The sequence below is a fragment of the Tachyglossus aculeatus genome, chromosome X1, assembly GCF_015852505.1.
Source record: "Tachyglossus aculeatus isolate mTacAcu1 chromosome X1, mTacAcu1.pri, whole genome shotgun sequence".
In the NCBI taxonomy this organism is placed as follows: Eukaryota; Metazoa; Chordata; class Mammalia; order Monotremata; family Tachyglossidae; genus Tachyglossus; species Tachyglossus aculeatus.
The window spans coordinates 118,420,026-118,705,776 of NC_052101.1; the positions used below are offsets into that span (position 1 = coordinate 118,420,026).

General features: G+C 45.5%; 5 protein-coding genes and 1 non-coding gene across 18 annotated transcripts; 3 read left to right on the forward strand and 3 right to left on the reverse strand.

The window, feature by feature from the left end:
• The first annotated feature begins 16,152 nt into the window (after window positions 1–16,152).
• Window positions 16,153–18,554, forward strand: KLF2 (Kruppel like factor 2). Its single transcript, XM_038772785.1, has 3 exons — window positions 16,153–16,407; window positions 16,644–17,469; window positions 17,820–18,554. Exons 1-3 carry the CDS (start codon window positions 16,333–16,335, stop codon window positions 17,993–17,995), a joined length of 1,077 nt encoding a protein of 358 aa, XP_038628713.1. The 5' UTR covers window positions 16,153–16,332; the 3' UTR covers window positions 17,996–18,554.
• Window positions 18,555–20,191: 1,637 nt separating this feature from the next.
• On the reverse strand, window positions 20,192–173,840 carry EPS15L1 (epidermal growth factor receptor pathway substrate 15 like 1). Of its 11 annotated transcripts, XM_038740015.1 has the most exons (25): window positions 173,765–173,840; window positions 149,752–149,793; window positions 149,164–149,253; window positions 146,315–146,362; window positions 144,996–145,091; window positions 144,745–144,807; window positions 133,777–133,902; window positions 132,269–132,328; window positions 125,274–125,507; window positions 122,267–122,424; window positions 120,981–121,137; window positions 119,113–119,198; window positions 106,444–106,516; window positions 105,835–105,996; window positions 103,480–103,677; window positions 100,155–100,316; window positions 95,512–95,638; window positions 95,330–95,386; window positions 94,528–94,664; window positions 93,792–93,852; window positions 91,261–91,343; window positions 78,306–78,435; window positions 40,539–40,738; window positions 34,247–34,367; window positions 20,193–20,859 (listed from the first exon to the last, which is right to left on the reverse strand). In XM_038740015.1, the coding sequence occupies exons 1-25, from the start codon at window positions 173,795–173,797 to the stop codon at window positions 20,852–20,854; spliced, it is 2,712 nt and encodes a 903-aa protein (XP_038595943.1). In that variant the 5' UTR covers window positions 173,798–173,840; the 3' UTR covers window positions 20,193–20,851. The 11 variants fall into 11 exon arrangements, with proteins under 11 accessions (XP_038595951.1, XP_038595952.1, XP_038595943.1 ...); XM_038740018.1 differs by lacking the exon at window positions 34,247–34,367; XM_038740016.1 differs by lacking the exon at window positions 20,193–20,859 and having other exon boundaries at window positions 29,963–34,367; window positions 100,173–100,316.
• Window positions 155,556–155,693, forward strand: LOC119920356. The gene has a single exon (XR_005448109.1). It is a non-coding gene; the product is annotated as a small nucleolar RNA SNORA7 (small nucleolar RNA).
• An 18,388-nt stretch (window positions 173,841–192,228) lies between the features above and the next one.
• Window positions 192,229–216,187, reverse strand: CALR3 (calreticulin 3). The gene is made up of 9 exons (XM_038771801.1): window positions 216,091–216,187; window positions 214,513–214,614; window positions 211,466–211,669; window positions 209,800–209,894; window positions 208,588–208,785; window positions 204,442–204,540; window positions 204,211–204,354; window positions 193,765–193,857; window positions 192,229–192,506 (listed from the first exon to the last, which is right to left on the reverse strand). Exons 1-9 carry the CDS (start codon window positions 216,185–216,187, stop codon window positions 192,384–192,386), a joined length of 1,155 nt encoding a protein of 384 aa, XP_038627729.1. The 3' UTR covers window positions 192,229–192,383.
• A 176-nt stretch (window positions 216,188–216,363) lies between these two features.
• CX1H19orf44 (chromosome X1 C19orf44 homolog) lies at window positions 216,364–231,237 on the forward strand. 2 transcript variants are annotated; one of them, XM_038771936.1, is made up of 8 exons: window positions 216,364–216,407; window positions 220,550–221,201; window positions 221,769–222,105; window positions 224,273–224,349; window positions 227,652–228,156; window positions 228,979–229,071; window positions 230,064–230,230; window positions 230,973–231,237. In XM_038771936.1, exons 2-8 carry the CDS (start codon window positions 220,551–220,553, stop codon window positions 231,051–231,053), a joined length of 1,911 nt encoding a protein of 636 aa, XP_038627864.1. In that variant the 5' UTR covers window positions 216,364–216,407; window position 220,550; the 3' UTR covers window positions 231,054–231,237. The 2 variants fall into 2 exon arrangements, with proteins under 2 accessions (XP_038627864.1, XP_038627863.1); XM_038771935.1 differs by having other exon boundaries at window positions 216,373–216,450.
• A 791-nt stretch (window positions 231,238–232,028) lies between these two features.
• LOC119950033 (calcium homeostasis endoplasmic reticulum protein) lies at window positions 232,029–269,963 on the reverse strand. Of its 2 annotated transcripts, XM_038771934.1 has the most exons (18): window positions 269,873–269,963; window positions 269,237–269,410; window positions 267,532–267,716; window positions 263,739–263,876; window positions 261,028–261,179; window positions 260,622–260,733; window positions 260,377–260,466; window positions 259,441–259,588; window positions 259,222–259,326; window positions 257,018–257,196; window positions 251,580–252,009; window positions 250,195–250,433; window positions 249,465–249,598; window positions 242,818–242,904; window positions 240,592–240,735; window positions 240,305–240,421; window positions 235,872–235,966; window positions 232,029–233,780 (listed from the first exon to the last, which is right to left on the reverse strand). In XM_038771934.1, exons 1-18 carry the CDS (start codon window positions 269,895–269,897, stop codon window positions 233,587–233,589), a joined length of 2,748 nt encoding a protein of 915 aa, XP_038627862.1. In that variant the 5' UTR covers window positions 269,898–269,963; the 3' UTR covers window positions 232,029–233,586. The 2 variants fall into 2 exon arrangements, with proteins under 2 accessions (XP_038627862.1, XP_038627861.1); XM_038771933.1 differs by having other exon boundaries at window positions 257,000–257,196; window positions 259,222–259,588; window positions 267,532–267,719.
• Between the last annotated feature and the right edge of the window lie 15,788 nt (window positions 269,964–285,751).

The window sequence follows — 285,751 nt, forward strand, 5'->3', positions numbered from 1 at the left end:
ATATGTACAAGTAAAACAGAGTAATAAATCTGTACAAACATATATACAGGTGCTGTGGGGAGGGGAAGGAAGTAGGGTGGGGGAGGGGGAGAGGAATGGGGGGCTCGGTCTGGGAAGGCCTCTTGGAGGAGGTGAGCTATCAGTAGGGCTTTGAAGGGAGGAAGAGAGCTAGCTTGGTGAATGTGCGGAGGGAGGGCATTCCAGGCCAGGGGGAGGACGTGGGCTGGGGGTTGACGGCGGGACAGGCGAGAACGAGGCACAGTAAGGAGGTTAGCGGCAGAGGAGCAGAGGGTGCGGGCTGGGCTGTAGAAGGAAAGAAGGGAGGTGAGGTAGGAGGGGGCGAGGTGACAGAGAGCCTTGAAGCCGAGAGTGAGGAGTTTTTCCCTGATGTGTAGGTTGATTGGTAGACACTGGAGATTTTTGAGGAGGGGAGTAACATGCCCAGAGCGTTTCTGCACAGAGATGATCAGGGCAGCAGCATGAAGTATAGTAGATTGAAGTGGGGAGAGACAGGAGGATGGGAGATCCCTGCCCATAAGAAGTTTATAATCTAATGGGGGAGGTGGATATGAAATAATTTACAAATAGGAGGAAGGACTTGAATAGTAGAGTATGCAAGTCGACAGGTATGCAATGTAGCTGGGGTTTGGAGTGCTGATTTTTAAAAATGGTATTTGTTAAATGCTCACTATGTTCCAGGCGCAGCACTAAGTGCCGGGGTAGATTCAAGCTAATGAGGTTGCACAGTCCATGTCCCACATGGGGCTCACAGTCTTCATCCCTGTTTTACAGATGAGGTAGCTGAGGCCCAGAGAAGTGAAGTGACTTGCCCAAGGCCACACAGCAGCTGAGTGGTGGAGCCAAGATTAGAACCCAGATCCTTCTGACTCCCAGGCCTTTGCACTATCCACTAGGGCATGCTGCTCTTCTGCTGCGGTCTAAAAGTCTTTCATTCATTCATTCATTCATTCAGTTGTATTTATTGAGCACTTACTGTGTGCAGAGCACTGTGCTAAGCACTTAGGAAGTCCAATTCGCCAACAGATTCATTCATTCAATCGTATGTATTGAGCGCTTACTGTGTGCAGAGCACTGTACTAAGCGCTTGGGAAGTACAAGTTGGCAACATATAGAGACGGTCCCTACCCAACAGTGGGCTCACAATCTAGAAGTGGGGAGACAGATGACAAAACAGGTACCCTCCCCCGCATAGGGCTTCCACCCGAAGCCATGGCCTCCCTCCCAGGGCAGAACTCCGCTCCCGGCCCCAGAGGCACCAGCACCCCTAATTCGGAACCAAAAGGAGGTGCCCCAGCTCGGGGCATCACTGGGCAGCAGTCTCTGATAGTTTATTCTTCTGCTGTGGTCTAAAAGTGCTGAGATGCCAACTGGGAGGAGGTGACATTGGGAGAAGAAAAATTAACTGGGGAAAGCCTGGAGGATGTGGGATTTTAGAAGAGATTTGAAGATGGGGATTTGAAGGGGGAGGGACACGAGGAAGGATGTGAGCCACAGGTTGGAGGGGGAAAACTCAAAAATGAGGCACAGCGAGAAGGTGATCTGGGAAGGAATGGAGGGTGCCAGCTGGGGTGCAGTAGGAGAAGAGAGTGGAGAGGTAAGAGGGAGAAAGCAGATGGAGAGTTTCTGTTTTGGGCAGAGACGCATGGGTGACCACTGGAGATTTAAGAGGAGTGGAGAGTCACGTGACAAACGAAGTTCTATAAAACTGATCCGAACCGCAGAGTGAAATATAGACCGGAGAACAGAGAAGCTGGAGGCAGGGAGATGAGCGAGGAGATTAGGCGGGCATAGAAGTCAAGCCAGGATATGAGGAGCGCTGGAACCAGGATGGTGGCTGTTGCATCTTTGGATGGAGAGGAAAGGGTAGGTCTGAGAAATGTTGTGGAGGAAAAAGAGAAAGGATTTAGCAACAGGCTGAATAGGAGAGTTGAAAAATGGAGAGGAATCAAGGAATTTTTTAAAATGGTATTTGTTAACTGTGGATTATGCCACGGTTCTGGACTTCAGAAACAGGGAGGAGGGTGGTGGGGCTAACTGTCATGAGCAGCTAGAGTCTTTCAAAAATATATCAAAGGGGAATTTATCTATTTTTCCCTGATTGAAGAAACTTTTCAAATAATAACAATTGTAACGTTTGTTAAGCACTTACTATGTGCCAAACTCAGTACTAAACTCTGGGATAGATACAATACAATCAGATCAGACACAGTCCCTGCACCATATGGGGCTTACAGACTAAGGGGGAAGGAGAATGGATATTGAATCCTCATTTTACAGATGAGAAAACTGAGGCACAGAGAGGTGAAGTGACTTGACCAAGGTCACGTGGCAGGCAAGTGGCAGAGCTGGGATTAAAATTGAGGTCTGCTTCTCAATCCTGTGCTCTTTCCATTAAGCCAAGCTGCTTTTCCTAGAAAATGCCCATCGCCTTGAACAATTTATGATTGTTAAAAAAAAATCTTTCAGGAAGTTTAAAAGATGGTACTGAAATTGAGATAACAAACAATGAAAAGTTTGAGTGGGCAGAGAGAATGTCCCTCCCATCAGAGGTGAGGTGTGAGAGACCCCACTTTATTGTCCCTGGGAAGGGACCATTTCCTTCCCCAAGCCTAGCCTTGACAAGAGAATCTTCCCCTGAAGGTTTGACTGGCATCTTTTTATTGGTTCACGCTAGGATTTTAATGATCCAAAAACCCAACAAAACCACACGATATCTATATTGACCCCAGGAAGGACAAGTTAAACACTTTCTATGGTGACATAGCTGGCATGTGGAGCCATTGCGGAGAATGCGAGAACCATGAGTGTACTTGTATGAAGAAGAGGATCAACAGGTTCTGTAGGAAGGATAAGAGAAGGATTAGTCACAGCGACTCCTCCACCTGCTACCTTTCCCCCTCAGGGGATTTGAGGGAGGGTTGACAGTTCTGACATGCTGATGAAAGAGTGCCTTACCAGAAAACTATGCTGAATGTGTTCTGTCCATGCCTGTGCCACTGAAAAGGGAGGCCAAGGAAGCTGAAGAAAAGGAAAAGATGTTAGGAAGATCCAGCTTCTGACATGGAAAGAAAACTAGGCAATCATATATGAATACATACACACACACACACACACACACACACACACTTAGGAATATTTGGGTGGCAGTGCCCTTAATTATGCAATTTTTCTTTTCTGGGTTCCATAACAGAGTAATGAATGTGCTTATTAACCTTAAGAGCAACTCCCTAGCCAGGTACAACGGCCAACAGCTAACAGAGTTTTTTCAGGTAAAAGGTTTAAATTATTATTGTCATTACTATTAGTAGTAGTAGTAGTAGTAATAATAATAATTATATTTATTAAACCCTTGCTATGTACCAAGAAGTGGTAGAAACAGCACGGCCTAATGGATAGAGCCCGGGTCTGGGGGTCAGAAGTTCCTAGGTTCTCATCCCAACTCTGCCACTTATCTGCTGTGTGACCTTGGGCAAGTCATTTCACTTCTCTGTGACTCAGTTCCCTCTTCTGTAAAATGGGGATTAAGACTGGAAGCCCAATTGTGGGACAGATACTGTGTCCAACCTGATTAGCTTGTATCTATCCCAGCGCTTTGTAGAGTGCGTGGCACATAGTAAGCATTTACCAAACATCATTAAAAAAAAGGAAGCAGTGTACTAAGCACTGGGTTAGATACAAGATCATCAAGTTGTACACCGTCCCTGTCTCATATGGGACTCACAGTCAAAGTAGAAGGGAGAACAGATATCGTATAGCCATTTTATAGATGAGGAAACTGGGGTACAGAGACGTTAAGTGACTTGCCCAAGGTCACCCAGCAGCCTAGTGCCAGATCCAGGGTTAGAACCCAGGGCCTCTGACTCCCAGGCACATACTCTTTCCAAATTCTGGGTAAGGGCTCAGGTAGCCATCTTTTCCCCTGAATGCACCGATTTTTGAACTGGAATCACACTGACTACCTTCTTAATAGCTAAATTGCAGGTAATGTCAAAACCCCCAAACCTGGAAATTGGAGTTGCAAAGTAGGGGAACAACCTGATGGATGTACAATGTAATCAATCCATCAATGGTATTTATTAAGCACTTACTGCGTGCAGAGCATTGTACTAAGCACTTGGGAGAGTACAATACAACAGAGCCGGTAGATACATTCTCTTTCCACAAGGCAAAAAAAAGATGCAATTTTCCCAGTTGCATAATAATAACTAATAAAGAAAAGACCAAAGATGGTGAGGAAAAATGCAATCAAGTGACTTTCATAATCAGAGTTTGGCTCAGTAAATTATAAAATCCTACTCTCAAGGTGGTTACCAATGATAAGAGCCAAACAGTAGTCATCATCATCATCATCATCATCATCAATCGTATTTATTGAGCGCTTACTGTGTGCAGAGCACTGTACTAAGCGCTTGAGAAGTACAAGTTGGCAACATATAGAGACAGTCCCTACCCAATAGTGGGCTCACAGAGAAGCAGCGTGGCTCAGTGGAAAGAGCCCGGGCTTTGGAGTCAGAGGTCATGGGTTCGAATTCTGGCTCTGCCACATGTCTGCTGTGTGACCTTGGGCAAGTCACTTAACTGCTGTGAGCCTCAGTTACCTCATCTGTAAAATGAGGATTAAGACTGTGAGCCCCACGTGGGACAACTTGATCCCATTGTATCCCCCCAGAGCTTAGAACAGTGCTTTGCACATAGTAAGCGCTTAACAAATGCCAACATTATTATTATTATTATTATTATTATTAAAACTTCTCCTTGTCTTAATCTGAGCTTGTCCTCGAGAAACATTCAGCTGCCAAATTTCTTTGCAACATGGGAAATATAGTTTGGTAACAAGTTGTGTAAAACAATTGCGGAAATGTAAGCAGAAAAAAAAATCAGCCCAGTATGTACTAATCTCCAAGTTGTTCCTGTAATAGTGTTTAGTCCCTACTGGGATTGGATTATTGCTTTAACTAGAACTTCAACTAATATTTTATTTTTAGTCTGTCAGTCAATCGTATTTATTGAGTGCTTACTGTGTGCAGAGCACTGTATTAAGTGCTTGGGAGAGTATGATAATAATGATAATAATAATGGCATTTGTTAAGTGCTTATTATGTGCGAAGCACTGTTCTAAACTCTGGGGGGGATACAAGGTGATCAAGTTGTCCCACGTGGGGCTCACAGTTTTAATCCCCATTTTACAGATGAGGTAACTGAGGCCCAGAGAAGTTAAGTGACTTGCCCAAAGTCACACAGCTGACAAGTGGCAGAGCCGGGATGAGAACCCATGACTTCTGGCTCCCAAGCCCGTGCTCTTTCCACTGAGCCACACTGCTTCTGATATAACATACATGGTTATGATATAACAATAAAAAGACACATTTCCTGCCCACAACGAGCTTACTGTCTAGAGGGGAGTGTGGGGCTTCTCTTTAGGGTTCTATTGTGTTCATAGTCTATTTACTCTCTGGGCCACGTGTGCATGTCAGCTTTGGGGAACAAAATTCTATTAGAAGAGGTAAAGAAGGAGAACAGCAGGTAGGGAGGCAGAGGATGAGAAATGAATATAGAACTCCAAGCACTCATCCTTACCCTAGCCTGCCTTGATTACTGCATCAGCCTCCTTCCTGACTTCCCTGCCTCCTGTCTCTCCCCACTCCAGTCCACACTCTACTCTGCCGCCCTGATCGTTTTTCTGCAAAAACGTTCAGCCCATATCTCCCCACTCCTCAAGAGCCTCCACCACCTCCGCATCAAACAGAAATTCCTTACCATTGACTTTAAAGCCCTCAATCACCTTGCCCCCTCCTATCTTACCTTGCCGATTTCCTTCTACAACACGGCATGCTCACTTCACTTCTCTAATGCCAACCTACTCACTGAACCTCAATCTCGTCTATCTCACTGCCAACCCCTCACCCACATCCGGCCTCTGGCCTGGAATTCCCTCCCTCTTCATATCCGACATACCACGGCTCTTCCCCACCTTCAAAGCCTTATTAAAATCAAATCTCTCCAAGAGGAGGAGACTAAGCCCTCCACTTCCCCTATTTCCTCTCCCTTCTGAGTCACCCTTGCACTTGGATCTATACCCTTTAAGCACTTGCTATTCACCCCACCCCCAGTCCCACAGCAGTTATGTGCATATCTGTAATTTCTTTGAATGTCTTTCCCCTCTGTGCCGTAAATTCCTTGCAGGCAGGGAATGTGTCTACCAACTCTGCTGTACAGCTCTCTCCCAAGCATTTAGGACAGTGTTCTGCACACAGTAATTGTTCAATAACTACAATTGATTGAATGATTGATCGCAAGAGGAAGAAAGGGTGTTGGAATCCAGGGAAAGGTACAGAGAGCTAAGTCCTGTTGCTTTGCAGCAAAAGGGGTCCTGAATTTTGTAGAGTCTCCCTACAGTAGGCAAAAATCATTTAATTTGGACAACTTTTAGAGAGTTGGTGGCAGCAGGGCCAGATTTAGACAGGGACTATTTGGGTTATAGCTCAGAGATCAGCATTCTTCCCCCCTTCAACATGCCGCGCACGCACGCGCGCGCACACACACACACACACATATCTACTGGGCTTCAGATGGACTTAGGGAAGCAAGCCTGGGAGTCAGAGGATATGGGTGCTAATTCTGGATCTACCACATGTCTGCTGTGTGACCTTGGGCAAGTCACTTCACTTCTCTGTGCCTCAGTTATCTCATCTGTAAAATGGTAAAGGCTGTGAGCCCCATGTAGAAAAAGGACTGTGTCCAACCTGATTATCTTGTCTCTCCCCCAGTGCTTAGAACTGTGCTTGGCATACAGTAAGCCCTTAACAAATACCATTATTATTCAGGTGGACCAATCAAAATTGCCTCGACGATCAACTTTCAACCCTCAGTTTTACCTCCAGCGTGACAGCTGGTCTGGCCAGTGCCTGGAAGTTTGGTGTTGAGGTAAAAGGCTATTTTCACTCTGGGTAGGGCAAAAAGGAATGAACTTTCAATCATATTTCTTGAGCACTTACTGTGTGCAAAGCACTGTACTAAGCCCTTGGGAGAGTGCAGTATAATAACAGACACATTCCCTGCCCACGAAGAGCTCACTGTCTAGAGGGGGAGACAGACATTAATATAAATGAATAAATAGATAAATAAATAAATACATACATGTGTGAACTTTGGCCTGAGAAATGTCATTACAGCTCACTACTCCAAGATCCAAAACATTCTTGATCTAACTTTGGGTCTCTGTGCTCTGGGAAACTAGGGCAATGGATAGAAAAGTTCTTCTGAAGACAGGGAAAGGAAACAAGCATTACACAGCCCAGAGTGGCAGGCATCTTCACATACTCCCTCATTCATCCTCACTCACTCATGTTATTTGATAATAATAATAATAATAATGGTATTTGTTAAGCGCTTACTATGTGCTAAGCACTGTTCTAAGCGCTGGGGTAGATACAGGGTAAGCAGGTTGTCCCACGTGGGGCTGGGATTAGAACCCAAGTCCTCTGACTCCCAAGCCCGGGCTTTTTCCACTAAGCCATGCTAACAGAACTGCCCTTAACTCTCTGGTCAGGAGCAGGGTGGATAGCTCTTCTTAAGTACAGACCTTGAGTCAAGGAGGCAGAGCTAGTGGCAGCCACAGCTGTTAAGCCAAAAACCATATCCCATAGTGCGGAAGAGACTGTTGGTTGTTTACTGACTGGTTCAGTTACACCCACACATAAGACAATCGATTCACGGTATTGAGTAGAACGGAAAGAGCCCTGAACTGGGAGTTTGGAGACCTGGGTTCTAATCCCAGCTCTGCCACTTGCCTGCTGTGTGACCTTGGTCATGTCTGGCCCATAGTAAACGTTTAACAAAAACGTCACGACTTCTCTGTACCTCAGTTTCCTCATCTGTAAGATGGAGATTAAACACTTTTTCCTCTTTCCCCCTGAGACTGGGAACCCTCTGTGGGACAAAGACTGTATCTGACTGCATCATGTCTATCCCAGTGCTTCGCAGAATGTTTGGCACATAGTGAGTACTTAATAAATCCCGTTAGTATTATTAGGTACCTACTACGTGTAGACCCCTCAGTGTCACACCTGGAGAGCTCCTAGTACTCTACCAGTCTCTACTACAGGAAGGAGAGTCAGGCAGAGGCATATAATAATAATAATACTCAGTGGAAAGAGCATGGGCTTTGGAGTCAGTGGTCATGGGTTCAAATCTCGCTCCGCCAATTGTCAGCTGTGTGACTTTGGGCAAGTCACTTAACTTCTCTGTACCTCAGTTACCTCATCTGTAAAATGGGGATTGACTGTGAGCCCCCCATGGGACAACCTGATCACCTTGTAACCTCCCCAGCACTTAGAACAGTGCTTTGCACTTAGTGCTTAATAAATGCCATTATTATTATTATTATGATATTTGTTAAGCACTTACTATGGGCCAAGCACTGCTCTAAGCGCTGGGATAAATACAAGGTAATCAGGTTGCCCCACGTGGGGCTCAGTCTTAATCCCCATTTTACAGATGAGGGAACCGAGGCACAGAGAAGTTAAGCGACTTGCCCAAGGTCACAAAGCAGATAAGTGGCAGAGGCAGGATTAGAACCCACATCCTCTGACTCCCAAGCCCGGGCTCTTGCCACTAGGCCATGCCATTACATTCCTGGCTTGGACAGTGGCTAGTGAGTGGAAGGCAATCTGCTATAAGTCATCATCATCATCATCATCAATCGTATTTATTGAGCGCTTACTGTGTGCAGAGCACTGTACTAAGTGCTTGGGAAGTACAAATTGGCAACATATAGAGACAGTCCCTACCCAACACTGGGCTCACAGTCTAAAAGTCAAAACTCACCCGTGCTGGGCAGCAACGGGATGGGAGAGAATCGAGGGAGGAGACATAAGTTTACTGTGCAGAAGGAGGTGATGGTAAACCGCTTCCATATTTTTACCAAGAAAACTCTCTGAATCCACTACCAGAACGATGGCAGATGGAGGTGGGGCGTTCTGGGAGAGACACGCCCATGGCGCCACTTTGGGTCGGAGACGATGCGACGGCATGACGAGACTACATGTAGAGCACTGTAGTAAGTTCTTGGGAGAGTACAATAGAATTAATATAATAAATGCGGTATTTGTTAAGCTCTTAATAGGTTGCCAAGCACTGTAGATACAAGGTAATCAAGTCCTAAATGAGTATACGTAGGAGGGAGAACAGGTTTTGAATCCCATTTGGGCAGATGAGGAAATTGAGGTACTAAATGACTTGCCCAAGGTCACATAGCAGGTACGTGATAGAGCCGGGACACAGTAAGCTCGTTGAGGGCAGGGAATGTGTCTGTTTATTGTTGGATTGTACTCTCCCGAGCAGTTAATACAGTGCTCTGTGCACAGGAAGGGCTCAATAAATTCAACTGACTGACTGACAGGGCCTCTGACTCCCGGACTCATGCTCTTTCCACAAGGCCAAGCTGTTTCTCAATATACAGGAGACACACACATAGCATACTTCTACAGCCAGTAACAAACAGAAAGGTCTCGTAGGACATGTTTACAAATGCGCTGCTTCTTGTCGCGCTGCTTCGGGTGACGTTTTGTCCAGGTTTCATCAAACAGGCTCAGAATGACTCTCTGGGTGTGGGCCGGGAGATCGGGATGAAACTTGCATTCATTCAATCGTATTTATTGAGCACTTACTGTGTGCAGAGCACTGTACTACGCGCTTGGAAAGTACAATTCGGCAACAGAGACAATCCCTACCCAACAACGGGCTCACAGTCTAGAAGCGGGGAGACAGACAACAAAACAAAACAAGTAGACAGGCATCAATACCATCAAAATAAACAAAATTATAGATATATACACATCATTAATAAAATAAATAGAATAATAAATATGTGCGTATATACCAAGTTCTATGGGGTGGGGAGGGGGGTAGAGCAGAGGGAGGGAGTGGGGTGATGGGGAGGGGAGGGGGAGCAGAGGAAAAGGGGGGCTCAGTCTGGGAAGGCCTCCTGGAGGAGGTGAGCTTTCAGTAGGGCTTTGAAGGGGGGAAGTGAGCTAGTTTGGCGGATGTGAGGAGGGAGGGCATTCCAGGACGGGCCAGAGCCCAAACTTTGTGAATGCAGTTAAGCAAAGGGCAACCAAAACCTGGCACTCTACTTATATGTATACATGCACCCCTCTCCCTCTGCGGCAATGCAACCAAATATCCCCAAATGGGTGAGTTGACAATGAAATCTGGAGTGCCACTCGGCCAAAAAGCCAAGGAGCCTGAGTAGCGTCCTCCTCCTTTTCACTAGTGACATCATCTGCTGCTATTGCCACTGTGGTTGTTCTAACTTGCCCTAGGGCCATGCATCAACAGAAATTTCCCGTGTAACCAGAAATGTGTGCTTCTAGGCCTGCCGAAATTCCTATTACGTGGTCACAATGGCAACAGTGGGAGCCAGGACCACCCTCACTTTTGCCTGATTGTAAGCTCCTTGAGGACGGGGATCCATGTCTTAGACCTCTATTGTACTCCTCCAAACCCTTAGCACAGCTTTTTGCATAGAGTAGGCGCTCAGTAAATGGTATTGATTGATAGATTGACAGCTTCAGCCTAAGCCAGGCCACTGAAATCATTTCCACCTTATTTACATTAATGTCAATCAGTCAGTCAGTCGATCGTAGTTATTCAGCGCTTACTGTGTGCAGAGCACTAGTCTAAGCTAATAGGAGAGTACAATATAACAATAGAACAGATACATTCCCTCTCCACAACGAACTTACAGTCTAAAGGGGGAGACAGACATTAATATAAATAAAGTACAGATAGGTACATAAGTACTGTGGGGTGAGGAGGGGGGATAAGGAAAGGGAGCGAGTCAGGGCAACGCAGAAGGGAGTCGAGGAAAAGGAAAAGAGGGCTTAGTCAGGGAAGGCCTCTTGGAGGAGATGTGCCTACAGTAAGACTCTGAAGAAGGGGAGAGTAATTGTCTGTTGGATATGAGGAGGGAGAGCATTCCAGGCAGGGGGCAGGATGTGGGAGAGAGGTTGATGGTGAGATAGATGAGATCGAGGTACAGTGAGAAGGTTGGCATTTAGGGGATCGAAGTGTGCAGGCTGAGTTGCAGTAGGAGAGTAGCCAGGTGAGGTAGGAGGGGGCAAGGTGATCTAGTGCTTTAAAGCCAACGTTGAGGAGTTTCTGTTTGATGCGGAAGTGAATGGGCAACCACTGGAGGTTCTTGAGGAGAGGGGAAAGACGGCCCGAATGTTTTTGTAGAAAAATGATCCGGGCAGCAACTCCTCACTGTTGGCTTCAGAGCTGTCCATCCCCTTGCCCCCTCCTACCTCACCTCCCTTCTGTCCTTCTCCCTCCCAGCCCTCACACTCCACTCCTCTGGTGCTAACCTTCTCACTGTGCCTCGTTCTCGCCTCTCCCGCCGTTGACCCTCGGCCCACGTCCTACCTCTGGCCTGGAATGCCCTCCCTCCTCAAATTCGCCAATCACACTTCTCCCCTTCAAAGACTCACTGCTCTTCAGCGGAAAGAGCACGGGCTTTGGAGTCGGAGATCATGGGTTCAAATTCCCGTTCTGCCACTTGTCAGCTGTGTGACTTTGGGCAAGTCGCTTAACTCCTCTGTGCCTCAGTTCCCTCTTCTGTAGAATGGGGATTAAGAGTTTGAGCCCCCCGTGGGACAACCTGATCACCTTGTAACCTCCTCAGCGCTTAGAACAGGGCTTGGCACATAGTAAGTGCTTAATAAATGCCATCATTGTTATTATTATTATTACTGAAGGCTTACCTCCTCCAAGAGGCCTTCCCAGACAAAGCTCCCCTTTCCTCAGCTCCCCTTCCCCTCCCCGTCACCCCGACTCGCTCCCTTTGCTCTACCCACCCCCCCACAGCACTTGTGTATATATGTACGGATCTATAATTCTATTTATTTATATTAATGCCCGTTTACTTGTTTTGATGTGCATATATCTATAATTCTATGTATTTATATTGATGCCTGTTTACTTGTTTTGATGTCTGTCTCCCCCATTCTAGACTGTAAGCCCTGTGTGGGCAGGGATCGTCTCTATTGCTGAATTGTACTTTCCAAGCACTTAGTACAGTGCTCTGCACACACTAAGCGCTCAATAAATACAATTGAATGACTGAATGAATCAATGAAGTATGGACTGGAGTGGGGAGAGACAAGAGGCAGGGAGGTCGGCAAGGAGGCTGATACAGGAGCATGGCGTGGTGGATAGAGCACAGGCCTGGGAGCACTATTTTAAGGTCATAGGAGAGTACAGTATAACAATAGAACAGATAGATTCCCTGTCCACAATGAACTTACAGTAAAGAGGGGGAGACAGACATTAATATAAATAAATTACAGATAGATACATAAGTGCTGTGGGGCCGGGAGGGGGGATAAATAAAGGAAGTTGAAGGAAAAGAAAAGAGGGCTTAGTCAGGGAAGGCCTCTTGTGTTCTAATCCTGGCTCTGCCACTTGTCTCCTGTGTGACCTTGGGCAAGTCACTTCACTTCTCTGTGACTGAGTTACCTCATCTGTAAAATGGGAATTGAGATTGTGAGCCCCACGTGGGACAGGGACTGAGTCCATCCAACCTGATTTGCTTGTATCCACCCCAATGCTTAGTACAGTGCCTGGCACGTAGTAAATGCTTAACAAATACCATAATTATTATTATCATTATTATTATTATATAATAATCAAGGTGGGATAAGATAAGTGCTTGGATTAATGTGGCAGCAGCTTGGATGGAGAGGAAAAAGCAGATTTTAGTCATGCTGTGAAGGTTTGAATTGAATTGTGGATTGAATATGTGAGTTGAATGAGAGAGAGGAGTCCAATATAATGCTAAGGGTATGGGCTTGTGAGACAGGAAGGATGGTGGTGCCGTCTACAGTGATGGGAAAATCAGGGAGAGGACAGGGTTTGGGTGGGAAGATAAGGAGTTCTGTTTTAGACATGTTAAGTTTGAGGTGACAGGAGGGCATCCAAGTAGAGATGTCCTGTATTGTTGTACTGTACTTTCCCAAGGGCTTAGTAGAGCACTCTGTACACAGTAAGCACTTGATAATTGCGATTGAATGAATGAGGAAATGCGAGACTACAGAGAGGGAGCGAGATCAGGGCTGGAGATGTAGATTTGGGAATCAGCCATATAGAGGTGGTAGTTGAAACCATGGGAGTGAATGAGTTCTCCACGAGAGAATAGAAGGGGACCCAGAACTGAACCTTGAGGGACATCCACAGTTACAGGTTAGGAGGTAGAGGAGGAGCCCGTGAAAGAGACTGTGAATGAACAACCAGAGAGATAGGAGAAGCAGGAGAGGACAGTGTCAGTGAAGCTGAGATTGGATAATGTTTCTAGGAGAAGGGGGTGGTCGACAGTGTCGAAGGCAGCTGAAAGGTCGAGGAGGATTAGGATGGAGTAGGGGCCACTGGATTTGGCAAGAAGGAGATCGTTTGTTTGTCTCCCCCTCTAATAACAATAATGGTATTTGTTAAGCACCTACTATGTGCCAAGCACAGTTCTAAGCGCTGGTGTAGAGACAAGGTAATCAGATTGTCCCAGGTGGGGCTCACAATCTTAATCCCTATTTTACAGATGAGGGAACTGAGGCACAGAGAAGTGAAGTGACTTGCCCGAGGTCACACAGCAGACAAGTGGCAGAGCTGGGATTAGAACCCATGTCCTCTGACTCCCAAGCCCGGGCTCTTTCCACTAAGCCATGCTGCTTCTCTAAGCCAATCTGCTTCTCTAGACTGTAAGATCATTGTGGGCAGGAAACATGCCTGCTAACTCTGTTGTATTGGACTCGCCCAAGCTCTTAGTTCAGGGGTGTTCACATAGTAAGCATTCATTAAATATCATTGATTGATCGATTGATTGACAGAAGCTTCAGCTTAACCAGCCCATCCCCTGCAGAGCCTCTGGGGGCCCTGCTGCCATTGTCGCTAAGTGGCAATATTCATTCATTCGATTGTATTTATTGAGCACTTATTGTGTGTGCAGAGCACTGAACTAAGTGCTTGGGAGAGGACAATACAACAAGAAAATGGACACATTCCCTGCCACAACGAGCTTACAGTCTTGGGGTTGGGGGAGACGGGAAGACAGAAATAGCGGCAGCAGCAACAGCCCTGGCAGCCTGTCCACCAGTACGTACACAGCACTTAGCTGGGCTGCTGTAGCCATTTGGATGGGGGTTTTTTGTTTTGCTTTTTTATGGTATTCGTTCAGCGCTTACTATATTCCAGACACTGTACTAAGCGCTGGGGTGGATAATAATAATAATAATGATGATGGCATTTGTTAAGCGCTTACTATGTGCAAAGCACTGTTCTAAGTGCTGGGGAGGTTACAATAATAATAATAATGGCATTTATTAAGCGCTTACTATGTGCAAAGCACTGTTCTAAGCGCTGGGGTGGTTACAAGGCGATCAGGTTGTCCCACGGGGGGCTCACAGTTTTTATCTCCATTTGGCAGAGCCAGGATTTGAACCCATGACCTCTGACTCCAAAGCCCATGCTCTTTCCAGTGAGCCACTCTGTGGATACGAGCTAATCGGGTTGGACACAGTCCCTGTCCCATATGGGGCTTGGAGTCTTAATCCCCCTTTTACAGATGAGGCAAGTGAAGCACAGAGAAGTTAAGTGACTTGGCCAAAGTCTCACACAGCAGACAAGTGGCGGAGCCAGGATTACAACCGTGCTCCTGCTCTATCCATCGGGCCATCGCCCCGCTTCTCTATCCCTGGTTGAGATAGAAAGTGATGGTAAATCCCACAGTTTGATCGTAAGTTCCTTGAAGGCAGGGAGAGGGTGGGCATTTTGTACTCCTTTATAGCCGATGGACGGATTTTCAGCTAGCCTGTCCCTGTCAGGTAGATATACAGCCCCAGCCCGCCTCCACCTTCACCTAAAAAGAAAGTATTTGAGTCACCTCTATTCTGTGGTCCGAACTCAGTGGGGCTGCAGCGTTGTTTCTAATGGGAAGCATTGTGGCTTAGTGCAAAGAGCATGGGCTAGGGAGTCGGAGGCTGTGGGTTCTAATCCCGGCTCCGCCACTTGTCTGCTGCGTGACTTTGGGCAAGTCGCTTCACTTCTCTGGGCCTCAGCCCCTCATCATCTTGTGGTTCCCTGGTGGTCTAGTGGTTAGGACTGGGCGCTTTCACCGCCGCGGCCCGGGTTCGATTCTCGGTCAGGCAAAGTGGTACGTTACAACTTTCCTAAGCGCTTAGTACAGTGCTCTGCCCATAGTAAGGGCTCAATAAATACGATTGATGATCTTTCGAATGGGGATGGCGAATGTGAGCCCCAGGTGGGACAACCTGATGATCTCGTATCAACCCCAGCGCTTAGAACAGCGCTGGGCACGTAGTAAGCGCTTAGCAGATACCATGATCATTAGTAATAAAGGCACTTTTCCAAACGAGTCGACTGCCATTTATTAAGCATGAGGGAAAGACGCAAGCATGTCTACTCGGGCCCCCGGCGGGTTCGTATTCATTCATTTCACGTCGAATGAGGTGAGGGGACGATTAGGCCGACTGGTCCCTCGCCTTTTCCTCAGAGGGAAGACTGGAGAGCTCTGCTCTCTGACGGGGGAGAGGTAGGCCATTCCCCCCCACCGTCCCCCTTCGCCTGCCGTTGAGAGACGGAACGAGAGACGGAAGGAAGACGAGAGGGAAGCCTCGGTCGCGAGTCCCATTTGGGGGGGAGGGGGGGCTCCCTTCACGTGCGCGCGCGCCCGCCCGTCAAAGCCCTCGCCGCCCCTCAGGCGAAGGCGCGCGCCCAGAGGAAAGGGAAGCCCCCGGGGGCGGGGGCGCCCGCGCGCGCGCGCGCGCGCCCGAGCAGGGGATCCCGACGCGTCACGATGACGCCAGCATCCCGGTGTGTTGTGGTTCGCGTGTTGACTCGGTTGCCGCGGGAGACCCTGTGCGGTGGGGGGGGGGGGGGGGGGGGGGGGCGGGGAGAAGGGGGCGGAGCGGGCCCGGGGAGGGGCGGACCCAAGCCGCTTCAAGACCGCAAGCTTCGGTCTGTCGCCGCCGGTTTATATACTGCGGCTAAATTTAGGCTGCGCCCAGTGCGCGCCCCCATCCGGGACGCGTTTCCGTGGCGGCTGCGATTGGCCGGGCCGGCCGCGCGCCCTTCTATAAGGCTCCGCCGGGCCGGTCCCGCGCCTCATCGTCCTGTCAGTGCTGCCTGCCTCAGCCGCTCTGTTAATCGAGTCAATCCCCTCCCAAACACTGCCATCCTCTCCTCCTCCTCCTCCTCTTCTTCCTCCGTTCCCCCCCCCGCTCCGCTCGCCCGGCCAGCCCGGCCATGGCGCTGAGCGAGCCCATCCTGCCGTCCTTCGCCACCTTCGCCAGCCCGTGCCGGGAGCGCGGCTTCCAGGAGGTGAGTCCGGACCGGCTTCCGTCTCGACCCCTCAGTGGCTTCGGGACCCCCGGGCTGTACCCAGCCCCTCCCGGGCTCGTCCCCTCCCCAGCCCACCCAACGGTGAGCGGGGACTCTGACCCCCAAGCGGGTCCTTCCTCGGCCGGCCGCCCGCTCGCTCGGGCTCCTTCCCCGTCCCTGCGCTCACGACCGTTCTCCTCCTCCTCCTCCTCCTCCTCCTCCCCCTCCCCTCACAGCGGTGGCCCCGCGGAGAGCCGGAGCCTAGCGGCACTGACGAAGACCTGAACAGTGTCCTGGACTTCATCCTGTCCATGGGGCTGGACGGGCTGGGCTCGGACTGTGCCTCGGCCGCCCCCGCCGAGACCCCCGCCACCTTCTACCCGCCGCCGCCGCCGCCGCCGCCGCCGCCGGCGGGCTGCTACCCGGAGCCCGGCCCGCCCCCGCCCGCTTACGGGACGGGCCTGATGTCCGAGCTGCTGCGGCCGGAGCTGGAGCCGCCGCCGCCGCCGCCGCCGGCCCTGCACGGCCGCTTCGTCCTGGCCCCGTCGCCTTTCGGGCCCTTCGCCGACGGCATCAAGCCGGAGCCGGACTCGGACAGCGCTTTTGGGGCGGCGCTGGGCCGGGGCCCGCGGGCCGTGAAGCGGGAGGGCAGCGCTTCCTGCATGCTGGGCTACGAGGCCGGCCCGGGCCCCGACACCCCGCCGCTGAGCCCCGACGGCCGGACCCCGCTGCCCGACGGACACGCGCGCCTGACCGGCCCGCGGCCCTTCGCGGGCCCCGCCGCCTTCGGGCCCGCCGGCTTCGCCGCACCCCCGCCGCCGCCGCTGCACTACCCCGGCCCTTTCGGCCTCTTCGAGGACGGCCTGGCCCTGGCTCCCCCCGCCCCGCGCGGCCTGCTCACGCCTCCTGCCTCCCCCCTGGAGCTGCTGGAGGCCAAGCCCAAGCGCGGCCGCCGCTCCTGGCCCCGCAAGAGGACGGCCACCCACACGTGCAGCTACGCCGGTTGTGGCAAGACCTACACCAAGAGTTCGCATCTCAAGGCCCATCTGAGGACGCACACCGGTGAGGAGACGGAGACCCGGGAAAAGGCAGGGTTGGGGGGTGGGGGAGGCGGGAAAGGGAGAGGAGGGCCTTAGGCCCAGCTGCTTAGCAACCGCGAGAAGCCCAAGGGGTCACCGATCACCTGTCACCGCCACACCCCAAAACCCAGGCTTTCAAAATGGACTTGACGCTTAGCCGAACCAGGGTGGAAGCGTGTGCGCGCGCGCGTGTGTGTGTGTGTGTGTGTGTGTGTGTGTGTGTGTGTGAGTAATGGAGGGTAGCCAGTACACCACCACCACCACCGGCTAGACGTCTTGCCACCCTTCTAAACGCTCGTGTCCTCTCTGTGTGTCCCTCTCTCTCGGTTACAGGCGAGAAGCCCTACCACTGCAACTGGGACGGCTGTGGCTGGAAGTTTGCCCGCTCGGACGAGCTGACCCGGCACTACCGCAAACACACGGGCCACCGGCCCTTCCAGTGCCACATGTGCGACCGAGCCTTTTCCCGTTCCGATCACCTGGCGCTGCACATGAAGCGACATATGTAGTCGGGGTCTCGTCCCGGCGATGCCTGTAGCTGGTACTACCGGGCAAAGCCTCCGGCCGGGGACTGCCAACCTCCCTCCCAGAATGTGACTGGTATTTATTGGGTTGCCGTAAAGGGCTAGAGTCCAGCGGGACTGTACTTGTACATAGCGTATCTCCCCTCATCCGCCCCGGACCACCGATTAATTAAGACAAGGTTTGTACGTGGAAACCGCCTGACGCTGCCCCCGGATGGGACTGAGTGAATGTCGGACCGATCTCAGATGGAAGGCATGGTTTGAGAAGACTCCCTGTGCTTGACTAGTTTTGTTTTCAAAATGGTGCAATAATATTCTTGTCGTGTTCCCTCAACCATGGACTACACTAGTATGGGGCTTGATGCCTTGTAAGAAAATGCAGCCTTAATTCTACTGCCTAAAATGTTTTATATAGTGTAAATAATTTTGACAAATATTGTTAATGTAAATAGCAAAGACCAATGGGTATTTTGCCTGTTTCTGTTTTCTATGGAAAAAAAACCAAATGTTTTTTTAATAAACAAATGTTTTTTGCACTCTTTTAGTATGTGGTGGGATTGATTTCCTAAACCTCTGCAGACCTCGTCGCCACCCAAAGTTGGCATCAGAGCTAACGCATAGTACAAGGGCTAGTACAAGGTTCTGAGTCTCCGCGACTCGATGGGTACTGTTTAAGCTGGGGTGGAATGGGAAACGTGACGGATGGTGAGGGGCAAGGAGCAGAGTCTTCCACGTTCCCAACTCACTACTTGAAAAATGGTTCACGTGGGTCTGTCCTGGCTGGGCCAGGACTATTTTCATAGTCTCAATGTTTTCCAGCTGTGGTGAGTTTGCCAGCAGCATGTGGGTTTTTCCTATAAATTTAAACACTACATTTCTGTAACTAGGGAGGCTTATTTTAAGACAGCCTCATACATAAATGATCTCCTCTTCCCCAGGGCTTGGTGGGGGGAGAAAGTGGTGACCCAAGCGACGTGGAACCCTGGAGCCCAGCTGCTCTTACAGACTCCTCTAGCAAGCTGGTCCTATTTTGGCAGCTTTTGAAGTTCAAGTCTATTCACTGGAGTATTGCAAAGTGCCCTCTGGGGCTTGGATTTTTTGTCTCAAATCATAAGGCAAATTCTCAGTTTTATTTTGCCTGCTCTGCTCGAATTCCAAAAAGGACAGTTGGCGGGCTAGGCTTTTCTCCTGAACAGGGATATAAATTCAGGGTCCCTTAAGACGTCGGCTAGGTCAAATCAAGGTAAAGTGTGCTTTGAAGAACTACACCCTGAAAATTAGAGATGAATAAAGTGCCTCAGGATTTTGTTAACGGGGGCAAAAACACCTAAATGCTGCCCAGCTTCTCGTGCCAAAGTGGATCAGCACTCCACTACATCGAGCTTTTAGAAGCGTCTCCTAAGCAACCTAACTGCGGGATGTTGTAGCTCGGCGTGATAACGTTCTCTGGGTGGAAAAAGTAGGGTAGGGGTGTCAGTCAAGAATCCAAGCGACCGAGGCTATATTCGAGTAAGAGCTAATGTGATGCTTCTGTGAAAGCAAGCTACAACTATTTCTGTACCACAGATTTGTTTTGGGCCAATAACTGATGTGGGTGAATGAGTTCTGCATTTTACTCTTTAGGTTTGCATATTTCAAAGTTAAATTCAACATCATTTCATTGAAAAACAGCCCCTGCAGTAACCTTAGTTACTAACAATTGCACAATTTGTTTCCAGAAAGTGAAAGACTTCTAAGTATGTTTTAAAATAATCACACACCATGTTGCAATAGTCCTAGATATTTCCTCCTACCTTCCCCTAGATAAAACCTGTAACAAGCATTTGTATGTACAAGCAGCTGAGTGTTTGGTAATCCTCAGAAAGCAGAATTTAGAAATCAAAATTTGATTCATCTTTCTGGATCAACACTTTGCCAACTTCCTCTTGTACTTTTGAAGATCTAAAAAAAAATCCTCCCTGAACATTTTTGTCACATCTTCTGCAAAAAACATTTCCACAACACCAGAGCATGAAATTCCTTCCTCTGCACGTTAATATCATTATTATTATATTTGTTAGGCGCTTATGTGTCAAACACTGTTCTAAGCGCTGGGGTAGATACAAGTTAATCAGGTTGGACACAGTTCCTGTCTCCCACGGGGCTCAAGCAGGATGAAATTTGCTTTGCTTTATTTTCCTCAGTCCTGGCTCATTTGATGAAGCTGCTCTGTGTTATCACGGGGGTATTTAAGCAAAGCAAGCACCTAAAAACAGAGCCTTAATTTAAAAGTTATTTTCGAAGTATGTCTCTCTAAATGCAGTGTTTTGTTTTGGCTTTGTTTTTCCACAAGAGTAAGTTGAGGTCACATTCAATGAAAGGCAACTCGGCCTCTTTGGCCTAAGGACATTTTCCTTGCTTATGTCAAAGCACCTGCCAGGTTTTCTGGCTTTTTGTTGTCTTCCTACATCTGAGTTTGATTAAACTAAAATGTGAGATGGGAATGAAACTAATGTTGAGTTTCTGTTTTCTTGAGCGTCTCCAATTTAATAGGGTAGAAAGTGTTGCATAACATCTACTGCTCATGTATTTTTCATCAGGAGACAAAAGAACATAATCTAGGAGGATCAGGCATAACAAAGGCAGAGCAAGATCTTTAGATGCAATTATCCTCAGCTTACTCACAGCCCTGAAACGGAACACCTGTTGACATTAGAAGGATTTTTTTTTCTTTCTTCTTTTTCGCTTTTTGAAAGGAGGTTCTTTAACTTGAGAGAGACACCGTTTTCATGCTAGATCAGGCCACGACCTCTATCAAATTCGGTTCGTCGACGATCTCGTGCATCTTTTCACCGGCAAATGTCACCACCCTGTAAAATATTGGCATTTCTTTTTCAGCAGAAAATAAAAGTCCCCTTTGCCTGACATTCATTAAAAAAAAATATGTTATTACACCCTGCAAAGAGGAGCACCACGTGAACCTTTGGATAATCTGCATCATCTTCACCCCATTTCCAAGGCACCTTTTTTCTCCAAACATGTCAGAGCTAATCACTAAGCTAAAGTGTCCAGTACGGTGTTCTGCATACAAGAAGGGTCCAGTAAACACGACTGGTACGATTAACAGGCCAAACTGAAATGAGGGCAGCTCAGACCTAGCTAGGGATATTGCAACTACTAAAGGGCCCTTCAGACAAAGGATATTACAAGCGTGTAACAGCTCTGCAGCAGAGCTGCAGGATGATCAGTGAGAGTCTTGAGCGAGCTCCATGCACTAAGAAAAGCACGGTGTAGTGGATAGAGCCTGGGGCCGGGAGTCAGAAGGTCATGGGTTCTAATCCCTGCTCTGCCACTTGCCTGCTGCATGACCTTGGGCAAGTCACTTCACTTCTCTGGGCCTCAGTTCCCTCAACTGTATAATGGGGGGGTTGAGACTGTGAGCCCCCTGTGGGACAGAGACTGTGTCCAACCCAATTTGCTCGTATCCACTCCAGCGCTTAGTATGGTGCCTGGCACCCAGTAAGCACTTGACAAGTACCATAATTATGACTATCATAGAACCTGAAGAGGAGTTGTGTCCAGCTGAAGTTTCAGGTAGAGTTGCAGTCAATCGTATTTATTGAGCGCTTACTGTATGCAGAGTGCTGAACTAAGTGCTTGGGAGAGCATGCTGTAACAGTAGACATGTTCCCTGCCCACAGCGAGCTTACAGTCTAGAGGAGAGGGAGTCTAGAGTTAAGGCGGGACTACAACGATTAGACCAGACCCAGCTTAAAAGCACTCCTGCTTAGCACCTTTTGTCTGTGCGACATTTCATGCCTGCGGTTTACCCTTGATTGCTGTATATACACTTACCCACTGTATGATCTTGGGCAAGTCACTTCACTTCTCTGTGTCTCAGATCCCTCATCTGCAAAATGGGGATTTGATTCCCGTTCTCTCTTAAACCGTGAGCCCCATGTGGGACCTGATGATCTTGTATCTACCCCAGCGCTCAACACAGTGCATGGCACAGCGAAAGCACTGAACAAATACCACTATTAATGCAGCAGCACCTTTAGGGGCAACTGGCTCGCTAGCTACACTTCTTTTTGGAATGTGCTTGTCCAGGGGATTCACACCATTCATGGAGCTTTCTCATGTTTCCTTGCCTCCAGGTATCTCGGTCGAGAACCGACTAGGAAAATCACTGGGTGAGACCTATTGCCTGTTGAGATCATCAGCTTGGATGAGCTAGCCATCTTCTCGTTTTCTTGATATCACAGGCGAAGAACACCAAGATGAAATATTTTTATATCATCTAAGATAATACACAAGGCTTCGCTAATTCATAAAAACACTACACTACTCTGTTGGCAGTTTCATGGCTTTGGTCTCTTCCCAGGTTTTAACCTATTATGGATATGTAACAAATCAGGAGTGAACCTCTTTACATGAGGAGCCGGTGGTATGATACCACCATCAAATCATAGGCACATTTTTTTTAAACATTTTTCTCTAGTTCTCTAAACACCCAAATGCAGCTAAAGCCAAAAGGCCTCAAAATGGGCCTGAAACTGGGGGAAGGGTAATTCACTCTGAAGCTCTTTTAGACTACGAATTGTTTTCTCCTTCAACATACACATTTTGTCGGCTTTCTTTTTTATATTTTTAATGTTTTGAATGTTTTCTAATGTTTGAGGAGCCCAGTTTCCCGGTACCTTATTTTACTAGAGAGCTGGTTAGACCGTGCAGATACAGGGCAGTCTGGAACGAAAGGCTCAAGGGCTAGCAGTGATGTGCAGGAAGCCGCTCCCCCTTAGAGAAGGGACGAGAGCTTGGAATCGAACCGCGAAGATCATGTGCTTTGGGCTGTGCCAAGTGAGATACTTAGGATGTAGAACTGCCGCTGTCCTCTCGGAAGATTGCTGACAGGTCAACTCTCCAACTACCCTCTACTTCCCCACAGATAGATAAATTGCCTCTTCTGAATAGTTGCCGCCCCTCAAGTTGTCCAGGATGGTGGTTGGCGTGAAGAGTTTAGCCACTTGGTCTAGCTAAGACTGGGGAATTTTGGCTCTCCTCTAGGGGGCGCTCCAGTGGATCGTTTCTCCTGTCTCTCCAGTCCTTTTGACTGCCTCATTACTGACGTTGTTGGAGACAGAAAATACATCCTTAGGAGGGGCAATATCTCTTCACTTTACCTAACTTCCCTATCTTTCCATTCTCCCCAATTTGGTTCACATGGGCGGGCCTCCTCGAGCATTCTTCCCTCCCAAAAGGCGGGTGTGCTTGAGGGCCTTGAACCCTAATTTTTGTCCCCCCAAATAGGATGGGGATGATTACATGACAGGGACACTAGCCTGAAGAACCAGTCTTTTCTTAGTTGATTTTTAAAACTTTTTACCCAAGAAATAAGTACCGACCCATGAGCCAATACCACACGCGCAGAGTCGCCCGGAAATCTTGGTTTCTCAGCAGCTCGAATGTCCCATTTCTATTTGCAGATGCACCGCTTTCCTGAAAGCCTCTGCATCACACTCAGGCCCGGACGGTGCTTGCGGTCTACAGTTCATCTCACACCTATATCGCCTGCTCAGCCCCACTGCTGAGGGGCTTCTGTCCTCAATCAAGAGGCAGGATAATTTTCAATTTGGGTGGTGGGTTTTTTTTTTTCTCTCAAACCCTAGTATTCCTCTCTTACATCAAAACTAGTCAATCTTGCTTTGGAGTGGATGAGAAAAAGTCTGGTTGCACACATCCTTCCCAAGCGCTTAGTACAGTGCTCTGCACACAGTAAGCGCTCAATAAATACAATTGATTGATTGATTGATTGATCCTCAGAGGATGCTTCTTGGAAATCCTGCTGTACCATCCTCTCCCAAGCGCTTAGTACAGCGCTCTGCACACAGTACATGCTCAATAAATTCCACTGAATGATTGGACCCAGGCTGTGAACTGAAGTCAACTTTCAAATGCAAAGTGATATTCTCAAATGTAGTGACCTAGGACAATACACTCATCCCACTCACTTGAGTTCCCGGACCAGAGTTTTTAGACTGAGAGAAAGATGCCAACCCTCACCTCTGAGCCAGGTGTCCAGAGGCAATCCTAGCTGGAGAGACCATTTACACGGGGTTATTTTAAGGGTGCTTTAGTTCTAGCTAACAGGCTACTCCTTGGCAGGACAAAAGACTGATTAGTTTTTGTTTAGAACAAAAATCAACGGCGCAGTTTATCGACAGGACTTGGGTACGGCTTAACTGCCCTTTTGCTCATTTAGTAGGGTTCCAGGGATGCTATCCTCAAAGAGAAACAAATCCTACAAAAAGGTACTATAGCCAAATAGCAATGTCTGGAAACAATTTCTTACCTAAATGCTGAAGCCTTCACTTTCTATCGGGCAAAAACTACTAAAGAGCCTATTTCTCTTCTCACTGATTCAGGCTGCGGCGTATTCCTTGAAGTAGCAGTCTCTTCACTGTCTCCCAGGCATATCCTTTTAGACTGTGAGCCCACTGTTGGGTAGGGACTGTCTCTATATATTGCCAATTTGTACTTCCCAAGCGCTTAGTACAGTGCTCTGCACATAGTAAGCGCTCAATAAATACGATTGATGATGATGATTCTTATTCCCCTGTGAGTTCCTGAAGAGCTTGAATAATCACATCATCAGAAAACATCTGTACTCTTGACACTAAGATTGTCCCCAACCTCATTTATTTATCTTACAGGGGCATTGAGCTTGCTTTTCAAAGATCTGTTTCAGAAGAACCATGATTTCTCAACTTCAAGAACACAGTGTTTTTGGTTCAAAAATTCTGTGGTCTTTTCCGCTTCTGGGGCTCTCTCAATGGAGAGCTAAAAAAACATCCCCAACCACTTCAGTTCTGACATGGCCCGTGGAAATGCCTTTTGACCTATCAATCGACCGTATCTATTGAGCACTTATTCTGTGCAGGGCACTGTACTAAGCACTCAACTCCATCCTTTCAGAGAGTAGGATGAGTTGACTCCACATCAGAGTCTCTCTCAACTACCTTTTTATTGGAAAATTAACTGGAGGTAGGATGGGGGATGGCTGGAGATTTGAGGAGAGCAGCAGAGAACTCTTAAGGTTCATCGCCAAGAGCATAATAATAGTAGTAATAATAATAATGGTAGTAGTATTTATTAAGCACTTACTATGTGCCAAGCACTGTACTAACTGCTAGGGTAGATACAAGACAATCAGATTCACAGTCTAAGTAGGAGGGGGGAGAATTTAATCCCCATTTAACAGATGAGGAAACTGAAGCACAGAGAAGTTGTTAACTTGCCCAAGGCCACACAGCAGGCAAGTGGCAGAGCCGTGATGGGTTTGAAATCACACCCGCTGGATTAATTGTAGAGGTTTTCCTGCCTAATAAACTCGGGTATTTACGCACATTAAGCTGATGCTTCCTGTTTGAGTCCAGGATTCCTGGAATGACGCTAATGATAACCAGAGACAGCAAAATGTGCTGCTAGCCCCAGGTACGGACTGGGAAGCTAAGAGCTGCTGAGGATCAAGGACCCCGCAACAGGCATCAGCAATTGAAGAAGTCTGTAGAGTTATGTGTGGGTGTTGCGGGGAGGAAGGGGGGAAAATCAGAGTTCATGGACCCAGCACTTTCAGGGCTTCCAGAGGGAGCACTTCCAGGCTGCAGCTTAGGACACACTGCCATCACCGGGGTGACGGGATTACAGGCGAGTGAAGGGGTGGGGGAGGAAGAGGAGGAAGGACATTCAAGAAGGCAGCAAAGAGCAGCTACTTAAAAGCAGAAGTCATGGCCCGGTCCCAGCTGCAGGCAGAGGCCGATACTTCACTATCGAGCACACAGGGGCGTTGCCCTTATATTGGTGTTGATCACACAGGCAAAAAAGATTCTCTCAACTGTCTGAAAATGTTCACATTCCCCGTCACATTCTCTAGCTGTTGCTCCTTAGAGGCATCAGGTCTGCCTTTTCTTTTACTAAGCAACTCTGCTTTAAACTTGGCCCTTTAGTTGGCCAGGAACTAGGGAAAGCAGAAAGCAGCACATGAAGAGACCACTTGTACTCTCTCATTAGAGGGTAAGCGCCTCATGGGCAGGGAATGCATCCCTTGCTTGTTTTGTACTTTCCAAGTGCTTAGTTCTGCGCATCACATCCAACGGGTGCTCAATAACGACTACTATTACTACTATTATTATGATTACTACTATTACTATGATTACTCCTACTACTATGATTACTACTTCTATTACTATTACTTCTACTACTATTACTAATAACAATAATAATAATTCTGGTATTTGTTAATCAAGCACTAAGCACTGATATATATATATACACACACAAGTTAATCGGGTCAGACACAGTCCCTGTCCCACACGGGGCCCGCGATCTAAGTAAGAGGGAGTAGGATTTCATCCCCATTTTAGAGATGAGGGAACCGAAGCACAAAGAAGTGAAGTGACTTGCCCAAGGTCATGCAGCAGGCAAGGAGCAGAGCCGGGATTAGAACCCAGGCCCGTGCCCTTTCCACTAGGCACTGCTTCTTCCTACTTTCCTAATACTATTCTATCCATCAATCATATTTATTAGGCACTTCCTGGGTGCAGAACACCGTACTAATAATAATAATTATGGTATGGGAGCATACAATATAACAGAGTCAGTAGACACACTCCCTGCCCACAAGGAGCTTACAATCTAGAGGGGGAGGCAGACATTAAAATAAAATACGTACATAAGGGCCGTGGGGCTGAGGATGGCGTGACTCTCAAGGACTTGAAGGACACAAACCCAAGTGCAAGGGCATCACAGAAGGGAGGGGGAGTAAGGGAAATGAGGGCTTAGTCGGAGAAGGCTCCTTCAATCTAGCCCTCACAACAGCCCTGTGAGGTAGGGTCAGGTATAATTATTATTTCTACTACCACTATTATTATTATTACTACTACTACTATTATTACAACATGGGCTTCGGTGACATCAGCAAGCGAATGGACTCAGGTTCAAAAACACGGCCATTTTATTAAGCAGCCTATTGAACACATTAAACGAGGGAACAAAGACAGAGACCTTGTAAGACTCAAGAAAAGGCTCTAAGGGAGAATCCCAGGGAAAGAGACTGCTCCTTGGGGTGACATTCTACATATTCCAAGATAAGTTTCAGCTAAACTTGAAGCCTCATCATATATTGATGCCTCATTTGCTTGATAAGACACGTAATGAGTAGTCAGACTTAGTGTGCGTTTGTTGTAATAGATCTGAGTCAGAAACAGGGCTGACACATTTTTCATTTCAAGAGTTTACCACAGTTCTGCTAAGGGTGTGACCTGTTCCCATAGGGTAAATTGCACTGTTCTCTCATTCTCCTGCTCTGCTTAGCATTTCTTAAACTGGGGCACTCGTTCTTTGGATTGTGAGTGTGTGTATTGGGGGGGGGGGGGAGTAGGGGGAGGAGTTATTTTGTCCCCAAAATAACAGCAAGGGAGGGACAATGAGGGTGCCAAAGTGGTTCTGAGGAGAAAATAGGAAAATATAAAAATTAAGCTCTTGAGAAAGAACACCATGGTCATTTTCCTGGGTGACTAGCTTAGATTATTTTCTCCACCTGGTGTTTTAAAGGATCCTGCAGCCTTGTGATGGCCTGAAATATCAGACCAAAGGAACGATACTGGCCAACTGATATTTCCAAAAGCATCTGAGAATCTAAGTTTATTTTAAGAACCATAATGAGAGTGACAACACAAGAACAAACTATACAGAATCACATTGATCAAAAAAAAGTAACTTTTCATTTATTATAGTAAACAATAACATTTCTCTTATATTAAACAATAAGCACATAGAGTGGGTTAAAATTCAAATACTTCTTCCCATTTGAGTTAGACCATATTTAAAGGATAAATATAGCTACAATTATGTACATATTTGGATACATTAGTGAATTTCAGGAAAACAATGGCATTTCTGTTTAATGTCTTTACCTTCTCAACCTGTAACTTACATCAGGCTACACAGAATCACATCATCAGGAATACTAATGAACTTAGCATTCTCATTCAGTTAACAGCAGAATGAAATGAATTTCAAATGAGTTTTCCTTTTAATATGATTTCACTTGAGGGGAGACATCTCATTTTGATGGTTGAGGCATTTATAACAAGTCAGACTTATTTGGGAAATTCAAATCATGCAAAATGCGTAGATGGGGCCATTTGCTAACTCTTCCAAATGATTCAAATAATGAACATTGAAAACATCCCCCTTCCCCCCCGCAAAAAAAGAACCAGGTTCAAAGTTATACTGGTAACCACGTTTCCTGATTCCAAAAATACAACTGTATTTATGCCTCAAAAAAACAAAAAACCCATTGGTTTTAATGTAAGGAGGTGAAGACCTAAGGAGAGGTGAATGGAATACTTCCAGTACCAGATGCCACACTTGAATTCTGGACAACTAGAAATCACCTTGAAGATATGCCTTTATTGGGGTGTATGTTCAAGTATGGCACAACCACTTTACCCTTGGCCAAAATGAGGAGGCTGCATTTACAAGCAGCCATAAGCTGCTAGATGTGCAAAAAGCAAACTCACTTGAAAATCTGGTTCATCTGTTTTGACAAACAAAAGTTCCATCCTGACATCAATATAGTTCCCAGGGACTAAACAGAAGTGGAATGGAAAATGAAAAGGATTTTCTTCAATAGTGGGAGGTGATGGTCCTCAACTTGAGCCAAAAAAATAGAGCACCAGGTTCGGGGAAAGTCTGGGAAATAATGAGCCCTGATAGTAACACAAGAATCTCATCGAGATCATTTTGTTGAGAGACAGAAGAGATGACTCAGTGATCTCTAATATGTTTAAACCAGATTTCATATTCTGTCAGAACAATGTTCTCTACACCGTACAAAGCCCGGAATTTCCTGCGTTCAAGATCACACCGTATAAAACAATGCACAAGGGCTGATGACTTACTTCAATTAGAAGAGAAACCAAGCCAGACTTCTCTGGTGGGGGATTAAGGGGGGTGGAAGGGGAGGGAAGGCAAATTACGATGTTTTCTACACATACACACGTTTGAGTGCGCGCACGCGTGCACACACACACACACACACACACACGATACACACAGAGTAGGTCCTCATTTTAGACTACCTGGGAACAGCCTAAGAAGTGGATGAGCAAATGTTTTAATATGAGCGGATGTGTAAGGGAGAATCTCTAAGACTGGCCCACCCAGAATCAAAATGAATGCAGTTTCAATTGAATACAATGATCTGCAGGGTCCTATCCTACTGTTGCTACTAAAAGCTATTATACCCAGCATTTCTGTCGATGTGTAACAGACTGTACAGACGGTTTGGGAAGTGCTTTGGTATCATTCTGGGTGAAAGGCACAGAAGCTGTTTCAGCTCTTATTACCATTTTGTTGAAATAGTAACAGAAAACTCATATTTGCCAACAGTATGACCTACATAGCAAGGTGGATAACCAAAAGCATGCAAAAACTATGGGTTATGGCATGTAATCATCCATGTTTATCAGATATTGTTCTACACAGTGACTCCAAATAGTACCATATCTTCACCTTGAAGTGACTAATATGGACAGATCCATTTCTTGGGCATTTAGCGTCGGCACAGATTTAACAATGAACTCCAAAGGAATCATTAAGATCCAAGGCCATCATATCCAGCTTTTGAGCTAAGAGCTGGGTTCACTGGGTTTCCTGATTTATCCCCTTGGAAGAGAAGCAGCTTGGCCTAGCGGAACGAGCACGGACCTGGGGGTCAGGGGACCTGGGTTCTAATCCCTGCTCCGCCACTTGCCTGCTGTGAGATTTGGGCAAGTCACTTCACTTCTCTGTGCCTCAGTTTCCTCATCTGTAAAATGGGGATTCAATAACCTGCTCTCCCACTCAGACTGTGGACCCCATACGGGACAGGGACCGTATCTGGCTTGATTATCTTGTATCTATCCCAGTGCTTGGTACAGTGCTTGGCACTCAGTAAAGGTTTAATACATACCAGAATAATAATTTTTTATTATTAAACTGTGATTCCCAAATCCAGAGGCCAACAGGAAAAATGGGACCTATAGCCCCACTTTCTTCTTTTGAAATCTAGTGAATCCTTCATGAAAGGTGGATTCTCATTTCTTTTAAGAAATGTTTGCAGAAGAAGAATTGTAAAAAATCTTGATTATGGCCATCCCTTTCATATTCAGAATGGAGACTTTTGTAAGCTTGTTTGGAGCAAAAAGAAAAGCTAAAAACTACAAAAAATAATCACACAGAAGCTATATCCCTGGAAAGAATGAATCTAAAATATGTTTTGTGAGGTTGTGAGTCTGTTTATTAAACTCATGTCTTCCCGGAACTCTGCTCTATGCCAATCAGTTTATCCTTCAACTATTAATTGGCTATCGCACTTTGGCAAAGACGCAACCTTTTGAAGCAGGTTGTTGGGATCTACTTCTAATGCCCGCTTATATGAAACTCTTCCACTTTCCTGGCTTCCCTAAGTTTGAAAAAGTACTTAGCTCCTTGTTACGAATTTGCACCTTTTTGGCAGCCTTAAGTTTATGCGGTTTAAACTGATAACCCTAATCAGGATTAGACAAAGCGGCAGAAATATTTATTCCTTTATTTTAGAGCGAGGTTCTTTGTTCCCCCCTCTCCCCTCCACACACACACACACACACACACACACACACACACACACACACACACACTTCCTCTATAGTTTTAAAAATAGTTTTCCACAACTGTTCCAGGACTAGAATGCCCTTTCAAAACTGTCTTTGAAGATGCTATTTAATTATCAAAGGGGAGTTGCAGACAATTCGTCCTCTTTTTGGGTAATATACACGGATATGCAACCTTGTGACATTTGTTCCAGAAGCCAGATGCATTGCAGAAATACGCTCTCATCTGGAAAGACTGCAGAGATAAATCAGAGATAGTGTACCTCTAAATGATGGTCAACAGGGGAGCATTGTGGACCGGAGGAAGATCGGTTGATCTTGCAGCAACAAGGCTGAGTACAGATGAAATAACTTGTTAGAGGGTAGAGGAAAAAGATAGCGGGACTGCAAAAACCTTTCATTGTCAAAGGAGATGAAGACCTCATGAAGTCACAAAGCCACAAGCAATCGGCTGGTTATTTGACCATTTTATCCCAATCTGAAGACCATAACAGCTCACATGTTTCTCTGAAAAAAGCATGAGTTTTTTCTGCTATACAAGGCAGGTGGAAAGGTGATGAGTCAAAGTGACTGGAAAACAAAGGAGAGAAAACCTATAAGATTGCAAATATGCACTCTCTCCTTCACTACTTCTTCTTCGGGAAGTATGGCGTAAGCAAACTGGGGGACATAGGAAAAATGATTTGACAAGTAAAAGTCCGAAACCCTGAAATTGCAAAAACTAAAATTGCAATGCAAGGAGAAAGAGGCTATTTGAACACAAACAAAACCTTCTTTCTGACGAGATGGTGAACCATTAGACTGTAAGCTCCCTGTGGACAGTGACTGTGTTTTCTATCTCTACTGTGCTCTCCCAGGAGTTTAGTACAGTGCTCTGCACATTGGAAGAGGGCAAAAAATACTATCGCTTGACTGAAGACTGAGAAAACCTATGCCCAGTGTTCAAAGGAGCATTGGAAGAGGGCAAAAAATACTATCGCTTGACTGAAGACCGAGAAAACCTATGCCCAGTGTTCAAAGGAGTTTCTGACCTGCTCCATCAAATGCACACTGACCTGTACATGCCGCAGAGAAGTACCATTTTCATGGTGTGAACTCATGATTGAGATTAAGCGCTTAGTACAGTGCTCTGCACACAGTAAGCGCTCAATAAATACGATTGAATGAATGAATGAATGAATGAATGACTAACTATTCAGCCTGAACTTTCTGTTATGATGGAAGACGCTCAGGAGACTCCCCTGAAGCTTTAGGAAGGAATTGAATCTGACCACTCGGTTAGATAAATCTGATAAAAACCTTGTTACGGAAGCTTAGATCAGGATTCGGAGGGGGCCTCAAGAGTCTTCTTGTCCAACCTCCTGCATTCACTACGGGGTTACTACCTTCACTATCCTAGCAGCTTATTATCATCACCAGAGTCAAATGCTAGAACCACTGTATTTCTCTCAAGGAACCTCTTCTCCCTTTCCTGTCAACGCATATTACTTCTACTATTGCACGGTGGCTAGTACCTCTTGAAAAGGAGCATTTAGCGAATCCTGTTCAAAATTCGTGTGCACTTAAATCTACGGTAAATCTAAACTTATGGTACATTTCTAATAGTATGCTATTGTTCCTCAATAAGAATGTGTAACCGAAATCCTTGGTCTGAATTTTTTTTCAGAACAATAAATCTGGAATGCTTTTTCTTGGGAGAAAAAGCACCTTAAGGAGGCAGCCAAAATTAAGAGACCAGTTTGAATGGCTAAGTAGGCACCACTGATTGCTACAGGAAAAACAGAAATGACTCTGGGATACACAGAAAGTGAAAACAGGTTCGGGAAGATGACACAGATCCAGGTGGTGGAAAGACTGAATAATTCTCCTCAAACCTGATGTTTAGAGAAACAAGCAAATAATGTTTCAAGAGTCCTAAACTTTTCCAACAAAGGAAGATTCTAAAAAGGAATCATTCAAGCGCTTAATACAGAGCTTTGCACACGGTAAGCTTTCGAGAAACACGATCGAATGAATTGAATGAATAATGCTCGTGGGTCTAATTTTTGAAGCTGGGACCCATAGAACACATATACGACCATTCCATCACCCCCTTCCCTACTCAATTTGCCCATTACCTTGTTCTGTAGAAGATAAAAGACTCTACACCTTGTGGTTATCTCATCCTATCAGGACAATGTTGGATTTTTGAAGTACTAGGGGGCCAGAAATGTTTCAATTAACATTGAGAGCTTTATACAAACAATGGTGTAAGCAGATTAAAAAAGCCTAAATATATGCTAGTTACAAATACAGACTTGTCTGACCTACACAATAAATGGGGGAAACAGAGAGGGAATACTCTGAAAAGCATATGCATAGAAACTCATGAGGTAAGAGGCTAACAAGCCATGCCAACACCACCAAATTCTCTAGAGAATTTGGGGTGTGCACTAATTGCCCACTTAGGAGAATTGCCTTGCTTTCTGAAGAACGTGATATTGCAGGTGGCCCTGGTGAGGCTACAGGTTCCCTGGAGCAGCTTTCTCACAAGACCTCACTTGGCTTGAAGTCAATAGGCTCAGGATGACAGTGCCTATTAGCTGTAGAACACCGAACTAGACTGTATTTCTACTCATTGGAGTGACACCGCGATTACAGCTCCTGAACAAAGTTACAATCGAAGACTCCTTTCCAATTTTTGAAATTACAGGAGTGCACCCTGAAGGAATTGGCATCCTCCGAGGACTCAAGATCTTTCAAACATCATGATTTAAACGGGGATTCCAACTATATGTCTGTTCGGTCACTGCGTCAGGGTCACCCTTTTCTACTCGACCTGGCTCGAATATTAACTTTTTAAGCAAATAAAAGCAATGTTTAAATAAGAAAAACAATCTTATATTCTGTATTCAAAATATTTTATATTAACCATTCAAATTTTTTTATACAGCTAATGCATACTTAATCAGGGTTTTCTATATTGTAAGACAAATCCAATCTCGATGATAGAAAAGAAACATCAGAGAGAGAACTTGTCTTCACCGCAGGAGGCTTTACAACTCATTTGTATCCTCTGAGTAAAGAGATTGTAACATTATGAGAACAATTCCTTTTTAGTTTAATATCCTCATTCTATAAACTTTTTATGTTTTAAGAAGAAATCCTCTAGAATTGTACTGTTCAGAGCTCAGCCTCAAAAATGACAATGGAGTTCACACAAAAGGCTGGATTCACAAACAGCAGCATATGTTACATCGCCCACATTAGAAAGAAACTTTGCTCAGTACCTTAGGGTCATATGTTAAATTTCTTACAAGCAAGTAACCTTAATCTAGAAGGTATAATACAGTTTTTACAGTGCATTTCCTGTGCATCACGTACTCGATAAGCCCAGAGCCCAGTTGGTATCCCGGCCAATCTCAATGGTCTGTGACTTAAAAGTGGCTGGAATTACTTCACAACATAAAACAGGAATTTTGTATTCATATTTAATTTTTTTTCTTTTTTTTAAAATAGGGTTTAGCCTTGATCGTATGGACACCCAAGACCTATATTTAAGAGTTTGGCATATCAGCCTTACTGAGTGCAATAGCCAATTCAAGGTCTTCCTGTTCTTGTCTTCTCAATCGAGCTAGCCTCTCCTGCTCTGCTTTCTCACTTTCTCGTTTTGCCCACGCCAGCTGCTGCTCCTCATTTCCAAACTAAAAAAATAAAAATGGAATCTTGGTTAATAAACTCGAGAAATACGTCTAATGCTAGAAGAAAGCATATGCAATAAATAAAAACTTTAATGCTAGCAGAAAGCACGAATGACATGTAGAAACTCTAAAGAAAGCATGTGTGACTGAGTACATCTACTTCATTCTACTTCATCTTCATAGTCATACTGCTGGGAACTTACAGACTGAGCTTCCAGTTTTTGGTTCAAAACCAGAAACCCACCTGCTGGTTTCTTATTTCAGTGGTAATTCATTTAATTCCCCCATCAAACCAGAAACCTTTCAGGTTGATACCCTTTTGCACCTAAATGGCATGCCAACAATTGGTAGGGCAAGTTAAATTTGGATATAAAAGTACTCGCACAGATTTGACAACCGCCACCACCACCACCTATCCTTCTGAATTTGTTGATTTTTTTCTTGCCAAAAACTGGAAGCCCTGTTCCCTGCATAGCATTGAGATAGATAATATTGAAGGTATACAGAACATTGTAAGGAAATATCTGTAACAATTTCTGTGAAGTGAACCACGAGAGTAATGATTCTGTGGGCTGCAAGATCTAGGAACTGTTTCACTGTTATATTAAGAGTCAAGGCTAATTTGGCAACTGTGGGGAAAACAAATGCATTTCATACACGACAACAGCACCAGGCATCTACTACCTAAATCCAAATGAAATAAGATATTAAAATTAAAATGAACATTTTAGCATTCATATTTTAGATCTTTACACGTGTTTTTAGATACCCAGATGAAAGGTGCTAAAGAAATGTAAAAATACTGTAGTACTAAACACAACTGTGATTTTCCAGGAGGATTAACAAAATTGTAAAATATGATTTATGCTGTATACAAAAAAACATGAGCTCTAACTTGTAATTAAGTTCTGAACTATGTTTTTTAACTATCAATCGTATTTATTGAGCGCTTACTGTGCTGTGTGTAGAGCACTGTGCTAGGCACTTAGGAGATACGCTATAACAAGGGAGTTGGTATACACGTTCCCTGACCACAACGAGCTAAAAAAACAACGGCCTACTTTCATTATATTTCTCCAATCTTTCAATTAATGGTGTTAGAGATAAAGCCCTTAAAAAAAATTGCCACTTTTATGCTAATATTTGATCATCCTTATAATCAATTAGACCTGGGTCAATGGGGTCCACACCTCTAGCAACTGTTGTGGACAACTGCACACACCCAACACTGCACACCTAAGCAAAGTGTGTACCGTCAAATCTGTAAATCCCAGCAGTTTAAATTGACCATATGTGCCCAGAGTATCGCAAACGCACAATTCGCTTCTCTCATCTCCTTTTGTATTAGATAGGGGCCAGAGAAGATGGCTATTCTCCCCATGCCCAAATCACTCCCTTAATTTTTTCAGGCTGTTAGAGTACCACTTAGCTCCCTGTAGCAGTAATTCCCTAACTGCTAAACTGAAATGGCTGGTTCTTGGTTTCCACTCGGAAAATCTTTAATGCACTGCAAGAATGACACTGTATATATTAGTTCTGTCATGCCAGTAGAGGGCTAGATCTATCTATCTATCTATCTGGCATGGTAGAGCTAGGCCTGGCCACCTATCTTACAAAGGGGGTGATGAGTTTGGGGAAGAAGAGAATCAGGATTCATTAGGTGTCTACATATGCTCTTTCTGTAATAGAGCAGGTCTCTCGTTTAAAAGAATGGCTTGGTTCCAAGGACCTGGCTCAAGGAATCTGGAAAATTTCCAATCCTGCCTGATTCTCTTTAGTGTTCTGGAAGGAGAATCCAGCCGAGACCCAAGCAAAGCCTGAATGTGGGGCCTACCCTGCCCAAACTCATTTCAGAAAGGGAAAAGGAGAGAGGATTGGGTATAAGCGATGCTTTGCGCATATGCTATCGTGGTTGAGATCAGCAGACCCAATGCGTGCACATGGGCTCCACACAAGTGTGCAATACCATAGGTGCACAATGGCACCACAGCTGTTTCTGGGGGCTGCGGTTTTCCTGGGTGGGCTGTCAGACACGGAGAACAGGATAGGCCGTTGGCCATCCTGTCCCTGGCCCATCGGTCTTTCCTCAACCTGCCCTGAACCCTAGGCAATGGACTGAACACCAACCCAGACCCTAATCTGGAGATGATAATCTCTCCAGCTCAGTTTCCTACTCTTACCGGTTGCTATAAACCTACTTTGAAAGTGCAAAGTACAAGTCATACTGAATTCCATCCAATCACTAGGCCCTATTGCATATTTCTCATTATACTTGGAAAAATATCTAGGCCCTTATTATCGTTGAGGTAAATACCAGGGAAACCCAGGAGGGAGGTAAAGCCAACACTGGTAGTGATGATTTCACAATAGTCCACTGATCAATCCCTTTTTGAAGAATCAGGGGAGTTAAAGTTGGCATCTTAGATCTCGCATGCAAATTAGCAACACGATTTTTTAAAAATTAAATCATCTGGATATAACTGGGTCATTTCTTTGAACAATTAAGGACGAAAAGTCATGGTAATTGTTATATTGTACCCTCCCAAGCACTTAGTACAATGCTCTGCATACAGTCAGCGTTCAGTAAGTATGGCTGGCTGACTGATTTATAAATTGGGCCTGATAATAATAATTTTGGTATTTTTTAAGTGCTTACTATGTACAAAGCACTGTTCTAAGCGCTGGGGAGGATACAAGGTGATCAGGTTGTCCCATGTAGGGCTCACAATCTTAATCCCCATTTTACAGATGAGGTAACTGAGGCACAGAGAAGTTAAGTGACTTGCCCAAAGTCACACAGCTGACAAGCGGCAGGGCCAGGATTTGAACCCATGACCTCTGACTCCTAAGCCCGTGCTCTTTCCACTGAGCCACGCTGCTTCTCTGATGACTCTCAATTCTCAGTCTGTACCCATTCAAAAGAGCAATCTTCCATGGTATTTGGAAAAGGACTAAAGAAAAGGCTTTATCATTAAGAGACTTCAGAAAGGAGTCAATAGTCCTCTTTGTGTCAAGCAGAATTTTAAAAATGGCAAAAAAAAAGAGAAAACCACCGCTTCAGTGAAAATAACTTCCCACCCAAATTAGTTAACCCCTCACCTTCCATTTGTGAGATTTTACTTAGTGTCCTGATAGATCTTAACTAAAAAGTGATTCATAGCAGCTCGTTGTGGACAGGGACTGTTATATTGTTATAGTGTCCTCTTCCAAGTCCTTAGTACAGTGCTCTGCACACAGTAAGCTCTCAGTCAATACAATTGACTAAGAAAACATTTGTTTCAACCTAGCACCCCAAGTGCAGTATTTAGATCAAGTTTTTGAAAGCAAATTTTACTTAGAGTCTGTCATAATACAAAAACACCCATTCAGTTACACAAGAATCATCAGAACTGCCACATTTTGTCAGCTTTGTGCTCCTTTTCCCCCCATACTACAAAACGAAGTATGTTCTCTGATTAGGAACTGCCAAAATAAAACACACTTCCTCACTATTATCTTCTCTGGGAGATGGTGTATGAATAAGTTCCTTCATTTCCAAATAGGTCAGCTGCCTGAGGTTGAAATTTTATCCAAATGTTTCAATGGTGAAATGCACAACCCAGCCAATCTGACATTTGCTCTGATCCATACGCAGACTCTTGGAAGAGGGCCATCTTCTTTAGCTATAACGTCTTTACTTCAAGAAAATCTTGCTTTTAATAGGTTCCAAAGATGGAGTTTTACCCAAAGAGTGTGAGGAAAAAAAAACCCATTTGATATCACTGAACTGTGACATTTGTTAAGCACTTACTATGTGCTAAGTACTGTAACTAAGCACTGTATACGTAGAGCGTTTTGAAGTATAACTGGGGTGAAGACCAAGAAAAAAATATCACCAGGCCTTAGTGTACGCAAACGTTCCACTGCATTTGAGCATTTACTGTGCTCATGAGGGCCATAAAGTGAAATTCTTGAAACGTTTTGATCTTCATCTCCATAAGAGCCATTTTCCCCATTTATTGGGGAACTGACATTTCATCCTTTTTTCTTGAGGTTGAAATAACCAAACCAAAAAAAAAAATCATCAACGGGCAAGAGGAACTGTAACGGTTCTCTAGATGTTTTTTGTTACTTCACAAGTTGCACACAAATCTCAAGAGCCCAGTAGAGTCAAAACCCAGCAGCTATCATCTGTTCAAAAACCAACCACATGCTGGAATAGGATAGGAAAAAAAAAGTCCTCAGCTTTGCTTGGGTAGGAATTCGTCTCAAGGTAAACAGCAAACCATTTTACACAATTTAGGGAGAGCAGCACTTTACATCAAGTAAACATAAATGTTTTTGAACTTTTTACAGTTCTGGCACAATCAGTAAGACAAGACTAGCCTGTAGATAAAACCATCTTTTTCTGTTTAAGGGGCTGTGTTAGGTTAGCTGATGACTTATAAAAAGGCTAGGCATTAAGGATGGAAATTTGATCCTCCATTATAAACAACCAGTTTGGAAACACTATTGGACAACAGACAATGTTAAGTTTCCTTCTTCCTCTCTAAGGTTCCTTGGAAATGAATGTACTTAGTTCGCAATGTTTTTGATGAACCTAAATGACCAACTGTTCTGGGCAGACAAAAGAGTGCCTCCCAGAACAGTTAAGGAGACCAATGACCAGCTAAATGACGTCTGGATCCTGGAGTCTCTTTTTTTTCTAGTTCCTAAGGGTGAGCTGAACAATAAAACAGGATGTAAATTGAGGATTATTAAGTTAATCCTTGTATTTCCTCAATTTATCAGGCAATTCTGAATTTATTCCTACTCACTATCCAAAACATTACCTGAGCAATGAGGCACTCTATGTTTCGTCATTAACATTTAATATTCCCCTCCCCCACAATGTAGTGCTATTCAAGAAACTGTAGATAAAGCAAGTTTTATTTCTGAGCTTTATTAACAATGTCACCATTTTGTATACATTCACAGAATTTAAGTGGGTACCAACTGTCAACAGAATTTAATTAGCTAGTAATAAAATATTTACAGAATACTGGAAGTTCTTATAGTTTTAGTGTCTCATGTAAGTTAAATAAGCTAGAAAAAACTTTGCTCAGTGAACTTCGCCTCAACATATATCTGGTGAAAAGAATGACTGTTTACTGTGCACTGTTCTACTGTGAGAAGGTTGACTGATATTCCTTAAGGTTGAAACATCTATAAATAATCAATCTCACACCTACTGGTGGAAACAGTATGTTTTCCAATCTGAAAGAACATTTAAAACTAAAAGATTACTGAATGGCAATGCAACACACAGCGAAACCTATTTAAATAAACATATGAAAGAAATGAAGAAACCTGAAGCGGCTTAAGAGATTTTGTTTACCAAAGGTAGATATTGAAAACAACCACTCTACTACATTTATAAAGTTTTAAAATCCTGAATATTTTCTCTCTTCACATTTAGAAACAAAGTCAGACTTTTAAAATCCTAAGCAGTTGTTCCTGAAAAGGCACTTGTCTTAGCTGAAAGACCTTTTGAGTTTTCCTGAACGCAGTGTAATTCTACAAAACAGGCTTGGCAAAGTTCTTCTTAGGTGAACTTTTCCCCTGTGAACCAGTGATTTGAACTATAACCTAAAGCTAATTCTCTTCAACCTAGATCCTACATTTAGGTCTTCACAATTCATACTTGCAGCACACAACACATTTTGACAGGATTGTCAGAACTTTATCACAAATGGTTAAAAATACTTTTACAGAACCCTTCGCTTTTCAGGGAATGGCAAACCCCCTACATGATTTATTGAATAATAGTTCAGTACTTCTGAAGGGTTTTACAACTCAGCTCCCCAAAAATCAATTACAAAACAGCCTCCATGCAACAAAAACAGTACAAAGATTCTACTACAAAGAACTGGAGAAGGTCCATTTTACTACACTACTGGATAGTAAACATGCCCTTTAAAATAGAGAATTTAAACGCACAGGGTTTTTTTAATTAACAATGTATTTTTATACAGATATAGTAATACAGGATAACAATGGGGTCAGCATGAATTACTAAGAGTAAAACACACAAGCCAGTGGACAGTAAATCTGCCGTTAAAGAAACGAAACAAAACAAAACAAAAAACAAAACCCAAAAGATTGCTACAAGCAGAGCAGAAATTGGTTTGCTCAGAGACAATGAACTTAACTTACAGAGCTGAAGTCTGCAAACCCCAAGGAAGAGTCTTTAGTAGTTTGAGACGAAGAAGCAAAAGGATCTTTTCCACTAAATGGATCCCCAAACCCCTTTTTACTTTGAAAAGGGTCACTGCTGTCGGCCCCAAATGGCTGAAACGGATCATGGGCCTTGGTAAAATCTGCAGACCCAAGGTGGCTTACGGGTGTACTTTTACCTGGAAGGTTGAGGAGAAAAAAAAAAAAGAGAGAGAGGAAAAAAAGAGAGGTTACCATGGATAAAGCAAAAACCTTAGGTGGAAAGCCCTGGATTCACTTTCACTATAAAACTACTCTCCCCTTGTTTGGAAAAAAAAAATAGCTAAGAATTCCCCCAGCAGGCAATCGTGAAAGATTTCAATATTGCTTTTTCTTTCCAGGAACACAAGCCTCTAAATTCCTTTTTCTTAAGTGTTTCATAAACAAAATGAGTATAAATTTAAGATAACATGTTTATGCTTTGGACAAGATAACTACAAATTATAGGCAAGAGTTGAAAATAGTTTTCGACCAGAAATGTTTAAAAGTGATTCATTTTCAGTGTTGCGAAACTGAACAAGAAGAGAAGCCATTTGTCATTGCACTTTGAGTAGAAACATCTAGGGCTGAGCAGAAAAACACACTGCAATTTTTTAGCAAAATCAAATAAAAACAGGTGTAAACCTGCATTTTTACTGGTGCAGGAATAAAAAAAGAGTTTAGTTTCTTAACTAGTCAGTCGATGGTATTTATTGAACACTTAGTGTGCAGAGGACTGTACTAAGTGCTTGGAGTTGGTAGACGTGATCCCCGCCTGAAAGGAGCGTACAGATAATCAAGAATATATTCATTTCACTGAATGCGAGGCAGCGAACAGGAAAAAAAAAGATCACTCAGCAACACGATGTAGAATTATTTTTTTTCCTTCGGTGAACAACACTGGGTTATTTCGAGTACATTTTTTCTTAAGCAACCGGACTTTAGAATTTTCCATATTGAGCAAATTCTGATTTTTAATACACATGATTTTAACACCATTTCTTTCCAGGCACTTCCCTTAACAAAATTATGACGTCTGCTTAACAAAATTATGACGTCTGCTTTTCTGTAAGAGCTTCTTGAGGGCAAAGACCATACTTTTAACTTACACCATGTTCTCAGGTGTCTTAGTACAGTGCTCCATGCCCAGTAGGTGCTCCTTGCTGAATTCCCCATCTCCTGTCTCCCCCGATTCCAGTCCATACTTCACTCTGCTGTCCCGGATCATTTTTTAACAAAAATATTCAGGCCATGTTTCTTCACTCCTTAAGAAATACCATTGGCTTTAAAGCTCTCAATCGCCTTGCCCCCTCCTACCTCACCTGGCTACCCTCCTACTACAACCCAGCCCTCACACTTTGCTCCTCTAACGCCAGCCTACTCACTGTACCTCAATCTCATCTACCTCGCCAACGACCACTCGTCCACATCCTGCCTCTGGCCTGGAACGCCCTCCATCCTCACATCCGACAGACAATTACTCCGCCCCACTTCAAAGCCTTACTGAAGGCACATCTCCTCCAAGAGGCCTTCCCTAAGCCCCACTTTTTCTCATCTCCCACTCTCTTCTGCGTCACCTTGACCTGCTTCCTTTGCTCTTCCCCTGTCCCAGTCCCACAGCACTTCTGTACATATCTGTAATTTATTTATTTATATTAATGTCTGTCTCTCCCGCTAAACTGTAAAGTCATTGTGGGCAGGGAATGTATCTTTTTATTGTTATACTGTACTCTCCCAAGTGCTTTGTACAGTGTTCTGCATACAGTAAGCTCTCAAATATGACTGAATGAACTAATAAACAAACGACAATTGCACTTCGTAATTTTTCCCATCAGGAAGGCAGGAGAGACTGCAATAATAATGCCTAGAATTTTCACAAAGATCATCTCTTTGGGGGAAGCCAGATGGCATAGTGGATAGAGTACGGGCCTGGAAATCAGAAGGTCATGGGTTCTAATCCCGGCTCCACCACTTCTCTGCTGTGTGACCTTGGGCAAGTCACTTCACTTCTCTGGGCCTCAGTTACCTCATCGGTAAAATGGGGACTGAGACCGTGAGCCCAACCTGGGACAAGGACTGTGTCTAACCCAATTAGCTTGTATCCACCCCAGCGTACACAGTGGCTGGCACATAGTAAGCGCTTAACAAATACTATAATTATTATTATTTTATCTTCCCCCATCCCGAGGAACCAGTTAGGAGCAATCATTTTTCTCCCATTTCACAAAAGAGGTTAAATGATTTGCCCAAAGTACAAGATCAGTCAAGGAGTAAGGGCTAGAGCCTAGGTTTCCTTAATCCCAGGCCAGTACTCAATTCATCTGTATTCTTTGACTCTGGTATTTGATGGGGTTTAAACTACACAGGCAAGGAAGTTTCATTCCAAAAAAGCAAGCATTGGCCAACTGACACCTAGTAAAAACTGTTTCCCCAAGCAGCTTTGCTTTTCCTCCAAAGACACTCCATTATCTACAAGACTAGTGCATTTTCTGGATTCAGAATTCTTCGTGTTTTCACCCCCATTCAAAACCACTTCCCCAAAACTTTTCCAAACTCATCCAAATGTCATGAAGGAAACACAGAACATGTCCCATTTCCCCATCTGTGCAGTGGCTGACAGCTCTTAACTCCAATGATTAAGAAGATTAAGCTTTTGGTTATTCTTCACTTCCTAGTCATCTTCGTGGTTTAGAGATAGGTAATTAGATACTATTCCCATCTCTACAAAGGTGCTAAATTACTCAGTCTCAAGTGATAACAAGTGGGCATCTAAGCGACTGGTACTTAACCTCAACTATAAATCTTCAAATGGAAAAGTAAACATTTCCTTTTCCATTGGCAAAGAGAAGATGGAATATAAATTTGGTTTAATATTACATTATATCAATTGCCTGTCTCTTTTCCTTTCCTTTTTTATGGTATTTGTTACGTACTTACTACGTGTCAAGCACTCTTTTTTTTATGGCGTTTATTAAGCGCTATGTGCAAAGCACTGTTCTAAGCACTGGGGTAGATATAAGTTAATGAGGCTGGATATGGTCCTTGTCCCACATGGGGCTCACAGTCTAAGATGAAGAACAGGATGAACCCTCATTTTGCAGTTGAGGAAATTGGGGGCCCAGAGAAGTGAAGTGACTTGCCCATCGTCACACAGCAGGCAAGTGACGGAACCGGAATTCCTGTATATATGTTTGTACAGATTTATTACTCTATTTATTTAACTTGTACATGTTTACTATTCTATTTATTTTCTTAATGATGTGCATCTAGCTTTATTTCTATTTATTCTGATGACTTGACACCTGTCCACGTGTTTTGTTTTGTTGTCTGTCTCCCCCTTCTAGACTGTGAGCCCATTGTTGGGTAGGGACCGTCTCTTTATGTTGCCAACTTGTACTTCCCAAGTGCTTAGTACAGTGCTCTGCACACAGTAAGCACTCAATAAATACGATTGAATTAATGAATGAATTAGAACCCAGGTCCTCTGGCTCCCAGGCCTGGGCTTTATCCACTAGGCTATGTGGCTTTCCCTTATCATTTCCCTTCCCAAAATGAATGAGCACAGAATTCTCCCCTTGCAGTTTCAGGGGGTGGAATACCACACTTCCCAGAGCTGTGAAGAGGCAAATAACTTGCCTCTACCTCGTTCAATTTTCTCCACTCAAACCAAGGTTTTTGACTAGCTTGGTTGGAAAAAAAAATTGCTGTGCTCCTTGGGTTTAGGGAAGGTGTTACTTTGGTTTGGTACTTCCCAAGCACTCAGTATTGTGCACTACACCCAGTGACCTCTCAATATATGCTATTAATCACCCAACCAATGGCACTTATTGAGAGCTTACTGTGCGCAGAGCAGTGTACTAAGCACTTGGGAAAGTACAATACAATAGAGGTGACAGGTGCGATCCCTGCCCATAAGGATCTTACAGTGTTCCAGGGGAAGGCAGGCATTAAAATAAATTGCACAGAAGGGAAATAGGAAAGTAGAAGAATATAGACATAAGTGCCGTGGGGCTGGGGTATCTGAGTGCTTAAGGAGTATACAGCCAAGTGCACCGGTGACGCAGAAAGTGGGGTGGTGGGGAGGGGAAATGAGGGCTTAAATCACGGAAGGTCTCTCGGAGATGTGATTTTAGGAGGTCTTGAAGGTGGGGAGAGTGGCAGATGTGAAGGAGGAGGGAGATCAAGGCTCAAGGGATAATGTGGGCAAAGGGGTCGGCAGCAGGAGAGACAAGATTGAGGTACAGAGAGTGTGAGAGGAGCAAAGTGGGTGGGCTGGGTTGTAGGAGATCAGAGAGGTAAGGTAGGAGGGAGAGAACTGATTGAGTGCCTTAAAGCTGATGGTAAAGAGCTTCTGTTTGATTCATTCATTCAATCGTATTTATTGAGCGCTTACTGTGTGCAGAGCACTGTACTAAGCGCTTGGGAAGTACAAGTTGGCAACATATAGAGATGGTCCCTACCCAACAGTGGGCTCATGCAGAGGTGGATAAGCAACTACTGGAGGTCCTTCAGGAGTAGGGAGATAGGGACGGAACAGTTTTTCAGAAAAACGATCTGGGCAGCAGAGTGAAGTATGGACTGGGGAGGGGAGAGGCAGGAGACAGGAAGGTCAGCCGGGAGGCTGATGCAGTCATCAAGGTGAAAAATGATAAGTGCTTGGATCAGTGTGGATGGAGAGGAAAGGAAGAATTCTAGAGATGTCGTCAAGGTACCATTACTACTACTATTATTACTGTGGTATCTGGAACGCCCTCCTTCCTCATATCTGACACACAATTACTCTCCCCCGCTTCAAAGCCTTACTGAAGGCACATCTCCAAGAAGCCTTCCTAGATTAAGCCCCACTTTTTCTCATCTCCCGTTCCCTTCTGCATCACCCCGACTTGCTCCCTTTACCCTTCATAATAATAATAATAATAATGATGATAATAATAATAATAATGGCATTTATTAAGCACTTACTATGTGCAAAGCACTGTTCTAAGCACTGGGGAGGTTACAAGATGATCAGGTTGTCCCTCGGGGGGCTCACAGTCTTAATCCCCATTTTACAGATGAGGTCACTGAGGCACAGAGAAGTTAAGTGACTTGCCCAAAGTCACACAGCTGACAAGTGGCAGAGCCGGGGTTTGAACCCATGACCTCTGGCTCCAAAGCCCGGGCTCTTTCCACTGAACCACGCTGCTTCTCGTGCTCTTCCCCTCTGCCCCCCAGCTCCACAGCACTTATGTACATATCTGTCATTTTATTTATTTGTATTGATGTCTGTCTCCCCGCCAAGACTGTGAGCTCGTTATGGGCGGGGAATGTTACTGTTTGTTGTTGTATTGTACTTTCCCAAGTGCTTAGTACAGTGCTCTGCACACAGTAAGAGCTTAATAAAATACGACTGAATGAATGAATGAACGTCTCCAGATGCAGCTTCCCTCACGCAACTCAAAGAGATGTTGTGTAGGGCAATCAGTAAGTGGGAGTAAAGAAATTTATCACTGCACTCCAGAGGACTCACTGGGAGGGCCTCATCGAAGCTAAGTCCCCAGCCCCATTCTCAGTGTGTCAAACTGAGTTAGGATAGTGCACAGGGAGGAAACGGAGCATGTTTGTGGGCAGACATTTTCTGCTACCCCACCTAACTTTCTGTATACCCATGAGACTGTCTTCTAGGAGTTTTTGACAGTTCTCCGGTACGCAGTCCAGAGAATCAGGCTCATTATTTACCAGACTGTAATTCTGTTCAACCCATTCAGTTTCCCTATCAACTCAGAGAGCTCATAATTGACTACACATCAACAATAACTTTTCAAGTTACACTTTTTTCTCACACCAGCAGGCTTCAGATCCTTAAACACAAGAAGCAGCAAGGCCTGGCGGAAAGAGCATGGGCCTAGGAGTCAGAGGACCTGAGTTTGAATCCCGGCTCTACCGCTTACCTGCTGTGTGACCTTGAGCACATCACTTAACTTCTCTGTGCCTCAGTTCCCTTATCTGCAAAAGGGGGAGCCAATACCTGTTCTCCCTCCTGCTTAGACTGTGAGCCCCTTGTGGGACCTGGTATCAACCCCAGTGATTAGAACAGTGCTCGGCATATATTAAACCCCTAACAAATACCACAACTATTATCGTTATTATTATTGTTAATAATAATGACAATAGTAGTAGTTACACAACCCCTTGAGCAATTACTCTGCCCCCTTCAAAGTCTTACTGAAGGCACATCTGCTCCAAGAGGCCTTCCCTGACTAAGCCCTCATTTCCTCTTCCTTCTGCATCACCTAGACTTGTTCCCTTCATTCACCAGCCCCAGCTCCCCAGCACTTATGTACATATTCGAAATATATTTATTCATATAAATGTCTGTGTCCCCCTCTAGACTGTAAGCTTGTTGTGGTCAGGGAATGTGTCTGCTATATTGTTGCGCTGTACTCTCCCAAGTGCTTGTACAGTGCCCTGTACACAGTAAGCACTCAATAAATACAACTGATTGACTGATTATTAAGGGCCACAGCAGAGAAGCCAACTTCAGACAAGTGGAGAGGCCCAACGTCTCTAGGGTCTGCCCTTTCCTCTCCCCCAAAACTGTTACCACCGTGGTATAAGCTCTGGCCTTCCCTCAGCTAGACTTCCATCCAGCCTCTCCCTGTTCCAATCTAGCCAGATCATCTTCCTGAAGCATTGCTTGGCCCCCAACTCTCCTCTCCTGAAAACCCTCTGCCGTCTTCAAACAAAAATGAAAACTCCTCACAACCAGCTTCCAGACTCTTCTCCATCTGCTCCACCTTACTCATCTACTCTCTTCACATGCTCTTCCCCAATTCGCTGCCTTGGTTCCTCCCAAGCCAAGCTTCTAGCTAAACCTCGCTTTCGACTCTCCTGCCTCCATTCCCTTGCTGTTCCCCCAGCTTGGAACGCCCTTCCTCCCCACATCAAACCATCACTCTACCCACAAAGCCCTCCTCAAGTCCCACCTCCTGAAATGAGCCTTTCAGGATTAACCTCCAAGCACCCTGATCCACATCATCCCTTCAGCCACCTCTAGCACTTACGTGGGCCTCCCCAGGTAGAGTGGGAGTTCCTTGTGGGCAGGAATAGGGCACTTCTGTGTTCTGTACTTACCAACCTAGAATAATGCACTGAACCAAGTGGGCACTCAAGAAAAGCTACTAATGATGGCATTTGTTAAGCGCTTACTATGTGTCCAACGCTGTCCTAAGCGCTGAGGTAGATACAAGTTCATCAACTCGGATACAAGCCCCTGTCCGAAATGAGGCTCACAATCTCAGTGGGAGGGAGATCAGACATTACATCCCCATTTAACAGATGAGGAAACTGAAGCACGGAGAAGTAGCCTGGCCTAGTGGGTAGAGTACGGGCCTGGGTGTCAGGAGGACCTGGGTTCTAATCAATCAATGGTACTTATTGAGCACTTACTATGTGCAGAGCACTGTTTTAGGCCTTTGGGCAAGTACAACAGAATTAGCAGATATACTCCCTGCTCATAACAAGCTTACAATCTAGAGAGCTCCACTTGTCTGCTGTGTGACCTTGGGCAAGTCACTTCACTTCTCTGGGCCTCAGTTCCCTCATCTGTAAAATGGGGATTGGGACTGTGAGCCCCATGTGGGACATGAGCTGTGTCCAACCTGATTAGCTTCTATCTACCCAGTGCTTAGTACAGTGCCCGGCACATAGTTAAGTGCTTAACAAATGCCATATAAAAGTAAAATGAGGTCAGTGAGGTCTCCTTCAAGCACAGCGTATAACTAGCATGTGTGAGGGAAGGCTCCAAGTAAAGCAGAGGATTCTGGGGAAGCTGTTTACTGCTCAAGAGCCAGGGGCACTAAGACCCAGTTGGGAATAGATAATTATTTTACTTGTACATATCTATTCTATTTATTTTATTTTGTTAGTATGTTTGGTTTTGTCTCCCCCTTTTAGACTGTGAGCCCACTGTTGGGTAGGGACTGTCTCTATATGTTGCCAATTTGTACTTCCCAATCGCTTAGTACAGTGCTCTGCACACAGTAAGCACTCAATAAATATGATTGATGATTGATGATCACCAGACAAAAGGGGCCCCAGCATGGCCCCCCTCCAAAGAAGGAGGAAAGGCAGAGGGGAGAAGGAACAAATACAAACTAGATAACCAAAATAGAGACCGTGAGGCCCATGGTTAGGAGGGGTAAGCCCCTGCAACCCGCTCAGGCCCTGTCTTAAGAGGCAGAGGGCACCTTAATTGATAAATGAAACAAATAATTCTTAAATAATGTATATAAATAATTAACGAATTAAATAAAAAATATTAGATAATTCTTTGATTATGAGCCCCTTGAGGGCCAGGGACACTGTCTAATTTCCCACCGTGGATTCTTTCCCAGAACTTAAATACAGTGCTTTGCACACAGTAAACATGTAACACTATTACTACTAACACTTGAAATAACTAAAGAATTTTATATTAAGCAAAAATGCATACAATATTAGATATTCAAATTTATTTAAACAAAATAAGGATTTCAATTTCTGGGTGAGTCAGGTATTTTTAAGAATAATTCTAAAGAACCGTATAAATCTCAATAATTCCAGTCACATCCCGATCTCCCTGCCTCTGGCCTCTTCAGCCTATCTTATACTCAGCTGCCGGGACCGTCGTCCAAAAAATGACATTTGAAGACATTTGATATTCACCCCTCCCCCAACCCCACAGCACTTAGGCACATATCGTTAAGTTATATATTATAAATCATTTGTTCATTCATATTAATGTCTTTTCCCCCTCTGGACTGTAAGCTCGTTATGGGCAGGGAACGGGTTGGCTAATTCTGTTGTATTGTAGTAATAATAATAATAATGGCATTTATTAAGCACTTACTATGGGCAAAGCACTGTTCTAAGCGCTGGGGAGGTTACAAGGTGATCAGGTTGTCCCACGGGGGGCTCACAGTCTTAATCCCCATTTTACAGATGAGGTAACAGGCATAGAGAAGTTACATGACTTGCCCAAAGTCACACAGCTGACAATTGGCGGAGCCGGGATTTGAACCCATGACCTCTGACTCCACTGCATTAAGCGCTGGGGTGGATACAAGCAAATGGGGTTGGACCCAGTCCCTGTCCCACATAGGGCTCCCAGTCTTCATCCCCATTTTACAGATGAGAGAACTGAGGCACAGAGAAGTGAAGTGGTTTGCCCAAGGCAGCAGAGCAGACAAGTGGCAGAGCCAGCATTCGAACCCATGACTCTTTGACTCCAAGGCCCGAGCTGAATCCACTACACCTTGCTGCTCCTCTCCCAAGCACTAAATACAATGCTCACAGTCTGGGGATTGACTGTGAGCCCGCCGTGGGACAACCTGATCACCCTGTATCCCCCCAGCGCTTAGAACAGTGCTTTGCACATAGTAAGCGCTTAATAAATGCCATCATTATTATTATTAATGATCTGCAAATAGTAAGCGCTCAATAAATGCTACTGATTGATTGGAGGAAGCCCCCAATGACTACCCACTTCCCTTCTCTGCATTTGACAGAATCTCCTTACTGTTGGCTTCATGGCCCGTCACCAGTTTTCCTCAGCTCACACACTGTCTCTCTTCACCCACTACTCTCCTTCAAAGCTTGCCTAAATGAACCATACTCTTGACTTACACTGTTCCTCTGGCCTGGAACACTCCACTACCTTCAATCAATCAATCAGTGGCATTTACTGAGCGCTCGGGAAAGTACAATACAACTGAGTTGGCAGACATGTTCCCTGCTCACAAGGAGCTTACGGTCCAGAGACGAAAAGAAGTCTTTCCCGTAACTGCAGGCACAATTACTTTGCAAATGACCTCCCCAGCACCCTAATGCCTATCAAAGTGCTCCAGTATCAATTTTAGGAACAACTGACCCAAATTCTCCCCTGGCTTTGCGCACAGTTGTCAGCCCAGGCTGAGACTGCACAGGACAAATTGAATGGCAATTTGAAAACATTTCATGTGTGGTTTAGTGGACAGAACATGGGCCTAGGAGTCAGAAGGACCTGGGCTAATAATAATAATAATAATCATCATCATCATCAATCGTATTTATTGAGCACTTACTATGTGCAGAGCACTGTACTAAGCGCTTGGGAAGTACAAATTGGCAACATATAGAGACAGTCCCTACGCAACAGTGGGCTCACAGTCTAAAAGGGGGAGACAGAGAACAAAACCAAACGTACTAACAAAATAAAATAAATAGAATAGATATCAGAGGTGATCGGGTTAATAATAATAATAATAATAGTTATTATTATGGTATTTAAGTGCTTACTATGTGCCAGGCACTGTTCTAAGTGCTGGGGTAGATAGAAGGTAATCAGGTTGCCACAAGTGGGGCCCACAGTCTTAATCCTCATTTTACATATGAGGTAACTGAGGACTAGAGAAGTGAAGTGACTTGCCCAAGGTCACACAGCAGTCAGCAGCAGAGCCGGGATTAGAATCCACTTACTCTGACTCCCAAACCTGTGCTCTTTCCCCTAAACCACGCTGGGTTCTAATCCCGACTCAGCCACACGACTTCTCTGTGACCTTGGGTAAGTCACTTCACTTCTCTAGTCCTCAGTTACCTCATCTGTAAAATGGGGATTAAGAGTGTGAGCCCCATGTGGGACAAGGACTGTGTCTAACCTGATTGCCATGTATCTACCCCAGTGCTTAGAACAGTGCTTGGCACACAGTAAGTGCTTAACAAGCACGACAATTAATACTATTATTATTATTGTTGTTGTTCATGGTTTAGTGGAAAGAGCTCGGGCTTGGGAGTCAGAGGATGTGGGTTCTAATCCTGCCTCTGCCACTTGTCTGCTGTGTGACCTTGGGCAAGTCACTTCACTTCTCTGTGCCTCAGTTACCTCATCTGGAAAATGGGGATTAAAAGTGTGAGCCCCACGTGGGACAACCTGATTACTCTGTATATACCTCAGCACTTAGAACAGTGCTTGGCACATAGTAAGCGCTTAACAAATGCCATCACTATTATTAACAATATCCAACTTCTTAGCCAGTTAACAGCAGAGGGATTTGCTTCTAGTCCTTTCACAACTCATGATAGTAGAACAGAAAAATGTTAGGCTAAGTTTACGGAAACGGAGTCTTTTTCCTCTGGGACTATCTCCTGATTGTCCCACTAGCTCATTTGATTGACAGCTCCTGCTCAGGGAAGTCGGTGATCTTGTACTTTCTTCTAAGAACAGTGCTATTAGTATATCTGAACTGGTGACTTACCCTTCGACCAAAGTGTCAGTAAGGTGTGGGGGACAGAGCTCAGTGCGGACCGGGGAGGGGAAGTGGGGGGAATATTATGTTGCCAACTTGTACTTCCCAAGCGCTTAGTACAGTGCTCTGCATACAGTAAATGCTCAATAAATATGATTGAATGAATTACAGGCTACCAATCAAGCACGCTTACAAGATCAGCTCCTGGAATAGGCTAGGATGAACAAGGACTAGTATAACACATCATTCCCAAAATAAATCAATCAATCTGCACACCTGGCTAACAGTAAAGTGTTGCTTAACGTGGTGCTTGTCCTATACAGAGCTCAGGTCAGAAATGAATTAGTCTACCAAAGAATAAGTTTTTCCCTCACGGACACAGACACAGAGAAGCAGTGTGGAGTACTGGATAGCGCTCGGGACTGGGGTCTAATCCCAGCTCCACCACTTGTCTGCTGTGTGATCTTGGTCAAGTCACTTCACTTCTCTGGCCCTCAGTTACCTAATCTGGAAAATGAGGATGAAGACCGTGAGCCCCATGTGGGACAGGGACTGTGTCCAACCTGATTACCCTGTATCTACCCCAGTGCTTAAAACAGTGCTTGACACATAGTAAGTACTTAACAAATACCATCACCGTGTTCAATATAGGGGGGCAGATCCTATTCAGTTTTCAGCCAGGGCACTTCACTGTTCCCTTGTCTGAAAAATCCGACAGTAAATGCCGAGTGATTATGTGAGTGGGAAGCAGCATGGCCTAATGGATAGACTATGGGCCTGGGGAGTCAGGCCCTTGTCCCTTCCTACCTCGCCTCGCTACTCTCTTTCTACAACCCAGTCCGCACACTTGACTCCTCTAGTGCTGACCTTCTCACTGCGCCTACTGTGCCCCTGGCCCACATCCTGCCTCTGGTCTGGAACGCCCTCCCTCCTCAAATCCGCCAGACAATTACTCTTCCCGTTTCGGAGCCTTATTGAAGACTCATCTCCTCCAAGAAGCCTTCCCAAACTAAGCCCCCTCTTTCCTCATCTCCCACTCCTTCCTGTGTCACTCTGACTTGCTCCCTTTGTCCTTCCTCCCCCCGTCCCTGCCCAGCCCCCCAGCACTTATGTACATATCTGTAATTTATTTGTATTGATGTCTGTCTCTCCCCTTCTAGACTGTAAGCTCGTTGCGGGCAGGGAATGTGTCTGTTGTTGTAATGTATCTTCCCATGCGCTTAGTTCAGTGCTCAATAAACACAACTAAATGCACGAATGAAATGGCTTCTAATCCTGACCACCTCCTACTTGGTCTGTGACCTTAGGCAAGTAACTTAACTTCTCTGTGCCTCAGTTCCCTCATCTGCAAAATGGGGACTCAGTACCTGGTCTCCCTCCTTTCAGGACTGTGAGCCCCATATGGGACCTGCATATCTACTCCAGTGCTTAGCACACAGTAAGCACTTAAATACCACCATTATCATTATTATTAGTATTGTTGTTTCCAAATCAAATCTTTCCAAACCCATCGTGTCCTTCTTCAACACTGGCTGTATGTCATGTGCAAACACTTAAGAGCTGTTGCTATTTCACTTACAAAAGGAATGTTAGCCCTTAACCAACAATACCACCATCAACCACCTCCCCTCCTCAAGCAGATACCAAGCATAATTCCAAATTGGCTTGCTGGTCTTTCTAGAATTTTATTTTCAAAACTTCTCTCAGGTTGCAATGAAGTTCAAAGGGAATAAAGAAAAGTAATGTTTTTGCAAAATTAAAAAAAGTACTGAAATGAGAAGGCTCATGTAACCTTAAGTCTAAAACTGCACAAGTAGCTCTAGCATAAACCTGAATTGTGGGATTTGCAGGATTTCATGAGAGAGGCCAAGGACTGCTACAGAATTATGACCAAACTACCTCTGAGATTTCTGAATATTTTGGGCTGAAAAGGGTGTAGTGATGCCATCAAAATACCAAAACCTGCTTTTTTAGAGCCCAAGGTACTAGCATTTCAACCTGAGGTTTCTAACACCAGGCCAGATGATCAGAGAGATGAAAAGAGCCATTCACTTCAAAAATTGCCTTCTCTTCGATTTTGCTGCTGCTGAAACCACTGTTATTTGGAAATCATGACTTTGTTAATGTGAAACCAGGGCATACAAACGGCTTGATCTTGTTTTCGGAGTGCAAACTGTTTTTCTAGTTCATCTGTTTCAATGTTCTGCATGAAGACCTACGGTGGATTGTAAATACCCACAAAGGATATTAGCATTTCTCCTGTAGCCGTTTTAGAATACGCTAGTAAAAAAATGAATTTCTGCTAAAAGGAAGTGCAGCTCTATTAATGCAAAGGAAGAGCTGTTCATTTAAATCTTCTTCTTCACTTTGCACTTACGCTTATTTTTAGTAGCTACATTTTAAAACATTTTCAATCTAGTTCCTGCTTTTATGTAACCACTTCTGCTAACTTAATTGTATTCCTATTCTCTGATTTGTACCTTATCTTAAACTTCACCAAATCTTTTTCTTCACCCCAAATGCATTCCACTTAGTAAACTTTGATGTAATTTCGTTTTCAATACACCTTAATCATGCAGTATGTCCAACTGAAAACCTAGGAGTGGAAGATTTTCTATATATATAGAATTCGATCATTTATAAGCACTCAGTACAGCGCTCTGAGCCCAGTAAGCGCTCGGTAAGTACGATTGATTGATTTTTATGAAAACACACCAAAAAGATACACAGAATGGAGTTTGGTAACTTCTTTCTAAGGCATGAGAGACTATGAGGCATTTGATCCACTGTAAAGATTACTCAGGTTTGACCAGCTGGAGAACAGAGGAAAAGGTATCAGTGTACAGTGTTCCGAAGTAACAGAAAAGACCCCTTTAAATGTTGGGAGGTAAGATCAAGTGACAAACTGTCCACAACTAGTTCTTCGTATCTCCATTAGATTTTTTTTCATTAATAGTATGAAAGGAATAAAAGATTAAGAGAAGACAAAATAGCTCTTATTTTGAAACCACAGCAGTTTCAGCAGTTACCCAAGCGGTGCACCGAAACCACACTGAAGACTCACTTTAGCAAAAACAATATGAACAAGATGGTTTACCACAGTTAAATGCTGTTAACTGAGTAGTCGACTCCACCCCTGGTAGTTTATTTCATTTTATACTTCTAGGCTTTCCTTTAGAGGTAGCGATTGTCCACGGCACCAGGAATGAGGGGGCATCAGTGAAATTACGGGGGAGCAGGCATTACCAAAGACTTGTTTTGGAACAATGCCAACCTCCGGTTTTTCCAGAGTGCTTTTCAGCAAACTGTTGGATGTAGAGAGGAGATATGATCTGTCAAGATAGTACATATCTGTACATATGACTTATTACTGAGAAAATGATAGCATTCAGCAAACTTTCAGAAAGTGCCGATTTGTCCCCTTTTATTTCAAACCTGCAGGTAGCTGGAAGGTTTTTGAGGTACTCGGCTGAATCCCGAGCTTAGGTTAATGAGTATAAGGAACTAAAATACCGAAGAGTATCTACACTAAGATATGCATATTCCAACAGGAAACCCCACCCGTGGGATTTTTTTTTTTTTATTATTCGGCTATTCACAGCAACGATTCATATTGCAGTTCTGCAGATAGAAGATGGATACAAAACAAGAGAATGAAAAACAAATGACATTTATAGTTTGTGGCTGGGCCAGCTGTTTTACCTGAGTCATTTACCCTATACAATACAGGATGCCTGTTCTCTTACACAACTGTCAAGTTTTCAAAAAGCAATACCCCCTCTAGGTCCTTCTTCAAAAGAGATTTCCTGGTGGAAACTGAGCCCCAAATTAAAGAGGGTGGTGGGCAATTAATCCTCATTTTCCCTCTCCAACTAGCAAAATCATAAAAGCCGAGAGAAAAAGAGGCTACAAATTCTATCCTGAGTAGAAAAGACTGCAAAATATTAGACACGTCTACCCACAAGGGAGTGTGGCACTTCAAAAGAATCATTTTGCAGCAACACACTGGCTCCTTAAGAGCCCTGCTCCCATTTCATAGATTAATATACCTAATCACCGAATTTATACAACAAAGGGAAAATGAATCTTTTAACAAAGATTCCTAAACAAAGGTACCTCAAAAACATCTTAAATTTCTAGCTTGCAGAATGAATGCATTAGCTAATGGCATTTCATAACGTTGTAGAGGAGCAAATGCCTAACACAACCCACAGATGTGGTACCCTAAAATGGGCCTTAATCAGATTTAGTTTATGGTTCAAGTGGCCAGGGCACTTGGCTTTTCTTCTAAATTGGCTGTATTTGGGGTTTTTTTTGTGTTTTTTTTTAAATATAGAAAATTAGTTTCATGCATGAAAGAGAACATGAAGTTTGGTTCTAAATCCTTGAGAAATTGAACAAGTATTTACTATTCTACATCACCACCACTTTTTGCCACAAAAAAAGAAACACTGAAATATTCTGTAATAGGCACCGAGCACATTGATTCTGGGATCCAAATGCGAGAAAATGAAGGTGGAAAGACTTCTCATTCGAAAGAAATGAATAGTCTGAGGGGAAAAAAAATGCCAATGGAACACCTACCACATTTTTAGCATTCAAATTCACTGTTAATATCAATACATAATTATGTCAAAACAAGACTACTGAAATCTTTCATACAATGTACACAATATTTTAAGATTAATTAGGAAGTCAGTGCCAGTCGGTGCCAGAGTTTCTACATCAAGTCCCAGAGAAAATATAAAAAGAATCAGCCAGCAGGTCTTAATCATTCTCTTTATTCTTCAAAACCACTTGAAGTTCTGCAATTCATTTATTCTGGGTCACTCGAGCTTCTTCGAGTGACTTCAGATCGTCAAAGATCTTTTCATTAACTCATCTGTTGTCTCTCAAAGATGTGTCACGGACTCCAACAACAACAACAAAAATCCAACAGCAGCATTGTATCAAGAAAACCTCTTTCTTCTGTGCTTTGTGCTAATGTTACAAACTGAGGGCTGATCCAAACCTCTTACCCCACCCTAAGGGAGAAGCAGTAACTCCTGCACTTCTTCTTAAACAGAACTAAAAGAGGAGGCACACGAATCTATAAAAAATGACATTTGGCCTTAATTTGGAGATGGGATGTCTGAGAAAGATTAGATTTTGCTGCTTGAATCATGTAAGAAAATGGGAAAATACGCAGGATATGTTAAGGTTCAGGCATATTTATTCAGGGCGTTAGAACAACAAAAAGCTCTATTCCTTTCCTTCACTTCCCCACCTACTACCCTGAAAAGATGCAGTCTCGGTTGAAAGGAGGAGGGACAGGGAGTCTGTGGGGGCGGGAGAGAGAGAGAGAGGGAGAGAGGGAGGGAGGGAGAGAGAGAGAGAGAGAGGAGAGAGAGAGAGAGAGAGGAGAGAGAGAGAGAGAGAGAGAGAGAGAGAGAGAGAGAGAGAGAGAGAGAGAGAGAGAGAGAGAGAGAGAGAGAGATAATAAAGAGGATCTTCCCTGTCTAGCAGAGGAGCTTTAGGTAGAGGGAGTGAAGCGGCTCCTTTTTCACCCTCCCATAACCACTTTCCCTTTCCACTTTATTGCCAAGAGCCAGGTTGTCGGAAACCTCTTATTTGTACTACCTTCCCAGCTTGCCCCCATCATCCTTGCCTGGTGCCTAGAGGAGCCTCCTCTCCCAACTGGTATTTGAACTTTTCCTTACCATTCCTGACTTTGAGATGCCTTGCTGCCTGCCTGACTCTTCCCAATGAAAGTCCCTAATCCCTATCTCACCAGGATAAGGATTTAGCTCTTGGGCATCAGCTGGCAAGACAATAGTGATGACTTATATAACTCCTACTCAATTTGCTTTTTCTGGTTCATAACAGTGGGTGTGTAACCTAAGTAGGCAAATGCTGCTATTTTAATCTCCCATCATCTCTACACCACAGAAGTTGCCCCTAACGGAATCAATCAGCATTTTACTGTAGGAAAGTCAAACGGCAATCACCCTTTTCCCAAACAATTGGAGGACAGAAGCAGCAATTCAGGACTCATTCGTTTAGATACAGTTAACTAGATTAAGGCAACAATTAAACGTTCTCTTATTCTCATCCCAGGACACACATTTTGGTGGGTAGCAAGGTGCAAGAAATTAATCCATGCTACAGATTATCCATCAGAATATACCCGCCAACATTTAGGTACGTCACATTCAAACAAATGCATTTACATTTTGGCCACTGTTGCAAAGGTTACAGCTACTCAATTCTTTAACTCAACTGAAATAGTCCCCAAAATTTCCTTAAGCATCGCAGTGTTCTACTTTTAACGAGGGGGACCATGGCTGATTTGCTCTATTTTGACACCTCACAAATACCCATCAAATATTAAAAAGGATCGTGGGAACGGAATTGAAGTCCTTAACTTGAAGGAGAGGTGTTAACCACATTGTACTATCAAAGGTGCCAATTTATAAATGTAATTTTGGCAATAAACAAGAGTGTCAGAAATAACACAAAAATGGTTAAATCTTGTTGACTAATTTGTTTAAAGTTCTACTTTGAATTTTTGAATATGAAAAGGCCCCTATTACACAGCAGAATGGTACAGAGAGTCCAAATTATTTTGAAAAATGAAAGAATTTCAGCATTTATTAAATGTCCAGCAGGTCCCGCTAAATAATTATGCTGTTGGGTGGCTGTTTTCAGATTTCTTGCGGCATTAGGGCTCCAGAGGTACAATAATCTCTTGTGGTCAGGGAACATGTCACTTCTTTATTTTCTATTTCCCACATGCACAGTTCAGTGCCCTGCACCCAAAGGGTGTTCAATAAATGTTATTCCTACACTAAGACCATCTGAAACACACAAGTTAACGGGGAAATGCCAAATCACATGCACAAAAGACACCCAAGTACATTAGTCATCACGATGCTTTTCAAACTCAAAAAGAACCAAACTTGGCTCTTCAGAGGTAAACCTTTGGGGGCAAGGAATCATTTCAATTAAGTGGAAAACTCGGCCAACAAAATTACATGCTTTATCTACAAGGCACGGCAACAGTAATCAGGAGCATTTTTCTCCCTGACGACAGACGCACATAAAAAAATTTAATGGTTTTACTTTTGAAGGTTAAAAGGTCATAAGAAGTATATAAATGATAATAAAATTGCATCGAGGTTAAAGGTTATTCGATGGTTAGCGGTGGAGGCTCCTCCATTAATGTCACTGGTTTGCTGCACTGTTAAAACCGCAGTGTGGAGTGCATGGTGCTGCATTTAAAGGAAGTGGGTAAGGGTGGGGCCAATGTAACAAGGTCCCACTATCAGAGCACTAGAGGACTGAATTCGACTCCTAACCCAATCACTGACACCCACACAGCAATTTCCTGTACTTTAAAAAAAAAAATCTGTTTCTCTCTTTGCGATCAACAACTTTTACCTAGAAACTATTTAGCGGTGAACTCTGACTGATTTCAATCTGTAGTTCGTTGCAGAAAATATATCATTGTTTACCTGTGAGAATTGTACGTGTGCTAACTGACAGATTTCAGAGCATTAGAACTAGGTATTATTTTTTTTTAAATCACAAGATGCGCCTCAAAGAAACCAGTTAAAAGGTCCCAAAAACAAATGCTTGATCACTTGATGCCTTGAAGGTACCTTTCTTGAAGAGCACAAAGCCATTTTACAGCACAACAATGAACAAAATGCCCATCTGAACTGAAAGGCACTTGAAATAAATCAATCTCCTAAGCCTGGTCTTGAAACAATTTAGGAGGACTTAATTATTTTCTTGCTTGGTTCAGAATAAGAAGCAAGCTGGTGGCAAGAGCAGTCCCTTAATTCCCAATACAAAATTGCATGATTTTTGGATTGTACTTTAGGAAGAGAATTAGCATCTCTGATAGTACCAACTCTCAGTCACAAGGGAGTAAACTCCAAAATTCCTCCCGCAACATTGGGACCTAATGCCATTTTGCCCACTTGAAACACCCAGTTTTACCTAAAAGTAAACTCAAAATCACCAACTATACCAGTGCTTAGAACAGTGCTTTGCACATAGTAAGCGCTTAACAAATGCCATTATTATTATTATTATTATATACAATGCCAATTCACTGGCACCAACCTGAATTCGTGCCCCTACAAACTGATGAAAGGTAGCATGGCATAGTGGATAGAGCACGGGCCTAGGAGTCAGAGGTCGTGGGTTCTAATCCTGGCTCCGTCGCTTGTCAGCTGCGTGACTTTGGGCAAGTCACTTAACTTCTCTGTGCCTCAGTTACCTCATCTGGAAACTGGGGATTAAGATTGTGATCCCCACGTGCGACAATCTGATAACCTTGCATAATAATAATAATGATGGTATTTGTTAAGCACTTACTATGTGCCAGGCACTGTTCTAAGGACTGGGGTAGATACAAGGTAATCAGGTTGTCCCCCGTGGGGCTCACAGTCCTAATCTCCATTTTACAGATGAGGTAACTGAGGCACAGAGAAGTTAAGTGACTTGCACAAAGTCACACAGCTGACAAGCAGCAGAGCCGGAATTAGAACTCATGACCTCTGACTCCCAAGCCCGTGCTCTTTTCCACTAAGCCACGCTGCTTCTGTATCTATCCCAGCACTTGGAATAGTGGTTGGCACACAGTAAGCGCTTAACAAATTACCAACATTATTACTATTATTACCAATTTTTTTTTACTGACAATATTAGTAGTCTCTCTGATAGAACTGACAAGTCACCGAACACTCAGGATCCATCACTGCAAAAGAAGGTACACTGGTCAATCATACTGAGTAAATCTGAGCTCAATTATCCTCCAAAAATCTTACATTGTGCAGAAATCCTTCTCAGACTCCCCAGACTTCTGCACTGAGCGACAGTCTTTACCCATATCACAAAAGTCTATGAAATACCTGACTACAATCAAAAGCTAACTCAAACCAAACTGGCATTCGCAGAAGCAACGGGGGGATGTAGCGTGGGCTTCGTGGCACCTTTGAACATTAGCTTCACTCGTGGAAAGGGGTTGGTTATGTCCGGTTCAAGTCCTGGTTAGTCTCTGGTACCTTGGAGGGGGCTCAATAAATATCAAGAAAAGGAAGCCAAACTAGAATGAAATCAAAAAATGAGCCCCGAGGGCAGTGACTGAAGCCCCTTCACTGCCTTTATTTTTCCTGAGTCGTGGAGGCATGAGTGAGCTCTCGTGTGTCTTCTTCTGTTTTATTGTACTCTCCCAAGCGCTTAGAACAGTGCTCTGCACGTAGTTAAGTGCTCGATAAATACCACTGACTGGTTGATTAACTCAGAGCTTTTGCAGAGTCCATCCTCATGTGCTGGGGTCTCAGTCATATCACATTATCTCTGACTACTAAATAACAATTACGCTCCGTTGGTTTTCCTTAGCTTACGTTAATAGAAAAAGAAAGTGCAGCAGCAAATGTAGCCAAGTTGTCACTTTACTGGCTTTTATCCAAGGGTGGATTTAGTTCAGAGAACTCTGTAATACGGAATCCCTCTAGGTATGAATTTCTCGTAAAGGGAACCATCGCAAAGAGAGGAATGTTGAGTGAATGCTACATGCGTGCAGGATGCATGTAAATGACTATTGAGCCTGATGATGGTGGAACCTCGCCAGGAAAGGAGGAGGTGCTGGCTTCCTTCTTGCTCCCCAATGTTGCTTTTACACCATCCCACCTCTCCCCCACCCCACCCCCATTTTTTTCCTCCTTCCTTTGAAGCTCACATCATCCACCTCTACCACCCACTCTGACCGCTGGTCATGGGGTCATCTACTGCCCCCCAGGTCCAACCTCCAACTTTCTGAACCATTTTCATCCCTTTCTCAGAGTCCTTCTCTCTTTCTCTATCAATACTTTGATCCCTGGGGACTTCAATATCTACGCGGGTGCTCCCCAATGCCCTTCCATTGTCTGCTTCCTCTCACTCCTCAACTCCACTGACCGGCTGCTCTGCCCCATCTCACCCATTCACCCACTTGGACACACAACTCGATTTCATTACCTCTAGTCACTTCACAACCTCTACCTTCACCAACTCAGAAGTCCCTCGATCCAACCGCAAACGTCTCACCTGCCTTCTCTCCCACAAACCTCCTCCCTGCAAATCTGTCCTGTGCTCCCACAGAAACCTCCGATTTTTTTGCCCCTTCCAATTTTCTAAAGTCATCATGCCCCACTGGTCTCCAGACCCAAACTGCCTTCTCGACACCACCCGCTCCACTCAACTTAATTGACTCGCTCTCCTAACTTTTCACCGATCTCGTACCACTAACCCACAGCCCTGGATCACCTCCACAGTACACTTCCTCTACTCCTAGACACAAGCTGGGGAGCACAGCTGGCGGAAATCCAGATATCAGGCTGACCTTATCCACATCATATTCACCCTCACCTGCTTTAACTCTGCCCTCTCCTCTGTCCGTCACCATCATTATTTCACTCTGCTGCCTGGTTCATCGTCCTAAAAAAACATTCAGTCCATGTTTCTCCATTCCTCAAGAACCACCAGTGGTTGCCCATCTACCTCTGCAGACAGAAACTCCTTACCACTGATGGCTCTAAAGCCAATCACTTTGCCCCCTCTTACCTTTCCTCCCTGATTTCCTACTCACTTCGTTCCTCTAACGCCAACCTATTCATAGTACCTCAATCTCATCTATCTTGCCGCCGACCCCTCGCCCGTGTCCTCCCTCTGGCTTGGAACTCCCTCCCTTCATATCAAGTCCTGAAACTTCAGACCAGGAACCCGCCCAAAGGAAGTGGGAAGCAGCGTGGCTCAGCGGAAAGAGTCCGGGCTTTGGAGTCAGAGGTCATGGGTTCAAATCCCGGCTCCGCCACTTGTCAGCTGGGTGACCTTGGGCAAGTCACTTCACTTCTCTGTGCCTCAGTTACCTCATCTGTAAAGTGGGAATTAAGACTGTGAGCCCCCCATGGGACAATCTCATCACCTTGCAACCTCCCCAGTGCTTAGAACAGTGCTTTGCACCTAGAAAGCGCTAAATAAATGCCATAAAGAAGTGATTCTAGTTTTAATAGCTTAAGCAGTACCGCTCACACTTTCTGGCCCCTGCCAGTTACATTCCCATTGGGACACTGAGTGCAACAATCGAGTAGGTGGACAGAGATAGGGCTGACGCAGTACCACCGTGCCACGATCCAGCAGGCGGTCGCCTTGGTAGTTGTTGTGGGCTTTACTGTCCACAGTTGCCAGCTTTTTGTCAGGATTTCCATTCATTCATTCATTCAATCGTATTTATTGAGCGCTTACTGTGTGCAGAGCACTGTACTAAGCTCTTGGGAAGTACAAGTTGGCAACATATAGAGACGGCCCCTACCCAACAGCGGGTTCACAGTCTAGAAGGGGGACACAGACAACAAAACAAAACATATTAACAAAATAAAATAGAATAAATATATACAAGCAAAATAGAGTAATAAATATGTACAAACATATATACATATATGTATATAGGTGCTGTGGGGAGGGGAAGGAGGTAAGGCCGGGGGATGGGGAGGGGGAGGAGGGGGGAGAGGAAGGAGGGGGTTCAGTCTGGGGCTGACTACCTCACGGAATACAGTACCAATCAATCGACAGAATTTATTGAGTGTTCACTATGTGCAGAGCACTGACCTAAGCACCTGGGAGAGGACAACTGTTGCTGAATTGTACTCCCCAAGCGCTTAGTACAGTGCTCTGCACACAGTAAGCCCTCAATAAATACGATTGAATGAATGAATGACAGTACAGTAGAACTGGTAGACGTGAGCCCTGCCCGAAGTCATCTTACAGTATACAGGGGAGAAAGATATTAAAATATATTACAGGGCAAATACACTAGGTGGTTCTTCAGTCCCAAAACATTCCCCTCTGATGGCATTGCCCCAGCAGGCATTCCCTTACTTGTAGATCTTTGAACAGAATCAATCAATTGTATTTATTGAGCACTTACTGTGTGCACAGAGCACTGTACTGAGCGCTTAGGAGAGAACAATATAACAAAGTTGGGAGACACACTCCCTGCCCACAGTGAGCTTACATTCATTCATTCAATTGTATTACTGTGTGCAGAGCACTGTACTAAGCGCTTGGAAAGTACTATTCAGCAATAGAGACAATCCCTGCCCACACTGGGCTTACAGTCTAGAAGGGGGAGACAAACATCAAAACAAGTAAATGGGCATAATAATTATGGTATTTGTCAAGCGCTTACTATGTGCCAGACACTGTTCTAAACGCTGGGTTGGACACAATCCCTGTCCCACACAGGGCTTACAGTCTTAATCCCCATTTAACAGATGAGGGAACTGAGGCCTAGAGAAGTGAAGTGACTTGTCCAAGGTCATGCAGCAAACACGTGGTGGAGTCGGGATTAGAACCCATGACCTTTTGAATACCAGGCCCGTGTTCTATCCAGTAGGCCATGCTGCTTCTACAGCTTTTTACAGTCTAGAGGGGGGAGACAGATCGGATTTCTAACACCCTCTTCTTCCCTTTGGATCACCAGCAGGGCTGTTATTATCCTAATACGTTCCCACGGGTAGTGAACTGCCAGCCCTGCATTGCAGGTGGAGTTGGGAAGACAGACCGGTGACCTATATTCCCTCCTATACCATGAATCCGGACGTAGATAAGCAGCTAACAAGCAGTAGGAAGTTGTTTGTGTTTAAGATAGACTATGCAATCCAAGTGATGTAATGCTAAAGTAAACCTTGATGGGAACACTGCTGATCAAGCAAAGATGAAAAGATCAGTTTGCCTGTCAGGACCAGAAAAGTACAAAACGGGGCAATTCATGGAACACCTGGACAAGGGATTAAAACAGGTGCCTTAATCTGGAGAACAGAGGACCAGCCAGGACTGTTTTTGCTCACCGAAGGTAAAGTAGGAAGGACAGTGATGATCACCTTTAAATCACAATTGCAAGCTGAGAAGATAGGGGAATAAATGAGGCAGAGGTGTCATTTTTTTATTAATATTATTATTAATAATAATAATAATAATGGTACTTGTTTAGCACTTACTATGTGCCAAGCACTGTTCTAAGCACTGAGGCAGATGCAAGCTACTCAGGTTGGACACGGTCCCTGTCCCATATGGGGCTCACAGTCTTAATCCCCATTTTACAGATGAGGTAACTGAGGTACAGAACTGAGGCACAGAGGAGTGAAGTGACTTGCCCAAGGTCCCATAGCAGACAAGTGGTAGAGCTGGGGTTAGAACCCAGGTCATCATCATCAATTGTATTTATTGAGCGCTTACTGTGTGCAGAGCACTGTACTAAGCGCTTGGGAAGTACAAATTGGCAACATCTAGAGACTCCCAGGCCCGGGCTCTATCCACTAGGCTACCCGGCTTCTCTTTCCCCCACCCCTCCTTCCCTGAGGGTTGTATCAACTGGAATTATGATCGAGTTAGGGATAGGTAAAGGCTGGATTGTGGGAAATGAAAAACCCCATCAGGAAAGTGGTTGCCGAAAAGACAGAACCCCTCCCCCTGGCCCCCACCCCAAATTTTACCAATTGCAACTGATCCTGAATTCTTTTTTGTTTTGCAAAGCCCCCCCCCCCCCCCCCCACTGCACACCAACTTGTTCTAGTAAGAGTAATGACTAATTAATGAATATACACTTAAATGTAGGTGTGAGGCTGAGCGGATACATAGATGGTTGGTTGCATGCCGGTTATGTGACTAACTGGTTGGCCGCACATATGGTGTACTGGAGACTGTTTCAATAAAAGTGTTTCACTTAAATCACCAACCTCGCCTGGTTATGCCCAGATTGAACATCCAGCTCTAAAAAGGCTTATATGTTGTTGTTTCCCCCCCTCCTCCAACTACTGTGCAGTGTTTGAGACATTTATTTTCTACATGCTGGTTTAGAATTTGTTGGGAAAACAAGTAGAGCAAAAAGTCAACGGAAGTCACTGTTCTCGTAATTTACTTTTTGAACAAGGTTTCCTCCAACTCATCTGTATCTCTCGTATGTAACAGAAAGTTACTAAGTAATTTCTCAAGTTTTAAGTAACCACCAACTATCTCTGCAGTATAAAAGGAAGGAAGAATGATAAGTGCTCATATGAAACTTAATAACTGTTAAAAAAGAGGTTTCCGACTATAAAAGCATACTTCAACTGAATTTGATTATGAAAGCAATGAACATCACATACTTTCCTCCTTCCATCAAAAAAGGGCAATAGAGTAGCCCACGAGTAACTTATAAAGCCTTCACCAGTCATATTAAGCATTTGTAATAATAATGATGGTATTTGTTAAGCACTTACTATGTGACAAGCACTGTTAGTAGACTTACTTCAGCTCTAATTTATTAACAGTTCATTGCAATCGAAGTACAACTGTACAGTAAAAAGGTTTCTGAAAAAACAAAAAAATTATCTTCTATGGAGTGTTCAGATCTTACAGGGTGAACAATCTTCAGTCATTTCTTCCATAAATAAAATCAACTAAAACATTCTAAAACCCCACATAGCCAAGTGGTAGTAACAATAACAATATCCCACATTTACACAGCCCCTTTCTTCGAGGAGCCTGAAGCGCTTTATCTCTCTCATTTATCCTGACACAATCCCTGAGAGGTATTATTACGATCATTATTTAATAAACGAGTAATTAGGCAGATATTCAGCCTCATTCTACCAAAGTCAGCGAAAGCACATTTTTAGGAAACCGGTTTGTGGGGGGGAGGGGGAGCGAGAGAAGGGGGGCATCTACAGACTCCCAGGATTATATCGTTTTTGCTGGCTAGGCTGCTTCTTTGCCCTAAGTGGCATTATTTGTATACTTCAATTCAAACAATACCGCAACCTCCACCCCTACATTAACTCCAGAGTACAATATTGATACGCTAACAGTTTTTCGTTCTGCTACCCACCCTGTTACAAGATTAGGTTTTCGACCACTGCACAGGCAGGTGGGTGGACCACATACAGACCACTGAGAGGGCAAAGCAGAGAGATTAACTGTCTGATGTGTGCTCAGTTTACTTTCTGTAGAAGCAGCGACTACATCTGGGTCATATTTGGAAGAGCCTGCCTCCTCCAACCCCCCTGCGAACCCCCACATTGGCTGCTACTGTGTCACTAATACCCTAACCTCATTCATCCAGCCCAATGGGGGATGGGGAAGATGGGGTACATTGTGAATTAACAGAAAGTCTAAATTATAGAAGTGTTCTTTTAAAATGCAGTTTTAACACACTATGGATTTTCTTGTTTCTGCTTGTGCATGCCACGGAGAGATCGTACGGCCTGCACAACTGCTATCCCAGGCTCTCTGGGCTGTCTGCAAAGCAGAGCAAACAACCAGTGAGAACCTGTAATCTCTGAAATGAGAGTGAGGTGGGGGGAGGAGGAGAGGGAGAGAGAACGAATCTGAAGGAGTCAGGGGACAGGATACCGCCAACCCCGGCTCTGCCAGTTGCCTGCTGTGTGACCGTGGTCAAGTCACCTTCTCTGGGCCTCAGTTTCCTCATCAGCAAAATAGGAATTCAATGCCAGTTCTCCCTCCTACTGAGTCTGTGATCCCCTGTGGGACAGGGACTGTGTCCGACCTGATTAACTTGTTTCTGCCCTAGTGATTAGAAAAGTGCTTGACACACAGTAAGCACTTAAATATGAAAAAAATGAACAAAAAAACCCCCCAAAAACCAAAACTAATGCCCATTTGGCCAGCCACATTTTTCCCTATGTGAGTCCAGAGAAGGCACAAAATAGAGGGGAGTAAAAGCTATGGGAAGGAAGTGGGTGAAAAGCCTGGCAGGGAAAAGGTAGAGTGAAAAGCAGACAAGTGGTGGGCAAAAAAAATAAGGGGGAGGGGGTATCAAAAGTTCCACTCCTCTAGACTGTAAACTCCTTGTGGGTAGGGAACATATCCACCAACTCTGTTACACTGTACTCTCCCAAGTGCATAGTTCAGTGCTCTGCACACAATAAGTGCTCAATAAATACCACTGATTGACTGATTGATGTCTGCCTTTCTGCACTTCCTGTTTGGCTTTCTGGCTGGTGCTCTGCTGTGACTTTGGTTAATTCTGTGGCTGTGCCTCTTGGCTCTGAGCCTCACTCATTTTCAGCTTTTATCTTGAGCATGGAAACAAGAGGAGAAAAGAAAAACCATGTCACCCATAGTTTTCTGGGGTCTGTAATTGTCTGACTGTCATACCTAGCTCAATCAATCAATAGTATTTATTGGGGGCCTACTGTCTCTAGAGCATTGAACTAGATAGAAGCTTTGGAGAGTAAGGTGCAAATTAAGACACAATTTCTGCCCTCAAAGTTACAATCACACCTGGAGAGTCAGAAGTGTTCTGTTCGTTCCCTCTCCATCACCTCATTCGCCTTCCAATCAATCAATGGATGTATTTATCGAGTGCTATGTGCTGAGCATTGTACTGAGCGCTTGGGAGAGTACAACGGAATTAGCGGCACGTTTTCTGCCCATAATGAGCTTACAGTCTAGAAGGGGGAGACAGATATTATGAATAAGTTATTTATAATATAATTAATATATTTAAATAACTATAAAATAACCCCACTCTTTTCCTTGACTCTTCATGCCTCTTGCTTTCAGTTCCAAAAGGCTTTATTAATAACAATAGTATTTGTTAAGCACTTATGTGCAAAGCACTGTTCTACGCACAAGGGGGATACAAGGTGATCAGGTTGTCCCACGTGGGGCTCACAGTCTTAATCCCCCTTTTACAGATGAGGTAACTGAGGCACAGAGAAGTGACTTGCCCAAAGTCACACAGCTGACAATTGGCGGAGCCGGGATTTGAACCCATGACCTCTGACTCCAAAGCCCGGGCTCTTTCCGCTGATCCACGCTGCCAGGACACATCAAACACTTCTTTCTTTAGATCAAAACCTGCCTGGGCAGTTGTAGAGTGGGCAAAGGCAGAAGCAGAAGGTAAAGTGTCTAATCTAAATTGTCATTCATTCTGGATTAGTGTATTACCATCCCTCTGGCCCCACCTTAATTTTCCCGAGCAATTTTGACTCCTTTTCTCACCTTCCTTCTCTGTCCCTCAGGGACGTCAATAATCACATGGACATTCTAGATGATCTCCCAGCTGCCTGCTTCCTCTCACTCCTCCACTCCACCAACCTTCTGTTCCACCCCACCTCACCCAACTTGGACACATACTGGATCTCATCCAGCGCTACTCACTATGTAACCTCTAACCTCACCGACTCTGAAATCACAGCCTCCAAACACAAACTCCCCACCTGCCTTCTCTCCCATACACCTCCTCCCCGGAAAACTGTCTTCTCCCACAGAGACCTCTGACCTATTGATCCCTTCCATTTATCTCAGGCCATCACATCCCATTTGGACTCCCTACCCAACCTGAGGTATGAGCCCCCACCTTCAACTCCACCTTCTACATTGAACTCAAATGTCTTCGCTCCTCTGACCCCCACATTAATCTCGCATCACCAACCTCTGGCCCTGGATCACCTCCACAATATGCTTCCTCCGGTCGTGTGTTCATTCATTCAGTTCATTCATTCAAGCGTATTTATTGAGCACTTACGGTGTGCACAGCACTGTACTAAGCGCTTGGAAAGTACAATTCGGCAACAGAGAAAGACAATACCTACCCAACAATGGGCTCACAGTCTAGAAGGGGGAATTGTGTTCGTAATCCACAGCACTATGGGGAAAAACGCAGGCACCAGGCAGACCTCGGCCATGTCAAATTCATCCTCACCTGCTGATAACCCTGCCCTCTCCTCAGCCACACTTCTCCTCCCTTATTGACTCCTCTGCCCATTACCCGCACTATTTCTGATTTTCAACTCCCTCCTGAAGCCCCACATGCCCACTTCTTCCCTCTATCGACCCTAATGACTTTGCCAACTTCTTTGACCTAACAGGAGCCATCAGACATGCACTCCCCCAGATTTCCCCTTCACCTCCCCAGCTCCCTCTTACCCCTGCTTCCGCTCTCTCATCCTTTTCCAAACGTTTCTCCTGCCTGCTCTGGAACTCTACCCCCTGGCCCACATGTATTTCAGATCTCATCCTTCAAACCTTATAAAAACATATGGGGTCATTTTTTTTTGCTCTCCTCAACTGCCATCTTCCCCCACTCACCTTCTGATGGCTCCTTCCTCTCTGCTTTCAAACACATCCCATCTCCCCTATCCTAATAAGACTCTCTTGATGCCGCTGCACTATCCGGCTAATCTCCCCATCTCCCTCCTACCATTCCTGTCCAAACTTCTCGAATGGGTTGCTTATACCTGCTGCCTCCACTTCCTCTCCTTCAATTCCCTGTTTGATCCTCTACAATCTGTTTTCTGCCCCTTTCCCTTTAATGAAACCACTTTCTCTCTCAGGTCACCAATGACCTCCCTCTTGCCAAATCTAATGGGTGCTACTCTACCCAAAATCCCCAACATCATGGCTGCCCTCTTCACTGTGGACCACCTCTTGCTCTTGGAAACATTCTCTTACCGGGGTTTCTCTGACACAGTCCTCTCCAGATTCACTCTCATCTCTCTGGCCGCTCCTTTTTAGTTTCTTTGGTTGGCACTGCCTCTGCCCTTAACTCATTAACTGTGGGTATCTCTCAAGGCTCAGTTCTGGACTCCCTTCTGACTCTATACTCACTCCCTCAGGGAGCTCATCATTTCTCACAGCTTCAACTGCTCCCACTATGTGGTTTACTCCTACATCCACCTCACTAGTCCCAACCTCTCTCCTGTGCAATCTAGCATCTCCTCCTGCCTTGGGACATTTCTATATGGATATCCCACTGGCATCTCCACTCCATACTTCATGCTGCTGCCCAGATTGTCTTTGTCCAGAAATGCTCTGGGCATGTTACTCCCCTCCTCAAAAATCTCCAGTGGCTACCAATCAATCTGCGCATCAGGCAGAAACTCCTCACTCTGGGCTTCAAGGCTGTCCATCACCTCGCCCCCTCCTACCTCACCTCCCTTCTCTCCTACAGCCCAGCCCGCACCCTCCGCACCTCTGCCGCTAATCTCCTCACTGTGCCTCGTTCTCGCCTGTCCCACTGTCGACCCCCAGCCCACGTCATCCCCCTGGCCTGGAATGCCTTCCCTCTGCCCATCCGCCAAGCTAGCTCTCTTCCTCCCTTCAAGGCCCTACTGAGAGCTCACCTCCTCCAGGAGGCCTTCCCAGACTGAGCCCCCTCCTTCCTCTCCCCCTTGTCCCCCCCTCCATCCCCCCGTCTTACCTCCTTCCCTTCCCCACAGCACCTGTATATATGTATATATGTTTGTACATATTTATTACTCTATTTATTTTACTTGTACATATCTATTCTATTTATTTTATTTTGTTAATATGTTTGGCTTTGTTCTCTGTCTCCCCCTTCTAGACTGTGAGCCCACTGTTGGGTAGGGACTGTCTCTATATGTTGTCAACTTGTACTTCCCAAGCGCTTAGTACAGTGCTCTGCACACAGTAAGCTCTCAATAAATACGATTGATTGATCTCCAACTTCACATGAACCAAACTAAACACATCTTCCCTTCCAAATCCTCTCTATTCCCAACTTTCCCATCCCTGTTGACAATGCCAGCCTTCTCCCCATCTTTCATGCCTGCAAACCTGGCATTATCCTTGCATCTCTTCTCTCTTTCAATTCCCAAATTCATCCAGTCCCCAAATTCTGTTGGTTCTTCCTTGTCAGCATCTCCAGAACCAGCCCCTTCCTCTCCACGCTGGTCCAGACCCTTGTCATATCCCAACTCTACTCCATCAGCCTCCTCGAAGAGCTCCCTGACAACAGTCTCTCCCTTCTACAGTCCACACTTGACTCTGCTGCTGGTATTTTTCTAAAATGTTGCTCTGTACGTCTCCCCAGTCTTCAAAAATCTCCAGTGGTCGCCCATTCCTCTCCATATCAAAGAGAAATCCCTGACCTTTGGCTTGAAGACACTCAATCAGCTCTCTCCCCACACCTACTTGTCCTTGCTCCTCTCCCACTGTATCCCAGCTCTCACACTTCGCTCTGCTCAAGCCAAGCCACCCTACTCACTGAGCCTCATTCCCGTCTCTCTCACCACTGGTCACTTACTCATGCCCTCCCTTCTGCCTGAAACTTCCTTGCCCTTCATTCACATCCAGGAGACCACTGCTCTCCCGATCTTCAAGTCTTTGCTGAAATCACATCTCCTCCAAGAGGTCTTCCCTAATTCATCATTCATCTCCCCACCCAATTCCCCCAGGGCCCAACTGCCACTTTAGCACTTCTGTGTCACTGAAGCACTTGGGCACTCACACCTTCCCCAATACTCCGTTTCCCTCGATACTGTAAGCTCATTGTGGGCAGGGAATGTGTCTGTTATACTGTTTTACTGAACTCTCCCAAGTGCTTAGTACAGTGCTCTCCACTGGTAAATGCTCAATAAATATGACTGACTGACGACCTGTGATTTATTTTAGTGTCCAAGACAAGACTGAGCTCCTTGAGCGCAGGGTTCAGGCATACCAACTCTACTGTACTCTCCCAGGGGCTTAGTACACTGCTTGGCACAGAGTAAGCACTCAATAATAAAATGCTGATTAAATAACGAAGCCTTACTCTAATTCATTGCACTAAATTTGAATCTATTACAACTAATGATCATGCCACTACCTGGAGAAAGTCAAAAAGGGCAAGTGACTGAGATGCTGTGCCTTCCAGTAAAAGAGACCCTGGAGAGGTGCCTCCAATATGGGGTGGCAATAGGGAGGGCAGGGGCCTGATACGATTGATTGGTTGATTAAGCATTGACTATGTGCCAAGCACTGTTTTAAGAGCTAGGGTAAATACAGGGTAAGCAGGTTGTCCCTTGTGGGGCTCACAGCGGGACAACCTGATGGCCTTGTATCTCCCCCGGCACTTGGAACAGTGGTTGGCACATAGTAAGCGCTTACAAAATACCATCATCATCATGGATGATGTATATGTATATATGTTTGTACATATTTATTACTTTATCTTAATTGTACATATCTATTCTATTTATTTTATTTTGTTAGTATGTTTGGTTTTGTTCTCTGTCTTCCCCTTCTAGACTGTGAGCCCACTGTTGGGTAGGGACTGTCTCTATGTGTTGCCGACTTGTACTTCCCAAGCGCTTAGTACAGTGCTCTGCACACAGTAAGCGCTCAATAAATACGATTGATTGATTGATTGCCTGAGCCTGGTATCCCTCGTGGTGACAGCCCTCTGGAATCCAAGAGGGGTAGAGAAGCGGAGAGGGGAGGGGGGATTTGCGAAGAGGCGTCGGACCGCAGTGACAGCATAGTGTCGGGGGTGGAGGAGGTGGTTTCAAGAAGCAGCGTGGCTCGGTGGAAAGAGCCCAGGCTTGGGAGTCAGAGGTCATGGGTTCTAATCCCGGCTCCGCCACTTGTCAGCTGTGTGACTTTGGGCAAGTTACTTCACTTCTCCGTGCCTCAGTTTCCTCATCTGTAAAATGGGGATTAAGACTGTGAGCCCCACGTGGGACAACCTTAATTACCTTGTATCCTCCCACAGCGCTTAAAAAAGTGCTTGGCACATAGTAAGTGCTTAACAAATACCACATTATTATTATTATTATTATTATTATTATTCAAGAACAAAATCTCCGCTTTTCTTAAAATGCCCCAAAACCAGCCCCTCCGATCCTCCGGACTGACGCTTCACCATCTGCTTTCCACCTCGCCCACTGGACTCTGGATAGTATTAGGCTCTGCCTTTAAGGGGTCCCACCCCTCCTGGCAAATGAGGCTGTATATGTTGCCAATTTGTACTTCCCAAGCGCTTAGTACAGTGCTCTGCACATAGTAAGCGCTCAATAAATACGATTGATGACGATGATGATGTTGAACTGCTTCCATGTGGGCTATAGCAAGGGGGCACCAGAGGGACTCTTCATTCATTCAATCGTATTTATTGAGCACTTACTGTGTGCACAGCACTGTACTAAGTGCTTGGAAAGTGCAATTCAGCAACAGATAGAGACAATCCCTACCCAACAACAGGCTCACAGTCTAGAAGGGGAAGACAGACAACAAAACAGACAAAGTAGACGGTGTCAATACCATCGCAATAGATAAACAGAATTATAGATATATACACATCGTGGCTCAGTGGAATGAGCATGGGCTTGTGAGTCAGAGGTCATGGGTTCTAATCCCGGCTCCGCCACTTGTCAGTTGTGTGACTTTGGGCAAGTCTCCTCTGTGCCTCAGTTACCTCATCTGTAAAATGGGGATTAAGACTGTGAGCCCCGTGTGGGACAATGTGATTACGCTGTATCCCCCCAGCGCTTATAACAGTGCTTGGCACATAGTAAGCGCTTAACAAATGCCATCATTATTATTATCATCATTAATAACAAATAGAGTAATAAATATGTACAAATATACACAAGAGCTGTGGGGTGGGGAAGGGGGTAGGGCAGAGGGAGGGAGTGGGGGAGAGGGGAGGAGGAGCAGAGGAAAAGGGGGGAGCTTCAGTCTGGGAAGGCCTCCAGGAGGAGGTGAGCTCTCAGTAGGGCTTTGAAGAGGGGAAGAGAGCTAGTTTGGCAGATGTGGGGGGGGGAGGGCATTCCAGGCCAGGGGGAGGACATGGGCCAGGGGTCAACGGTGGGACAGGCGAGAACAAGGTACAATGAGGAGGTTAGCAGCAGAGGAGCGGAGGATGCAGACTGGGCTGTAGAAGGAGAGAAGGAAGGTGAGGTAGGCGGGGGCAAGGTGATGGAGAGCTTTGAAGCCAATTGTGAGAAGTTTTTGCTTCATACGAAGGTTGATAGGCAACCACTGGAGATTTTTGAGGAGGGGAGTGACAGAGAGTTACTAAAGAAAGATAATCTGGGCAGCAGAGTGAAGTATAGACTGAAGCGGGGAGAGACAGGACGATGGGAGATCAGAAAGGGGGCTGATGCAGTAATCCAGTTGGGACAGGATGACAGATTGTACCAACAAGGTAGCGGTTTGGATGGAGAGGAAAGGGAGGATCTTAGTGATGCTGTGGAGGTGAGACCAGCAGGTTTTGGTGACAGATTGGATGTGTGGGGTGAATGAGAGAGCGGAATCCAGGATGACACCAAGGTTCATTCATTCATTCAATCGTATTTATTGAGAGCTTACTGTGTGCAGAGCGCTTGGGAAGTACAAGTCGGCAATGTATAGAGACGGTCCCTACCCAACAATGGGCTCACAGTCTAGAAGGGAGAGACAGACAACAAAACAAAACATGTTTAGACAGGTGTCAAAACCATCAGAATAAATAGAATTATAATAGCTATACGCACATCATTAACAAAATAAATAAAATAGTAAATATGTACAAGTGAAATAAAGAAGATTAATAAATCTGTACAAATATATACAAGTGCTGTGGGGAGGGGAAGGAGGTAGGGCAACAGGGGTGAAGGGGAGGATGAGAGGAAAAAGGAGGCTCAGTCTGGGAAGGCCTCCTGGAGGAGGTGAGCTCTCAGTAGGGCTTTGAAGGGAGGAAGAGAGCTAGCTTGGCGGATGTGTGGAGGGAGGACATTCCAGGCCAGGGGAAGGATGTGGGCCGGGGGTCGACGGTGGGACAGGCAACAACGAGGCACAGTGAGGAGGTTAGCGGTAGAGGAGTGGAGGGTGCGGGCTGTGCTGTAGAAGGAGAGAAGGGAGGTGAGGTAGGAGGGGGCGAGGTGATGGAGAGCCTTGAAGCCGAGAGTGAGGAGTTTTTGCTTGATTTGTAGGTTGAGAGGCAACCACTGGAGATTTGAGGGGAGAGGAGTGACATGCCCAGAGCATTTCTGTACAGAGATAAATCTGGGCAGCAGAGTGAAGTATAGACTGAAGCGGGGAGACACAGGAGGATGGCAGCTCATAGAGGAGGCTGATGCAGTAATCCAGTCGGGATAGGATGAGAGATTGAACCAGCAAGGTAGCAGTTTGGATGGAGAGGAAAGGGCAGATCTTGGCGATATTGTAGAGGTGAGACCAGCAGGTTTTGGTGATAGATATGTGGGGTGAACGAGACAGCAGAGTCGAGGATGACTCCAAGGTTGCAGGCTTGTGAGATGGGAAGGATGGTAGTGCTGTCTACAGTGACGGGAAAGTCAGGGAGAGGACAGGGTTTGGGAGGGAAGATAAGGAGTTCAGTCTTGGATATATTGAGTTTTAGATGGAGGGCAGACATCCAGATGGAGATGTCCTGAAGGGAGGAGGAGGTATGAGCCTGGAGGGAGGGAGAGAGAGCAGGGGCAGAGATGTAGATTTGAGTGCCATCAGCGTAGAGATGATAGTTGAAGCCGTGGGAGCGAATGAGTTCACCAAGGGAGTGAGTGTAGATAGAGAACAGAATGGGACCAAGAACTGACCCTTGAGGAATCCCTACAGTAAGGGGATGGGAGGGGGAGGAGGAGCCCGCAAAGGAGACTGAGAATGAACGGCCGGAGAGATAAGAGGAGAACTAGGAGAGGACGGAGTCTGTGAAACCAAGGTTGGATAGCGTGTTGAGGAGAAGGGGGTGGTCCACAGTGTCGGAGCCATTGGATTTGGCAAGAAGGAGGTCATTGGTGACCTTTGAGAGGGCAGTTTCGGTGGAGTGTAGGGGACGGAAGCCAGATTGGAGCGGGTCTAGGAGAGAGTGGAGTTGTGGCTTGTGAGACGGGAAGGATGGTAGTGCTGTCCACAGTGACAGGAAAGTCAGGGAGAGGACAGGGTTTGGGAGAGAAGACAAGGAGCTCAGTCCTGGACACGTTGGACTCCCTTTCGCCCAGCACAGCAGGTGGTTCTCTGGAGCATTTCTGGCTCAGAGGGAAGGGGAGGGGCCCAGACCGGAAGGGACAAGGAAACAGAGGCTTGGGTAGCATCCAAAACATTGGGCTGAGGGGGCAGGGAGGGAGCACGAGAGATATTTAAGGCACAGAATTCTGCCCTTTAATCCCCCCAAGCTTCAAGTGGCCCCATATAGATTAAAATGCCTTTAGCCCCACACTGTCCCCAGGATGGCTCTGCTAATACTTAAAGGGTTAGAAAATAGGGCTTATAAAGAAAGCCTAAAAGAATACGAGTTATTTAGCCTAAGCAAGGGTGATTGAATAAAATGTCTCCAGGTGCATGAAAGGAGATAAACTAGGAAGTAAGGAGAAGCAGCATGGCCTACTAGCGGACCTGGGTCCTAATCCCGGCTCTGCCACTTACCTGCTGTGTAACCTTGGGCACATCACTTAACTTCTCTGTGCCTCACTTTCCTCATCTGCAAAATAGGGATTCAGTACTGGCTCGCCCTCCTACTTAGATAGTGAGACCCACGTGGGACCTGATTATCTTCTATCTACCCCAATATTTAGAAAAGTGCTTGGCACATAGTAAGCACTTAAATACTATAATTGAAAGGGCAAAGGAAAATGAGTTTAAAGTGGATAAAACTGATTTAGGCTAGACATTAGGAAGAGACTTATAAGGACTGGGTGACACAGGAGTCCGTTAGGTACAGGAGATTACAAAATTTTCTTTTCTAGAGATGGCTTATGTATAGCCGAGCTCGAAACAGGAAAAAATGGACCAGAGGCCCTCTTTTTTTTTTTTTTAAACCCATCTAGGGTACATCATGGGCCATAAAGTTTTATGAGTATGGTAGGTTTGGAAATTGTAGTGAACAGCTTCTGTGACTCAAAACAAAAGTTTTGCTTCATGCTTCAGGAGAAGTAAAAAGGCAAGCAAAATGTGCAAGCCTAATTCAACTGCTCATTTGCTTACTGGTCCTCAGAATGGTTTTTCAACTCAGCACTATTTCACAAATGTGCTAATAACTGAGCTTATAGGATAAGTTAAAAAAAATCTTGAATGTCCCTGAGATCTTTCCTAGTTACGTAGAAAAAGTTAGAGAGTGAAATAAAATATTTGCATGACGCTGAGAAAAACAGATTCCCATGCTAGCTTTACCCTGGAAAGAGTAGCTAAAAAAAAAATAAAGACTTTGTTACTGAGTTAGCTGACACTGAAATCCAATCAAAGATGAGTTTCCTGTTCCTAGTTTAAGCTGAAGGAGATTCTTTCCACAGGATGAAGCCACTAACCAAAAGTGCAGCGGTTCACATCTGACACATCAATGGGATGTATTGAGCACTTAATGTGTGCACAGCACTGTACTAAGCAGTTGGGAGACACATTCCCTTCCCATGAGGAGCTTCCAGCCTAGAGCCCTGTGTGGCCTAACACTGTTTAGTGCAAATCGTATTTATTTCATTGTGAAGTCAAATTACTCATCAATCGTATTTATTGAGCGCTTACTGTGTGCAGAGCACTGTACTAAGCACTTGGGAAGTACAAGTTGGCAACATATAGAGACAGTCCCTACCCAACAGTGGGCTCACAGTCTAAAAGGACTTCTCAGGGCCTCGAGTTAGGCTAAGCAAGTGTGAGAATGATTGATTTTTTCCCCACTGCCTTGGAAAGCAGGTGAGAAAACTGGGAAAACCACCACAGGTAAAAACAAAAATGTACTTACCACTAGGAGGCTTGGGTCGTGGAGGAACATTTTTCTTGGGTGGTAGAGCAGGGGTGTCCTGTTTACTTTTAAACGGGTCATCTGAGAATCCTGCCCCCCCAAAAGAGGTGAAAGGGTCCGAAGCTGTGGGCTGTGGAAAAAAAAATACAAGAAAATGAGAAACAATTAACAGATAACTGGAAAAAAAGAAAAACTAGACACGCAAGTCTGAGTCTCAAATAACGTCACAAATGCGACCCTAAACATAAATGAAGGAATTTGGGGGAAATGGAAAAAAATGAGAATGTACAGATAGAAGGATTCACATTAAACTATAAACAGGGAGCAAATGTGTGATGAGAAATTCTAGGAAAAACAAGAAGTTGTAAATGGTGTGGACCTAAAGGCGGAGGCATATTTTTCTGGACTTGAAAAGTTACTAGGAACAGTATTTATGAGACAAATTAGGAAGCTACAGCACTATATGGTCAGATACGTGAGTTTCTTGGTTAACTCAGGCACAAAAATAAAATTCCTTTCTGCCTGCCACTTCTAGGATCTGTGTACCAAGGAGAGCCTTATTGTAAATGGGAGGCAGCAGGCAGAAATCAAGACAGCAAGGTCAGCCAGAGGAGATTGGAAGGAGGCTGGGAAATGGTGGAGCCTAAAGGGTATGTGAACAGTAGAGACACTTGCTATCAGGCCTCATTTGCCCTGTCATATGGGCACCTCTTTATTTCAATGAGCACGCTGAAACAACCCTTAAGAAAACATTCACGGTTCTAGAGCAAAATTTTTTTAAGCATAAAACCATACGGGGCAACAACTGCCCATTAGATTGTCAATGCACCCCGTGATCATTTCATTTAAATTGAAGTTACTGGGAGCATTAAAAAGGCCTCCCAAACCTTTCCAAATCACATGCGAGTAATTAAATAGGCCAAGAAAAATGTCTTCCATGTAGAAAATAAGAGAACTTATTCAGGGAAAGAAATCCCTGAATGGATTAAAAAAGATGCAAAGAAACTACTCTGGCCTTGGTCACTTAGATGGTCTTAAATTACTACTTCTCCATTACGATTTCTTCAGATTAGCCTGAGAGTTTTTCTAAAATAAGATTCAATTCATAAATAGATTATAAGCATCTACCACTGATTTAAACACAAGTAATTCAGGATCTATTACTAATGCTAGAACAAAAGCCACAAAACCTCCAGTAGTGATTGAGAACAAAAGCACAATGTATCATGCACCTTTTTAAAACAAAATTGAGTCACTTTGCTCCCTCAGCTCCAAAGGGACTTAAAATGTAAACTTCTGGTTTCCCTGCACCAGTGAATGACATCACTTCCAATATTTTAAGAGTCATGCAGTTTTCAAGTTCAAATTTTGCACTCCCCCCAATTTCCCAAGAACTCTCCTTTGGGACTCAACCCTCCCGCTTGGTCTTAGCTTGCAGGCAAATTTCTATTTTTAGGAAAGTTTCAGTGAAACCATGTGAGCCCCTAGTTTTGCAAGAGTGAACGTGTTCTTAAAAACACACACAAAAAAAGGCACTTGTTTAAAAGTATGACTTCCTTAAAAGCTGATTAGCCTTAAATGTAAAGGCTGATTCTGCCCGATGTAGTGCTCGTGTTTATTATTACGGTTTTAATTCAATAATAACTGTGGTATTTGTTTAGTGCTTACTGCGTGCCAGGCACATATGTGAAGCAGCACGGTCTAATGGACAGATCACAGGCCTGGGAGACAGAAGGACCTGGGTTCTGATCCTGGCTCTATCATCACTTGTCTGCTGTGGGACTTTGGGGAAGTTGCTTCACTTCTCCGTGCCTCAGTTACCTCATCTGGAAAATGGGGATTAAGACTGTGAGCCCCATGTGGGTCATGGACTATGTCCAATCTGATTAGTTTGTATGTACCCCAGGGCTTAGTATAGTGCTTGGCACATAGGAAGCATTTAACAAATGCCATAAAACAAAAAAGCACTGTTCTACTAGGTAGATATAAGATAATTACATTCCACATGGGGTTCCCATTCTAAGTAGGTGGGAGACTAGGTACTGAATCCCCATTTTGCAGATGAGGGAACTGAGGCACAGAGAAGTGAAGTGATTTTCCACAGCCACACTGCGGGTAAGTTGCAGAGCTGGGATTTAAACCCAGATCCTCTGACTCCGAGGCCTCGGCCCTTTCGACTAGGCCACGCTGCTTTTAAAGCCCTTTCAAAGGGCTTTCTATGTACCAAGCACTGCACTAAGCATTGGAGTAAGTACAAGATAATCAATCAGTCAGTGGTGCTTGAGTGCTTACTACGTGCAGAGCACTGTACTATGCACTTGGGAGAGTACAATACAGCAGACTTTGCCGACATGTTCCCTGCCCACAACGAGCTTCCAGGCTAGAGGACTTTAAGACAATGTCTGCCCTCAGCTGCAGACCATAAGCACTCTCTATACCACTGATTAATCTGCACATAGCACAGAAAGGCTCTATAGTGTCTCTGTGCTGATGGGGAAATGGTAACACCCATCTGCTGGTAGAGGAATGGCGATAAGGCTGTGAGCCCCACATGGGACAACCTGATTACCTTGTATCTACCCCAGCACTTAGAACAGTGCTTGGTACATAGTAAGCCCTTCACAAATACCACCACCATCATCATCATTATTATTATTATTAGGAATAAACTATAGAGCAAGGAGTGTGTACTCTCCTTGACACTGCCATGAGCCAAGACATGGTGGTTCCATTCCTCTTATGGTGGCTCTTACTCACTCCTCAGGGAAGTACACGTATGGAAGGCCCCAGCCAGGGTAACTCTGGTTTCAGTGGAGAACATGGTGAGGGAAGGGAAGATGGAAAGAGAGATCTTCCCCCACTGCAGCTCCTGACAGCAGCATACTGTTGCTCTGCTTGGAGCTGCTAGGAGAAAATTCAGCTCATTACACTTAATCCTTTATATGGGAAAGAATATTTGGGTAAATCTGGAGATCTCATTCCCAAATTCACAGGGGATCAAAAATGGTGTGTTATTCACCTCAAGTGCTTCACTGAAGCTATTTTGAGAGAGTCTCTGAATGTGGCTAAGTGCATCTCTCATTCTGACATACATAAATGTTTGTTGTTTTAAGCGAATCCTTGGCCTCTAGCTCAGGTTTTGGCGATCTCTGATGTGCGTCACTGAATCTGCACCTGTCACCAGCATCTCCGCTTGGTGTCCTACTGCCCCTTATGCCATTGCTTCTGGGCACAGTTTAAAGCTTTCAAGTGCATGCCACCCCACTAGAATCCTTGCACCACCTTCTAGACCCCTTGCTGAACTCCTCTGTCGGCTCTACATCCCATCAAGGGCAAGGAGAGCAGTGCTCTCCCATCTCCCACCAGAGCCCTGCTTGGGCCCAAATCCTGACCCAGATGGAGTCCCAGGCACCCCATAACCCACCAAACAGCCAACAGGCCCAAAGAAGGTCAACCTCACTTTTTTTTTGGGGGGGGGGGGGGGCAGAGGGGAGGAGACCACACATAATAATAATAATAGTGGTATTTGTTAAGTGCTTACTATGCTCTGGGCACTGTACTGAGCGCTGGGGTGGATGCAAGCAACTCGGGTTGGACACAGTCCCTGTCCCATGTGGGGCTCACGGTCTCAATCCCCATTTTACAGATGCGGTAACTGAGGCCCAAAAAAGTGAAGCTACTTGCCCGAAGTCACTCAGCAGACAAGTGGCAGAGCCGGGATTAGAACCCATGACCTTCTGACTCCAAGGCCCGTACTCAATCCATTAAGCTGCACTGCTTCTCAGCAGGTGAACACAGTTGCTCCTGGAGGTTTCCGGGACTTGTAGACTTTCTCCTATCTACAGTTCTTCACCCATGGGTGGCTCCACCACAACTGGTACACTTTTTGGACGCCTCCATTCTTACCCATCCCGCCAATTTAAGGAGGCCCAAAGTGGAGGGAGTGGAAGGCAGCCTGAGCTCAGACTGCCATTTTACTGCCCACCCTAAGGACCAAGCCAGCCTCAGGCCTGGATGGGGCTCAAGGAGAGTCAAGCTTTCTCCAGGAACCCAAAACATTCCCTTGTCCGCTTCACCCATGCCACCCTCTTGGACTGGACAGCCCATGAAAAACCACCGTCCATAGTTGATCTAGTCGAGCTCTTTAAATAAGAGAGGTTGCCTTTGATGAGTCTCTGGTTGAGATTCTTTCAGAGAAAACTGGAGTCAGATTTTAAACTCTTAAGAGATCAGAGACTGTGCGTGTTTAGCTCATTTTGTACAGAAGTACAAGCAGCTGAGTACTTAAAAAGTGTTTGTGGTGATGACATTGACAAAGACAACAATGAAAGTACAGAAATGAAATGCCATCTCCCTTCGTCCACACTAAAGCTGAGAAATGAGGCCACATCAGGAAAGAAATGTGCCTCTGCTTTGCCCCTACACACCTGGCTACCAATTTAAGCTTTAGTATTTTGCTCATTTATTCTACTTGAAATTGATAGGGGAAAAAAAATGTTGGCTGAACTTCAAAGCTGAGAGAATTTTACCGTACAAATGTCATGAAATTAAGAGTCATTGTCATTGTGGAAACAAAACAAACTAATGGAAACCAAATTTTTCCATTAAATCTTCCAAACTGCCTCAACCTGACACAATCCCACAATAACATTACGGGCAGGAAGTAGGAACTTTTCGAAAAATCACAAATGCACACGTGTACCCTGCCCTGTTACTACAAATACTGGGTAAAGATCAACAAGGAAGAGGACCAAGTCAGATTACTTGAAATCAAGCCTTTTAAGTTGGATGTTGAAAAACGGCCAATTATTTAATTTGCTGCTTATCTGAAATGGAACAACACGCTATTTCTACAGCCAGAGTTGGGGACATTCCACAACTGAGTAACGCGGTAAGAAAAACATCATGCTTCATTTGATAATGCTGCCACCATACGGCAGAAAGCTTTAACTCAACTCTTGGAACAGAAAAGGTAAAAAAAGGTTTCTTTTGCTCCGCAAACAATTTTCCAATAAAAACAGATTGTGATACTTCTAGTTTCTCCCTTTCTATATTAATAACTACCTTCAGAAGAAGGAAGCTGAAATGGAATTCCTATCCCTTTCCCCCTCTTTAAAAAGTCACACGTTGGACCCTTCCATAATGGGAGAAAATGTCAGCAGAATCTCAATTGGTTCTTGATGACATTAATGAAAGTGATCTCGTTAGCCAACTAAGGATGTTTGGACCAAAACATGTTCTTTTCTGTTAGTCAATTTATACTGGAGCGTAAGTCCTCGTGGGCAGGGAATGTGTCACTTGTTTTATAATTTCCCAACGCTTAGTACAGCGCACCGTGTGGATGCTCAATAACTGCCATTTTACTACTCTCCATGTGCGGCATGAGTCAGGAGCCAAGGATTTGGCTGGAAACATCCCAAGTGGCATCTGTTAGTGAAGTGGATATGTTAATCGGGGTTTCTGGGATGGGACCAAATATATTCCCCTTGAAAAGCATGATTCCCCACTAACTGCTGCTTGGCACCCAAAGTGAGATTTAACCCATGCTGATTTGAGGCACAGGAGGAATTTTCCACTAGAAAATTCCTTCCAGAAAGAGTCTAACTCTCCTTCATCCTGGACCCAGCTCCTGACTCTCTCACTCCCGCTGCTTGCCATCACCAAGACCTGGCTCTCTCCCGGTAACCCTTGTTGTTCCTTGCCACCGTCTCTAGAAGAGGCTTCATCATCATCATCATCATAATAATAATGATAGTATTTGTTAAGCGCTTACTATGTGCCGAGCACTGTTCTAAGCGCTGGGTTAGATACTAGGTTATCAGATTGTTCCACGTGGGGCTCCAGTCTTAATCCTCATTTTACAGACGAGGGAACTGAGGCCCAGAGAAGTGAAGTGACTTGCCCAAAGTCACACATCTGACAAGTGGCGGAGCCAGCATTAGAACCCACGACCTCTGATTCCCAAGCCCAGGCTCTTGCCACTAAGCCAAGCTGCTTCTCCATCTTCATCTGCTTCATCTCCTGTCACTCTCCACAACTCATGGAGAAAGGAGGAGTTGGCCCACTCCTCTCGCCTCAGGGCCACTTCCAGACCATCTGGCCATCGCCATCACTTTTTAATTTTTTTAAGCCCTTACTATGTGCCGGGCCCTGTGCTAAGCCCTGGAGTAGATACAAGCTTATCAAGTTGGACACAGTCCCTTTCCTGCATAGGGCTCACAGTCTTAATGCTCGTTTTACAGATGAGGTAACTGAGGCCCAGAGAAGTGAAGTGACTTGCCCAAGGTCACACAGCAGACAGGGGCAGAGCCGGGATTAGAACCCAGGTCCTTCTGACTCCCAGGCCCTCTCCTCTGCATCGCTCAAATCACCACATCTTCCCCCTCTAACAGCCACTAACTGTTCTCCAGGACATGTCACCACATTTCTGGTTGAGTACACTGCCTTTCTCCCAATCCTTCTTCCAATCCTATCACCTGGACTGGCCCTCCTGACTCCGACCTCATGCTTCTGCAAACTATTCAATCAATTGTACTTACTGAGCACTTACTGAGCGTGCACAGCACTGAACTAAGCACGTGGGAAAGTACAATAGAGTTGGCAGACATGATCTCTACCCCCACACAAGGAACTTACATTCTACAGTCTACACTACTGCTCTCCAGCTCGACTTCCCATCAGCCCCACACCAACATGGAGGTCCCTTGGAGCTGAATTACTGGATGTTATCATAAACTCCATCTCCTACAACTACCGACTCTGAAGAACCAATTTTTAAAAACAGTAGTTGTTAAGTATTTACTGTGTGCTGGCACACAGCACTGGGGTAGATACGTGGGTCTCGCGGTCTTAATCCCCATTTTACAGATGAAGCAACTGGGGCGCCGAGAAGTTATGTGACTTGCTCAAGGTGACGCAACGGCAGTCAAGTGGCGGAGCCGGGATTAGAACCCAGGTCTTCTGACTCCCAAGCCCTTGCTCTTTCCACTAAGCCATGCTGCTTCCTGACCATAAACTTAACTTGCAACTTCATCTGTATTCCATTCCCCTCCAAAACTGTACTCCACCCCTACTAAAGACAAGTCTCTGAACCCGCTCCACTTAGTCCCAATTATTATGTCTCTCCTACCCTCCCTAGCAATCTTCCCCTTCCTGTTCTCTCCAGTAAACTCAACTCCCCTATCCCCTTGTCCCTCCATTGCTCTTGCTCTGCCAACCTCCGATCATCAATGACCTCCACAGTTGGCTTCCTCTGCTCATATTCACACAGCTGAGTGATCTTGGTAGAAATCCCCAAACCACGCCAACCTCTGCCACTACAAATCCAGATTATTTTTCTAAAACATCATTCTCCACATGTCTCCCCATTCCTCAAAAGCCTTCAATGGTTGCCCACCCATCTCTGCACACAGTAAGTGCTCAATAAATACAATTGAGCCAGCAGAAACCCTTCTCCATTGGCTTTAAGGCAATCGGCTCTCTTCCCGGTACCTATCCTGGCTTCTCTCCCAACTACTTATCCTTGCTCCACTCCCACTACAAACCAGCCTACACACTTCGCTCTTCTAATACCATTGTGCCTCACTCTCATCTCTCCTTTGCTTACACTCTCCCTGCTGCCTGGAATTCCCTCCCCCTTCATTTCCTTCAGACCACCACTCTCCCCATCTTCAAAGCCCCGCTAAAAATCCCATCTCCTACAGGAAACCTTCCTTGACAAATCTCTCATCTCCTGATCCCATTTTCCCTCTCTAAAGCATCACCTTTGCACTTGAGTCCCTACCCCCTATGCACTTTGATACCCACCCTCCTCTCAGCCCCGTAGCACTTAGGTACCTATCCTTTCACTCTGTCATTTCCCAATACCTGTAATTTATTGGCAAATCTGTCTCTCCCTCTAGACTTAAGCTCTTTGAAGTCTACTTTAGTGGATTGTCCTCTCCCGAACACTTAGTACACTGCTCTGCACACACAGCCCAATAAATACCATTGAGTGGCTGTCATGACACTCATGAACTCTGCCCTTGGGTCTGAACAATACTATTACTCTTCCCTCACTGATTCCCTCTAACTCTCGCCTAAAGTCCCCAGTTCCCCCATCTTCTCCCTCTCTGACTTCTGACTTCATGAAGCAGCGTGGCTCAGTGGAAAGAACAAGGGCTTGGGAGTCAGAGGTCATGGGTTCAAGTCCCGGCTCCGCCACTTGTCAGCTGTGTGACTTTGGGCAAGTCACAACTTCTCTGTGCCTCAGTTACCTCATCTGTAAAATGGGGATTGACTGTGAGCCCCCGTGGGGCAACCTGATCACCTTGTAACCTCCCCAGTGCTTAGAACAGTGCTTTGCACATAGTAAGCGCTTAATAAATGCCATCATTATTATTATGTGTATATATTTATAATTCTGTTTATCTATTTCGATGGTACTGACACCGTCTACTTGTTTTGTTTTGTTGTCTGTCTCCCCCTTCTAGACTGTGAGCCCATTGTTGGGTAGGGACTGTACCTGTTGCTGGATTGTACTTTCCAAGTGCTTAGTACAGTGCTCTGCACCCAGGAAGCGCTCAATAAATACGACTGAATGAATGAATGAATGTGGCTAGCTGGCAAAGATGCCCACTCTGGGGGCAGACTCACTGCCGTGATGGCAACACCGTTAATTTTCCCTCACAGCTTCCTCGGCGGGGAGTAGCTCACCTGGCCCCACCCCTCTGAGCAAGAAACGGGGCCAATGGAGGAGTCAAGATGGGCCTCGGCTCGGGGAACGGTGGGGTCCCCAGTCTTCACTGGATGGCCAGGCAAGCTAAGGATGCTCTCGCTTGCTCCTCTTTGCCCCCGGCACCTGTGTAAGCAACGGTGATGACGAGGCCTGTCGGCCAAGCCGAGCCGGGATGGAAACACTCAACCTTCCACCCACGGCCTCTGGGCACCACACGCAGAGGTGATGATGGCAATGAGCTGCAGGCCAGGGATGGGGCAAGAACAGACTCGCGTATGAGTGACAGCAGTGAACTGCACTCCAGACAGGAGACCTTCAGGGCAGGGATCGTGTTTACCTACTAAACTGTACTCTCCCAAGCACTTAGTACAGGGCTCTGTGCCCAATAATTGAAGGCACATCTCCTCCAAGAGGCCTTCCCTGACTAAGCCCTCCTTTCCTCTTCTCCCACGCCCTTCTGTGTCACTCTGATTTGCTCCTTTTATTCATCCCCCCCACCCACCACCACCTCCAGCCCCACAGCACTTATGTACACATCTATAATGCCCCTCTAGACTGTAAAATCACGGTGGGCAGGGAAAGTGTCAGTTATACTGTCCTCTCCCAAGCACTTAGCATTCATTCAATCGTATTTATTGAATGCTTACTGTGTGCAGAGCACCGTACTAGGCGCTTAGCACATAATCTGCACACGGTAAGCACTCCAAAATACGACTGACTGACAATAAGCACTCATTAAATACCACTGATTGATGGATTGGGGCAAGAAGAACCCCCACACAGATTGGAGGAAAGGATTCATCGCCTATTCATTCACTCAATCATATTTATTGAGCGCTTTCTGTGTGCACAACACTGTACTAAGCTCACAAGCCACGTTCAGAGCGGCGACAATAGCAGCTCAGGAGCTCCAGAGCACTTATGAAGATATCCTTCTACTCTACAATTTCCCCTAATCTGTGGTTTCTTTTAAGGTCTGTCTTTCCCTGTAGATTGGAAGCTCCTTGTGGGCAGGGTCTGTGTCTACCAACTGTCATATTGTACTCTCCCACGCGCTAGCACGTGGTAAGTGCTCACTAAATACCACTGATTCATTGACAGGAGGAGCAAGAGAAGGAGGGGTCAGTGAGATGTGACAACAGCAGGCACAGTGTTCTGCCGCTCTGGCACCTACTCTCTCCCCTTCCCAAATGAACTGGCAATGACTGGGAATTCATATTCATTCTCTCTCTTTCTCGCTCTCATTTTTTCCTCCTCTCCCAACTGCCCCCCTGACACCTTCTGCTAGCTCTCTGCACACCAGCTTCTCAAAGGTTTCATTTCATACGGCTCTTCCACATGAAAAGGTTGCAGACCCCTCTCGGTAATATTTCAGAGACCTGCCTCTCCTCTCCGGTTCAAGCTTTCATCACCTCCTAGCCAACTTACTCTAACAGCTTCCTTAATGGTCTCACAACCTCAAACCTCTCTCCTCATCAGCCTATCCTACACAAACACTTTTTGGAACATGTCACTCCCCACCTCAAAAACCTCCCTTGGCTACCCATTTCTTTTCACATAAAACAAAAACTCTAAACCACTGGTTTCAAGGCTCTCCCTCAATGGTCTTCCACTTACTTCTTCCTTCTCTTCTCCCACTCTGTTCCTCCCCAACTAACCTTCTAAATATATCTTGCTTGTGATGCTTCCTTCTGACCCATCGCTCACAACTTTCCTCTTGCAGAGAAGCACCATGGCCTAGCGGAAAGAGCACGGGCCTGGGAGTCAGAGGACCTGGGTTCTAATCCCTGCTCTACCAACTGTTTACTGTGTGACCTTGGGCCAGTCAATTCACTTCTGTTCTCCCTCCTACAGAGACTGTGACCCACATCCGCCAAGCTAGCTCTCTTCCTCCCTTCAAAGCCCTACTGAGAGCTCACCTCCTCCAGGAGGCCTTCCCAGACTGAGCCCCCTTTTTCCTCTCCTCCTCCCCAACCCCCCGTCCTACCTTCTTCCCCTCCCCCCAGCACCTGTATATGTTTGTACAGTTTTATTACTCTATTTATTTTACTTGTACATATTTACTATTCTATTTATTTTGTTAATGATGTGCATCTAGCTTTACTTCTATTTATTCTGATGACTTGACACCTGTCCACGTGTTTTGTTTTGTTGTCTGTCTCCCCCTTCTAGACTGTGAGCCCGTTGCTGCGTGGGGACCGTCTCTATATGTTGCCAACTTGTACTTCCCAAGCGCTTAGTACAGTGCTCTGCACCCAGTAAGTGCTCAATAAATACAATTGAATGAAACGAATGAATGTGGGAAAGGACGTTCAACATAATTCACTTGTATCTACCCCAGCGCTTAGACCAATGTTTGACACATAGTAAGCACTTAACAAATACCATTTAAAAAAACTGACTTGCACTTAAAATCTGCCCATACCAAATTCCTCCCCACCTTCAACACCCCACTAGTAAAGCACTTCAGGCCATCCCAAAAGCCTCCTTAGCATTCAGCATATATCTGCTTGTTTACCTATTCCTTTATTTATTTTTAATTGCTTACTTTTGGTTTTTACCATTGTATCTCTGCTTCCTCTTTTACCTACTCTATATTTGGCCATTTTATCCCGCTCCGCCATTTATCAGCTGTGTGTCTTTGGGCAAGTCACTTGACTTCTCTGTGCCTCAGTTCCCTCATCTGGAAAATGGGGATTAAGATTGTGAGCCCCACGTGGGACAACCTGATCACCTTGTATCCCCCCAGCGCTTAGAACAGTGCTTTGCACATAGTAAGCACTTAATAAATACCATCATCATTATTATTATTAAGTATGTTGATTGGTTATCAGGATTCCTGTCTAACTAATCAGCATCTTGCCACTCCCCCAAGGCTCTGACTATTCCTGACACAGCTGCCACTTATAGGGCTTTTCGACTAGTCTCTGCCAATATTTTGACCACAGAGCCTATTACTGCTGCTACAGTCTCCATTCTTCCCTCCCTCAACCACCCCACCCTGCTTTTCTTTTTTTTTGGTATTTGTTAAGCACTTACTCTGTGCCAGGCACTGTACTAAGCGCCAGGGTAGACAGAAGCTCATCAGGGTGGTCTCAGCCCCTGTCCCACGTGGGGCTCAAAGGCTTAACCTCCATTTGACAGGTGAGGCAATGGAGGCACAGAGAAGTTAAGTGACTTGCCTAAGGTCACGCAGAAGACAACTGGTGGAGCCGGGATTAGAATCCAGGTTCTGCTGACTTCAGGGCCCGTGCTCTATTCACTAGGGCATGCTGCTTCTACTGCTACCTCTCCCATAGCTATCCTTTCCCCAACCCCCCCTAAGTTGAATGACCCCCTTCTCTCCCACTTCTGTCAGCCACCACAGAAAGCAGTGACATTTTCCCTTCATGGGATGTGTGACGGTGATTTCCCTTCATACATACAGCCTACTTGCAGGTAGTGTATGTTCACATAATTCTTTGAAGCCCCAAAAGAACCTCAAAGGTTTCTCAGAAGCTCAATGCTATAATCACAACCTCTAAGCCTCTCGTCACAAGAATCCAGGAACCCAGGAGGTATTTTGTTCCACTCTCTCTAGGTATTCTACAGTAGAGGAACAAGGTACGAATGAGTCACAGTGTTTCATTTCACAAAGAGTTGTCCATAGCAAAAGCATTAAATTCAAACAATAAGTGCTCGCTACGACTGCCAAAAGATTTGATCGGGGCTAACAGACAAGTGCTACCAAGAACACAGCCCTTTACAAACCTTTATTGCTGAATTCAGATTTGATTTCAATTTGCCTAGGCCTTGAAAAATTTTGCTCTGACTGCCAAAACTGAATGAGATGAGAGATAAAGGGGCAAAGAGCCCAACATTTTTCTAAGACCTTTGAAGATACCCTTCAACCCTGACCAAAAAGCCTCTTAGTAAAATGGAAAGGAGGATGAGGAATTTCCCCCAGTGGAGATTTCTATGAATACTACAGTGAACCACCCAAGCTGCAATTCTACCTGGAGGCAGGAAAACTGACAGCAAGCCTTCTAGAGTCCCTCCCTTTAGGAATCAATGATTCAATATTCTGGGTTTTTTTGGTAATGATGACACTGTAGGATGAGATTTTGAATTTAAAAGAAGTTTTAGAAATGCATACGCTGCATTCCAAATTATTCATTAGACTTCATACCAAAATAATCAACTAAAAAAAAGAAAACCAACTTCTAGAGACGAATTGGTGCTCTTTTGAACAGCGATTACCTTTGACATCTGGCTGAAGTCTGCAAAGCCCTCACTGCTACTGAAAGCACCACTTCCAAAAGGGTCTAAAGTTCCAAAGGGATCTGTAATTAGTACCAAATAAAGTCAACACTTTTCATGAGTCATACAAAATTTCCTTTTAGGAGAAAGGAAAAATTGCAGGCTTTCAGCATAAAAAGACATGCAGTAAGTTAATAAGACTGGAAAATAATAGCCCAGCCATTTTCTCTTGCAATCCGTCAAAGTATCAAAAATGATTACTTTTCTAAAACCCATTATAAATCCCACTCTGCTCTCATTGTGCCATTTATTATTGCTATATGGTCCCTGGACAAGTTGCTAGGCTTAAGGGTATGAATCTTTTGGGTTAAAAACATATAAAAGTTGGGGTAATCATTACATTTTTTAAAAGAAAAATGTGAGTACAATTGGGATTAAATTTCAAGGATTTACAAACATTTGGGAGTTTTATTTTTAAATATGATAACATCTGCATGACACATGCTTCTTGGGTAGTAATAACAATACTTCTTTCTGGCATTAGCAAATAGCTAGATGAACACGTGATATCAGAACCAGGCAACTTTGCTTCATTTAGGCTACTGTGCTCCAGGATCGGTTCAAAATTTAGTAAAATCCAAACTGTAGTTTAGAGTTGAGCGTTTTATATTGGAACGAGAAGCAAACTGACCAGTCACCCAAGGGAACTCCCAATTCCTTATAAAATGGGAAGAAAAACCTGCCAGCTAAAAATACAGCTGATGCATTCTAATATGATCAAAGCTTCCGGGTATCATATTGAAAGGTCCACGTTGATTCTGACCATGGAGATATTGAAAATTCAGCACACAAATGCACTAATTTGACAAGCCAATCTTGGTAGAATTCGGGTGGATTTGGACACTGAATTAACTCCACTCTGGTTCTGTAGAAGTTAATTCAAACTGAACAAATTTTAATTCTGTAGGTTTTTTGTGGGGGGCGGGGGGTTAAGGGGATAGTTAATTTAAAATTTGAAAAACAGATTCAGGAGTTAGAAACTGGGTTAAACCGGGCAAAACCCTAAAAAATACATACCCAATCTATACCTTGACTAGAGTCTATGAAACATTACAAAATATTCATTACCACTTTATTAGCATTTCAAACCAGCCATAATTCTTGGTGATCAAAAGGAATGACAAGTGTGTTTCCTGCAAAAACCACAACTGACTATCCTGAAAGAATCAAATAATCTTGAAAGGGAAGGGATGAGGTGGAGTAGATAGTCTTGGGGAGATGTCATCCATACACCTTAAGTTGAAATCCCCTCTGTCGGGGTGCCGTGTCTGTGGGTGGCGAAGGTTGTTTTGAGTATTTGGGAGGGCGGGAATGGTCCCCAATCAAAACATCAGAACTGGAGGACACTGAAGAGTCCCCAGGTTAAGGCAGAGATTCCAAGTCAAGGCTATGTATTTCTAGAGTTAAAAGGGATTTCCAAAAACTCCCTTGAGATTTCTTATTTCCCGATATCCAGATTAGGTTCTGTAGCCTTGGAACCTTCCATTGGTGGTATGAAGAATCCACCTCAATAAAGCTTTGAACTCTTCACGGGAAAGACACCATATCAATCCAAAGCGCTACAGCTATTATGCCTTTCGTAATTAACACGACTTTCCCAAAACTGCCAAGATGTCTTCGGCTGCCTCCGACTCATTGATGAGGACGATCGGCCAGATGACATTAATTCACCGTCACTATTAAAGACGCGTTCAGAAACCGGCCTCAGATCTGCCATTCACTCGTTACGCTGCTCTCTGGGATTCAGGAAAAACACTTCACAGCTTCTAATCTAGTCTACTGATCAAAAGGAATAAAAAGGAACTGCGCAAAGTGGGCATCGGCGATCCCTGGCATACAATCAGAGGGGGCCATGACTGACTGGCAGGTAGCAGCAGATGGGATGTCAATCCCTGTGCCAAAGATGGCCACGTGCCACCGCCCATCCCTTTGGGGATTCAGGTCCTCATTCCTGAGACCCATGGTGTGGCAGTCCTCAATCCCTCTCCACTGTCTGCGGTCCGCATCCATGGCATAGGCCCGGTGTGTATGTGGGGCGGGGGGGAGGTGAGGGCGGGGAAATCGAGGACTGCAGTGTGAGTCTTGGAAGCAAAGACTCGTCCTATGCGTGAGGTGGCAGCAGCGGTGGCATCATCATGCCCCAGGCTCCGGGAGGGAGCTGCAACCATGATGCAGCCACCCTTCCTGCTGCCACCACTTCCAGCTCCGGATCTCCTCCCTGGAGACCCGTGCCAGAGTCCTGGGTGAAAGTGCTCCTTTCACCCGGGACTGCCGAGTGGGTCTCAGGAATGGTGACCCAAACTCAGCAGTGGCAACAGTGGCTGCAACTCTCTGAGAAAACGGCACATGGCTCCTTCTGCAAAATGGCCCAGGAGCCATTTTTCTTTGCCAAGGTCTGTGGAAAATAAAAAGCCAAAGTATAACAGCATGCATTGACTAGCATTAAAAGGGAGGATAACTTTTCCTCCTACCTGATCCTTTTGAAGAGATACTTGAAGATGAAAAGGGGTCACTGGTTTCAAAGGGGTCAGGCTAAATAAGAGAGAAGGAAGGATGAAAAGCAATCAAAGGAACCCATTTCCAGCCCTTTTATGGCACAAGGCTGGGAACTTTTTGATTATTAGCCTCAAAATGAGGAAAACTTCTTGCTCCAGAATATGTCATTCATGGCTTGCAAGAGCTATGTTATTCTGAGTTTTCTTGTCAAAGAAAATAACCTCAGATTCTAAATAAAGATACCACAAAATGATGAAAAGCTGGTACAAACCTCCGATCCAGATAAATTGCACATGAAATTGTTTCATTCACAGAAAGAAATAAAAGAACCAATAGACTAGGCATGCAGATAACTGCCTGTGTGTCTGAGGTGAATAGCCTGGGTCCCTTCTCGTTGATCCATGGGCTCAGGCCACGGGGACTCATAAGAGGGACCAAAGAAACGTGGTAGCACGTAAACTGTACCGATCACAGAACCTCACAAATGGTAACTGCAGTGAAGTTATTTTTCTTCTACATTATGGGGAGAGCATATCCGGTGACTTGCGGTAATCTCAACGACATCCTCTTCGACATTGGAGAATGAAATTTACTCCTTGGAACATTTACTTTTGTTTACTTGAAAATAATACAGGATTAATTAAAAAAAAAAAACGAAAAAAGTTCTGCAACGAATATCATCACAACAATCAATTTTTAAAACTCACTTACCTTTAGAGCCAGGGAAGGGGTTTTGGTGAATGGATCTGAGGTAAACGGATCACTCTTTACTTGCTTCTTAAAAAAATCATCAGTAGCAGGGCTCCGAAATGGGTCAGTTTCTTTGAAAGGGTCCCCTCCAAAAGGATCTGAAATTCAATTATGGAAAATGAGTGAAAGAGGACACTGAGCGAGTCAAGCGTCAATAAATCTCTGGTACATTCTACGCCGACATTCAAAACAAAATAGTAAGTGTAAAGTTCCACTGAAAAGGAGCCCTTCATAAGTTTTACGTGGTTATTTGTGAGCGAAGCAAAGGCGAAAAAAGAAATTGGCATGAAGAAGAACAAGGAAAGGGATGCCCTTCCATTTGCATAACTAGCCTCCCCAGTATTCACTATTGATGTTATTTTTGTGATTAGTGGTGGTGGTTTAAACCTCTATGGAGCTCCCACAGTGTAAAAGATGCTTGGCTTACATTTTTAAAGGGTGGCACTTGGTGACGTTTGCCAGGTTCTTTTGGCCAAGTACTTACTACCACCTGGCTAGCAGGAGCCTCCTTTGCAGTATTGCTCCTCGCCTGGCTGTGAAATGGACAAGAAGGGGCTTAAAACTGCAAAAAGGAGAGGAGACGACTTCATTTTCAGCTTCTTTTAGAAACCAAATACATTTTCTCAGGGTAGTGGGAAAATCTTCATAGATGAAACAAAGATATTTGCTAGATTTCCTCAATTTAAACGAAGATCCAGAAACACTCCATACAGTGTACTGACCCTGGAACGCTGCATGAAAATGTAGAGTAAAACACCTTTACCTGCAGTAGTAGTAGTTGCGTGTTGTTCGGCAAATGGGTCGTTCTGGAATGGGTCACCTACGTTCAAAATGAAAAAAAAAAGGGAAAAAATCTTTTCACATTTAGGTAATGAGAAAATGACATTTTCTGTGAAGATATTATTAATATGCTCCAACTTAATTTGCAAATCAGCTTTTGCTTACTTCCTTTGAACGGATCGGCTCCTTTAAATGGGTCTGACTTAAAAGGATCTTCAGACTGGAATGGGTCTGTCTGCAACTCTTGTGTATTGTTGCTGAACAACAAAGCCTTATTCTTGAATGGATCATCCTAGAATTATATAAAGAAACACTATAAGGATTTTCAAACTTTAAATGACAAACCAACCAGAACACAGACTTTCCGAAGTATTTTCACATTACCTTCTAATACTTTGACCATTAAATGATCTTTATAGGAAACCAAGGAGCCAGAAACCACAACAATGTTTTATTTAGGGGGGGGCCTATCAACTTTTATAAGTGGTGGAAAACACAGTTAATAATGTGCCTATTTACGATGCAAGAGGAGGTTGCCTATTGAAATTACAAAGTAGAAAATGTGCATTTTTTGCTAGATCTTAGAGCAGCGTGCACTAAATTGAATGATTGTCTTGGCAAAACCCAGTTTTCAATGCACATTCAAATCGGGAGGAGAAAAAAATCTACTATTTCAAGTGTTCACTGCTCTAGGCAATGGCTAGGGTTTAGAAATGAGACACATCCTTAATTAATGTTAAACACACTCATTGTGAAAACATTACGTCAGACAGATTGGACTTCAGTCATGCTGACTGCAGCAGAAGGTTCACTGTGGGCATGCCAATTCCGAGCCATTATTAAACAGACCCAAATCTGGGATCATTTGTATGTACAAAGCTAGGATCTATACGTTCACGTAGAAGGTAAGGCCTCAGAGATGCAAACATTTGTCCGGTGATAGACATGACTAGAAATGATCTGAAATTCATTTGGTTTAGCAATGGGGTTTTTATCAGTCCTTGAATATATAAAGTTATGTTACTATTTCAAGTACCGTCATCACAATGAAAACACCTGAGTGTTCTTCGGCCCTGGTTTCACGGGGGTTAGCCCGGAGCTATGCCTTCTGTTGAGTACAGAACGTGTTTTCCTTACCTGAGAAAGATTATCAGGAGTCCCCCAACCAAATGGCTTCCCCAAGGAAGGGAGCAGAGTCGGATTCTTAGGCAATTAGGTACAGACGTCCAAGAACCTGGATGCTGCATGTAGTGTAAGAAGCCCATAGAGATGAACGGTACCAGTGACCATAAAATGCAAGTGATATTCCAGCATCCAAAGAAGTTCTTGGTCACGGACCAAATAACTGATGAAAAAGTTCTACTCCATAGGAATGACCGGGCCAGGGAGGGGAACGAAAAGGAATCTTTCCCATTGGGCCATATTGAGAAGGGATTTAATTCTGTTGCAAAAGAAAGACGAAGGGCTGGGAATGGAGATGGAGGAGAAGAATTAAGAGTGAATTGGGAATGAGAGCATTTTCTCAAGGTGAAAGTTTCCATTTTTAATTTGAATTTGGCATTTAGATTGTGCTTTTATACTTTTGGACGAGTATGAGTGCTAATTAGTGTCAGCTAGATACCAGACAGGGCACCAATGGCAGATATGGGACTATAAATCTGAATTCCTAATTTTCAGTTTGCATTAACACTGGGAGCCTAATGGGACTTGGACAGCACCTTTCAGGAAGATAACTCTTCCTGATTCACTATTCTTGGACTGCTTTATCATGAGAGTTCTTGGGAAGAAACTGCTGTGCGTAGTACTGTGGTGGGGCGAGCTCATGATTCAGATTCCTTAAATGAGATTTAAATGAGAAAACCCAATTTTTTAATTTGCTGAGGAGGGTGGGTCCTACAACCCTAACACTTTCAGAATCTACCTTCTTGAGCCAAACTAAATGTATAGGCCGAAAACCAATTGCATGCTACTTTATTTTGCAAACGAATTCCAAGAAGACAGATGTCAAGTTTTGTTAATCACCAGAGTTGGGCACCGGCTCTCAAAGAAGTTACCAGCTAATTTTTCCTTTCCATTAGAGAGTATTTAGATGTCTGTCCAAGCCTTAAACATGACAAGCAGGTAATTATTTCCAGGTTGGGAGAACTTTTCAGTGAGTGATAAGACAGAAAGGCTTTAATTTGCATAATTGATTATCTTCTCTAATTCTACAAGGTGTATTAAATGTAGTATGATTAGATAAGTGGGGAGGAATTTGGTTGCCAGAGCACTCAAGCTCTTCTCTAGACTGTAAGCTCATTAAGGTCAAGTAACATGTCTACCAACTCTGGTGTATTGTACTCTCCCAAGTGAGTGTACTCTCTGCACACAGTAAGCGCTCATTGAATACAGTTGATTTTTTTTTTTTAGTATAAAGAGTAACACTACAACTGGCATATGTCATCACATATACAAAAAACTGCTCTAATGTGGAAAATTCTAGCATGCTTCTTTAGCTGCTTGTTCTCCTTGGGCTATCTAGAAAGAAGCAGCCTGGCTTAGTGGAAAGAGCCCGGGCTTGGAGTCAGAGGTCGTGGGTTCTAATCCTGGCTCTGCCACTTGTCAGCTGGGTGACTTTGGGCAAGTCACTAAACTTCTCTGTGCCTCAGTTACCTCATCTGTAAAATGGGGATTCAGATTGTGAGCCCCACGTGGGACAACCTGATTACCTTGTACCTAGATACCCCAACGCATAGGACAGTGCTTGGCACATAAGCGCTTAACAAATACCATTGTTATTAAAGCGAAAGATTGCTCTCCTCCAAAATACAGTAGTCTCAGTTATCTTTTCCAAGAGTAAACAGAAATTCCTCTCCAAACCGTGTTTATTAAGGAATAGAAACAAACAAGGAAACTTAACTTTTTTGTACAATACGATAAATATTAGTTTTCTTTTAAACACTAGTTGTGAGTCTTTACATCTTTGACATCAACATTCCCAAGAGTAAATTACTTTGGTGAAAACTTAGCCCAAGCTTTAAGAACGAACAATGAAAACAACAAGAAATGTAAAATCTGTAGAAAAGAGAAGGCCACTTTAGAAGTTATACCGATTGTCATGTCGCCTCCACTTTTTATCCAAGGAAACCCCCCCGTGCAAAATAGTTCTGCAAGGAGAGCCTTTATTTTAAGAATGAATTGACTGTACCGCAAACTAAGATCTAACTAATAAATTCTGAAAGCTTGTATGTGGGGTAAAAATGCCAGAGCCTAAAAATGAAAACAAAATGAATATGAAGTTGGAGAAATTAGCACAACAATTTGTGAGTAAACAAATCCTGAAATTCTGGCTCAGAAAATCTTCTGAAGAATAATGTTAGCATTAGGGTCTTAAAATAAAAGTCAAGGTAGATGGAGTCTCTCTGCAGTTTATGCTCTATAAAGACTTCCCGGAGGAGATGGCAACCTTGGGAACAGTTCTGAAGCAATGAAAAGGTATTTTAAGGGTTCATTAGCTGAATGTTCTGCAAGAAAAGGGATCGCTTTGTGAATGAAATAAACGGGTAACAGCAAAGAGATGGCCCAGGCATCAAGCAATAGCTGCAGAGGTAAATTGGGCTAAGAAGCATTGCACAGGAATTTCAGTGAAGAGTTACGTTGGACCACAAGTCTTTAGGACGGACTAGTTTTGCTATTCAAAAAGGAAAAATGGGAAGAATATGGTGAAAGTAAAGAGATACGTCGGGTGTTTAGAGAGAAAGAATCTGCATTGTTACAAGAAAAGAGAACCAATAAAGCAAATGGAGCTAGGAATAGATGAGTGGGAACTGTAGCCCTAGAAGAAAATAAGTAATGTAGAGTAGGTACAGGGATCATGGCGGTGAGCTTCACTTCAAGACAAATTGCTTTCTCTCAGCTCTGCCCAAAGCGTAAAAGGAAGAAGAGTAGTCTGGAAATTGTATTTCTTCCCCAAACCCGCAATTATAATTGGCATTTCGGAAGTAAATGGAGGAAGCTATCATTTGGTATAAAGAGTGATGCCATTTGGGGTGCTAGGCAGCCCGGGAATCAAAAGCTAAACAAAAGGAATGACCTGCCAATGCAGCTTTAATTCTACCTCTAAATCTAAATCAGGTACTCAATTTTAAAACGTCAAACACATAATTTATCGTCTGGAATTTTTGTTCTTCGGAATGGGAGGTGCCACTGTGCCACACTTAATTCGTTCTGTTCGATATGCAGTCGGGTTTGCACTGGAGAGATTCAAGGATTGATCAATTTGTTCCTCAATCTTCATTCTTGTGTGTTTGGATTGGTTTGGTTTTGGGTTTTTTTTTTTGTGGGGGGAGGCTTTTTTGGTTTGGTTTTTTAAATCTTCAAGATGCTATCCCTGAAGGAAGCAGCTTTTCCAGAATGCAGAGCAGCACTATGGTCTTCAGCAGAAGCAAGGGAGGTATATATTCATCCAACTGGTGTTGGATGCGCTAAACTAGCACCCTAATTGAAGGACCCTGAATCCATGATGGACTTTTCAAATACTTGGCTAGCGAATTAAGACAGACCCCCTTAAAAGCAGTTCCAATAAAAAGAATAAAACCTAATCTACTCAATACTTAACCCCTTGGTGTCTGACAGTGATATTTTCAGCATTCTCAATATCGAGTCGGGAAATGAATACCATGATTTGCAGGGCCTCTGAAAGCCACAGTATCAACAAAAGTACTTTGTTTTACAATTCACATTCAAGAACAATTAACATATCCACTACGCGTTTTTGCCTTTAACACTGCAAAATGTAAATCCGACTATTACTTTTAGTCAACCTTTACCATAGCTCCAAAACTGACTTTTTCTTTCTGTATGACTCCTTCATTTATATCTAAGTTCATCATGTTGTCACTATGAATCCCGTTCAGTACTTCATTATAACGTTCAAGACTTCTATTGACTTCCTGTTGACTTTCTTGAAGGTGAGAAAGCTTACTTCTGGCCTACACACACATGCATGAGAGAGAAAAAATAACCAAAACAGAAAGAGTTAGAAACAGGGTTCTAAAAAACTAGTGAATTTTTTTCCCCCTCTCAACACAGCTGGGAAAAACTAAAATGAGATACTTTAGACACAAATAAATTCTCATTTATCTGCAACCATATCCATAATTTATTATATCCGTAATTTATTCATTAATATTAATGTCTGTCTTCCTGCTGGATTGTAAACTCACTGTGGGCAGGGAAAGTGTCTACAAACTCTGTTATACTGAACTCTCTCAAATGCTTAGTACAGTGCTCTGCACACAGTAAGTGCTCAGTAAATAAGATTGATTGATTGAACTATATTATCCACTTTGTGGATTAACCAGGACAGAATTTTAAGCTCTCATGGACTAAGTTCTCTCATCTTCTCCCTTGCTGTGGCTCCCGCAGTCCACTCCAGACTTCATTACCCAGATAGGTCTTGTTTTTAAGCACTATGTGCCAGGCACTGTACTAAGTGCTGGGGTACATACAAGCAAATCAGGTTGGATATAGTCCCTGTCCCACACAGGGCTCACAGTTTCAAACCCCGTTTTACAGATGAGGTAACAGGTCCAGAGAGGTGAAGTAAAATGCCCAACCAGACAAGTGGTGGAATTCCTTCTGATTCCCAGAGCCCCATGGGGGCTACCTCTCCCTGCCAACTAGCCCTGTTTCATTCCTCCATTACCATGGAGAATTGAGAATCAATGTTTGTATAACTGAGCTTACTACTTTTCTGACAGATCAGATTTATACAAATGGCACCCTCTTTGACTATTCAGGAATATTTGTTTCAGGAATCTCACCGAGACTTTAGCAACTTGAAAGGTTAAGTGAAGAAGGGAAATGTATATCATAAAAATCGTCATGAGCCCAGTTAAGTGCAATATAGGAGGCGACCAGCACGGACCCTGCCAACCACTTGAGAAAAAAAAAAGCTGTGCCTACCAGCATTGTTGTGGTCCTTAAATGGACAAATGCAGAGAGGTTCATTCAGTTGTCAAAGACAATTCGAAAAGAGCTTCATGTACCCTTAAAAGCGCTCAACTGCCAACTTCTCCTGCCCCTGGGGGTTGGGCTTTTCAAGCGTGTAATGTGCTCTTTGGAGGTAGAGTGGAGAGTCACAGAGCCATCTTGCTTCCCCCGCTCCTGGTTGAACTAGGCACCTCCCTCTCCATTTTAGAGGCTACTACCAAGCCACCAGAGGAAAAAATGGTGGGGATGGACCCAAACTGAGAGGAGCCGTATAGCCAGAAAAATGTCACCCCTGCTGCACAAACACATTTCTAAATTTCAAAAGTCCTTTCCAAACAATCACTCATTCGCTTAATGCCTCTGAGAAGCAAAGTAGTTCTCAGGAGCTAATTCTATTTTAACGATGGGGAAACTGAAGCGGAAGAGAGCTAGGAAACTTATCTGAACCCTAAGAAGGGAGTTAGTTGTCAAAGCTGGAACTAGACATGGGGAATTGTTGGTTCCCGTTCCTGAGGTCACACAGGAGGGGCTTAAAAGTGGAGAAACTACAATCAATCAATCAATCAATTGCATTTATTGAGCGCTTACTGTGTGCAGAGCACTGTACTAAGCGTTTGGGAAGTACAAGTTGGCAACATATAGAGACAGTCCCTACCCAACAGTGGGCTCACAGTCTAAAAGGGGGAGACAGAAAACAAAACCAAACATACTAACTACAAATGGTGGGTGAGAATGAAGAAAACAGATTCGTGGGCAAAAACATTTAGGATCTGATTGTCTCAGTCATACCATTGTCACAAGGGTTGACGATTACTTCTACTACCTGATTTATTTTTGGTTTAAGTTACAAGCTGCACACAGACATAACAACACTCCCTTGGTGACCTCATTTGCTCCCACGGCTTCAACTATCATCTCTACACTGATGACACCCAGATCTACATCTCTGCCCCTGCTCTCTCCCCCTCCCTCCAGGCTCGCATCTCCTCCTGCCTTCAGGACATCTCCATCTGGATGTCCGCCCGCCACCTAAAACTCAACATGTCCAAGACTGAACTCCTTGTCTTCCCTCCCAAACCCTGCCCTCTCCCTGACTTTCCCATCACTGTTGACGGCACTACCATCCTTCCCGTCTCACAAGCCCGCAACCTTGGTGTCATCCTCAACTCCGCTCTCTCATTCACCCCTCACATCCAAGCCGTCACCAAAACCTGCTGGTCTCAGCTCTGCAACATTGCCAAGATCCGCCCTTTCCTCTCCATCCAAACCGCTACCCGGCTCGTTCAAGCTCTCATCCTATTCCGTCTGGACTACTGCATCAGCCTCCTCTCTGATCTCCCATCCTCATGTCTCTCCCCACTTCAATCCATACTTCACGCCGCTGCCCGGATTGTCTTTGTCCGGAAACACTCTGGGCATGTTACTCCCCTCCTCAAAAATCTCCAGTGGCTACCAATCAATCTGTGCATCAGGCAGAAACTCCTCACCCTGGGCTTCAAGGCTCTCCATCACCTCGCCCCCTCCTACCTCACCTCCCTTCTCTCCTACCTCACCTCCCTTCTCTCCTACCTCACCTCCCTTCTCTCCTTCTACAGCCCAGCCCGCACCCTCCGCTCCTCTGCCGCTAATCTCCTCACCGTGCCTCGTTCTCGCCTGTCCCGCCGTCGACCCCCGCCCCACGTCATCCTCCTGGCCTGGAATGCCCTCCCTCCCCACATCCGCCAAGCTAGCTCTCTTCCTCCCTTCAAGGCCCTACTGAGAGCTCACCTCCTCCAGGAAGCCTTCCCAGACTGAGCCCCCTCCTTCCTCTCCCCCTCCTCCCCCTCTCCATCCCCACCGTCTTACCTCCTTCCCTTCCCAACAGCACCTGTATATATGTATATATGTTTGTACATATTTATTATTTATTTTTTTATTTTACTTGTACATATCTATTCTATTTATTTTATTTTGTTAATATGTTTTGTTCTCTGTCTCCCCCTTTTAGACTGTGAGCCCACTGTTAGGTAGGGACTGTCTCTATATGTTGCCAACTTGTACTTCCCAAGCGCTTAGTACAGTGCTCTGCACACAGTAAGCACTCAATAAATACGATTGATGATGATGATGAATAAATACGATTGACTGATTGATAACAAAGAATAAATTACTCTAAAATACCTGAATAATTTCTTCTTGGGTCGATTTCAAAGATTTAATTATGGTCTCAAGCTGCACTTTTCCGGCTTGGATACTCTGCTCTAACTGTGTTTCTTCTTGCTGAAGACGGTTCAATTCAATTTTAGCTCTATTAAGATCATCTTCCTGTGATTTTAAATCTGACTCTTGAGACTGAATCCTTGCTTTCAGTGATGATATCTGAAAAACAACAATTCAACAGAGTTCTAAGTTCGGGAAGAGATGCACTTCAAATGAAGAACTGCTAGCACTCGGGTAGAATGACGACAAATTAAGGAATGCTACAATCGATCATGAAAACTTAAGGCCTGGCTCTTACAGAGGCCAGTTCTTTCCCACGCACGTGTCCTTTAGCAGGAATGAATTAGCTACTCGAGAGCAATGGAGAATCCCATCAGCAGGAAATCCGGTGAAGCCTCAGCCACTTGCACTTTTTTGTCCCTGCCGGTCACGTTCCCCAGGGAGCACGGAATGCAATGAGCGAGGAGGTGAGCAGAGACGCAGAATGCCGTCAAGGACCTGTTGAGGTGTTTTCCAGGCAGCAGCCATTTTGCAGGCAGGGCAACTGCAGCAAAGTGCTGATCCCTGGCTAGAGCCCCAGTCGTTCGGCAAGCGGTGGCCTTCGCTCACCCCTGGTAGCCAGCTATGTTGGGGAATTCCTGCTGGGGAGACTGACCTCGTGGAACGCCTTTGGATGGTTCTTCGGTCAGAAAGCCTCGCCTCTGATGACCTAGCCCCTGCGGGCAGAGCCAGGACTAGAAACCAGGCCTTCCCTTTCCCAGAGTAATGCTCTTGCTGTTGGGCCAACAGCAGGGCTTAGCCCAAAATAAAAGTTAAATGGAGACACTGACAACTCACAGGGCTTCAGAGGATAAAAATGGACTTTACAAATTTAGAGAAACATACACTCCAAAGCCCAGCTGCCACATCCCACCTCTGACCTGGAACGCCCTCCCTCCTTAAATCTGACAGACAATTACTCTCCCCACCTTCCAAGCCTCATTGAAAGCACATCTCCTCCAAGAAGCCTTCCCAGACTAGGCCCCCCTTTTTCTCACCTCCCACTCCCTTCTGCTTCGCCAGGACTTGCTCCCTTTGCTCTTCCCCCTCCCAGCCCCACAGCACTTATGTACATATCTGTCACTTCTTTATTTGCATTGATGTCTGTCTCCCCCTCCTCTAGACTGTAAACTTGTTGTGGGCAGGGAATGTATTTGTTTATTGTTGCACTGTACTCTCCCAAGCACTTAGTACAGTGCTCTTACATAGTAAGTGCTCAGTAAATATGAAAGAGAGCGAAAGAGAAAGTGAGAAAGAAAGAAAGAGAGAGAGGAAGGAAGGAAGGAAGGAAGGAAGGAAGGAAGGAAGGAAGGAAGGAAGGAAGGAAGGAAGGAAGGAAGGAAGGAAGGAAGGAAGGAAGGAAGGAAGGAAGGAAGGAAGAAAGAAAGAAAGAAAGAAAGAAAGAAAGAAAGAAAGAAAGAAAGAAAGAAAGAAAGAAAGAAAAAGAAAGGAGAGGGAAAGAAAGAAAGGAAAGAGAAAGAAAGAAGGAAAGAAAGAAAGGAAAGAGAGAGAGAAAGAAGGAAAGAGAGAAAGAAAGAAGGAAAGAGAGAAAGAAAGAAAAAGAAAGAAAGGAAAGAGAGAGAGAAGGAAGGAAGGAAAGAAGGAAGGAAGGAAGGAAGGAAGGAAGGAAGGAAGGAAGGAAGGAAGGAAGGAAGGAAGGAAGGAAAGAAAGAAAGAAAGAAAGAGAAAAAGAGAAAAAGAAAGGAGAGAGAAAGAAGGAAAGAAAGAAAGAAAGGAAAGAGAAAGAAAGGAAAGACAGAGAGAAAGAAGGAAAGAGAGAAAGAAAGAAAAAGAAAGAAAGGCAAGAGAGAGAAGGAAGGAAGGAAGGAAGGAAGGAAGGAAGGAAGGAAGGAAGGAAGGAAGGAAGGAAGGAAGGAAGGAAGGAAGGAAAGAGAGAAAGAAAGAAAGAGAGAAAGAGAGAAAGAAAGAGAGAGAGAAGCAGCGTAGCTTAGCAGATAGTCGCTTAGGGCCTGGGAGTCAGAAGGACCTGAGTTCCAATCCGGACTCTGCCACATGTCTGCTCTGTGACCTTGGACAAATCACAAATCACTTCTCTAAGCCTCAGCTATCTCATCTGTAAAATGGGGATTAAGACTGTGAGACCCTTGTGGGACAGGAACTGTGTCCAACCTGATTAACTTGTATCTACTCCAGTGCTTTAGAACAGTGCTTGCACAGAGTAAACACTTAAGTACCATAATTATTATTAATCACTATCATTGTATAATACTTCTATGACAGGACAAGAACAGGCACAATATTTCAAGGACCCCTCACCATTTGAGTTTCTTCCTGGCATTTCTGTCTTACATCACTCAACATATCTTTGAGTTTGGCCTTTTGTTGATCCATTTCATCTAGGCGATCTTGAGCATCTTGTTTTTGTGTTTCTAATTCTTGTAGATTACTGGTTTCTCTATCTAGATCGTTTTGCAGTTCCTGAAAAAATTGGCAAAAATTTGATTTGCAGTACAAAAATTGACATGATATCAAGTCACTGCTGAGTATTCAATATCACTCACAGCAGTAGCTCTCCACATTTAGGAAGTGAACACAAATTCAAATATACTATGAAGTGCCGTCCCAAGCGCTCTGCACACACTGGGTACTTAATAAATACTCTTCATTGATTAATCATATACAGCACCTAACACAACATCAAATGCATGAAGGCACATCAAAACTCCTGATTCTGAAATAACAGAAGTAAATGGAAATCAAATTTTTCATCACAAAAAATTTGTTTTCCAAGATAAAAAAAAGTAGCTATGGTTTCAAAGAGGAAAGTCTAAACATTAAAAGAGGAAGAGACAGAAGTACGTTTAAATAAAATTAATCATAGTTTATAATCCCTAAAGGCTTAATGGTGAGGTCTGAAATTCTTACCTGAACTTCATTAGTTTTTTGCCTAATTGCGTCCTCCTTTTCTCTGATGTCTTGTTCCAATGAGTATTTTTCTCTGAAAGAAAAAATAAATGTACATATATAAAATACCAGTCCTGATAAAAAATCATTCAACTGGGCATTTCCTGAATATCTGAATGTCATATATTTCTACACACTTAAAGAATAAGCAATATTTCTAAATCAAGTAAAATGTGAATTTGTCGGGAGAAAAAGGTAAAGTCCTGTGTTAACTAAGTACGATGAGTTCGGGAAACCCAGAAGTATCACTAAATTTCTAAAATTGGCATGCTTGTTACCACAGGGTCGCATTACCTCAAGTTAGGGCACTAGGCTGTACTTTCTTTTTTTGGGGGGGAGGAGGGTGGTGGTTCACAATAATAATGATAATAATAAATTATGGTACTTGTTAAGTGCTTACTATGTGCCAAGCACTGCTCTAAGCACTGGAGTAGATACAAGTTAGTCAGTCAGGTTGGACACACTGCCTGTTCCACAAAGAGCTCACACTCCTAATCCCCATTTTACAGATGAGGTAGCTGAGGCCCAGAGAAGTGAAGTGACTTGCCCAAGGTCACACAGCAGACATGTGGCGGAGCCGGGATTAGAACCCAAGATGTTCTGATTTCGAGGCCCGTGCTCTTCCTCACGTAACCCTAGATGAAGGACATTTATGAGAAGCAGCATGGCTCAGTGGAAAGAGCCCGGGCTTTGGAGTCAGAGGCCATGGGTTCAAATCCCGGCTCCGCCAATTGTCAGCTGTGTGACTTTGGGCAAGTCACTTAACTTCTCTGTGCCTCAGTTCCCTCATCTGTAAAATGGGGATTAAGACTGTGATGGCCCCGTGAGACAACCTGATCACCTTGTAACCTCCCCAGCGCTTAGAACTGTGCTTTGCACAGAGCGCTTAATAAACGCCATCATCATCATCATCACCTATGGGTAGCAGTGGTGGTAGAGGCCAGGACGTCTTCTGTCTGGGACAGGAAGGGAGGACGGTGGTGAAGGGAGGGAGAGGGCAAGCATCACCAGTCAGAAGGTCCCCATCTTGATTAAGTGACCGTTCCTGTCAGACCTCATCTCCCTCCTCCGTCTCAAACAATCAATAGTATCGAGTGCTTACGGTGTGCAGAGCACCATACTAAGAGTTTGGGAGAGTGCAATACAACCGAGTTGGGGGACATGGTCCCTGCCCACCAGGAGCTTAGAGTCTACAGGGGGAGACACACAATATAAATAAATTACAGATGTGTACGTAGCTGCTGTAGGGCTGAGGGTGGGGTGACTATCAAGGGCTTAAAGGGGCCAGAGTCAAGTGCCAAGGGTGACACAGAAGGGAGAGGGAGTAGGGAAACTGAGTACTCAGTCAGGCCTCTTGGAGGAGATGGAATTCTAATAAGGCTTTGACGGTGGGGAAAGTGGTGGTCCGCTTAATGTGAAGGGGGAGGGGGATCCAGGCCAGAGGGAGGACGTGGGCAAACGAATGGTGGCAAGATGGTTGAGACTGAGGAGCAAAGTAAGCAGGCTGGGTTATAGTAATAATAATAATAATAATGATAGCATTTATTAAGCGCTTACTGTGTGCAAAACACTGTTCTAAGCGCTGGGGAGGTTACAAGGTGATCAGGTTGTCCCACGGGGGGCTCACAGCCTTCATCCCCATTTTACAGAGGAGGTAACTGAGGCCCAGAGAAGTGAAGTGACTTGCCCGAAGTCACACAGCTGGCAACTGGCAGAGCCGGGATTTGAACCCATGACCTCAAACTCCAAAGCCCGTGCTCTTTCCACTGAGCCACGCTGCTTCTAGGAAATCACTGAGGTAAGATAGAAGGGAGCAAGCCAAATGAATGTTTTAAAGCCAATGGTAAGGAGTTTCTGCTTGACCCAGAGGAGGATGGGCAGTCACTGGAGGTTTTTGAAGAGTGGGGGGACATGGGCTGAACTGTTTTTTTAATAAAAAATGCTCTGGGCTGGAGTGGAGGCAGGGAGGTTAGCAAAGAGGCTGATGAAGTAGTCAAGGGGGGAATATGATAAGTGTTTGGATGCATTTGGATCTGTGACCTTTGGGCATTTGATCTTCACCCCACAGCCCTTATATATATATCTTTACATTATATATTGTAATTTATTTATATTAATATCTGTCTCCCCCTCGACTGTAAGCTCACTGTGGGCAGGGAATATGTTTGCCATCTCTGCTGTACTGCACTCTCCCAAGTGGTTAGTACAGTCCTCTGCACATAGTAAGCGCTCAATAAATACACTGATGATGATGACGCTTGGATCAGGATAGTAGCAGCTTGGAAGTAGAGGAAAGGATGGATTTTCATGATGTTAAGATGGGATAATTGACAGGAGTTGGTGACAGACTGAATATGTGGACAGAATAAGAGAGATTAAGTCGAAGAACATGCCAAGACTGGGGTTTGTGAGACTGTAGTGCTGTGTACAGAGATGGGAAAGGGAAGGGGAGGACAGAGTTTGGGTGGGAAGATGAGGAGTTCTGTTTTGGACAAGTTATGCTTGTGGTGATGGCAGGACATCCAAGAAGAGATGTCCTGAAGACAGGAGGAAATGAGAGACTGCAGAGAAAGAGAGAGGTCAGGGCTGGAGATGCCAATTAGGGAATCATCCCCCTAGAGATGGCAGTTGAAACCTTGGGAGCAAATTCATTCATTCATTCTTTCATTCAATCGTATTTCTTGAGTGCTTACTGTGTGCAAAGCACTGTACGCTTGGAAAGTACAATTCGGCAACAGAGATAATCCCTACCCAACAACAGGCTCACAGTCTAATAATAATAATAATAATGGCATTTGCTAAGTGCTTACTATTGTTCTAAGCACTGGGGGGTGGGGGCGGAGATACAAGGTAATCAGGTTGTCCCACATGGGGCTCACAGTCTTAATCCCCATTTTACAGAAGAGGTAACTGAGGCACAGAGAAGTTAAGTGACTTGCCCAAAGTCACACAGCTGACAAGTGGAGGGGCTGGGATTAGAACCTGTGACCTCTGACACCCAAGCCCGGGCTCTTTCCACTGAGCTTCTCTAGAAGGGGGGAGATAGACAACAAAATAAAACAAAATAACTACACAGGCATCAATAAATATAAATAGGACTTCTGTGAGAGAATGGGTGTAGTTGGAGAATAGAATGGGGCCCAGAACCGCTCTGTGGTGAGGAAGGAGTCCCTTTCTTCCCCTCTATAGTGACACCCTACAGTGGGGCTGAACCCCAGCAAGTAAAGCACTCAGGCCTGCCTCTACACTAAATCACCCAAAACACTTTTCCCCTTTCTAGTCACTCACTTCATGTACAATATTCATCTTTGGATTCACTATCAGCTTAATGACCTCTCCCACCCAAACACCTAATAAAATTCTTATTTCATGGTGCTGCTGCTGCAAAGGGGATTTTAAGGGAGTTGGTGGGGACACAGAGCCTACCCTATTCCCGGTGATTTAAAAGGCACTGTCACCTTTAAGAGCCAGACAGAGCGGCAGCCAGGCATTTTAAAAGGAACACCATCTTCCTAATGCCCCTAGCTATGACTCTGTATTTCATTCATTCAGTCAATCGTATTTATTGAGCGCTTACTGTGTGCACAGCACTGTACTATGTGCTTGGAAAGTACAATTCAGCAATAGAGAGAGACAATCCCTGCCCACACCGGGCTTACAATCTAGAGGGTGGAAGACAGACATCAAAACAAGTAAACAGGCATCAATATAAATGAACAGAATCATAAATATATACATATATACACAAGTGCTGTGGGGGGGAGACCAAAGGGAGTGAGTCAAGGTGACTTTATGTAAGGGAGGACTCAATTTTGGGGGTCTGAGGAGGCCCCTGTAAACCTGGGTAATTCATTCCATCGCATTTATTGAGCACTTACTGTGTGCAGAGCACTGTACTAAGCACTTGGAAAGTACAATTTGGCAACACATACTAATGGTATTTGTTAGGCGCTATGTGCTAAGCACTGGGGAAGATACAGGGTAATCAGTTTGGACATAATTCCTGTCCCACATAGAGCTCACAGTCTTAATCCCCATTTTACAGATGAGGTAACTGGCTTGCCCAAGGTCACACAGCAGACACGTAGTGGAGGCAGGATCAGAACCTAGGTCCTTCTGACTCCCAAGTGCTTAAGCCCTTTGGGCCCCTGCATTTGTCCTGCCCCACTGTCTACCAGGAGTCAACTTTTCTACACCCCCATTAACCCTAAATTAAAGACCTCCTGGATGCAGGCAATCCTACTCCTGTGTCTTCTTGACAAGCAACAAGAGTCACTATTTGTGCTTGAGCAACTTCAAGTTCCTAGAAAATGTACCCCACTATATTTTCATGCACACAGTGTGGAAGTGATTAAAAGGACACTCACATTCATGGACGCAATAATCACGGCCTAACAGCATTTCTAAACGTGAAATACAGAGAGAGACACAGAGAGGGGGGCAGTGGTATCCATGTTGACTGTCTTAAACAAGTCACTAAAAATGAGACCAATTTAGTCGGTGGGGGGCACACACCCAAAAAGACAACACAAAATAGGGGGAAAGTAGCTTTGAATGCATGCTACCACCTGCAGTATTTTCTTCTTGAAAGCAAATATCTTCTGAAGGTCCCACCCAGAGGTTCTCCCTCCAACCTGTCACCTCCTCCCAGTTAAACATTTCTGCATGCCCACCCAGGAAGGGAATAATAATAATAATAATGGCATTTGTTAAGCGCTTACTATGTGACAAGCACTGTTCTCAGCGCTGGGGGAGATACAGGGAAGTCAGCCCAAGTAGCAGAGCCAGGATTAAAATGCAGAATCTCTGAATACCTAGTTCAGGAGTAGGGCTTCTGAAGCCTATTCTCTCCTTTTCTTAGGGTTAGGTTTTTTTAAAAAATGATTTTTGTAGCATTCTTACAGCAAAAATATGTTTTGCAGGCTCCTCCTCCCCCTCCCATCCCCTTACTGTGGGGGTTCCTCAAGGATCGGTTCTTGGTCTCCTTCTGTTCTCGATCTACACTCACTCCCCTGGTGACCTCATTCGCTCCCACGGCTTCAACTATCATCTCTACGCTGATGACACCCAAATCTACATCTCTGCCCCTCTCCATCCCCCCCACCTTACCTCCTTCCCTTCCCCACAGCACCTGTATATATGTATATATGTTTGTACGTATTTATTACTCTATTTATTTATTTATTTTACTTGTACATATCTATTCTATTTATTTTATTTTGTTAATATGTTTTGTTTTGTTCTCTGTCTCCCCCTTCTAGACTGTGAGCCCACTGTTGGGTAGGGACCGTCTCTATATGTTGCCAACTTGTACTTCCCAAGCACTTAGTACAGTGCTCTGCACACAGTAAGCGCTCAATAAATACAATTGATTGATTGATTGATTATGCATATAGTAAAGACTGACCAGAAATCCATAGCCATTTCCTTCACATTATATATCATATAGTTATATAACTATATCATATAGTTATGACTGGCTTTCTAATAACAATATTTCTAGGCAAGTTTCTACAATTTGCTAAAATACACCAAATGAACTGCACCAAAGGCAATGAAAGCTCTTTCAATTTATGGGGTCGTCTTGCCTTAAAATTAGTGAGATCTACAGGCATAACCCCAGGTTGCTCACGCACCCCAGAATCCGTACGCCTCACCCCTGGAGTTACTTCCGATCACTGCTGATAAAAATCAATGTCCCTCCTCACCCCCTCTGACCCTGCTTTGGTCTGTTCCCACTGTTTCCCTGTTCAAATTATTATTATTAGTAGTAGTAGTAGTATGGTATTTGTTAAGTGCTAATTATGTGCCAAGCACTGGGGTAAATACAAGGTAATCAGGTTGTCCCATGTGGGGCTCACAGTCAATCTCCATCTTCCAGATGAGGTAACTGAGGGACAGGGAAGTTAAGCGGCTCGTCCAAGGTCACACAGCAGACAAGTGGTGGAGCCGGGATTAGAAGCCACGTCTTCTGACTTCCATCCCAAACCCGGGCCTTGCCACTAAGCCACGCTGCTTCTCAGTCAAATCCCGAACTTGTCCCCGCTCCCTTTCTAGTCTCTTCCCAGACATTCCCCATTTAAGCTCCTGGTGCCCTGCTTGTGGGTGGGGAGAGAATGACAGAATATTACTGAGTCCCAGCCAGCACCCCATTGACTAGTCGGGCAACATCTTCTTGCCTCACAAGGTGGGAAGCTGGTTACCTCCCTTCTGGCCACTCTCAGTTCTGATCACCTCTGCCCTGGAATCCCCCCCAAGGCTCTCAGCAGCTGCTCCCCCCGGTCCTCCTTGGGCTCCTCTGCGGTTGTTTCTGGGCCTTGGTGTGACCAGAAGCTCCATTACCTGCTTTTTTCAGGAGCTGCAAACCCTTCTCCCCAGCAAGCTTGATGCAGCTGGGCTCTCCTCACTGCTCTGAGACCTACTCAACCTTCTCTTCTCCTCAGCAGTAGGGCAGTTCCATCACCATGGAGACCCAGTTATGACTACAGCCTGGAGGTATTCACAACTACCTCTTGTTGAGGGGGAGAGGTGATGTCAGCTAGCTGTACCCAGGGCCCAGTTTTTTGTTTGGTTTTTTGTTGGGTGGGGAGGGGAACCCAGGGATTCAGACGCAGCTATGGTGGCCAGAGTAACACCAGGGAGCAGCTTCTGAGAAGGTGGAGCCCTGGTTTCCCAAACAAAAAAACAAAAAAACCCCACTACGTGCAATGGAAGAAAACTGGGGGAAATGGGTAGAAGGGGGCATCTGGGAGTGATCTACAGGACATTTTTATTTACCAGCAGAGCTTAGTTCATTCAGTCGTATTTACTGAGCGCTTACTGTGTGTAGAGCACTGTACTAAGTGCTTAGTTGTCACACTGGCGCTATTTCTGAAATGGAACCTAACTGCGTGTAAACCTAAGGGCAAGTATACCCCCACGATATGGCCATACATGAAATAGACAGATTTTCGAGGGACGTATTACAGACACATGCTGGGGTAGGCCTGTACTTAAATTCAAAGTAAAGCCAAATATTAACATTTACCTCATCTCCCTCGTAACATCCCTAAAGGGGTAGGGAGGAGGAATTCCACTTGGATCTGTGACCTTTGGGCATTTGACATTAGCCTCACTCTCACCCCCTCAGCATTTATGTACATAACTATAAATTATATATTATACAGTATTTACTTATATTAATGTCTGCCGTCTCCTCCTCTAGACTGAAAGCTTGCTGTGGGCAGAGAACATGTTTACCTACTCTTTAATATTCATTCATTCAATCGTATTTATTGAGTGCTTACTGTGGGCAGAGCACTCTACTAAACGCTTGGGAAAGTACAATACAACAATAAATGGACATTCCCTGCCCACAATGAGCTTAGAGTCTAGAGGTGGGAGAGACAGACATGAATATAAATGAGTAAATTACAGATAAGTGCTGTGGGGCTGGGAGGGGAGAAGAACAAAGGGAGCAAATCAGGGCAACACAGAAGGGAGTGGGAGAAGAGGAAAGGGAAGCTTAGTCTGGGAAGGGTTCTTGGAGATGCGCCTTCAATAAGGCTTTAAAGCAGGGGAGAGTAACTGCTGGATTTGAGGAAGGAGGTATACTCACTGAATCACTTAGTACAGTGCTCCACACAGTAAGTGCTAAATAAATACCACTGATGATGACGAAGGAATTGAATAAATCAATCCCTAAGAGGTAGAGAGAGGGAACTTAATAAATCAAAAATATATATTGAGTCCCTGCGACATGCTTGGAAAAGTACAACAGAATTCGTAGACATTATCCCTGCCCTCAAGATACTGGCAATCTAGCACAGGAGGTAGACTCTAATACTGTAAGATCCTTATTCATAGGGAACAAGTCTGTTGTACTATACTCACCCAAACATTTAGTACAGTGCTCTGCACACAGTACACACTCAATAAATACCACTGATGGACTGACTGAGAGACAATAAAATAACTTAGGCATGTATGTAAATGCTACGGGGGGTGGTGAGTGAGTGTCACAGGAATGATGAAGAGGTAGTATAAGGGTTATAAAATGGGGAGATTAGAAATTATTTAGGGAAGGCCTCCGGGAGGAGATGTGATCTCAGAAGGACTTTGAAGATGAGGAGAACTGTGGACTGTTGGGTAAGAAGAGGGAGGAGAGCTCTGCAGGAGAGCTCTGCAAAAGTGCTCAATAAATATGACTGGATGATAGAATGAATGAGAGGGCATGAGAAAAAAGGTCAGTAGGCAGAAGAGCTGAGAATGAGATTCAGTGAGTAGTTTGGAGGAACGAAGCACACAAGCTGGGGTGTGGTGGGAGATGAGTGGATGAGAAGGGGGAGAGAGCCGATTAAGTGCCTTCAAGCCAAAGGTCAAGAGTTTTGCTTGATGTGGAGAGGAATGGGCAACCGCTGGAGGTTTTTGAGAAGTGGGGAGAAGCGTGCAGAAGGTCATTTAAAAAAAATGATCTGGGGAACAGTCAAGTGTGGACCACAGAGGGGCGAAACAGTAATCAGGGAAGTTTGTGAGAAGGCTGATGCAATAGTGGAGACGGAAGATGACAAGTGCTTAGGTCAGGGTGGTGGCAGTTTGGACGGAGAGGAAAGGGTGGATCCTGGAGATGCTGCGAAGGAAGAACTGACAGGATTCGGAAACTGATGAATATGGAGGTTGAAAGAGAAAGAGTCTTAAAGGATAAAGCCAGAATTATCAGTCTGAGAGACGGGGCGCTCTCAGGGTTTAGCACAGTGCCCGGCACACAGTAAGCACTTAACAAATATCACTTAAAAAAAAACAACAACAAGAGGGGGATGATAGTGTTAACTGTGATGGGGTGAAGACTTGCCTAAGATTATGCAATAAGGAGAGACATCCAGGAATAAGAAGCTGGTCTCCTGATAAGCCGCTTGGGTTTCTTTCCAAAATGGGTGACATTTTGAGTACCTTTTCAGTCATGACAACTCAACTTGGAAGGCTGGGGTTAGTACTTAGCTTAGTACTACTTTGGACTATAAAAAAAAATTCACTTTACCAACAGGGAAACTCTACCAGGAAGTAAAGTTTGTATTCACTTATTGGTAAATAAAATCTTTGCGAGACCTTCAGGAACGGTTGATAAAACTGCTTAGCTACAAGTCGGAAGGGAGGACACTGTGAGGAGGATATGTACCTTTAAGAGCAAAGAAATGCACATCTCAAGGATAATAGATTGACACAGATAAGCAACTTCACCTAGTGGACACAGCACTGGGTCTGGGGTCAGAAGGACCTCACTCACACTCCTTTCCCCTGTAAATCCATATTACTCCCTCACAGAGATCTCTGCTCTCTTGACCCCATCCATCTCTCCGAGCGTCTCACACCCCACCTCGCCGCCCTCTCCTCTCTACCCAGTCTTGATGATCAGATTACTGCTCTCAACTCTACCCTTTCTACTCAGCTAGACTCACTCGCTCCCCTTTCCCTTCGCCGCTCTCGTACCACTAACCCACAGCCCTGGATCACTGCCACTGTCCGCCTCCTTCGCTCTTATGCTCGAGCTGCCGAATGCTGCTGGCGAAAGTCTAAACACCATGCCAACCTCGTTCACTTCAAGTTTATCCTTTCCTGCCTTAACTCAGCCCTCTCCTCTGCCAGACAAAACTATTTCTCCTCCCTTATTGACACCCATGCCCATCATCCCCGTCAGCTCTTCCGTACATTCAACTCCCTTCCAGGTCCCTGGTTCCTCCCCCTCCTCCTTCCCTCACCCCCAACGATCTGGCCTCCTACTTCATTAATAAAATTAAATCCATCAGGTCTGATGTCCCCAAAGTCACTCCTCCCACTTCTCCAACCCCCCGGCTCTCAACACTCTCTGCTATTCTCCCATCCTTCCCAGCAGTATCCTCAGAGGAGCTCTCCTCCCTCCTCTCAACTGCTACTCCGGCCACCTGTGCTTCTGACCCCATTCCCTCTCATCTCATGAACTCTCTCGCTCCGTCCTTTCTCCCCTCCTTAACTTCCATCTTCAACCGCTCACCCTCCACCGGTTCCTTCCCCTCTGCCTTCAAACATGCCCATGTCTCTCCCATCCTAAAAAAAACCCTCTCTTGACCCCACCTCACCTTCTAGTTATCGCCCCATCTCCCTCCTACCATTCCTTTCCAAACTTCTTGAACGAGTCGTCTACATGTGCTGCCTCGAATTCCTCAATACCAACTCTCTCCTCGACCCCCTCCAGTCTGGCTTCCGTCCCCTACATTCCACGGAAACTGCCCTCTCAAAGGTCACCAATGACCTCCTGCTTGCCAAATCCAACGGTTCATACTCTATCCTAATCCTCCTCGACCTCTCAGCTGCCTTCGACACTGTGGACCATCCCCTTCTCCTCAACACGCTATCCAACCTTGGCTTCACAGACTCCGTCCTCTACTGGTTCTCTTATCTCTCCGGTCGTTCATTCTCAGTCTCTTTTGCAGGCTCCTCCTCCCCCTCCCATCCCCTTACTGTGGGGGTTCCTCAAGGTTCAGTTCTTGGTCCCCTTCTGTTCTCGATCTACACTCACTCCCTTGGTGACCTCATTCGCTCCCACGGCTTCAACTATCATCTCTACGCTGATGACACCCAAATCTACATCTCTGCCCCTGCTCTCTCCCCCTCCCTCCAGGCTCGCATCTCCTCCTGCCTTCAGGACATCTCCATCTGGATGTCTGCCCGCCACCTAAAACTCAACATGTCCAAGACTGAACTCCTTGTCTTCCCTCCCAAACCCTGCCCTCTCCCTGACTTTCCCATTACTGTTGACGGCACTACCATCCTTCCCATCTCACAAGCCCGCAACCTTGGTGTCATCCTCGACTCAGCTCTCTCGTTCACCCCTCACATCCAAGCCGTCACCAAAACCTGCCGGTCCCAGCTCCACAACATTGCCAAGATCCACCCTTTCCTCTCCATCCAAACCGCTACCCTGCTCGTTCAAGCTCTCATCCTATCCCGTCTGGACTACTTTATCAGCCTCCTCTCCAATCTCCCATCCTCTTGTCTCTCCCCACTTCAATCCATACCTCACGCCGCTGCCCGGATTGTCTTTGTCCAGAAACACTCTGGGCATGTTACTCCCCTCCTCAAAAATCTCCAGTGGCTACCAATCAACCTACGCATCAGGCAGAAACTCCACACCCTTGGCTTCAAGGCTCTCCATCACCTCGCCCCCTCCTACCTCACCTCCCTTCTTTCCTTCTACAGCCCAGCCCGCACCCTCCGCTCCTCTGCCGCTAACCTCCTCACTGTGCCTCGTTCTTACCTGTCCCGCCGTCGACCCCCGGCCCACGTCCTCCCCCTGGCCTGGAATGCCCTCCCTCCCCACATCCGCCAATCTAGCTCTCTTCCTCCCTACAAGTCCCTACTGAGAGCTCACCTCCTCTAGGAGGCCTTCCCAGACTGAGCCCCCTCCTTCCTCTCCCCCTCCTCATCCCCCCCGCCTTACCTCCTTCCCTTCCCCACAGCACCTGTATATATGTATATATGTTTGTATGTATTTATTATCTATTTATTTATTTATTTTACTTGTACATATCTGTTCTACTTATTTTGTTAATATGTTTTGTTTTGTTCTCTGTCTCCCCCTTCTAGACTGTGAGCCCACTGTTAGGTAGGGACCGTCTCTATATGTTGCCAACTTGTACTTCCCAAGCGCTATTTATTTTACTTGTACATATCTATTCTATTTATTTTATTTTGTTAATATGTTTTGTTTTGTTCTCTGTCTCCCCCTTCTAGACTGTGAGCCCACTGTTGGGTAGGGACCGTCTCTATATGTTGCCAACTTGTACTTCCCAAGCCCTTAGTACAGTGCTCTGCACACAATAAATGCTCAATAATTACGATTGATTGATTGATTGACCTGGGTTCGAAACCCAGCTCTGCCACTTGTCTGCTGTGTGACCTTGGGTAAGTCATTTCACTTCCTCTGTGTCTCAGTTTCCTCATCTGTAAAATGGGGATTAAGGTGGTGAGCTCTACGTTGGACAGGGACTATGTCCAATCTGATTATCTTGTATGTACTCCAGCACTTAGAACAGTGGCTGGCACAAAGTAAGCACTTACATACTGCAATTATTATTACTATTTTTATATTAAATTTGACCCTTTTCTCATACAGCATAGTGACAAACATATGTCATAAAAGCTGAGCAAGATTAAGTGATGTCAGACTGTTCAAAGCAAGGGTGCAACTTTTTTTTAATCAGGCGGTAAGAACATTTGTACGGTCACTTCTTTACCCTAAGATTTTTTTAAGTGATTTTCAAAAATGATTTCTACCTCTCAGACTCTGAGTCCTAGGTAGAATGGGGACTATAGCCCGTTGTTGGGTAGGGATTGTCTCTGTTGCCAAATTGTACTTTCCAAGCACTTAGTACAGTGCTCTGCACACAGTAAGTACTCAATAAATACGACTGAATGAATGATCTGATTATCCTTAGCACAGTTCTTAGTAAGCACTTGATCAACTAATAACACAAACAGAAAGGTTCGCATAATCAGAGCTTGTGCAACTTTTCAAGTCAGTCGGTCAATCATATTTATTGAGCGCTGACTGGGTACTAAAGGCATTTTCAGTGGAGAAAATTCATCATGCTTGAAATAGAACACTTCATGACATACCTCTGCAATTGAGCAATCTCTTGACTGATATCATCAAGTTCTTTCACCCCTGTAAATTCCCCTGATGCAACAGAAGTTGAACTATCCTATAAAAAAAAGCAAAGCATTATTATACAAGTGAAAAAATTCACGAGAAAATTTTGCTCTTCTCAAAGCAACAGTGGCCTTCCATCATGATTTGCCCAACTGTTCCCCAGACAATTCCGTAAACTTCCAGGTCATAAGTAAACATGTTAGGGAAGTGAAACTCAAACATTAACTTCTGGAGTAGTAGTCATAATAATGATAATAATAATAATTGTGGCATTTGTTAAGCATTTACTCTGTGCCAGGCACGGTACTACGCACTGGGGTGGATACAAGCAAATCAGTTGGACACGGTTCATGTCATCATCATCATCATCATCAATCGTATTTATTGAGCGCTTACTATGTGCAGAGCACTGTACTAAGCGCTTGGGAAGTACAAATTGGCAACATATAGAGACAGTCCCTACCCAACAGTGGGCTCACAGTCTAAAAGAGGGAGACAGAGAACAAAACCAAACATACTAACAAAATAAAATAAATAGAATAGATATGTCCCACATGGGGCTCACAGTCTGAATCCCCATTTGTCAGATGAGATAACTGAGGCACAGAGAAGTGATGTGATTTGCCCAAGGTCACACAGCAGCTGTGTCACAGAGCAGGGACTAGAACCCAGGCCTGTGCACTTTCCACTAGGACAAGCTGCTTCCGAATAATAACGTTTATTAAGCACCCACTGAATGCAATGCGCTATATTAAGCAGAATCAAAGGCGAAGCAATCTAAGCGCTGGGGTAGATACAAGGTAATCAGGCTGTCCCATGTGGGGCTCACAGTCTTAATCCCCATTTGGAGGTATCTGAGGCACAGAGAAGTGAAGTGGCTTGCCCAAGGTCACCCAGCAGGCGAGTGGCGGAGCCGGGAGGAGAACCCACGTCCTCTGACTCCCAAGCCCGGGCTCTTGCCGCTAAGCCAGGCTGCTTCTCACTGCTTTCTGGGCTGGCTCATTAATCAGGTGTATTGATGACCTCTGACTCCAAAGTCCGTGCTCTTTCCACTGAGCCACGCTGCTTCTCTGCTCACACCAGAGTTTTTCAATTTTCTCAATAAAGTCCGTGACCGGACTCCCCTCTTGGATTGTAAACACTGAAATAAGCACCTGGGCAAGTCACTTCACTTCTCTGGGCCTCAGTTACCTCATCCGTCAAATGGGGGTGGCGACTGTGAGCCCCACGTGGGACAAGGGACTGTGTCTAACCCGATTTGCTCTTATCCACCCCAGCGCTTAGTTCAGTGCTTAACGAATACCAAAATTATTATTAAATCACAGATAGAAGGAAGTAATAATAGTTCAACATACTTGCTGTGGTAGAAGTCGGGGTGGGGGGTGAGTAACTAGGGGTGGGGTGGAAGGGCTGACGGGGCAGCTTATCTCAATTATTTTACTTGTACATATCTATTCTATGTATTTTATTTTGTTAATGTGTTTGGTTTTGTTCTCTGTCTCCCCCTTCTAGACTGTGAGCCCACTGTTGGGTAGGGACTGTCTCTATATGTTGCCAACGTGTACTTCCCAAGCGCTTAGTACAGTGCTCTGCACACAGTAAGCGCTCAATAAATACGATTGATTGATTGATGGACTTGGGGCTCCAGGGAGGGCCATTAGGAAAGAAACTCATATTTCTCAGCAAGGGGAGGAAACATTTCAAATGGTTTGTTAGTGCCACCCTGTGGATGATGGCAAGAAATTAAAAATAATATAGACATATTTATACAGGTATATACATAGAGAGAGAGTACTTCAAAATAACCTACAGTTGGGAATCAATCACTACTCACCTGAATAGGAACACTCCTCTCTGCGGGTGGGATCATGTCCGGTGACAAAACTTGGGGAGGATCGATTCCTTTACTGACCTTCTGCTGAATAAAATACATAGCCAGCGCAAACTGGTCCTTGCTTAACTTCCCCATCTGCCGCGTATCTGCCAGGGCCCTGTCGGAAATGTGGTGACATTTATTACGTGGTCCGTTCGTTTAGCCTTACAAAGAGATACCAAACATTTTCCAACTCCTGCAATGACGTACGTGGATCATAAAATGAATAAAATCAGCCACCTTTTCTAATCGCCCAGCCCAAATTATTACTGGGCTGCCTAAGGCTAGAGCTAACAATCAATCCATCAATCAACCGTGCTTACTGAGCGCTTACCGTGCGGAGAGCACTGTACTAAGAGCTTGGGAGAATTCAATGTAACAGAGTTGGTAGTCATATTCCTGCCCATAAGGGGCTTACAGTCTAGAGGAGTAGACAGACAGTAAAATAAATTACACATATGTACATAAAGCCAAGCATGTCATTCCAATTCAAGTGACATCGGGTTTGTTTAAAAAAAAATCCACAGGGTTTGGCTCTTTACCATACATTTGGGTATTTCTGAATAAAACGGAATAACCTTTCCACTCTATGTGGGGTTGGAATTTGGGTTCCCCATGATCCATCCCATCCCCACCCCCTAATTTCAGTACACCAAATTTGTCCGGAACACAGGCTTTCACTATGTGTTTTGGCATTAGAGAACTTTCATCCTCCAACAGCCTGTATCAGAAAAATGGTTATTTCTTCTAACATCATCCTTACACCTCCACTGTCCCCACTTCCAGCATCTCTCACTCCAAATAATGTGAAATAACTTCATAGACTGTAAGTTTGACGTTATCATACTTGAGATAGAAAAGTGACCAAATCCGACCTTAAAAACATTCTGAGTGCAGATGACCAGATCATAAATTTAGTGTTCCCTAATTCCAGATATGGCCTTAAAGTAATAAAGCACTTCTCGATATCTTATTAAATCTCTTTCGCTGCAACTTCCTCAGAAGAACATCTTATCTTCCTCAAAATAATGACCTTTCCTCTGCTGTATACACTTCAAGAATGTTAAACCACCTTCAACTTCCTCTTCTTACTCAGCCTTTGACATTTCTTCATAAATCCAGTTTTCCTGCCCTTCACAGTCATGGTTCCCCTAAACCCTCTGATATCTTCATATACCTCCAGAGGAATGAAGTTCCCAAATGGCCCCCAATGAAGAGAAAAGAAATCTCCAAATAGACAGACTTACCATATATGTGCTAAGAGACTCTGGGAAAGGCCTGAATGCATAAAAATTTCTTTCACTTCCTGGCCGCTCACGTAGCCATCCATGTCCAAATCAGTCTTCAAGAAAATTTCATCATAACGTACCTTATCGGATATTGGCACCACCCAATTCACAGTTGGCTGAAAATGTATAAAATATTTAAATTGATTGTTTAAAAAAATCAATCGATGTTTATATTACTTCTTACTTCCAAGAGTTCAGACATTGGCTGGTTACTTAAACTTGCATGTCAGTACTGTCAGCATTCTTTTTCACCAAAAATGATCCTCTTCACTCAAGTTTGATTGCTTATGAATTGTGTGTGATAGGAAGATATCTTTAGGAGATCTTAATTTGTTGGACTCAGATGTGGACTTAAAAGCACGGCTCAGTGGAAAGAGCCCGGGCTTGGGAGTCAGGCCAAGGGTTCTAATCCCGGCTCCATCACCTGTAAGCTGTGTGACTTTGGGCAAGTCACTTTACTTCTCTGTGCCTCAGTTACCTCATCTATAAAATGGGGATTAGGACTGTGAGCCCCAGGTGAGACAACCTGATCACCTTGTAACCTCCCCAGCACTTTGAACAGTGCTTTGCACACAGTAAGTGCTTAACAAATGCCTTCATCATTCAAGCACTTAGTACAGTGCTCTGCACACAGTAAGCGCTCAATAAATACGACTGAATGAATGAAGGGGAGGGGCTAGGAGTGCAACTTCCCAAGAACCTCCCCCCAGCAATTTTTTTCCAATTTTATAATTTTTCAAATTAAGTGACATATTTAATCTAAAATACATTTTTTTCCTTCAAGTCTATATTTTTTTAAATCTTCTGTGCCATCCTGCTTTTAAAAGAGGAACAACGTGACCATATATTGTTAAAACACTAGTTTGAAAGAAAAGTCCCCAATCTACATTTCTCAGTGACACAAAAAGGCAGCCTCAGACTGAGGCTCAAAATCATTCATAATAATAATAACAATACCTGTGTTATTTGCTAAGCACTTACTATGTGTCAGGCACTGTTTTAAATGCCGGGATAGATACAAATTAATCAGGTTGGACACAGTCCCTGTCCCACATAGAAAATGCCGGGAATGTGTCTGTTGTTGTACTCTCCCAAGTGCTTAGTCCAGTGCTCTGCACACAGTAAGTGCTCAATAAATACGACCGAATGAATGAAAGGGAGTTTTGTCATCAAATCTTTTCGTCATTCCCCAATTAAGCTTCACCATTCTAAGTTCGGCCTATGGCATTTGTGTTTATTCACTTACCCATAGCATTTACGCATATTTGCAACTACAGTAACTTTACACTTATTTGGTTCTCTATCCTGCCATACTTCTGCTACCAGCAGCTGTATTCCATAAGCGGCAACTTTTCAATTTGAGTTCAGGAGCGGGGACTTTAAGAGGGGGGTGTTACCTGGGGAGGTGGGGTAAAAGGGAAACGTCTTTAAAGAACTAGCAGGCCACCGTTTTGGGATCTTTTCAGCCCTGGCCGGAAACTCACAGCTATAGCCAGAGACCTGGAATGAGTAAGGATGGGAGTCTAGTTCCAGTGTAGCCTGGTGGAAAGAGCACAAGCCTAATCCCAGCTCTACCACTGCCCTGCTGGGTGACCTTAGGCAAGTCTGTTAACCTCTTTGGGCCTCAGTTTCCTCACCTGCTAACTGGGGTCAAGATATACGGTTAGCCCCTGATAAACTTGAAGCAGAGTGGCTTAGTGGAAAGAGCACAGGCTTGGCAGTCAGAGGTCGTGGGTTCTAATCCCGGCTCCTCCACTTGTCAACTTAACTTCTCTGGGCCTCAGTTACCTCACCTGTAAAAATGGGGATTAAGATTGTGAGCCCCATGTGGGACAACCTTGTGTCTCCCCCAGTGCTTACAACAGTGCTTGGCACATAGTAAGCACCTAACAAATACCATTATTATTATTATAAACTTGTATCTACCCTAGCACCTAGTAAACGCTTAATAAATGCCATCATTTCAAACAATTGAAATGGTATGGGGGCAATTACCCCATCAGCCCCCAGGAGTTGGCACCTAGGTTATATGCCACTGATTTTCTTTCCTTCACCACATTTTAGAATAATAATAATAGTAGTAATGGTACTTGTTAAGCACTCACTATGTGCCAAGCACTGTTCTGAGCACTGAGGTAGACACAAGTTAATCAGGTTGGACATAGTCCCTGTCCCACATGGGGCTCACACTCTTAATCCCCATTTTACAGATGAGGTAACGGAGGTCCAGAGAAGTCAAGTGACTTGCCCAAAGTCACCCAGCAGTCACGTGGCGGAATCGGGATTAGAACCCAGGTCCTTCTGACTCCCAGGCCGTGCTCTATCCACTAGACCACACTGATTCTCTAGAAATTCCTAATTATGTCCAAGTCCTCACTAGCTACCAACTATTCCAATGCACCCACTGGATTTTTGAGGCTTTAAGCATTAGGTTACAAGCATTTATCACCCTTTGGCTGCTACCTTCCCTGTTACTGAGAATTGAAAACTTATTAAATTTTCGCTTTTCTCATTTAAAGTTTTTAAATGAGATTCTTGTTTCTTTTTAAGTTTCCTCATATTACTACATGGTCTTTTACCCTTCCCCAGTTTTCATCGCCGTAGATTAGAAATAATGACCGGGCAAACTAAGAGCGCGATTCGGAAAACATTCACCTCATACCCTCTTCCCCTTTTAATAGTCAAAGTAAACCGAGGTACTGAGGGCCCAATTCAGTGCAATGCACCATACCAAGTCTTTGGGAAAGCGCAACATAAAGAAGTGACGTGTCTGTCCCCTGTCCACAAGCCGCTTTCACTCTGATAGGGGATAGCCATCTACCTTGGATGTTTGATTGTTAAAATACGCATCTCAGAAATATACTCATAAAGTACTTTCATTTGAGGAACAGGAAAGCATCTAAATCGTCACAACCACGTAAGGGTTCAACAAAAATGTCCCAGAAAAAAAAAAAAAGTACCATACCTGCACTTGTTTTATACTATGTTTAGGAGATAAACTTCCTGTACTGTTCAGGCTGTTTACACTACCATGGGAGGGAGTTGAACGAAGGCTATCTTTAGGTGGAGGGCTTGCAGGAAGAACGGCAACCGCACCAGGAAAAACAGCTTTCTTTCTTTTGGAAGGTGGTATAAGTGCTGGGGGTAGTACAGATGGTACTGGCTCTTTCTCAAGAGCTCGATAGACTAAATGCATTGCCTAAAAATGCAAAGAATAAAATAGATTTATATGCTAAGGCAACAACCATAGACAGTCTGAGAGAAAACAATCAACCAGTGGCATTTCCTGAGTGCCTACTATGTGCAAAGCGCTGTACTTAAGCACTTGGAAAAGGACAACAGAGTTGGCAGTTAGGTCCCCTGTCCACAAGGAGCTTATAGTCAGACAAACCTATGGAATTCAAATGACAGGTTTTTCATCATTTATTGCTCTGAGACAAAGACTTTTTGACTTGAAGAAATTTATAAGTCCTTCTAGACTGTGAGCCCGTTGTTGGGTAGGGACTGTCTCTATATATTGCCGACATGTACTTCCCAAGCGCTTAGTACAGTGCTCTGCACACAGTAAGCCCTCAATAAATACAATTGAATGAATGAATGAATGAATACATAGAGCAGATCAAAAAATAATTTTCCTGGTGGGTATTTTTTTTTCCAGACCATAAGCTCATTGTGGGCAGGGAACATTTCTGCCAACTATATTGTACTGTACTATCCCTAATGCTTAATACAGTGCTCCGCACGTAGTAAAGGCTCAATAAATAGCACTGATTGATTTAAATTAAAAATGGAGCTCTTTAAGAACTTGCAAATAAGTCATTCATTACTTTCACCATTTAAGAAGTCACTCTGAAATTTATGTGGATTCCAGTTTCTGAAATGTGGAAATCTAAAGGATACAGGAATAACTGGATGCAATTTTAAATCAATCAATAAAAATATATGAAATAATGTGAACTAACTTATGATTGGAATTGACATTCATTTATTCATTCAATCATATTTATTGAGCACTTACTGTGTGCAGAGCACTGTACCAAGCGCTTGGGAAGTACAAATCGGACTTAGTACTTCCACCTCATGAAAATGGAACAAGTGTACCAAATTAAAATTTGTCTTCCAACCATACCAAATAAAATCCACTTTAATATGCCACATTCCCTAACAATATTAGAAGTCCTAAATTAATTCAGTAATGGATATGTGATATTACAAAAGTGAAACCGGTATTATTATTATGATACTTGTTAAGTGCTTACTATGCATCAAACATAACAATCAATTGTGTTTATTGAGTGCTTCCTGTGTGCAGAACACTGTACTAAGCACTTGGGAGAGTACAATGCAACAGAGTTAGCAGACACATTCCCTGCCCACAATGAGCTCACAGCATGGGGGGAGAGGGGGGACAGACATTAATATAAATTATAGATATGTAGATAAGTGCCATGGGGCTGAGGGAGGGGTGAATAAAGGGAGCAAATCAGAGTGACACAAAGGGAGTGGGATAAGAGGAAATGAGGGCTTAGTTAGGGAAGGCCTCGTGCGGAAGATGTGTCTTCGATAAGGCTTTGAATGTGGAAAGAGTAATTGTCTGGATATGAGAAGGGAGGGTGTTCCAGGCCAGAGGCAGGACGTGGGTAAGAGGTCGGTGACGAGATAGATGAGACTGCGGTATGGTGTGTACATTGGCATTAAAAGAGTGAAGTGTGCAATCTGGGTTGTAATGGGAGAGCAGTGAGGTACGGTAGGAGGGGGCAAGATCAATCAATCAATCATATTTATTGAGCGCTTACTGTGTGCAGAGCACTGTACTAAGCGCTTGGGAAGTACAAGTTGGCAACATATAGAGACGGTCCCTACCCAACAGTGGGCTCACAGTCTAGAAGGGGGAGACAGAGAATAAAACAAAACATATTAACAAAATAAAATAAATAGAATAGCTATGTACAAGTAAAATAAATAGAGTAATAAATACGTACAAACATATATACAGGTGCTGTGGGGAAGGGAAGGAGGTAAGACGGTGGGGATGGAGGGGGGAGGAGGGGGAGAGGAAGGAGGGGGCTCAGTCTGGGAAGGCCTCCTGGAGGAGGTGGGCTCTCAGCAGGGCCTTGAAGGGAGGAAGAAAGCTAGCTTGGCGGATGGGCAGAGGGAGGGCATTCCAGGCCCGGGGGATGACGTGGGCCGGGGGTCGATGGCGGGACAGGCGAGAGCGAGGTACGGTGAGGAGATTAGCGGCGGAGGAGCGGAGGGTGCGGGCTAGGCTGTAGAAGGGAAGGGAGGGAGGGAGAAGGGAGGTGAGGAAGGAGGGGGCGAGGTGATGGAGAGCCTTGAAGCCGAGGGTGAGGAGTAGGTTGGAGATCGGAGAGGAGGCTGATACAGTCCAGTCGGGATAGGATGAGAGCTTGAACGAGCAGGGTAGCGGTTTGGATGGAGAGGAAAGGGCGGATCTTGGCAATGTTGCAGAGCTGAGACTGGCAGGATTTGGTGACGGCTTGGATGTGAGGGGTGAACGAGAGTGCGGAGTCGAGGATAACACCAAGGTTGCGGGCTTGTGAGACGGGAAGGATGGTAGTGCCGTCAACAGTGATGGGAAAGTCAGGGAGAAGGCAGGGTTTGGGAGGGAAGACAAGGAGTTCAGTCTTGGGCATGTTGAGTTTTAGGTGGCGGGCAGACATCCAGATGGAGATGTCCTGAAGGCAGGAGGAGATGTGAGCCTGGAGGGAGGAGGAGAGAGCAGGGGCAGAGATGTAGATTTGGGTGTCATCAGCATAGAGATGATAGTTGAAGCCGTGGGAGCAAATGAGGTCACCAAGGGAGATGATTGAGTGCTTTAAGGCCAATGGTAAGGAGTTTGATGAGGATGGGCAACCACTGCAAGTTCTTCAGGAGTGGGGAAACACGGACTGAATGTTTTTGCAGAAAAATGATCCAGGGAGCAGGGTGAAGTATGGACTGAAGTGGGCAGAGAGCGAAGGCAGGGAGGACAGCAAAGAGGCTTATGCAGTAATTAAGGCAAGATAGGCTAAGTGCTTGGAACAGGGTAGCAGGTTGGATGGAGAGAAAAGGGCAGATTTTAGCGATGTTGTGAAAATTGAACTAACAGGATTTAGTAATAGATTGAATATGTAGGTTGAAAGAGAGAAGAGTTAAGGATAATGCCACGGTTATAGGTTTGAGAGACAGGAAGGATGGTGCCGTCTACAGTGATGGGAAAATCATTGGGAGGACAAGGTTTGGGTGGGAAGATAAGGAGTTCTGCTTTGGACATGTTAAGTTTGGGGTGTCGGAGCGACCTCCAAGTAGAGCTGTCTTGAAGGCAGAAGGAAATGCAAGACTGCAGAGAAGGAGAGAGTGAAGGAGTGGTAGCTCAAAGCCATAGAAGCGAATGAGTTTTCCAAGAGAGTGGGTGTACATGGAGAATAGAAGGGGCCCAGAACTGAGCCTTGAGGGACTCCAACAGTTAGAAAACGGGAGGCAGAAGAGGAGCCTGCAAAAGAAACTGAGAATGAGAGGCCAGAGAGACAGGAGAACTAGGAGAGGACAGTGTCAGTGAAGCCAAGGGAGGATAATGTTTCCAGGAGAAGGGGCTAGTCGACAAGGCTGGAGTAGAGACCATTGGATTTGGCCGGAAGAAGTCACTGCTGACTTTTGAGAAGGAGGTTTCTGTGCAGTGAAGGGGACAGAAGCCAGATTGCAAGGAGTCAAGGAGAGAAATGGAGAGGAGGAACTTGAGCCAGCGGGTGTAGACAAGTCGCTCAAGGAGTTTGGAAACGAATGGTAGGAGGGAGATGGGGCTATAACTAGAGGGAGCCGTGGGGTCAAGGGAGGGTTTTTTTTAGGATAGGGAAGACATGAGCGTGTGTGAAAACAGTGGGGAAGAAAGCCACTGGAGAGCATAGAGTTGAAGATGGCAGTCAGGGAGGGGGCAAGCGCTTTGATAAGATGCAAAAGGATGGGGTCAGATGCTCAGGTGGAGGTGGTGGATTTTGAGAGAAGGCAAGAGATCTCCTTTTGGAAAGGGGAAGGAGAGTGGGACTGGAGGGGAGCATGGGAGATTTGGGGGAGATCACACCTGATTGTTTCAATTTTCTCAATAAAGTAGGTGGCCAGGTCATTAGGGGGCGAGAGAAGGGGGAGAAGCGGGGACAAGGGATTTGAGTAGGGAGTTAAATGTCTGAAACGACTGGCGAGGGCAATAGGCATGGGTGTCAATAAGGACAGACAAAGAATTTTGCCGGGCAGAAGCGAGGGCAGAGTTAAAACACACAAGGATAAACTTGAAGTGGATGAGGTCAGCCTGATATCTTGCTTTCCGCCAGCAGCACTCTACAGCTCATGCGCAGAGAGCGAAGGAGGCGGACTGTGGAGGTGATCCAGAGCTGTGGGTTAGTGGTATGAGAATGACGAAGGGATAGGGGAGTGAGTGAGTTGAGTTCAGTACCCCAGTGCTTGACACATAGTAAGCGCTTAACAAAAACAAAAAAAAACCCCACTGTTTTATGCACTAGGTTAGATACAAATTAATCAGGTTGGACACAGACCCTGTCCCACATGGGGCTCACAGCTTAAAAAGGAGGGAGAATGGGTATTTAATCCACATTTTGCAGCTGAAGAAACTGAGGCACAGAGAAGCTTTCCCAAGTCTTTCCCAAGGTCACACAGCAAGCAATTGGCAAAACCAGGATTAGAACCCAGGTCCTCTGATTCCCAGACCCATGCTCTTTCCATTAGGCCATGCTGCTTGTGTTCATGTGAAGTTTGCAAATTTTGACTGCCTATAGTAAAACTGTACTCAACAGCATGTTTAAAAAAAAAAAAAAAACCTTGATTCAGAGGATCAATTTAAATACAGTGCCATTTTTAAACTATAACTATAAAATTTAGGCCATCTCTACCATTGTAGGATGTCAGTTTAAGGACATTATGTTAAGGAATGAACTGGAAATATTAATCATCTACAATGAAATTTAACAATCCCAAGCAATTCCTTATTTTACTTTGAGTTAAACAAAATGCAGCCTGGATTAGTGAAAAGAGCATGGGGTTGGGAGTCAGAGGTCGTGGGTTCTAATCCCGGCTCTGCCACTTGTCAGCTGTGTGACTTTAGGCAAATCACTTAACTTCTCTGGGCCTCAGTTACCTCATCTGTAAAATGGGTGTGAGCCCCTTGTGGGACAGCCTGATTACCTTGTATCTACCCCAGTGCTTAGAACAGTGCTTGGCACATAGTAAGTGCTTAACAAATACCATTATTATTATTATTATTATTATTGTTAGCTCTCCAAATCCCACTCACAGCTACCAAAACTATCGATAGTTGGGCCAAAGTCAGCATCAGCCAGAAGGAGAAAGGATGAGGAAGGGTCAGAAGTAGCATGCACTAAGGATCAATCATATTTATTGAGCGCTAACTGGGCACAGAGACTGTACTAAATGTTTGGGGGAATGTAATATAACAGAGTTGATAGACTTTTTTTTAATGGATTTTTGAAGCGCTTACCTTGGGCCAGGCACTGTACTAAGTGTTGGGACAGATACAAGCTAATCAGGTTGGACACAGTCCCCTGTCCCACGCCAGGCTCACAGTCTTAATCCCCACTTTACAGATGAGGTAACTGAGGCCCAAAGAAGTTAAGCGACTTGCCCAAGGTCACCCAGCAGACAAGTGGCGGAGCCGGGATTAGGACCCAGGTCCTACTGATTCCCAGGCCCGGGCTCTATCCGCCAGGCCATGCTGCTGTTTCCACGCCCACAAGGAAATTATAGTCTAGAGGGGAAGATACACATTAAAATCAATTACGAATACGTACGTACGTAAGTGCTGCGGGGTTGAGGATAGCGTGACTAGGGGTACAAATCCAAGTGCAAGGGTGACGCAGAAGGCGGAGAGGGAGTAGGGGAAATTAGGACTTAGTCAAGGAAGGCTTCCTGGAGGAGATGTGATTTAAAAAGGCTTTGAAGTTGGGGAGGATGGCGGTCTGCCAGATACGAAGGGGAGGGAGTTCCAAGCCAAAGGCAGGACCTGAGCAAGGGGTCAGAGGCGAGATAGATGAGATCAAGGTACGGTGATTATGTTGGTGTTAGAGGAGTCAAATAAGCGTGCTGGGCTGTAGTTGGAATCAGCAAGGTAAGATCAGAGGGGGTGAGCTGATTAAGTGCTTTAAAGCCAAGGATCAGAAGGAAAGGCACCTGTGGGAGTGAAGCAACAATGGATTTGGAGAAAAAAAAAAGCTGTTGGAGAGGCTTCACCACTTGTCTGCTGGGTGACCTTGGGCAAGTCATTTAACTTTTCTGGACCTCATCTGTAAAATGGGGATTAAGACTGGGAACTCTATGTGGGACAGGGACTGTGTCCAACCTAGCTTGTACCTATCCCAGCGCTTAGTACAGGGCTTGGCTTAACAAATACGATAAAAAGGGGGGAAGGAATGGATACGCCAGGAACAAGGAGAAAGATGGATCAAGAATGAGGAGGAAAGGAAGCAGTGAGGAGAGAGTAAGAGGTCAGAATCTTTTGAGCACAGCATATAAGGGAGGGGAGGCTCAATGACCCAAAAACACTTGGATTACTACCCTAAAGACAAGGACAGAGAGAGGCGAGAATCCTGCGATATCTGCCTATTTTCTTCCTTAACGTGTACTAAAGAATAAATGGGGGAGAAAAGGGCCTCCACAAAACCCTAGGAAGCCTAGTGGCTGTGAGTGTGCCATGAACTCTGAACCCCAAGGAGGCCAAAATTCTACTCCTCTGCTCAAGTCCTCACCCTACTGACTTTTGTTTTGCTTTTGTGTATTTATCTCTAATGTGTTCTAATGCTTCTTCATTCCTGGCCTGTTGGTCTCCAAGGTCCTTCTCCCCACTAATACATTAAGACTGTGAGTCCCACAAAGCACAGAGGCTAAGTGCCATTCTCTGCATACAATAAGTGCCTAATAAATAATATTACTACTAACCACAGCAAATTCATCTTTGTCCAAATGTCCATCTTTGTCGATATCACTGAGGTCCCAAACCTATAAGAACAAAGATCAAAAATACGTCAGAAGAGTGCACATTCTGAAGATCATCAATTTGAATTCATTTAAATTTCAACTTTTAATGCACGATTTTTTTCATGTGGCTAATGTACCAGAAATGACACTTACTTTTATATATTTCCTGGAGAAAATATATCCATCGAGTCTCTATGAATCGAAGACAACTCGACGGCACTTGATAATAGAAATAATGACTATCAGAGCTAGAGCATCCCCTCAGATTTTTAAGATACAAGTATATAATAATGAAAATAAAACCAATCAAAATCCAGGTTTAAAACAGTCTACAGGCATTGAAGAATATGTGTCAAACTGGGAAAACCAATGATTCACCCAGCTCAGTATTCTGTTACCAAAGGGTGCTTGGAGAAATAGTGTGATGGCTCCCCTCCTGATACCCATTTTCATGGCTAACAGTATTGGGTAATATCAGTAACATTCCCTCTAATACCCTATTATATCCATGCATTTATCCAAACCCTCCTTGATTCTACTGCTACTTTCTTCCTACACCGCTTCCTGGAGTAATGAATTCCATATGTTTTTCCACTCGGTAAAAATTTCTCACTTGGCATACGAGACAGAACATACCAAACCAGAGTTTAAGAAAACACTTTTTCTTTCTAAATGGCATGATTTTTTCCAATAGAATTCTGCTCATTCTTTTCTAGCAATCAATAATTCTAAGTGTCCAAGAGCTGTACAGCTTAAATTACATTTATTTTTAAATGGCATTTTCATATATCCTTTCAAACTATGCATGAATGCAATTTTTGATTACTTCATTGCAGATACCTCAGCTTTAATGAGTTAAAATCATGACCTAAACCTCATTTTAAAAATTAATGTTCTTTTCCTTAATATGTGTTCATTTCAGTCACCTTGAACAGCTAAACCGGGCTGGCATTTTCTAATCTGTTTAACATTTCGTTCTCTTGTATTATCTCGGTACTGCCAAAACCAGAGCAGATTCTAGAAGAAAATATTTCAGCAAACACAGTTTTCAGTAAATATGAAAGCTGAAAAATGTTTGGTTAAGGCTGAGCCAAGATACTAAAGCTGGAATGAACTTTTGGATTAGATAATAAATTCTTCATTGTTGAAAGAATGACAGACCTTGACCCATCACAAACATTCATTTGGCCAAAAATGTTTCTCTGACCCTCGGAAAAAACACCTCCTGATTCCGTGTAAAAAAGATGGGGATGAGGAAGGGGAGGAAAAATTAAATCTGACCTAAAGTCAAAAGAATACTTTAAGGGAAAAAACAGAGAAATAAATTTGGCTACATAGAACTACACTCTTTACATCACTAAGAATAAGAGTGGCCAAATACAATACTTTGCCTTACCTTCAATTAATTTAGTTATTTAATACTGTCACCAACGAAAACAAAATGAAAAATAGATTTTCTGCAAACTTACCCTTCCCAGGATATCAAGAGGTAGTTTTGAGTTCATCAGTACTGGTTTCACTTTATCTCCGGAGAGTAAACCACTTATAGGTAAAAGGCTTTCAAATATACCATCAAATTTTGCTTTTTCTTCCACCTAGTTGGTAAGAAATAGCCTGAATAAGTAAAAAAGTGTGCCTGTGTGAGTGCCAAAAATGATATCTTACAAATAAATAAGTGAAGACATCTAAGTAACTACCACTGCCCTGACCTAAAGCACACTTCAGCCTCAGGACATTTCACATATCAAAACAAACAGGATTTGAAGGTGCTTTTTCTCCTGTGCAAAAGCAACCTTTCAGGAATGTTAAAGAGCTGGATGACCATAATAATGAAATAGAGATGACATGAGCTTTTAAGTCAGGTCTGGGATATGTTTCTCAGTCTCCCCTTCTGAAAAAGTGAAAATAAAACTCTCCGTACACCTTTCGCAGGGTTGTGTAATGTAAAGAAATGGTATACGTGAAGGGTTTGAACTCTTCAAGAGAAAAGCATTATATAAATACAACTAATCCATTAGTAGTAAATTGCTGGTAAAACAGTTTAGTAGGGCACGTTACAAACACAAGATGCTAAAAAATGCTTTGAAATAGTATTTTTTCAAAAGAAATCATGAATCAGGCCACAGAAATTAGAATTCAGAGAAGATTAAAAAGGGCCATGTATTACATTTATCTTGCCTAGCATCATATCTATCAATCAATCAATCAATCGTATTTATTGAGCGCTTACTATGTGCAGAGCACTGTACTAAGCGCTTGGGAAGTACAAATTGGCAACACATAGAGACAGTCCCTACCCAACAGTGGGCTCACAGTCTAAAAGGGGGAGACAGAGAACAGAACCAAACATACCAACAAAATAAAATAAATAGGATAGAAATGTACAAGTAAAATAAATAAATAGAGTAATAAATATGTACAACCATATATACAGGTGCTGTGGGGAAGGGAAGGAGGTAAGATGGGGGGATGGAGAGGGGGACGAGGGGGAGAGGAAGGAAGGGGCTCAGTCTGGGAAGGCCTCCTGGAGGAGGTGAGCTCTCAGTAGGGCCTTGAAGGGAGGAAGAGAGCTAGCTTGGCGGAGGGGCAGAGGGAGGGCATTCCAGGCCCGGGGGATGACGTGGGCCGGGGGTCGATGGTGGGACAGGCGAGAACGAGGTACAGTGAGGAGATTAGCGGTGGAGGAGTGGAGGTTGCGGGCTGGGCAGTAGAAGGAGAGGAGGGAGGTGAGGTAGGAGGGGGCGAGGTGATGGAGAGCCTTGAAGCCCAGGGTGAGGAGTTTCTGCCTGATGCGCGGATTGATTGGTAGCCACTGGAGATTTTTGAGGAGGGGAATAATATGCCCAGAGCGTTTCTGGACAAAGATAATCCGGGCAGCAGCATGAAGTATGGATTGAAGTGGAGAGAGACACGAGGATGGGAGATCAGAGAGAAGGCTGGTGCAGTAGTCCAGACGGGATAGGATGAGAGCTTGAATGAGAAGGGTAGCAGTTTGGATGGAGAGGAAAGGGTGGATCTTGGCAATGTTGCGGAGCTGAGACCGGCAGGTTTTGGTGACGGCTTGGATGTGAGGGGTGAATGAGAGAGCGGAGTCGAGGATGACACCAAGGTTGCGGGCTTGTGAGACGGGAAGGATGGTAGTGCCGTCAACAGAGATGGGAAAGTCAGGGAGAGGACAAGGTTTGGGAGGGAAGACAAGGAGCTCAGTCTTCGACATGTTGAGCTTTAGGTGGCGGGCGGACATCCAGATGGAGATGTCCTGAAGGCAGGAGGAGATGCGAGCCTGGAGGGAGGGGGGAGAGAGCAGGGGCAGAGATGTAGATCTGGGTGTCATCAGCGTAGAGATGATAGTTGAAGCCATGGGAGCGAATGAGGTCACCAAGGGAGTGAGTGTAGATTGAGAACAGAAGGGGACCAAGCACTGAACCTTGGGGAACCCCCACAGTAAGAGGATGGGAGGGGGAGGAGGAGCCTGCAAAAGAGACTGAGAAAGAACGACCGGAGAGATAAGAGGAGAACCAGGAGAGGACGGAGTCTGTGAAGCCAAGGTCAGATAGCATGTTGAGGAGAAGGGGGTGGTCCACAGTGTCAAAGGCAGCTGAGAGGTCAAGGAGGATTAGGACAGAATATGAGCCGTTGGATTTGGCAAGCAGGAGGTCATTGGTGACCTTTGAGAGGGCAGTTTCCGTGGAATGAAGAGGATGGAAGCCAGACTGGAGGGAGTCGAGGAGAGAGTTGTTGTTGAGGAATTCTAGGCAGCGTGTGTAGACGACTCGTTCAAGGAGTTTGGAAAGGAATGGTAGGAGGGATATGGGACGATAACTAGAAGGTGAGGTGGGGTCAAGAGAGGGTTTTTTTTAGGATGGGAGAGACATGGGCATGTTTGAAGGCAGAGGGGAAGGAACCAGTGGAGAGTGAGTGGTTGAAGATGGAAGTTAAGGAGGGGAGAAGGGATGGAGCGAGAGATTTCATAAAATGAGAGGGAATGGGGTCAGAAGCACAGGTGGCCGGAGTAGCACTTGATCTACTAACCATTGAGAAAGCAACCCGTCTCAGCTTCAGAAAAATAAAGCCAAATCCGACAAAATTCTGACTACATTTTTTGCCTGGATTGGTGAGGCTGCTCTCCACATTTCAGTTTGTTCTAGCTCAAAGAAAACAAACTAAACTCTAACAGGTTATCGGTACGATACTTCTAACTACTCAGGAGCTTAAATGCTGAATGGAATCTGTCTCCAATTTTTCTAGATTTTTCACTCCAATTTTTAATATCCTGAAGTGTCCCTGGTCAAAATCTGAAGAGGTGTGTTATTTTCTCGAGGTTCAGAAATATCAGAATACCATTTTTTTTTCTTCAGACCTTGCCTTCCTAGTTGGGGGCTGAGAATAACTTTTATGTCTGAGGCGGTTTGGGCCACTTCTCCTAACACTGATTCTGAAGACAAATATGGTGTTCCTTGAGAGAGACACTCTGCCTCGAAACCAGTGTGCTGGATATTTAAATCTTTGGGTTTTTTTCTTAAAAGTATTTAAGAGCTTACTCTGTGCCAGACACTGTTCTAAGCACTGGGGTGGATACAAGCAAATCAGGTTGGACACAGTCCAGGTCTCATGTGAGGCTGTGAGCCCACTGTTGGGTAGGGACCGTCTCTATATGTTGCCAACTTGTACTTCCCAAGCGCTTAGTACAGTGCTCTGCACACAGTAAGCACTCAATAAATACGACTGAATGAAAATGAATCAATGTGAGGCTCACAGATTTAATCCCCATTTTACAGGTGAGTTAACTGAGGCTCAGAAGTCAAGTGACTTGCCCCAGGTCACACAGCAGACAAAGGGGCAGAACTGGGATGAAAACCCAGGTCCTTATGGCTCCCAGGCCCGTGCTCTATCCGCTACACCATGCTGTCTCTCATTATTCTTAAAACCACTATAATCCATTATATTTTTTTGAATATAGGATCTTTACGAGTTATCTCAGTAATAATGGGATTCAAGAGTAGCTCTAAGATTCAATGCCATCCCTAAAATGAAGTCTAGTAAGGCCTCAAAACTATCAACTGCTCCTGACTGCCACAGAACTTTATATCATTTCATCACAGTCTATTGTGCTTCTTTGTTTTCACAATTTACTGGGAGTTTTACAATCAACTATTCAGGGCAAGGAATTTTTAGGCTAATTACATTTATTTATCATAGGCAGGGCAGCTCCGCCAACAGGGTGCATCGTAGTAGCAGTGGCAGCGGTAATAGTATTTACTTAGCACTTACTACATACAAACCACTGTGCTAAGCACTGGGAAAGAAATGCACATATGAGGTAACCGGGTATCTTCCCTGTGCATTTTTTAATCTTTTTCCCCTAGTCGTTGCCCCTCCATCTCTGCTGGCTTTAACGCACTCAAATCAGCTCTCCCTGCCCTGCCTTACTTTGCAGATCTCCTATTACGACCCAAACGATGCACTTTGCTCCTCTAAAGCCAAACCACACAGAGTACCTGGCTCTGCACACAGTAAGCGCTCAATAAATATGATTGAATGAATGAATGAATTTGGCTAGCCACCTACCCCTTGCTTGGAACTCCTTCCCCCTCCATTCATTCAATCGTATTTATTGAGCGCTTACTGTGTGCAGAGCACTGTACTAAGCGCTTGGGAAGTACAGGTTGGCAACATATAGAGACGGTCCCTACCCAACAACGGGCTCACAATCTAGAGGGGGGAGACAGACAACAAAACAAACAAAACATGTGGACAGGTGTCAAGCCATCAGAACAAACAGAAGTAAAGCTAGATGCACATCATTAGCAAAACAAATAGAATAGTAAATATGTACAAGTAAAATAGAGTAATAAATCTGTACAAACATATATACAGGTGCTGTGGGGAGGGGAAGGAGGTAGGGCAGGGGGGATGGGGAGGGGGAGAGGAAAGAGGGTATCTGACAGGCCATCACTTTCCCTACCTTCAAAGTCCTACTAAAATCACACCACCTCCACAAAAGGTCTTCCCTGACTAAACCTTCGCTTCCCCTACCTGCCCTCCCCTCTAGGTTGCTTAGATAATAATAATGATGGTATTAGTTCAGCGCTTACTATGTGCAAAGCACTGTTATAAGCGCTGGATCTTCACCCCTAAAGCATTTCATATTCACCCCAGCCCCTAAAGAACTTTTGTACCTATGGAGAAGCAAAGTGGCTTAGTAGAAAGAGCATGGGCTTGGGAGTCAGCTGACATGGGTTCTAATCCTGGCTCTGCCACTTGCCTGCTGTGTGACCTTGGGCAAACCACTTCACTTCTCTGGGCCTCAGTTCTCTCATCTGTAAAATGGGGATTAAGATTGTGAGCCCCACGTGGGACCTGATTACCTTGTATCTACCCCAGTGCTCAGAACAGTGCTTGGCACATAGTAAGCTCTTAAATACCACAATTATTATTATTATTTTCCATTTCAATGTCTGTCCTCCCTCTAGACGGTAAACTCTTTGTGAGCAGGAAACGTGTCTAACAACTCTGTTGTGCTGTAGTCTCCCAAGCGCTTAGTACGGTGCTCGGCACACAATAAACACTCAATAAATACTACTGATGATGATTAAAGGACCATAATTACCAACTCTATTACACTGTACTCTCCCAAGCACCTAGTACAGAGCTCAACACACAGTAAGCTCTCAATAAATATCACTGATAGTTTGATTGATTCCCTATATCTCCTAGCCTTCATCACTTCCTATGTCCTGAAAGGGAGAGAGAGCTGGGTGAGAAAGTAATAGATGAAATGAACAGGTTGGCATTTTATTAAAACTATAGGGGTGGTTCAAGTGCTGACATTAATAAGATCAGTTAATAATAACCACCACTGCGATATTTGTTATGCATTCACTATGCGTCAAATACTGTACTAAGTGCTGGGATGGATACGAGAAAATCAGGTCGGACACAGTGTCTGTGCCACATGGGGCTTGCAGTCTAAGTAGGAGGGAGAACGGGTATTGAATCCCCATTTTACAGGAGAGGAAACTGAGGCACAGGACAGGTCAATGATTATTATTATGGTATCTGTTAAGTGCTTACTATGTGCCAAGCACTGTTCTAAGCACTGGGGTAGATACCAGGTAATCAGGGTGTCCCACGTGGGGCTCACAGTCTTAATCCCCATTTTACAGATGAGGTAACCGAGGCACAGAAGAGAAGTTAAGTGGCTTACCCAAAGTCACACAGCTGACAAGTGGCGGAGCCAGAATTAGAACCCACTTCCCCTGACTCCGAAGCCCAAGCTCTTTCCACTAAACCACGCAGGTCAATTCAATTCAATCGTATTTATTAAGAGGTTACTGTGTGCAAAGCACTGTACTAAGCTCTTGGGAGAGTACAATACAACAAACAGACATTCTCTGCCCACAACGAGCTCACAGTCTAGAGGGGGAGAGAGAAGACATTAATATACAAAAATGAAGCAGCATGACATAGTGGATAGAGCATGGGCCTGGGAGTCAGAAGATCATGGGTTCTAATCCTGGCTCCGCTACTTGTCCGCTGTGTGACCTTGGGCAAGTCAATTCACTTCTTTGTGCCTCAGTTACCTCATCTGTAAAACGGGGATTTGAGCCTTATATAATTATATATAATTGTTACTATAAATAAAAATAATAAATTACAGATATATTCATATATGCTCTAGGCTGGGAAGGAGAATGAATGGAGAAAGTCAGGGCAACAAAGAAGAGGAGGGCTTAGTCAGGGAAGGCTTCTTGGAGGAGATGTGCCTTCAATAAGGCTTTGAAGTGGGGGAGAGCAATTATAAACCTGATATAATAATTATGGCATTTGTTAAGCGCTTACTATGTGCCATCATCAATCGTATTTATTGAGCGCTTACTATGTGCAGAGCACTGTACTAAGCGCTGGGGTGGTTACAAGCAAATTGGGTTGGACATAATCCCTGTCCCACGTGGGGCTCACAGTCGCAGTCACAATTTTACAGATGAGGTAACAGGCACAGAGAAGTGAAGTGACTTGCCCAAGGTCACACAGCAGACAAGAGGCAGAGCCAGGATTAGAATCCACGACCTTCTGACTTCCAGGCCCATGCTCTATCCACTACGCCATGCTGCTTCCCATAAGGAGGGAGGGAGGGCGTTCCAAGCCAGAGGCAGAATGTGGGCGAGAGGTCGGCGGCGAGATAGATGAGATCAGGGTACAGTGAGAAGGTTGGCACAGCGCTTAGAACAGTGCTTGGCACATAGTAAGCGCTTAACAAATGCCATTATTATTATTAGAGGAGCAAAGTGTGTGGGTTGGGTTTTAGTAGGAGAGTACCAAGGTGAGGTAGACTGTGAGCTCGTCTGTGGGCAGGAATGTATCTGTTGTGATATTGTACTCTCCCAAGCACTTAGTACAGTGCTTTGCACACAGTAAGCGCTCAATAAATATGATTGAATGAATGAACGAAAAGTTAAGCGGGGCGAGGTGAGTGCTTTAAAGTCAATGGTGAAGAGTTTTTTTTGTTTCATGCGGAGGTGGATGGGCAACCGCTGGAGGTCATTCAGTAGGCAAGTGGCAGAGGTGAAAACAGAAGCCAGGTCCTCTGACTCCCAGGCCCATGGTCCTTCCTCTAGGCCACACTGCTTCTCGCATACCATATTATTATCTTTTAGACTGTGAGCCCACTGTTGGGTAGGGACTGTCTCTATATGTTGCCAACTTGTACTTCCCAAGCGCTTAGTACAGTGCTCTGCACACAGTAAGCGCTCAATAAATACGATTGATTGATTGATTGATATTATTGAAATGTTGGGATCTTACTTTTCCTGCCTGAAAAAAGGATTTTCACACATTTACTGTAGTTTGGGGAGAGATTCAATTAGTTGCTATAAGAAGTTCCAGTTATATTGCGGCTAGAAATATGGCAGAGTCACCTACACTGCAGAGTCTTCCATATTGCCTGGAAAACTTGGAGAGAAAACAATAATAATAATAATAATAATAATAACGGTATTTGTTAAGCACCTACTGTATGCTAAGCACTGTATTAAGCACGGGGTAGATATAAGATAATCAGGTACCACGTAGGGCTCACAGTCTAAGTAGGAGGGAGAACAGGTACTGAATCCCCATTCTGTAGATGAGGGAACTGAGGCACAGAGAAGTGAAGTGACTTGCCCCAGGCCACCCAGCAGGTCTTCCGCCTCCCAGGCCCATGTTGGGACAGTGGGAGAGTGACAGATTTAGTTGATCCCTCCCTGGTCTCAGGGCTCTACTGACCCGGAAGTAAGCCAGAAGTGGCCGAGTAGAAAGAGCAAGGGCGTGGGAGTCGGAGGCCCCGAGTTCTAATCCCACCTCTGCCACTTGCCTGCTGTATGACCTTGAGCAAGTCGCCTAACTTCACGACGCCTCGGTTTCTTCATCTGCAAAACGGGTATTAAATACCTGCTCTCCCTCCCCCTTAGTCTGTGACCCCCATGTGGGACAGGGACTGCGCTAAACACTTGGGGGAGTACAATATAACAATATAACAAGACACATTCCCTGCCCACAATGAGCTTACAGACTACAGGATGGCCGTTTTATTCATTCATTCATTCAGTCGTATTTATTGAACGCTTACTGTGTGCAGAGCACTGTACTAAGCGCTTGGAAAGTACAATCCAGCAACAGATGGAGACAGTCCCTACTCAACAATGGGCTCACAATCTAGAAGGGGGAGACAGACAACAAAACAAGTAGACAGTGTCAATACCATCGAAATAGATAGAATTAGAGATATATAATTAGAGTATATAATTAGAGAAGCAACGTGGCGAAGGGGAAAGAGCCCGGGCTTTGGAGTCAGAGGTCATGGGTTCAAACCCCGACTCCGCCGCTTGTCAGCTGTGTGACTTTGGGCAAGTCACTTAACTTCTCTGTGCCTCAGTTCCCTCATCTGTAAAATGGGGAGTAAGACTGTGAGCCCCCGTGGGACAACCTGACCACCTTGTAACTTCCCCAGCGCTTAGAACAGTGCTTTGCACATAGTAAGTGCTTAATAAATGCCATCATTATTATTATTATTATTATATATACATATCATTGATAAAGTAGAGTAATAAATATGTACGAATATAGACGAACTGTGGGGAGGGGAAGGGAGGAGGGCAGAGGGAGTGGCGGTGATGGGAAAGGAGGAAGAGCAGAGGAAGGGGGGCTCAGTCTGGGAAGGCCTCCTGGAGGAGGTGAGCTCTCAGTAGGGCTTTGAAGGGAGGAAGAGAGCTAGTTTGGCAGATGTGTGGAGGGAGGGCATTCCAGGCCAGGGGGAGGATGTGGGTCAGGGGTCAATAGCGGGACAGGCGAGAATGAGGCTCAGTGAGGAGGTTAGCGGCAAAAGAGTGGAGTGTGCAGGCTGGGATGTAGAAGGAGAGAAGGGAGGTGAGGTAGGAGGGGGCGAGGGGATGGAGAGCTTTGAAGCCAATAGTGAGGAGTTTTTGCTTCATGCAAAAGCTGATAGGCAACCACTGGAGATTTTTGAGGAGGGGAGTGCCACGCCCAGAGAGTTTCTGAAGATAATCCAGGCAGCAGAGTGAAGTACAGACTGAAGCGGGGAGACACAGGAGGATGGGAGATCAGAAAGGAGGCTGATGCAGTAATCCAGTGGGGACAGGATGAGAGATTGTACCCACAAGGTAGCGGTTGTATTATACTCTCCCAAGTGCTCAGTACACTGCTCTGCATGCAGTATGCACTCAACAAACACCACCGACTGATTAATTACTTCCTGGCTGGTGGAACCCAAAGACTAGTGCTTGGCAACTGGTGAGGGCTTACAAATACCACAATTATCATTATTACTCATTGACTGGTGCTACTTCTACACTGTAAGCTTGTCCGGGGCAAGAGAATACGTCTACTAACTCTGTTGTATTATACTCTCCCAAGTGCTCAGTACACTGCTCTGCATGCAGTATGCACTCAACAAACACCACCGACTGATTAATTACTTCCTGGCTGGTGGAACCCAAAGACTAGGACCCAGGAGGCAAGCTAAGGGCATTCCAGTCACCCAGAGTCCACTGATTCCAGGAGTCCACTGACCCCAGGCATCCTCCCCCAACCTGTCCTGAGCACTGTCGATCAATCATAATAATAATAATAATGATAGCATTTATTAAGCGCTTACTGTGTGCAAAGCACTGGTCTAAGCACTGGGGAGGTTAAAAGGTGATCAGGTTGTCCCATGGGGGTCTCATAGTCTTCATCCCCATTTTACAGATGAGGGAACTGAGGCCCAGTGAAGTGACTTGCCCAGCGCTTACTGTGTGCAGAGCACTGTACTAAGCACTTGGGACAGTACAATATAACAATAAACAGTCACAATCCCTGCCCACAACGAGCTTACAGTCTAGAGACATGCTTACTGTTATACTAATAACAGTGATGGCATTTGTTAAGCGCTTACTATGTGCCAAGCACTGTTCTAAGCACTGAGGTAGATACAAGGTGATCAGGTTGTCCCACGAGGGGCTCACAGGCTTCATCCCCATTTTACAGATCCGGTAACTGAGGCCCAGAGAAATGAAGTGACTTGACCAAAGTCACACAGCTGACAAGTGGCAGAGGCGGGATGAGAACGCATGACCTCTGACTCCCAAGCCTGGGCTCTTTCCACTAAACCGCACTGCTTCTCAAGCTGCTGTACTAAGCGCTTGGGAGGGGATGATAGAACAGAGGTGGTAGGCATGTTCCCTGCCCACAAGGAGCTTATGGTCTGGAGGGCTGGACCCACTCTTAATGCCTCGGCTGCCAGAGGTGGCGGCACGGTCCGGGAGAATGCTGGGATGTGACCAGAGAAATGTGTGTGGCTCCCGGAGTCCTTAAAGCAAGTCCGCTGTAATACTTTCTTCACTTATGCCCTTTCTCAAATTACTGAGTTTACCTGGTGTCAGCTGCAGTACTTCTCCACTTATTTTATGATGACAAATTTGGGGGGCTTAGAGCAGCGTTAAAATCGCCGTACTAGCCACAACTCCCTTTTATGTTGCATTAGCGCTTACGAGTTGCTTGCTACAGGAGACCTTTCAAAAAGCATCAACAGAACCAGAAAATGAACAATGATTTGAAGAGGCTGTAAGTAGTAACAGAATTAAAGATCTATCTAATGCTATCTGTTTATAAGTTCTCAAAGCTTTTTATTGGTTTGAATAAGCATCACATCTACATTATTTTAAAACACCCGCTCAAACTATTAAAACTATGTCATCTGACCTTTAGAACTTAAATAATGTAGCCAATATATAATCCCAAAGGTAATAGTATCCTTAGGTTTCACATACTCCTCGAAGTTGGTTTATTATTTGTATTATTCCATACAAGTCTGCATTCGGCATGATTATTCCAGGGACAACGGAATGACAATGAAACATTAGGCAACGAACACGTGAAGTTCACTATCTTCATAAACTCACCCTAACAGCCCAGTGGGCATCAGCTGAAGGTGGTGTAATCAATAAAGGACTGCTAGTGTCATGCTAAAAGGAAAAAAAAAAATATCGTGAACTTCATCCTTGACAATTATTATTTGGAAGACAAACAATTGCAAACCTTAATTCATGGTCTAAAAGCATCTTGTTATTATAAGAGAAACTTTTAGTATATAAAAGATGGATTTATTTTCATTAACAATTTAGTGATGTATTTTTTAAAAAAAATCACTTACAAATTTAGGAGGTGGCATATTCAAGTTTAGACTGCTCAAGTTAACCTCATGGCCATTCTGTGCACAAGCTACTAGTCTCAGTGCAACATAGAAACCCTACAAATTCAAAACAAAACAGGTAAGTATATAACATCTTATTAATAAATTTAAAAAACCCAAGCAATCTGCGTAAGTGCTTTTGGTAGAACGAGTAATTCTAGAAATGAGGATACAAATCCCTACTGCCAGAGAGTTAAAATTAAAATATAAAATCCATTGACTTATACGGACTCATCCCTTCACTCCTGGAACCATGTCTGTGTTTATGCATTAATCCAAATGCGCTTTGGAGGGAAAACAGATTTTTTTTTTCCTATTTCACTAAAACCACAAATTGGGCACAACATTACACTTCTCTTTTCCAATAAATAACTCGCTCCCTAACTTTTAGGCTTAGGAATGAATGTCAAATTGCAGGCAACCATTTACACAGTCCCAAATAATAAATTACAAACACTGCTGCCCAGGTTTGCTATACAAGGCGTTCCTATTTTTACAGTTATTCTTTGGCAAACGGACCGTGTTCGTGATTATCTCCTCCCCTGCCCCGCAATAGATGACCCTATCACTAGTGCCTGCATTTTTCTGCTTATGCTTCACCTAATGCTTTACTATTGTCACCCCCGGCAGGGAGAATTCAGAACACTTTAAAAAAGCGATTTTAATCATCAGCAAATTTTAACATGATTCTACCTACCAATATATAAGATTGGACACCCACTTCTCCTTTAACTTGCGGGGGTGCATTCTTGCAGCACCCCACGTTAAGGAAAAGACTAGCCGTAGTGCTCCCCTGTGTCTAAAGCCACGCAACCATTTCTTCCAACATCACATCACACTGTTTCCAGACGGGTGTTGTTGGAAGAACATTCCTTAATTCTGCTTGTTGCATTCTAGCCAAAACGTGTAGTGAAAACATGTGTTCTGGCAGAACTGACTGTACTAAGCACTGTTTTCGAAGTTTCACGTGGTCTTCTAAGGTTTTTTTTTTTAATCCTTCTTAGACCGTGAAATATCACTGCACATACATTTCTGAATTTTAAAGCATTGTAAAATGGACACTGAGTATTTTAAACTGCTGCCAATGTCTAAAACTTTTTTTAAAAATTTCAGAAGGGACTGAAAGTATTTTTAAATGGATGGTTGAATACACATCTCTTCTCCCTCAATCAAGCCCCTTTTCTGATTTCACTTAGAGTAGAGATAAATTTGGTAGAACACATACTAGTCTTTAACGTTCCCTGACACTTATCTCCACTCGCACCATATACTGTATATACCTGTTTGTCCAAGAACCCTTTTCCCTCTGGGTCAGCCAAATCCCATATCTGCAGAAACACAAAAGTATACATTAAAATTACTCGAAATAATGAATCTATTCTAGGGAGTTCAAATAGAAATCTTAAGACTTTGATTAAGTTTGGCAGATGGAAAAATCTTACCTACTCGCTCGCCACCTCCAACTTTCACCCTTCCAAACAAGAAGTGCAAGGTGACAGGCCCCGGAGTTCAAGGGTGTGAAGGCAGGAGTGAAGACAATTTCTCCTCAATACAGCTGCAATGGCAGCAAAATGTCCGGGGGAGAAGAAGAATGAAGGTGCCCAGAGGGACTCACCATGGACAAAAGGGTGACTAGCTACATACCTACTGCAGTTTGTTCCAAATTGCAGAAGTACACTGTAAAGCTTACGTAACAAATGTGTTACCACAGTCTGTAAAGTGAGCACATTTTCCAAACAGAAAAAAAAAAAAAAAACACATTCCAAATTACGGTACTAATAAAATATGCAGGTAAACTGAAAATGCCACCCAAACTTCAGTTTCCCATTAGTCATTTTTAAAATCAAGCAGTAACATCCCATGTAGAACCTTCCCATTCCGCTCCTACGGTAAGTGGGGGAAGCAGTGGATTTGACAGTACGATCTGGCAAAGACCTGGAGGAACTGCTGTCATTTGCAAATATTTTTCATCACGACCCATTGTAAATTGGATTTACAACTGGGGGTGCACTGTTCAGCTCTCTGAATGAATGCTTTTTCGGCTTCGGTGAAGGAAGCCCACGAAGACTTGAGGTGGAGGGGGAAGGGAGGCTGATGGGAAGGAGGAAGGACAGGAGGCCAAAGAGAGTTGGTCCAGAAGAGCCCGAGGGAGGAAAAGCAGAAAATCCGTTAGGAACTCAATTCTGCCAACATCTCCCTGGATTCACCGTGGCCATGTCTCTTTCAGGCTTAGTTGGGGAGTTGGGATCTCGCCCTAGCTGCCCTCCCAAGTACCCCCGCCCCAAGTTCCCTGCATTGGCGGCTTCCCCCAGCCCCCCCCGAGCCTTTATGCTACTCCTTGGCTGGGGGAGGACAGACAGGATGGATGTTGACTGGTTATGAACTTCTGATATATGCCCAGTAATTTCTGGTAACTCACAAACATCCTTACTGCATTAATATAGAAACTGATACAGAGTACAGTGGCAACAGAAATCTCACACTTTGGGACCTAAACTGACTCCTCTAAATTTTAACTTCTCTCCAGCTATAGTTTCCAGGACAGAAAAGCTAAGGGAAAGCCAAGGAAGAAGAAAAACATACTACAGCTCTTTTTACATGGCTCCCGTTCACATGTTGGTTTAGAATATAATAATAATAATGATAGCATTTATTAAGCGCTTACTACGTGCAAAGCACTGTTCTAAGCACTGGAGAGGTTACAGGTGATGAGGTTGTCCCATGGGGGGCTCAGTCAATCTCCATTTTACAGATGAGGGAACTGAGGCCCAGAGAAGTGAAGTGACTTGCCCAAAGTCACACAGCTGACAAGTGGCGGAGTCAGCATTTGAACCCATGACCTCTAACTCCAAAGCCCGTGCTCTTTCCACTGAGCCACGCTGCTTCTCTGAATAACCGATGGGGTAATCTGCCGACTATAAAATGTGTCTCGAATTTAGCCTTGGGTAATAACAATAAAGATCAGGTAAGTGTGGTAGTGTGATATAATGTGCGGTGCTGAAATAAGCGAAAAAAAATCTAAATCCCCAAACCTCTTTCTTGAAAACCTACCCTATGTAGTAATAATAATAAGAGTACACATATTCCGTATTAAATTATTTCTGGCTAGGCACTTTTAGTTTATCCATTTGTAAAGAGTCATCACCTTATCTCATTACAAATAATTACAAATACCATCATCATCATTACAAATAAAATTTTTAGTCTTAAAACAAGAAAATGTACAGTCTTAAAAAGCCTCTACAATCTTAAAACGCCAAATCACCTTGGACCAGGAAAGAAAAAGTTTAATAGGAATACAAATCTTAAAAGTTGAAAAAAGCTTAAAAACAATTTGTTATAGAATTCTATTGTCTAAATAGACTCTAGTCAAAGCCTCCCTAATGAAGCTGGTTGATTAGTATCAATATTTACGATTTTTATTGGATGTCTATGGTGATCAGAGCTCTGTAGTAGGAGTTTGGGAGCCATTCAAAAAAAAGATGCGATCTCTGCCCTGGAGGAGCTTATGGTCCAACAGGGGAGAGGGTAGATATAATTCGACGAATATGTTGTAGTTAAGATTGAGAGACCAGATGTAAATAACGGCCACAAGTAAACTCGTAACAAATGGAAAAACACGAGAATGCTTGAAGTGGCTGTGATGGGTTGACATGACCAGCAAGGCAGGGAAAAATTATTCAGGAAATGCCTCTTAGGTCTGTTTGGAGTAGTAATGAAGTAATGGTCTCCTGACAATTGGCAGAATAGTTGTTTATTATGTGGATGTGCAAGGAGCTGTGGGTCAAAATACCCACAACCCACACAAAATATTGCAGAGAGCACAGCTACACAGTGCACATCACATATAGGCCACCATAACATGATTAGTATTCTGATTTTAGTCTGATGAACGACAAAACAAAATGAGGAAAGAATTAATAGCATCTACGAAGATGCCTGACTTAATTTTTCTGAGTCCAGAATTATAACCAGAAATGAAGATTACAAATCAGACTAATAGCAACACTGTGAGAGTTCAAATTGGTACTGAGGCCAGAAAATGGTTTCCAAAAATAGATTGTGAGTGTATAACCGTGAGTGCACAAGAATTCACATACTCTGCTGGTGGCATTGAAGCTTCATTTACCTTTCCAAGGATAATGTCTGAGAGACCTGATTTTTTAAGAAAAAGGGCAGCTTCACCAGCTCCAATTCTCCCTGTATATGTTGGATCTACCTGTAATACAAAAACACAGGACCATTTGAAGCACATTTTCTAGAAAAGAGGAAAAATGGCAAAGAGGGTAAAAAAAAAAAGCAGACATTCTATTCACTGGGCAAGGAGCGGTAAACGTCATCAATAGCATAACTAAAATCGAGTTTGGATAATAATAATAATAATAATAATGACAACAATATGCACTAAGCACCACGTGCCAAGCACTGTACTAGACACTGGGATAGATACAATACAATCGGATAGATCGATTCCATTCCCTGTTCCTCCTACAGCTTCCAAGCTAAGAGGGAGGGAGAACAGACACTAAATCCCCATTTTACAGATAAGGAAACTGAGGCACAGAGAAGCTAAGAGACCTGCCCAAATTGAGGCAGCAGGCAAGAGGGGAGCCAGGAATAGGATGCAGGTCTCCTGACCACCAGTCCTGTGCTCTTTCCACTGGGCTACACTGCTCCTTATCAAAAAGTAAAGCATGCAGAAGTATTAGGAGCTTACCTGTTTGTAGTAAGATTCATATAATGGGTTCCCAGTAGAAAACTGTAAATCAAACCACGACAATTGGTGAGCCAGGAAAGGTCAAATGCCAGAGCAAAAGAACATCCAGACATTAGGAAAACGTACACCAGTGAATATCACAATTTCCATGCCCAAATTATCCTCTGGGTACATAATTCAACCTATCTATTCTCAGACCTAAATACTGGTACCTGATGAAGGCAAAGTAAATGCTCCTATTCCTTCATAATTCACCACTCTGGTGACAATACCTTGGTTAGCAGAATCATTAATACCTGAAATGGTCATCACAATATCAAATTCAACATATCTATTAGGACTTCAATGCCCCCCCCCCCCCCCAACAATAACACTAATTAATTTCCTTAAACCACTCAAAATGCACTCCAGTTTCAGAACTGGACCTCGGGATCGCTTTCTAATTATTCGAACCTTTTAAACAGGACAACTGGATAGGTTATCGATGCCTTCAGAAAGGAAAATAACTTTCCTCCCAAACTTCATTGCGGCGAAGGCCACTATCATCCAATGCGTTCTTTAAAAATGTGACTTAATAGGAAACAAGATTTGCAACTCATCTGTCTAAAATCATACCACAGATCCTTTAAACACATGGTTTATTTCAATTAAGATTACAACCATTTCCCAGGGCCGGCACAGTGCTCTGCACATAGTAATCACTCAATAAATACCACAGATTGACTGCTTGATTGGGCAAGTGAAGGACCCAGGCACAGCCCAACTGCCAGGGCCCACTTCTCATTGGGCTAGATAGGGGTGAGAAAGCAGGCAAGGGGAAAGAAAGGAAGGAAGGTTTTAAGGAGTAGAACTACAATATTGGCCAAAATAATAACTGTGATATCTCAAGTGCCAATTAAGAGCCAAGCACTGTACTAAGCACTGGGGAAAAGCCAAGATACCCAGGTCAGACACGGTCCCTGTCCCACAAGAAGCTTACAGTCTAAGGGGGAAAGAGAACAGGTATTTTATTCCCATTTTACAGATGAGGAAACTAAGGTCTGGAGACTTTAAGTGGTTTGCCCAAGGTCCCACAGCAGGCAAGAAGCAGCATGGCCTAATGGACAGAGCACTCCAGCTCAGCTGTGATATCTAGGGCAAGTCACTTAATTTCTCCAAACCTCAGTTCTCTTATCGGTAAAATGGGGATTAAGACTGTGAGCCTTCAGTGGGGTGGGGACTGTGTCCAGTCTGATTATCTTGTATCTACCCCAGTGGCTGACTCATAATAAATGCTTAACAAATATCATTAGAAAAAAAAAAAAGTTGGGAGTCAGGATTAAAGTCCACACTCCAAGTCCTGTGCTATTTCCACTAGGCCATACCTCTTATAATAATAATAATGATGATGATATTTATTAAGCGCTTACTATATGCCAAGTACTGTTCAAAGCGTTGAGGTAGGTACAAGCTACTCAGGTTGTGCCACGTGGGGCTCACAGTCATAATCCCCATTTTACAGATGAAGTAACTGAGGCCCAGAAGTGAAGTGATTTGCCCAAGGTCACACAGCAGACCAGTGGTGGAGCCAGAATTAGAACACATGACCTCTGACTCCCAAGTCCGTGTTCTCGCCCCTAGGCCATGTTACCTACTTTAATTTCTCTAACTTCTGGCAGCTACTACTACACCTGTATTTGTTTGGCGTTCCCACCCGATTGGGTCTTCTCACTTTTGGACCAGTCAACAGCCCGCCAGAAAACTGGCAGTCTTGGCCAGAGCAGAGACCTCCCCCACAGTCACGACCCCGAGCTGCGGACCCCTGTATGGGAATCAAACATCTTGGTGGGATTAACCTTCTAAATGACAGGCTAGAATAATTTCTTGGTGATGCTGATTTATCCTTATGGAGATCAGAAAAGCAGCGGGCAGAAAAAAAAACATATTACTAAAGGAAGGGGGAGAAAAGAAACATAAAAGTTAAAAGTGGGAAAGCACTTTTAACACAGAAGGAAGAATGCTAAAAAGGAAATGCGACTGAACAGTTTGGAAAAAATAAAGTAAACAGTAGAATGAAATTTAAAAATATTTAAGCCAGACCAAAAAAAAAAAAAAGATCTCCCCACAGGAAACAGACTACCAAAAAAATGAAAAAGGAAGAGTGGAAAAAAAACAAAATGGGAGGTGGGGGCGGGGGGAGAGGGTGTAACTCAGTGTCCTTCTGGAATGTGAGATCCATGGCAGTTTGCTCCACTGTGCACATTTCATCTTCCATTTTTACGCCAAGGCTCCCACTAATGTCAAAATAAAATGGATGATTCAGTCCCCTCACAGAACCACATTCTACAATTTTAAAATGCTACAAACACACAAAATCTTATGATCCAACTAAATGCAACTATTACAAAGGTCAAAAAGGAATGAGAGCAAAAGAGAAGCACTCAAGTCAGAACTTTCCCTCCAAATTTATCTCTGTTAGAGCACCGCTGTCTAACACAGCCATAAAATTTAGGGTGGACAGAGTATAACCCTACAAACAGCATATTCATCCATTCACTAACTGGAATGGAATGCACAAACCCAGAGACATTTACTTGCTGCAATAATGACCCCTATTCCTAGCAACAATTAGTCAGTCATAAATTTTAGATGTATTATTAATGATTGCACAAAAAGCCACCTTTGTTACAGAAAATGTTCCAAAACTACAATGTCTAAAAAAATCCTGTGGATAAGGACCTATATTTTTTGCCTGCAAGGTTTTTATCAGCACACCCAAGAGTCCCCAAATTTCCCAGGCCAAAGTGAACAAGGAAAAAATAGCCCCAGAAAGATAACTTGATAGCAAAAATATAGTAATATCTAATCGACTAAGGCTAGAATAAAGTACCTCAGAATCAACTGACAGGAAGCCACAAAATATGGTTCAACTGTACCTTATAGCTCTGGAAATCAATGTAAGGAAGTTGTGACTGTGATAGAAAGCACATATAGGGTATGAGGCCCCAAAAAAGAATTTAAATTCAATCATGAGCCAAAAAAACCCCAAAAAACTGATGAAAAAGCAGAGTCGTCTGCTAACCCTGCAGCTTCCTCTTAGTACTGACATACAGCTTCCTCCTAATAACCAGCAAGGTCACACCATTTAAAGCAGGCTTTTGTTTCGGCCTGAACACCCAATTTATCATTTCACTAGATTTTTCAATTATTTAGCACATATGGCAAAGGATTCTGGGTCTCCAAACACCCTCAACCAGTCCTTTCGCTCCACAGCGGCTGGGAAATAGATGAGAGAAAAGCATTCCAGAACCTGAAAGGAAATGAGTATCCCAGATTGCATCACCACTAGAATGTAAATTTGTGTATATATATATATAATTTGTGTATATATATATATATCCTGTATATATGTTTGTACAAATTTATTACCCTATTTATTTTACTTGTACATATTTACTATTCTATTTATTTTATTTTGTTAATATGTTTTGTTTTGTTGTCTGTCTCCCCCTTCTAGACTGTGAGCCCGTTGTTGGGTAGGGACCGTCTCTATATGTTGCCAACTTGTACTTCCCAAGTGCTTAGTACAGTGCTCTACACACAGTAAGCGCTCAATAAATATGATTGAATGGAATGAATGAATGTTGTCTCAGAAGATAAATTGTGGAGCGACATCTTATGTGCTTTGGTCTGTTCAAGCAGTTTGTCGATCTAAAGACTAAAGTCTCTCCCCCTTCTAGACTGTGAGCCCGCTGTTGGGTAGGGACCGTCTCTATATGTTGCCAACTTGTACTTCCCAAGCGCTTAGTACAGTGCTCTGCACACAGTAAGTGCTCAATAAATACGATTGAATGAATGAAGACAAAGGTGGTGATGAAATCTGATCAATAATCCACAAAAAGGGAGCCTAGAGAGGAATAACCCTTCCAGAGCTGAAGCACGCTGCAGCCTGTGGAGACAGATGTAGTTAGGAAGTGGAATAAGAGACCCAACAGCCTCGGGAGATTTCACTTCATCATCAATGCAAAATCCACCTCATATCACTAAAAGTTATCATATGAATTGCAGAATTCTTATAGTTCGGCTGGTATCATTTTCACTGCATCTTCACTTTCAGTTACTCTTACCTTCTCAAAGCTAAGGTATTTGGTGGAAAGCTTCCTGAAGCTTTTTTTTTTTGCCCCCTCAGCCCAGGGACAAGATGTCACTTTACCCATTTAAGAACACAAAAAGAATGGACTTTTAACCTAAAAATGTCTTAAACCTGGGGCTGGCCATTCTTCTTAGTGAACAGCATTAAGTCTGGGGGGAAAAACAAACTAAATTCTCATTGACAAACACCATTAACACTGCCAATGCCATTTTAGCGATGGAAACTCACAGCACAAGAACTTTCACACACTGAAGTCACATTGAAAATTTGCTGGGGCGTGTGCGTATCAGTGTAAATGACACATGATCATATCCGTGTATTTCATGCAAATATCAAAAAAGCAAAGATCGATATTAATGTAACTCCTAATACGATTTCATTTTGGGTCACATCCTCTTTGCCTCCTCTGCAATCTCACATTTCCTCTAGATGGTAAGTTCGTTGTGAGCAGGGAACATGTTTACTACCCCTGCTGTATTGTCCTCTCCCAAGCGCTTAGTACAGTGCTCTGCAGATGGTAAGTGCTCAATAAATATGAGAGACTGACTTCCTCTTGCCTCCAGGACATCTCTACATAATAATAATAATTATGGCATTTGTTAACTGCTTACTATGTGCCAGGCACTGTACTGAGCACTGGGGTGGATACAAGCAAATCAGGTTGGACATGGTCCCTGTCCCTCATGGGGCTCAGAGTCTCAATCCCCACTTTACAGATGAGGTCGCTGAGGCCCAGTGAAGTGACTTGCCCAAGGTCGCACAGCAGACAACTGGCAGAGCCGGGATTAGAATCCATGACCTTCTGACTCCCAGGCCCGTCCTCTATCCTCCAGTGCTTCAAGTTCAGTATTTCTAAAACTGAACTCATCTTCCCCCACGAATCTATGAATAACTTCACCATCAGTCAACCGCCACCACCATTCCTCCCTGTCCCGGAAGCCCACAGCCTTGATGATACTGCTGGTTCTTCCTTCAGATTTCCTGGATTCCCCCCTTTTCCTTTCATTCAAGCGGCCCTGATCCTGGTCCAGGAACCCGGCATATCCCAGCTAGAGTACTGTAAGAGCTTCCTTCATGGGTCTCCCTGTTTCCAGCCTCTCCCTTTTCAGTCAGTCAGTCAATCGTACTTACCGAGCACTTACTGTGTGTGGAGCGCTGTAATAAGCACTCGGAAGAGCACAACAATGAACAGATACATTCCCTGCCCACGATGAGCTTACAGTCCAGAGGACGAGCTTACGTCCATACTTAACTCTGTTGCCCGGATCATTTTTCTAGTCATTCTGCATACGTCTCCCCTTTTTTCGAAAATCTCCATCTCTGCATCATACAGAAACTTTAGACCATTGGCTTTAAGGCACTCGGCCAACTCTCTCCCTCTTATCAGCCCTCTTCTCCCAAAACATCCCAGCTGGCACTTTTCATTCTTCCCAGGCTAATCATCTCGCTGTACCTCACTCTTGACTCTCCCACATCTGACCCTTTGCTCACGCCCTTCCTCTCGCCTGCACCTCCGGCCCCTTTCAAATTTGCCCCCAAAACAGCTCTTCTCATTATCAAAGTCCTCGGAGAAACCCCATCTCCTTCACGTGACCTTGCCTGATTAAGCTCCTCCTTTCCAACAGCAACCCTTAGCACTCACTGTTCATTTATCCCGCTCTACTTTTGCTAACACCTCTCAGGGTCGCACCTGGAGAGTTCCTAGGACTCTACCAGTCTCAACTATGGGAGGGAGAGCCAGGCAGAGGCATAGCCATTCCATTTCCAGCTTGGGCAGTGGCTAGTGAGTGGAGGGAAATCTGCTACAAGTCAAAACTCACCTGTGCTGGGCAGCAGCAGCATGGAAGCGAGTCAAGGGCGGAGACTCAGGTTTACTGTGCGGAAGGAGGCAATGGTAAACCGCTTCCATATTTTTACCAAGAAAACTCTACCAGAACGATTGCAGATGGAGGTGGGACATTCTGGGAGAGATGTGTCCATGGCGTCACTATGGGTCGGAGACGACTGGACAGCATAAGACAACAACTTTTGCGGACAATAGCTATGACGTTTGGGAATGGTTTGTCGGCCCACCCCGTGAGACTGTAAATTCCTTAAGGGTAGGGATCGTGGCTTTTCCCTCCACTGTACTCTTCCACACACACAGTAAGTACAGTGCTCTGCACACAGTAAGTACACAATACTCTTGAATGAATGCATTAAATTCAATGCTGTGGTTCAAGACTAGCATTACAATCCTTTCCCTCAAAACTTCTCATTCTTAGTAAGTTTTAATTTATGTTTTTAGATTTCACGTTATCACTGTTGAAAACACTCCAGGCTGCAAACTCCTTGTGAGCAGGGAACATGTCTGCCAGATCTATTGTACTATAGTCTCTCAAGTGCTTACTACAGTGCTCTGCACACGGGAAGCATTCGATAAATACCACTAATTGAATTCTGCCTACAGTACGAAATCCAATCCACAATCTACCTGTTTCAAAAATCTACACAGGGGCAGAGAATTGTTATGGGGGCTCCTCTCCCGCATCTCAAGAGGACTGGCACCAGCCAAATCTCCCCAGGCCAAAGATGGAAATTATAAAAGGCCTAGTCCAAGCCTGGCCCAAACCCAGCTCAGCCTGGTGTCACTGTGCAGGAGCACAGTGCCTAGCTGATGATCAGAGATTTATATGCACCAGCTGGGGCTATGAATCCCTGAAGGACACAGGGCTGCGGGCACATACGTGAAGAATACCCTGCACCCGGCCCTTCACTTCCACGCCCTAAAAGTCAAGCCAGAACCTTTTGAACGTGACCAAAGGGACAAGGGGGAGCCCAGGTTTGGGCCTCACACCTATTGATTTTGGCTCAGTTTCAGGTTATGCAAGACTTTATGTACACAGGTCTGACTGTGAGCCCCATGAGGGACAGGGACCGTGTTCAACTCCCACAGGTGTCTTTTCTCCCGGCACTTAGTACAGTGCTCTGCATCCAGTAAGCACTTAGTACTATTACTACTAATGCTACCATGTTCTGCTAGGATGCTTATTTCTGTTCACGCTTCGGCTAGAACACCACTGGGGGATCGGGGCCCTCTGCTCTCCAACGTGAGCCTGTTTGGCCAGTGTGTGCTGCGGTGTCAGAAGGAACAGTCTGCGTGCCTACACACGCTGCTGCTGGAACAGGGGACTACTACAGCGTGAGTTTTCCTGAACACAGGGTTTTGCGAGAACACAATCCCCACACTGTAGTAGAATGGGATGGATTCTGTAGTCACCAAAAGCTTTTAAAGTTAGAATAGGAAACACTCGATATAGGCACAAAATTGTGGTATTTAAAGCCTGCCACACCAAATAATTTCTGCCAATAAAATGTTCCACCAAATGTCAGCTATATTGCAGTTCAGAGTGTACTAACTTTCTCCGGGACGTTCTGTGTAGCTGCGTGCCAAAGTCAAAGAAACTGAATGTAAGTTTCATTGCCACGGGTCCTTCAGACATCATTGCCAGATTATTAAAAAAGCACATAAATGCCTAAGTCTAGTCTTACATGCCTAAGTCTAGTCTTACTCAAGTGGCACATATGATTGTATATCTTAAAAAATCCATTGCTGTGGCTCTATATTTAATGGATGTTTGGGGAGACTATCGTAAACAAAATGATTAATTCCCCAAACAAGTAGGATTTATAAATGCATCAATATCACACCACCCCCAGATTATTAAATACACATGAGCAGGAAAGTGCAGCTTTCAGAAAAGCAGACTCCTCTGGGCAATTTGTGAAGTAACCACACAGTCTTTGCTCCAAGAAGAATCCACACTGAGGTGATGTCACATATGGACAGCACAGTTAGGGATACATCTCTGCCAACTCTGTAATTCTCTTCCCAATTCTTTGTTTGCCAAAACAGAAAGCAGTGAGTGATGCCCACAGTAAGTGCTTAACAAAAACCACAATTACCATCACGATGGTCACAATCAAGAATAATCAAAGATTTGAGAGGTCTCCAGAAAAGTTTGAAATAGAGCAATTTTTACGATAATGAAGTACTTTCACAAATTATGCATTGTAAATTTAATTTGGCACTATGCAGAAAGTGTAATTCCTTTGGGTATGACAATTTAAAAGTATATCTTCACATCCTTTCCCTAACCTAAACTTTTAACAAGTAATTTAGCCGGAGTCGGGTTCTTCTGCTTTGAGGCAGCAACCCGAAACACAGTCAAATGAAATGTAATTAATTAATTAGGGCATTTACTAAATGCTTACAATGTGCTAGTGCAAGGGTAGATACAAGGTTATCGGATTGGACACAGTCGTCCAACACGGGGCTCACAATCAATTTTATTTCTGAGCTCACAATCTATTTTATCCCTATTTTACAAAGGAGGAAACTGAGGCAGAGAGCTTAAGTGACTTGTTCAAGGTCACACTTGTAGGCTGGTGGCAGACCTGGGACTAGAATTGGGTCTCTTGATTCCCAGTAGGTCACACTGCCTCCAAGTTTCAATTCACCGTAAACTGGAATGGATTGTTTAAAGCTAGCAAATACAATAGGTTGTCTGATGTATCAAAAATGTTCTGCAGAAATATATCAATGTTGTGGTGGTAGAGAACCATGTTAGCCACTGTACTTGACAAAGAGCAAAAACAACTGGCAAATTAGAAGAGGTGTCCCAACTAGACCAGAAGTCAAGACTCGTCATAAACTCTTAGCCACTAACAAAGACACTCATTCATTTGTCAGAAATCCAATGCAACTAGTTGGCTAATTTATACATACTTTCCAGAGGAGCATGTAGTCAACAGTGAAATTTAAGAAATGAATTTGAATTGTGGCTCCTGATTTCCCGGGTATAACAGGCATATCAAGCTGACCCAGATCCTAAATTTATTACTCTAGGGTTCCCGACATACCCATGTGGCTTCTGACAAAGGCATTTCAACGGCAGGGCTGACTCAGCAACAGTTAAATGTTCTTTATCTCGGGCTCTCGGCAAAATACTTCCCAAGGTTAACATTCCGTTCACTTAGAACAGAGTTTCCAATCTCTGGGTAGCTAAAAAAGCTTCATTTCTTACATCTTCCAGAGTTAACTGTTGTTTGTTTCTTTCTTTCTAACCAATTTCTCAGCTTCCACTGTTTTTTTTTCTTGCAACTCCATGCCTTCTTTCAGTCTCTTATTTACCTGAAAGAGCCTCCTGCTTCCCATTCTACAAGCCACTTCCTTCTTCACACCTTCCTTCAAAGGATGTGGCAATAAATCTCCCCTTTCAGGGAGCTATCACTTAGCCTTTCCCTCTTCTAAAAGTAAGCAATGTTTTGTAACCTAAAACTACAGAAAGGGAAGATTATACAGTCCCTCTCACTGAAGAACATAAAACAGACCATATGGTCAGACTAATGGTCCTTCCAGGATGGTTTTCTGTCTCTGACAGTGATGACATAAGACATTTGCCCTCCTTGACATCCTACTTCATGATTATGGATATGCCATTCAACTTTCCTAATATTTCCCTGTAGCCCAGTGGAAAGATCATAAGCCTGAGAGTCAGAGGATCGGGGTTCTAATCCCAGCTCCACCACTTGTTTGCTGTGTGACCCTGGGCAACACACTTCACTTCTCTGGGTCTCAGTAACCTCATCTGTAAAATGGGGATTAAATCCTCCTATCTCCGACAGACTGTGAGCCTCATGTGGGCAGGGTCTGTGTCCAACCTGATTAGCATGTATCTACTCTGGCGCTTAGTACAGTGCCTACATGTTTTGTTTTGTTGTCTGTCTCCCCTTTCTAGACTGTGAGCCCATTGTTGGGTAGGGACCGTCTCTATATGTTGCCGACTTGTACTTCCCAAGCGCTTAGTATAGTGCTCTGCACACAGTAAGTGCTTAATAAATACAAATGAATGAATAGTAAGCACTTAACAAGCAACAGTGATTGTGGCATTTCAGGGATCACCCCTGCCCTTTTTCCTCACCAAAATAACCCCTACCACGAGCACCCTAGGGTTTTCTTTTTCCTTTGCTGCGATAAGGAGCAGTTTTTAAGTGCTCCCTAGAGAACCCCCAAAGATTTGCTCCTTAAATTGCTGCCATCATCCTTTGCCTTTGTAGATTTGGTCTCTCATATGGCAAAAGAGTGATCTGGAGTCCATTTAGCCAGTCCAGGGCTGGTTGCTAGGGCCCAGAGAAGAGCCTTCCTCCCTGTTCTGCCCTACAGTAGAGCTTGTCTCTGATGTTTGTGAGTCTCCCACACTCCCCTCACACAAATTCTAGGGGTTATGGATCACAACCAGTCTTCAATGACTTCTAAAACTCAACACTAGGTTATCAACAGTGGTCCTTTAGCTCCTGCACACTATCAACATAGGACTGAGCCTTTAGCGTGCAGCAAGGCAGTTACCAAAAACAGCAGTAACAGCTGAATAACAGCTCTTTAAAAGAAATCTGCTATCAAACGCCTCTTCCTAAAGACACCCCTTTGCAATAGGGGTGTCTTCCCCTTCCCCTCAAAACCCTTTTAGTTCTCTGCAATGGCCCTGAAGGTTTTTCCTTTGTCCGCATACGCCCTGGTTCAGTTCTCCCTGATGAAGCTAGCCCTTCCCAGAGAACCCCCTAGGTCAACTCTGCAGGCGGAGCCTCACTCCCTGGTCCCAACTCTCTGTACTCAAAACTAGGACTATTCTTCGGCATCTTGACCTTTCAAATGCTTGGCCTCCAGCTCATTCTAAAATGGCCTTACTACTTTCCCAGCTAGTTAGCCCCCTCTCCTTCTCCTTACTCCCCTCCCCCCCCCCCCCCCCATGACTTGCTTTGTTCTAAGTGGCTCCATCAGGTATAAGACTGACACCTTATGGTAATGAGTTTCTCCCTTTGGAAGGGGCAGTAAGAGTTAAGTGACTAGCTTTGAATGACCCTCAAGAAGCGAAACTCCTTGTGAGCAGGAAACTTGGCTACCAACTCTGCTATAATGTACTCTCCCAAGTGCGTAGTTCAGTGCTCTCTCCCCCTTTTAGACTGTGAGCCCACTGTTGGGTAGGGACTGTCTCTATATGTTGCCAATTTGTACTTCCCAAGCGCTTAGTACAGTGCTCTGCACATAGTTAGCACTCAATAAATACGATTGATGATGATGCTCTGAGCCCATTGTTGGGTAGGGACTGTCTCTACACGTTGCCAAACTGTACTTTCCAAGCGCTTAGTACACTGCACTGCACACAGTAAGCGCTCAATAAATACGACTGAATGAATGAAAGTGCTCAAAAAATACCACTGATTGATTGATCATCACACCCATTTTTTTATGGTAACTGTTAAAGCGCTTACTATGTGGCAGGCACTGTACTAAGTGCTAGGGTGGCTACAAGCTAATCAGGTTGGACACAGTCCCTGTCCCACAAGGGACTCACCATCTTAATCCCCATTTTACAGATGAGGTAATTTAGGCACAGAGAAGCGAAGTGATGCAGCAGACAAGTGCAGGAGGTAGGATTAGAATCCAGGTCCTCTGACTCCCAGGCCCGTGCTCTTTCCACTAGAGAAGCAGCACGGCCTAGTGGAAAGAGCATGGGCCTGGGAGTCAGAGGACCTGGGTTTTAATTTTGGCTCAGGCAAATGCTTGCAGTGTGACCCTGGGCAAGTCACTTAACTTTTCTATGCCTCAGTTTCCTCAACTGTAAAATGGGGATTCAATACCTGCGCTCCCTCCTACTTAAGACTGTGAGCCCCATGGGGGACAGGGACTGTATCCAGATCTAAAACCCCAGTACAACAGTGTTTGACACATAGTAAGCACTTAACAAGTATGCTGATTCCTATGAGTTGATAGAACCCATTATGGCTCTATCAACCATTAGTAATACTAACAATAACTATGTGCCAGGAATTGTTCTAAGCGCCGGGGTGGATACAAGCAAATCGGGTTGGGCACAGTCCCTGTCCCCCATGGGGCTCACAGTCTTAATCCCCATTTTACAGATGAGGTCACTGAGGCCCAGAGAAGTGAAGTGACTTGCCCAAGTTCACAAAGCAGACACGTGGCAGAGTCAGGATTAGAACCCAGGTTCTTCCGACTCCCAGGCCTGTGCTCTCATCCACTAAGCCACGCTGCTTCTCCATTAACCTATCTATATCCTTCTTGAACCAAAGTTTATCTAGATTGTAAAAAACTTGCAGGCAGGTAAGAAATGCAATATTGGGTCACACTGATGGTCTACTGGGTTCAGTGTTCTGTTTGTGATAATTGCCCTCTTTGACTTCCATCCTCATGGCTAGTGCTGCTTCTCTAGTAGCAAGCATTGAGCGCCCAATTGGGGCAGAGCACTATACTAGGAACCTGGGAACTACAGAATAAAGAAGTGACAGGTTCTCTGCCCACAAGGAGTTTACACTCTGAGAGACAAACACACAATATTTACAACTCAAATAATCAGAATAAATGAGTGCACCTAAATCTACGAGTGCTACGGCAGGTGCAAGTAAGTTCCTCCCTATTCTCGGTTTTTATGCTACCTTTGTGTTTGGATTGCTTTATTTTTTCCTTTTATGTCCATCACCAGTCCCCTTTCATTCTTTTGACTGTGAGCCTCATGAGGGCCAGGGACCCTGTCTAATTCTCCCCCCATACAGTTTTTCCCAGTGCTTATTATAGCGCTTTGTCCACAGTAAGCACTTAAATATTAGGCCACATTGCTTCCCTATTACTACTACTAGAGTTGGCTGATGGGATGAAATGGCACAGCATGAAGATGACGATGAAATGGGAAGCAGCATGGCCTAGTGGATAGAGCCTGGGCATCAGAATGACCTGGGTTCTAATCCTGGATCTGCCACTTGTCTGCTATGTGAACTTGGGCAAGTCACTTTACTTCTCTGTGCCTCAGTTCTCTCATCTGTAAAATGGGGATTAAGACTGTAGGCCCCATGTGGTACATGGACTGTGTGCTATATGATTATTTTATATCCACCTCAGTGCTTCGCATTGCACCTAGCACATGGTAAGCACTTTACAAATATCATTTTTAAAAAAATTGCTGGGAAATCAAGTGAGTAAAGCTTGGAGGAGGAGGAGAAGGATGAGATGGTAGGATTTTTAGGACTTATAATGTGGGAAGAGTAAGCTCCCCCTCTAGACTGTAAGCTCGTTGTGGACAGGGAATGTGTCTATTTATTGTTATATTGTACTCTCCCAAGTGCTTAGTACAGTGCTACGTGTGCCCATACATTCAGAAGAAAAAGTTGATACCCATGGTGGCTTTCTGGGGTTCTGTTAAGCAGCAGTACTTAATGGGACCTTAATAATCACAATGAGCTGAATTCAGACCTCAACCATGAACATTTCCCCTATCCCTAATCTATTTTAATGTCCATCTCCTCCTGTAAACTGTAGGTTCTTTGTGGGCAGGGACGCTTCTACCAACTCTGTCGTACTGTACTTCCCCTAGCACTTAGTACAGTGCTCTGCACACAGTCAGCGCTCAGTAAATACCACTGCGTGACTGAACAGAGATGGCAATGGGGCCTGTGAACTTTTGCTACCTTGGATACAAAGACCAGCACAAGCAGCAAATCACAAGATGGGGTGACAACCATATGAACTATGTTAGGGAATAGTTCATATGGTTAGGGAATGGTTTTCAGTTTTACTGTTCAAGTGTGTGCTCGTCTGTTAAAAGAGTAAGGTTATACAAACAGATTTAATCATGGGTAAGATGATTCTCAGATCCATGCTACCATCTCGCCCAAAGACAATGACTCCACTTCCATCCTCTCAATAGCTAAGATTAAAACAGCTCTCTTGCGATCGGACCCTGAGGATTAACGCATTCAAGACATAACCATGGCACTTTTCACGGTGAGGGGAAAAAAAGAGTTGGGGGCTCTTTGGTGATCAGTGATTTCCCTTTACAGGCATCAAACTGATCCAAACAGAATTCGGGGTCATTTAAGATGAGAACCTTAACAAGTTTGGCAAAGGTAAGAAATGTTTTAACTTTCTCCCCGCTTTCTGAAATATTTGAAAGCTTGAAAACTTTTCTTCAGTGGGCTCCTGATGGGCAGCGAATGTCTCTACCAACTCCATTGTGTTTTCCTCTCCCACGCACTTAGTACAGTGCTCTGAACACAGTAAGTGCTCAGTAAATATAATTGATTGGAATACTACTTTGCTTTTTGATCTCTAGGCCAGAGAATCTCAAAGCAGGGTCTCCAGTAAAAGAAGGCACCTTGTACTGCAGGGTACGTGGGGCTGATGACCGGGAGGGTCCAAACTGGAGATGCAGATGGGGTGTAAATAATAAGAGATTCATAGAGCATCATCCTTCCAAACAAATATGAATGCTCCTTTATTTAATGATATTTGCAAAGTGCTTTCTATGTGTCAAGCACAAGACTAAGTGCTGGGATAGATACAAGTTGTTTATTAATAATAATTATGGTATTTGTTAAGCACTGGCTATGTGCCAGGCACTGTTCTAAGCGCTGGGGTAGATATCCACATGGGGCTCCCAGTTTAAATTGGAGGGAGGAGGATTTAATCCCCACATTACGGATGAGGTAACTGAGACCCAGAGAAATTAGGTGGCTTGCCCAAGGTCACACAGCAGGCAACTGGCAGAGCCAGAATTAGAACTCAGGTCCTCCGACTGCCAGGCCCTTGCTCTTTCCACTAGGCCACACTGCTGCAGCTCCTCCTGACATCTCTGCGATATTCTGAGGAGGAAGGGTTTAACCTGACTTTGTAACTGGCAAAACTGAGGTTCCCAGCGATTAAGTCTACACTGGCGCCCATACAGTGGGAAGGTTGAGATGAGAATCCATGTCTTCTAACAGTCTGGTGCTTTATTAACTGCCTGCCCAGAAAACAACAAGCAGTCCAGAAAGTACAGAGACTCTCCATTGCTTTGTGGGGCAAGTGGAAAGACGGATACCTGTTCCTCCTACATACACTGTGAGCCCCACGTGGAACAGGGGCAGTGTACAAGTAACTGCATTTATTAAGCACTTACTGTGTTGCAGAGCACTGTACTAAGTGCTGGGAAAGAATACAAGGTGGCAATTAGACACAGTCCCCCATCCCTTGTGTTCGACCTGATCAACTTCAAATCGATCATATTTACTGAGTACAGAGCACTGTACTAAGTGCTCAGGAGAGCACAATATGACAATATAAAAGGGTCGAAAGATGTTCCCTGGCCACAATGAGCTTACAGTCCAAAGGGAGCTATTCTCTAAGAGCATGATGCTGAAGGTGAGCTCTTATCTACTCTGTGCAGCTGCACCTACTAAAGCACTTTAGCACCTAATAAGTGCTTCATAAATACCTCAATTATTATTAAGGATGAGCAAAGGCTTGGGAGAAACACTCATTATGAAGTACAACAAAATAAGGGGGGAAAAATTATAAAAAATGAAAGTGAGCTTGAAACAGTAAGTGAAATGTTAAAGCAGTGACAGTATAAAAATAATCTGGAAATTACTGGGTATTTAAGGGCCATTTCCCAAAGCTTCACTGTCATGCGCATGAAAATTCTAATATTTCTAATTCTAATTATAGTAATATATATTACTATTACCATTTGTCTATAGGGACACAAGCCAGTCCCACTGAGAAGGATAACGGACCGAGGGGCAAGAGGGGAAGTAAAACCTACGGTAACTGAGGATATTTTTGGAGGGAAAGGGACAAGATAGGCTGGCAGTTCTTTGTGTTGGGAGAAGGAGAAAGAGTACAGGCCGGGGGATGCTGTGATAGTAAAGAAAAAAGCAGGAACTCCAGTATGAAAATAGAAAAAAAATTCCAAAGTAGAGCAGAAGCCAAAAGACAGACTTCCAAATCTTTCACAAGCCTAGACCTTTCACCTCCTTAATCTCATGTCCCAAGGTCAAAATGTCTAAAACTGAGCTCCTCATTTTGCCTCCCCTACCTAACTTCCCCCATCACAGTCAACACCACAACTGCCCTCCCTGTCCCAGAAAGCCTGCAACCTTAGTATCATCCTTGAATTCTCACTCTCATACAACTCCTATATACAGCCCATCAATAAACCCTGCAGTTTTTTCCTCCACAACATTTCCCAGCTCCGCCCCTTCCTCTCCATCCAAATGGCCAAACAATCAATCAATATGGCATTTTTTGAACAGTTACCGTGTTCGGAGCTCTCTACTAATCCCTTAGGGGAGGATACAATAGACTCTAGACTGCAAGCTCCTCTCCAGTCTAGAAGCACCTTACGGGCAGGGAACAAATCTACCAACTCTGTAGTACTGTACTCTCCCAAGTGCTTACTACAGTGTTCTGCACACAGTTCTCTCTCAGTAAATACCACCAATTAATTATGATAGGGTTTGTTGTTGTTGTTTTTTAAATAGCGAGGTGCAGCAGCCTAATGGATATAGCATGGGCCTGAGAATCAGAAGGACCTGGATTCTAATTCCGGCCCTACCACATGACTGCTGCATTACCTTGAGCAGGACACTTCACTTCTCTAGGCCTCAGTTATCTCATCTGTAAAATGGGGATTAAGATTGTGAGCCCCATGTGGGACAGGGACTGTGTCCAACCTGATTTGCTTGTATCCACCTCAGCACTTAGTACAGTGTCTGGCCCAAAGTAAGCACTTAACAAATACCACAATTATTAGAAGTATTAGTATTTGTTAAGCGCTTACTATGGGCCAAGCACTGTACTAAATGCTGGGTAGATATAAGGTCATCAAGATGGACACAGTCCATGTCCCACATGGGGCTCACAGTCTTAATCCCCATTGTACGGATGAGGTAACAGGCACAGAGAAGTGACTTGCCCAAGATCACCCAGCGGACAAGTGGCGGAACCAGAATTAGAATCCAGGTCCTTCCGACTCCCAGGCTTGGGCTCTATCCACGAGGCCAAGCTGCTTCTCTGTTGGTAGAGCAGGATTTCCTGCCCTCAAGGAGCTTACAATTTAGTGGGGAAGACAGACATTAAAATAAACTGCAAGTAAGGGACACAACAGAGGAATGATATGAACATAAATGTTGTGCGGGTGGGAGAGAGAAACTGACAAGCACGAAGGTGACAGAAGAGAGGGGGAATAGGGCGGAGGGATGAGAGGTTTAGTCATAGGTGACGCGGGAGGGAGAGAGAATAGCGTGGGGAGATGTGAGGTTAGTTACAGGTGACGTAGGAGAGAGGGAGAACAGGTTGGGGAGATGACAGGTTAGTCAGGGAAGACTTCCTAGAGGAGATATAATTTTAGTAGGCTTCGAAGGTGGGGAGAGCAGTCGTCTGTTGGATGCAAAGGAGGAGAGGGTTCCAGGTGGGAGGGAGGGTGTGATGACATCTACCAACTCCGTTAATAATAATAATAATAATAATAGTGGTGTTTGTTAAGCGCTTACTATGTGCCAAGCACTGTTCTAAGCACTGGGGTAGATACAAGGTAATCAGGTTGTCCCACATGGAGCTTACAGTCTTGATCCCCATTTTACAGATGAGGGAACTGAGACACAGAGAAGTTAAGTGACTTGCCCAAGGTCACACAGCAGACAAGTGGCGTTTCTGGATTAGAACCCATGACCTCTGACTCCCAAGCCCAGACTCTTTCCACTAAGCTAAGCTGCTTCTATGCTGTTATATTGTACTCTCCCAAGAACTTAGTACAGTGCTCTGCACACAATAAGCACTCAATAAATACCACTGATTGACTGATCACAAGGTCAACAGTGAGAGACGTGGGCCTAAAATCCAGTAAATAGGTTGGTGTTAGAGAAGCAAAGTGTGAGGCTAGGTTGCAGTGGGAGAGGAGGGAGGATAGGGAGGGAGAATCCACCCATTCCTCTCCACCCAGACTGCTAGCATGCTGATCCGGGTGCTTAACCTATCCCACCTTGACTACTACATCAGCCTCCTGACTGACCTCCCTGTCTCCTGTCCCTCCCCTCACCAGTCCTTACTTCACTCTGCTACTTAGATCATTTTCTGGAAAAAAAAAAAAAAGTTCAGTCCACATCCCCCACTCGTCAGAAATCTCCAATGGCTACCCATCCACCTCCACATCAAACAGAAACTCCCTAAGGTCAGATTTAAAGCGCTCAATCAGCTCGTCCCCGCCTATCTTACCTCGCAGATCTACTACACCCCAGCCCGCACACTTCACTCCTCTACCACCAATCAATCAATCGTATTTATTGAGCGCTTACTGTGTGCAGAGCACTGTACTAAGCGCTTGGGAAGTACAAGTTGGCAGCACGAAGCTACCTTTATCTCGTCTGTCTTGTCGCTGACCACATCTTGTGTCTTGTCCACATCCTCACCCTGGCCTGGAACTCCCTCCCGCTCAGATCCACCTCTCTCCACCTACAAAGCCCTACTAAAATCACATCTCCTCCAAGAGGCCCTCCCTCTGCATCACCTGCTCACTCAGATCTGTACCCTTTAGGCTTTTGATATTCACCCCACAGTACTTATCCTTATCCACTCCCATGTCCCCTACCTGCAATTCATTTCAATGTCTGTCTCCCCCTCTAGACTATGAACTCCTTGTGGGCAGGGAACATGTCTACCAATTCTACTCCATTGTATTCAGCACCTAGAACAGTGCTTTGCACATAGTAAGCGCTTAATAAATGCCATTGTTATTACTCTCTCCAGCATTTAGTACAGTGCTTGGTGCACAGTAAGCGCTCAATAAATACCACTGATTGAAAGAGCTGATTGATGCCTTTAAGCCAACGGTGAGGAGTTTCTGCTTGATCTGGAGATGGATGGTCTCAACCATTGGAGGTTTTTGAGAGGTGGAGAGAAGTGCACAGAACGATTTTTTCAGAAAAATGATCTAGACAGCCAAGTGACACATGGACTGGAGAGGCTGGAGGCAGAAAGGTCAGCAAAGAGACCGCTACCTTGGTCCAGCCGTTAGGATATCATGTCAGCCTCCTCACTGATCTCCATATCTCCGGCCTCTCCCTTCTCCAATCCATACTTCACTGCTGCCTGAGTGGTTTTCCTAAAACATCATTCTCCACGTATTTCTCCAATCCTCAGAAACCTCCAGGGGCTGTCAATCCTTCTCTGCCTCACATAGAAAGTCCCAACCATTGGCTTTAAGGCACACCATCAGCTCTTTCCCTCTTTGTTCCTGGCAAGATAGCCTTCTCACTGTGCCTCCTTCTAGACTCTTCTGCTGCCATTCCCTGGCCTTTCCTTCTACCTGGAACCCCTTCCCCCACACCTTCAAATCCATCTTCAAAGCTCTCCCGAAATCCCACTTCTCCCAGGAGGTATTCCACAAACAATTATCTTCTCCCCACTCCATATCCTCCCACCTCAAGCATATCATCATCATCAATTGTATTTATTGAGCGCTTACTATGTGCAGAGCACTGTACTAAGCGCTTGGGAAGTACAAATTGGCAACATATAGAGACAGTCCCTACCCAACAGTGGGCTCACAGTCTAGAAGGGGGAGACAGAGAACAAAAGCAAACATACTAACAAAATAAAATAAATAGAATAGATATGTACAAGTAAAAAAAAATAGAGTAATAAATATGTACAAACATATATACATATATACAGGTGCTGTGGGGAAGGGAAGGAGGTAAGATGGGGGGGATGGACAGGGGGACGAGGGGGAGAGGAAGGAAGGGGCTCAGTCTGGGAAGGCCTCCTGGAGGAGGTGAGCTCTCAGTAGGGCCTTGAAGGGAGGAAGAGAGCTAGCTTGGCGGATGGGCAGAGGGAGGGCATTCCAGGCCCGGAGGATGACGTGGGCCGGGGGTCGATGGCGGGACAGGCGAGAACGAGGTACGGTGAGGAGATTAGCAGCGGAGGAGCGGAGGGTGCGGGCTGGGCTGGGGAAGGAGAGAAGGGAGGTGAGGTAGGAGGGAGCGAGGTGATGGAGAGCCTTGAAGCCCAGGGTGAGGAGTTTCTGCCTGATGCGCAGATTGATTGGTAGTCACTGGAGATTTTTGAGGAGGGGAGTAATATGCCCAGAGCGTTTCTGGACAAAGATAATCCGGGCAGCAGCATGAAGTATGGATTGAAGTGGAGAGAGACACGAGGATGGGAGCATATACACCAAGAGTGGGCAAGCCTCAAGACCTGAAGATCCACAAACCAAAAGCCCTTGCTCCTGTCCTCCGTCTGGCATGGAATTCTAACAGACCACCACTCTTTCCACCTTCAAAGCCGTACTAAAATCACATTTCCTCCAACAGGCCTACCCTAACCCCTTATTTCCCCACCCTATTTGTCCCTCCCTTCTAGGTCTCCTTTGCACTTAATAATAACTGTGGTATCTGTTAAGCGCTTACTATGTTCCCAGCCCTGTACTAAGCACTGGAGTGGATACAAGCAAATTGGGTCGGACACAGTCCCTGTCCTTCATGGAGCTCACATTTTACAGATAAGATAAAATAAGGCTTAGAGAAGTTAAGTGACTGCCCAAGGCCACATAGCAGATAAGTGGCGGAGCCTGGATTAGAACCCAGATTCTTCTGAATCCCAGGCCCGTGCTCTATCCACTAGGCCATGCTGCTTCTGTACCTCTTAAGCATTTTTATATTCACCCCACCCCCAGCCCCTCAAGCACCTATTCTCGCCCTTATACTCTCCCCATTTCCCTTAGCAGTAATTTATTTTAATGTCTGTCTCTTCCATTCAATTGCAAACGTGTACTCGCCCAAGTGCTTAGCACAGTGCCCTGCGCACATTCCTATGACATTCTAAGGGCTGGGGTAGATACAAGATACAAGTTGGACGCAGTCCATGTCCCACATGGGGCTCACAGTCTTAATCCCCATTTTACAGATGACGGAACAGAAGCACAGAAAAGTTAAGTGACTTGCCCAAGGTCACATAGCAAGCAAGCAGATATTTTCAAGTATGTGTGACCAAACCACACGGCAACTAGGGAAGAGCCGCAGTTTAGCTACCCTTGATTTACATACTCCCGGCCTCCTGACACATCCCATCAATGCATATACTCTCCTACTTCAGCACCTATTTAGTCACCTCTCCATCTTTCCATTCTTTTTCCTCCATTCTGTGAATCATTTTGTGTCTGCCTCCCCCATTAGATTGCAAACTCCTTGAGAGAAAACACTGGGTCTTCACTCCCTAGACTGTAAGCTCGTTGTGGGCAGGGAACATGTCTACCAATTCTGTTATACTGTACTACCCCAAGGGCATAATACAGTGTCCTGCACACAGTAATCACTCAAATATCACTCAATGATTGATTTAACCGCTGCACACAGCTAAGGCTCTTGATGCATGCTACTGATCGATAGGGGATCTAGGCTGCAAAAGTTTGGGAATTGCTGTTCTATAGCAGGTCGGGCATGAAACGTAATGTACCTCGCTACAATTGGGACTGTTCATTCAAAACCATGGAGAGGCTCCAGCTATGGCCTGTTGAAGGGCCTTTGCTTCTAGAAGTGGGTGTATCATCAGCTTCACAGGTTCCATTTGGTGAGTATATTTCTAAGTACTATTTATTTAGTTGAATGGCTGTCGATACCGAGAGGATGGACCACCTCTTTTGAGGGCCCAGAAATCCTCCTTTTCATCGTCACTAAAGACTACCATAGCATCCTTCAGGTTGTGATTTATAATCTTACGCTTACATAGATTGCTTGGCTGCTGATCTATTTCTGTGTTAAAAGAAACGACCATTGATCGGTTGAGTGTGGGCAGAGGAAATATTTTTTTCCTGTTTCTTTTTCCTTAGTTATGTGAGGGATTTTTTTTACACAATGAGCATTTATAAAGTACTATACAGGGGGAGCTTTTGGGGTTGAAACACCCAGGTCTTTGGACCCTCTAGGACAAAAGTATGAAACTTATTTCCCTATGTTCTGGCCCGTTATAATCCTTTTTTTTTTGTATCAAACACTGGAGAGGCAGCAGGAAAGCGAAAAAATCAAGATGATAAAGAAACAAATCAGTGAAGAAATTTTCCAATAAATGCATTTGAAAATAGCATGCTACCCCATCACTGATTTGCAATGTTTGATCTTAAATATAAATCTCATCCTGTACAACAATCTTAAATGTCTGCTGGAAGGTGATGAAACGGTATCTTCGGATTGAAATCAATCAAGCAATCGTATTTATTGAGCGCTTACTGTGTGCAGAGCACTGTACTAAGCGCTTGGGAAGTACAAGTTGGCAACATATAGAGACAGTCCCTACCCAACAGTGGGCTCACAGTCTAAAAGGGGGAGACAGAGAGCAAAACCAAACATACTAACAAAATAAAATAAATAGAATAGATACGTACAAGTAAAATAAATAGAGTAATAAATATGTACAAACATATATACATATATACAGGTGCTGTGGGGAAGGGAAGGAGGTAAGATGGGGGGATGGAGAGGGGGGCGAGGGGGAGAGGAAGGAAGGGGCTCAGTTGAAAGAGAGCGAATATTTTTTCCTCAGTATTTGCCAACGTGTGGGGAAAAATCAATCGATGGTTTGTGCTTTGCACATAGTAAGCGCCTAATAAATGCCATTATTATTATTTACTGAGCACTTACTGTTTGCTAAGCACTTGAGAGAGGCCACGGGAGGAGCTGCTTTAGACTGTGGCTATTTTTGAGGTAAAGGCTGTTACTACGAAGAGTGGGGAACGGATTTGGGGATTTTCCCCCCGAAAACGAGCCAGGTGACGGGCTCTGAGGCATATTTATCCCGCAGGCATATCCTTCCTCAAGGGCCTGCGCTCTTCTTCCATCCGCTCCGGCCCCCCCACCCCCCCGCCCCCTTCACCGAGGATGACATCAATCAATCAATCAATGGTATTTACTGGGTGCTTCCGGGGGGCAGAGCACTGTACTAAGCGCTTGGGAGCTCCTCCAGGAGGCCTTCCCAGACTGAGCCCCTTCCTTCCTCTCGTCCCCCTCTCCCTCCCCCCATCTTACCTCATCATCATCATCATCAATCGTATTTATTGAGCGCTTACTATGTGCAGAGCACTGTACTAAGCGCTTGGGGAGTACAAATTGGCAACATATAGAGACGGTCCCTACCCAACAGTGGGCTCACAGTCTAAAAGGGGGAGACAGAGAACAAAACCAAACACACTAACAAAATAAAATAAATAGAATAGGTATGTACAAATAAAATAGAGTAATAAATATGTACAAACATATATACAGGTATACCTCCTTCCCTTCCCTACAGCACCTGTATATACGTATATATGTTTGTACATATTTATTGCTCTATTTATTTAGAATAGATATGTACAAATAAAATAGAGTAATAAATACGTACAAACATATATACAGGTATACCTCCTTCCCTTCCCTACAGCACCTGTATATACGTATATATGTTTGTACATATTTATTGCTCTATTTATTTATTTTACTTGTACATTCTCTTCTATTGATTTTATTTTGTTAGTATGTTTGGTTTTGTTCTCTGGCTCCCCCCTTTGAGACTGTGAGCCCACTGGTGGGTAGGGACTGTCTCTATATGTTGCCAATTTGGACTTCCCAAGCGCTTAGTCCAGTGCTCTGCACACAGTAAGCGCTCAATAAATATGATGAGGATGATGGGAGCGGGCGATGCAGCAAGGTTCCCTGCCCGCAGCGAGGTTCCAGTCCGGGGGGGGGGGGGGGGGGGGGCTTCTCTGCCTCCCCGACCCCCGCGGTCTGGGGCCCGCCCCTCATCTGTCATCTTCAGGGGGCCACAGAGCGGGGGGGGCCCCCTCGCCTTCTGCAGCGGGGGCTGCTCCCCCCCCCACCCCCCACCCGCGGGGCCGGGGCCTGGAACCCCGGGCTGGGCTGAGCGCGCCGCCCGGCCCGGCCCGGCCTCCGGGTTCTCCTCCGCGGCCCAGCCCGCTGGGCCCCACAGCCCGCGCCCCGGCCTCCCCCCGGCCGGCGCCCCCACCCCGGATCACCGGCTACCTGCTGGGCGAGAGGAACGAGCGGAGCCGCCATCTTCCCCCGGACTCGGGCACCGATCGACCTACCATGGGGGGGAGGGAGGAGGAGGAGGAGGAGAAGGAGGAAGGGGCAGGGGAGGGGGAGGGGAAGAGAGAAGGAGGAGGCGGAGGCGCTGCCGGCGCGGCCGCTTCGTGCGCATGCGCGCGCCCAACGCCGGGCGGAGAGCGAGGGGGCGCGCGCCCGGCGCCAAATCAATCAATCAATCATATTTATTGAGCGCTTACTATGTGCTGAGCACTGTACTAAGCGCTTGGGAAGTACAAATTGGCAACATATAGAGACGGTCCCTACCCAACAGTGGGCTCACAGTCTAAAAGACTGCACATGTACGCGCGTACACACATTGTACATATTTATTACTCTATTTTACCTGTACCTATCTGTTCTATTTATTTTATTTTGTTAGTCTGGTTTTGTCCTCCGTCTCCCCCTTTTATCAATCAATCGTATTTATTGAGCGCTTACTAGGTGCAGAGCACTGTGCTAAGCGCTTGGGAAGTACAAGTTGGCAACATATAGAGACAGTCCCTACCCAACAGGGGGCTCACAGTCTAAAAGGGGGAGACAGAGAAGAAAGCCAAACATACTAAGAAAATAAAAGAAATAGAATAGAGATGTACAAGATAAATAAATAAATAGAGTAATAAATATGTACAAACATATATACAGGTGCTGTGGGGAAGGGAAGGAGGTAAGATGGGGGGGATGGAGAGGGGGACGAGGGGGAGCGTTTTAGACTGCGAGCCCACTGTTGGGTAGGGACTGTCTCTATATGTTGCCAATTTGTACTTCCCAAGCGCTTAGTACAGTGCTCTGCACACAGTAAGCGCTCAATAAATACGATTGATGAAGGGGGCGCGCGCCCGGCGCCAAAAGCGGGAACGCGCCGCGTACACACATGTACACGCGTACACACATTGTACATATTTATTACTCGATTGATTTTACTTGTACATATCTGTTCTATTTATTTTATTTTGTTAGTATGTTTGGTTTTGTTCTCTGTCTCCCCCTTTTAGACTGTGAGCCCACTGTTGGGTAGGGACTGTCTCTATATGTTGCCAATTTGTACTTCCCAAGCGCTTAGTACAGTGCTCTGCACACAGTAAGCGCTCAATAAATACGATTGATGAAGGGGGCGCATGCCTCGCGGAACCGGAGTGTACACTGGCACACGCCCGGTGCCAAAAGCAGGAACGCGCCGCGTACACACATGTACACGCGTACACACATTGTACATATTTATTACTCTTTTTATTTATTTTACTTGTACATATCTGTTCTATTTATTTTATTTTGTTAGTCTGTTTGGTTTGGTTCTCTGTCTCCCCCTTTTAGACTGTGAGCCCACTGTTGGGTAGGGACTGTCTCTAGATGTTGCCAATTTGTACTTCCCAAGCGCTTAGTACAGTGCTCTGCACACAGTAAGCGCTCAATAAATACAATTGATGAAGGGGGCGCGCGTCTCGCGGAACCGGTGTACGCTGGCGCGCGCCGGGCACCAGAGGCGGGAACGCGCCGCGTGCACACATGTACACGCGTACACACATTGTACATATTTATTACTCTATTTATTTATTTATTTTACTTGTACATGTCTGTTCTATTTATTTTATTTTGTTAGTCTGTTTGGTTTGGTTCTCTGTCTCCCCCTTTTAGACTGTGAGCCCACTGTTGGGTAGGGACTGTCTCTATATGTTGCCAATCTGTACTTCCCAAGCACTTAGTACAGTGCTCTGCACACAGTAAGCGCTCAATAAATACAATTGATGATGATGATGATGATGATGATGTTGGGTAGGGACTGTCTCTGTATGTTGCCAACTTGTACTTCCCAAGCGCTTAGTCCAGTGCTCCGCACACAGTAAGCGCTCAATAAATACGATTGATGATGATGATGATGTTGAGTAGGGACTGTCTCTGTATGTTGCCAACTTGTACTTCCCAAGCGCTTAGTCCAGTGCTCCGCACACAGTAAGCGCTCAATAAATACGATTGATGATGATGATGTCGCTGTGGGAAGGGAACATCATCCCCGCTTCCCTCCAGCTTTGCGGGCCCGAGCGTTGGGGGCGATTTTTGAAACGGATTCGTGGAGCAGAACCGCACTCGACCCCGTCTCTTCAGATCCGAACAGTGCTTGGCACATAGTAAGCGCTTAACGAATGGCATTATTGTCGTCCAAAAGACAAAAAGCAATGCGCCCCCTAATAGACGAGCAACCTACATCCTTAATTTCGCTCTATAATCTGCACCCACCTCGCCTTCTTAAGAGGATGGGAACCCCAGGCCCTTCATCATCATCATCAATCGTATTTATTGAGCGCTTACTGTGTGCAGAGCACTGGGCTAAGCTCTTGGGAAGTACAAGTTGGCAACATATAGAGACAGTCCCTACCCAATAGTGGGCCCACAGTCTAAAAGGGGGAGACGGAGGACAAAACCAAACATACTAACAAAATAAAATAAATAGAAGATATGTACAAGTAAAATAAATAAATAAATAGAGTAATAAATATGTACAATGTGTGTATGCGTGTACATGTGTGTACGCGGCGCGTACAACAAAATAAAAGAAATAGAATAGATATGTACAAGTAAAATAAATAGAGTAATAAATATGTACAAACATATATACATATATACAGGTGCTGTGGGGAAGGGAAGGAGGTAAGATGAGGGGGACGAGGGGGAGAGGAAGGAAGGGGCTCAGTCTGGGAAGGCCTCCTGGAGGAGGTGAGCTCTCAGTAGGGCCTTGAAGGGAGGAAGAGAGCTAGATAGGCCCTTGGAGGTCTATTACTAACATTCATTCAATCGTATTTATTGAGCGCTTACTGTGTGCAGAGCACTGTACTAAACGCTTGGGAAGTACAAGTTGGCAACATATAAAGACGGTCCCTACCCAAAAACAGACTCACAGTCCATTCATTGAATCGTATTTATTGAGCACTTACTATGTGCAGAGCATTGTACTAAGCGCTTGGGAAGTACAAGTTGGCAACATATAAAGACAGTCCCTACCCCAAAACGGGCTCACAGTCCATTCATTCAATCGTATTTATTGAGCGCTTACTGTGTGCAGAGCACTGTACTAAATGCTTGGGAAGTACAAGTTGGCAACATATAAAGACGGTCCCTACCCAAAAACGGGCTCACAGTCCATTCATTGAATCGTATTTATTGAGCGCTTACTGTGTGCAGAGCGCTGTACTAAGCGCTTGGGAAGTACAAGTTGGCAACATATAGAGACAGTCCCTACCCAGCAGTGGGCTCACAGTCTAGAAGGGGGAAACAGAGAACAAAACCAATTTTAAAAATAAAATAAATGGAATAAATATGTACAAATAAAATTGAGTAATAAATACGTACAAACATATATACATATATACACGTGCTGTGGGGAGGGGAAGGAGATGGGGGGTGGGGAGGAGGGGGAGAGGAAGGAGGTGGCTCAGTCCGGGAAAGCCTCCTGGAGGAGGTGAGCTCTCAGTAGGGCTTTGAAGGGAGCCCACAGAAAACCCACTAGAACACGGGCTCACAGAAAGGCCTGTGTCTATCCGAGGGGTGCATTTTAAATCAACCAGTCGATCGTATTCTGGGAGTCTGAGATCGTGGGTTCTAATCCCGCCCCCGCCACTTGTCTGCTGTGTGACTGGGCGAGTCACTTCACTTTGCTGTGACTCAGTTCCCTCATCTGTAAAATGGGGATGAAGACTGTGAGCCCCACGTGGACCACCCTGATCACTTTGTATCCCCCTGCAGCGCTTAGAACAGTGCTTTGCATATAGTGAGCACTTAAATACCATCATCATTATTATTATTATTATTCATTGAGCACTTACTATGTGCAGAGCACCGTACTAAGCTCTTGGGAGAGAAAGGCAGAGGGACACGAACGCACCTGGCACTGTTAATTCATTCAGTTCTTGGGAGTCGGAGGACGTGGCTTCTAATCCCAGCTCGGCCTCTTATGACTTTGGGCAAGTCGCTTAACTATTCTCAGTGGTGGGTTTTCCAAAAGGTTCTGGCCTTCCCATCACACCTCATCTAATTGAGAAGTGAAGCAGCCAGAAGAAGGAGGATGCCCGCTGCGTGTATATCATCAGTAGTGAATCCACTTCTCTTCTATCAACCCCAGCACTTAGTACAGCACTTGACACGTAGTATTTATCGTATTTATTGAGCGCTTACTGTGTGTAGAGCACTGTACTACTACTAATAATAATAATTATGGTATTTGTTAAGCACTTACTATGTGCCAAGCACTGTTCTAAGTGTGAGCAGAGTCTGAGATCAGTGAGAACTAGATGTGAAATTGAAATAGTTCTGGAAACACTCTAATTGCTTTCTCTAATTTCTAGACTTCTAGTCTTCTAGTCGTCTAGACTGTGAGCCCGCTGTTGGGTAGGGACCATCTCTATATGTTGCCAACTTGTACTTCCCAGGTGCTTAGTACAGTGCTCTGCACACAGTAAGCGCTCAATAAATACGATTCAATGAATGAATGTGCTGAGGGCTGTGCTAAGCGACTCCAGGACCTCCTCCAGGAGGCCTTCCCCGACTGAGCCCCCTCTTTCCTCTCCCCCTCCTCCCCCTTTCCATCCCCCCCGCCTTACCTCCTTCCCTTCCCCACAGCACCTGTATATATGTATATATGTTTGTACGGATTTATTACTGGATTTATTTATTTATTTTACTTGTACATATTTATTCTACTTATTTTATTTTGTTAATATGTTTTGTTTTGTTCTCTGTCTCCCCCTTCTAGACTGTGAGCCCACTGTTGGGTAGGGACCGTCTCTATATGTTGCCAACTTGTACTTCCCAAGCGCTTAGTACAGTGCTCTGCACACAGTAAGCGCTCAATAAATACGATTGAATGAATGAATGAATGAACGTAGTAGTTGCTTAATAAACACCACAATCACTATTATTTTTAATAGCAAAGGTTCAACTCCCCCTGTAGACTGTGAGCTCGTTGTGGGCAGGGAACGTAGCTACCAACTTCCTTGTACTGTACTCTCCCAAGCGCTTAGTACAGTACACACAGGGCGCAATAAATACCATTAATTGATTGATTGACCAAAAAAACACTTAGGGCGTCCCATCTGGTGGACAGGCTCAGCAGGAATCATGGAAATGACTAATGTGGGTGGTGAAGAACTCACTTCGTCACCATGCCGTGTGACCTAGGGCAAGTCACTTTGCTTCTCGGTGCCTCAGTTCCCTCATCTATAAAATGGGGATTGAGACTGTGAGCTCCATGTGGGACAGGGACTGCGTCCAACCCGATTAGCTTGTATCGATCCCAGTGCTTACACAGAGTAAACGCTCAACAAATGCCATCAAATTTTGCATCCACCTGCCGACCTATGGCTCTGTGGCAATGCCCTGACTCTAGGCTGTGGACCATTTGGCCATTAGTGGGTTTTGTAATTCCAATTCTTGGATGCACTTTGTAATGTGCTGTACCCCTGCCAACCTACCCCTTGTTGTAGTCTCATCTTCTGGCTCTATTCTCTACCTCTTTATCCAAATAGCTGCCACTCTGGTCATATCACAGAAGCAGCATGACAGTGGACAGAGCATAGGCCTGAGAGTCAGAAGGTCATGGGTTCTAATCCTAACTCCACCACCTGTCTGCTGTGTGACCTCGGGCAAGTCACTTTACTTCTCTGTGCCTCAGTGACCTCATCTGTAAAATAGGGATTGAGATTAGTGCAGTGCTCTGCACACAGTAAGTGCTCAATAAATACGATTGAATGAATGAATTGTGAGCCCCTCGTGGGACAGGGACTGTAGCCAACTGGATTTGCTTGTGTCCACCCCAGCTTAGCACAGTGCCTGGCACATAGTAAGCGCTAAAGTACCACAATTATCTCAGCTAGTCTATGGATGTACTACCAGAACACTTGCAGATGGAGGTGGGGCATACTGGGAGAGATGTGTCAGTGCTCAGAATGGTGCTCAGCACATAGTAAGCGCTTAACACTATTATTATTATTATCATTATTATTATTATTATTGTTATGTGTCCATGGGGTCACTTTGGTTTGGAGACGACTCGACAGCATAAGACAGACTATCGTATCAGCCTTCTTGCTGGTCTTCCAACCTACAGCCCCTTTCCCTAACAATCTATACTACACACTACTAAATCATTATTATTATGTCATTTATTAAGCACTTATTATGTGTTAAGCCCTGGAGTAGATACAAGAATATCATCATCATCATCATCATCAATCGTATTTATTGAGCGCTTACTGTGTGCAGAGCACTGTACTAAGCGCTTGGGAAGTACAAGTTGGCAACATATAGAGACAGTCCCTACTCAACAGTGGGCTCACAGTCTAAAAGGGGGAGACAGAGAACAAAACCAAACATACTAACAAAATAAAATAAATAGAATAGATATGTACAAGTAAAATAAATAGAGTAACAAATATGTACAAACATATATACATATATACAGGTGCTGTGGGGAAGGAAAGGAGGTAAGATGGGGGGATGGAAAGGGGGACGAGGGGGAGAGGAAGGAAGGATATGAGATCAGGCTTGGTCCCTGTTCCACATGGGATGAAACAGCATGGCACAGTGGCTAGAGCCCAGGCCTGGGAGTCATAAGGTCATGAGTTCTAATCCCGGCTCTGCCACTGGTCTGCTATGTGGCCTTGGGCAAGTCACCTCACTTTTCTGTGCTTCATTTACCTCTTCCGTAAAATGGGGATTGAGACTGTAAACCCCATGTGGAACGGGGACTGTGTCCAACCCGATTTGCTTGTATTCACCCTAAAGTTTAGTACAGTGCCTGGCACGTAGTGAGCGCTTAACAAATGCCAAAATTATTATTATTACCTTAACCCCAATTTACAAATGAAGAAATGGAGGCCAAGAGAGGCTGAGAGGCTTGCCCAAGGTTACATAGTAGGCCGGTGGTGGAGCTGGGACTTGAACCCAAGTCTCCTGACTCCCAGCCCATCTTCTCATAGCATCACTCAGCACACAACTATCCATCCCTGAAACCCCTCCACTGGCTTGCCATGTTCCTCTGTATCAAGCAAACTCCTCACAATTGGCTTCAAGGCTCTTCACCAATTCTCCCCACCTTAAATATCTGCTCTCTTAATTCCTCCCAAGCCTACTTTCTAACAGAACCTAGCTCTCTACTCTCCCATTTTCACACCCTTCCTCCCATGCTCTTCCCCCAGTTTGGAACTCCCTTCCCTCCCACATTGCACAGATCACAAACCCTCTATTCAAAGCCCCCCTAAAATCCTACCCACTCCAGCAAGTCTTCCCCATTTAATTCCCAGCAATCTGAGTCATACCCTAATCACCTCTACCACTTATGTATGTACTTATTGACATCCACCATCAGCATTTTTGTATCTCTGTGTATTCAACTGTATAGTCAATTATCTACTTTACTTGAGAGTCAGAGGTCATGGAGTCTAATCCCAGCTACACCACTCATCAGCTGTGTGACTTTCAGCAAGTCACTTAACTTCTCTGTGCCTCAGTTACCTCATCTGGAAAATGGGGATTAAGACTATGAGCCTCACATGGGACAACCTCATTACCTTGTATCTACCCCAGTTCTTAGAACAGTGCTTGGCACATAGTAAGTGCTTCCCGTTGTTGGATAGGGACTGTCTCTATATGTTGCCAACGTGTACTTCCCAAGCTCTTAGTACAGTGCTCTGCACACAGTAAGTGCTCAATAAATACAATTGAATGAATGAATAAATACCATCATCATCATTATTACTATTAGGTCTGTCTCTTCCATTAGAGTGTAAACTCCTTGTGGGTGGAGGAAACGTCACTTCTTTGTTTTGTACTTTCCAAACACTGACCCCGGTGCATTACACCCAGTAGGCATTCAATAAATACTCTACTACTACCATTGCTACAACTCTTCCAGTGAAAACATGCTTAGCAGGGGCAAGAAAGTGTGTTTGGCGTTGAGTAAATCACTAGCACTGTAATCAATTCCTTCACACGGGTTCTCGATCCTAAAATCTTTGTGACTGAACCAAGGCTCGTTCACCATTCAGGATATTTTATTTACAGTGAATGCCATTGATCAATTCATTAAGGGAGACTCCATCATCATCATCGTCATCATAGGTTCCTGCCTGAAGAGTTAAATTGGGTGGTGGTGTGCAGCCAACAATTTTTCAGAAAACCCCAAGATACGTATATTTTTCTTTTGCATTTTGCATGCTACCATCTTAGAGCACATCCGATCTCTCTTTTCCCCCTAGCTGTAAACAATTCTGTCTAACTCCCCCATTCATGGCTCAGTAGAAAGAGCACGGGCTTGGGAGTCAGAGGTTGCGGGTTCTAATCCTGGCTCCGCCACTTGTCAGCTGGGTGACTCTGGGCAAGTCACTTAACTTCTCTGTGCCTCAGTTACCTCATCTGGAAAATGGGGATTAAGACTGTGAGCCCCATGTGGGATAACCTGACTACCTGGTACCCCCCGTCTCCCCCCACCCAGCGCTTAAAACAGTACTTGGCACATAGCAAGTGCTTAATAAATACCACCATTATTATTGTAAGCTTTGTGAGAGTAGGAATCATGTCATTTACTAGATTGTAAGCTCCACTAGATTTTAAGATCGAGTAGACTGTAAACATCTCGAGGGTAGGAATGTCTACTAACTCTATTGTGCTGTGCTCTCTCAAGTGTTTACTACAGTGCTCAATAAATAGCATTGATTAATTCCCCTCTACTGCACTCTCCCAAGGACTGAGTACCCTGCTCTGCACACAAAAGTTGTTCAATAAACACTATCGAATGATTGATTGATTCATTGATTGACCAGTGGGATTCCTTGTATGGTCAAGGAGGTTTGGAAGTGAACTTACTTCAAGAGCGGTTCAGCCTCATATCAATCAGTGGTATTTACTGAGTGTTCATTCATTCATTCAATCGTATTTATTGAGCACTTACTGTGTGCAGAGCACTGTACTAAGCACTTGGGAAGTACAAGTTGGCAACATATACAGACGGTCCCTACCCAACAACGGGCTCACAGTCTAGAAGGGGGAGACAAACAACAAAACAAAACATGTGGTCAGGTGTCAAGTCATCAGAATAAATAGAAGTAAAGCTAGATGCACATCATTGACAAAATAAATAGAATAGTAGATATGTACAAGTAAAATAGAGTAATAAATCTGTACAAACATATATACAAGTGCTGTGGGGAGGGGAAGGAGGCAGGGCGGGGGGGATGGGGAGGAGGAGAGGAAAAAGGGGGCTCAGTCTGGGAAGGCCTCCTGGAGGAGGTGAGCTCTCAGTAGGGCTTTGAAGGGAGGAAGAGAGCTAGCTTGGCGGATGTGCGGAGGGAGGGCATTCCAGGCCAGTGGGAGGATGTGGGCCGGGGGTCGACGACGGGACAGGCGAGAACGAGGCCCAGTGAGGAGGTTAGCGGCAGAGGAGCAGAGGGTGCGGGCTGGGCTGTAGAAGGAGAGAAGGGAGGTGAGGTAAGAGGGGGCGAGGTGATGGAAGCCAAGAGTGAGGAGTTTTTGCTCACTAAGTACAGGCACTGTACTAAGCGCTTGGGAGAGTACAATACAACAGGATTACCAGAAACGTTCCCTGCCCATAATGAGCTTGCGGTCTAGAGACTGCACATTCACGAGGGAATGCTTTTTTTGGAGTGACAGAAGAAAAAGTTTGAGTGGAGCCAAGTATAAAAAGTGAGCTCAAGCAAAAAATGATAAAGATGTGTTGTCATGGAAATATCGTCACACGTCTGCAACATCCTCAGTCCCTTTGCTGAAAGGAAGGTGAAATTTTGGGCTGGGTAAATTTCAAGGTACATGAATAATTTAATGAAATTTGTCTAGCTACTTAAAATTTTGAATGCAAAGGGGCAACAACATGTTTAGTGCCTGCAGGCAGCAAATGGCAAATCCTCTCCCTACATACACTCACCAAAATGTCCTCTTCATAGAGCAGCAGTAACAGGAGAAGGTCAGGAAAACTACAGCTGCAGCAATCGCTGGGTCTTCAGAGTTCCCGCTGTGACTTCCCTGACACATGGTGTGGAGAAGCAAGAGTCAGCTGGGTCAGAAACTCCTGGGAGCCAGTGGCTGAGGTGATGGCTGCAGAAGCAGTTGTAGTTTCCTTTTATTTACTGCTGCTGTTCCTCTCAGAAGCTAGGCTCCCCACTCTCAACCTCACAGCTCTCATGACCTAAAGCAGAACTTTTGAGGGTTTTGCGCTGAGAAGCAGCATGGCCTAGTGGACAGAGCACGGGCCTGAGAGTCAGAATCCCGGCTCCGCCACTTGTCTGCTGTGTGACCTCCGGCAAGCCACTTAACTTTTCCGTGCCTCAGTTACCTCATCTGGGAAATGGGGGTTAAGACTGTGAGCCCCACAAGGGCTAACCTGATTTGCTTGTATCTATGCCAGCGCTTAGAACAGGGCTTGACACATAGTAAGCGCTTGAAAAACCTGTCTTGTGCTGTCGAGTAGACTCCGACCCATAGCGACTCTGTGGACACATCTCTCCCAGAACGCCCCACCTCCATCTGCAATCATTCTGGTAGTGTATCCAGAGAGTTTTCTTGGTAAAAATCTGGAAGTGGTTTACCATTGCCTTCTTCCGCGCACTAAACTTGCATCTCCGCCCTCTATTCTGCCCCATGCCGCTTCTGCCCAGCACAGGTGAGTTTTGACTTGTAGCAGATTGCCTTCCACTCGCTAGCCACTGGCCAAGCTAGCAATGGAATGGGTAGGCCTCTGTTCAGCTCTCCCTCCCGCAGCCAAAACTAGTAGCGTACTGAAAACTCCAGGTGTGACCCTGAGAGGGGAGCTTAAAAAAATACCACCATTATTATTATTATTGTTAGAGGACCTGGTTTCTAATCGTGCCACTTTCACTGCCTGCTGGAAAACGTGGGGCAAGTCACAACTATAAAATGGAGATGCAAATACCTATTCTCCCTCCTACTTAGACTGTGATCCCCATGTGGGAAAGGAACCGTGTACAATTCGATGATCTTGTGTCTACCCCAGCACTGAGTACAGTGCTTGACAAATACCCCAATTATATCATTATTATTATTTTTTAGTATGATCGTTATTATTATTACCTTCGCCACCATGCTGATTCTACTCCTGCAGGAGACAGAACTGAGTTGGTCCTTCAGGAAGCAAGGCCGCGGCAGATAGAAGGGGTTACATTGGGATACCAGCACACCCACTCAATTGCCACCTGGGAACATCTCCTCTCTGCCATTGCAGCTGAGCCAAATGCCCCGTGAGACCTCAGCCCTCCAATCGTGGGTGAGGAACTCTCTGCCTGCCCCGGCATGCTCTGAGAGCACCAAACGGGGTTTTTTTTTAATGTTTTTTGTTAAGCATTCACTATATGTCAGGCACTGAACTAAGCACCGGGGTAGATACAACTTAATCAGGTTGGACACAGTCCCTGTCCCACAAAGGGCTCACAGTCTTAATCCGCATTTTACAGATCAGGGAATTTAGGCCTAGAGAAGCAAAGTAACTTGCCCAAGGTCACACAGCAGACAAGTAGCAGGGCTGGGATTAGAACCCAGGTCCTTTGGACTCCCAGGCTCGTGCTCCATCCACCGGGCCACATTGCTTGCTCCACCTTTTTTCATGTTTTTTTATGGTATTTGTTAAGCCCTTACTAGGTGTCAAACACTGTCCTAAACACTGGGGTAGGTACGAGTTAATTAGATTGGACACAGTCCTTGTCCCACATGGGGCTCACAGTCTAAGTAGGAGGCAGAACGGGTATCAAATCCCCATTTTACACTTGAAGAAGCTGAGGTCCAGGGAACTTAAGTGACTGGCCCGAGGTCACATGGCTAGCAATTGGCAGAGCAATTGACAGGGTCGGGATTAGAACCCAGGTCCTATGACTATGACTCCCAGGCCAATGCTCTTTCCACTAGGCCATGCTGTTACTCAATTTAAGTGCTTACTATGTGTCAAACACTGTTCTAAGCGCTGGGGTCGATACAAGTGAATTGGGTTAGACACAGTCCCTGTCCCATATGGGGCTCACGGTCTAAGAAGGAGGGAGAACAGGAGGACTGGGGCACGAAGAAGTTAAGTGACTTGCCCACGGTCGCACAGCAAACATTTGGCAGAACTGGGATTAGAACCCAGGTTCTCTGACTCCCTATTCCCTACTGACTTTTGTTTTTATATTTGTATATTACATATTTGTCCTTGTCCCTTATGCTGTTTTTAATGTTTTAATGTTTCACCACTCCCAATGCGTCTGTCTCCAGTTCTCCCCCACCCCACCTAGATTCATAGATTGTGACTCCCTCGGAGACAGAGTGCGGGTCTAATTCCCACTGTTTAGTACAGTGCTTTGCACACAGTAAGTGCTTAATAAATACTACTACTACTATTATCGCTACTACTATCTCCAGGCCATTCAGTGCTCTGAGATGCAGTGATCCAGACAGTGACACCTAGGATTTTATAGCTATCAATAGGCAACCAATAATAATGTTCTGCAGTAAATATATCAAGCTCAAAGACGGGGTGCGATAATCTTAACCTCTGTAGTTAAGGTCATTTAACAAGGAGTAGCAGCTCAAACCCCTCATCCGCCAAGCCCATAAAAACATAGTAAAGATGTCTGGAATCTGGTCACCTCTTTCTGGGCTTAAGAAACTTTGGTAAATATAGCAGCTAATTCACTTCACTCACTAATTACCCCCATCCTTCCCCGGTAGGGTTGTAAACACGGAACATGAGTTTTCCACGGCCAAATTACCCCCTGAGATTGTCAGGTATCTTTGGAAGCTGCATTCAATCTTGATCTCCCAACCTTCTGTCTCTCTCCACTTCAGTCTACACTTCATTCTGCTGCCCGGATTATCTTTCTACAGAAACGTTATGGGCACGTCACCCCCGTCCTCAAAAATCTCCAGTGGTTGCCTATCAACCTTCATATTAAGCAAAAACTCCTCATTATTGGCTTCAAAGCTCTCCATCACCTCACCCCTCCTACCTCATCTCCCTTCTCTCCTACAGCCCAGCCTGCACCCTCCGCTCCTCTGCCGCTAACCTCCTCACTGGGCCTCGTTCTCACCTGTCCTGCCGTTGACCCCTGGTCCACGTCCTACCTCTGGCGTGGAATGCCCTCCCTCCTCAAATCCGCCAAACTAGCACACTTCCCCCCTTCAAAGCCCTACTGAAAGCTCACCTCCTCCAGGAGGCCTTCCCGGACTAAGCCCTCCTTTTCCTCAGCTCCCCCGCCCCTCCCCATCACCCTCACTCGCTCCCTCTGCTCTACTCCCCTCCTCACCCCATAGCACTTGTGTTTATATATGTACATATTTATAATTCTATTTATTTCATTAATGATGTGTATATATCTAGAATTCTATTTATTCATATTGATGCCTGTTTACTTGTTTTAATGTCTGTCTTCCCCCCCCTTCTAGACTGTGAGCCCACTGTGGGCAGGGATTGTCTCACTTTGTTGCTGAATTGTACTTTCCAAACGCTTACTACAGTGCTCTGCACAAAAGTAAGTGCTCAATAAATACGATTGAATGAATGAAGGAATGAATGAAAAGCTAACACAGGATAAAGTTCTATAATGTAAAGGGTATACTCTTGACGAACTTCATGTTCTGATCCGTCTCGATCCACATCACGTGCCTGCATACAACTCTTTTTTCTGACACGGCCTCCCGTTCTATACTGACAGACCCACACCGCAGAGGGTCATTCCCTGATTCCCCAGCAGCACGCTATCCGAAACGTAGGGTGAAAACACACTTTATAACCGTACTGTTTCAAGGCCCTAAACGGCACCATGGTGATGTGAGACACATAATTCCAGGGAATATTCAGGCACTGAGAGAATCCAGCTTTTTGTTACTGTTGTGAAACGCTTTAAGATTCCCCAGCTGAAAAATGTTACTTAAGACACGGCTCATGGAATGAGTGAGGTCACAGAAGTGTCTCCCGCTGCAGAGGACTGACAAAGATTTTCTGTTCAGCAATCAGACTTGGCCCCGCTAGCCCAGCCAGACATTTCTCAATGGAAGTCATTGTCTACATGGGTATCAGGTGAGAGAGCGTGAATGGCCAAGTCAAGTTTATATCCCGCTGACTTTTTACTTCTCAAGAATAGCTGTGGTATTGAAGCGCTTACTATGTGTCAAGTACTTGGATAGATATGAGATAATCGGGTCGGACATAGTCCCCGCAAGAGGCCTCCCCTGACTAAGCCCTCCTTTCCTCTTCTCCCTCTCCCTTCTGCGTCACCCTGACTTGCTCCCTTTATTCACCCCCGCCCGCCCCCCAGCCCCGCCGCACTGATGTACATACCTATAATTTATTTATATTAATGTCTGTCTTCCCCTCTACACTGTAAGCTCATTGTGGTCAGGGAAAGTGTCTATTGTTATAGGGTACTCTCCCATGTGCTCAATACAGTGTTCTGCACACAGTAAACGCTCAATAAATACGATTAACTGACTGACTGAGCCTCACAGTGTAAGTAGGAGGAAGAACTGGTATTGAATCCCCATTTTGCAGATGAGGAAACCGAGACATAGAGAAATTGTGACTTACCCAAGATCACACAGGTGGCAAAGCCTGGATTGGTACCCAAGGTCGCTGACTCTCAGGCCCGTGGTCTTTCCACAAGGCTACATTGCTCTTCTTCTCCCCCCTGCCCTTAATCAAAATCCTTTTGAAGAGCTCCAGATCGGGTTTTCGATTGCTGCAGAAGCAGTTGCATCTCTCTGAGGTCCCTTTGCCTATGCAGACTTATTTAAGAACCCACTGTTCACAGTTAATCTATTAAAAATATTTATTGAGCACTGTACTAAACACTTGGGTATGATAGCATTGGTAGATCTGAACCCTGACATTAAGAAGCCTACAGTCTAGTGGGGGAGACAGATACTAAAATTACAGGTTGAGAAAAGCAGTATGGAGTAGTGGCTAGAGCACGGGCCTGGGAGTCAGAAGGTCATGGGTTCTAATCGTGGCTCCGCCGCTTGTCTGCTGTGTGACCCTGGGCAGGTCACGGCATTTCCCTTGCCTCACTTACCTCTTCTGTAAAATGGGGCTTGAGACTGTGAGCCCCACATGGGAAAGAGACCGTGTCCAACTTGATGAGCTTGTATCTACCCCAGCGCTTTAGCACAGTGCCTGGCACTTAGTAAGTGCTTAACAAATATCACTATTATTATTATTATTAGAAAAGGACTAGAGCATAAAGATAAGCCTGTAAGTGCAATGGTGGGTGTCTCAGAAGTGCTGAAATGGAAGTAGAGGGAGAAACTGGGTGGAGAGATGAGAGACTGAATCAGGGAAGAGATGCGATTTAAGAAGTGATGATGATGATGATGATGGCATTTGTTAAGCGCTTACTCTGTGCAAAGCACTGTTCTAAGCACTGGGGGGATACAAGGTGATTAAGTTGTCCCACGTGGGGCTCACAGTCTTAATCCCCATTTTACAGATGAGGTAACTGAGGCTCAGAGAAGTTAAGTGACTTGCCCAAGGTCACACAACAGACATGTGGCAGAGTCGGGATTCGAACCCATGACCTCTGACTCCAAAGCCCGCGCTCTTTCCACTGAGCCACGCTGCTTCTCAAAGAAGTGCTTTGATGAGTAGATATTAAGGTTACTGTGGGCAGGGAATACGTCTACCAGGTCTGTTCTACTGTCCTCTCCCAAGTGCTTAGTACAGTGCTCTGCACAAAGTGCTCAATAAATACAATTGATTGATTGATTGATGATGGGGAGAGTGGTGGTCTGCTGCATGTGAAGCAGAAGAGAGTGCACAGAGGTCGGTGGGGAAATAGCATGGCCTAGCGGATAGAGCATGGACCTGGGAGTCAGGAGGACCTGGGTTCTAATCCCGGCTCTGCCGCTTCTCTGCTATGTGACCTTGGGCGAGTCACTTCACTTCTCTGGGCCTCAATTACCTCAGCTTTAAAATGGGGACGAAGACGGTAAGCCCCGCATGGGACAGGGACTGTGCCCAACCTGATTACCTTGTATCTAACCCAACGCTTAGAGGAGTGCCTGGCATAAGAGGAGCAGCGTGGCTCAGCGGAAAGAGCCCGGGCTTTGGAGTCAGTGGTCGTGGGTTCAAATCCCGGCTCTGCCAATTGTCAGCTGTGTGACCTTGGGCAAGTCGCTTCACTTCTCTGGGCCTCAGTTCCCTCATCTGTAAAATGGGGGTTGACTGGGAGCCCCCCGTGGGACAACCTGATCACCTTGTAACCCCCCCAGCGCTTAGAACAGTGCTTTGCACATAGTAAGCGCTTCATAAATCCCATCATCAGATAGTAAGTGCTTAACAAATACCATTAAAAAAAAAAAAAGATGGGACCAAAGCCCAGGCAGTAGGTTGGCATGGGAGGAGCGAAGAGCACGAGCTGGAAGTTAGTGGAACTAGAGCGAAAATAAGTAGTGGGGAAGGAACTAATTGAGTGCCTTAATGCCAGTGGTCAGATGTTTCTCTTGAAGTGCAGAGGTTCACCCCATTGGGGTGTGGAGAGAGAGGGTGCAGTGTGGAAGGGATTTTTCCCCTCTGTTCTTCCCAACCCCCAACAAGAGAAGCAGCATAGCCTAGTGGAAAGAACGTGGGCCTGGGAGTCAGAGGACCTGGGTTCTAATCCTGGTTCTGCTGTGTGACCTTGAGCAAGTCACTTTGTTCAGTCGTATTTATTAATAATAATAATAATAATAATGGCATTTATTAAGCGCTTACTATGTGCAGAGCACTGTTAGCGCTGGGGAGGTTACAAGGTGATCAGGTTGTCCCATGTGGGGCTCACAGTCTTCATCCCCATTTTACAGATGAGGTAACTGAGGCACAGAGAAGTGAAGTGACTTGCCCAAAGTCACACAGCTGACAATCGGCGGAGCCGGGATTTGAACCCATGACCTCTGACTCCAAAGCCCGGGCTCTTTCCACTGAGCCACACTGCTCCTCTGAGTGCTTGAGTGCTTACTATGTGCACAGCATTGTACTAAGCGCTTGGAAAGTACAATTCAGCAAGAGAGACGGCCCCTGCCCACAGCGGGCTTACAGTCTTCTCTTTGTCTCAGTTACCTCATCTGTAGAGAAGCGGCGTGGCTTAGTGGAAAGAAAACCCAGGCTTGGGAGTCAGAGGTCGTGGGTTCTAATCCCGGCTCCACCACTTATCAGCTGTGTGACTTTGGGCAAGACACTTAACTTCTCTGTGCCTCAGTTACCTCATCTGGAAAATGTGGATTAAGACTGTGAGCCCCACTTGGGACAAACTGATTACCTTGGATCTACTCCAGAGTTTAGAACAGTGCTTGGCACATAGTAGGCGCTTAACAAATACCATCATTATTCCTATTACCTGTAAAATGAAGATTAAGACTGCGAGGATCATGTGGGACAGGGACAGTGTCCAACCTATCTCGAATCTCCTGCAGCGCATAGTAAAGTGAGTGGCACAGAGTAAGTGCTTAACAAATGCCGTTAAAAAAACAAAACCAGTCCATCCTAAGAAGTCACTGACTTCTTGCTCCATCCCCCTTCGCATCCAACAGTTCACTATCTCTCTATCCTCAACGCCCCTCTGAAATCACATCTTCTCCAGGAGGCCTTCCCTGATTAATCTCTCACCTACCCGCCCTATTTCCACCCCCAATTGCCTCTTCGGTACTTGTGCGTAACTTCAGCATTTGGGTACTCAGAGCACCTCCACCCAACCATAGCTTATATGTACAGATCTTTATGTTCTATTACTCCTTCTTACATGTAATTTATTTTTGTGTCTATCTGCCCCTGATCTGAAGACAGGGATCGTGTCAATTAATCCTGTTGTACTCTCCCAAGTGCTTAGTACAGTGCTCCACACACAGGCTCTCAATAGATGCCACCGAGGGATCGATTGCTGAACTTGACATGCAGTCTGCAGTCAGCCAAGTGCCTCATGATTTGGCCTCCGCACACAACTCAAAATGCACTTGGAAGAAATAGGACTGAGGTCTGAAACGTTCTTTTTGTTGGGAGACTCCTCCATTAGAGTAAATTCACTTCTTTATTTCAACCTATCATATAACAGAAATCACTGAACTATTTATTGCACGTTTAAAATGCTGGTTTACAAAGAGTAGATTTCCCTGTCACAAATAAAATGTAAAAAGTGAAAGCTCCAACGATGTAACGATGTGTGCTCAAGATTTCAAATTGCAAAAGTATCACATTTGTTAACAATAACAGGAAGGAGGTAAAACAATACTCTCTTCTTTTACAGGCATTTCTCAATTCCAGCTTTCAAAAACGACTAAAAAAAAAAAAATCAAACTCCACATTTTTGGCAAGACTTTAACTGAACTCACGTTTCAATCTGACATATTGATTTACAGGAAACATCTTGGCGAACAGGAAAAGTCTGGAAAAAGAAAATGTTACTGACTTCACCAAAGTGTATCAGATTTTTTTTTTACAATCTTTGTCACATAAATTAGATCTGTAAACGTGTAGATTCGAAAAAATGCTAACTATATATTAAGACAGAAGAGGAAGCTTGTCTTCAAACAATACATTTAAAACTCATCTTTCATTTTTCTTTCGAAATCCTGTTTTATGCAGGCCCCTAAAGAATTCATCTTCTTCCTGCCTTGCTTTTTCTAATTCTGCTTTAGTTTGGATGCTGTCCATTTCTCTTTCTAGGCCCTAGAGAAATAAACAAAAAGGTTATTTTTATAAGATGTGGCTTTAAGAGATGCAGCGTGGCCTAGTGGCTAGAGCACGTGTCTGGGGGTCAGAAGGACCTGGGTTCTAATCCCATTCTCTGCTGTGTGACCTTGGGCAAATCACTTCACTTCTCTGGGCCTCAGTGACCTCATCTGTAAAATGGCGAGGTAAACTGTGAGCCTCAAGTGAGACAAGACTATCCCACGGGATTAGCTTATATCTGCCCCATTGCCTGGGGTATAGTACCTGGCACGTTCATTCATTCATATTTATTGAGCGCTTACTGTGTGCAGAGCACTGTATTAAGCACTTAATAAGTGATGCTCTCCCCCTTCTAGACTGTGAGCCCGCTGTTGGGTAGGGACCGTCTCTATATTTTGCCAACTTGTACTTCCCAAGCGCTTAGTACAGTGCTCTGCACACAGTAAGCACTCAATAAATACGACAATGAATGAATGAGCAAACACCATTAAAAAAAAAAAAGATGGGAAATAATCATCCCTTCTAGCTCCTTCACAAGTATTCACCCAGGCAGTCAATGTTACCAGTAGTTTTTCCAAGCTGGGCCAGGCTAACTTTTACACACAGGGTCTAGAGGGACAAATGGGAGAAATGGGATGAAGAGGAAAAGGGAATGAAAGGAATGGGAGGATTAAGAACTGGAAGGAATTTCATTTCTGAGCTTTTGGCATCAAAGGAATAACAAATTCCACACAAAATGTATTTGTAGGGAAGAATCTGAAACCATATACAACCACTGAAAAGGTATTAACACATTTGTATATTGTCAAAGAAAAGTTTACCAAACCCTCAATTAATCAGCAGTATTTATTGAGTACCTACTATGTGTAGAACACTCTACTAAACACTTGGGAGAGTACTATAGAGTAAGTAGGCATGATCCCTGCCCACTCAGAGTTTACAGTCTAGCGGGATGGGGGAAGAGGGGCAGAGAAAGACACTAAAATTACAGATAGGAGGAAGAATGAAAAGGGAATATGCAGAGGAGTTAGAGCTCCTTGACGGCAGGATTGTGTCAACCAGTTTTATCGAATTCTCCCTAATGCTTTGTTCGGTGCTCTGCACACTGTAAGCATTCAATAAATCCTACTGATTGATTGTTTAAAAGTAATAAGTTATGCACATAAGGGGTATGGGAGGTGGCTTAAATGGCATAGAAGTGCTTCCTTAGGAAGGACTTAAACTTTAACATACAAACATATTTTTAAGGTTTTACCTTTGTTCTTCCCCAGGTCTGCTCTCCAAAATCTTTGGCATATTCTTCACTATCAGTTATCAAAAAGTTATCAAAGATGGTCCCCGATCTCACCTATCCATAAAAATAAAAGGCACGTTTTAATAAAAATACTGATAGAGGGGCACTTTCCTCCTGACTTCCTAGAAGTTAAGGAAGAGGCCCAGGTTTGTCTCATCACTTGTGCTCCCTATCAAGGGATAAGACAATAATCAGCCTTGTTGGAAATGGAAAAGATCAACCAAGCTATTGTCTTTCATCTCCTTCCTTTTCCCATCCCAACTCTGTACCCTCCCAAGTGCTTAGTACAGTGCTCTGCACACAGGAAGCACTCAATAAATACGATCGATTAATACCCTTCCTGGAGAAAGCCAACAACTTACCCTAAGCTTTCACTCCACTCACATGTCACTCTTTGCATGTAGTAAGCGCTTAATAAATGCCATCATTATTATTCAAATTGTGGGACCCCAATGCACCGGGGCTCCTCTCCAGTAGTGACTTTACTAAGTTTGTACTACGCATTTCACACCCCGTTCCTCCATAGTTCTTGAAGGCAGGAACAGAACTATAGTAGGGCAACACAGTCTGCTGCCCTTTGGTTCCCTTCCCCAATTCTACCCAGTCGAGTTGAACTGCAGTGAGCAAAACTTCAATGCTAGAAGACTGACTTCATTCTAGGACTTCCGTGTCTGTGATCCTGTTCTGCTATTTGATGTTGTGTATAATAGTGCTCAAAATTCAACCGTGGTTAAACGAATTTCCTGAAACTCGAAAGAACTTCAATGCATTCGGTCTACTACAGTTCAAAAGACATTAATAGGCATTAATACACTCACTCATCCTATCCTGCCTGGATTACTGCTATTTGATGTGGTGTATAATAGTGCTCAAAATTCAACCGTGGTTAAACGAATTTCCTGAAATTCGAAAGAACTTCAATGCATTCGGTCTACTACAGTTCAAAAGACATTAATAGGCGTTAATACACTCACTCATCCTATCCTGCCTGGATTACTGCATCAGCCTCCTTGCTGACCTCCCAGCCTCCTATCTCTCCCCACTCCAGTCCTTACTTCGCTCTGCTGCCCAGATCATTTTTCTACAAAAATGTACAGGGCATGTCTCCCCGCTGCTCCAAAAACTCCAGTGGTTGCCCATCCACCTCTGAATCAAACAAAAACTCCTCACCATTGGCTTTAAAGTCCTCAATCACCTTGCCCCCTCCTACCTCATCTCGTTACTCTCCTACTACAACCCAGCTGGCACACTTCGGTCCTCTAGTACTAACTGTGCCTCGATCTCAACGACGACCCGCTAGACCACATCCTGCCTCTGGCCCGGAACGCCCTCCCTCCTCAAATCCGACAATTACTCTCCCCGCCTTCAAAGCCTTGGCCTTACCTGACTAAAGCCCCTTTTCCTCTTCTCTCACTCCCTTCTGCATCGTCCTGACTTGCTCCCTTTGTTATCGCGCCCCCCTGGAGCCCCACAGCACTTATGTACATATCTGTAATTCATTTTTTTATTTATTTAAAATTAACGTCTGTCTCCTCGCCTCTAGACTGTAAGCTAGTTGTGGACAGGGAATGTGTCCGTTTATTGCACTGTACTCTCCCAAGCGTTTAGTACAGTGCTCTTCAACATAGTAAGCACTCAATGAATATAACTGAATGAATGAATTAGAGTTCCAACAGGTCTCCCCGTCCCAGGATGTAGTCATAATAGTTAAGCCAAAGCTGGGGAGAAAAGAATCAGCATTTCCATTTGATCCCTGGGCATTATTTTTGTGGAAGCAAAATTTTGCATGCTAGGGAGGCCCTTTTAAACTAGGCTGAATATATGTGTGCATGTGTGCAGAAGCAGAGAAAATGCCAATACAGCAGCTTTATTTTATCAACTTGAACCTATGGGTATATATTTTCATTTACAATAATAACCTTGTCAAACTGGTTTATAAACATAAATGAAACCAATATAAATTTTTCAAAACAATACTTATTATGCTTTACCTCTATTCTATAGCATCAAGAAGTGTATAGTCAGTTTTGCCAGAACTCGTGAGTTTATTATGCATTTAGGAATAAAATACCATTGTGGGGTTAGGGAACACTTATTGAGCGCCCTCTGGTTGCGATGCACTGTATTAAGGGCTTGCGCTAGGAAAATCTCGCTACAATATCCCAAATGAGCATCTGATTTCCTACCCAGCCCCGGTAAATCCAGGGAAATTGAACAACTAACATCTTAAATCAAGCGTTGGCAACCTTTTTCTGCAGAAGAACCAAACAAAATGAAACCTTTGAGCATGGGCCTGGGAGTCAGAAGGACCTGGGTTCTAGTTCCGGCTTCACCACTTGTCTGCTGTGTGACCTTGGACAAGTCACTCCCCTTCCCTGTGCCTCATTTACCTCAGCTGTAAAATGGGGATTAAGACCATGAGCCCCATGTGGGACAGACGGGACTGTGAGCCTGTTGTTGGGTAGGGACCGTCTCTATATGTTGCCGATTTGTACTTCCCAAGCGCTTAGTACAGTGCTCGGCATGCAGTAAGCGCTCAATAAATATGACTGAATGAATGACAGGGAACGTGTCCAACCTGATTAGCTGGTATCCACTCCAGTGCTTCTTAACAAATAGTAAGCGCTTAACAAACACCACCATCATTATTATTATTATTCAGTGGGCAAAGGGCCATGCAATTTATGGCCCCGCCATGTGAGATATGATATCATAGTGTCACATTGTGCATGGCACAATGTAATGACATCAGTGTGCCATGAGACTGTTTCATAGCAACAGCTGTTGTTGCAAGTAGGGACAGGAAAAGGGAGGGGATGGGAAAGGGAAGAGATGGGAGAGGGGGGGAAGGAAGAGAAAGGTCGTGGAGGGAGGAGGGAGAGCAGGGGGAGGGAGTCAGCAACACAGGTAGTCCCCCTGAGTGCCTACCAAAAGAGGGACGGGTTGGTACTGTGTCTGTAAAGACTACAGATCGCGGGGACTGAACTTATGCCACCCTGCCCGAGGAATCCGTTTACCAGTCCTCTCGGGAAGGAACTTTATGCCCCTTATGTCAGCCGGGAAGGCTCCTGTGGGTTTGGCAGCCTTGCGGCCAGTCTTTGCCCTTCCTCCTACCTGCAGCATCCCTAATTCCTCTCTTCTCCCCTGCCTCCCAATAGCTGTCAAGCTGGGAGGGAAGGAGGCAAGCAGGGGGCTGTGCTCTAATAATAATGATGATGATGTTTGTTGAGCGCTTACTACGTGCCAGGCACTGTACTAAGTGCTGCCCCTGCTCCTCCTTCTGTTCCAGGCCATGGAGCCAATTTAGAGAAAATCCCCGGTCCACATTAGTGCCAGCAGGAGTAGCTGGGTGAGGAGGCGAGGGAGAGATTTGGAAAGACTGGCATTTGTCCTCCACTGCTACAACGGAGGGCGGGGAGAGTGAGAACAGTTCCAGCTACCCCACTGTCCAGTGGGGCATGGGGCCACCTTCTTGGCATCCCTTTGTCCCTATTCCGGGTCAAGGGGGCGGGGCTGGCCAGCTCCTTCTTGCGTACCTTTTTCCTGTGGAGGCGAAGCTAATGGTGTTGCCCTCATGGAGCTGAATCATTGGTGGTTGTCTAAGCTCATGAGTCACATTTGCTTCCCAAAGGAGTCATATGATAATAATAAATGCCAAGCAATGAACTAAGAGCTGGGGTAGATGCAAGATAATCAGGTCGGACATGGTCTCTGTTCCCCATGGGGCTCACAGTCTAAGTAGAAGGGAGAACAGGTATTGAATGGCCGCATTGCAGATGAGGAAACTGAGGCAAAGAGAAAGGTCGCAGAGCAGGCAAGTGTCAGAACCAGAATTGGAACCCTGTCCCCAGTCTCCCAAGGCCCAGGCTCTTTCCACTAGGCCATGCTGCTTCTCTGTATATCTAAACTCATAAACCAAAGGTTCGCAATCATCATCTTAAAGGCTTTGTGAGTATTAAACATCTCAATATGCACCTTAAAAGGGCATGTTTCCAAGTACATTATATGCAAGCAATTGCTGAGCAGCGTGGCCTAATTCATTCATTCAATCGTATTTACTGAGCGCTTCCTGTGTGCAGAGCACGGTACTAAGAGCTTGGAAAGTACAACTCGGCCACAGATAGAGACAATCCCTACCCAACAACGGGCTCACAGTCTAGAAGGGGGAGACACACAACAAAACAAAACAAGTAGACAGGCATCAACAGCATCAAAGTAAATAGAATTATAGACACCTCATTAATAAAATAAATAGAATAATAAACATGTACAAATATACACAAGTGCTGTGGGGCGGTGAAGAGGGTAGAGCAGAGGGAAGGAGTAGGGGAGATGGGAAGGGGAGATAGAAAGAGCCCAGGCCTACGAGACAAAGGACCTGGGTCCTAATCCTGGCTCTGACACTTGCTTGCTGCATGATCTTGGGCAAGTCACTTCACCTTTCTGTGCCTCAGTTTCCTCATCTGTAAAATGCCAATTCAATACCTGTTCTTCCTTTTACTTAGACTGCAAGCCCCATGTGGGATAAGGACTGTGCCCAACCTAATTACTTTGTATCAACCTCTGTGCTTACAGTGCTTGGTGAGTAGTGAGAGTTAACAAATACCATTATTGTTGTCATTATTATTACACTTCTCAATAGTTTATTTCTTCTAGTATTCGTTAAGTGCTCACTATGCGTCAGGCACTGCACTAAACACTGGGGTAGATACAAGCTAATCAGGTTGGATACAGTCCCTGTCCCACATGGGGCTCACAGTCTCAATCTCCATTGTACAGATGAGGTAAACGAGGCACAGAGAATGAAGTGATTTGCCCAAGGTAACACAGCAGACGAGTGGCAGAGCCGGAATTAGAACTCAGGTCCTCGGGTCCTAATCCTGGTCTAATCCTAAAGTCCTCTGATTCTCAGGCCCAGGCTTTTGCCACTAGGCCACACGGCTTTCACAGATAGCTCAAACCCTTGAATAAGGGGGTTATAGGAACGTTTACCATGTGAATGGACCTATAAAAAGGCCTATTCCCAGGGAAGAGGGCAGCAAAATAGTTTAGAATGAAGCCAAGATGCCAACAGCATTAAGAAAGAGAGAAACGATGCAAAGCAAGAGCTTTTAAACCCCTCAACCAGAAAGGATAGGGAAAGGCCTCCTAGGAGGCCCTGCTGTTTTTGGTTCCCGCCTTTGAAAAGAAACAGCCCTGTGCCTTCTGAGAAATGCAGTTTCTGAATTCTAAACTCCTTTTCCCTTTAGCCCCTTAGCTCCTCGTTCAGCGAGGAATTTGTACAACAATGTAGTCCAACTATGTTCTTCCAACAAAGTGTGTCTGTCTTAATATAATAAAGCCACGTGGTGTCAGAAGAAAGGGTTTTGCAGTGGGGAAGCAGCGTGGCCTAATGGAAAGGGCTTGGGCCGGGAGTCAGAGGACCTGGGTTCTAAAGCCGGCTCCGCCACGTCTGCTGTGTTACCTTGAGTAAGTCACTTAGCCGCGCTGTGCCTCAGTTTCCTCATCTGAAGATGGGGATTCAATCCTCCCTCCTACTTAAGACTGTGAGTCCCTTGTGGGACAGGGACTGTATTCCTGTCTGATTGAATTGTATCGACCTCATTGCCTAGGACAGTGATTGACACACAGTAAGCGCTTAACAAATACCATAAAAAAAAAAGTATGTGGCCAGGTCATTAGGGGCAGGAGGTGGGGGGACAGGGGGTTTGTAGAGGAAGTTAAGTGTCTGATGCAACTGGCGAGGTCAATGGGCACGGGACTCAATATGGATGGAGAAATAATGTTGCTGGGCAGAGGAGAGGGCAGAGTTAAAACAGGTGGGGATGAATTTGAGCTGGAGAGAGCTGCCCACCCCCCCAGTTTGAACACAGGAACCTTCCCCTCCCCACACTACCTGTATATATGTTTGAACAGATTTATTAATTTATTTATTTTACTTATACATATTTACTATTCTATTTATTTTGTTAATGATGTGCATCTAGCTTTATTTCTACTTATTCTGATGACTTGACACCTGTCCACATGTTTTGTTTTGTTGTCTGTCTCCCCCTCTTAGACTGTGAGCCCGTTGTTGGGTAGGGACCGTCTCTATATGTTGCCAGCTTATACTTCCCAAGCGCTTAGTACAGTGCTCTGCACACAGTAAGCGCTCAATAAATACGATTGAATGAATGAATGAAAAGGAAGTGCACTGTGGAGGTAATCCAGCGTTGCGGATTATGAGATCGGCAGAGGAAGAGGGCAGGGAGGGAGTTGAGTTTGATGGAGAGGGCGGTGTTGAAGATGTCGATCCGTGCACCCAGAGAAGGAAGTTTGGGTACGGAGACCAAATGGGGCATGGTGACTTTAGAAAACTGGATGGGATCAAAAACCTCCACCCACTGTGGCTCCTGCCGCTGACCTCCGTGGCTTGGACGCAACACTTGCGATAGCAATAGAGGAAATGCAATGTCTCCGGAGCAATTGGGCAGGGGGAGAGTCTAATTTGGGGCTGATTATGGCCGAATTGGGCAGGCTTCCCCAAAATGGTAGTCATATGGCATCATCACGTCACGCTGCACCCTGGCATACCGTGCATGGCATCGGGTACATCCTGGGGTCATTTTTTTCAAGTGCTGTTGCTAGCCACCCTGATCCCAGCTCCCCTCACCACAGCGATCTGCTGAAAGAAACCGTGGGCGCATGGGTGCCCGGTTTGATTGAGAAAACAAACTTCGGTCCCAATCTGCTAAAATAATTGCCATTCAGTTGTAACAGGCCACGTTGCTCTGTTCCTCTCCCAGACCTGCATCCGACTTGGAGGTAGGTCCTGCATTCCACCGGCTTCTCTCTGGTTACGGTCTCACGAGTCCACCAGAGCTTCTTTTGTGGTGGAAGACGTGCTTTCACTCGATCGATCGCATTCACTGACTGCTTACTGTGTGCAGAGCCCCGTACTGAGCGCTTGGGAGAGCACATCCACAGATGCCCAATTCATCTCCAAACTGTTGGCTTTACTGATGATAAATGAGCCCTATAAGACCACTATTTCCTTCCTTTCTCCAAGTGAGCTTGGCAGAAACAGAGGGAGTAGTTTTTACCCATTCCCCGCAATACTCTAAAGTGGGCAGTGTCCACTCACTCCTTCTAGTACATCCAGTCCTGCCATACCACATGCGTTCAATACACGTATTGAGTAGAATGCAATTTGGGAATGTTCTTCTGACAAGATGAGCCTTGTTTGGGCTCAGCTTCCATGCTACTGAAGAAACTGCTTTTGTACGTGCATGCAACGGCAGAACAGGTGAGTACCGGAGCGCCAAGTTTCCTTAAAGCAAGGTTTCACAAGAACACAGCCCGCACATTATGGGAGAACTGGGTGTGTTCCAGAGTGAGCAAAGTACATTTATTTTTTACAATACCTGGAGTTAGCAGGCACTCGCTAAGATTCCCTGGAGTGAGCTGTGAGGAAACTGAAGCAGTTCCTTGTATTTTTCGATCTAAAGGCTATTTACCCGGCTTCTTTTAAATGCTTATGTTGGCTAAAATAACTTACATATTAACCCAGCGTGATTTACAATGCCTCTATAGTCCCTAAAATGACTTATACCACTTTGCAATGTGCCCACTTACATACCAGTTCTAAGGTTTCAGTTGAATCTAGTACACCCAGTTTCCAGGTTACCATTTGCTGAATTTTCCTGTGCTAGCAAACACATGATATCTGCCAGCACTGGGGAGTCCTTTAGCTCCGGGGTGGTATACCTTATATACCCATAGGGACGCGGGGAGAGTCCGATGCAACACAGAGAAGCAGCATGATGTAGAGGACAGACAACAGGCCTGGGAGTTTGAAGGTCATGGGTTCAAATCCTGCCTCCACCACTTATCTGCTGTGTGACCTTGGGCAAGTCACTTAACTTCTCTGTGTCTCTGTTACCTCATCTGTAAAATGGGGACTAAAACCGTGAGCCCCATGTGGGGCAACCTGATTACCTTGTATCTACCCCGGCGTTTAGAACAGTGCTGGGCACATAGTACACGCTTAACAAATACTATATAATAATAATGAGAAGCAGCATGTCACAGTGGATACAGCATGGGCCTGGGATTCATGGGTCATGGGTTCTAATCCCAGCTCTGTCACTTGTCTGCTGTGTGACCTTGGGCAAGCCGCTTCACTTCTTGGTGCCTCAGTTACCTCATCTGTAAAATGGGGATTGAGACTGTGAGCCCCATGAGGGATAGAGACTGTGTCCAACTCAATTTCCTTGTATCCACCCCAGCACTTAGTACAGTACCTGGCACATTTTAAGTGCTTAACAAATACCACAATAACTCACTCTCTTGGAGAACTCATTCGCTCCCACGGCTTCAACTATCATCTCTATGCGGATGACACCCAAATCTACATCTCCTCCCCTGTTCTCTCTCCCTCCCTCCAGGCTCACATTTCCTCCTGCCTTCAGGACATCTCTACTTGGATGTCCTCCCTCCACCTAAAACTCAACATGTCCAAGACGGAGCTCCTTATCTTCCTTCCCAAACCCGGTCCTCTCCCTGACTTTCCCATCACTGTGGACGGCACAACCATCCTTCCCATCTCACAAGCTCGCAACCTCAGCATCATCCTTGACTCTGCTCTCTTTCACCCCACATGTCCAATACCCTCACCAAATTCTGCTGGTCTCACCTTCACAACATTGCCAAGATTTGCCCTTTCCTCGCCATCCAAACCGCTACCACGTTAGTACAATCACTCATCCTATCCCGACTGGATTACTGCATCAGACTCCTTTCTGACCTCCCAACCTCCCGTCTCTCCCCACTTCAGTCCATATTTAATAATAATAACAATAATAATAATAATAATAATAATAATAATTTTGGTATTTGTTAAGTGCTTACAATGTGCAAAGCACTGTTCTAAGCGCTGGGGAGGATACAAGGTGATCAGGTTGTCCCATGTGGGGCTCACAATATTAATCCCTATTTTACAGATGAGGTAATTGAGGCACAGAGAAGTTAAGTGACTTGCCCTAAGTCACACAGCTGACAAGCAGTGGAGTCGGGATTTGAACCCATGACCTCTGACTCCCAAGCCCACACTCTTACCATTGAGCCACGCTGCTTCTCTACTTCTTTACTTGTTTTGATGTCTGTCTCCCCCCTTCTAGACTGTGAGCCCGTTGTGGGCAGGGATTGTCTCTCTTTATTGCTGAATTGTACTTTCCAAGCTCTGAGAAGCAGCGTGGCTCAGTGGAAAGAGCACGGGCTTTGGAGTCAGAGGTCACGGGTTCAAATCCCGGCTCCACCAATTATCAGCTGTGTGACTTTGGGCAAGTCACTTACCTTCTCTGTGCCTCAGGTACCTCATCTGTAAAATAGGGATTAAGGCTGTGAGCTCCTCGTGGGACCACCTGATCACCTTGTAACCTCCCCAGAGCTTAGAACAGTGCTTTGCACATAGTAAGAGCTTAATAAATGCCATCATTATTAGTAGTAGTAGTATAGTGCTCTGCACACAGTAAGCGCTCAATAAATATGATTGCATGAATGAATGAATATTATTATCATTTTTATTAATGACCTTGAACTGTGGGCACTCAGATTCCCACAGACTTCTCCAGGTCCTACTACAAGCCCTCTAGAACCCTGGATGAGGGGAGAGCTGGAATCTCCCCAACTCACGAGGGGGGATCCTCAAACTAGAAGACAACAGCCCAGTCCGGTCAAGATCCCCTTAAGAGTGTGCCTTTGACTCTGAGTGGGTCCAGCAGGCTGTCCTGAAACTTCATAGTGTTCCTGAGGTAAGCAGCATGGCTCAGAGGAAAGAGCCCGGGCTTTGGAGTCAGAGGTCATGGGTTCAAATCCCGGCTCCGCCGATTGTTAGCTGTGTGACTTTGGGCAAGTCACTTCACTTCTCTGTGCCTCAGTTCCCTCATCTGTCAAATGGGGATGAAGACTGTGAGCCCCACGTGGGACAATCTGATCACCTGGTATCCCCCCAGCGCTTAGAACAGTGCTTTGCACGCAGTAAGCGCTTAACAAATGCCATCATTATTATTCCAGTGCTTAGAACAGTGCTTTGCACACAGTAAGCGCTTAGTAAATGTCATTATTATTATTTCCAAACTGCCACAGTGTTCAGGGGTGCTTATGGGGCTCTCCTGTAGCTGGCTGAGTCCCAGCCTGATGAGAACCCACGCTAGCAGAGTAGCTTGACAAAATGCCATTTTGCATGCTGCCACCTAACCTGCCTACAGGTCAATTTAAGATCCATCACCAAAAGACAGCAGTGCTGAGGTGACTTTTTAAACCCAAATACATATAGTCTAGTATTCAACTATTACTATGGTATCTCCTCTGAAGGGGAATATCAAGCTTCTTATTTTCTCACTGGAAAATACATAAATAAATGACCTGCCAAAGCTCCAATCCAATGACACCAATGTTCTCGTATACAGCATTATTAAAGTCTGTCACATGTTCTTCATTTTTCATCTCTGATTGGGGCCAATCTTCTTTATAATTTTGATCATCAGTATTTTTTGGCTTCAAATCACTCTGCAACAAAGAATATATTTTCAGAAAACTCAACTACAATTACGATAGCAATCTGTTACAATGTTACCGATAAAGAGTGTGATATACTTTGCAGAGAGGATTCTGGATCATTGATTTTCCAGGTAACTCAACAATACTGGTCTTTCGGCCAATCATATCCAAAAAAAAGTCACGTTCTTTACAGACCTTTAAAAACATAAAGAAGAAAATGAACTGCCATTGAAATTCCAACAAGGGGGTTCTCTTGGCCCCCTTAATTCAGGGATACGGGAACAGGGCCATTCCCTCTTGTGGTTAAACATTCAGGGTTCCACTGCCCACACACTAACCATTTCCCTTATTCCCCCCGAACTAGACTGTAAGCTCGTTATGGACAGGGAACATGTCTGCTAATTCTGTTGCATTGTACCCTCCCCAGCGCTTAGTACAGTGCTCTGCACATAGTACACACTCAATAAATACCACTGATTGACTGATCAACGTTCGGAGTTCTGCTGACCACACACTTAAGATTTCCCCTATCCCTTCCCCGCCAGACTGTAAGCTTAGTACACTGCTCTGTACACAGTAAGCACTCAATAAATACAATTGACTGGCTGACTGGACAGGGAACATGTCTACTGTGCTGTAGTGGGTTCCTCCAAGTGTTTAGGACAGTGCTCTGCACACAGAAAGCACTCATACCACTGACTGACTGATTGATTACCACCTTCAAGTTTAGTTGCACTGATGCCAAGCAGAATGTGTACTGTACTGCTTGGAAGAGTACAATATAATGATACAACAGGCATATTTCCTGTCCACAAAGAGCTTACAATCTAGAGGGGGAGACAGACATTAATATAAATAAATAAAATTCGATATGTACATAAGTGCTGTGAGGTTGGGAGGGGGGATGAAAAAAGAGAGGAAGTCAGGGCAACGCAGAAGCGAGAGGGAGTAGAGGAAAAGAGGGTTGAGTCAGGGAAGGCCTCTTGGAGGAGGTGTGCCCTCAATAAGGCTTTGAAGGTGGGGGAGTAATTGTCTGTCGATATGAACAGGGAGGGCATGTCAGGCCAGAGGCAGGACGTGGGCAAGAGGTCAGCGGTGAGATAGATGAGATCGAGATACAGTGAGAAGGTTAGCATTAGAGTAGCAAAGTGTGTGGTCTGGGCTGTAGGAGGAGAGTAGCAAGTTGTGGTAGGAGGGGGCAAAGCGATGGAGTGCTTTAAAGTTGACGTTAAGGAGTATCTGTTTGATGCAGGGGTGGATGGGGAACTACTGGAGGTTCTTGAGGAGTGGGGAGACATGTCCTTGAACGTTTTTGTAGAAAAATAATCTGGGCAGCAGAGAGAGGTAAGGACTGGAGTGGGGAGAGAGAGCAAGCAGGATTCTAATTCCACTCTGCTGTCTGCAGAGTGACCTTGGGCAAGTCACCTCACTTCTCTGGGCCACAGTTACCTCATCCGTCAAATGGGGATTAAGACTGTGAGCCCCATAGGGGACATGGACTGTACCCAACCTGATTAGCCTGTATCTACCCCAGCGCTTAATACGGTACCTGGCACATAATAAGCGCTTAACAAATACCATTAAAAAAACTACGGCCAGCCAGACCACGATGAAGTAGCCTCAGAATCTTAATCAACTAATTCAAGACACTCACATTAGTTAAGTATTTCCCAGAGTCCAGATCTACCGACGGCATCAAAACCTTTCGTAACGGCTATGGAAACCGTGTCTACTCTGCCACACTCTTTTTCTGCAGGAGCTTCGTAAGGATTGAGAGACGAGGAAGCAAAAGCAGAAACGTTGCCAGTTCCTACTTTCTTCCCACCAGACTGCCGAGTGAAACCACAGGGCTCTCCTGCTGCCTATCACCCCACTCCGAGCTTCTGCTCCTGATATAATTTCTGCATGTGGGACCGGGGTGGTAGGGGAACAGGGTTTAAGCTGCAGCCGCGTGCTCCTCAGCTACAGATCCTTCCGGATTGCCACGCCAAACCACTGGTAACCCCTGCTGCCTTCCCACCAAGACACCCAGGGCCCCTGCTAGACCGTAAGCTCGTTGTGGGCCGGGAATGCGTCTGTTACATTGTATTCTCCTGGGTGCTTAGTACAGTTGTTCTGCACACAGTAAGCACTCAGTAAATACGACTGACTGACTGACCGACATGCCCTGCGTGGGCAGGGGCATGGGTGATTTAAGTCGCAGCAGCATGCTTCTACAAAATTTAAACCATTGGGAAGGCTTTGGTCGCGACCTGTATATATGTATATCCTGTATATATGGTTGTACATATTTATTACCCTATTTATTTATTTATTTTACTTGTACATATCTATTCTATTTATTTTATTTTGTTAGTATGTTTGGTTTTGTTCTCTGTCTCCCCCTTTTAGACTGTGAGCCCCCTGTTGGGTAGGGACTGTCTCTATATGTTGCCAATTTGTACTTCCCAAGCGCTTAGTACAGTGCTCTGCACATAGTAAGCGCTCAATAAATACGATTGATGATGATGATGATGATGACTGCACCCTTGGTGAGCCGGGTGGCTGAAAATTGAGGCCCCTATGGGCCCCCTTCACCACATGACTTGTTGGACTTTGTCTTTTGTGTGTGTGTTTTTTCCATCTGGATTATTTCATTCGTTCATTCGATTCATTCACTCGTATTTCTTGAGCGCTTACTGCGTGCAGTGCACTGTACTCAGCGCTTGGGAGAGTACAATACATTGATCTTTTCTTTTGTGTCTGTCACCAAACCCTTTCCCACCTTATTCTTAGATTGCAAAGGACTTACCCATGTATTTTTCCCCTCAGCCTTTATTACAATGCTCTGCATACGGTAGGCGCTTAATAAATACCACTGCTAAGAGAGAAGCAGTGTGGGTTAGTGGCAAGAGCCCGGGCCTGGGAGTCAGAGGACATGAGTTCTAATCCCAGCTTCGCCACTTGTCTGCTGTGTGACCTTGGGCAAGCCACTTAACTTCTCTGTGCCTCAGTTACTTCATCTGTAAAATGAAGATTACGACTGTGAGCCCCACATGGGACAACATGATTACCTCCTATCTACCCCAGCGCTTAGAACAGTGTTTGGCACATAGTAAGCACTTAACAAATACCATCATCATCATTATTATTATTATTATTATTAAGACAGCACCAAAAGGGCCAGCCTATGACATGTGACCAGGACTCAATCACACAAGCATCCGTCGGTGAATTTCACCATCCGAGAAGCAGTGTGGCTTAGTGGCAAGAGCCTGGGCTTGGGAGTCAGAGGATGTGGGTTCTAATCCCGGCTCCGTCACCTGTCTGCTGTGTGACTTTGGGCAAGTCACTTCACTTCTCTGTGCTTCAGTTCCCTCATCTGTAAAATGAGGATGAAGACCGTGAGCCCCACGTGGGACAACCTGATTACCTTCTATCTACCCCAGTGCTTAGAACAGTGCTGGGCACATTGTAAGCGCTTAACAAATACCATTATTATTAGAGTATGAAGGATCATTAGATAATTGAATGAATGAATTTCTCTATTGAAATGGATTGAAGATTAATCTTCCATCATGATGTTTTATTTCCAAATTCACTCTAAAATAGGCAAATGATTTGAATCCCAGGAAAAAAATTACTTAATTCCTCATTATTTTGCTTATTGTGTGCACGAGGAATTCATTGAGGATTAAAAATTTAGGGTGGAAGAAGAGTATCTGATTTGGACACAAATTTCTGAAGAGACTATTTAAATAAAGTCTCTATAGCTAAGAAGTCATATCTGTTTCCTCTATTTTTTAACAACTGATTACAATTTTGTTGCCTAAATCTGTCTTCCTGTAAAGAAATGGTAATATAAAAAAAACCTTATTTTACAACTGATTTTTGTTCAACTTAATTCTTGGCACTTAGATATTTCAGAAACAGCATACTGAGGGCACTGAAGAACTTTACAAAAATAACTCAAGAATGCAGGTGCAAAACATTACACGGTCCCCTTAAATACCTTTGATTTTTCCTTAAACGTCTTTCGATTGAATCGTACTGGGCTTTTGGGGATTGAGGCTGGGAGGCCCAAATGGACAGCCCGATTTACTTGTATCCACCCCTGCGCTTAGTACGGTACCTGGCACATAGTAAGCGCTTAACACCACAATTATTATTACCTAATGTTAATATAAAATTCAGACATTTATAACATTTTCCAAAATTCTTGAATTCTACAATTCAAATGAAAAATTAAACTTTAGACTTTACACCACTCAGATTTTCAGCATGGGTCCTCTCAGCACATTCTTCACGTTTCCTCGATGAAGGATTTTCGATTTTACCAAGTGACGAGAAATCCCAGTCATCATTTATGTTGCCACTCGCAACCAATTTAGCATCAATTCTCACTTTGTATGTTTGATCTCGTCTTAAAATCAGAGTGTATAGATGGGTAAACCCATCAACCTGTCCAAAAAAAGGAACAGTGAAATGTTTATGTTCAAGTTATTCTGAGAAGGTAGCAAGTGAGGCATTTGGCATGGTTACACGACTCCGGGGAGGAAGACAGAATATCTCCAACCCCACTGTTTCAAAGACAGAGGTGAACAAATTTGGGGTCTCAGGTTCTAGCAGCTACCAGCACATTCAACTAAAATATTCAGATAGAAGCGTATCGGCATCCATCAGAATTGTGATGAAAATAGACAACCCAAGATAAAGTTTTAGAAGACTGTACTGAGAAAACCTTCCTACCAAAATCGACTTTTGGTCAATAATTCTGCATTTCCTGGGTTTTGATTCAAGAATCACAGTCTGCATAGAGGGCTGTCCATAAATGGTCCCAAGGATGGGGTAAACCTTCTGCTCTTTAACCTTCCTTGTTCCTTGCCACCTCAGAAAACGGGGTCCTAAACCTGGCTAAGTTGCCCAGGGCCCCACAGTCCCTTAGGCCTGCACGATGTAGTTCTCCAACCTGCAGAACCCTGCTTGGACTCTAAATCAACCTGCAGATTAAGTCCAACCAGGCCAAAAGAGTGACCTGTCTGTCCACCATTTCCCATTTTGGTCCCTGAAGGGCTGTGGCAGACTATAGGGACTGTAGATGCACGGTGGGTTTGCAGTGCTCTGCATACAGTTAAGCGCTCCATAAACACCAATGCTTGATGGATATGTCTGGTTTCCCTATGGGATGCTGAGCCAACAAGGTATAACTGCATCTATGCAACTGCTTAGTACATGCACTGTCCCACTCTCCCTCTTTATGCCCTGTCAAATGATATGCTTCAATGAAGATTTTCCAACTGTGCAGAGAACTCTAACTGCTTGACAGCAGTAAGAAATGAGGGCACCTTCGATTTTTGTTTTTTAAAGTGCTGCTTGGGAAAGTTGTTTTAGTCTTTTAGAAATAGGGTTGTTAAACAAATATCAGCATGGGAATGCTTTGCAAGAAGTGCTAACTTTTCTACTAAGAGTTTTTACCTTACACCTGATTCTTTTCTTGTTTGAAATATATTTATTCCTGCTACTTAAAATAACATGAGTGATCCTTGTCTCAAATCCACAAATATCAGGGCCTACAAAAAAGAAGACATTGTTGTCATCTTCTTTATACAAAGCTTTCTTATTATATGTTCTTCACTTTTAAACTTTCCAGTGTTCCAAAGTTAATAAGAGAAAGAACTAATTTAGAATGCATTTGGACTTCAAGACCTGATTGCTTAGCGCTTATTTTATGCTGTCAAACAATTGCACAAGTCCAATTTTAAAACTATGTTTACTCCTTATACCGATGCCTAATTTCAATCGCCTAAACATCTGGTTGAGGGCCTACTTGGTGACAAACGCTGTTCTAAGCGCTGGGGTAGATACAAGGTAATTAGGTTGGCCACATTCCCTGCCCCACATGGGGCTCACCATCTTAATTCCCATTTTACAGATGGGGTAACTGAGGCGCAGAAAGGTGAAGTGACTTGTCCAAGGTCACACAGCAGACAAGTGGCAGAGCCGGAATTAGAACCCAGGTCCTTCTGACTCCCAGGGCCATGCTTTATCTAGTAGGCCACGCTGCTTATCAAGTCTAGAGGGGAAGACAGACATTAATGGAAATAAAAATAAATGACGGATTTGTAGATAAGTGCTGTGGGGCTGGGAGGGGGGATGAATAAAGGCAGCAAGTCAGGACAACACAAAAGGGAGTGGGAGAAGAGGAAAGGGGGGCTTAGCCAGAGAAGGCCTCTTGGAGGAGATGTGCCTTCAATAAAGCTTTGAAGGCGGGGAGATAAATTATCTGGTGGATATGAGGGAGGGCGTTCCGGGCCCGAGGTAGGATGTTGGCGAGAGGTCGGCGGCGAGATAGATGAGATCAAGGTACAGTGAGAAGGTTGGCATTAGAGGAGCAATGGGAGGTTACTAAGGGGGCAGATTCTCTGATTAAATAAGCCTCATGACATGATTAAACAATCCAAGTGGCATTGGGAGAGCAAGGTTCAGTTAGAAGGTTAGCTTGGGAGGACTGAAAACATTAAGCTGGGTAACAGTAAGTGAAGAGAACAGATATGATTACTGTGACCTTTGAGCATTTGGTAAGCGTCCCACCCTCAGCCCCACAGCACTTATAAAATTCATACTGTAAATCATTTATTTATATTAATGTCTGTCTCCCCCTCCAGACTGGGAGCTCGCTGTGGACAGAGAACTTGTCAACCAACTCTGTTGTGTTGTATTCTCCCAAGTAGAGTGCTCTGCACACAGTAAGTGCTCAATAAATACCACTGATTGATTGATTACCAGGTTCAAGTTTAGTTATACTGATGTCAATCAGAATGTGCTATCTCTACCATTCTTCCACACGGTTCTAAAACCATAATTTTTTTTACTGCAGTTCATAGGGTCTTTTTCACAATTCCCACCTTACTGAACTTTCAGACTAGGATTCACCACTATAAATTTGCTTCAGAAAACCTGGTATAGTTCATGTTATGCTGTATTTGTCTTTTCTAACAACCTGTTTTAAAAATACTGTCTACATTATTATACCTCATTTTAGATGTCTTGAATGAAAGCCTGCTTTAAATCTCAGCTAGGCCATTACTTTCATCGTAGCTGCATATGTTATATTTATAGACTTTTTTTACCTTAAACTCACCAAACATAATGTAATAATATGAGTTTTCACTCAAGTTCTCTGGATCCACATCTGAGGGAAACAGCTTAACATAGCCCCCACCACAGTCGATCTTCTGTTCATGTTTTACTGTATACTGAATGATCAGAGACTTTCCTCTATTACTAAATGGTTTAAACCGTGATGAGATGGCATAAAATTTTGAATTCTCAGTGGTTTGAAGACCTTTAAACAAAAATATTTATATAAGTTTATACAAAGTCATAGCAATGATACGGTTCTCAATGATGCATACTTATTCTGAAATGCTTTCCCAAACTCTAGTAGTCTTTTACTACAGGTGCTTGCTGGAAGGAATCACCCCAACAGCTGTTTGAGCTGGACTCCCAATCTGCTCATCCAGATCTCTGACAAGATTTGAGAGTTTCCCATTAGGGCTGAAAAGGAGGCCCAGAACTGTGGATTTCTAGCTCATCAACTCTCGGAGGCTTGCTTTCTCCCATTCCTCATCCCCTCTAAAATTCCTGCCCTCTTTTTGCCACCAAACACACAATAAAAAGTTAACACACCTGCTCTTCACTCTTCAAATGTCTTAAGTAACCAGTGTGTCGGATGTGGTTCGTAACATCAGTAGACAGGCTCTGTCTTCTGGGTGCTACCCTTTGCAGTGTTGTGAATTCAATATACTGTCGGTTCTAGCTTCGTAACATCTATAGATCTGCTCCTTTCCTCGCCATCCAAACCACTACCATGCTGGGAAAAAACACCTGTCGTATCCCATCTTAGAGAAGCAGCGTGGCTCAGTGGAAAGAGCCCGGGCTTTGGAGTCAGAGGTCATGGGTTCAAATCCCAGCTCCACCACTTGTCAGCTGTGTGACTTTGGGCAAGTCATTTAACTCAGTTACCTCATCTGTAAAATGGGAATTAAGACTGTGAGCCCCCCGTGGGACAACCTGATCACCTTGTAACCTCCCCAGTGCTTAGAACAGTGCTTTGCACATAATAAGCACTTAATAAATGCCATTATTATTATTATCTTGTCTACTGTCCCGGCCTCCTCATTGACCTCCCTGCCTCCAGCCTCTCCAGGTCATACTTCATGCTGCTGCCCAGCTCATTTTTCTAAAACATCATTCTACGCAGGTCTGCCCACTCTTCAGAAACAACCAGGGGTTGCCCATTCATCTCTGCATCAAGCAGAAACTCCTCACCGCCAGCTTGAAGGTACTCAATCAGCTTTCTCCCTCCTCTCCTTGTTCTTCTCTCACTACAACCCAGCCCATAAACTTCACGCCTTTCATACCAGCCTACTCACTGGGCCTCGCTCTTATCTCTCTCGCCATCCATTCCTTCCCCACGTCCTTTCCTGCCCGGAACTCCCTCCCCCTTCAAAGCTCTATTAAAATTACATCTCGTCCTGGAAGCCTTCCCTGACTAAGCTCTCAACTCCCCATCTTATTTTTCCTCCCCTAAATACTTAGGTATTCACCCCACTCCCACACCATTTACGTACATATCTTTATATCCAGTTGCGTCCCCTATCTGAAATGTATTTTCATGTCTGTCTCCCCCCACTAAATTGTCAGCCCCTTGAGGGCAGGGATCATGTCTACCAACTTGTGGCTCAGTGGAAAAGAGCCTGGGCTTTGGAGTCGGAGGTCATGGGTTCAAATCCTGACTCCACCAATTGTCAGCTGTGACTTTGGGCAAGTCACTTAACTTCTCTGGGCCTCAGTTACCTCATCTGTAAGATGGGGATTGAGACTGTGAGCCCCCCGTGGGATAACCTGATCACCTTGTAACCTCCCCAGTGCTTAGAACAGTGCTTTGCACATAGTAAGTGCTTAATAAATGCCATTATTATTATTATTACTGCACTCATGAGCACTTAGTACAGTGCTATAATAATGCTAATAATAAATTATGTGCCGGGCACTGTACTAAGCACTGGGGTAGATACGACCAAAATCAGGTTGAAGTCCCTGCCCTGCATGGGGCTCGCAGTCTATTCCCCATTTTACAGATGAGGTAACTGCGGCATAGAGAAGTGAAGTGACTTGCCTAAGGTTACACAGCAGATAAACGGCAGAGGCAGGATCAGAACTCATGACCTTCTGATTCCCAGGCCTGTGCTTCCCTATGCACACGGTAAGTGGTCGATAAATTCCATTCACTGACTACAGAGGCATGTAATCTTTAGTATGCTTATGGCCAGCGAAGGATTAATTGTCTACACTATATTATGCACCTGCACATTTTAAATAAATTACCACTTATCCGATTTTCCCCAGGCTTGTCTGGAAAACTATATCTCCACTTAGTGTCAGAAAGCTGACAACCCCATGTCTGAACATATTCTGCCAGAGAGGCTCTACCATCTATTGGAGACGAAGCTTAAGTTCTTTCAGCATGGCTCAGTGGAAAGAGCCTGGGTTTAGGAGTCAGAGGTCATGGGTTCTAATCCCAGCTCCACCGCTTGTCAGCTGTGTGACTTTGGACAAGTCACTTCACTTCTCTGGGCCTCAGTTACCTCATCTGTAAAATGGGGATTAAGACTGCGAGCCCCATGGGGGACAACCTGATCACCTTAATAATAATAATGATGATGGCATTTGTTAAGCGCTTACTATGTGCAAAGCGCTGTTCTAAGCGCTGGGGGGGGGGATACAAGGTGATCAGGTTGTCCCACGTGGGGCTCACAGTCTTAATCCCCATTTTACAGATGAGGTAACTGAGGCACACAGAAGTGAAGTGACTTGCCCAAAAATCACACAGCTGACAAGGGGTGGGGCCGGAATTAGAACCCACGACCTCTGACTCCCAAACCCGTGCTCTTTCCATTGAGTCATGCTGCTTCTCAACCTTGTGACCACCCCAGCACCTATTGAGCGCTGAACAAATGCCAATCATTTTTTTTCACCCCGCATGGAACTTTGCACTACCGAACGAAGCAGCCCTAATGTTAATGTTGCCAATTTGTACTTCCCCAGCGCTTAGTACCGTGATCTGCACACAGTAAGCGCTCAATAAATACGATTGAATGAATTGAATGAGTTAAAGTCACAAACCTCTATCTCTCATAGCATCACCATAAAACTTTCCTGCTGACAGTTTAAACTTGCCAAAGTTGGGGTCGTGGGTGGATTGCAACCATCTCTTCTTCCAACCATCTATTGCCAAAAAAATAAAATAAAAGAGAAGGAGAGATACTAGCCCTTGCTCTGCACACTGTAAGCGCTCAATAAATGCGACTGAATGAATGAATGACAGACATAACGCGCCAATGGAGAAGCAGCGTGGCTTAGTGGCAAGAACCCAGGCACCGTAAGCGCTCAATAAATACGACTGAATGAATGAATGACAGACATAATGCGCCAGTGGAGAAGCAGCGTTGCTTAGTGGCAAGAACCCGGGCTTGGGAGTCAGAGGTCATGGGTTCTAATTCTGACTCCGCCACTTGGCAGCTGGGTGACTTTGGGCAAGTCACTTCACTGCTCTGGGCCTCAGTTCCCTCATCTGTCAAATGGGGATGAAGACTGTGAGCCGCACGGGGGACATCATCATCATCATCATCAGTCATATTTATTGAGCGCTTACTGTGTGCAGAGCACTGTACTAAGCGCTTGGGAAGTACAAGTTGGTAACATATAGAGACAGTCCCTACCCAACAGTGGGCTCACAGTCTAAAAGCAGCGTGGCTCAGTAGGAAAGAGCACGGGCTTTGGAGTCCGAGGTCATGGGTTCAAATCCCCGCTCCGCCAATTGTCAGCTGTGCGACTTTGGGCAAGTCACTTCACTTCTCTGTGCCTCAGTTACCTCATCTGGAAAATGGGGATTAAATCTGTGAGCCCCACGAGGGACAACCTGATCACCTTGTAACCTCCCCAGCGCTTAGAACAGTGCTTTGCACATAGTAAGTGCTTAATAAATGCCATTATTATTATTATAAAAGGGACAGGGTTACCTCGTCTCCACCCCAACGCTTAGAACAGTACTTAGAACTGAACTGTAAAATGGGGATTAAGACTGTGAGCCCCCAGTGGGCCAACCTCATCACCATGTAACCTCCCCAGCGCTTAGAACTGTGCTTTGCACATAATAAGCACTTGATAAATGCTATTATTATTATTATTATTACTCAGCACACAGTAAGCGCTTAACAAAGACCATCATTATTATTATTATTTGACAACAGGGCTCCGAGACATTCGAACAGGGGAAATTCCCTCAACTTGAGGTGAGCTGGGGCATTTCGTTCAGAGCCACCGAATGAGGGGGCGAGAAGGCGGGTTGAGGGAAGGGGTCTCGGGCCTCTGTTATAGGGGAGAGAAACCCAAACCGTGTTTGGCTCTCAACCTGGGGGTCAATCAATCAATCAATCAATCGTATTTATTGAGCGCTTACTATGTGCAGAGCACTGTACTAAGCGCTTGGGAAGTACAAATTGGCAACACATAGAGACAGTCCCTACCCAACAGTGGGCTCACAGTCTAAAAGGGGGAGACAGAGAACAGAACCAAACATACCAACAAAATAAAATAAATAGGATAGAAATGTACAAGTAAAATAAATAAATAAATAAATAAACAGAGTAATAAATATGTACAACCATATATACATATATACAGGTCACGACTACTCTTCACCTCCGTCGAGGAATTCCTCCTGGAAATACACTAAGGCCACGCCGAGCCGCCTTAGGCCCAAAAGCAGGAGCAGCGTCGAGCACCAAGGCCCCGCCATGGCAGCGGCCGTTTACCGCTTTCCCTGCACGAGCGGTCGCCGATTGGCCCCCCCCAAAGAACTACAACTCCCGCCATGCCTCGCGCGCCCCCGCTCGTCCTCCCCCGGCCCCGCCCGCTTTGCCGTGCCCCCTGGGATGCGTAGTTTCTGGGCTTTCCCGGGCTCTGGAAGAGGACGCTCCCGTTGCCCCGGGCAACGGACGAGAAGGCCCAGAAGCGAGGTGGGCGGCCTGGGAGTACAACTGCGGGGAGGCCTGGACAGAGGTGGGAAGCGAAGGGCTCATTGAGAGCTCATTACTCTATTTATTTCTTTTACTTGTACATATCTATTCTATTTATTTCATTTTGTTAGTACGTTTGCTTTTGTCTCCCCCTTCTAGACTGTGAGCCCACTGGTGGGTAGGGACTGTCTCTATATGTTGCCAACTTGTACCTCCGAAGCGCTTAGTACAGTGCTCTGCACAGGGTAAGCGCTCAATAAATACGATTGATGATGATGATGATGATGACTCGGACGGGGGGAGGAGGGAAGTTCATTCATTCATGCCTGCATGCATTCATTCGTGCTGGCGTGCATTCATTGGACCGTTTATATTGAGCGCTTATAGTGTGCAGAGCATTCATTCATCCAGTCGTATTTATTGAGCGCTTACTGTGTGCAGAGCACTGTGCTAAGCGCTTGGAAAATACAATTCAGCCACAGTGATGATAATGATGGTATTTGTTAAGCGATTCCTATGTGCCAAGCACTGTTCTAAGCGCCAGAGTGGAGACAAGGTTAGTACAGTGCCTGGCACATAGTTAAGAGCTTAAGAGATACCATTATTATTATTATACAAGGTTCATTCATTCTTTCAATCGTATTTATTGAGCGCTTCCTGTGTGCAGAGCACTGTACTAAGTGCTTGGAAAATACAATTCAGCCACAGTGATGATAATGATGGTATTTGTTAAGCGCTTCCTATGTGCCAAGCACTGTTCTAAGCGCCAGAGTGGAGACAAGGTTAGTACAGTGCCTGGCACATAGTTAAGAGCTTAAGAAATACCATTATTATTATTGTACAAGGTTCATTCATTCATTCAATCGTATTTATCGAGCGCTTACTGTGTGCAGAGCACTGTACTAAGTGCTTGGAAAATACAGTTCAGCAACAAAGAGTGATGATGATGATGGTATTTGTTAAGCGCTTACTATGTGCCAAGCACTGTTCTAAGCGCCAGAGTGGAGACAAGGTTAGTACAGTGCCTGGCACATAGTTAAGAGCTTAAGAGATACCATTATTATTATTATACAAGGTTCATTCATTCTTTCAATCGTATTTATTGAGCGCTTCCTGTGTGCAGAGCACTGTACTAAGTGCTTGGAAAATACAGTTCAGCCACAGTGATGATAATGACGGTATTTGTTATGCGCTTCCTATGTGCCAAGCACTGTTCTAAGCGCCAGAGTGGAGACAAGATTAGTACAGTGCCTGGCACATAGTTAAGAGCTTAAGAGATACCATTATTATTATTATACAAGGTTCATTCATTCTTTCAATCGTATTTATTGAGCGCTTCCTGTGTGCAGAGCACCGTACTAAGCGCTTGGAAAATACAGTTCAGCCACAGTGATGATAATGACGGTATTTGTTATGCGCTTCCTATGTGCCAAGCACTGTTCTAAGCGCCAGAGTGGAGACAAGGTTAGTACAGTGCCTGGCACATAGTTAAGAGCTTAAGAAATACCATTATTATTATTGTACAAGGTTCATTCATTCATTCAATCGTATTTATTGAGCGCTTACTGTGTGCAGAGCACTGTGCTAAGCGCTTGGAAAATACAATTCAGCCACAGTGATGATAATGATGGTATTTGTTAAGCGATTCCTATGTGCCAAGCACTGTTCTAAGCGCCAGAGTGGAGACAAGGTTAGTACAGTGCCTGGCACATAGTTAAGAGCTTAAGAGATACCATTATTATTATTATACAAGGTTCATTCATTCTTTCAATCGTATTTATTGAGCGCTTCCTGTGTGCAGAGCACTGTACTAAGTGCTTGGAAAATACAATTCAGCCACAGTGATGATAATGATGGTATTTGTTAAGCGCTTCCTATGTGCCAAGCACTGTTCTAAGCGCCAGAGTGGATACAAGGTTAGTACAGTGCCTGGCACATAGTTAAGAGCTTAAGAAATACCATTATTATTATTGTACAAGGTTCATTCATTCATTCAGTCGTATTTATTGAGCGCTTACTGTGTGCAGAGCACTGTACTAACCGCTTGGAAAATACAATTCAGCAACAAAGAGTGATGATGATGATGGTATTTGTTAAGCGCTTACCATGTGCCAAGCACTATTCTAAGCGCCAGAGTGGAGACAAGGTTAGTACAGTGCCTGGCACATAGTTAAGAGCTTAAGAAATACCATTATTATTATTATCATACAAGGTTCTTTCATGCATTCAATTGTATTTATTGAGCGCTTACTGTGTGCAGAGCACTGTACTAAGCGCTTGGAAAGTGCAGTTCAAGTCCAAGTCCAAGTACAAGGTAATCAGGTTGTCCCACGTGGGGCCCCGCAGACTTAATCCCCATTTTCCAGATGAGGGAACTGAGGTCCAGAGAAGTGAAGTGACTTGCCCAAAGAGTGACAATCCCCAACCCCCAATGGGCTCACAGACTAGAGGGCAGAGAAGCAATCAATCAATCGATCAATCGTATTTACTGAGCGCTTACTCTGTGCAGAGCACTGTACTAAGCACTTGGGAAGTACAAGTTGGCAACATATAGAGACGGTCCCTACCCAACAGTGGACTCACAGTCTAAAAGGGGGAGACAGAGAACAAAACCAAAGTACTAACAAAATGAAATAAATAGAATAGATATGTACAAGTAAAATAGAGTAATAAATATGTACATACATATATACATATATACAGGTGCTGTGGGGAAGGGAAGGAGGTAAGGCGGGGGGGGATGAGGAGGGGGAGAGGAAGGAGGGGGCTTAGTCTGGGAAGGCCTCCTGGAGGAGGTGAGCTCTCAGTAGGGCCTTGAAGGGAGGAAGAGAGCTAGCTTGGCGGATGGGCAGAGGGAGGGCATTCGAAGCCCGGGGGATGACGTGGGCCGGGGGTCGATGGCGGGACAGGCGAGAGCGAGGCATGGTGAGGAGATTAGTGGCGGAGGAGCAGGGGGTGCGGGCTGGGCTGTAGAAGGAGAGAAGGGAGGTGAGGTAGGAGGGGGCGAGGTGATGGACAGCCTTGAAGCCGAGGGTGAGGAGTTTCTGCCTGATGTGCAGATTGATTGGTAACCACTGGAGATTTTTGAGGAAGGGAGTAACATGCCCAGAGCGTTTCTGGACAAAGACAATCCGGGCAGCAGCATGAAGTATGGATTGAAGTGGGGAGAGACACGAGGATGGGAGAAGTGTCCTCAGTCCCCCGAGGAGGTGGAAACCCAGAGGGGCACCGAATTGGTCAATCTCTTGGGACTCCGTTTCCCTCCTCCCATGCTCTGGAGCGTGGTCCACCTCTTCCTGGGATCAGGAGAGGCTCGCTCACCCCTTCGCCCGCCTCTTTCCATCCTCTTCAGAAAAAGCCCTAGAGCATCTTTGAGGTGCCGGGGAAACCCCCTCCAAAAGCCTCTAACAACCTGTATATATGTATATATGTTTGTACATATTTACTACTCTATTTATTTATTTATTTATTTTACTTGTACATATCTATTCTATTTATTTTATTTTGTTAATATGTTTGGTTTTGTTCTCTGTCTTCCCCTTTTAGACTGTGAGCGCACTGTTGGGTAGGGACTGTCTCTATATGTTGCCAATTTGTACTTCCCAAGCGCTTAGTACAGTGCTCTGCACATAGTAAGCGCTCAATAAATACGATTGATGATGATGATAATCGTAGTAATTCTGGTATTTGTTGAGTGTTTCCTCTGTGCCAGGCACTGTACTACCGCTGGGGTGGATACAAGCAAATCAGGTTGGACACGGTCCTTGTCCCATGTGGGGCTCACAGCCTTAATCCCCATTTTAGAGATGAAGTAACTGAGGCACTGAGAAGGGAAGAGACTTGCCCAAGGTCACACAGCAGACAAGTTTCGAACCCGTGAACTTCTGACTTCCAGGCCCGTGATCTATCCACTGAGCCATCCTTCGTTTGTCCTCTCCCAAGCTCTTAGCACAGCGTGCTGCACACAGAAAGCGTTCAATGCGTTACCATTCGTTGATTGATTCGCGTAAGGAATAGAGCCAGACCGGGAAAACAGAAGCCTTCGAAATACTCGGTTTTCTATATTGCCTTGTGGGATTGTTTATTTACCGAGGAAAGCAAAACTGAGTCTTAATCACACCACTCTCTCCCTGTGTTTGTAGGATGTTCTCGACAAGAAAAACCACCAGGCTGAAAGGCTACCGACTAGCCAGTGATTGTTTTAGCGATTTGAGTGATATTTCCTGCAGCGATTCAGAAATGAACGAACCTAAAAACAGCAAACCCCAAGGTCTTATGGAAGCGTCACCTGGTCACAGCAGATTCCTTAAAAAGAAGCAAATTACAGCTAAACCTGCCGGGGATTCAGAACACAAGCTCATTTCAAGTAAACCTGTGACTACCCCTTCAACAATCAGGGCCAATGCAGCACTGCTGAAACTGGCCCAAATAGAAACCAAGATCAAGAACCGCAATTTGAAGATGGATCTGTCTGACTCTGACTCTGATCTGCTAAGTGCAGATCAAAGGCCCATTTCCAAAAGCAATGAGCAGACTATAAGAGGCAGTGAGCTTCTGGAGAAGAAAGCCGCAGCCATTGAAAACACATCCAGTAAGACATATTTAAAAGAAGAAACGAACTCACAAACATCGAGAAAGATTGGCCCCGCGAAGAAACTTGTTTCCCTAGGTAGTGATGAAGAGGAAATGAGACAGTTGGGAAAATTTGTCAAGTCTTCCAGTAAAAGTGAGAAGTATAAGAATCGTGTTTTCAAGACTCATCTTCAAGAAAAAGAAGCCAAGGAGCCATACAAGGTGAATTCTTACTTTTTTAGGATGTGGATGTTAACATGGATCATTCCTATTTACCAATAGTTAATTCTATTAAAGCTTTCTTGAGACCAATATTGGGGGGGCGGGCGGGGATATCAGGTTCTTTTGCTTTTAAATAATACGTTTCATGCAGTTACAAAAAGTCCCTCGTCTCTCAGGGTAGCAACCCTGATCTAAATCTGTAGACCTTTGTTTGCTTAGCACATCACCCAGGTAGTTATCTAAGATGTAAAATGTAAGCCAGGAGGACAGTATTCATTGAAATACCTGTGAGGAAAAAAAAAATCTGTGGGGAGAACGATTGGAAGCCAACCTATTTTATTAAGATAAAAGCTGTCATTTGACTACAAAAGGTATGTATAGTTACATTTTCTTTATATTTGATTTAAATAATAATAATTGTGGTATTTATTAAGCACTTCCTATGCGCCAAGATGGGGTAGATACGTGATCCGAGATGGGTCGGACACCCAGAAAGATAACTGACATATCTCGATTACCACAGACAGAGTTACCTACTGTCCATGAATTTTCTTTCCATATAATTAGGATCCTATTCGGAGTACATCAGCAACATTTTCCCCCATCACTGAAGGATCTTGCCACGTAAAACTGTTGCAGTTGTCATCTCTGGCTAGCGAAAACCTGAAAACATTCCCTCATAAAGCCTGTTCAAGAACACCTTCCCCGCCAAGGCACTCTGGAACAGAAGCAGGCTCTTTAATGAACACCATTTCCAGATCACCATCTCCTTCGATAGAAGATTATTTTGCAAGGCCAACAGCTCTTAAAATGGAACATATACAGTTGGCCTCTGCATCAGAAAGAAGTGAAGTTGAGTCTCTGGATGAGTTATTCTCAGAAGCAGCGAGCAGCTGCTCAAATGGTAAATATTTACATTTTTCTAAGTGTTGATTTTGCATATCAAACAGAAATCTAAGAGTACAACTAATCCTTTTCACCCCCGAACTATGAGGTTTTGCAATTGCCGCCACCACCTCGTCCAGGTTTGTCAAAGATGATGCGGTGCTGTTAAACGGAATGGAAGGACAAAAAAATTGGTTAATCGGACTATCTTTCATGCCTTACAGATGCAGTGTCGGTGGGCGGGGAAGTGATCAAGATTGGGAGGGAGAAGAGGAAAATAAGAGAAAGACTGAGAGTGACAGAGAAAAAGAAACAATGATAGATGTACACACACTCACACACCTCTTTGGACAGCCGGGTGGAAGTGGGGAGTTGTGGGGTGGGGAGAGACAGAGAGAGAGAGAAAAGAGATTGCACAGTCTTACTTTTGTTAGTAGTCCTTTCCATCTTGTGCATCCCACCTCCCTTCTCACTGAGCCAAGACCACATAACAATCTAACAGCGGGCTGCGAATTTTCCCATGCCTGGTGAGGTCAATCAATCAACCAGTGGTATATACTGAGCTCTTACACTGTGCAGAGCATGGTACTAAGGACATCATAATAATTGTGTTTTCTGTTAAGCTCTCACTATGTGTCAAGCACTGTGCTAAGCGCTGGGGTAGATACAAGATTATCAGATGCAGCCCTGTCCAGCCTGAGGCTCACAGTCTAAGGAGGAGGGAGGAGGGTTTAATCCGCATTTTAGATATGAGGGAACTGAGGCACAGAGAAGTGAATAATAATAATAATAATAATAATGGTATTTGTTAAGTGTTTACTATGTGCCAGGCACTGTTCTAAGCACAGGGTGGATACAAATTGGGTTGGACACAGTCCCTGTTCCACGTGGGGCTCACAGTCTCAATCCACATTTTACAGATGAGGTGACTGAGGCACAGAGAAGTGAAGTGCCTTGCTCAAGGTCACACAGCAGACAAGTGGCAGAGCCGGGATTAGAATCCAGATCCTTCTGACTCCCAGGCCTGGGGTCTTTCCTCTAGGCCACGCTGCTTCTCCCGCTTGGGAGAGTACAATACGATAGAATTGGGAGACAAGATTCCTGCCCACAAACAGCTTGCAGGCTGGAAGGGGAGACAGACATTAAAATCAATTACAAAAAGGGGCAGTGGTGCAGCGGAAGGATATGGACATAATAATAATAATAATAATGGCATTTATTAAGCACTTACTATGTGCAAAGCACTGTTCTAAACGCTGGGGAGGTTACAGGGTGATCAGGTTATCCCACGGGGGGCTCAGTCTTAATCCCCATTTTACAGATGAGGTAACAGGCACAGAGAAGTTAAGTGACTTGCCCAAAGTCACACAGCTGACAATTGGCAGAGCCAGGGGTTTGAACCCATGACCTCTGACTCCAAAGCCCTGGCTCTTTCCACTGAGCCACGCTGCTTCTCAGGGGGTACAGAATCAAGTGCGAGGGCGATGCAGAAGGGAGGGAGAGTATGGGTAAGAAGGGCTTAGTCAAGGAAGACCTCTTGAAGGAAATGTGATTTTAAGAGGGCTTTGAAGGTGGACAGAGTGATGGTGTGGTCAGTGAGGAAAAGTGGCTGAGTACAGTCAATGAACAGACCATTTTTCCACTGCATTGTATTTACCCCAGTGCTTAGTACAGTGTTCGGCACAGAGTAAGCGCTTAACAAATTCTTCCATTATTATTATTGTTATTATTCCTCCATATTGGTACATGGCTGTTGAAATTATTGCCAGAGTAAGAACTTTAGAATATTTTGAACATCAGTTAATTCTGCCCACATCTTCAAAAAAGCTAAGAATTAGTCACATTTTGCATAGAGAAATTACAGCCCAAGCATGAATTTGGGGGCTACGGCAAGATATTTGAGACACCAATAATGGAAGAAAGGATTCTATATGGACAGGGAATATGTCTTATATATTGTTGTGTTGTACTCTCCCAAGTGCTTAGTACAGTGCTCTGCACACAGTAAGTGCTGAATAAGTACAATTGATTGATTTCCCCCAATTTCTCATCTAGCCATAAGATATTATTTTGACCCAAGGTTTCCTCGAACTACTTTTAATAAAGGGTTTTTTTGCTAAAAAGGTTTCAATTATCATATAGTCTATACTAGTAGCTTGCCTAATCTGTTTCTTACCCAATTGCAGATTTTAGAGCAAATATCTTATCCCTTGATGATTTGGCTTCAATTTCTATCAGTGAAAGACCAGAGTTAGAACAAAAAGTAAGTACAGAAGTTGATTTTGAATTGTTAATTGATGGTGTAAACTTTAACTCAATAATAATAGTAGCAATGGTATTTGTTAAGCACTTACTATGTACCTAGCACTGTTGTAAGCGCTGGGGTAGATACAAGGTAATCAGGTTGTCCCAAGTGGGCTCACAGTCTTAATCCCCATGTTACAGATGAGGTAACTAAGGCACAGAGAAGTTAAGTGACTTGCCCAAAGTCACACAGCTGATAAGTGGCGGAGCCGGAAGTAGAATCCACGACCTCTGACTCGCAAGCCCATGCTCTTTTCACTAAGCCACGCTTCTTCTCTGCTTCTCAATACAACCGTCCCTCACCACTCTCTCAGCCCTTTAAGGCTTCTTCTTATTATTATTATTATTGTACTTGTTAAGCACTTCTTATGTGCCAAGCACTGTTCTAAGCACTGGGGTAGATACAAAGTAATCAAGTTGTCCCACGTGGGGCTCACAGTCTCAATCCCCATTTTACAACCTACGCATCAGGCAGAAACTCCTCACCTTTGGCTTCAAAGCTCTCCATCACCTCGCCCCCCGCCTACCTCACCTCCCTTCTCTCCTTCTCCAGCCCAGCCCGCACCCTCCGCTCCTCCGCCGCTAATCTCCTCACCGTGCCTCGTTCTCGCCTGTCCCGCCATCGACCCCCAGCCCATGTCATCCCCCTGGCCTGGAATGCCCTCCCTCCGCACATAATAATAATAATAATTGGCATTTGTTAAGTGCTTACTATGTGCAAAGCACTGTTCTAAGCGCTGGGGAGGATACAGGGTGATCAGGTTGTCCCACGTGGGGCTCACAGTCTTAATCCCCATTTTACAGATGAGGTAACTGAGGCCCAGAGAAGTTAAGTGACTTGCCCAAGATCACACAGCAGACATATGGCTGAGTCGGGATTCGAACCCATGACCTCTGACTCCAAAGCCCGTGCTCTTTCCACTGAGCCACGCTGCTGCTTCCGCCAAGCTAGCTCTCTTCCTCCCTTCAAGGCCCAACTGAGAGCTCACTTCCTCCAGGAGGCCTTCCCAGACTGAGCCCCCTCCTTCCTCTCTCTCTCCATCCCCCCCCCGCCTTACCTCCTTCCCTTCCCCACAGCACCTGTAGATATGTTTGTACGTATTTATTACTCTATTTATTGATTTTACTTGTACATATCTGTTCTATTTATTTTATTCTGTTAATATGTTTTGTTTTGTTGTCTGTCTCCCCCTTCTAGACTGTGAGCCCGCCGTTGGGTAGGGACCGTCTCTATATGTTGCCAACTTGTACTTCCCAAGCGCTTAGTACAGTGCTCTGCACACAGTAAGCACTCAATAAATATGATTGAATGAATGAATACAGATGAGGTAATTGAGGCACAGAGAAGTTAAGTGACTTGCCGAAGGTCATCATCATCATCAATCGTATTTATTGAGCGCTTACTATGTGCAGAGCACTGTACTAAGCGCACAGCAGACAAGTGGCGGAGCAGGGATTAGAACCCACGACCTCTGACTCCCAAGCCGGTGCACTTGCCACTAGGCCATGCTGACCAATCCAATGTATATATCCCTAATGTATTTATTTATATTAATTTTGTCTCCCTCTCCAAACTCTAAGCTCGTTGTGAGCGGGGAGTGTGTCTGCCAACTCTGTTATACTCTCCCAAGCGCTTAGTACAGCAGTGCTCAATAAATACCTTTGATTGATTGATTGATTGATTGATGGAGGAAGGAAAAAATGGAGAGAAGAGCAGCTTGGCCTCGTAGAATGAGCACCAGCCTGGCAGTCAGCAGGCCTGTGTTCTAATCCTGACTCTGCCAGTGGTCTGCTCTGTGCCCTTGGGCAAGTCACTTCACTCTCTAAGCCATTGAGAAGCAGCGTGGCTTAGTGGAAAGAGCCCGGGCTTGGGAGTCAGAGGTCATAGGTTCTAATTCCGGCTGCACCACTTGTCAGCTGTGTGACTTTGGGCAAGTCATTTAACTTCTCTGTGTCTCAGTTACCTCATCTGTAAAATGGGGGTTAAGATTGATTCCCCGTGGGACAACCTGATTACCTTGTATCTCCCCCAGTGCTAAAACAGTGCTTAGCACATAGTAAGCACTTAACAAATACCATCATTATTATTATTATTCTCTGTGCCTCCCTCCCCCACCTCGTCCCCCTCTCCATCCCCCATCTTACCTCCTTTCCTTCCCCACAGCACCTGTATATATGTATATATGTTTGTACATATTTATTACTCTATTTATTTACTTATTTTACTTGTGCATATCTATTCTATTTATTTTATTTTGTTAGTATGTTTGGTTTTGTTCTCTGTCTCCCCCTTTTAGACTGTGAGCCCACTGTTGGGTAGGGACTGTCTCTATATGTTGCCAACTTGTACTTCCCAAGCGCTTAGTACAGTGCTCTGCACACAGTAAGCGCTCAATAAATACGATTGATTGATTGTGCCTCCGTTTCTTCATCAGTAAAATGGAGATTCAATGCCTGTCCTCCACCCCCCTACTTATATCACGATCCCCATGTGGGACAGGGACTGTGTCCAACCTAATAACTTGTATCCACCCCAGTGCTTAGAACAGTGCTTGACACATAAGCGCTTAGCAGATATAATAATAATAATAATCCAAAATCTGCCCCTCCCTGCCAAGCCCTTGGCTTTTCATTGTGCTCTCCCTGTCCTCATTCTTTCAAGTCCTTTTTTTTTTTGTTGCATGCTACCTGAAATACTGCAGTGGTGTGTTCATCGCTGGGTGGAGAGGAGCTAGTGCCCATTTCCCTCTTGTGGGGACCCCAATTTTAAATGTAATAATAATCATTATAATTGGGGTATTCGTTAAGTGCTTATTCTGTACCAAGCACTGAGGTGCATACAAGATAATCATGTTGGACACAGTCTGGATCTCGCAGTCTAATTAGAAGGGAGAACAGGTATTGAATCCCCATTTTGCAGACGAGGGAAGTGAGGCCCAGAGAAGTTGAATGACTTGCCCAAGGTCACAAAGCAGACAAGTGGCAGAGCTGGGATTAGATTTACGTGGCCTGTGCTTTCCACTAGGCCATGCTGCGTCTCATTTACACCGCTACACTCGTGTGACTCCGGAAGAGTTTAGATCTGTAATGCTTCTTTGATTTAGAAGTTAACAGGGTAAAACTAGGTGAGTAGTGAATCACTGAAAGCATTCGAAAGTGCTCTAAAATTTTAATTTTTCAAGCACTCTCTCGAGAGCATTCATCTAACAGAAAGGCTTTTGTAGTAAACGCATTCCACTTTCAAACCATTTCTTCTTTCAGGAAGAAGACACCCAGTTAGCCAAGTCAGACAAGGGAGTAAATTCAGATGTCATGTTAACTTTGGAAGGCGTACTAAGCCATCCCAAAGAAAGAAGGACTAATGTAAGTTGTCCTGTTGATGTCGAAGAGGTAATTCCAACCGAAACTGAAATCTCTGAGCATCTGAATGAGGATTCTTCAGCTTTGTCTGAAAAGGAAAATGCTTTCAGCCTGGGTTCGGCATCTCCTGAACCTCAGAAAAGCGTTCTTAATTCAGTGTATTCTGAAGATTTTGAAAGATATTCGGATTCAGCAACGTATGAACAAACAGTCTGTTCCGGACCGTCACCTGATATAACCCTCCAGAGTTCATCTAAGAGCTCTTCGTATTCCAGAACGGACACTCGCTCATCAAGGTCATCACCTGAAATCAACAAAAAATGGAGTGAGAAAGTAAGAAGAGTAACAGTGAAAGAGACGGCCGTTCAGACGCACGATCCTGCATTCGCTTATCACTGGGTGAACGGTAAGTGTTAGCGGTTTTGCACTTGGATTTGCCCCCTTTATTCACCCCACCCTCAGCCCCACCAGATTGTAAGCTCCTTGTGGGCAGGGATCGTTTCTACCAATTCTGTTATATTGTACTCTCCCGAGCACTCAGTACTGTCCTCTGCACGCAGTAAGCGCTCAGTAAATAGGATTGATTGGCCCATTTTTAGCTAACGAAGTTAAATTCTTATAACAGGACTCCGCATCTTCCCACCTGAACCCTTCCCTCTCACTGTGGAACCGGCTTTAAGGCTCTCTACCAAAACTCCCCATCTTACAAATCGACTCTAATAATAATAATTGTGGTATTTGCGGAGCACTTACTATGTGCCAAGCACTGTGGTAAACACTGGGGTAGGTACAAGACAAGCCCCAAGCAGTCCAAGTAGGAGGGAGCACAGGTATAGAATCCCCATTTTGTAGATGAGGGAACTGAGGCACAGAGAGGCAAAGTGACTTGCCCAGGGTCACACAGAAGACAAATGGAGGTGCCACGATTAGAACCCAGGTCCTCTGACCCTGGGATTAGAACCCAGGCCTGTGCTCTTTCCACTACAGCATGCTACTTTAATAGAAGTCATGGTGTTTATTTGGAACCTGTCTACCAACTCTGTTATATTGTACTCTCCCAAGTGCTTCGTACAGTGCTCTGCGCACCGTAAGTGCTCAATAAATTGATTATCGAGGGTGTGACTGCAGTCTTGGTCATTTGCTAAATATCTGATCAATTTGCAAACATCAGAATCGTATGCAGACTGGGCACAGGGAATCAGCTAATGTTTTATCCTTTAAACGTCAGGAAGCACGGCTACCATCGGCCCAACTCTAGGAGGGACTTACGTGGACCCAGCGCCTATTGCCAGTCACGTTGTTAGTGCAGATGCAGTCGAAGGTAAAATCCCACCTTTTCCTGATCCATTTTTCTGACTGTGTATTTGGACGCCTTATTTTTGCCTGTGATTGCTAAAAATAAATGATCATCCTGGAAGGAGTTCTTTTTATGGTATTTGTTAATAGTGATGGCATTTATTAAGCACTTACTATGTGCAAAGCACTGTTCTAAGCGCTGGGGGAGGTTACAAGGTGATCAGGTTGTCCCACCGGGGGCTCACAGTCCTTAATCCCCATTTTAAGCGCTTGTTCAGCGCTTACTGTGTACCTGGCACTGTATTGAACACTGGGGTAAATACAAGCTAATCAATTTGGTCACAGCCCATGTCCCATGTGGGGTTCCCAGTCTTACTTAATTCCCATTTTACAGATGAGGCCCAGAGAAGTGAAGTGAGTTGCCCAGCATCACACAGCAGACAAGTCACAGAGTCAGGATTAGAACCCTGATCCTTCTGATTCCCAGGCCCGTGCTCTATCCAGTAGGCCACTCGGCTTCTCATGATATCTTAACAATGAATGATATAGGGGTACGTGGTAAAGTTTTACTTTGAATTCCTCACGGCCAGGATTGAAAGATAAAAACTGGACGTTGACTCAGAGCTCGTTGACTATTTCAAAAATGGCATTGAGGAATTTCAATCAATCAATCAATCGTATTTATTGAGCGCTTACTATGTGCAAAGCACTGTACTAAGCGCTTGGGAAGTACAAATTGGCAACACATAGAGACAGTCCCTACCCAACAGTGGGCTCACAGTCTAAAAGGGGGAGACAGAGAACAGAACCAAACATACCAACAAAATAAATAGGATAGAAATGTACAAGTAAAATAAATAAATAAATTTGAATTTGAATTTCATCTTTCTTTGGCCTGCCCTGGGATGAAGATGCTAATGAACAAGAGTGCAGTGAATTAGCCACAGATGGAATAAGAGTGGCCAGTACTGCTAGTGTGCCTTTGAAGCGGTATAAAATGTTTTAAAATTATTGCAGCCCTGACAGCTTACAGCCCTGCAGTATTTGCTTTGAATGACATGTTAAAACAACAGCTGCTGCTGACCCAACAGTTCGTGGAAACTAGCCGCCATCTGCACATCTCTCTCCTGGAGTCTCTGGAAGATGAGCTATTTCAGTATCAAACACTGGAAGAAACTAAAGAGGTGACTACCGCCAAATTACAGACCTGCTCTCCAAGCTAGGTGCAAACATGAAGGGAAAGTGAAATTGGGGACAGCTACGGTAGTTTATTTCCCCGAGTTGAGTCCTTATTAAAATCAACTGTGTGAAGTTTCTTCCATCTTGGCTTGCCTAGTCTGTCTGGAAGCAGTTTTGGTCTTTCCCCCCTCCCAACCCTTTTACCCTGAACACAACCCCCTTGCTCTTGTAATTGGTAGTCAGCTTCCTTCTAGACTACGTGGGAGAGTTAGGGGCAACAAGCCATGCCAAATAATCCGCCCCTCTTGAACAATCACTTCAGCTATTTACTCCTCTATATAATTGGCCTCTGTTGCCATTCAAGCCCAAATTAGTTCCCAGTACTTCTCTTCCTCCACTGATGGCAACAATCCAGCCTACCCTGGAATGAGTGCTTTGTTGTACTAATTTCCTGCTCTCTTCTCTCGCTCCGCTTGCTTGCAAACTTGCCTGTGTTTTGTCAAATGCTTCAACTCGCGTAGGAAGTGCCGTGGAGTAAGAAACGGGGTCCTAAGTGTTGAAGACATGTCCTTTCAGGGTCGCTTGAGCGGTATTTTCCTGTACAAAAACGGGGTCCTAAGTCAGTGTGCACACTTGAAGACATGTCCTTTCAGGGTCGCTTGAGCGGTATTTTCCTGCACTGTAGATCGTCAGATAGATGCAAAAGTGAAAAATCAAGTGTTTTGTACAACCTTTCGTTTATTACAGTATATTAAGAATCACAAGCCACCACCTCTAACAATTGAGAAAGCTTTGGAGGAAGTAGTGAAGGAAATGGGAGAACACTGAGGCAGAGATGGACTTGCTTCTGGAACCAGTCACCTTTGGACTTTCAAGCGCAGCGTGTTTTTACGTTAACTAGCCAAGCATGCTTTTCCCGGGTGTTCGCTTAGACTCATATGCAAATTAAACTTATCCGTAATTCTACGCTTGGTTTTGAGGGATTTTTTTTTCCTTTAAGTTCAGGAATCCAAGCACCAAGTTAATAGGTGAGTTCAACCTGTGGACAGAAAAACACATTGAGCTTTAATACATCAGAAATTCCAACATCTCTTCGCTTTAAGTTTCTGGAAGTGATTATGGAGGTATTGCTAAGTGCCAAATCTAAAAGCCTGAGGAGTTTTAACCAAATGGGCTACCAGAAGGACTCTTCGGCGTAATAGTACTATCGGCGATGTTACAGACCACAGCTTTAGTAAAGTCGTGAGAACTTACAAAATGCTACTGCTGAGGTGGACTGTTGATCCACCTAGCCCTGTAGTCTGAATCTCTTGAGAAATAGTGTGAAAGTTGCCCTCGACATCCATCCACGTTTCTTTATGTACCATCGAATATCTCAACTCCCCACCCCCTACACCTTCCTAACTCGCCCTCTAGCAACCCCTTCTAGACCTCTCACCTATATGGATTCATCCAAAACCTGCTCGAACTTCCTGCATAACTTCCTCTGTCAATGAATTCCATATTCCATGTAATTAACACCTGTAGAGGGAAAAGTGACTCCTTTGGTTCACTGTGACCATTTGAGATGATCGATCTTTTCAGATGATTTTCACTTGGAAGTCATTCCATCCCTCCCTCCCTCCCAAAGAGTAACCGAAAGGACTTTAAGTGGCAGGGTAGTCAGATTGGACTCAGATTCTCCACCTCCTCACTTCATCACTCAGCTCTCTACTACTGAAAAGAGAGATTGGAAGTTAATTCACAACAGACCTTTGCCACCCGAACTGAATTAGGTTTTAAAAACTTGGAAGAATGCTAGACTTTTTCCTCGAAAAATCTTTATTTGAAGGTAAGACTAAGTCACACACATTTAGGAACACGCACACGTTTACAATGTACACTGGACACGTTTGAGCAATTTCACAGCTACAGCGATTCTAGAACAAAATTCAGATATCCATGATGGGCTAAAAAGTTTCTTGGATTTTTAAGGAGTAGTTTTCTAAGCATTCAGAACTGTACAAATGAATGGCACCACACAAAGCTGCCAGCAGACATTGAGCTCTCCGCCCTGCGTGGGTTACACACCTTTTAACGTCCTAAAGTAAATGACCCTGGAAAGAATGGTAGGTTATGGATAGTTTCTAATAATGTCGCACACGATAAGCTCTATTCTAAGGGAAGAACAAATCACAGAGCAGTAGAGCCTTTAAATGGCTAGATGCTCAACCCTCTAGGCTCTCTATGGGTGCATGGGGGCACCCGTGCTGGTGTCTGGGCTTGCCCAAATTATATTTAAAGTAAAAACACTTTCTCAAGTCGCGAACTTCTCAAATGTCAGCACGAGTGGAGCTTCCAAGTGCTTTCGGTCCTCTACCGACGGCCCCCAGGCAAGCAAGCCTACCCCTATTTCAAATGGCTAGCATTTGAGAAAAGTAAACACTATTCAGGCAACTACACAGTGAGTCGAGAAGCAGCAGGAATTAGGTTTCAAATAATTTGCATTAAGTCTTACAAAACCCCAAACCACTTTTGATTAAAATGAAAACTTCCTTTACCTCTGCAAAAAACAAGGACATTTTCTGAAGCACTGGTTGATACGATGCTAAGCCCCAGTCTTAGTTTGTATTACTACACAACCAATAGTTATAGAGTAGACTTAAAGCACATCAGAGTTTTTGATCTACTTCTTAGTAACTGTACTGATGATGTCCTTTCCTCAAAAAAATAATCTTCATTTATGCAAGATGCTCGGAATTTTTTTCTTTTTTTTTTTTTAATAGAAGGGGTGAGACATCCATTTCTTTACACTTCAGGGATTCTTATTCAGGGAAACATCTTCCATTTCACACTTCACTGGAAAGGGGAAAAGTTCACAAGGAAATGGTGAAGACAGTCTTAAAGGCCGCTGCATCCTTTTTCATTTCAGAATTAACACTGAGTTCGATTCCCAGGTGAGGCGTATTTTTGTAGCTTCCACGATAGTCAAGTCCTGATACTGGACAGTAGCACATGCTTTACGTCTTCCATCTCCTCTCTTCCTGTCACTCCCCCAAAAGTTTTTTGGTTGCTTTTTTTTTTTTTAACCTGGATAAAACTTGAGTTGTACTATGATCCCAATTTCCGTTCATCTCAATTTAGAAAGGCAAAATTTCTATTGAAGAAAGGCTACACAGTAGGAGGATAACACAGACTATAAAAATATTTTCAAAGGATTAACAAAATTACAAAAAGATTAAAAGAAAGCGGGGTTAATTCTTACTTTGTAATTCTTGACTCCTCTCCAATGCACAGTCTAGCCATGTAGGTTAAAGAAGTTTGTGGTGAGAGCCCTGCTCTCTCAGTGGAGAAACCTTTCACCTCTGGAACCCAATGTATTTTACTTACATTCATCTCTGGCTTTCATACGGGCAATGAACGAGTAACTTTTGTTTCTGCGGTAGTTTTCATAGGGATCATCCAGGGCTACTCCCACTCCCTTGTACTGATCCCATTTATCTCTGATATCCCCCCCTTTAATTGGGTCCTGAATTCCTTGTTCCTTCGCTCCAAGTCCACCAGATCCACTCCATCCTTTAGAAGAGATATGGGATAAACATTTACAAATCTACACAAGGTTACGGAATTGATTGTTAAACACGTTGCCTGTTAAAACCTCAACCGCTTGGGAAGATCTGGGTCATTCTCGACATTGAGTGGCGTGCCATCGCTCAAAATTTATGAAAGCTGCACGGATCTCTTACCAAAAGCCGAGCAGTAAGCACGGCATTTGCTCAGCGCGTACTATGTGCCAAGCGCTGTACTAAGCGGGGGGGGTGAGTACGAGATAACGAGGATGATGAGTGTGGCACTTAGGAAGCGCTTACTATATGCCAAGCGCTGGGGCGGATTCAGGATAATCACACCCCACCTGGGGTTCACAGAGCGAGTAGGACGGGAGAGTAGGTACTGAATTCCCATTCTGCGGACGAGGGAACTGAGGCACAGAGAAGTTAAGTTGTTGCCCACGGTCACACAGCAGCTAGGTGGGGAAGCTGGAATTAGAACCCAGGTCCTCCGACGTCCAGACCTGGGCTCTTTCCACTAGGCCATGCTGCTTCCCAGATAATCAGGTCGGGCACAGCCCCACGTGGGGCTCACAGTCTAAGTAGGAGGGAGAACAGGCAAAACACTACCATCAGCCATCTCGAAGAAGATTAGCCCTGGGTTAAAAACCTCCTACATTGTTCTCAGTAAACAATTACGCTGAAAAGATCTATAGAGTTTGACTTTCTGGAACGTTTGGGAAAAACAGACACGTGCGGCCTCCTTTATTCGGGAATGTCATTTCTTTAGGGTCTACTGGAGAAGCTACTGTTGCTTCCTTGGGCTTGGGGAGAAGTAGAGAGAGAAACACATTCATAGGCACATAATTCCTCAGGTACTAAATAAATCATGGTTAAAGTGAAAATGGACTCTAATAACCACGAGGACATCCATACTGGTAGCCTGACATTCTGCTCCTCTACGGATTTTTGTCTGTTTTAATAACAACAATGGTGGTATTTGTTAAGCACTTACTGGGCCAAGCACTGTACTAAGCACTCCTTCCAGACGGACAGAGTCCCCGTCTCACGTGGGGCTCCCAGTCTAAGGGACCGCGTTTCACCTCTCCTTCTGCATCTCTCGGCGGTCCCCTCCCCTTCCCGTTTCTACTTTCGGATTGCGGGCCCTCCAAGGGACAAGAACCCGGTCTAATTCCCAGCTGTTTAGTCTTTCCAGGACTTAGGACGGTGCTCTGCGCACAGTAGGCGCTCGACAAACACTATCACTACCAGAGCAGTTGGGGAAACTGAAGATCCTGAATGCCTAGTGGATAAACGGTCCCTTTCAACTCGGGACTTGGTGCTATGGGAAATGTACAACTTTGCTGAAGAAAACGCCTACCAGGCTTTTGAGAATTTTCCAAGCATCCTATTCCATCACCTATATGGACAGACAAGATGGCCCGACTCAGAGAGCAACGGTTCTCCTTTGCTGCAGAAGCAAGACTATGCCTCTGCCAACAGACAGTTCCTGGCAATTTCCCAAGGGCCTCGTGCCAGACGCCACGGGCGTCGGATGCTAAATATTTCACGGCGAGTAGGGAGTTTTCACACTGACTCGTCCTTTACATCTCAGTGCTAGAAAGCTGCTACTCCCACCCTCAAAGACAAACCTCCGTTTATACCACATTTCACCTACTGGAATCTCTCAATTCAACAGCGTTCTCCATACCGGAGCCCTGAAAGGAAACGCTTGCGATCGTCTAGTGTGGACAAAATACCTTTTGGAGAACGCAGGCACAGATTGGGAAACTCGGTTCTTTGTGCGAGAGCTGACAATTTCAGAACCGAAGTCAAAGACTGTCTGTAGCAGGTACAATTATTGAGCTATTCTTGATAAGCCTTCTGGCTTCCTGGCCTGTTGGAAAACGGCAGCGAAATGGGCAGAATATACCCCCAAATGAAGTACCTCGGGACATGATTACCATATTAGAGGTCAGGCTGGATGTCAAGGAGGGCAACCATCACACTGTTCCTCCCAGCACCCTGTTTCCACGGTCGGAGACAGAATCCTGGAGCCACTAGTCTGACTCAATCGGCCTTGCTTAACTATATGACTTTAAAAAGGGGATTATCTTACCCATTTTCACCAGCATCTGATGCCCTTTATTTTCTTCTCCGAGTCTTGAATCGGGTATAGGAGGCCCGGAATTAGAACCCAAGCCAGCAGAGGAACTAAAATTAAGATGCAGGTTACACTTTACCATTAAAACTAATTCAGTGTACATAAAAATACACAACACAAATACTGATGCTACTAAATACTGACCATGAAGAGCGGGTCCCAAAACTCAGATTTTTGGAGTTGTGTTAAACTACCAATTTATGGGAGAGCAAGTCACAAAATACTACTACTACAGATTATACACATATATTTACTTGCATAATTGCCCCACTTTTTTGTGATGCCCAAAAGAGGGAAGGTTTGGGGGTTTTTTCCCCACGGTATCTGTTAAGTGCCAGGCTCTGTAATAATAATAATAATAATTTCTGATATTTGTTAGGGGCCTTCTCTGTGCCAGGCACCGTACTAAGCGCTGGGGGAGATTCAAGCTAACCAGGTTGGACACCGTCCTTGTCCCACATGGGGCTCACAGTCTTAATCCCCATTTTACAGATGAGGTAACAGGCACAGAGAAGTGACTTGCCCAGAGGTTATTAAAAGGAAGAATTAAGTCCAGCAATAAGGGGAGCAGGAAGAAAAAATAGAAGGAAAAAAAAAGGAAGAAACAGGGGAGAAGGAGAATTACAGCAAAGAGGGCATTTATCTGTATACAACAGATACTCGGTGAATTGTGGTAACCACCCCCACCCTCCCTTTCCTACCCTGCCACACACAAGCACGATAGAAAAAAACCATCCATGGCGGTTCAGGCTGTATCCCAGGAGTCTTGACCCTACCTTTTTTCCTCCCCTGGCGTGTGCCACCATTACTGCTGAAAAATGACTTTCATTTCCTCCTCAGAAATCGGAAGGAAGAAATCAGGAGGTGGGGGAAATGAAGTTAATTAAATATGGTCACTGTAATGGTCTTTGATCATTAGATGGAAAGCCCCTTGAGGGCAGGGATTGTAGGTGTTGCTTCTGCTGAACTCTCCCAAAGGCTTGGTACCAGCCTGAACTCAGTAGGTGCTCAATACATAATATTGCCGGATTGATCATTTTGAATAAGAACACAGCTATTTGTAGCTCTCCTAGTTATAACACTTACAACATTCAGAGGCTAAATTTATCTGAACCCAATCTCCCAGTTAAAACCACTTTCCCGCTACCCGTGTCCTCCCTCCTCAACTCCACCCCATCTCACCCACTCCCCAACTTGGACACACAATCTCATCAATTCTGGTTACCGTATGACCTCTACCCTCACGAGCCCTGAGGTGCGGCTCTCCGACCACAACCTCCTCACCTGCCTTCTTTCCCACACACCTCCTCCCCACAAAACTGTGGAGGGCTCTGTCCCCTTCCAATTTTCCAGTGTCATCATGCACTTTGGTCTCCATCCCCAACCTGCCTCTTCTTGGTGCACAAATCGCTCCCCCTCAACTCCCCCCCTTCTACTGAACTCAACTCTCTCACTCCCCTGTCCCTCCGTCCCTCTCATACCACCAACCCACGGCCCTGGATCACCTCCACCTCAAACTCACCCCGCCTTGCTGTTACTCTGCCTTCTCTTCCACCCGGCAACAATACCTTTCCAAACTTCCTGATTCCTATGCCCACTGCCCGCGCCAGCTGTTGCAGGCGTTTAACTCCCTCCTCAAACCCCATCCCCCTGCCATCTCTTAACCCTAATGGCCTTCCCACTAATTTCATCACCACTAATTTCATCCAAAAAAAACCACAACCTGAAACCGTCGGGCATGAACTCCCTATAATCTCCCCTGCGCATCTCCAGTCCCATCCTCGACCTGCCCCCTCTTTGGCTCTCCTTTCCTTCCCGGCAGTACTAATAATAATAACAATTACTATTATGATATTTGTTAAGCGCTTACTGTGTGCCAAGCACTATACTAAGCGCTGGGGTGGATACAACAAGCAAATCGGGTTGGACACAGTCCTTGTCCCACGTGTCCCTTCTAGACCGTGAGCCCGTTGTTGGGTAGGGAGTAAGCGCTCAATAAATACGATTGAATGAATGAATGGTCTCTGTTGCTGAATTGTACTTTCCAAGCACTTAGTTCAGCGCTCAATAAATACGATTGAATGAACATGCGACTCACAGTCTTAATCCCCATTTTACAGATGAGGGAACTGAAGCACAGAGAAGTTAAGTGACTTGCTCACAGAGCAGACAAGTGGTGGAGCTGGGATTAGAACCCATGACTTTCTGACTCCCAGGACCACGCTCTAGCCACTAAGCCATGCTGCTCACAGAAGGAGATATCCCGCCATTATCCAACCCTGGCTTAACAGACACTGTCCTCTCCTGGTTTTCCTCCTACATCTGGCCGCTCATCCTCGGTCTCTTTCGCTGGCTCCTCCTCTGCCTCCTACCTCCTAATTGTGGGGGGTCCCTCAAGGTTCAGTTCTGGGTCCCCTGCTACTCTGCATCTACACCCACTCCCTTGGAGAACTCATTCACTCCCATGGCTTCAAATGCCATCTCTGGGTGGATGATACCTAAATCTCCATCTCCAGCCCTGATTTCTCTCCCTCTATGCAGTCTCGCGTGTCCTCCTGCCTTCAAGATATCTCTACTTGGATGTCCTCCCGTCACCTCAAACTTGACATATCTAAAACAGAACTTCTTTTACCTTCCCACCCAAACTCTGTCCTCTTCCTGACTTTCCCATCACTGTAGACGGCACCACCTCCCGTCCTGTCTCACACGCTCGTAACCCTGGTGTCATCCTTGACTCCTCGCTCTCATTTAACTTACATATTCAATCCATCTTTAAATCCTGTCAGTTTGAACTTCACAACATCGCTAAAATCCACCTTTTCCTCTCCATCCAAATTGCTACTGTGTTAATTCAATCACTTATCCTCCCCCACGTTGATCACTATACCAGTCTCACTGCTAACCTCCTTGCTTCCTCTCTCTCCCCCAATTCCAGTCCATACTTCACTCTGCTGCCCAGATCATTTTTCTACAAAAACGTTCAGGCCATGTTTCCCCAGTGCTCAAGAAAGTCCAGTGGTTGCCCATCCACCTCCACATCAAACAAAAACTCCTCACCATTGGCTTTAAGGCACTCAATCACCTTGCCCCCTCCTAATGCGGCTTAGTGGATACAGCACAGGCCTGGGAATCAGGAGAACCTGGGTTCTAATCCCGGCTCTGCCACATGTCTGCTGTGACCTTGGGAAAGTCACTTCACTTCTCTGTGCCTCCATTACCTCATCTGTAAAACGGGGATAAGGGTGAGACACCCATATGGGACAGGGACTCTGTCCAATCTGATTAACTTGTATCTACCCCAGTGCTTGGCACTTAGTAAGTGCTTAACAAGTACCATAATTATAATCATTATTACCTCGCCTCGCTACTCTCCTACTAAAACCCAGCACGCACACTCCGCTCCTCTAACGCTAACCTTCTCGCTGTACCTCAATCTGGTCTATCTCAACGCCGACCTCTCGCCCACGTCCTCCCTCCTCACATCCGACAATAACTCTGCCCCCCTTCAAAGCCTTATTGAAGGCAGTTCTCCTCCAAGAGGCCTTCCCTAACTAAGCCCTCCTTTCTTCTTCTCCCACCCCCTTCTGCGTCCCCTTGACTTGCTCCCTTTATTCATCTCCCCTCCCAGCCCCACAGCACCTTATGTACGCATTTGTAATTTATTTATTTATATTACTGTCTGTCTCCCCCTCTAGGCTGTACGGCTGTTGCGGGAAGGGAAAGTGTCTGCTTACTGTTGTACTCTCCCAAGTGCTTACTACAGTTCCCTGCTGACAGTAAGCACTCAATAAATATGACTAATTACTGTTTTAACTTCCTCCCTGCCTCCTGTCTCTCCCCTCTCCAGTCCATACTACACTCTGCTGCCTGGATCATTTTTCTAAAAGGACACTTAGTCCACATCTCCCATCTCCTCAAAATCCTCCAGTGGTTGCCTATCCAGCTCTGCATCCAACAGGAACTCCTTACCATCAGCTTTAAAGCACTCGATCACCCCTCTCCCTCCTACCTTATCTCGCTGATGTCCCACTACAACCCAGCCCGCGCACACCTCACTCCTCTGACACCGTTCTCTCCATCTTCCAAACAATACTAAAATCATAACTCCTCCAAGAGGCCTTCCCTGATTCAACCTGCCCTCCTGTGTCCCTACGCACCCTTAAGCCGATCGATAATCACCCTTCCCCTGGCCCCGCGGCACTTGTGTACATACCCACCTCTAACTGATTTGTCATGCCTGTCTCTCCCTCTAGACTGTAAGCTCCCCGTGGGCAGAGGATGTGTCTACCTACTCTACCGAACTGTACTCTCCCAAGCGCTTAGTACAGTGCTGTGCACACGGTAAGCACTCAATTAAGACCATCGATCGATTAAGGCACAAATCTTACGGAGGAGTAGGGCTACGAGATCTGGATCGTCGCCTTCTTCCTGGGGAATAAGACTTTGATCTGGATCTGGACCTGGACCTGGACCGGCTGCGTGAGGAGCGGGATCGGCTTCTGCTTCTTTAATGCAATAAGAGAGGGGAGAAATAAAAAAAAATCAGTTCAATTTTCGGTCAGGTCCGCAATGAAAAAAAAAATTTCAACATCACTGTAAATTCACGACAGAAACGAAACATATGACAAATTTCCAAAGGCAATTTTTCACACGGAAATTGGGTTTTTTTCCCTGCCTGGATCGGGAGCGTGAGTAGGATCGAGAGCAGGAGCGAGACCGTGATCTTGAGTATGAACCAGATGACTTGGAAGATCTTGAATTCGATCGGGAAGAAGAGCGGCCCCGGCTCTTCGATCTACTGCGAGATCTAGAAGGTCCGCTGCAGAGAAAAGAGGCCTGAATTATCTAGGAACCGACTCGTGGGCGCTTCCGCTATTTCAGAACAAGGAGATAAATTTGTGATAACTCATCGAGTCCCAAAGTTACAAAGTCCCGGGCCAACCAAACTGCCTTCCCTCCTCAAAACCCAGGGCCCCTTGCTCCCAGCACGCTCTGCGCATGCCGGGCTGGGGACAGAAGTAACTGCTGAGCCTTCTCAGGACCCTCACCACCCCGCCTGAACCAAACCCGCAGGAAATATGTATGGTTGTACATATTTATTACTCTATTTATTTATTTATTTATTTTACTTGTACATATCTATCCTATTTATTTTATTTTGTTGGTATGTTTGGTTTTGTTCTCTGTCTCCCCCTTTTAGACTGTGAGCCCACTGTTGGGTAGGGACTGTCTCTATGTGTTGCCAATTTGTACTTCCCAAGCGCTTAGTACAGTGCTCTGCACATAGTAAGCGCTCAATAAATACGATTGATGATGATGATGATGAACCGCGGCCTCGCCTCCCAAGCGCTTTCTCGGCCCCACAGACCACCTTCCCACCCCGCCGTCCGGGGCCCGCCACACTCCAGGGAGCTGGCTCTGGCTCCCCTCCTCACCATACTAATAATAATAATAATAATGATAGCATTTATTAAGCGCTAACTATGTGCAAAGCGCCGTTCTAAGTGCTGGGGAGGTTACAAGGTGATCAGGTTGTCCCACGGGAGGCTCACAGTCTTCATCCCCATTTTCCAAACGGGGGAACTGAGGCGCAGAGAAGTGATTTGCCCCAAATCACACAGCTAAGTGGGGGAGCCGGGATTTGAACCCATGACCTCTGACTCCAAAGCCCGGGCTCTTTCCACTGAGCCACGCTGCTTCTCAAGGAGAAGCAGGAGAAGCTGCTTCACCATCAAGGAGACCCTGCCCCGTCCTGCTCGCCACCACCTCGGCGGAAAGGACAACAGCACCTGCAGTAGGAGGCTCCTCCATTAAACCTCAGGAAGGCAAGGGGCTACCGTAGCCGTTGCACTGGCTATGGGGACGCCTTGGGAATTTGGGAGCCCCAAATCCCGCTCCTCTAGACGCAGCACCCTGACTTTTTATTATTATTAATAATAATAACAGTAACGGAATTTGCTAAGCGTTCAATACGCATCAAGCACTGTTCGAAGCACCGGGGTAGATGTAAGCTAATCAGGTTGGACATAGTCCCTGCCCTACATAGGACTCACAGTCTTCATCCCCATTTTATAGCTGGGGGAACTGAGGCACAGAGAAGTGAAATGATTCACCCAAGGTCACACAGCAGACAAGTGGCAGAGCCGGGACTACGGCTCAGGACCTTCTCTCAGGCCTGTGCTCTATCCACTAAGCCTCGCTGCTTCTCTGTATGCTGTATTTGTCCTTGTTTTTTATGCTGTTTTAGGATTTCTTTGCTCCTGTTACGTCTGTCTCCAGTCCACTCCTCCAGTTATAGTCATAAAGTGAGCCTCTCAAAGGGACAGACTCTGTGTCTAATTCTCCCCTGTGATTCGTGCTTTTCCCGCGCTTAGTACAGTGCTCAGGGCACAGTAAGCACATAATACACACTATTCCAAGTGTGCTCATTTACATATGAATCTTCATTTGCCCCAAACTAGTCGTTTTTTGCTGGAAAAGGACTGCACATCTTTGGGAAGGAGAAAAATGTGGAGATCTGCCCATTCAACCCATTTTCCATTCAATCCTTATGGGACTGTTTCTACAGAAAATGAGGTCACCCTGGAATAGTAATTCAAGTTCTTGAGGAAAACCCAATTTTCAAAAAAATGTACTGTTGAGCTCGCTGCTTCACACAAGGACTGCTACTTTTAGTAGGCAACGGTACCTGGCTGGGGAAATCGCTAACTAAAGAGGTTGTTCTCAAACACTGTTAGTCTCCCCTCAGGAGGTCAAAGCTGAACATGGGAAAATATTGGCAAGAAGAAAAAAACTGGCCCAGCAAGTCTGATACTTTAAGCTTGGGAATGAACCCTTACCAGTCATTTGCACACGCAATGCAAGGTGGGCTCAACAAAGAGCAAGATTTTAGATTTCTCACCTGTTTCTCTTCTCTTGGCCTTTCCTCCGTCTGGCTCTCATTTTTGCTCTGAAGAACTCATACAGACCATTTTGTTCCCAGCCTTCACTGCAAGATAATAACGTCTCCACTTAGTGTATTTCCAGCCATTCTCTCAGAGCACAGAGAATTCGGCAAAGGGAAAGCAACGCAGCCAGAAAATCAGTCTGGAATAGCCTTTCCGAATTACCTTGGGTTGATTTGACCGGGTACAATACGATGGACAGCAGCAAAATACACCAGTGGGTAAACTCGTTATGGATAGGAAATGTGTCTGCTTATTCGACTGTACTGTCCTCTCCCAAGCACTTAGTCCAGCGCACTGCATTCATTCACTCATTCAATCGTATTCATTGAGTGCTTACTGTGTGTAGGGTACTGTACTAAGCGTTTGGAAAGTACAATACAGCAATAAAGAGACAATCCCTGCTCACGACGGGCTTACAGTCTAGAGTGGGGGAGACAGACATCAAAACAAATGGGCATCAGTATAAATAAAATGATAGATACGTACACATATACGTAAGTTCTGTGAGGCGTGGTTGGGGGAAGAGCAAAGGGAGGGAGTCGAAGTGACACGGAAGGGAGGGAGAGCTGAGGAAATACGGGCTTAGTCTGGGAAGGCCTCCTGGAGGAGGTGTGCCTTCAGTAGGGCTTTGGGGGGGGGGGGGTGATTGGCAGATTTGAGGAGGGAGGGCGTTCCAGGCCAGAGGTAGGACGTGGGCCAGGGGTCGGCGGCGAGACAGGTGAGATCACGGCACAGTGAGTAGAGTGTGCAGGCCAGGACGTAGAAGGAGAGAAGGGAGGTGAAGGGGCAAAGTAATGGAGAGCTTTGAAGCCATTAGTGAGGATTTTTCTTTGATATGGAGGTTGATAAGCAACCACTGGAGATTTTTGAGGGAGGGGGTCGGGGGTGACACGTCCTGAACGTTTCTGTAGAAAGATAATCCAGGCAGTGGAGTGAACTATGGACTGAAGTGGGGAGAGGCAAGAGGAGGTTGGGAAGGCAGAAAGGAGGCTGATGCAGTAATCCAGTAGGGACAGGAGGAGTGACTGAACTACCATGGTAGTGGTTTGGATGGAGAGGAAAGGGCGGATCTTGGCGATGCTGTGAAGGTGAGACCGGCAGAATTTGGTGACGGATTGGATATGTGGGGTGAAGGAGAACGGAGTCAAGAATGACACCAAAGTTGCGGGCTTGTGAGACGGGAAGGACAGTAGTGCCGTCCACAGTGACGGGAAAGTTAGGGAGAGGACCAGGTTTGAGAGGGAAGATAAGGAGCTCTGTCTTGGACATGTTGAGTTCTAGGTGGTGGGAGGACATCCAGATGGAGATGTCCTGAAGGCAGGAGGAGATGCGAGCCTGGAGGGAAGGAAAGAGAACAGTGGAGGAGATGTAGATTTGGGTGTCATCCACATAGAGATGATAGTTGAAGCCGTGGGAGCGAATTAGTTCTCCAAGGGAGCGAGTGTAGATGGAGAATAGAAGGGGACCAAGAACTGAATCTTGAGGGACCCACGAAGGAGACAAAGAATGAACGGCCAGAGTGATGAGAGGGGAACCAGGAGAGGATGGAGTCAGTGAAGCCAGGATTGGATAACATATTGAGAAGAAGTGTCAAAGGTAGCTGAGAGGTCGAGGAGGATTCGGATGGAGTAGGAGCTGTTGGATTTGGCAAGGAGATCATTGGTAACCTTTGAGAGGGCTGTTTCAGTGAAGGGGGCAGAAGCCAGATTGGAGAGGGGCCAGGAGAGAGTTGGAGGAGAGGAATTCGAGGCAGCGAGTGTAGACAACTCGCTCAAGGAGTTTGGAGAGCAAGGGTAGGAGGGAGATGGGGCGATAACTGGAGGCGGCTGTGGGGTCAAAGGAGGGGTTTTTTTAGGATGGGGGAGATGGGGGCATGTTTGAAGGCAGTGGAGAAGAAGCCATTGGAGAGTGAGCGGTTGAAGTTTTGTTGTCTGTCTCCCCCTTCTAGACTGTGAGCCCGCTGTAGGGTAGGGACTGTGTCTCTATATGTTGCCAAATTGTACTTCCCAAGCGCTTAGTACAGTGCTCTGCACACAGTAAGCGCTCAATAAACACAATTGAATGAATGAATGAATGTGGAGGGGGTGGCATTTGAGATATCCTCTGAAGATACTGCTGGAAAGGATGGGAAAGTTGAAAAGGGGGCCAAGAGCAGGGGGGATGGGTGATTTGGGGGAGATCAGACCTGAGAGTGCTAATTTTCTTAATTAAATAGATGGCCAGATCGTTGGGGGTGAGGGTTGGGGTGGCGGGGAGAAGCAGGGAACAGGGGGCCTGAGGAGGGAGTTTAAATGTCCAGAACAACTGACAAGGGTGATGGGCATGGGTGTCAATAAGGGAAGAGAAATAGTTTTGCCAGGCAGGAGAGGGCAGAGTTAATGCAAGAAAGGACAAACTTGAAGTGGACAAGGTCAGCCTGATGTTTAGATTTCCGCCAACAGCGTTCAGCAGCTCGAGCATAAGAGCGAAGGAGGTGGACCGTGCAGGTGATGCAGGGCTGTGGGTTAGTGGTGCGAGAGCGACGAAGGGACAGGGATGCAAGTAAGCTGAGTTGTGAGTAGAGAGGGTGGTGTTGAGAGCATCTATTTGGGCATCAAGAGTGGATAGATTGGGTACGGAGGCTAGGTGGGGTGTGATGCGCTGAAAGAGATGAATGGGGTCGAGAGCGGAGGTCTCTGTGGGGGAACAGTACAGATTTACAGGGAGAAGTGTGGGAGAGGAGGTAAATGAGAAGGTTGTGGTCAGAGAGAGGGATTTCCGAGTTGGTGAGGGTACAGATTGTGCAGCGGTTGGAGATGATGAGATCAAGTGTGTGTCCAAGTTGGTGGGTGGGGGAGGTGGGGCGGAGCAGGAGGCCGGCAGAGTTGAGGAGTGATAGATAGCGGGCAGCAGAAGGGTCACCAGGTACATCCATGTGGACGCTGAAGTCTCCAAGGACCAAAGTGGGCATGGAAAAAGAGAGAAGGAATGTGAGAAAGGAGTCAAAATGGTTAAAGAAGTTGGAGGTGGGACCTGGCGGGGAGTAGATGAAGGCTACAACAATAATAATAATAATAATGGCATTTATTAAGCACTTACTATGTGCAAAGCACTGTTCTAAGCGCTGGGGAGGTTACAAGGTGATCAGGTTGCACCACAGGGGGCTCACAGTCGATCCCCATTTTCCAGATGAGGTAACTGAGGCCCAGAGCATCATCATCATCATCATAATAATAATAATAATGGAATTTATTAAGTGCTTACTATGTGCAAAGCACTGTTCTAAGCGCTGGGGAGGTTACAAGGTGATCAGGTTGTCCTACAGTGGGCTCACAGTCTTAATCCCCATTTTACAGATGAGGTAACTGAGGCACACAGAAGCGCTTAGTACAGTGCTCTGCACACAGTAAGCGCTCAATAAATACGACTGATTGATTAAGTGACTTGCCCAAAGTCACACAGCTGACAAGCAGCGGAGCCGGGACTTGAACCCACGACCTCTGACTCCAAAGCCCGTGCTCTTTCCACGAAGCCACGCTGCTTCTACAAGAATCTGGAGGGGGTGACAGAGGCGGATGATATGGGTTTCAAATGGCGGGAGGAAGAAAAGGATGGGGGAAGTGGGATGGTGCGAAAGCGAGGGTCCTGGGGGGCGAGAAGGAAGCCGACACCTCCTCTTTTCCCAGTGAGTCTGGGAGAACGGGAGAAGAAGAGGCCTCTGCTGGAGAGAGCAGCAGGGGAGAATGTGTCGTCAGGGGCGAGCCAGGCTTCAATGATGGCGAAGAGGAGGAGAGAGCGGGACAGGAAAAGGTCGAGGATGAAGGGGAGTTTCCCCATGATGGAGCAGGGGTTCCATAGGCCACGCTTGGCAGCAGCTATAGAGGAAGGGGAGCGAGGGGGGACGGCGCTGCGGGGTGGGAAGAGTTTGGACGGGAATGAGTTGGCGGAGGCCGGCGCAAGGGGAGGAGGACGAGGGGGGCGCTGGGACAGGAGGACAGGGATGGAGTGGGGATATGGGGGAGAGGCAGGAAGGGGCTGAATTTCAGTCATTCAATTGTATTTATTGAACGCTTACCGTGTGCAGAGCACTATACTAAGCTCTTGGGAAGTACAAGTCGGCAACATACAGAGACGGGTCCCTACCCAACAACGGGCTCACAGTCTAGAAGGGGGAGACAGACAACTAAAGAAAACATGTGGACAGGTGTAAAGTCGTCAGAACAAATAGAATTAAAGCTAAATGCATATTATTAACAAAATAAATAGAATAGTAAATATGTACACGTAAACTAAATACAGTAATAAATCGGTACAAACATATATACAGGTGCTGTGGGAAGGGAAAGGAGGCAGGGCGGGGGGATGGGGAGGAGGAGAGGAAAAAGGGGGCTCAGTCTGGGAAGGCCTCCCGGAGGAGGTGAGCTCTCAGTAGGGCCTTGAAGGGAGGAAGAGAGATAGTTTGGCGGATGTGTGGAGGGAGGGCATTCCAGGCCAGGGGCAGGACGTGGGCCGGGGGTTGACGGCGGGACAGGCTAGAACAAGGTACAGTGAGGAGGTTAGCGGAAGAGGAGCAGAGGGTGCGGGCTGGGCTGTAGAAGGTGAGAAGGGAGGTGAGGTAGGAGGGGGCGAGGTGTTGGAGAGCCTTGCAGCCGAGAGTGAGGAGTTTTTGCTCAATATGTAGGTTGACAGGCAGCCACTGGAGATTTTTGATGAGGGGAGTGACATGCCCAGAGCGTTTCTGCACAGAGATGATCGGGGCAGCAGTGTGAAGTACAGAGACTGAAGTGGGGAGAGACAGGAGGATGGGAGATCAGAGAGGAGGCTGATGCAGTAATCCAGTCGGAATAAGATGAGAGATTGAACCAGCAAGGTAGCGGTTTGGATGGAGAGGAAAGGGCGGATCTTAGTGATGCTGGGGAGGTGAGACCGGCAGGTTTTGGTGACGGACTGGATGTGTGGGGTGAACGAGAGAGCGGAGTCGAGGATGACACCAAGGTTGCGGGCTCGTGAGACGGGAAGGATGGTAGTGCCATCTACAGTGATGGGAAAGTCAGGGAGAGGGCAGGGTTTGGGAGTGAAGATAAGGATGGGAGACAGCTGCCTGGGGCCTGCACGGGGGGGGAGGAGGAGGAGGTGTGGTGCTGGGACAGAGGGATTCCAGGGAAGGGGTGGGGAGGAGGGGTGAGGGGGATGCAAGGGGAGGGGAGGAGTTGGTCAGCAAAGGGGGCAGGGGAGGTGATGACTGGGATGGGATGGGCGAGGGGGGTGGGGGGGGATGGATTGAAGGGTCACAGCACTTGACCCTTAATATGCTTAATAGCATATTAAGAGCATATTAATACCCTTAATAGCAATAACAACATAATCGGGTGATATCCAAAGGAGATGGTTGAATTGTCCATGGGCCATTCAGTTCAAAAAGGCCAATGTTTAAGGGAGCCTAGGGGCTCTAGCTGAATCGTCTCTGAGGCGGTGGAGGGAGGAGTCCAGTATTCAGAGCAGTCCTGGAGATGGCTGAATTGCTATAGGGGACATGGGAGTGAAAACGCCTGAGATGATGAGCAAATAACCTGGGTTGGGCAGAGTAGGTGAGAATGCAGGTAGTTACCGAAAAGTAATAGTGCATAAACCAGGGGCTTTGGGGTGGGGGGTTAGTCAGCTACACCTGGATCTGAATGATGATGGCATTTATTAAGCACTTACTACGCGCAAAGCACTGTTCTAAGCACTGGGGAGGTTACAAGGTGATCAGGTTGTCCCTCGGGGGGCTCACAGTCTTAATCCCCATTTTACAGACGAGGTAACCGAGGCCCAGCGAAGTCACACAGCTGACAATTTGCGGAGCCCAGATTTGAACCCATGACCTCTGACTCCAAAGCCCGTGCTCTTTTAACTGAGCCACGCTGCTTCTCAATGCGGGAAGGAGGGAGGGGGAGGGGAAGCTGGGGAACAGAATGTCCCACAGTCCTGGCTGGTGACCTGGTCAGGCACAGGTCGCATCAAAGGGAGATTCTAGTGATAACGGGAGGGGTCCCGGACCCGGCACACAGTAAGCGCTCAATAAATCGGCTTTAAAGCACTCAATTTTGCTTCGGTCCCTCCTACCTCACACCTCCCAACTCTCCCCGGTACAACGCAGCCCACACGCATCTAATGCCAATCTCCTCACTGTACCTCGATCTCGTCTATCTCGCCGCCGACCACGTCCCACCTCTGGCTCATAACGCCCTCCCTCATCATATCCAACAATTAATCTCCCCACCCTCAAAGCTTCATTGAAGGCACAGCTCCTCCAAACATCCTTCCCTGACTACGCCCTCAACTCCTCCTCTCCCATTCTCTTCTCCATCACCCTTGCACTTGGATTGGCTCCCTTTTTTCACCCCTCCCTCAGATGTCAGTAGCCATAATTTATTTACTTAATGTCTGTCTCCCCCTCGAGTCTGTGAACTTCTTGTGGGCAGGGAACATGCCTACCCACCTGTTATACTGTACTCTCCCAAGCGCTTAGTACAGTGCTCTGCACACAATTAAGTGCTTAAAAAATATGACTAATAAATACCACTGATTGATCGATGTACTGGATGATGTTGGCTTTTCGTCAGTCTGTAATCAGCCTTACCTGTTTCTAGGTCTGTCGTGGGACGGTGGACTATAAAATGCTTCAACAGCGGCCAATAGTCTTTCACTGGGGGGCATTGGAGGGGGAAGTCGTATGTCTTTAGGATCCAAAGGCTTATATTCATGATCTTCCAGCTGCGGGAAATAAAAGCGTGGACGTTAAGGAATCTAGCCCTAATCACTTGGTTTCTCCAACTTGGTCAATCAAATTCCCATGGCATTCGCAGATGATATGAACAACAGATCTGCAACTAGGGAAGCAGAGTGGCCTAGTAGGTGAAGCACGGGACTCAGAGCCAGAGGATCTGGGTTCTAGTTCGGCTCCGCCGCTCACCTGCTGTGTGACATTCACTTCTCTAAGCCTCAGTTTCCTCAACAGCAAAATGGGGAATCACGCACTTGAGCCCCATGTGGGACAGGTGACTGTATCCGACCAGAGTCCCTCGTACCTAACCCAGCGATTAGAACAGTGCTGGAAACATCAAGTGCTTAACAGATACCAAAACTACAAAAACAAAAAACACCACCACCGCACGAAGAAACAAAACACAGGTGACATGCTCCTAGTTGTCTCTCAGTCGGGCAGTGCACTTTCACGAGCTACCCACTGTTCTGCATGCCTAAACGGGGAGCATGCTGGAACAACCGAACTTATTGGGGATGGAAAAAGATGACCCCCAAATTGGTGAGGACTAGTTGCAAGTCATTCGCCACCCTTGTCCAGCTCCTACCTTGACAAGTGGAGCCATCAGTCCGGCAGGCAGGTCAAAATATGGGACATTTGGGACCAGGCTGGGGTCATCATGATTAATGTGAGGCGGGCCCTGTCTCCGCATGTGAGGTGGCTGCCCGTTGAAGCCATGTGGGGGAGGGCCGAAGTCAGGATGCTGGGGTCCACCCCACGGCGGGTGCTCATTGATGCCAGGGTGAGGCAACCTGTGGCCAGGGTGGTGATGAGGGGGTCCAATCTCTGCTCGGAATGAGAAGGAACACAAGAGTTTTGTTTTTGCTCCATGGAAAGGAGGAACATATGCAATGCCGTACTTGAGCAGCTCAGTATGCCGAGAGGGGCGGAGAGAGGGAGAGGGGTGAGACACAGAGAATGAACTAGGGCACATAATGCGGAGAGTGAAATCCTCCCAAAAAAAAACAATTGCCTAGAAGCACCCCCAAGCCAACAAAAGTCTAGTTTCTCCAGCAGAATGAAACACTTGAAACCATCAAGCCCTAACTGGCTGTTTTACGACTGGCCCGGAGTTTGCCCCCAAAGGAGCAGGAAGCCCAAGGAGAGAAAGGTCCTCCTAACCTGCAACATCTCCTTGAAGCGGGCTGGGATTTCTTATCGCGGAAAGGGGAAGGTAGGAACCTAAGAAACTCTAGCTTCAGGATAAAATTGTGCCACATCTTCAAAGCAAATGTGGGTTTTTTTTTTAACCCCACAAAGGTGTCGATGTAATAATGAGCACCTTGAGTGCTTATATTTAAAGGGGCAGCTAGAGGCCATAGGCCTCAGCTGTAGAAAGCACCCCAGGAACAATTAGCTAGAGGATTAGGGCCTGGGGCGGAGCGTCTTTCCATGGGCTCAAGTGGGGTCAAGCCTTCCCAAGGGGAGCCCCCACCCCTTCCACAAGGATCCCTTCCCCATGCAACTGTACGCCTATCCATCCCTAGCCAGCCACCCACACACCCCCATAGGGGGAAGCTTTTAAAAAAGACCACACGATCCAAAATCATCCTCCCCCTGGCCTGAAACTCCCTCTCCTTATCTGACAGACAATTACTCTCCCTACTTTCCCAGTCTTAGTAAACGCGCATCTCCTCCAAGATGCCTTCTCCGCCTAAGCCCTCATTTCCCTCTCCCTTCCGCGTCACCTCCGTGCTCGGATCTGTCCCTTGTCAGCACTTGATAGCCACCCCGCCTCTCAGCACTCCTGTCCACAGCCAAAATTGATTTACTGATATTAAAGTCTATCGTCCCCTCTAGCCCGGAAGCTCCTTGCGAGCAAGGAACAGGTCTGCCGACCCCGTTAGACCGTCCTCTCCCGAGTGGGCGGTACGGCGCTCTGCCTGCCGAGAAATAGGATCGATTGAAGCAATCTGTCGCCAAACCACTCACCAGCAGGAAAATCACTCTGGGGGTAATCAAAGCGATGCGGGTAAGGGGGTCTCTCAAAGGGATGGCGAGGAGGGAAGTCATCCTGCATGAAGCGGGGTGGGAAGCGGTTGAAATTGTGTGGGTGAGGTGGCTGATTGAACTGGGGGTGCTGCTGATGGGGAGGAAACGGGCCTCTGAAGTGAGGGGGGCGTTGCATCCGGAACGGGGGCTCTCTCTGGCCTCCGCCCCAGGGTGGCTGCTCGTGCTGGTTATTCCACGGCGCTTCAAACTGGTTGTTCCAGTTGGGGTCCGGCTGGTTGTTCCAAGGGGCTTCCCGCTGATTGTTCCACCCAGGATCTCTTTGCTCATTCCACATTCCTTCGTGGTTGTTGTTCCACGGAGGGCAGTGAGGCGGTCCCTGGGAGTGAGGATGAGGCGGCTGGTCATGAGGCTACGAAAATAAGGAACACGGTGAAAAGCAGCCTCCCCGAAGCAACGCATTCCCTGATGTGGAGAACCGGGACCACTTGTCCAAATTCGACAGGACCCAGGCTCTCCATTTTCGCACCCGCTTCTCAGGCACCAAGCCAGACAGACGTTTGGCTCTTTCCGGAAGGAACCCTCTTGGGGACAGAAATGGGTGACTCCCACCTCCCACCCTGAAAGAACTGTTCCTCAACTCGAGTAACAGGGAGACAGAAATGTCTCATCTCCAGAGAACAGGTTCCAATCGGCTGGGCTGCTAGACACTTTTCAGGAGCCTTTAATGGATGAGAAGCTCAGTTCTGGGTGTCTCTCTCCTCGCTTTACCCTTCCTCTCCCGGGAAGCTCACCCACCCACATGATGGCAGATTACTCCCAAATCTAGCTTTCTAGCCCCGACCTCTCATCTGTTCTACACCCCACATTTCCTCTCGCTCCCAAGGCATCTCCATTTGGAAGTCCCGGCGGCTCCTCAAACCCAACACGTCAAAAATTGAACTCGTCTTCCCTCCCAAATCAATCCACTAATCCAAACTTTATCACAATCAACACTGCCACCAACGTCCCCCCTCCCCTCAGTCAAAGACATTTATTGAGCGCCCGAGTGCTAGGTAGAGTACAACAGAAGATCCCCCTTCTACACTGTGAGCTCATTGTGGGCAGGGAGTGTCTCTATTGCTGTATTGTACTTTCCCAAGCACTTAGTACAGCGCTCTGCACACATTAAGTGCTCAATAAATACTATTTCCTGCATGTTTGTACAGATTTACTACAGATTTATTTTACTTGTACATATTTACTACTCTATTTTATTTTGTTAATGATGTACATCTAGCTTTACTTCTATTTATTCTGATGACATGACACCTGTTCACATGTTTTGTTTTGTTGTCTGTCTCCCCCTTGTAGACTGTGAGCCTGTTGTTGGGTAGGGACCGTCTCTATATATTGCCGATTTGTACTTCCCAAGCGCTTAGTACAGTGCTCTGCACACAGTAGGCGCTCAATAAGTATGAATGAATGAATGAATGAAAGATTCGCATGTTTTGCCCTTAAGGAGCTTACAATATGAAGGGAAGCAGACAGAAATTATTTATCGATAGTAAATGCCGGAGGAAAAACAAGTATAAAGCAGGAAGCAGGATGGCCCCAAAAGGATGAAATAGCTAAAGAATTGAAAGTACAAACACCAAAGTATACGTACGTATAAGGGTCACAGATAGGATCAAAGTACGAATGCTAAGGGTGGGGAGGAGGTGAAATGTAAGGAGGGCTTTAGAAATGGGAAGAGTTGTGGTCAGGCAGATTTGGGTGGAGGGAAAGGAATTCTAGACTGTAAGCCCGTTGTTGGGTAGGAACCATCTCTATATGTTGCCGATTTGTACTTCCCAAGCGCTTAGTACAGTGCTCTGCACACAGAAAGCGCTCCATAAATACGACTGAATGAATGAATTTCAGGCCAGGGGACAGTATGAACTAGGGGTTGGAGGCAGGAGAATCAAGAGCGAGGTACAGTTGGGAGGAGGGAAGAGTGCGAGCTGGGGAGCAACAGGAGAAGAGATCCCATATGTAAGATGGACAGAGTTGGTGAAGCTTTGGAGCCATGACAGGGACGGATACGGTAATCAGGTGAGGTTTTTGAGGAGGGGAGAGCCGTGTGCTCAGCGCCGCTGCGAGATGATGATTCGTACAGCAGTGTGGAGCACAGCCCCAACTGGAGGCAGGGAGGCCAGCGAGGAGGCTGATGATGACCTGACCTGAGGGGCGGCTATCTGAGTGGAAAGGAAAGGGTGGAACCAAGAGCTGCCACAGAGGCAGAGTCGGCAAGATTCAGAAGTTGTCAGGTTGGGAGGATCGAAAGCCAGCAAGGCATCGAGAACGACGCCAACGTTGTGGGCTTCTGGGACAAGGGAGGGAGGTGGGGTTATCTTTTAGACTGTGAGCCCACTATCGGGTAGGGACTGTCTCTATGTGATGCCAATTTGTACTTCCCAAGCGCTTAGTACAGTGCTCTGCACATAGTAAGCGCTCAATAAATACGATTGATTGATTGATTGATTGATTGGTTATCGACCAAAGTTGGAGAGTTAGGAGGAGTGGCTTGGGGAAGGAAGTTAAGAAGCTCAGCTTTAGACTGGTTCAGTTGGGAGGTGTGGGTGGGGCACCCGTTCCCATTCCAGAAGCCTGTGACTTGCCGTCGACCTCAACTCCTCGCTGTCATTCCCTCGAACTGCTCAATCCTGCACAACTTGTCCTGGATCTTTCCCTTCCTCTTCATCCCCCAAACCACCGCCCTGGTTAGAACACAATTAGATGACTCCCAACCTCCAGCCCCTCCCTACTTCAGTCATCAAGACTACTGGCTGTTGCTAGGATCACCTTCCTGAAAATCCATCTAAAACTCGCTGTCATTCCCTCGAACTGCTCAATCCTGCGCAACTTGTCCTGGATCTTTCCCTTCCTCTTCATCCCCCAAACCACCGCCCTGGTTAGGCAATTAGATGACTCCCAACCTCCAGCCCCTCCCTACTTCAGTCATCAAGACTACTGGCTGTTGCTAGGATCACCTTCCTGAAAATCCATCTAAAACTACTCTGCACGCTTCTAAAATCTCCAGCAGCAGAAATCCCTTATCCTTAGCTTCAAAGTTCTCCACCAGTTTCTGCCATTTTACACACGTCTCCCGTCTCCATGTTTTGCTTTGTTGTCTGTCTCCCCCTTCTAGACTGTGAGCCCATTGTTGGGTAGGGACCGTATCTATATGTTGCCGATTTGTACTTCCCAAGCGCTTAGTGCAGTGCTCTGCACACAGTAAGCGCTCCATAAATACGATCGAATGAATGTCTCTTCACCCTCTAGTCCCCAGCTCACGGTCTCTCTGCTCCACCCATGCTCATCTTCTAATGACACCTCGCTTTTGGCTCTTCTGCTCCCCTGCCTGAAACTTTCTCCTTTTTCGTATCCGCTAGATGATGGTTTTCCTCCAAAGCCCTCCTGAAATTCCACCTTCTCCAAAAAGCCTTCCCCAATTAATTCCCCACCAGTCCAAGTCAAGTCAATCAAACAGGTACGCTTAGCAGTTACGCATTACGGGAAGCAGGGTGACCTAGTGCAAAGAGCTCAGGCCTAGAAATCAGCGGGCCTGGGTTCTAATCCCAGGTCGGCCTCTCATCTGCCGTGTGAGCGTGGGCGTGTCACTTCCCTTCTCGGGCCCTCAGTTTCCTCTTCTGGAAAATAGGGATTCAACGCCTGCTCTCCCTTCTCGGACTGTTGAGTCCCCTGCGGGACCCAAGCGCTTAGTACAGTGCTCTGCACACAGTAAGCGCTCAATAAATACGATTGATTGATTGACGGGGGGGCTAAGTCCAATCTACTCCAGTGCTTTTTTATTCGTACATTTAAACCCCAGCATCTACGTACATTCCACTGTACACTCCACTGGTTATTCTACTATGCGTTACTATTCAGCCCCAGAGAGAAGCTGCCTAGCATCACCCCCCATCCACTGGGATCAGCGCTTAGAACAGTGCTCTGCACACAATAAGCACTTAATAAATGCCATTATTATTAGTATTATTGTATCCCATCGGCCCCGTTCCAGCCCAGGAAGGTCGAAGAGACACCAGAAGGTCCCGTTTACCAGTGGACCATCGAGGCCTGCGGCCTGAGAGCGAAACTACCCTGCGCTCATCATGCCATCGGGACTTCCCATCAGCCTCCGCACCCGCCCACGCGAGCAAAGGTGGGGATGACGGCGTGAGGACTTCTCAACTTTCCAAACTGGCAAAGGCTGTGGCTGTGACTGTTGGGAAACTCTGCTCCTCTCGCCACAATATCCCCATTTCATTCATCGCTGTTCTTATCTTTCACGTTACTTTTTTAATTTTATTGTTTATAACCTTTCATTACATTTTCGCCACCACCACCTCTCCCCTTTCGGACTGAGACTTTTAGTCTCCTGAGGGGGCTGGGGGCCTGCCCAATTCTCACCTGGGTATTTCTGGCCAGCTCTCAGTGCAGTGAGCCCAATGTTGGGTAGGGACTGTCTCTATATGTTGCCAATTTGTACTTCCCAAGCGCTTAGTACAGTGCTCTGCACATAGTAAGCGCTCAATAAATATGATTGATTGATTGATTGCAGTGTCTTGCAAACACTGGGAGACGGGTGGGGAGGGGTGCTTACTGCTTCTATTACTTCATCCTGCGAAGCTTATCATTACTAAATACTTGTTATTCCTGGATAGAGCCTGGGCGTCAGAAGGACCCGGGTTCCAATCCCAGCTCCTCCTCATGCCTACTGTGTGACCTTGGCCAAGTCACTCAACTTCTCTGTGCCTCAGTTACCTCATCTGTAAAATGGGGATAATAATAATTATGGTTTCTGTTAAGCGCTTACTATGTGCTTAAGCACCGTTCTAAGCGCTGGGGTAGATCCAAGGCAATCAGGCGGTCCCACGTGGGGCTCACAGTCTTAATCCCCATTTTATAGATGAGGTAACTGAGGCCCAGAAGTGATTGCCCAAAATCACACAGCTGACAAACGGCGGAGCCGGGATTAGAACCCCCAACCCCTTGCTCTTTCCACTAAGCCACATGTGAGCCCCATGTGGGACAGGGACTATGTCCAACCTGATTAACTTGTACTTACCCCAGTACTTAGAACAGTGCTTGGCACATAGTGAGCGCTTAACGAGTACCATAATTACTCATTATCCCGGCTATTTGTTAATCGTTTCTGCCCGCCCGTTTGCCCCGTTATACTGTTAACCCCTTGAAGGCAGGGACGTCTTCTGCACCTACCGTACTCTCCCAAAGGCCAAGGACCGTGCTCCGCACGTAGCGGGTGCTCAATAAATACCGAGGACTGCCTGCGAGGCTCTTATCTTTAATGGTTCCTGAATTCGCCTTCCCCCGATACATCACAAAAATAAAAAATAAGTAATCAAACAACAGTGCACCTCTTCCTTATTCTGTACCTGCTGTTGACCCCAAGGTGCAACAGGATGCGGCTGATCAAACCAAGGTGGCTTATTGGGCGGAATCTGATCATGTGGCCCAGGGCCGCGAGGTCCAGCAGCTGCCGGATCCTGCACGCCGCCCCCCGAACCGTCGTAGTCAGAAGAGCCAGCCATGGAATGCGGGGGTTTGCCATCATCTAGAAGAAATTGAGAAGGCAGTTACACAGTAGCGACTGGAGCAACTCCCCAAACCCAACCTCAAGGTCTGCAGGGTACTGTGCTAAAGGAGGTAAGTTCTGTGAGGCCTCAAGGCCCCATCGCTCCTCCTCAACCTTGCTCGGCTCCTACTCCCGCCCGCTCCACTCCTCAGGCCCCGCTACTCGTCGTGCCTTGGCCTCTCGCGGCCGACCCTCCTGCTCTCGCCCTCCCTTCGGCCTGGAACACCCTCCCGCTTCACACCTGGCAGACCGCTGCTCTCCCCATCTTCAAATTCCTCCTGAAACCACTTCTCTGCCAGGAAGCCTTCCCTGATTAATCGCTCACCTACCCTGCCGTCACCATCACTTCAGCACCCGGCAACTCACCACCCCCTTTAGCGCTTCTGAACGGCGCTTTACGCTCTACCGCTCCTTCTTATCAGCAGTTTCTTTTTAGCATCTGTCTTCCTCACTAGACTGTAGGCTCCAAGAGGGCAGGGGTTGTGTCTACTAGCTCTACTGTACGCCCCCTTAATACAGTAGAGTTAGAAGCGGTGTGGATTAGCGGAGAAAAGTATGGGCTTGGGAGTCGGAAGGACCTGGCTTCTAATCCCAGCTCTGCCACACGTCTGTTTTGCGACCTCGGGCGAGTCACTTCACTTCTCTGGGCCTCAGTTACCTCGTAAGAGTGTGAGCCCAATGTGGGACAGGGACTGTGTCCAACCCAGCGTTTAGAACAGTGACTGACACATAGTAAGCGCTAACAAGTACCGCTATTATTATTATCTACCGTGCACACACACACACAAAATTGGCAGTCCTAGAGAGCAGTCTAAAAGGCACCAAACTGATTAACCTAAATATTCTGGCTTCAAAACTATAGGTGGACAACCTCAGATTTAGCCAACAAAACAATTTACTTGTCTTGAATAATTCTGCCCAACTATCATATGAGACAAATGGTTCCGCTAGCTTTAGACTCTGATTTACTTCCTGGTTCCTTTATTCCAGTGTTACCCATTTTCATCTTGTTTCAAATAAAAATTCTAAAATCCAGCCAAAAAACACAGACTTTTTATCCATTTAATAATACTAATTGTGGCAGATGTTAAGCGCTTACTACGCAACAAGCACTGTACTAAGCGTTGGGATAGATACAAGGTAATCTGGTCCCATGTGGGGCTCACAGACTAAGTAGGAGGGAGAACAGGTATTGAATCCCCATTTTGCAGATGAGGGAATTGAGTCACAGAGAAAGTTAAGTGACTTGACCTACGTCATAAAGCAGACAAATTTGCTTTGGTCTTTGTGGGGGGGTTTTTATACTGAAGCCAGACCTTCCTTCCTAAAAAAAAGAGCCAGGAAAGCAAATTTGGTTATTGGATTAAAGAAAAAACTTTAGCGTTATGTTTTTTAAAAAGGTGAAATTCTGTCACAAAAGAAATCTGTAGGCTTAGGCTAGTTGCCTTTGGAAGAAGAGACGTTTGAGTTAAAAAAAAAAAAGAAAAAAAGGAAGGGGTGTCATTGGGAAGGGAGAGGCAGCATGGTCTTATAAAAAGCGCACAGGACTGGGAGTCAGGAGACCTGGGCAAGTCACTTAACGTCACGGAGCCTCAGTTCTCTCATCATCATCAATCGTATTTATTGAGCGCTTACTATGTGCAGAGCACTGCACTAAGCGCTTGGGAAGTACAAATTGGTAACAAATTTGTACAATGTACAATGTACAATGGGGAGACTGTGAGCCTCATTTGGGTCAGGGCTTGTGTCCAATCTGACAACCCGTGTCTACCTCAGCAGAGTGCTTTGGTGTGCAGAAAGTACTTAATACCCTAATGATTATTATAATTCTACAATACCACAGGTTGTTCCTATCAAGCCCATTTTTGCTCCTCAAATCTAGTGAAAAATGGTTACCTGGATCTACGTGGCTAGCAACGGGCCTCGGTACCTCAAAGGGATCCCTGAATCCCCAGTCGGTGACCTGAAAGGATCAACTAAACTTTTCTCCCAACAGTCTGCTACCTGGTTGGGTGGTTGGAGGGGCAGAAGATGCGGGAGCCGGGGTTGGAGGTGGCGCTTGTGGTGGCGGTGTTGATTTGACTTCACTCTCCATTGCTGGGATCTGGATCTGCTGCTGCTGTTGCTGCTGCTGTTGTTGTTGTTGTTGTTGTTGTTGCTGTTGCTGCTGCTGCTGTTGTTGTTGTTGCTGCTGCTGCTGCTGTTGTTGCTGCTGTTGTTGTTGCTGCTGCTGTTGTTGTTGTTGCTGCTGTTGCTGCTGCGCTAAACTGTTGACAAACTCCTCATGCTGTGTTTTCAAATTCTGTATCTGCTGCTGAAAGGCCAACTGCACCGGCTGCACCACTCCTGCATATTCTGTGATCAGAGTTGCCTAAAAAAATAATAATAATAATAAATAATACTGGCGGTATTTGTTAAGCGCTTACTATGTGCCGTGCATTGTTCTAAGCACTGGGGGGGGGGGGGGGATACAGGGTGATCAGGCTGTCCCACGTGGGGCTCACAGGCTTCATCCCCATTTGACAGATGAGGAAACTGAGGCACAGAGAAGTTAAGTGACTTGCCCAAAGTCACGCGGCAGACAAGTGGTGGGGCCGGGATTAGAACCCATGACCTCTGACTCCCAAGCCCGGGCTCTTTCCTCTAAGCCACGCTGCTTCTACTGAGCCACGTAAATCAGACCGATAGGGCGGGGGAAGAGAGGAACGCTACAAATCAATCTTGCCATACGGCAGATTTAACCGAAATAACAACCTACCATACCATTTAAGACATCACATCCCGGTATCCCAGTCCACTAAATCCTAGAGCAAAATTACCGGCATCTTAAAAGTCAAAGTTCTAACCTGCTGACATTACTTAAGCCAACTGTCCTAGATAGGTGAGACACAGAGAGAAATCCAATACATAGCTACAGGAGCTACAGAGCAGATAAGCTTAGCAGTGACACCTATGTTTCCCAGCCACGCACAAGGTTGTCCCAACTATAACCGGATTGCAAACGATCCTCAAAAACCCTGCTTCTTGAGTAAATCCCACCTAAAAGCTCCTTGGCACGTGGAGTCGTAACAACACACGATCACATGTGGAAGAAGCATATGGTTTCTCAGGGAATCCACGTGGCAAAAGCCAAAGGGAGATTTTTTTTTTGGCACAGACCTGGTACTGGCCGAGTCCAAGCGCCGGGCTCTGTAACTGCTGAATGATCGACTCGTCGAAGTAACCATTCTTCTCCCAGAGCTGAAGGAGCTGCAGACAGGAGGGGGAAATATGTCCACCATGTAGGCGAGCGGCATCATTTTCACCCCTCGGACACGATCGCCAGTCCATTTGATTTAAAAAACAAACCCGTCAGAAAATACACTGACCCTCCCATCCCCGTGACCTTGTACAGCTGTACTCACTCGGGCAATTTTTTGCTGTTTATCCTCTTCCACAGCTAAAAAGCTAGTACAATAAATAGGTACCACCACCTTCTGTAAAGCGGCCAGTAAATCTCTTGCCTGCTTTCTTTGGCTGCAGGGAGGAGAGAGAATCCAACCATTCAGACAACCAATTCCCAATTTCTTTCATTACAAAAGACGCTCCTCCTTCTAGAGAAACAAAACGCTATTAGAAATGGTGCCCAGATGCAACTTTGGATCCATTTCCAAAATTCTTGGCAGAACCGTGCCAAGGGGAAGCCCAGAAGCAAAGCAAAATAGGGCCCTCCAGTCCCAGACTTTGTAAACATCCAAAATCTAAGTGCATCCACGCACAAGGAAGAACCATACTGGTAAACACGTCAAGAAGCATAAAGAAAACCCTTACCAGTGATGCAATACGTCATTGATGAGATAGATCAAATGCAATCGAAGTTCAAAATGGGCTCCTTCGGCGGTTATCCGGTTCCGCAGGTGGCCGGCCATCAGCTCGCAATGAGGAGGGGACTTGGCATTGCTGAACATCCAATTCTTTCCAGCCTTGAAAAAGCAATTGAATCCCCGTCAAATGCATAATAGTAACACCAACAGTAACAATGGTATTTCCTGCGCACTGGGTGTCAAGCACTGTTCCAAGCGTTGAGGTAGATACAAGTTGATCAGGTTGGACACGGTCCCGGTCCCACGTGGGGCTCCCAGTCTTCATCCCCATCAGAGCGCCGCCACAGACGCCCGGGACTCCGTTCCCGAGAGGCCCGCCCGCCATCACACCGCGCGGCCTTGCTGCTGCCAGAAGGATCCTCTCCTCAGAGCGCGTCGCCATAGACGCCCGGGACTCCGTTCCCGAGAGGCCCACCCGCCATCACACCGCACGGCCTTGCTGCTGCCGGAAGGATTCTCTCCTCAGAGCGCGCCGCCATAGACACCCGGGACTCCGTTCCCGAGAGGCCCGCCCGCCCGCCATCACACCACGTGGCCCCCGCTGCTCCCGGAAGGATCCTCTCCTCAGAGCGCCGCCATAGACGCCCGGGACTCCGTTTCTGAGAGGCCCGCCCGCCCGCCATCACACCGCGTGGCCCCCGCTGCTCCCGGAAGGATCCTCTCCTCAGAGCGCCAGAGAGGCCCGCCATAGACGCGCGGGACTCCGTTCCCGAGAGGCCCGCCCGCCATCACACCGTGTGGGCCCCGCTGTTCCCGGAAGGATCCTCTCCTCAGAGCGCCGCCACAGACGCGCAGGACTCCGTTCCCGAGATGCCCACCCGCCCGCCATCACACCGCGCGGCCTTGCTGCTCCCGGAAGGATCCTCTCCTCAGAGCGCCGCCACAGACGCCCGAGACTCCATTCCCGAGAGGCCCGCCCGCCATCACACCGCGCGGCCTTGCTGCTCCAGGAAGGATCTTCGTCTCAGAGCGTGCCGCCATAGACGCCCAGGACTCCGTTCCCGAGAGGCCCGCCCGCCCGCCATCACACCGCATGGACCTTGCTGCTCCCGGAAGGATCCTCTCCTCAGAGTGCGCCACCACAGACGCCCGGGACTCCGTTCCCAAGAGGCCCGCCCGCCCGCCATCACACCACATGGACCCCACTGCTCCTGGAAGGATCCTCTCCTCAGAGCGCGCTGCCACAGATGCCCGGGACTCCGTTCCCGAGAGGCCCGCCTGCCCTCCCGCCATCACACCGCGCGGCCTTGCTGCTCCCGGAAGGCTCCTCTCCTCCGAGCACCTCCATAGACGCCCCCTGCTTCCACTCCCCCCCCACTTAAGCGACCTTCCTTACATTGCCCCCCAAGCCCCCTTCCCGGTCCGGTCCTGACTGACTCTCCCCCTGCCCCCCACCCCGGGAAAAAGGCCCTTGTTAGCACCAAGTTACATTAAGGACAACCTCATTCGCACCTACTCAGCCCTCCTGTCCCGCCATCGACCCCCGGCCCACGTCCTCCCCCAGGCCTGGAATGCCCTCCCTCTGCCCATCCGCCAAGCTAGCTCTCTTCCTCCCTTCAAGGCCCTACTGAGAGCTCACCTCCTCCAGGAGGCCTTCCCAGACTGAGCCCCTTCCTTCCTCTCCCCCCTCGTCCCCCTCTCCATCCCCCGCATCTTACCTCCTTCCCTTCCCCACAGCACCTGTATATATGTATATATGTTTGTACATATTTATTACTCTATTTATTTTACTTGTACCTATCTATTCTATTTATTTTATTTTGTTAGTATGTTTGGTTTTGTTCTCTGTCTCCCCCTTCTAGACGGTGAGCCCACTGTTGGGTAGGGACTGTCTCTATATGTTGCCAGCTTGTACTTCCCAAGCGCTTAGTACAGTGCTCTGCACACAGTAAGCACTCAATAAATACGATTTATTGATTACAGATGAGGGAACTGAGGCACAGAGAAGTGAAGTGACTTGCCCTAGGTCGCACAGCTGACAAGTGGCGGGGCCAGGACTAGAACCCAGGCCACTCTCACTCCCAGGCCTGTGCTCTACCCACTGGGTAAATGCATACTAGACAAGGAAAAACGAGGTTTTCTGGGGCCTGAAGAGACAGCAAACGGAATTCTCGTGGAACTACTAAACGTAGCTTCCGAAGGACAACTAGACCTGATAAGTTCTTTTGGTTTTGTTTTTTAAAATAAATGGTATTTGTTAAGCGCTTACTATGTGCCAGGCACCGTACTGAGCACTGGAATAGGTACAAGCTAATCAGGTTGGGCACAGTCCCTGTCCCAAATGAGCCTTAAGCCTCATTTTATAGATGAGGTAACGGAGGCACAGAGAAGTGAAGGGACTCGCCCCAAGTCACACAGCAGACAGGTGGCGGAGACAGAACTAGAGCCCTGGCCCTCCAACTCATCATCATCAATCGTATTTATTGAGCGCTTACTGTGTGCAGAGCACTGTACTAAGCGCTTGGGAAGTACAAGTTGGCAACATATAGAGACAGTCCCTACCCAACAGTGGGCTCACAGCCCGTGCTCTCCCCACTAGACCACACTGCTTCTCGAGCACTTATATCGAGCACACGCAGCTCTGACCTGCCTGAGACAAAGCAGGGTCTGGACTCGGCTCCTCACCATCAGCACTACTGGGAGGAAGCTTTTACTTACAGAGATTGCATCTTTGGTGCAAGTGTCGATTATCGGCTGCAGCAAGTTATCAAATTCATTCATGTCCAGCTGGGTTTCTTCCAAGAGTTTCTGCATTTGTTGCTCCATTGCATGGGCTATTGCTGACGTGACCTGCTCCTGAAAGAGACCAGCCAAGATGCACCGATTCCTTCAGTATCAAACAGTAGCGGAGGCGGCAGGAAGAGAAATGTGGCTTTTTTTTGGCGTCCCTCTAAATCCTTATCCACTGGCACACATACTAAAATGGTCTCACTAATAATAATGATCGTGGTAGTTACAGAGCACTTATGCACCAAGCGCTGGGGTAGATACGATATTAGCGGATTGGATATAGTCCCTATTCCACATGAGGCTCACAGTATAAAGTAGAGGAAGAACTGATCTTTTAACTACCGCTCAAAGGTATTTATTCAATCACACACTCTTATTTAGTGAGCATTTACTGTGTGCAGAGCACTGTGCTAAGCGCCTGGGAGAGCACGGTACAAGAGTTGGTAGACACGTTCTCTGCCCACAAGCTTCTTGCAGTCTAGAGGAGGAGAGGGAACGTGCCCGTCGACTCCGATGCGTTGTACTCTCCCAAGCGATTAGTCCCAATGCTCTGCAAATGGTAAGCGCTCAAAATACTTGATTGATTCAAGAAATTATTGATTTGTACGTAAGTGCTGCGGGGCTGAGGTGACCATCGAGTGCTTGAAGGGTACAGATCCAAGTGCACAGGCAAAGCAGAGGGGGAGAGGGAATAGGGAAGGCCTCTTGGAGATGCGATTTTAATATGGCTTTGAAGGTGGGTAGAGTGGCGGTCTGTTTTAGGGAGTACCAGGTCAGAGGGAGGACCTGGAGAAAGGGTCGGTGGCGAGATGGATGAGATTGAGGAAGCTGGAGGAGCTGAGTGTGTGGGCTGAGCCAAGAGATCAGTGAGGCAAACTGGGGAGAGTGGGGCTGAGTGTTTAAAAGCTGAAGATAAGGAGTTTCTGGCTGATGCAGAGATGGATGGGCAACCACCAGAGGTTCATGAGGACTGGGGAGATGTGGGCTGAACTTTTTTTTGAGAAAAAATGGTCCAGGCAGCTGAATGAAGTATGGACTGGAGTGAGGAGAGACAGGAGGCAGGGAGGTCAGCGAGGTGGCTGATACGACAGTAAAGGTGGGATATTAGTGCCTGGATCGACATAGTAGCAGCTTGGATGGAGAGGGAAGAGTGGATTTTGTGACGGCCGAACCGACAGGACTGGGTGACAGACCGAATATGTGGGTTGAATGAGAGCGAGAGGGTGGGGAGGAGGAGTCGAGGAAAATGTCACGGTTACGGATGTGTGAAAAAGGGAGGATAGTGGTATTGTCTAAAGTGATGGGAAAGACAAAGGTAAGACAGGGTTTTGGTGAGATGAGGAATCCTGCTTTGGACATGTTTAATTTGATGAGGGTCTGTAGGACGATCAGGTCGAGATGCCCTGAAGGCAGGAGGAAATGAAAGACTGCAGGGAAACCCCATTTTTACGGATGAGGAAACTGATGTGCAGACTTGTACAAGGTCACGCAGCCAGCAAACAGTAGAGCTAAGATTAGAACCCAGGTCTCCAGGCTGACAGGCCCCATCTCTTTCCACAAGGCCACACTGCTTCTTCACTTCCACATTAAATGACCTCAGGCCTGTAAAAGACTCAGACAGACTACTCTCCGGTGCCCCTCTTTATCACTGAAGCAGTGGGGCTTAGTGGATAGAGCCGGAGCCTGGGAGTCGGAAGGACCTGGGTTCTAATCCCAGCTCCGCCGCTTGTCTGCTGTGTGACCTTGGGCAAGTCACTTCACTTTTCTGGGCCTCTGTGACCTCATCTGGAAAATGGGCCCCATGCGGGACAGGGACTATGTCCAACCCAATTTCCTTGTATCTACCCCAGTGCTTAGTACAGTGCCTGTCACACAGTAAGCACTTGACAAATACCACACTTATTATTACCACTCATATCCTCTGCTTCATCTCCTTTGGACCCAAGGAGCTACTGTTTCAACCCTCCTACTCTCATCAAGGAATCAAACTATGGTATTTACTGAGTGCTTACTGTGTGCAGGGCACTGTACTACGCACTTGGGAGAGCATAAACACAAGAACAGACACACTCCCTGCCAAGACACAAGGCCTGTGAACCTAGTAGCATCTTTATGTGCAAAAAAATCTTTGCGTGGACACACACATTTCTTTAAGGATAGTAACTGTCGGCTGCGAGGAAGGGAGGATGGGGATGAGGATGAGGAGTGTCAGCGGCGAGATAGACGAGATCGAGGTACAGTGAGAAGGTTAGCATTATAGGAGCCAAGTGTGCGGGCTGGGTTGTAGCAGAAGAGTAGCGAGGTGAGGTAGGAGGGGGCAAGGTATTTGAGGGCTTCAGAGCCAATGGTGAGGAGTTTTTGTTTGATGCAGAGGTGGATGGGCAACCACTGGAGTTTCATGGCCTGAACATTTTTGTAGAAAAATGATCCAGGAAGCAGTGTGAAGTGTGGATGGGAATGGGGAGAGACAGAAGGCAGGGAGGTCAGCAAGGAGGCCGACAGAGTAACCAAGGCGGGATAGGACAAGTGATTCGCATTAACACGGTAGCAGTTTGGATGGAGAGGAAAGGGAAGATTTTGGCGACGTCGTGAAGATAGAACGGATGGGATTTAGTGATGGATTGAACATATGAGTCGATTGGGAGGGAGGAGTCAAGGGTAACACCAAGATTACGGGTCTGTGAGACAGGAAGGATGGTGGTGCCATCTACAGTGATGGGAAAGTCAGAAGGATGACAGGGGTCTGGTGGGAAGATAAGAAGTTCTGTTTTAGACATATTAAGTTTGAGGTGACGTGAGGACAACCAAGTAGAGATGTCCTGAAGGCAGGAGGAAATCCAAGACTGCATAGAAGGAGACAGAGAGGGAGGAGGGCTGGAGATGTAGATTTGGGTATCATCTGCATAGAGATGGTAGTTGAAGCCACGCGAATGAAAGAGTTCTCCAAGGGAATGAGTGTAGATGGAGAATAGCAGGGGACCCAGAAGTGAACCTTGAGGGACATGCGGTCAGGGGATGGGAGGCAGAAGAGGAGCCCACAAAAGAGACTGAGAATGAGCAGCCAGAGAGATAGGAGGAGAACCAGGAGACGATGGTGTCAAAGTCAGATGTGCCTTTAATAAGGTCTCGAAGAGGGGTGGATATGAAGAGGGGGGAATCACAGTCTAGTGGCAAGAGCATGGGCTTGAGAATCAGCGGTCATGGGTTCTAATCCCAGCTCCGCCACTTGTCTGCTGTGTGACCTTGGGCAAGCCACTGTTGCTCCAAAATAAACATAATTACTAGTTCTGTTACGTTTGGGAGATTTTTCAGCGCTTAGAACAGTGCTTTGCAAATAGTAAGCGCTTAATAAATGCCATCCAAAAAAAAAAAAAAAATAGAGGGAGGGCATTCCAGGCCAGAGGCAGGACATGGGCCAGAGCTCGGAGGCAAGATAGATGCCTTTAAGCCCTTGAGAGTCATCCCACCCTCTGCCCCACAGCCCTCACGTCCACATTTGTCATTTATCATCATGTCCGTCTCTCTCTCTAGACTGTAAGCTCCTGGTGGGCAGGGAACATGTTTACCACCTCTGCTGTACTGTCCTCTCCCAAGTGCTTAGTCCAGTGTTCTGCACACAGTAAGCGCTCAGTAAATACGACTGATCGACTAATGGATCCCGGGAATTCCCTGGCAAACTGAGTGGCACTTAGGTCGGGGTGGGGGTAGGAGATCTGCCTACCTGTCGCAGAGCTAGAAGGTGCTGCTCTTGCTGCTGCAGGTTCCACTGACTCTGTTGAATCAGATCTTCCATCGAAGGGGTGCCCGGAGGAGGGGTCATAGTTGCCGCCGGCTGTAAGGAAGGCTGCGGTAACGGCTGTATCTGTGTAGTAGGTTCTATGTCCGGAGGCTGTTGTTTGCAAATCACTACTGGTGGGGGGGAAAGAGCGAGAAAAACCCAACAACATTCAAGGCAACAACATAAGGTACACTCCGATTTTCCCTCACCAATCCCGCCCCCTCTGCCCCACTCCAGCTCTGGAACAGCAGCTCCATGGAAAGCAAAAACAAAGTCACTGCCATTAAATGGGATACGGACGTGCCCCGCAAAAATCATTCCCGGTCACGGTCAACTACAGGCACCAATCCTCTTCACAAGTCATGAGATGTGGGGGCATCTGAGGCTAACCGGGTAAACGAGAATGACAGTGACGGCTGCCATTCCCTTGGCCTGTTCACCAGACCACATCCTTTCTCCTTCTTCAAAGCTACTGAAAACCCGCTTACCCCAAGAAGCCTTATCAGATTGGCCCCATCTTGATCATTCCAACCCTAGCAGTTATTTATTTCTAATTATGTGCCTACTGTACCGGGACATCTTTTATGACCTACATCTTTTACTTGAGCTTTAGTGTGTTGACTCTAGTGCGTGTGTTTATTTGTGTTAACTCTATCTTCCTGAGATTTTTAAGCAGCTTGAGAACAGAGACTGTACTGGACTTTTTCGTGGGAATTCCCCACAATACCAAGTAGTTGGGGTGGGCTCAATACTCCTCAAAGTGCAAATGGCAAAAATATACCAAAATAAACCCTTTAGGTACCCTGAGTTCAAGCTAAACGCAGATCTTCAGCCAGCCATTCAAAGACTGGCTTTTTAATCATGTTCTCCTTCCTCCAGGCAGGTAGTTCAATACTTTCTCAACTAGTCCCTTCTCCCGATATTCAAAATTAAGCCCCTGTACTCTCCCTGTGCCATTCGCTATGATGCTCAGGCGGGCCAATGAGGCTGAGAACCTGTGGAACAACTGAAGTAGAAGCTGGCTGAAACTTCCTCCCAGCAGGATTTTTAACGATACTCTACTTCTCCTCACCTCCTAGTTGCCAAAAATACTTCTCATATCCAGATCATCCCTCAATCAATCAATCAATCAATGGTAGTTATTGAGCACTTACTGTGTCAAGGCACTGTACCAAGTGTTTGGGAAAGCACGGTAACAACAGAGTTGGCAGACGTGATCCCTGCCCACAAGGTAAACCATGAAAAAAAATCTTTTAAAAAATGAAGGGCAATCGCCCTTATCCAGAAGCCACCTTTCCACTACTACTCTGAATCCTACTTAAAAATTCCAGACAAGGCGGATACCCTCAGTCATCATCATCATCATCATCAATCGTATTTATTGAGCGCTTACGATGTGCAGAGCCCTGCACTAAGTCCCTACGCCTACATCGATTTCTGTACGACACATTTTCCCCCATATTCGTTACTAGTTTTATATCTTTCCTCCTGCTCCCATCATTTTTCAACAACGTGCGTCTGCCTACTGCCTTTTACTCTGCTTAAATGTCTCCAAGCCCCTAGTAAAGCACTTCGCACCCAGTACCCATCCAATACGATTGTAAAAAAAACAACCAACGACGACAAAAAAACAAAACCTTGAACTCACATTGCTGCTGCTCCAGGGCCAGCTTACACTTGTAATAATTATAAAAGTCTCCCCCAAAGAGAAAGGAAAATTTAGGATTATCCTTCTGCTTCTCCATCGTCATTTTCTCAAACTCAGGCCCGTTGCGGGCCACGAACTGGGCCAGCTTATCGATAACATTGCGCAGTTCCTGATCTGTCGGAGGGAACAGAAGGAAAAAACACAAAACACACACACACACACACACACACACACACACACACACACCACAACAAAATGACCGTCAAAAGGGTTATCACCTGCTGTGGGCAGCAGGCCTGAGGCGCTCAGCAAAGGCCGGGATCCGCGGGAGGCTGCGGCTCTGGGAGGGGAAGGAGAGGTGGCGGCGATGGGACCCAGGTGTCCGGATTCCCGTTCATCCCACACATCCCTTCCGGGGGCGGGGTTTCGCTGAGGGGAAACGGGGAGCGGCCCGGATTCGGGAATTAGCGGGGGCCTTCCCTTTGTGGGGAAGGCTCATCCCGACGGGAGGCCGTGGGAGAAGGCGGTCACATGAGGGACGGGGGGGAGGAGGAGGCGGGCTCCTCCGTCGACGGACCGGTTGAAGGCCAAAAAAAGCCACCGAGGGCCGCGGAGGGGCGAAGTCCCCGGCCTCACCGTCAGGCGGAAGGGGCAATTCCATGGCTCCGGGGCCGGGACGTCCTCGGGAATCTCGCAATTCCTCCCCGCGCTGGCGCCAGGACCCGGCCGGAAGTGGCGCGCGGCCCGCTTTTGCAGCGGTCGCCAAGCAGTTCCGCTCGCCCTTTACGGCCGTCTCCATGGAAGGCCGGAAGTGAGGGGAGGGGGGGGGCGGGTGTTGGCGGATTTGCACGCCGCCCGAAAGGGCCCGGAGGACAGCCTGGCCCCGCCCCTTGGCGCGCGCGCGCGCACGGGAGAGGCCATGGCCGCGCGACGCGGGCCCACTGCGCAGCCGCAGTGGAGGCCTTCTTCCTCACAAAGGCCTTGGCGCCGCCATTACGTCTAGTTATAATAATAATAATAATAGTGGCATTTATTAAGCGCTTACTATGTGCAAAGCACTGTTCTAAGCGCTGGGAGGGATACAAGGTGATCAGGTTGTCCCACGTGAGGCTCACAGTCTTCATCCCCATTTTACAGATGAGGGAACTGAGGCCCAGAGAAGTGAAGTGACTGGCCCAAAGTCACCCAGCTGACAGTTGGCGGAGCGGGGATTTGAACCCATGACCTCTGAGTCCAAAGCCCGGGCTCTTTCCACTGAGCCACGCTGCTTGCCCGATCAATCAATCAATCAATCGTATTTATTGAGCGCTTACTGTGCGCAGAGCACTGGACTGAGCGCTTGGGAAGTACAAGTTGGCGACATATAGAGACAATCAATCGTATTTATTGAGCGCTTACTGTGCGCAGAGCACTGGACTGAGCGCTTGGGAAGTACAAGTTGGCAACATATAGAGACAGTCAATCAATCAGTCAATCGTATTTATTGAGCACTTACCGTGTGCAGAGCACTGTACTGAGCGCTTGGGAAGTCCAAGTTGGCAACATATAGAGACAATCAATCGTATTTATTGAGCGCTTACTGTGCTCAGAGCACTGTACTAAGCGCTTGGGAAGTGCAAGTTGGCAACATATAGAGACAATCAATCGTATTTATTGAGCGCTTACTGTGTGCAGAGCACTGTACTGAGCGCTTGGGAAGTACAAGTTGGCAACATATAGAGACGGTCAATCAGTCAATCGTATTTATTGAGCACTTACTGTGCGCAGAGCACTGTACTGAGCGCTTGGGAAGTACAAGTTGGCGACATATAGAGACAGTCAATCAATCAGTCAATCATATTTATTGAGCGCTTACTGTGTACAGAGCACTGTACTGAGTGGGAAGTACAAGTTGGTGACATATAGAGACAGTCAATCAATCAATCGTATTTATTGAGCGCTTACTGTGTGCAGAGCACTGTACTGAGCGCTTGGGAAGTACAAGTTGGCAACATATAGAGACAGTCAATCATCAATCAATCGTATTTATTGAGCGCTTACTGTGTGCAGAGCACTGTACTGAGCGCTTGGGAAGTACAAGTTGGCAACATATAGAGACAGTCAATCATCAATCAATCGTATTTATTGAGCGCTTACTGTGTGCAGAGCACTGTACTGAACACTTGGGAAGTACAAGTTGGCAACATATAGAGACAATCAATCAATTGTATTTATTGAGCGCTTACTGTGTGCAGAGCACTGTACTGAACACTTGGGAAGTACAAGTTGGCAACATATAGAGACAGTCAATCAATCAATCGTATTTATTGAGCGCTTACTGTGTGCAGAGCACTGTACTGAGCACTTGGGAAGTACAAGTTGGCAACATATAGAGACAGTCAATCAATCGTATTTATTGAGAGCTTACTGCGTGCAGAGCACTGTACTGAGCGCTTGGGAAGTACAAGGTGGCAACATATAGAGACAGTCAATCAATCAATCAATCGTATTTATTGAGAGGTTACTGTGTGCAGAGCACTGTACTGAGCGCTTGGAAAGTCCAAGTTGGCAACATATAGAGACAGTCAATCAATCAGTCAATCGTATTTATTGAGCACTTACTGTGTGCAGAGCACTGTACTGAGCGCTTGGGAAGTACAAGTTGGCAACATATAGAGACAGTCAATCAATCAATCAATCGTATTTATTGAGCGCTTACTGTGTGCAGAGCACTGTACTGAGCGCTTGGGAAGTACAAGGTGGCAACATATAGAGACAGTCAGTCAATCAATCAATCGTATTTATTGAGCACTTACTGTGTGCAGAGCACTGTACTGAGCACTTGGGAAGTACAAGTTGGCAACATATAGAGACAGTCAATCAATCAATAAATCGTATTTATTGAGCGCTTACTGTGCGCAGAGGACTGTACTGAGCGCTTGGGAAGTACAAGTTGGCAGCATATAGAGGCAGTCAATCAATCGTATTTATTGAGTGCTTACTGTGTGCAGAGCACTGTACTGAGCGCTTGGGAAGTACAAGGTGGCAACATATAGAGACAGTCAATCAGTCAATCGTATTTATTGAGCGCTTACTGTGCGCAGAGCACTGTACTGAGCGCTTGGGAAGTACAAGGTGGCAACATATAGAGACAGTCAATCAATCAATCAATCGTATTTATTGAGCGCTTACCGTGTGCAGAGCACTGTACTGAGTGCTTGGGAAGTACAAGTTGGCAACATATAGAGACAGTCAATCAATCAGTCAATCGTATTTATTGAGCGCTTACTGTGTGCAGAGCACTGTACTGAGCGCTTGGGAAGTACAAGTTGGCAACATATAGAGACAGTCAATCAATCAATCAATCGTATTTATTGAGCGCTTACTATGTGCAGAGCACTGTACTGAGCACTTGGGAAGTACAAGTTGGCAACATATAGAGACAGTCAATCAATCGTATTTATTGAGCGCTTACTGTGTGCAGAGCGCTTGGGAAGTCCAAGTTGGCAACATATAGAGACGGTCCCTACCCAACAGTGGGCTCACGGTCTAGAAGGGGGAGGCAGACAACAAAACCAAAGTAAACATACGTCATTAACAAAAATAGAATAGTAAATATGTACAAGTAAAATAAATAGAGTAATAAATCTGTACAAACATATATCCAGGGGCTGTGGGGAGGGGAAGGAGGTAGGGTGGGGGGGATGGGGTCGGTGGTATTTAGTGAGCGCTTACGGGGCGCAGAGCACTGGACAGAAGCACATAATAATAAATAATAATGGTATTTGTTAAGCGCTTACTATGTGCTTAACCTGCCTACTTGTCCTTAACCTGTCTACTTGTTACACCTGTATATATGTTTGTACATATTTATTACTCTACTTATTTATTTTACTTGTACATATCTATTCTATTTATTTTATTTGGTTAATATGTTTGGTTTTGTTCTCTGTCTCCCCCTTCTAGACTGTGAGCCCACTGTTGGGTAGGGACTGTCTCTATATGTTGCCAACTTGTACTTCCCAAGCGCTTAGTACAGTGCTCTGCACACAGTAAGCGCTCAATAAATACGATTGATTGATTGATTGATTTTGTTTTGTTGCCCGTCTCCCCCTTCTAGACTGTGAGCCCGTTGTTAGGTAGGGACCGTCCCTATCTGTTGCCGAATTGTACTTCCCAAGCGCTTAGTACAGTGCTCTGCACACAGTAAGCGCTCAATAAATACGATTGAATGAATGAATACAAGGTTATCAGGTTGTCCCACGTGGGGCTCACGGTCTTAATTCCCATTTTACAGATGAGGTAACAGGCCCACTGTTGGGTAGGGACTGTATATGTTGCCAATTTGTACTTCCCAAGCGCTTAGTACAGTGCTCTGCACATAGTAAGCGCTCAATAAATACGATTGATGATGATGATGAAGCGACTTTCATTCATTCATTCAATCGTATTTATCGAGCGCTTACTGTGTGCAGAGCACTGTACTAAGCGCTTGGGAAGTACAAGTTGGCAACATATAGAGACGGTCCCTACCCAGCAGCGGGCTCACGGTCTAGAAGGGGGAGACAGACAACAAAACTAAACATATAAACCCAATAAAATAAATAGAATAAATATGTACAAGTAAAATAAATAGAGTAATAAATATGTACAAATATATACAGGTGCTGTGGGGAGGGGAAGGAGGTAAGGCCTGGTGGGGGGGGGAGGGGGAGAGGACGGAGCGGGCTCAGACTTACCCAAGGTCACACAGCAGACAACTGGCAGAGCCGGGATTTGAACCCGTGACCTCTGACCCCCGAGCCCGCGCTCTTTCCACAAAGCCACGCTATACATGGGAGGGGACGGTATGACACACTTGGTAGACATGTTCCCTGCCCACACCGAGCTTACAGTCTCGGGTGGGGGACAGACATTAATAGAAAGAAAGAAATAATGGATCTCCCCATGAGCGCCATGGGGCTGAGGGAAGGGTGAATAAAGGGAGGAAATCCAAGTGCGAGGACTACGCAGAAGGAAGGGGGAGAGAAGCAGCAGCAGCGTGGCTTAGTGGCAAGAGCCCGGGTTTGGGAGTCAGGGGACTTGGGTTCTAATCCCACCTCCGCCACTTGTCTCCGGTGTGACCTTGGGCAAACTGCTTAATTCTCTGTGACCTCATCTGGAAAATGGGGATTAAGTCTGTGAGCCCCACATGGGACAACCTGATTACCATGTATCCCCCCCAGCGCATAGTAAGCACTTAACAAATACCATCATTATTTTTCTTATTATTATTAAGAAGTGGTAGAAGAGAAAGTGAGGGCCCAGTAGGGGAAGGTACAACGAACTTAGTCTAGAGGAGTTAAAAAGTCTGTAGGTGATAGGAGCCCCGGGATTCATTCATTCATTCAATCGTATTTACTGAGCTCTTACTGTGTGCAGAGCACTGTACTGCGCACTGGGAAGAGTTCAATAGAACAATAAACAGACACATTCCCTGCCCACAATTGAGTTTATATTCTAGAGGGGGTGACCGGCTTTAATATCAAGAAATTACAGGTAGGTAAGTGCGGTCTGTGGGGCTGGGAGGAGGAAGAACAAAGGGAGCAGGTCAGGATTTTATAAACATTTACGGTTAGGTTTACACCTTCAGGTGGGGATCGGGGATTGGTGAAACCGAAATTAGAAAAATAGCAAAATAATACAACGGAAATGAGCCGCAAGTACCTCGATCTCGTCTATCTCGCCGTCAGACTCCCTCCCCCTTCACGTCCGACAGAGCACCACTCTTGCCACCTTCAAAGCCCTCCTAAAATATACATCTATAATTCTATTTATTTATATTGATGCTATTGGTGCCTGTCTACTTGTGTTGTTTTGTCTGTCTCCCCGCTTCCAGACTGTGAGCCCGTTGTTGGGTAGGGATTGTCTCTGTTGCTGAATTGTACTTTCCAAGTGCTTAGTACAGTGCTCCGCACACAGTAGGCACTCAATAAGTACAATTGCATGAACGAATGAATCGCCAAGCAGCCTTCCTTGACTGAGCTCTCATTTTCCTTATTCCCTCTCCCTTCTGTATTGCCTCTGCACTTGGATCCATATGCCCAATACCATTAATTGATTGATTAAGGCCATAAATACCATTGATTGATAATAAAAATGAAGAACAACAGTGATTGTCAATGGGAATCTCCCTTCGAGATTGACAGTTGTGCGGGTGGTCCGCACTATGTCACCCCCACTCCCTTATTGCTGCCAGTTACGTTTCTGGGGCACGGGATGCAATGAGCAAGCAGGTGGACAAGGGTGTAGGATAGTGCAGAATTTACACAATTTTACATACAAAACAAATACTAAAAAAACTCCAAAAATCTCATTTACAGCCAAATCAATCAATCAGTGGTATTTATTGGGCACTTAACTGTGCTCGAACTGTCCTAAGTGCTTGGGAGAGTACAGTATAACAAGGCTGTTACAGTGTAGAGGGGGGAGATGGACCATCATCATCATCAATCGTATTTATTGAGCACTTACTATGTGCAGAGCACTGTACTAAGCTCTTGGGAAGTACAAATTGGCAACATATAGAGACAGTCCCTACCCAACAGTGGGCTCACAGTCTAAAAGATGGACGTAATAAATTATAGATATGTATATAAGTGCTGTGGAGCTGAAGGTGGGGTGTATATCAAGTGCAGAGGTGATGCAGAAGGGGGAAGGAGTAGGGGAAATTTGATTTTAATAAGGCATTGAAAGTGCCTCATAAGAGGCAATAGAGAAGCACCGTGGCCTAGTGGAAAAAGCACAAGTCTGGAAGTCAGAAGATGTGGGTTCTAATCTCAGCTCTGCCACATATCTGCCATGTGACCTTGGGCAAGTCATTTGTGCCTCAATTATCTGTAAAATGGGGATTGAGACTGTGAGCCCCAAGTTGGGCGGGGACTGTGTCCAACCCGATTGATTACTTTCCACCTATTCATTCAATCGTATTTATTGAGCGCTAACTGTGTGCAGAGCACACAGTATTCCAGCACTTAGAACAGTGCTTGGCACATATTAAGTGCTTAAGAAATATCACAGTTATTATTGAAGTGGAAAGAGTGGTGGATTGTTGGATATGAAGGGAAGTTATAGGCCAGAGGGAGGATGCAGGCAAGGGGTTGGTGGGGAGGTATATATGCATATATATACCTGTATACCTGCACCTGTATATATGTATATATGTTTGTACATATTTATTACTATATTTATTTATTTTACTTGTACATATCTATTCTATTTTATTTTGTTAGTATGTTTGGTTTTGTTGTCTGTCCCCCCTTTTATACTGTGAGCCCACTGTTGGGTAGGGACTGTCTCTATATGTTGCCGACTTGTACTTCCCAAGCGCTTAGTACAGTGCTCTGCGCACAGTAAGCGCTCAATAAATTCGATTGATTGATTGATTGATTGATTGAGGTAGATGAAATCGAGTAGGTTGGTACCAGAGGAGCAAAGTGTGTTCGCTGGGTTGCCTCGGGAAATCATCAAGGTAAGGTAGGAAGGGGAGAGCTGATTGAATGCCTTAAACCTGATGGTAGGGAGTCTCTGTTTCGTGCAGAAGTGGATGGGCAACCACTGGCAGTTCTCGAGGAATAGGGAGATGTGGACTGAACGGTTTTTTAGAAAAATGATTTAGGCAGCAGAGTGAAGTACTTTCCAAGCGCTTAGTAGAAGAAGAAGAAGAGCCACAGAGTGAAGAAAGTGACCTAGAAATTGATAATGAGGGCGTGATTGAACCAGACGCAGATGATCCCCAAGAAATGGGTGATGAAAATGCAGAGGTGACAGATGAGATGACGGATCGGGCCAATGAGAAGAAGGGCGCAGCCATTGACGCCTTAAATGCTGGGGAACTTCAGAAAGCCATTGACTTGTTCACAGACGCCATCAAGCTGAATCCTCGGCTGGCCATTTTGTACGCCGAGAGCAAGTGTCTTCGTGAAACTGCAGAGACCCAACGCTGCCATCAGAGATTGTGACCGGGCAATAGACATAAACCCCGATTCATCACAGCCTTACAAGTGGCGAGGGAAAGCTCACAGGTAAAGAATGGGACCCACCTTTCAGGAAGCAATGCCATTTCATAGCGGTCGAAACTTGCTGCCCATTCTCCCAAATCCGGAAAGCATCGTGTGCCTTCTGGGGAATCATTTGCTTGGGAAATGTATATCTGTATATATGGTTGTACATATTTATTACTCTTTATTTATTTATTTATTTTACTTGTACATATCTATTCTATTTTATTTTGTTAATGTGTTTGGTTTTGTTCTCTGTCTCCCCCTTCTATAATAATAATAATAATTTTGGTATTTGTTAAGCGCTTACTATGTGCAAAGCACTGTTCTAAGCGCTGGGGAGGATACAAGGTGATCAGGTTGTCCCATGTGGGGCTCACAATCTTAATCCCCATTTTACAGATGAGGTAACCGAGGCACAGAGAAGTTAAGTGACTTGCCCGAAGTCACACAGTTGACAATTGGCAGAGCCGGGATTTGAACCCATGACCTCTGACTCCCAAGCCCGGGCTCTTCCCATTGAGCCACCGCTGCTTCTCCTTCTAGACTGTGAGCCCACTGTTGGGTAGGGACTGTCTCTATATGTTGCCAACTTGTACTTCCCAAGCGCTTAGTACAGTGCTCTGCACACAGTAAGCGCTCAATAAATACGATTGGTTGATTGATTGATAGTACAGTGCTCTGCACACAGTAAGCGCTCAATGAATACGATTGAATGAAAGTAAGGACTGGAGTGGGGAGAGACAGGAGGCAGGGATGTCAGCGAGGAGGCCATTACAGTAATCAAGTCGGAATAGGATGAGTGCCTGGACCGGCATAGTAGCAGTTTGGCTGGAGAGGAAAGGGTGGATTTTAGAGATGTTATGAAAATATAACTGACAGAATTTGGGGACAGACTAAATATATGGGTTGCATGTGCTATGAGTCAAGGGTAACAGCGTGGCTCAGTGGAAAGAGCACGGGCTCCTTCCCTTCCCCACAGCACCTGTATATATGTATATATGTTTGTACATATTTATTACTCTATTTATTTATTTTACTTGTACCTATCTATTCTATTTATTTTATTTTGTTAATATGTTTGGTTATGTTCTCTGTCTCCCCCTTCTAGACTGTGAGCCCACTGTTGGGTAGGGACCGTCTCTATACGTTGCCAGCTTGTACTTCCCAAGCGCTTAGTACAGTGCTCTGCACACAGTAAGCGCTCAATAAATACAATTGATGATGATGACAGGGCATAGAGATGTCCTGTAAGCGGGGGGAAATGCGAGACTGCAGTGAGAAACAGCATTGCGTAGTGGGTAGAGCCCAGGGCCTGGGAGTAAGAAGGACCTAGGTTCTAATCCTGGCTCCGCCACTTGTCTGCTGGGTGACCTTAGGCAAGTCACTTCACTTCTCTGGGCCTCAGTTACTTCCTCCGTAAAATGGAGATTAAGACTGTGAGCCCCATGGGGGACAGGGACTGTGTCCAACCCGATTTGCTTGTATCCACCCCAGCGCTTAGTACAGTGCCCAGTACACAGTAAGTGCGTCACAAATACCACAATTCTTCTTATTATTATTATTACTGCAAAGAAGGAGCGAGCTTGGGGCTGAAGATATAAATTTGGGAATCACCTACAGGGAGTTGGTAGTTGACGCTCTGGAAGCGAATGAGTTCTCCAAGGGAGTGGGTGTAGACGGAGGCTAGAAAGGGACCCAGAATTGAGCCTTGAGGGACTCCCACAGTTAAGGGGTGGAGAGATGGAAAAGGAGCAGCCAAAGAGACAGGAGGAGAACCAGGAGAAGGCAGTGTCCATGAAGGCAAGTATATATGTATATATGGTTGTACATATTTATTACTCTATTTATTTATTTATTTATTTATTTTACTTGTACATTTCTATCCTACTTATTTTATTTTGTTGGTATGTTTGGTTCTGTTCTCTGTCTCCCCCTTTTAGACTGTGAGCCCACTGTTGGGTAGGGACTGTCTCTATGTGATGCCAATTTGTACTTCCCAAGCGCTTAGTACAGTGCTCTGCACATAGTAAGCGCTCAATAAATACGATTGATTGATTGATTGATTGAAGGCAAGGTTTTGGCAAGGAGGACCTTAAAGAGGTCACCAGAAGCCAGATTGGATGGGGTCGAGGAGAGGAAATGGACGCAACGGGTATAGACGACTCATTCATTCATTCGGTCATATTTATTGAGCGTCTACTGTGTGCAGAGCACAGCACTAAATGCTTGGGAGAGTACGTTACAACAGTAGTCACGTTCCCCGCCCGAAACGAGCTTGCTTAAGGAGTTTGGCAAGGAATGGTAGGAGGGAGATAGGGCGATAACTGGAAGGAGAGAGTTTTTTAGCAGTGTGGCTCGGTGGAAAGAGCACGGGCGTAGGAGTCAGAGGTTATGGGTTCTAATCCCTACTCCGCCACTTGTCAGCAGTGTGACTTTGGACAACTCACTTCACTTCTCTGGGCCTCAGTTAGCTAATCTGTAAAATGGGGATTAATCATTCAATTGTATTTATTGAGCGCTTACTGTGTGCAGAGCACTGTACTAAGCGCTTGGGAAGTACAAGTTGGCAACATATAGAGACGGTCCCTACCCAACAGTGGGCTCACAGTCTAGAAGGGGATTAAGACTGTGAGCCCCATGTGGGACAACCTGATTACCTTGTATCCCCCCCCCCCGCCCCAGCTCTTAGAACATAGCTTGGCACATAGTAAGTGCTTAACAGTGCTCTGCACACAGTAAGTGCTCAATAAATACGATTGATGATGATGATGATGATTATTATTATTATTATTTTAGGATAGGATACGCATGAGCATGTTTGCAAGCTGTGGGGATAGAGCCTTATGCTCTGCACACAGTAAGCGCCCAATAAATATGATTGAATGCATTTGGAAAGTTAATAGTTGAAGTTCAATCAATCAATGGTATTTAGACTGCTGACTGTGTGCAGATCACTGTACTAAGGACTTGGAGAGTACAGTGACTATCAGGTGCTTAAAGGTAATAAGCGGTAACTGGTATTTGTTAAGCACTTACTATGTGCCAGGCACTGGGGTAGATGAAGCTAATCAGACTTAATCCCCATTTTAGATGAGGGAACTGAGGCACAGAGAAGTAAAGGCAAAGCAGAAGGGAGAGGGAATAGGGAAAATGAGGGCTTATTAATGATAATAATAAGTATGGTATTTGTTAAGCGCTTACTATGTGCCAAGCACTGTTCTAAGCAGCAGGGTAGAGACGAAGTAAGCGGGTTGTCCCACGTGGGGCTCACAATCTTAATCCCCATTTTGTAGATGAGGTAACGGAGGCCCAGAGAAGGCTTGCCCAAGGTCACACAGCAGACAAGTGGCGGAGCAGGGATTAGAACCCACATCCTCTGACTCCCAAGCCCGGGCTTTTGCCGCTTGGAAGGTGGGGAGAGTGATATTCCATCATCATCATCAATCGTATTTATTGAGCGCTTACTATGTGCAGAGCACTGTACTAAGCGCTTATATTCCATCATACATGAAGGGGGAAGAACTTCCAGGACAGAGGGGGGATATGGGCAAGGAGTCAGCGGCGAGATAGACAAGCTGTTGGTACAGTGAGTAGGCTGGCAATAGAGGTGAGAAGTGTGCTGGCTGGGTTGTGTACCGGCTGGGTTGTGAGGTAAGCGCTTAGTACAGTGCTCTGCACACAGTAAGCGCTCAATAAATGCGATTGATGATGATCCGTGAGGTAAAATAGGTGGGGGTGAGCTGATTGAGCGCTTTAATGCTGATGGTAAGGAGTTTCTATCTGATATGGAGGTGGATGGGCAATCCCTGGAGATCCTTGAGGAGTGGGGAGACATGGACTGAATGGATTTGGAGGGAATGGTAGGAGGCAGATGGGGTGACAACTGGAGGGAGCCATGGCTGTCAAGGGAGAGTTATTTTAGCAGAGTGGATACATGAAAGCAGTGGGGAGGAAACAACTGGAATGCGAACAGTTGAAGATGGTGGTCTGGGAGGGAAGAAGGGAGGGGGCAAGTGTTTTGATGAGGTGCAAAGGGATGGGGTCAGAGGATCAGGTGGAGGGGTGAGATTCTGAGTAGTTGAGAGACCTCCTCTTGAGATACTGGAGGAGGGAGGGACTGGAGAGAAACAGGGAGATTATACGGAGATCACAATTTGAAGAGCAGATGAAAGCGAGGAAAGGAAAAGACCAACCGAAAGGTAAGCCGAGTCGGGGACGCGGAACCTTCCAACCGCCCTGTTCCCCCCCTCTCCTTTCTCCTCTCGATTTTCCTTTGGCGGTCTTCCTCCCTTCAAGACCCTGCTGAGAGCTCACCTCCTCCAGGAGGCCTTCCCAGACTGAGCCCCTTCCTTCCTCTCCCCCTCGTCCCCCTCTCCATCCCCCCATTTTACCTCCTTCCCTTCCCCACAGCACCTGTATATATGTATATATGGTTGTACATATTTATTACTCTATTTATTTATGTATTTTACTTGTACATTTCTATCCTATTTATTTTATTTTGTTGGTATGTTTGGTTCTGTTCTCTGTCTCCCCCTTTTAGACTGTGAGCCCACTGTTGGGTAGGGACTGTCTCTATGTGTTGCCAATTTGTACTTCCCAAGCGCTTAGTACAGTACTCTGCACATAGTAAGCGCTCAATAAATACGATTGACTGATTGATTGATTGATGAGAGGAGGGAGGCATATTGACTGCAGCACCATAGACCTGCAGCCAGCAAGTTGACAGGGTAGCTACCTAAGGTTTTTTCTTTGTTTTATTTTATTTTTTTTTATGGTATTTAAGCGCTTACTATTCTAAGCGTGGTGGTTAGATACGGAGTAATCAGGTTGGACACAAGCCATGCCCCAGGTGGGGCTCGCAGTGTCAATCCCCATTTTACAGATGAGGGAACTGAGGGCCAGAGAAGTGAAGTGACTTGCCCAGGGTCACACAGCAGAAAAGTAGCAGTCAGAATTAGAACCCAGGTCCTCCTGTCTTCGTTAGCCAGCTTTTTTTTTTTTTCCACAGGACTCCTGCTGGACCCGTCCACTTCACAGAACACTCTAGGAAGTCCTGTCGGCAACCTTCACCGCTGCCGGCATAACCCCAACAGTCATTCTAGTCAGTCATTCGTATTTACTGAGCGCTTACTGTGCACAGAGCCCTGTACTAAGCGCTTGGGAGAGTACAATTGGGCATGGGTTCAAATCCCGGCTCCGCCGCCTGTCAGCTGTGTGACTTTGGGCAAGTCACTTCACTTCTCTGGGCCTCTGTTACCTCACCTGGAAAATGGGGATTAAGACTCCGAGCCCCATGTGGACAACATGATCACCTTGTATCTCCCCCAGCGCTTTGCACATAGTAAGTGCTTAACAAATGCCATCATTATTATTATTATTATTACGATATAACAATATAGCAGACGCATTCCCTGCCCACAACAAACACAGCCTAGAGGGGGAGAGAGACAGTAATATAAATTGACATTTTTTATTAAAATAAATAATATAAATTCTACTACTTAGTGAGGTCAAGCTAAGACTCAGCTCTTCTGACTCCCAGAAATATACTCTTTCCAGTGGAGAGGGTTTGGGCGGAAAATGAAGAGTGACACCATGAAGGCAAAGGGGCCGATCCCCCTCGTTGGGTTGACGCTGAATTGGGGTACAGATACTAAAGTTGGAACAATTCAGAGCTTAGCATGGTCCCCGGAGGGATAGCGGCTACCAACCCTATTACAGTGTACCTTCTTAAGTGCACAGTACAGTGGTCTGCACACCGTAAGCGCTCAATAAACCACCACGTCTGCTGTGTGACCTTGGGCAAATCACTTAACTTCTCTGAGCCTGTTACCTCATCTGTAAAATGGGGATTAAGACTGTGAACCCCACATGGGACAACCTGATCACTTTGTATCCCCCCCCCAGCGCTTAGAACAGTGCTTTGCACATAGTAAGCGCTTAACAAATCCAACATTATTATTATTATTAACACCATTACTTGATCGACTGAAGGGTGCCATGCCCATTAATGAATCTATATTAATCTATATTTTCGGGAAATTATTTTGCGTCTGTCTCTCCCGACTAGACTGTCGAAGTCCTTGAGGGCAGGGATGGTCTAACTATTATGAAAGAGCAGCATGGCGTAGCATCATCATCAATCGTATTTATTGAGCGCTTACTATGTGCAGAGCACTGTACTAAGCGCTTGGGAAGTACAAATTGGCAACATATAGAGACAGTCCCTACCCAACAGTGGGCTCGCAGTCTAAAAGGGGAAGACAGAGAACAGAACCAAACATACTAACAAAATAAAATAAATAGAATAGATATGTACAAGTAAAATAGAGTAATAAATATGTACAAACATATATACATATATACAGGTAGCAGATACAGCACGGGCTTGGGAGTCAGAAGGTCAAGGGTTCTAATCCCGGCTCCGCCACTTGTCTGCTGTGGGACCTTGGGCAAGTCACTTCACTTCTCTGTACCTCAGTTACCTCATCTGTAAGATGGGGATTGAGACTGCGAGCCCCACGTGGGACAGGGACTGTGTCCAACCCAATTCACTTGTATCCACCCCAGCCCTTTGTACAGTGCCTGGCACATAGTGAGCATTTAACTAACGCCATCATTTTTATTATATTATGCGCTCCTAAGTGCTAAGTACAGTATTCTGCCCCCAGTAGATGCTCAACTTATACTATTGACTGAGTGAAGCCATTAGCTTCAGACTGTGAGCCCGTTGTTGGGTAGGGACCGTCTATGTTGCCAACTTATACTTCCCAAGCGCTTAGTACAGTGCTCTGCACACAGTAAGCGCTCAATAAATACAATTGAATTCGCTTCACACCCACAGTTTCTTGAGTAGGGTACACCACCCTGACCTTGGAACCAATCAATGGCATTTATTGAGCTCTAAGTATGCGGAGAGCATCGAAGCAGCATGGCTTAGTGGCGAGAACACGGGCTTGGAGTCAGAGGATAATAATAATAATAATAATGATGGCATTTATTAAGCGCTTACTTTGTGTGAAGCACTGTTCTAAGCGCTGGGGAGGTTACAAAGTGATCAGGTTGTCCCACGGGGGGCTCACAGTCTTAATCCCCATTTTACAGATGAGGTAACTGAGGCACAGAGAAGTTAAGTGCCTTGCCCATAGTCACACAGCTGACAATTGGCAGAGCCGGGATTTGAGCCCATGACCTCTGACTCCAAAGCCTGGCCTCTTTCCGCTGAGCCACGCTGCTTCTCTAATAATAATAATGGCATTTGTTAAGCGCTTACTATGTGCAAAGCACTGTTCCAAGCACTGGGGGGGATACAAGGTGATCAGGTTGTCTCACATGGGGCTCACAGTCATCATCCCCATTTTACAGATGAGGTAACTGAGGCTCCGAGAAGCTAAGTGACTTGCCCGAGGTCACACAGCAGACACGTGGTGGAGCCGGGACTCGAACCCATGATCTCCGACTCCAAAGCCCACGCTCCTTCCACTGAGCCATGCTGCCTCTCTAATGGTATTTGTGAAGCATGGGTTCTAATAATAATGATGGCATTTGTTAAGTGCTTACTATGTGCCAAGCACTGTTCTCTCAGCTCCGCCACTTGTCTGCTGTGTGGCCTTGGGCAAGACACTTCACTTCCCTGTGCCTCCGTTCCCTCATCTGTAAAACAGGGATGAAGACTGTGAGCCCCACGTGGAACAACCTGATCACCTTGTACCTACCCCTGCGCTTAGAACAGTGCTTGGCACACAGTAAGTGCTTAACGAACGCCACCATCATCATCATCATTGTACTAAAAGCTCGGGAGCATACAATATAACAGTTGCGCCCGACAGCACTGATGTACATAGAATAATGATAATAATAATAATAATAACGGGATTTGTTAAGTGCCTACTATGCGCCAAGCACCGTTCTAAGCACTGGGGGAGATACAAGGCAATCAGGTTGTCCCACGTGGGGCTCACAGTCTTGGTCCCCATTTTACAGCTGAAGGAACTGAGGCACAGAGAAGTTGTGACTTGCCCAAAGTCACACAGCAGACGAGTGGCGGAGCCAGGATTAGAACCCACAACTTCCGACTCCCAAGCCCATGCTCTTTCCACGGAGCCACGCTGCTCTCTATCCGTACGTTACATATCCATAACTTCTTCGTTAATATTAATGTCGGTCTCCCCCCGTAGACTCTAAGCTTCTTGTGAGCAGGGAATATCTACCAAACCCTCGTTAGTACCGTGCTCCGCGCACAGGCGGCACGCAATAAATACCACCCATCAACCGATCAGACTGCGAGCCCCGTTGCGGACAGAGACTGCGTCTGACCCGATTACTTTGTGTCTGCCCCAGTGCTTGGCGCTCAGCATACTTTTAACAACTACTACAGTTGCCTCAATAATCTTCGGTGGTTGCCTATCAACCTTCGCATGAAGGAAAAACTCCTCACTCTCGGCTTCAAAGCTCTCCATCACCTCGCCCCCTCCTCCATATTTATTAATGA

Bases quoted from the DNA above. Each gene is read 5' to 3' on its own strand.
- KLF2 (XM_038772785.1), top strand. From the start codon at position 16,333: ATGGCGCTGAGCGAGCCCATCCTGCCGTCCTTCGCCACCTTCGCCAGC. The intron at 16,408-16,643 runs GTGAGTCCGGAC...CTCCCCTCACAG, and splicing joins GGGAGCGCGGCTTCCAGGAG to CGGTGGCCCCGCGGAGAGCC. The intron at 17,470-17,819 runs GTGAGGAGACGG...TCTCGGTTACAG, and splicing joins CCATCTGAGGACGCACACCG to GCGAGAAGCCCTACCACTGC.
- EPS15L1 (XM_038740014.1), bottom strand. From the start codon at position 173,797: ATGGCGGCTCCGCTCGTTCCTCTCGCCCAGCAG. The intron at 149,254-149,751 runs GTAAGCTCCTAA...TTTGTATTACAG, and splicing joins ATGAATCTTACTACAAACAG to GTAGATCCAACATATACAGG. The intron at 34,368-40,538 runs GTAAGTTAAGTT...TTATTTTTTTAG, and splicing joins GGTTTGCAGACTTCAGCTCT to TTTGGAAATGAGGAGCAGCA.
- CALR3 (XM_038771801.1), bottom strand. From the start codon at position 216,187: ATGGCGGGGCCTTGGTGCTCGACGCTGCTCCTGCTTTTGGGCCTAAGG. The intron at 209,895-211,465 runs GTGAGTTTAAGG...TCTTTTTTGTAG, and splicing joins ATATTATTACATTATGTTTG to GCCCTGATATTTGTGGATTT. The intron at 192,507-193,764 runs GTAAAACCTTAA...TTATTTCTCTAG, and splicing joins AGACCTGGGGAAGAACAAAG to GGCCTAGAAAGAGAAATGGA.
- CX1H19orf44 (XM_038771936.1), top strand. From the start codon at position 220,551: ATGTTCTCGACAAGAAAAACCACCAGGCTGAAAGGCTACCGACTAGCC. The intron at 221,202-221,768 runs GTGAATTCTTAC...CCATATAATTAG, and splicing joins AAGCCAAGGAGCCATACAAG to GATCCTATTCGGAGTACATC. The intron at 224,350-227,651 runs GTAAGTACAGAA...TTCTTCTTTCAG, and splicing joins GACCAGAGTTAGAACAAAAA to GAAGAAGACACCCAGTTAGC.
- LOC119950033 (XM_038771933.1), bottom strand. From the start codon at position 269,897: ATGGAATTGCCCCTTCCGCCTGACG. The intron at 269,411-269,872 runs GTGAGGCCGGGG...TCCCTCCGACAG, and splicing joins ATTGCCCCTTCCGCCTGACG to ATCAGGAACTGCGCAATGTT. The intron at 252,010-256,999 runs GTGCACTGTTGT...TTATTTTCGTAG, and splicing joins AGGTACAGAATAAGGAAGAG to CCTCATGACCAGCCGCCTCA.